The 288,358-nt window shown below is 41.4% G+C and overlaps 2 protein-coding genes and 3 long non-coding RNA genes across 5 annotated transcripts; 3 read left to right on the forward strand and 2 right to left on the reverse strand.

Annotated features, from left to right (window-relative positions):
* Positions 1–19,545: 19,545 nt before the first annotated feature.
* LOC120302683 lies at positions 19,546–122,645 on the reverse strand. The gene is made up of 5 exons (XM_039331488.1): positions 122,510–122,645; positions 122,342–122,478; positions 109,592–109,822; positions 88,985–89,087; positions 19,546–19,890 (listed from the first exon to the last, which is right to left on the reverse strand). Exons 1-5 carry the CDS (start codon positions 122,643–122,645, stop codon positions 19,721–19,723), a joined length of 777 nt encoding a protein of 258 aa, XP_039187422.1. The 3' UTR covers positions 19,546–19,720.
* On the forward strand, positions 23,559–25,754 carry LOC120302771. The gene is made up of 3 exons (XR_005555205.1): positions 23,559–23,672; positions 25,470–25,538; positions 25,634–25,754. It is a non-coding gene; the product is annotated as an uncharacterized LOC120302771 (long non-coding RNA).
* Positions 91,769–104,178, forward strand: LOC120302770 (WAS/WASL-interacting protein family member 3-like). Its single transcript, XM_039331693.1, has 4 exons — positions 91,769–92,071; positions 92,779–92,823; positions 92,968–93,012; positions 104,032–104,178. Exons 1-4 carry the CDS (start codon positions 91,914–91,916, stop codon positions 104,081–104,083), a joined length of 300 nt encoding a protein of 99 aa, XP_039187627.1. The 5' UTR covers positions 91,769–91,913; the 3' UTR covers positions 104,084–104,178.
* A 47,512-nt stretch (positions 122,646–170,157) lies between the features above and the next one.
* Positions 170,158–191,485, forward strand: LOC120302748. The gene is made up of 4 exons (XR_005555201.1): positions 170,158–170,354; positions 170,499–170,543; positions 182,139–182,186; positions 190,866–191,485. It is a non-coding gene; the product is annotated as an uncharacterized LOC120302748 (long non-coding RNA).
* A 42,874-nt stretch (positions 191,486–234,359) lies between these two features.
* On the reverse strand, positions 234,360–250,513 carry LOC120302757. Its single transcript, XR_005555202.1, has 5 exons — positions 250,412–250,513; positions 249,660–249,704; positions 249,471–249,515; positions 237,443–237,490; positions 234,360–234,741 (listed from the first exon to the last, which is right to left on the reverse strand). It is a non-coding gene; the product is annotated as an uncharacterized LOC120302757 (long non-coding RNA).
* Between the last annotated feature and the right edge of the window lie 37,845 nt (positions 250,514–288,358).

Below are 288,358 nucleotides of genomic sequence, written 5' to 3' on the forward strand. Positions count from 1 at the left end.
GCATGGTCACTACTGAGCATGGCAGAAATTCAACAGCTCTAAAATTCTTGCTCTTCTCAGAAAGGAATAAGGATTCTGGATTATTATAATAATAATAGTTTGACAAAAGTGGAACAGACTGATTAGAAGACTGTAGTTTTATAAGCACATTGTAATATCATATTTTATTCCTTTTCTATCTACAGAAGTTCAGAAGAGGAAGAAGGGGAGGAAGGTGAAGAAGACTAATCCTACTTATCCAGAGCACTGTTTATTGTTAAATATTTTATTATTAAATACATTATTTGTCATTCATCTTTTTTTTATTGTTACCCTTATCCTGAGGCTTAAAAATATTTCATAATAGCCATTCTCCCATCTGGAACAACTGGTGCTGCCCCCAGATAGGTGCTGTGCCTCTATATTCCCAGAATAAATGAACTCTTTGAACTATTTATTCTAACAAACTACCATCATTTAAAAGAGCTTACAAGAATTAAAATAGCTATACAATAATGCAATGCATGAAAGTAAGAGCAGATTACTCTCTTCATTACAGTTGAAGAGAGGGAGAGATTATTAGTTTTACTGGAATTATCTGTTATCACATGCTACCATCTATTTTGCAAAATTTCCTAAACTGTGCGTCCATACGTTGTTATATCTTTGGTTCTTTAGGCATTGAACGAGACAGAGTATTGAAACAGCAAACAAGTTTATTAACTCAGAACAGAAGCAGCCCTAAAGGCTGCTGCACAGCTATTTATATGGCTTCGGTGCTTGCCGTGCTTTTGGAGGGCTGCAGCGCTTTAATGGTCCTTCCGGCGGCTTCATCTGCCATGACCTCCTTCAAGCCTCCAAACTGTTAGAATAAGATAGAAAAAAAATGATGGGAAATTGTATCCACATGTATACAACACAAACATACAATGAACGTACAATAAAGGAGCATCTGCTCCCTTTTGTAATAGATGTTTGATTTTCCAGAACTGGAAAAGGTAAAAAGGTTTTGCTCTTTTCTAGTCTTTCTCCTTCCTTTTCCTATTTCCTTCTAAAATTTCTTCTTTCTACTGATGAACAATGAAATAAGCAAGTTATGAGATGTTTTACACTTTAAGTATTATGTACTGGGATCTTTGAGGCATTTCGAGGTGAAGGTAAAAATAACAACATGTTTATTGGTTAACACAGAAGCAGCTCTAACAGCCGCTTAAGTTCTATTTATATGGACCGCTGATAGGCAGCAGCCAATGGAATTAAAGCAGTTATTCCCACCCAAAACACAAACTTACAATTCTGCAAACAGGCAGTCTGGAGTTTAAACGGAGAAAGCAATTACTTATTTATAACTGATTCCAAGTAATTTACATCAATACATAACACCCCTTCCCCCTAGATAGTTCACAATTTTAAGTATTGAACATAGTCCCTCAAATACTTTGGTGGCTTCCGCGACCGTTCCGAACGTCTCAGAACTGCTGGAGGTTCCCAGTCTACCAGCTCCCTTGCCTGGCTGGATGGACTGGGACTCTGGGACCTGTTCGCTATGGGTAGACCCATGTCTTTTTGGCTAGTCTGGCTGAGTAGACCTGCACCAATGTCCATTGGTGGAACAGTTTCTGCTGAGCTGGAAGTCGGGGCCGTCTGCTGGTTTTGCTCAATGGGTACAGTCTCTGTGCTCAGAGGTGACTCGATTCCCACTATTACACCATCCATGCCACTGGGAGTCTCCCCAACACTTTGAGACTCTGATGCAAGGCCGCTGTCGTGCTGTTCTTGGTTTTGACTCTCAACCATATTGTGAGCCAGCAACTGGTTCACTAGCCTCCAGCACAATTGCTCAATGTGCTAGCATAGCACTCGACTGTCTTTGAGGACCACTTTGTAAGAGAGTGGTCCTGACACATTACAAACCACAGCTACCACCCATGGTCCCCTTGACCGTAATTTTGTGCCCAAACCCGGCCACCTACTTGCAAGTTCCAAGGGGGCTTTGGCTGTGCTGTGTCCGAGGCAACTCGGTCTGGATGCAGATGATCCAACTTGGTGGTTAAACTCCGTTCCCATCTGAGTTCTGCTGGGCTTCTGCCCACAGAAGTGCAGGGTGTCTTGCATTGGCAAAGTAAAAAGTCTGCCAGCCGATGCTGCCAATCACTGGTCACGATTCTCTTTAATGACTCTTTGGTCATTCGAAACATGCATTCCACTTGGCCATTCGAAGCCCAGTGAAAGGGGGCTGAAGTGGCATGCCTGATCATGTTAGCCCTCAAAAAGGACTGAAATTCTGCAGCAGTAAATTGAGCCCCGTTGTCAGAAACAATTATGTCGGGTAACCCATGTGTGGCAAAGATTCTGCGTAGTTCCTGGATGGTCCTGGCAGTAGTCATGGTAGAGATAGGTGCAACCTCTAACCACTTAGAGTCACTGTCCACGACAATGAGGAACAGTTGTCCCTGTTCCTCTATGTGGATTCTGGATCATGGGGTTTGTGTGCTTTCCTAGTGATGTACTGGGGCTTGAGGCATTTCGGGTCTGGATTGCTGGCAAGAATGGCAACTTTGTGCTTGGACCTCAATATCCTTATCCAACCCTGGCCACCACAGGTAGCTTCTCATGAGTGCCTTCATCCTGACTATCCCAGGATGTCCCTCATGCAGAGATTCTAAAACCCTATCCTCAAGGAGTTTGTAACTATGACCCGACTTCCCCAAAGAATGCAACCTTTGTGAGCTGACAGCTCATCCTTTCTTCTCCTGAAGCTGTGAAAGTCTGCCCCCAGATTAACTTCTGGCTATCCCCTGAGCACCCAGTTCAAAACATGACTGAGCATTTTGTCATAGACTGTCCCAGCAGCCATATCCCCACCATGAAGGGGAGACTCTGGCAAGTCCTGGATTGCCAGGATGAGTGTAGCAGGTGCGGAATCTGGCTCTGAGTTTGGCAGGGGCAGTCTGCTAAGCGCATCAGTGTGACCCATTTCCCTGCCTGGTTTGTGAATTAGACTATAACTATAAGTGGCAAGAAAAATAGATCATCTCAGCATCCGTGGGGATAGGATCTGAGGAGTTTGTTTGTCTGTCATGAATAGACCAAGTGATGGCTTATGGTCGGTGAAGACTGTGAAGGGGCAACCATAAAGGAAATCATGAAATTTTTTGATGTCGGCTACGATGGCCAGTGCCTCTTTATCTATTTGGGCATAGTTGCGTTCCGCCGGTGACAGTGTCCTTGAATAATAAGCTATGGGAGCTTGCCTCCTGTCAGCCATTAAAGGCTCAACATGTCTCCTATTTCTTATGGAGATGCATCACATGCAATGCTGATAGGCAGCTTTTCATTAAAATGTGCAAGCATGGAGTGCGATGACAACAGTGATTTGACTGCCTTGAAACTGTTCTCGTGGACACTCGTCCACTGCCAAGGGGCCTTCCTGTCCAAGAGTCTGTGTAAGGACTCTGCCAATGCTGCCTTATGAGGCAGGAATGCATGGTAGAAATTGAGTAACCCCAAAAATGCCTGTAGCTCCCCCTTTGACTTTGGTCTGCTGAATAGATTGGAGCTTAGATTCAGTGGGGTGAATGCCTGCAGCATCTATGTGAAAACCGAGGAACTCTGTTGAGTCCACACTATTTGGTATTTGTCCCTTTTAAGCTTCAGCCGCGCTTCGTGGAAATGCTGAAGGACAGCTTTGAGCCGTTCTGCCAATATTTCTACTGATTCCCCAGCTATGAGGATGTCGTTGAAATAAGGGCACACACCTGGGATGTTTTTGAGCATGCACTCCATAATACTCTAGAAAAGACCTGGGACCACACTGACCCCAAACTGCAGATGACGAACCCTGAATGCTCCCCTGTGGGTTACTATAGTTTGAGTTCTGCCGTGGTATTTTCCATAGGCAGTTGCTGATAAGCCTGTGCCAAATCCAATTTGGCAAATATGCGACCTCCCTACAATGATGCCAAGATATGGCTGACAACAGGTACCAGATATGCATGCTGTGGAAGTGCTTTATTTATAGTGCACTTATAATTAATGTATATGCACACCTCACCATTGGATTTAAGTGTGTGACTACGGGAGTTTCCCATGAACTGCTATCTACTGGCTGCAACACGCCTTGTTGCACCAGTTTGTCCAGCTCTGCATCGATTTTTGGTTTGAGGGCAAAAGGCACTCTGTAAGGCTTGATCCTGATTGGGGTTACGGTTGGATCAAGGTGAAGGATGATTGGAGCTCCCTTGTACTTGCCTAAGCTAGAGCTGAAGACATCAGCATATTCCTGGCAAACAGTCATCAGGTCCGCTGCTTGCATTTTATTTATGCCAGAGCACTCCAACAACATGCATATCCAGTGCCTGTAGTCAGCCACATTTTGGCGTCACTACAGGGAGGTCGCATCTTTGCCAAGTTAGATTTGGCTCAAGCCTATCAGCAACTGCCGGTGGATGATGCCACAATGGAAACTCAAACCATAATTATTCACAGAGGAGCTTTCAAGGTTAAGTGCCGACAATTCGGGGTCAGTGTTGCCCAGGCCTCTTCCAGGGAGTGATGGAGCACACGCTCAAGGGTATTCCAGGCATGTGCCCATATTTCGATGATGTCCTCATAGCTGGGGAATCAGTCGAAAAATTGGCAGAACGGTTCAAGGCCGTCCTTCAGCGCTTCGGTGAAGCGGGGCTGAAACTGAAGCAGGAGAAATGTAAGATTGGGGTAGCTTCAGCTGAGTTCCTTGGTTTCTGTATAGATGCCCAAAGCATTCATCCTGCTGAATCCAAGCTCAAAACAATTCAGCAGGCCTCCAGTCCAAAATCAAAGGGGGAGCTCCAAGCGTTTCTTGGACTGCTCAATTTTTATCGTGCCTTCCTACCTCACAAGGCCCAATGGCAGAGCCATTACACTGGCTCTTGGACAAACATGCACAGTGGAAGTGGACCAATGTCCACAATAGGAGCTTCTCAGCAGTCAAATCACTGCTGTCTTCAAATTCAGTTTTGATCTATTTTAACGAAAAGCTGCCTGTCTGCATCGCTTGTGATGCATCATCATATGGGATTGGGGCTATGTTGAGCCATTTAATGGCTGATGGGAGGCAAATTCCAATAGCCTATTACTCAAGGACCTTGTCCTCTGCAGAGCGTAATAACGCTCTAATAGATAAAGAGGCCTTGGCTACAGTGGCAGGAATCAAGAAGTTTCATGATTATCTATATGGTAGGCCCTTCACAGTCTTCACAGACCATAAGCCACTCCTGGGCTTGTTCACAACAAACAAGCAAACACCCCAGATCATATCCCCTAGGATGTTGACATGGTCAATTTTCCTGTCAGTATATGATTATAGTTTGATTCTTAAACCAGGTAGAGAAATGGGCCATGCAGACAACCTTAGTAGACTGCCCCTACCACAGTTAGAGTCCAAACCTGCTCCAGCCATGCATATCCTAACTATTCAGGAACTGCCTGAGTCTCCCCTTAATGCAGGGGATGTGGCTGCAGAGACAGCTTCAGACACAACGCTGAGCCGTGTGCTGAACAGGATGGACGGAAAATAGTCCCAGGCCTAATTTTCAGAGTTTCAGCAGGAGGAAGGATGCGCTGTCAGCCCACAAGGGGTGCATATTGTGGGATAGTTGGGTGGTGGTTCCGAACTCACTGAGGACTAGAGCCTTGGAGTCTTGGAGTCTCTGTATGAGGGACATCTTGGAATAGTCCGGATGAAGGCATTCGCGCGAAGCTACCTTTGGTGACTTGGGCTGGACAAAGATATTGAGGCTCAGGTACACAGCTGCCATATTTGCCAGCAATCTAGGCCAGAGATGCCCCATGCCCCTATCCACTAATGGGAAACCACACACGCCCCCTGCGGGGCTTTTCCAGGACAACTCTTCCTCATTGTGGTGGACAGTCACTCCAAGTGGTTAGAGGTCGCACCTGTCCCCACCATGACTACTGCCAGGACCATACAAGAACTGCGCAGGATTTTTGCCACACATGAATTACCCAATGTGATAGTTTCTGACAACGGGGCCCAGTTTACTGCTTCAGAATTTCAGTCCTTTTTAAGGGCGAATATGATCAGATATGCCACATCAGCCTCTTTTCACCCGGCTTCAAATGGCCAAGTGGAGTGCATGGTCTGAACAACTACAGATTCCTTGAAGCAGATAGTAACTGATAACTGGCAACACAGACTGGCAGATTTTCTACTCTGCCAATGCACAACTCCATGCACTTCCACAGGCAGAAGCCCAGCAGAATTAAGATGGGGTCGGCGCTTGATCACAAAGTTGGATCGCCTACATCCAGATAGAGTTGCCTCTCAAGCAACATAGCCAAAGGCACCATGGCACTTGCAAGTGGGCGACCCAGTTTGGGCACGGAACTATGGGCAAGGGGCATTGTAGGTGGTAGCTGTGGTTTGTAAGGTGACTGGGCCACCTTCTTACAAAGTGGTCCTGGAAGATGGTCGTGTGCTACGCAGGCACATTGACCAACTGCAGCGGAGGTTAGCAAACCAGCCAATAACTCATGACTCTAATGACAGTCAAACTCAGGAACAGCATGATGGCAGTAGTGCATCAGATTCTGCCAGCGACGGTGGAGCTCTCCGACGAAGGAATGAGACTCAAGCATCTGATGAGTCAGTCCCAACCACTGATACCACAACCAATGGACAATGCCAACAGACAGCTCCATTTTCAGGACTGGTGGACTCTGTTCCACCTGTGGACACTGGTTCGGGCTACCAGGACAGCCCAGCCACAGAGATATGAGTCTATCCATGATGGATGGGTCCCATAGCCCTGGTCTTCCAAGCCTGGCAGGCGAGCAGACAGACCTGGGGCCTCCAGCAGTTCTGAGGCATTCAGAATGGGCAAAAAAGCCATCAACATATTTAAGGGACTATGTTCAGCATATGACCTTATGAATTATCTAGGGCAGGGGTGTCAAACTGCCAGCCCACGGGCTGGTTTCATCATACTGAAGCCACGCCCACCCCATTGCCGACAATGCAAAACCAGCTTGATACATTGCGCAACATCACATGATGTCACAAGTTTGACACTCCTGATCTAAGGGGAAGGGGTGTAATGTATTGAGGTGACTTACTTGGAATTGTTGAAAAAATGGTCATAAGACTATATCAGTTAAGAGCCAGACTTGCTACCTACATGCTAATTATCTTGTGTTAAAGTGGCAACTAATACTTGAATCCTATTGGCTGCCACCTGTTCTTTCCTCTGCTTCTCAATAAGAAACTCTTCCTATTCTCCATGTTATATTTGTAAAAAGGTGTGGGGTCTCCAACATGGTCTTGGTAAGCCTCAAAAGAAGGTCTTATGGACCAAATCAAGCCCACCAGCCGGAAGTTCCCTATCAGAATTGGAGGTGGAATGAATCCAAGGTTAATACACCCATTTAGTTACCCTATTTGCCTCCCTCACCAGTAATTTTATAAAAATCAGTCCCACCCTTTCTTGTGATGTTGCTATCTCACTGCCACCTCTGCTATGCCTCTTTAAGGATGAATATATCCTAGTAAATCCTGGCTATAGTAATGTGTTTTCCTGAGTTACGGTGTTCAAGGAACTGCTAACTCTTTACTAAAGCAGTATATTGAGAGTTTGGAGAAGTTTTCATTTCTGGATTTTGAGATATAGTAGATTAATAAACTGATATAAGGATCTCTAGAAAAATATTTTAGCTTCCCTCAATCAAACAAATTATTACTATAATAACCACCATCACTGTTCTCACTGAAACAGCCAATGGCCAATTGATGTCATGCCCATATTGTGAAATTCCCTGCTTTGGTATCTGCAAGGTTAAACCAAGAGAAATAAAGTGGAAGGTGAGCCTTCTTGTATTTCAACATCTACTCCATCCTGACTAATGACATAGAGGGCAGCTTGTACTTATCGGTATGTATCAGACCGTTTTATAACAGCTTCGTTCTCAGATAATGCTAAGTTAGAATTTATTTAATTTGAATATCTTAACCCATATCTAATAAAATTTGAGCAACAGCTATAATCTAAACCCATATCTTGAAGTTAGTTTACTAAGCCATACCATGTGTTAATTATTATTATTATTATCTTGAGCTAAGAATCCTGGTTTATTATTGGTTTATACTTTGTCATACTCGAGGCCCTTACCATTTCATGGTGAAATCAAGGCAAGACAAAGGCAAGTTTCAGAAATCTTGTTTCCCTACATGCAGTCTTGTAACTTTCCCTAGCAAATTTTTCACCATCCATCTTATCTGCAGAATACCACACAGATGGAAGATTTTGAAGCCAAATCATCTTTTGCCCCACAAAACCTAAAAATACCCACTAGATTAAAAAAATGTAATTATATCAGAAAGAAAACCCATAGGCACAGTCTTATAAATGCATGCTCATAATAAACCACTTTGGAATTATAAAATTATAATAAAAATGAAAAACATATATAAAAATAAATTTATAAAACATTAATAAAAATCCTCATAAATCACTGACAAATGCTTAATTTACTACTTCTATAAATATAAATGGGGAAATATTATTGCTGCTAAGACATGGGAGATACAATATGTCTAAGGTTAAAAATATTTTTAAAAAGGAATTAAGTAAATAAGTGACGTTAATCTCTATGTGCAATACTGTGTATGGATTATTAGAAAAATTAAAGCAAATCTTATTTAGTATTATGTGAAAATAGATAATATGTACTATATACTATTATCCAAATTCATTTTCATTTGCTGTTTAGGAAATGTTTGCAAAATTTAGCATTACATTTTTTTAAAGATATTTCTTATTATATCTATTTTGCTCCTTTAGAATAGCATGTCAAAATTCAAAAGGAGAAATTAAGCTGATATATCAGACTAGAGACAATGATACATCATTGCAATCATCATCGTCGTCAACTTAGTGCAGGAAACATTTGATTATACCATTTTTCAGTGTATCATTTTCTTTAATGACCAGTTATCTTCTTTATAAAAGAAATATAGCAGACTCTTGCAGTTCTTCTAATCCATATAAAAGCTCTTTTCTCCAGAAAAAAATATATTTGTGCCCATCTACCGTTTAAAAACAGTAACAGTTTTACCAATCCAGCTTTCCTAAAATCATATCTGAAATTTCTGTTTCAGTTCTGATGAACCTCATTCTGTTTTTCTTTGTTTTCATGCTTCAGTTACTTTAGCTTTGTGCTTGCTATACGCACTCTCCCCAGATGCTGAGCACAATTTGTAAGAACCTTACATCGATATACATGTCGCTTATCCTAGTATACAGACATGGGAATTAGGTAGAAATGTAGCCTTTGCACCTGCACATTACTATAAACAGTCTAACAAGGCTTTTACTAAAAAAAACTGTAATTGTTTTGACATAAATGAATGGCAATTTGTTTACATCAATTTGGCCTGGAAAAGAAAAGAGACACATCTCAGTAACCAAATCTTGTAATTCTCCTGTTTGGGCACCTCTTAGGACTATTTGTCTAGGTTGCTTTTACCTCATCAGAAGGTTTCTCCAATTTTCTAGAGCTTGCTGTAGTCATATTCTTTACATTTTTACCAGAAACAAGGAGGATTTCAACATAGCAGATGCCTCCTCTATGTTTTTTCTCTTACTGTACAATTTCATGACAAGATCTATCTTAGAAATGAGAAAACCACAAGAGTTCTGGATAGTCAGTTCTCTGCAGTCCACTTTGATTAAACGGATCAAGTGGGAAATTAGGTTCTTGATGCGCTCATTGAAGATCAGCTGTGCCAAAAGTATTTGCACCTCAGCTTCAAAGACATCTCCCTGAAGCAAAGAGTTATTGGTTGTTGAGAAAAAAATCAGACAACAGGGGAGCAGAGGTGGTTTCTTCCTGATACTCCCAATGTGCTATGTTTTCTCAGGCAACCGTTCATTCAAAGTTTTAGCCTCATCAGTGGGCCTTCTGGAATTGCTTCCTCCAATTATCAAGTGTCTGAGAAGGTCTTCCCTTCTTGAATCCTGAGATTCAAGTTCCTTCTTCAAAACATTCTCTGTGATTTGTTCACTCTGAGTATTTTGCTCTTTTGCCTGCTCACTGATTACACTGTCTTTTCCATGTCTGGGCCTTGCTGATGTTTTGCCAGATTTCTGAATAAAGATGACTTTACTAGCCTCTTCCTCAGCACCATCATCCTCTACAGCAGAAGAACTCAAAGGAGGCAGCTCTGTTGGAAGATGTAAAATTGAGTGCTTCTGTAATGAATGTACTGCTTCAGGATGCCTGTTAAGGAAAGAAACCTGCTGAGGCTCTTCTTGCGCTTCAGAATCCCCTGTTTTTTCAACCATGGAATGTGAAGTAAGTTTTCCCTGCTCTTCTGCAAGCTTTCCAGTGCTCTTTGCAAATCCTTGTCTTTATATTAGAAACCTAGGAAATAACTCTTCTTCCCGTGAATTTTTCCCAAGTTCATGGTCTTCCTGTCTTCTTTTCTGATGGCTCCTTAATCTTTCCAGAGGGCTTTTAGTCCTCAGGCTGATGTCACTAGAAGATCCTAAAATTTCTCTAGCCACTTTCTTTTGGATATCATACTTTTTCTCCACATTGACTGTGATTTTTGCTTTGAGAGACACCTGTGGCTGCCTGTTAAACTCCATAGGCCCTTTTTGTCCTACAGGCTTCCACCACTGTTTAACCATTCTATATGGAACCAGTTTTACTTGCTCTCCTGCAAGTTTTCCAATGTTTTCTGCAAACTGTCGCATCTTTGTTAGGAACCTAACAAATAAATCTTCTTCCCTTAGATTTTTCCTAAGCTTGTAATTGTCCTTTCTTGTTTCCTGATGGCTTCTTATTCTTTCCAGAGGGTTTTTAGTCCTCAGGCTGATGTCACCAGAAGTTTTTAAATTTCTGTAGCCACTTTCTTTTTGTTATCCAACTCATAGTTTTTTTCTACATTGTCTGTCATTTTTCCTTTGGGAAATATCTGTGGCTTCCCCTTAACCTTCATAGGCCCTTTTTGCCATGTAGGCTTCCACCATTTTTGAACCATTGTATCTGAAGTAGGTTTTATTTGTTCTCTAGCAAGTTTTGCAACAGTTTCTGATAATTTTGGCCTGTTTTTTGGAAACTTAACAGCTAAGTCTTTTTTTCTTGGATTTTTTTTGAAGCCCGTGATTTTTCTGTACCATATTCTGATGGCTCTTTAATCCTTCCAGAGGGCTTTTAGTCCACAGGCTGATGTCACCAGAAGCTTCTGTAATTGCTGTATGTAATGCCTTTTGGATGTCCAGCTCTTGAGTCCCCTCTGAATTTTCAGTTATTTTTTCTCTGGATGCCATTTGTAGGGCATTGGATGATTTGTACAATCTTTTCAGCAGATTTTCATGAGACCCCTTTTCATCCAAATACTTGTGAAGATTTGGTTTATTTAATCTACTCACTGATTTTAAAATAGGTGGCCTGTGAAATTCACCAAGTGTCTCCTGAATATGCAGATTGTAAAAAGTGGGGGAATTGATTTTTGAGGTTGGGCATACTAGAAGGATCCCAACAAAAAAAGTCTGGTAGCAGATGTGGCAACACATCCCATGCTGCACATCCTCTCTTGGTCATCTGTCTCCAGTGAAGGATCCTTCCACATGCCCTGCAGATGGCAGAGCGGAATCTGCAGTCAGCTCACTTATGGCATCCTCCACACCCGAGACACTGAAGAAATGCTGGGGCCTTGTCTGGACGCTCTTTCAACCTTCTTTCTGCTGGCTGGTGAAGTCTGTCCACTTCCTCTTCAGGATCCTCTTCTGAATCTTCTCGAGCGTCCTCTTGATGGACAGACACGACTGCGGTAGCATTTTTGGTAAGTCGCAAGACCTTCACATTGCCATCTGCTGCCTCTTTAGTTGCAACTTCACTCAAGACATCTTGGAAGGTGACTTCAGCTTTAGCAAATATTTTTTGTTGCAGCTCTCTGCTTCTAAGGCCACAGACAAAACGGTCTCATAAGTGTTCCTCCAGGTCCTTGAACTCACAAGGCCTGGCTGCTTGTCTCACCAGGTTTCTGGTCTCTCTGTTCAAAAGTGTGCCTCCACGTGATCACAGATAGCTTTGGATGAAAATGTCCTTTAACATACTTTTCAAGTCTGTATACATTATAGACTCAAGCGGCTCAGGAGCTACTAAGGTTTTGGCTACGTCAAAAGTGTCCTGACTGCAGATGCACAGCAAGGTCGCTGCCTTCAAGCCGTCTTCTCGAACCTGGTTAACTCGCAGGTAGTTTTCCACCCAGGCCATATAAGAGTTCCAATGCTCCGGGTGAGACACATTGAATTCGGTCAGCCGGCTGATCATCAACATTGCTAGCGTCTCTCAGCCTCGCTGCAACTTCAGCGGGGAAGAGGCCCTTTTGCCAAGCTCACCTCCAGCATTTGCATACTGGCAGGTGAGTGCAGATCTGGGCGCCGACTTCCCGCTTTCAGCTCTTTTTAGAGACTAGATTCTTTGGCTGTCTTCTTCGTTGCAGAGATCCCATCTTTGTCACCACTTTTGTGTCTTGGGGTTCACAGCATTGAAGCGACATAAACACTCATGTTGTAATCAAATTCTTCTTTATTTAATCCTCGTTACCACTCACTAACCTACAGGCTCGCAGGCCTTTTATAGTTTCCCAAACAGCCTATCATAAATCTCCTTTGTTTGCGCCTTGCGCCTACGTACAAGGCCAGCGCCACCAGTCTGGTCCCAGGCAGATTTTGGGTTGCCCAGGACCATTTGCAACATTTCTGGGCCTGCTGAGCTGCCTCATCAGGCCCAGGGCACAACACTAGGCATCCTCAAACATTAACTCACATTTATAGGCAGTAATGTGGACTCATTTCACAGATAAATGAACAATGGATTTTCCCTCTTCTGCATACAAGTTACATGCTTTGGCACAGAGCTTCCAGCCATGCGGTTGGAACCTATGCAGAGAGATAATACAAAGACCCAAAGGCACGTAACAGGAAGTCCTGCAATAACTTTTAACTTCTCCCATTGACTAGATTAACTATAGAATTAACTGACCGCTGAAATTACATTATCCATAAGCCATCTCTTAAGGAAAGAGCGTTAACCTTTTAAATGCTAAACGTTTTAACATGCAGTTCTTAAGCTAACTGACTGGTCCAGCACACTCCCCACTTGGAAATATAAATTTCCACTACTAACTAACTAAAATAAGCAAAAAAGATAGCATTAAAGCATGCAATTTTCATTACTGACTATTAACTAAAATAGGCAAAAACAGAGTATCAAACATGCATAACTATAAGGTAAATACAAATATGCATAACTATAACTTAGATAAACAAAGCATTACATCAAACAATGCAATTATGAGGTAAACATAATATACATAGTTCGAGGATCAAACTTCAAGTTCAGATTTCTTAGCAATGGGACCAAGTCGGTGATTAGTCTGGCATGAAGCCTTTTAGAGAGAGTCTGTGAGTTGCGACCCAACTCTTGTGACTTCACAATCTGGACTTTACCTTGGCGAACTACTTCATCAGAACTGGGTAGGACCCGAGGTACAAGTCTCAGGAGCCAATAGTTCTGGTATGCATCCTTGTCTCTCAGCAAGACAAGGTCTCCTTCCTGTAGGAGAAACTGGAACCAAAAATTCTCAGGAACAAAAGAAGCTATTAATATATCCCTCAACCAGTTTCGTGTCCTGTTCCAATACTCACAAGTTTTTGGGCATTCCCACCACATATGGTAGTATGAACCTATTGCTGTTTTACATTTCCAGCATAGGGGTGAGATGTTTGAACCTGTTTTGGCTAGCCTTTTGGGTGGGAAATGCCATCTATAAAACATCTTGTAAAGATTTTCCTTATATGAGGTAGCTAAAGTGAGTTTCCTATTCCTTTCCCACAGTTCTTGCCAAATATGCAGGTCGATACTGAAACCAAAATCCCTACTCCAAATTAAGAAGAAAAACACTTTCAATGAAAGAGTGTGTTCGGGAGAAAGCTCCTCCATGGGTGCTTTGCAGAGTTTCTGTAACTTCTCCCAGTATCTTTCATGACGTTGATAGAATTCATTCCATTTTTCCATCAGGCTTGACTGCATGACTTCTGTAGGCTTTCTTTGTTGTCTCAGGTCATAGGGTAGCTGAGATGTCTTTGGCCTCACTGAAGCTTGGACATCAGCTTCCGTGTACAAATCAAGGTTGGCTGGTTAGAGTGGTTCACCAAGGTTGGTTGGTTGAACCAACTCTTCTGAATCAAAGGGACACTCTGCTATGGCTAGGACAGGCTCAGAAAACCTCCTAGCTATTTTGGGGCAAATTCAGTGAACTTTGCTCTTTGACCACTAAGGGGCGCTGCTTGCCTTGAGTGAGTGCTTTAGCAAAGTTCACTCTTTGCCTGCTAGGGGGTGCTGGTTGCATGAGTGAATGCTTTAGCAAAGTTCACGCTTTGCCCACTAGGGGGCGCTGGTTGCGTGACTACTTCAGTGAAGTTCACTCTTTGACCATTGGGGGTCACTCTATCTGGGTAGGCACTTCAGGGAAATTCCTTCCTTGGCTGTCAGGGTATACTGTCTGCATGGTTAGAGACTTCAGGGAAGTTCACCCTTTGACCACTAGGGGACATACAATCTGGGTAGGCACTTCAGGGAAATTCCTTCCTTGGCTTCCAGGAGATGCTTTGCATAGGTAAATGCAAGCCTGTTATTTGCTGATCAGCCACTGGGGTGCTCTGTCCATCAGTAGAGGCACCACTTGGGGGTGCTGCTTGCGTGCATGGGTACTTCAGCAAAGTTCACACTTTGACCACTGTGTGCATATTTAAAGGCTTCTGTGTGCATATTTAAAGGCTTCTGTGTGCATATTTAAAGGCTTCCGTGAAGTTCCTTCTTTAACCACTTGGGGATGCTCTCTGTACGTGGGCAGAAGCAAGCTTGCTGTTTCAGGTGACTACTACTCAGTGTTGCTTCTAGATATCGCTTGGAGGGAAGTCAGCCAAATTCTGTCTTCTTAGAACCACAAGGTGTAAGCCGGTCCGGAGATTACTGAGGAACTGACTTTCCTCATGAATATCCACCTGGGCTGTGAAGCCTTGTGATAATAACAAAGATTAATTTGTGCTTTGGTTCTCCTTAATTTGCACTGAGTAGGTTTTCATAAACAGCTTAGCTCAGGCTATATTTGCTGACAAGTTGAATTCAGGCTTTGTTTGCAGATTGGCCATCAGAGGGCTCTTGCTGCAGTTAACATAAATGCAGGCTTGTAGTTTGTAGGTTGGCCACCAGAGGGTCTTATTTATTTATTTATTTAATTTATATGCCGCCCAATCCCAAAGGACTCTTGCTGCATTGAGACTATGCTTAGAATAAACTTTGCTGTTTAATCCCTTCTAGACATTGTAATTTTTTTTCTGGGATTTTAAAAGTCTGTTTTCCATATATTGGGTATCAAATTAGGTATTTTTCTTCTTTATAAAGGAACTCAATCTTTATATTTTCTTTCTATCTCTGGGTTTTCTATTTCTCTCTCCAGAGCTAGGGCTGGCATTTGCCCAAGTTTGAATCAAATGCTTCTTTCCCCATCCAAATTCTTTTAATTCCAAGAGGAGGGGGAGTGAGTCAGCTTCTTCCCACCGGTTGCTTGGTTGCCATGACAATTAATTGTTTCATTACTCTCCTTGACAACAGATCAATTTATGGTCTGGGCTGCGAGCAAGAGCAGAATGCTTACTTTGTGGCCTTATGGAGTGGCTTTTTACACAAAGGAAATCAGCATTCTCTGGCAAGCTGTTTCAGACAGATGAACAAGTAGAGAACTGGCTATTGCAGGGAATACTGCACACAGATGTCAGCACACAGCACACATTAAGTCGCTTCCCAGCCACTTAATGAAGATATAGCTTTTGCCAGACACATAAAGAGTTAATAGTCTCTTCTTATTCAGCTTAACACCCTCCAAGTAAATGCATGAAGCTTGCTTCAACGGTGCTAAATTTGCAGGCGGGAGTGTCGCTGCCTGTTCTATAAGATGTTTTTAGACAAAGGCAACATAAGTCTTTGAAATGCTGTCTCCCAGATATCAAGCAGAGAAAACATGCATTAAAGAAACTTTTGGGAGGGTTGCTAGCGAGCAGCCAGATAAAGATGCAGCTTTAATCAGGCAGAAAATGGCAAGCATGCTTTTTTTGGAGCAGACATTAATCTTTTTTCTTTACTTTGCAACGTTGGCTAGCGGACAGAAAATACTGCTTTTTACTTGCAAGGATGCAATCTACTAGCTTTAATTTTTCACTTTGCCTGCCAGCAGAGATGAAGATTAAATACTGTTTTTTACTTTAATGAAGAGAAAAACAAGTATTGTTCATTTACTATTCTGCCTCATGCACAATAAGCTGCTAGGTTCCATTGAGACAGACAGATAACTCACTGGAATAAGTCAAAACAAAGATTACTTTTATTCTAGGTATCCTCAAACATTAACTCACGTTTATGTAGAAGTTCTTCCAGAATATAGGCAGTAATATGGACTCATTTCACAGATAAATGAACAATGGATTTTCCCTCTTCTGCGTACAAGTTACATGTTTTGGCATGGAGCTTCCAGCCATGCGGCTGGAATCCATGCAGAAAGATAATACAAAGGCCCAAAGGCGTGTAACAGGAAGTCCTGCAATAACTTTTAACTCCTCCCACTGACTAGATAAACTATAGGATTAACTGACCACCAAAACTACATTACCCCATAAGCCATCTCTTAAGGAAACAGCGTTTAACCCTTTAAATGCTAAACATTCTAACATGCAATTCTTAAGCTAACTGACTGGTCCAGCACGCTAAAGGAACACATGCTTTGGGATATTCTGGGAATTGTCTTTATGTGGTCTTTTCCTATTGGTTGATGGATGTGTTGATGGCTGGTGATTGGCTGTTGCTTCCTTGTGCTGCCAAGTCCTCAGCTCCTAAGTATTTGATAAGCTGCTGGTAAATCCGCATTCCAGTTAACCGAGAAGAGGCTCATTTCCCAGGCTTCAATCATATTCCTGGCTATTTTTGAACTTTTGTATCTGTGAAATTAAACATGTGTCCTTCTTCATTGCAATGTGAGGCTACCAATGACTTTATGTCTCCTCATCCAATGACTCGGTTATGTTCTTGCAGTCTGGTGGTTAGCTTCCTCCCCATTTATCCTACATAGTCACAGGGACAATCCATGTAGGAGATCCGGTAGATTACATTGGAAGTATCTCCCACCTCCAAGTGATTCTTACAATGCATGATATGTCCTCATATGATAGCCTCTGGACAGTCTAAGATACCCACTTGCAGATCTCAGAAGCTGCATCCTACTGTTTCCAACATGTTTTTGATATATGGAAGGTGTGCCATGTAGTTGGTCTTTTATCTTTTTTCTTTCCTTTGCATTTTGCACAGGAATCTTGTAATAATTTTTATACCACTTTGGGTACTTCACTCTAGCCTGCCTTACATTCTTCATTCCCATGTTGACTGGGTTTCATATGAAGTTCAGCCATGACATTCCCTCTGGTATAAATCCCATAATAAGATAAGGTAAGGTAAGGTAGGGTAGGGTAGGAGAGGATAGGGTAGAATAGGATAACCTTTATTATCACTTTTTTTTGTGAACACATTGGAACAAATTAAAAAATGTCGAATGCCTAATCTCAAAAGAAAATAAATATATAACCATACACATACATGCACACCCATATACATATACATATATGTATATACATAGATTAATTCTATATATGATTAACATATACATATAAATTAATCACAGTCCATTTTGAATACAAAGTGGGGAAAGAGTCTTGAGAGTTAACAAGGTTGATACTATATGGTACAAATCTATTACAGAATCTAGTTGTTCTGCTTCAGATAGCACAAAACAAAGAAACAAAGAAAATGGTCATGGAGAGGACAGTACTAAAGCAGCCCTCATATGCCATGTCCTGAATAGAAGGAAGTGAACATCCAATAATCTGTGCTGCTGTCTTCACTGCTTTCTGCACAGCCTTTCTATCCAAAACAGTAATACTTCCAAACCACACAGCAGTTAAGTATCCCTAATGAGGGATATTTAATTCTTATACACAAAGATGCTTCCAATGATGGTGCCTGGCTGAAGTTCCCCCTCCTTCTTTCTCACTTTCTTCAAAGCCATGTATATCTGCAACTGTTCCATTACATAAGCTATATCTGCAACTGTTCCATTACACAAGCAAGAGTCCATGCCTTTATCCATTGTAGGTTGAGTCTTCTTCCTTCCCCTTCCCTTAATTCCATTGCAGAAGATTTGCATTATGTAGACTACTCTTCTGCACTACAAGCACAGTTTTTGTTTTGCTTGCACCTCTGGCAGCTCCCTATGCTCAGGGGAAAAGAGGTACTTGGTCTCTCACATAGAGACAAAGTCTAGAACTGATCAGAAGCAGCTAGAAAAGTAGGAGACTGCTCCCCTCCCATCTGGAATTCAAGGCTGCATTATACCATTGTTCTGTGAGCTGCATTGCTTGCTGGTTTGCTTCTGGGAGCAATTCTAGGTGTTGGTAATCACCTTTAACGTCCTTCATGGCATGGCTCCAGGTTACTTGAGAAACTGCCCATCACAAAGGGATTGGTCTGCCCTGCCCATGCCTACAGAGGAGCCATGCTATGGGCCCATCAGCCAAGGAAGAGTTTTATGACGATGTGGCCCACCTTCAAGGCAAAGAAAAATGCCGATACAAAATACTAATGGATGATTTTAATGCAAGAATAGGAAGAATAATACCTGGAGAAAAAGCAACTAGCCCATATGGAAGTGATGAATGAGATAACAGAGGGACAGACTAATAGATTTTGCTGAACTCATTTTACAAGAAAAAAGCTAGCAGAAAGTGGACATGGAAGAATCCACCTGGCATACAAGTGAAATTGACTACATCATGTCAAACAATAAAACCATATTCTGCAATTGTATCATCATCAATCATTTGAACATTGGAAGTGACCATAGAATGGTAGGAGCTAAATGAATATAGACAGTTGAAAAGAGTCTATGAAAATAATAAAGACATCATGGAAAACAAAAATTAAGAGTGATAAACTGTTAGAGGAGAACAGTGATTTTGAGATTAATCTATCAATTGGCCTTGATGATCTTAAAGTGGAAACCCACATAGAACGAGGTGTACAATAAGGCAAACAATATCACCTATCCTTTTCTCAGTCCGTCTTGAATAAGTATTTCACAAACTAGACTGGGCAAAAGATGGAATAAAAATCAATGATGCCTATTTAAATCACTTAAGTTTTGCAGATGATATTGTTCTCTTCTCACAAAACCCAGAAGAGCTACAAAGATGCATGCAACTGCTGCACAAAGCAGGAGAACCATTTGGTTTACAAATAAACCTGAAAAAGAGCCAGGTTTTGTTTAATAAGTTCACCAAAGAAAGAAAAAATATGTCTGGAGAAGAACTAGACATAGTAGACCACTACATATATGTCAACAGTCCAACTAACAAACCCAACAAAAAGAATCCTCAAGGCAATTATGTCCCAGCAGGCAAATGTTTATTGGGTACATCATTTCAGAACTGAAGAAGCAAAACCAACTCTGAGGTTTCCTGCATGAAAGTTTGCTTAGTTAAACATTAGATCCCCATTTCCCCTACCATCTGGGTATTCACATTGTCCAATAGTAATATTTCTTTTTCTATGGGAACGGGTCACTTCTTCATCAAGCACCTGCGGCAATGACCTTGGCATGGTGCAGGCTCTCACGGTCCATGAACAGCTTCTTAGCATTCCATTCTACTTCCTCTCCCTTTTTCTTTGGCAAGTTGATGAATCTAAGAGGCATAATAACAATTAATCTTGACATGTTGACACCCCAAAAGAAGGGCAGACCTGGGGAAACATCAAACACAAATTATCATCATTTATCATTAACACTCAATTATGTTTTTGGATTTGAAGGTATCATGGAATTTTCTTATTAACCGGTCTGTATTAATATTATGAGTGGCCACCCATTCTGCATCTGCTAAGGGATATCCTTTCCACTCTACTAAATACTGCAGTTTCCCTTTAAAGAATTGTAAGTCCAGTATTCTCTTAACCTTGTAATAGTCCTCACCCCCCACCATAACTGGGGGAAGAGGCTCCTATTCAATTAGCCTTAGGCCAGAGTCTTGAAATGATTTCAACAACTGAACACCGGATGGACCCATCTCAAACTTTTTGGCAATCTTAGCTAGACCATAACTGGGTTTATACTTCAAACAATCAGAAAAGGCCCTACATACTTAGGGCTTAGTTTCTTACAGGGCTGCCTCAGCTTAAGATATTTGGTGGATACCTTATCCCCAATGCTAAACTTCTTCTGGAGACTTCTTTTCCGATCATCCTGTTTCTTTTTATTATTAAAAAGTTTTTATTTTCCATTTATTCATACAAAATACAATTCAATTAAAATAAATTCCTAACCATTGGTACCGCCTGCCCATTCCCCCCAGGCCGCCTCCATCCTCTGTAATCCTTCCCTACTTCCCCCCTCTTTCTCTCCTCCCTTCCTACTCTCTTCCCCTCCCCTTCTCCTCTAACCATCCTTCCTCCCCCCTACTCCTTCCTCCCCTCTCATCCCTCTCACACACATGAACGCAGCATAGGGGAAATGCCCAAGCATTTACCATGACTATATTATCATTACCACCCGCTCACCCACCCATCCACCCTCAACCCTCCCCCCTCGCTTCCCAGAGCAGAGTACAGGGTTATTAATAAGAAAGTAAACAATAATAAAAAAGAAAAGAAAGAAAAAAGAAAAAAAGAAAAAACCCATTATACTTAACCTTTAACTCCCCTTAAATTAAGTCATCCTGTTTCTTGTATGATTCCCTGGCCTTCTTCAATGCTTTTTGTATATACCCCCTAAGCGGCTTTTAGGATCTCCATCCACTCAGCTACCGACACTGAGGAGGAAGATTCTCTCGGAAGTTCTGGCATTGGAATGAATTCTATTCCTGTAGCTATTTTAAATGGGGTCAACTTAGTACTACTATGTACCGAGTTGTTATATGCCCCTACTGTGAAAGGCAGTAGCTCCACCCAATTAGTTTGCTGATAATTTGCTTAGCAGCATAAATATTGCTCTATCAATGAATTCACCTTTTTAGCTGCTCCATTAGTACTAGGATGAAACCTAGTTAGGATCTATCTAGTGTAGTGGTTCTCAACCTGTGGGTCATGACCCCATTTGGGGTAGAATGACCATTTCACGGGGGTCGCCAAACAACGCAGTCTGCCATTTTTTCCCCCTTTTCCTTAGCTGTGCTACTCTCTCTTATTCTATTGGCTTTTGAAAGCCAATTAAATAGACTCTATTCAAGAGACTCTATTCTATTGGCATTCAAAAGCCAATAGAATAGACTCTCTTGAATAGAGTCTAATTCTATTGGCTTTCAAAAGCCAATAGGAATTGTCCAGGCTGTCTCTGCCCTGCTGAGCCCGCCAAAAGTCCCAGTCTGCAAACGGTGCTGCAAGTTGTCTGCAGCTAAGGTGAGCTTTCTGGACGTTTCCACCCCTCGCTGCTGAGCAACTACTAAATGTAAGTAAAAGAGGGCCAGGGGTGGGAGGTAGGAGGCCAGCAGGCACAGGGAGAGTTGCTGGCATGCATGGGGCCTGCCAGGTGCCTTACCTCCCTTGGGCTGTGCCAGCTGGTGGCCCAACCGGTGGTCGCCCTGTGCCCTCGCTGCCGCGTGCCATGGCTGCCCAGGAGCTCCTGGACCTGCCTGCCGCCGCACCAAACATGCGGTGGCCAAGGTAAGGCTAGCGGGGCAGCGGCGGGCACAGGGAGAGTTGCTGGCACGCGTGGGGACCGGCGGGTGCCTTACCTCCCTTGGGCTGGGCCAGCTGGTGGCCCAGCCAGTGGTCAGCCTGCATCGTCACTGCTGCTTGCCAGCTACGCCTTGGACAGCACAGGGGGCGGCACCACACATGCGTGGCGCTCACAGGCCGAGGCAGTTGCTGGGTGACGGCCTGCCCAGCATGCGCTCCAGCCGCAGGAGAGAAGGCGGAGCGTGCGCGCCTCCTGCTGCCCTGCCCACAGGGAAATACAGGTAGTCCTCGACTTACGATCACATGGTTGGGGGTCGCAGCATTAGGAAAGTTGAGAACCACTGATCTAGTGTGTTTTAAAAGGTTGGATGGATTCATACTTCTATGCCCAATCTCAAACATAAATTGCAGAAGGAATATCAGTTCCCCCAGTTATGACAATCTGCATATTCAGGCAAAGCTTGGTGAATTTCACAGGTCACCTATTTTAAAATCAATGAGTAGATTAAATAAAAGAAATCCCCATGAGTATTTGGATGAAAAGAGGTCTCATGAAAATCTGCTGAAAAGACCGTACAAATCACCCAATGTCCTACAAGTGGCACCCAGAACAAAAACAACTGAAAATGCAGAGGGGATTCAAGAGCTGGACATCCAAAAGGCATTACATACAGCAATTACAGAAGCTTCTAGTGACATCAGCCTGGGGACTAAAAGCCCTCTGGAAGCGTTGAAGAGCCACCAGAATATGATACAGAGAGATCACAGGCTTGAAAATATCCAAGAAAAAAAGACTTAGCTGTTAGGTTCCCAACAAACAGGCAAAGATTATCAGAAACTGTTGGAAAACTTGTTGGAGAGCAAATAAAACCTCCTTCAGATACAATGGTTGAAACATGGGGCAAACCTCCAGGGCGAAAAGGGCCTGTGAAGGTTAAGAGGCAGCCACAGGTGTCTCCCAAATAAAAAATGACAGACAATGTAGAGAAAAATTATGATATCCAAATGAAAGTGGCTACAGGAATTTCAGAAGCTTCTGGTGAGAGCAGCCTGAGGACTAAAAGCCCTCTGGAAAGGTTAAAGAGCCATCAAAAAATAGTAGAGAGAGATCCTTGGCTTGGAAAAAATGTTTCACATATTCTGGCTGAAAAACCAAGGAAGCCTGAAGCGCTTCTTGACCCTCAGGAATCAAGAAAGGAAAATCTTCTCAGACATTTGATAATTGGAGGAAGCAGTTCCAGAAGTCCTAGTGATCTGTCTGAGACTTTGAATGAACTGTTGCCTGAGGAAATGTTATCTAATGAAGCGCATTGGGAGTATCAGGAAGAAACCACGTCTGCTCTCCTGTTGTCTGATTTTTCCTCAACCACTGATAACTCTTTGCTTCAGGGGGATGTCTTTGAAGCTGAGGGGCAAATACTCTTGGCACAGCTGATCCTCAATGAACGCATCGGGAACCTAATTTCCCACTTGATCCGTTTAATCAAAGTGGATTGCAGAGAACTAACTACCCAGAACTCTTGTGCTTTTCTCATCTCTAAAATAGGTCTTGTCATGAAACTGTACAATAAGAGAAAAAGCATCCAGGAGGCATCTGCTATGGTGAAATCCTCCTTGTTGCTGGGTCAAAATGTAAAGAATATTGTTATGTATTAATATTGACCGTTATTGTGTTTGGATTTAAATGTGTCTCCAACTGTCTTGGAGGGAAACTGAAGTTTATATTCTGAGCTTTGAATTTGATTTGTCGCCCCCTAGTGGCGGCACGTAGAAATATTTGTTGGTCTGTCGGATCTAATGATACGGTTTTAAGAAAACTAGATTGGCAGAACTGTTGCTTTTAAAGAGTAAGGGTAAGTGGGCCCAAATACACTTTTTTTTTTTAGAAGGGAGATTTTATATGGATCAGAGAACCTGCAAGAGTTGTGTAAAGGTGATAGCTGGTCTTTAAAGAAAACGGATTTACAGAATAATGGAATAGTCAAATATTTCCTGCAAAAGATGATGATGATGATGATGATGATGATGATGATGATGATGATGATGATGATGATGATGATGGATCATTGTCTCTGGCCTGAGTTATCAACTTAATTTCTACTTTTGAATTTTGACATGCTATTTTAAAGGATCAACATGGATATTGTAACAAATATCTAAAGATTTTTAATGCTAAATTTTGCAAAAATTTCCTAAACAATAATTGAAAGTGAAACTTGAATAATAATATTTTACATACTATTTGTAGTTACGTAATATTAAATAAAGATTTGCTTTAATCTTGATTTTTCTAGTAATCCATACATAGTAATTGCACATAAAGAAACTAATCTTCACCAGTTTACCTAATTCCTGGCTAGTTTTAAAAAATATTTTTCCTCTTACATATATGGCTTTCCCGATGTCCTAGCAGCAAAAATCCTTTTCCCATCTTTGTCTAAAGAGATTCTCAGTCATCCAGGTCATAATTGTCCCAAAGATGTTTATTCATGGGGCAACTGAAAAAAAGCCCCCAAAACAAAACAAAAAACCAGGAAAGTTCAGTTGCCTCGTGAAAAAGCATCTTTGGGTTTTCCCATCTATATTTATCGGACTACAGTTTGTCATAATTTGTAAAAAATTTTCTTTATAAAATATACAGTTTTTGTTTACTGTAATTTAACAATTCCAAAGTGAGTTTATTAAGAACATGCATTTATAAGACTGCCTATGAGGTTTTTTTCTGGTATAGCTACTTTTTTTTAATTCAATGGGTATTTGTCAGGTTTTGTGGGGCTAATAGATGATTTGGCACACAAACTTCAGATTCTTCCATCTCTGGTATTCAGCAGACAAGATGGATGGCAAAAAAGTTGTCAGGGAAAGTTACAAGACTGCATGAACAGGAACAACAATTCTGAACCTTGCCTTTGTCATACTTTGAATTAAACAGGATTGGTAAGGGCCTCAGGTATGGCAAAGTATAAACCAATAATAAACTTGGATTCTAAGTTCAAGATAATAAAACATGGTAAAAACATGTTATGGATTAGTAAACTAGCTTCAAGCTATGGGTTTAGATTAGAGTTGTTGCTAAAATTTTAGAGGTGTGATGATATGGGTTAAGACATTCAAATTAAGCAAATTCTAGCTTAGCATTATCTGAAAACTAAGCTGTTATAGAACAGTCTGATACATACTGATGAATAAAAGTTGCCCTCTAATCATTAGTCAAGATCAGTGGTTCTCAACCTTTTTAATGCCGTGACCCCCAACCAGTCGTAAGTCGAGGACTACTCAACCGATTGTAAGTTGAGGACTACTCAACTGGTGCAGCACCATTTGCAAAATGGGACTTTTGGCGGGCTCAGCAGGGCAGAGACAGCCTGGACAATTCCTATTGGCTTTTGAAAGCCAATAGAATTAGACTCTATTCAAGAGAGTCTATTCTATTGGCTTTCAAAAGCCAATAGAATAAAAGGGAGTAGCACAGCTAAGGAAAAGGGGAAATAAATGGCAGACTGCGTTGTTTGGCGACCCCCGTGAAATGGTCGTTCGACCCCAAATGGGGTCCCGACCCACAGGTTGAGAACCACTGGTCAAGATGAAGAAAATGTTGCAATACATGAAGGCCCATCTTCCATTTTCCTTCTCTTTGTTTAACCTTGCAGGTACCAAAACAGGGAATTCCACAATATGGGCACAGCAACACATGGCTGGTGACTATTTCGGCGATACCGGTGCTAGTAATTATTATTGCAGTAATTTATTTGAGTTAAGATAAACTATTTTTCTAGAGATCTTTATATTAATTTATGTATCCATTATATCTCAGGGTCCAGTAACAAAAAGATAAACTTCCCCAAACTCTCAATATACTGCTTTAATGAAGAGCTAGCATCTCCTTGAAGACCGTAACTCAGGGAGACCACATTACTGCAGTCAGAATTTCATAGGATATATTCAACCACAAAGAGCCACAGCAGATGTGGCAATGATATAGCAACATCACAAGAAAGGGTAGGACTGATTTTTCAATTTATTTTATTCAGCACATTTTCAGTATAAATCCATTCAGTATATTTTTACAATATAAGTAAACTTATTGGTAAGGGGGACAAATAGGGTAACTAAATGGATGTATTGAGTCTGGATTCATTCCATCATTAATTCTGATAGGGAAGATCTGGCTGGTGGACTTGATTTGGTCCATAAAACCTTCTTATGAGGCTTATCAAAACCATGTTGGAGGCTGTAGACTTTTTTACCTCAGAAGATGAAGAAAAAGAAGAGTTTCTGATTGAGAAACAGATTAAAAGACATTATTCTTTTTCCTCATTGTGAAAAAAATCTTTATATTTATCCCTCACAACCACACCTCTCTTTTCGGATTAAACAGATTCATTTCTCATTGCTCTTCAAAAGGAACAGAAGGAATCCCTCAGGAAAAGTAGTAACTCTTGCTTGGGGATACTTAATTATTTGCAACTCTCTACTCTGAAAATTGTGTTTATGAGGACCAGTCTAAAGTTTAGGTGCAAAAGAACCTATTCATTTCACTTCCATAAAGCAAATTTGAATCCATAGGTTGCTGCATGTAAAAGTTGGAAATACTGAAAATATTGCTAAATCCTCTGTTTTTTGCTGGCTAAATCTGTATGTATAGCATTGGCTTCCTGTTGCATTCTTCAGCTGGTCCCATATCCTTTGTTCTCCATTCCTCTTGGTAATTTTAAACTATTTTTAGTGCTAAATGAACACAAAACTTGAGATTGCCAGGAAGGCAGGCATGCTAACATAGTAAAATGTAAGGAAAATCTCATACAGATATGTGTGCATTCTTGAAGCTTTGGAGACAATTGCCGGTGTATATTTCAGCATAAGAAACAATTAAGGCTTCTGCTGGTTTCTGGATATTGCTTGTACACGCACAGAAGAGTCTTGTGACTGAAAAGGCCTTTTGAGCCCATTTTGAGAAACAGAAATAAATACATCTTTCGTTTAAATGATGTATAGTCCTCTGATACAGAAATGCATGTCATATTTGGTTTGAACATTGTCAAAAGAGTTTTATCTAGGCTAAGACTTTGCTATTTTTCTCTTTAATTGTTTCTTTAAGGACATTTCTGTGTAGGAAAAAAAAATGCACCCCCCCAAAGGTATGTAAATGCAGAAGCAACCACTAGTGATCTGGGGGCTATTCAATTATCTTATTAGATCTAAAAAGCATGCCTCCACATTTCCATAAGTATCACAGATGTGGCTTAGGCAAGCCTGAATTATCTAATATTAAGAATAATAATACAAATTAGTGTGACTAACCTAACTAGATCAATCTAAAGGATACTTTGGTTCAATGCACCTCTAACCAGCCAAATACCCTGCATGAATGATAAAAACAATGATGTACTCTTGCCAGACACTGTCACTGCACATTACAATTCCATTCCTTGCCATCACTTGTGGTAGCCATAGAAAGGAAAACATAAACAGGCTATCAGAGCAGCATCAGATTATACGGGTGGTGGGATGCAGCAAATAATAACAACAGCAACAACAACAACAGCAACGTTGGAACAGACCTTGGAGGTCATCTAGTTCTAGTCCAACACCCTGCTCAGGCAGGAAACCCTATACCATTTCAGACAAATGGCTGTCCAGTCTCTTCTTAAAAACTTCCAGTGTTGCAGCTACTATCAACATTAGTTGAAAGTTTGGTATGTGGGGTGGAATGTGTTTTTTTAAAAATGGGTTTTACTATATGGTGGATTTTTAAATTTTTTGCAAGCTCTGGAATCACTTATCAGTGAGTTACATAAATTTGTTTAAATAAATAAATAAAAATATAATCATTTTATTTGGGGAGTATATTAAACTCAGTGAGACTTACTTCTGAGTAAATACGCTTTAGGAGTGAGTTGCAGTGTTTGACATACCTTGGCTTTTACTTGGTAAGTCATGTCTATAGCCATTTTTGTGCTCCCTCTAAATTGTGTTTTAAAGTCATCTAAGCCAGGCTGGACAATCTCTCCATGTTGACAGTAGTGTGGATAAAGATGGCAGCTTCCCAGCCGTTCCTCCTGAATTTGCCAGTTTCCGCTGCCTCTCACCATTTCTTCTGGATCCTGTAAGCCAATCAGTTGTCTTAAAGAACAGGAGGCACCCTGATTTTCTGCCAACACACAAGTAATTCAGAACCACTCTCGCTTCTCTCTGCAGAGGGAGAAGAAGGCAGTTGTCACAGCCAACAGTCTTGAGCCCAGCCTGTCCTACACCTGTGATTTCTAGATGACTGACAGTTTGAAATGCCCTAATATATACTATGGTATTTTAAAAAAAGCAGTTTTGAATCATATTGGTAGACATTTTAATGACATAATTCCCACGATCAGAAAAGTATTTATGGAATAAACCAGCATGGCTGAATTCATAAAGCTTGAAGAGAAAATGTGATTAATTTGTAATTAAAGTGTGATGTGTATTGAGTCAAATGTATAAAGTATGTCTTACAATTTTGTATATTTTGTGTATTTTTCTATTATTCCTATGGGATCTTTGTAAAAGAAGAGTTTTGCTATAACTAGTTGTGATGTATTAAATATACCCATTAATTTGGGAGATAGCATGCATGAAGCAAGAGTGTTTTTTTTTTTAAAAAGATCCCATAGGAATAATAGTGATACACACAATTCACATAAACCAGAGTTGTATCGACCAGATAAATTGATAAAATCTCATTCCCGTATAACATTAAGGTATATATTTATTTCATAGATCATAACTAAACCCCAATTAAATAATGTATATTAAGCATTACACTGCTTGTAAAGTTTAGGAATGCTAAGGCCAGCAGAAAATTTTTAACTAATAAATGGCAGAGACCTGTGTATTGAAGATTTATTAAATAATGTAGCAAATAGCCTTACTGCAAAAAGTTCATAGAAATATCTGACCAAGCAGCGGATTTCTCCTGAAATCTTTACTGCTTTATAGTCTAAAGCACTGTAAGAAAGAGGCCATGGCTGGATTTCCACAATCAGGCTGCTACTCCTGTTCAAGCAGTGTCTCAGACATGACCAGGAAGCTTCTGTAAATTATGGAATGTAGAAATTACAGTGTTTTTCTTGCGTTCATCTCTCCTTTAATCAAACAGCTTTTGCAAAGTTGTGTATTATATTTACTTGTAAAATCTTCATGGCTACAAACCAAAAACAAATGAATTGTAAATAAATAAAACTAGTAAATCTTTTCCTCTGTTTTAAATTTCTAAAACACAATTACTATATTCCTCTCTAACTCAAATGGATAAAAATATAAAGAAATAATAGAGATTTTTTTCTCTAGATTTTCTTTTATGTGGCTTCATTATTGTAGGACCACACAATGTACTAAGAAAGGTATGTTAAGTGGATTTGAAAAATTGGCTTCGAGCTTCAATGATTTTAGGTTGTTTTCCTATGTTTGTCAGATCTACATCTCCTCAGAGAAAACATAAGTCCTTTCTGAAAAATCTAGTTAGCAACATTGCAATTCAGGAAGGGAACATAAGAATTTGCATATGTACAACTGACATTCCAGATTTTCTTAATATATCCAGTTTGGGGAATCATATTTTCTAATGTATGCTAAAATATATAATGATGTTTTCAAATTAGCTTGGTTTAATAGTACCTGGAAATGCAGATTTAAAAGTCAATGGCTGTTTTCTAGCAAAGAAACTAGTATTTGGCAACAGAATTATCTGTACTACTCAGGACAAAAAGTGCTGCAAGGTGAGCAATAAAGCTAAGTTGGCAAACTAGTGGAAAAGATTCCAGGACTGTTGAGAAAGGATAGGAAATGAAAAACAAGCAAACAAACAGAAACTCAAAAGACTCCTTAAAATATCTTAGTAGGCAAAATAGTATTGTGTTCTGCTTATTTTGATACAAGAATACGGTATGCATCCTGATTTATATAATCAATTCCCAGATAAGATCCAGAGATTATAGTGTGTTTTATTCCTAAGTAAATTTACATTTGGATGCCATGGTAAGAATCCTTCCAAACACTGGTTTATTAGGAATAAACAATATTCTGTTTTTTTAGTTGCACTCATTTTATTCCTCCTACCTATTGCAATAACTTTTATTTAGCACAGCTACTTGTTTTCTGGGACATAAAAATAGTCATGCATTACATTTATTTATTAAACAAATTTATATAACCACCCATGTAGGTAATTCCAGGCAGCTTTCAACATTTATTAATGCCATAAACAATTAATTACATTCAAGCATGTCAAGAAAGAGAAGCCAGAGCACTGTAGTTCTTGTTGGAAGGCAAACGAGGCCTCTGGAAGCTTGCTTTACTGCTCTCCTTAGGGCTTCACTTCTCTCTTTCCCTATCCCTACCATAGATAGAAAGCAGCTGTTGTGAGAAGATTCAATGGTTGGTTTCCAAGCCCTCTTCTCTTAGAGTGGCTGGCTACCAGAGTGTTGTTGAAATTGCTTCTTATCCTGTGTTGTATATGTAGTTCAGGGGTATCAAACTCTCAATGTCATGTGACATGTCGTGATGTATTGCGACTTTTTTGTCATTGCCAGCAATAGGGTGGGCGCGATTTCGCTATGATGTATCCGTCCCGCAGGCCAACAGTTTGACACCCCTGATGTAGTTGCTCTCTTCTGCTCTTTTCTGCATGATAACTACTCAGCATGGCGGAAATTAAACAGTTCTGAAATATGAAACTCTTGCTCTTCTCAGAAAAATAATGGCACCTCAATATACATTTATTACTTTAGATCAGGCATATCAAACTGCTGGCCCGCGGGCCAGATGTTGTCACGCCAAAACCGTGCCCACCCCATTGCCAGCAATGGGGAAAAAGTCGTGATATATCACGCAATATCACGTGATGTTACGAGTTTGACATGCCTGCTTTAGATTGAAGCATCTGAGAATAAGGATCTACTATAATAATAATGCTTGACAAAAGTAAACAGTCTGATTAGAAGATGTAATTATATAAGCACATTGTAATATAATATTTTATTCCTTTTATATCTACAGAAATTCAGAAAAGAAAGAGGGGGAGGTAGACGAAGAAGACTGAAACTACCTATCTAGAGCACTGTTTATTATTAAATATTATATTATTAAACACATTATTTGACTTATACTGTTTTATTATTATCCTTATCCTGCAGCTTAAAAAACATTTCAGAATAGCCATTCTCCCAGATTGGAGCGTTTTTGAAGCTGCTTCAAAAGACTTACTGATGAATTTATTGCTATCATGACATCATATGTTAGCTTTTGTGAGGACATGTGTGTGCCTATCAAGAGTTTGTGTATATATAACAACAATAAGCCATGGCTCACAGCTAAGCTAAAGCAGCTACGTCTTACCAAAGAGGAAGCCTAGAGAAAAGGAGATAGAACGCTGTACAATCAAGCCAGGAATATGATTGACAAGGGATATCAGAGCAGCAAAGAGTAGCCGGAATGTGACAACGCACTGCAACCAACTTGCCACAGGACAACTTGCTGTGGGACAATTCAACAATTTAATTTATTTTTTAAAAATAATAAAAAATATATTTTAACTTTTGTCATTCACCTTTTATTTTGTCCCTCCTTTGGTATCCTTCCTTTAATGATTTTATTCAACTATTTCTTCAATATTAGTGTAACTCTTGTCCCATGGCAAGTTGTCCCATGGTGAATTGGCTGAAGCAAGTTGGCCACGGTGAGTTGTCAAATGACCTTTTTCACAAAATCCTTTTGGCATCTTTTATTTTAATACACAAGCAAGATTCTTTTGCCAGATTTCAGGTACTTCACATCACACTTTGATACCGAAAACAGAACCCCATCTGCTTACTTGGCTTGTTGCTTGTTTTTAAAATTCACTACAATGTGCAAAGTGTTTTTTTTTCTTCTTTTCTCATAAGGTAAGTGTGAATTATCTCCTCTTCTGGTGAAAAGACATCCTAACTTCGTGTTAGTTCATATGTTCCACAGAATGCTCCAGAATCAGTTTTGATGATTCTAAGTATCGAATTATATCAAATCAACTCTTTATTAGTAGAATGTAGGATGTAGTAGGATGTCTTAGGGAATATGCAGATGAGTAGGCTTGTGTTCTTACAGTTATTTTCAATCTTTCATTGCAGCAGGCAGTGGTCCCATCATGTTGTAAGATGGCCAATATTTTGCTAGTGCCAAAAAAAATCTACAATTATGGGTCTCAATGATAACCGTCTGGTTGCACTTACACCCATCATTATGAAATGTTTTTGAGAGGCTAATAAAGGACATTAGTGTATCCAGCCTCCCTCCAGCATTTGACTCGCTTCAATTTGCTTACAGTCTACAGAGGATGCTACCGTATATTCCGGTGTATAAGACGACTGGGCATATAAGACGACCCCCAACTTTTGAAAAGATTTTCAGGCTTTAGAAAGTCATCTTATACGCCAGAAAATACAGTACAATATTGAATTTTTGTTTATAGATGAGCACAATAGGAGCTCCTTTGCTGCTAGAAAGCTTTGTCCTGTTAGTGCTTATTTCTGTAAAAAAATAGGGCTGGCCATTAGGGGCCAGATTGGTTTTAAATTCAGAGAATAGCTACCAGTATATTCCTGCGTATAAGACGACCCCTATCTTTTGAGAAGATTTTCAGGCTTTAGAAAGTCGTCTTATACACCGGAAAATACGGTATTTCTTCTCTTCTCCATCTGAGCTTGGCACACTTAGAGGAAAAAAACAGTTATGTGTGAACACTGTCAACTTCAGTTTGGCATTTCATACAATATAGTAGATAAACTGGGCTGTTTAGGTTTTAATACTTCTTTGTGCAACTGGATTCTTTATTTTCTTATTTATAGGCCCCAGAATCTGCGAGTTGAGACTAATATTTCTAACACCATTTTCTTGAGCACAGGTTTTCCTCAGGGCTGTGTCCTGTTGTCACCCTGTTCATCCATGACTGTTGTGCTAGGTTTTCTGCCATCATATGTGAAGTATGCGGATGATACAACAGTCATGGATCTTATTCAAGATGACAATGAGTAAGGAAGTAGAGGGTTTGGTGAACTGGTATAACAAAAACAGCCTCATTTTAAATGTACAAAAAACTAAAGAGATCATTGTTGATTTCAGAAAAGGCAGGCATAGCCACACACCTCTGTATATTAATGATTCACTGGTGGATCTGGTTAGCAGCATCAGGTTTCCAGGTGTGCAACTAACACTGGGCACTATCTAACAAAATGAACACTGGACGCTATCTAACAAAATGAACACTGGGCGCTATCTAACAAAATGAAATTCAGTGATGAAAAAAGTAAGGTTCTACATTTAGGCAAGAAAAACCAAATGTATAGGTATAGTATAGGGGGTACCTTGCTCAATAGTAGTAACTGTGAGAGGGACCTCGGAGTCCTAGTGGACAATCACTTAAATATGAGCCAGCAGTGTGCTGCAGCTGCCAAGAAGGCCAACACAGTGCTGGGCTGCATTAACAGAGGGATAGAATCAAGATCACGTGAAGTATTAATACCACTTTACAATGCCTTGGTAAAGCCACACTTGGAATACTGCATCCAGTTTGGTCACACACAATGTAAAAAAGAAGTTGAGACTCTAGAAAGAGTACAGAGAAGAGCAACAAATGATTAGGGGACTGGAGGCTAAAGTATATAAGGAAAGGCTGCTGGAATTGGGTATATCTAGTTTAATGAAGAGAAGGATGAGGGGGGACACGATAGCAGTATTCCAATATCTCAGGGGCTTCCACAAAGAAGAGGAAGTCAAGCTATTTTCCAACGAGCCTGAAGGCAGGACAAGAAGCAATGGATGGAAACTAATCAAGGAGAGAAGCAGCCTAGAACTAAGGAGAAACTTCCTGACAGTTAGAACAATTAACCAGTGGAACAACCTGCCTCCAGAAGTGGTGAATGCTCCAACACTGGAAGTTTTTAAGGAGAGATTGGACAGCCATTTGTCTGAAATGGTATAGAGTTTCCTGCCTGAGAAGGGGGTTGGACTAGATGACCTCCAAGGTCCCTTCCAACTTTATGATGATGATGATGATGATGATGATGATGATGATGATGGATCATCACACAGTCAGCCAGATGTTCAGACTGGATTTGGCATTTTGTCTACCTATCGAGTCCTTACCAAGGACCTGGGATAGGCAGATGTGGATGTTTGATGGTATTACACATATCGTCGCAGGATGGAAGCAGTTCCTAGTAAGGCCGCCTTTTGTAATTGACTAATAGCGAATTTGTCAATGCCAATGGTGTTCAAGTGGTGCTCCAGTTGTTTTGGGATTGCACCCAAGGAGCCTATTACTATTGGTACTACCCTTGCTTGCTTTTGCCACAGTCTTTCTATTTCTATTTGTAGGTCTTTGTATTTTGTTATCTTCTCCAGTTCTTTCTCGTCTAGTCTGCTGTCTCCAGGCACTGCCACGTCCACTATCCAGACTTTTTTGTCTTTCTTATTGACAATTGTTAAATCTGGGGTGTTATGTTGCAGGTGCTTGTCTGTTTGAATTCTGAAGTCCCAGAGCAGTTTAATTTTATCATTTTCTATGACTTTCTCTATTTTATGATCCCACCAGTTTTTGCTTACAGGCAAATGATATTTTTTGCAGATCTTCCAATGCACCATTGTTGCTACTTTATCATGCCGCTGCTTGTAATCAGTCTGTGCAATCTTCTTGCAACAGCTTACCAAGTGGTCCACTGTTTCTTCAGCTTCTTGGCATAGGCGGCACTTACTGTCTGTTGCTGTCTTCTCAATTTTGACTTTATATGCATTTGTCCTTAAGGCTTGGTCTTGTGCAGCCAGAATTAGTCCCTCAGTCTTTTTCTTCAATTTTCCTGCTCCTAGCCATTGCCAGGTCTTGTTGTTATCTGCTTTCCCAGCTATTTTTTTTTATGTATTGGCCATGTAGTGCTTTGTCTTCCCATGCCTCTATTCTGTTCTTCATTTGGTCTTTCTTGTAGGCCAGTTTGGTCTCTCCAGTAGTCAGTAAGCCTTCCTGATATACTAATTTCAGTGCATCTTCATCATTGTTCTTCAGATATTCTTCCAAAGCCATTTTTTCTTCTTCAACTATCTGATGTACTTGTAGCATTCCACGCCCACCTATTTGCCTTGGTAGATAAAGTCTGTCAATCTCACTGCCTGGATGAAGGGCACTATTCATTGTCATTATTTTTCTGGTCTTCCTGTCCATTGCTTTTAGTTCTGCTTGAGTCCAGTCCACTATTCCAGCTGTGTACCTAATGACTGGAATTGCCCAGGTGTTGATTGCCTTTATGGTGTTTCCTCCATTGAGTTTGGACTTTAAGATCTTCTTCACTCTCTTGATGTATTCACCTCTAATCTTTTTCTTGACTTCAGTGTGCTTGATGTTGTCAGCTTGAAGGATACCCAAGTATTTGTAGTACTCTTCCTCATCCAGACTCTTAAGGTTATTTTCGTGGGGCATCTTGATTCCTTCAGTTTTCACTATTTTTCCTTGTTTGATAGTAAGTGTGGAACATTTGTCCAAGCCAAACTCCATTACAATATCTTGGCTATATATACGGACAGTGTTGAGCAGCGATTCTATTTCAGATAATGTTTTTCCATACAGCTTCAGATCATCCATGTAAAGGAGGTGGGATAGTCTGGCAGATGTTTTTGATGTTTGATAGCCATGTCATGAGTTATTCAGTATTGTTGACAGAGGAAACAGTGCAATAACAAATAGTAATGGTGATAATGAATCTCCTTGAAATATTACTCTCTTGATATTAACCTCTCCCAGCTTTTCACCATTGATCTGCAACTGTGTCTTCCATTGTGCCATCGATTTTTGCACAAATTTTCTGATGTTTCTACTTACTCCTGTTATTTCTAGGCACTTGATTATCCAATCATGTGGCAGAGAGTCCAATGCCTTTTTGTAGTCAATCCATGCCACATTCAGGTTGGTCTTCCTTCTCTTGCAGTTTTCCAAGATCATTTTGTCTATTAGGAGTTTATCTTTTGTTCCTCTGCTATTGGGGCAGTTTCCTTTCTGCTCAGGTGGAAAGAGATTGTTTTCAACTAGATGCTGTTGTACTGCATCAGCTACCACACCAGTTAGTAATTTGAAAGTTGTTGGTAAGCAGGTAATTGGTCTGTAGTTGCCTAGTGTTGCCCCTTTTGCTGGATTTTTCATTATTAGGTAGGTTTTCCCAGTTGTTAGCCACTTTTCAATTTCTTCTCCTTGTAGTATATTGTTGAATTGCTTGGCAATGAGTGGGTATATAATAGTTAGATGTTTCAACCAAAACCCATGCAGTTCATCTTCACCTGGGGCTGACCAATTTTTGATTTTCCTTGCTCTTTTTTCTACCATTTTTGTTGTTATTACTAGTTCTTTCATTTCAGCTTCTGTTTTATTTGCATCCACCTCTTTTAACCAAGCTGCATCCCCTTTATGGATCATTGCCTTGTCGTGGTGAAGGGGCTTGCGTAACTCAATGAAGCTATAAGCTATGCCGTGCAGGGCCACCCAAGACGGACAGGTCCTAGCAGAGAGTTCTGACAAAATGTGATCCACTGGAGAAGGAAATGGCGAACCACTCAGGTATCTTTGTCATGAAAACCCATGGACAGTACTAAAAGGAAAAAAGATATGACGCTGGAAGATGAGCCCCTCAGTCGGAAGGTGTCCAATATGCTACTGGGGAAGAGCGGAGGGCTAGTACTAGTAGCGCCAGAAAGAATGAAGCGACTGGGCCAAAGCCAAAAGGACGCTCAGCTGTGGATATATCTGGTGGTGAAAGGAAAGTCCAATGCTGCAAAGATTTTTTCTCCATAGGAACCTGGAATGTAAGATCCATGAATCAAGGCAAGCTAGACGTAGTCAAAAAAGAGATGACAAGACTGAACATCGACATCTTAGGAATCAGCGAACTAAAATGGACAGGAATGGGTGAATTTAACTCAGAGGACCATCAGGTATACTACTGTGGGCAAGAATCCTCAGAAGAAATGGAGTAGCCTTCATAGTCAATAAAAGAATAGGAAAAGCAATACTGGGATACAATCCCCAAAATGACAGAATGATCTCAATTCGAATCCAAGGCAAACCATTCAATATCACAATAGTCCAAATCTGTGCCCCAACCACTGGTGCTGAAGAGGATGAAATTGACCGGTTCTATGAAGCCCTACAGCACCTTATAGAATTAACACCCAAAAATGATGTCCTTATCATCATGGAGGATTGGAATGCTAAGGTAAGAAGCCAAAAGATAACCGGAATAACAGGCAAGTTTGGGCTTGGAGTACAAAATGAAGCAGTGCACAGGCTAATAGAATTTTGTCAAGAGAATACGATGGTCATAACAAACACTGTTTTCCAACAACCCAAGAGACGCCTCTACACATGGACATCACCAGACGGTCAACATAGAAATCAGATTGACTATGTGCTCTGCAGCCAAAGATGGAAAAGCTCTATACAGTCAGTAAAAACAAGACCAGGAGCTGACTGTGGCTCAGATCATGAGCTTCTCGTTGCAAAATTTAGGCTTAAATTGAAAAAAGTAGGGAAAAGCACTAGACCACTCAGGTATGAACTAAATCATATTCCTGATGAATATACAGTAGAGGTGACAAATAGATTTAAGGAATTAGATCTGATAGACAGAGTGCCTGAAGAACTATGGATGGAAGTTCGCAACATTGTACAAGAGGTAGCAACTAAAACCATCCCAAAGAAAAAGAAATGCAAGAAAGCAAAATGGCTGTCTGAGGAAGCTTTGCAAATAGCTGAGGAAAGAAGGGAAGCGAAAGGCAAAGGAGAAAGAGAAAGATACACCCAATTGAATGCAGAATTCCAGAGAATAGCTAGAAGAGATAAGAATGCCTTCTTAAATGAACAGTGCAAAGAAATAGAAGAAAACAACAGAATAGGGAGGACCAGAGATCTCTTCAAGAAAATTGGAGATATGAAGGGAACGTTTCATGCAAAGATGGGCATGATAAAGGACCAAAATGGCAGAGACCTAACAGAGGCAGAAGAGATTAAGAAGAGATGGCAAAACTACACAGAAGAACTATACAAGAATGAGCTTAACATCCCAGATAACCACAATGAGATGGTCACTGACCTCGAACCAGACATCCTAGAATGTGAAGTGAAATGGGCCTTAGAAAATCTGAGCAACAACAAAGCTAGTGGAGGTGACAGTATTCCAGCTGAGCTATTCAAAATCTTAAAAGACGATGCAGTAAAAGTGCTACACTCAATTTGCCAGCAAATTTGGAAAACTCAACAGTGGCCACAGGATTGGAAAAGGTCAGTTTACATTCCAATTCCAAAGAAAGGCAATGCCAAAGAATGTTCAAACTATCGCACCATTGCACTCATTTCACATGCTAGTAAAGTTATGCTTAAAATCCTACAAGCTAGACTCCAGCAGTATGTGGATCGAGAACTACCAGAAGTACAGGCAGGATTTCGAAGAGGCAGAGGAACTAGAGATCAAATTGCCAACATACGCTGGATCATGGAGAAAGCTAGGGAGTTCCAGAAAAACATCTACTTCTGCTTCATTGACTATGCAAAGCCTTTGATTGTGTGGATCACAACAAATTGTGGCAAGTTCTTAAAGAGATGGGAATACCAGACCATCTCATTTGTCTCTTGAGAAACCTATATGAGGGTCAAGAAGCAACAGTGAGAACCGAACACGGAACCACTGATTGGTTCAAAATTGGAAAAGGAATCTGGCAAGGCTGTATACTGTCGCCCTGCCTATTTAACTTATATGCAGAGCACATCATGAGAAAGGCAGGACTAGATGAATCAAAGGTTGGAATTAAGATTGCCGGAAGAAATATCAACAACCTAAGATATGTAGATGATACCACTCTAATGGCAGAAAGTGAAGAGGAACTAAAGAGCCTCTTGATGCAGGTGAAGAAGGAGAGTGCAAAAGTTGGCTTGAAACTCAACATTAAGAAAACCAAAATCATGGCATCCGGCCCTCTCAATTTCTGGCAAATAGATGGGGAAGAAATTTTATTTTTCTGGGCTCCAAGATCACCTCAGATGGGGACTGCAGCCAAGAAATTAAAAGACGCTTGCTCCTGGGGAGGAAAGCTATGGCAAATCTAGACAGCATTCTAAAAAGCAAAGACATCACCCTGCCAACAAAAGTGCGTATAGTCCAGGCCATGGTTTTCCCAGTTGCAATGTATAGCTGTGAAAGTTGGACCATAAGAAAGGCTGAGCGCAAAAGAATTGAGGCCTTTGAACTATGGTGCTGGAGAAGACTCCTGCGAGTCCCTTGGACTGCAAGGCGTTCAAACCGGTCAGTCCTAGAAGAGATCAACCCCGACTGCTCTTTAGAAGGCCAGATCCTGAAGTTGAAACTCAAGTACTTTGGCCACCTAATGAGAAGGAAGGATTCACTGGAGAAGAGCCTAATGCTGGGAAAGATTGAGGGCAATAGAAGAAGGGGACGACAAAGAATGAGATGGCTGGATGGAGTCACTGAAGCAGTAGGTGTGAATTTAAATGGACTCCAGAAGATGGTAGAGGACAGGAAGACCTGGAGGAATGTTGTCCATGGGGTCGCGATGGGTTGGACACGACTTCGCAATTAACAACAACAACATCCCTGTTGTATTTCTTTGGGTTATCCCATATCTGCTTCCAGAACTGCACTGTTTCTTCCTCGTCGGGTACTGACTGATTCATTGCAGTTTCTCCATTGATGGATAGATAGAAACGTTTCTGATTGGATTGAAATTGGAGGTTCTGCCTATAGTTTGCAATTCGAGCTTCAGATCTACTGATTTTCCTGGCTATAGCTGTTATTTGTTGCTTTATTATTTCCAGTGCTTCCTGATCTTCCTTGTTTCTAAGTGGTATTTCTTGATTAGATATTCTTTGGTCTTCTTGTTCTTCAGCTTCTTTTCTTTCATCTGTTCTAGCTTGCTTGCATGTGATCTTAACTTGCTGATCTTATTTTCTAGTCTAACCTTCCATTTTTGTGGTGCACTGTTTGTTTGTTTTTCTTCTTTGTTGATTTTGCATCCCAGGTATTCAGTTATAACTGCAGCTGTGCTGTACATTAGTTGGTTTGTTTCTTGCAGTGAATTGGTGCTTATACTTGATATTGCAGTATTTGCATCTTTTAATGCTTGTGCTAGCTGTTTCTTTGGAACAAGCTTCAATGCAGGTAGCCTTATTCTGTTGTTTTTGTGCTGTTCTAGATGCTCAGTTATTCTTTGTTTCAATTCTTTTATTTCTTTAGTTAGAGGGTTTTGTTCTTCCTGAGGAAGAGGTGCCTGGTTTCCAAAATGAGAACAGTTGTATATCTCTGCTGGATTCCTTCACTGCCAACTCCCCCTGGTTTGCCTCTACATTCTGAATTACTTCTGGTAAGGCTTTGATTTCTTTGCCCTGGGTAAACCTTTGCAGTTCGTCCAATTCTGTTTCTGTGAATACTTTATTTCGTATTATAAATCTGTGTTGATCTGCTAGTCTATGTTCTGTTATTTCTGATTCTGGATGTTGTTCTTTCCAGAACTGGTACATTCATTTTAGATATCCTCTTCTTGTTGGACTTGATCTGTAGTAACATATCATTATTTCTTTGTTTTCAATCACTGTGTATCTGCGACAGGTAAACATCTTTTCTTCCAGTGGTTCTGCAGCTGCTGGCCCTGGTTGCTCAGCCAACAGTCCTGAGTCCTGTAACCCATTTTTCACCATATATGCAGGAACTCCAATATCTAGTGCGGACCTTGTTATCCCGGGCGACATCCAAGCCAGTATGGCATTCTGCAATTTACGACTCACCATATTTTTTATGGGAGAAACACTCTTTGTCTGACTCCTCTGATGAGACCTGTCCAGTATGGTTGAACCTCTGGCATAGCTCTCATCTTCCTCAGAGAACACAAGCCCCACAACCACGTCAAGGTAGTGCCTCACTGGGGGTTTTTTGTTGTAGTTGTTATTGTTATTGTTATTATTATTATTATTATTATTATTATTATTATTATTATTATTATTATTATTATCGATCATTGCACAGTCAGCCAGATGTTCAGACTGGATTTGGCATTTTGTCTACCTATCGAGTCCTTACCCAGGACCTGGGATAGGCAGATGTGGATGTTGATGGTATTACAGATATCGTCGCAGGATGGAAGCAGTTCCTAATAAGGCTGCCTTTTGCAATTGACTAATAGCGAATTTGTCAATGCCAATGGTGTTCAAGTGGTGCTCCAGTTGTTTTGGGATTGCACCCAAGGAGCCTATTACTATTGGTACTACCCTTGCTTGCTTTTGCCACAGTCTTTCTATTTCTATTTGTAGGTCTTTGTATTTTGTTATCTTCTCCAGTTCTTTCTCTTCTATTCTGCTGTCTCCCAGGCACTGCCACGTCCACTATCCAGACTTTTTTGTCTTTCTTATCGACAATTGTTAAGTCTGGGATGTTATGTTGCAGGTGCTTGTCTGTTTGAATTCTGAAGTCCCAGAGCAGTTTAATTTTATCATTTTCTATGACTTTCTCTATTTTATGATCCCACCAGTTTTTGCTTACAGGCAAATGATATTTTTTGCAGATCTTCCAATGCACCATTGTTGCTACTTTGTCATGCCGCTGCTTGTAGTCAGTCTGTGCAATCTTCTTGCAACAGCTTACCAGGTGGTCCACTGTTTCTTCAGCTTCTTTGCATAGTTGGCACTTACTGGCTGTTGCTGTCTTCCCAATTTTGACTTTATATGCTTTTGTCCTTAAGGCTTGGTCTTGTGCAGCCAGAATTAGTCCCTTGGTCTCTTTCTCTTTCTCAGCCATGTCCTGAGTTATTCAGTATTGTTGACAGAGGAAACAGTACAGTAATAAATAGTAAATTATAATGATGATGATGATGATGATGATGATGATGTAGGCTAGCTTGGCTGCTCAACAGCGAGACACTAATGAAGAGGGTACAGCAACGCCTGCATTTTCTGCGTTACATGAGAAAAGTGCATCTTCCTTCCCCAGTCCTTACCACTTTCTATAGAGGGACGATTAAGAACATCATATTGCATCACTGCCTGGTTTGGAAGCATTATTGCTTTGGACAGGAAGGCAGTACAGAGGGTGGTAAGGATGGCAGGAAAGATTATTGGTAGTTCACTTTCTTCTATCCAGGACATGGCATATAAACGATGCTTGAGCAAGGTCCACAGGATTGTCTGGGATCTTACACATCCTCTTCATGGCCTGTTTTCCTTGTTACCTTCTGGGTGGAGGCTTCGTGGTATCTGAAACAGAAGGTCTAGATTCAGTCACAGTTTTGTTTCATATAGCATCAACTTTGTAAACTCTCATGTTTCTCTTTCCTCTATATGTTCAAAACAGACATTGATTTATATTTGTATGTATGTATGTATGTATGTATGTATGTATGTATGTATGTATGTATAGATAGATAGATAGATAGATAGATAGGCAGGGAGGCAGGCAGGCAGGCAGGCAGAGAGACAGATAGGTAGACTAAAAATGTGCCAAGACTAACCGTTATTTACTTATTGTTCTGATCAATTATGCATTTTTCAGAAGGCTGCATATTTTATTAATTTATTCTGCTAATGCTGGGGAGATGTAATTGGGCATGTAAGCCTTGAATTGAATCCCTAAACAATGTATGTATGTATATGGCTTCTGAGAATTCATTTACTTGTTTATATTCTTTCAATTCTTTTTCAGCCATAAGAACTAGTAATATCCTTGGTTTTTCAGTCAAAACTGAAGTTTCCAGTTGGCTGAAATTAATGCCCATTGCCAAATTCTGCCCATATGCAGAAATTGGATATGATCATGGAAAATAAAATATGCAGAGCCTGGGCCTAATGACTAGTGTTTCTTAAACCCAGTTTGAAATGCTTAGAAAATACTCATCTTTAGCAATTTCCTCTCTTCTTTGCATGTCTTTCTTAAAGATGCTAGCAGTGAAAGTTAGGACCTGTATTAACCCTCAGACGTTAACAACTAGGTAAGGGTCTCTGACTGACTTCTTTAAAAATAATAGTATCAATAGATAAATGTTGGGCTTAGAATTCTTTCCAACAGGTGTGAGTACAAAGTGAACGGCATGGAATAATAGCTGAGATAGCAGCACAGTTTAGGAACACAAAACTGCAATGTCTTAAACAGGGTTCAGGTTTTATATTTAAATAATTTGAGCAAGCTTTTAAAGGTTTTTTGTTAACAGTGGCTGAAAGTCCGATTAAGTCTTAATCGTGTGTGCATTATTGATATAGTTTGTTTCTTTTAAACAAAAGATCATCAGATGTAATGTGCTAATCTGTTCTCAGGGTTTATTGTCAACTTTGTAATTTTTCTAAATTAATTCTCAACTCTACAGATTATGTTTGAATGTAAGAATAATTTTTTATTTGCCAATCCGCTGTTTTCTTCTTTAAAGGTGTGTCTAAAGAGCTCTGCTTTAGAATGTGGCATGCATGACATTCCGATGACAGTCCAAATTGCAGTTTGCCTCTTCCCCTTTTCTCCTCCATTAACTAGTCAGGAGGAGCAGAATTCTCATGCAACGAGAGGAAAGGGTGTCCCAGAGGAAAAGATACATTTCCCAAGGGATGATTTGTGCAAAGGAAATCTGATAGCTAAGTAGGCTATCAAAAATGTCCCGGTGGATGAAAGAGATTTTAGAGGAAAATAATAAGACTTTGAGGCAAGAGATAGTTTTGACTTTAAAAGGAGTTGCCTCTGTTCTTGAAAAGTTGAATTCTCGCGTAGAAGAGGTGATAGAAAAAGTGGAATTGATGGAGGGAAAATTTGAAAGTATGGAAAAAGAGATGAAAAATTTTCAAGATGAGATTCTTATGCTTCAATATAAACAAATGGAATATGCCTTAAGAATCAGAGGTTTGCGTGAGTCTGTGCAAGGAGATCTGAGAGAGATGGTTGCAAAGGACTTTGCTGTGATTTTGAATAGAGAAAAAGAGGAAATACTTAGTAAAATTGACCAGACATTTAGAGTTAACTCTGTGGTGGCAGAGCAAAAGAATTTGCCAAGAGATATGGTAATTTACTTTGGGAAAAGATCCCTGCGCAATGAAATTATACAAGCTTTTTATAAGAAGAGGTTTCAAATTGCCTCACAAGATGTTATAATTTTAAAGGAGATCCCACCTAAAATTTTAAGAAGAAGAAAGGAGTTTGCTTTTTTAGCAGACGAACTTAAAAAGAGACAAATTTTGTTTAGATGGGATGTTCCGACTGGAATGGTGGTGAGTTACCTGAGGATACGTTATAGTCTTAATACTGTTTCTAAAGCAAAAGATTTTTATACTTCAGTCCTGGGGGTATGCTCATCGTCACCTACCACGTTTAAAGCTTTGGAAGAAAAAAAGGCAGAATTGCAGTCTGAAGTGCTTATACTTATGAAAATTGGGAAATTTCAGTTTGAGGGGTCTCAACAAGTAGAGATGGAGGAGCAGAAGACAACCTGTGCAACATATAATTGTAAAGAAAAGGATCAACAGAAGAAGGTCAAGGAAGTTCCACAAGTATTGGTTTCTGAATCTGTGGGAGAAGTAGGATTTATAAACTCTTTGGAGCAACCTTTAAGGGCAGAATTGCAGTCTGAAGAGCCTATATTAATTAAAAATGGGAAATTTCAGTTTGAGGGGCCTCAACAAGTCGAGATGAAAGACCAGAGGACAACTTGTGCAACATATAAATGTAAAGAAAAAGACCAACAGAAGAAGGAGGTTAAGGAAGCCTCACAAGTATTGGTTCCTGAGTCTGCGGGAGAAGCAGGATTTACAAACTTTTTGGAGCTACCTTTAAGGGCAGATTTCAAAGTACTTCTTTCGAGGTTTATGGACAGGAGAGACTGACAAGGATTGTGTTTATAGTGGATGGAACTGGCTATTGGAGAGAAGATTATGGAGATCGAATGAAAATTTTAGATAAAAAGTTTAAGTTTAAGTACTTAGTTTAAGTACTCAGAAGATTATTGAGATTGCGGAAGAATTAAGATTTACAAACTTTTTGGAGCTACCTTTAAGAGGTTTATGGATAAGAGAAGGAATGTGTTTACTGTGGAGGAATTTGTTATTGGTAAAGATTTAAACAGGTATAAGGGAATTTTAATGTTTTAAGTAATATAAGTATGATATGAATAGGTTTAGAGTATATTACAAAATGATGGATAATAATATAAGTATGATATGGAAAGGTTTAGAGTATATTATAGTTTGTTTAAAGATTGGTTTTTTTCTTTTTTTTCTTTTTTTCTCTTTTTTCTACTATTATTATTATTTTTAAGAGAAGCTAATTTGCTTAATTAAACGTATTTAGATTTGTTTAGGATTTATATGTTTTTTAAGTTTTTTTTCTGATAGGAGAGAAGATCATGGAGATTGAATGAAAATTTTAGATAAGAAGTTTAAATTTATGCATTTAGTTTAACTATTTAAAAGAGTATCCAGTTTTAATGGTATAATGAATGTTTATATGCTTATCTTTGTGTTTTAGAGTAAAGAAAGAGGGAGATTAGATCTTATATTGTTGGTATAGATATTTAAAGAAAGTAATGTTTAAATTTGTGTTTTGGGGATTCAATATAGAATGATGGATAATAATATAATACTAGAAAATGTTTAGAGTATATTATAATGTGTGTTTAATGTTTGTAATTATTATCTTTTAGAGAAGATAATTTGTTTAATTTAATGTATTTAGATTTGTTTAGGATTTATATGTGTTTTAAGTCTTTTTTTATTTTTTATCTTCTTTGAAAAATTTTAATTAAGCCTGTACTCAGCTCTGGGAAGGTTAAGGGAGGGTGTGGGAGGTTTGGGGAGATGGGGGAGGGTTTGGGAGGGTGGGGGGTTTGGGGAAGGGATTTGTTTTGTAAAATTCAAAAATTTTCAATAAAAAAAATGTCCCAATAAATTCTGTTGAGATTAGAGTATATAGTGTAAGAAAATAATATGGGTTGTTTTTGCATCAGATTGAAGGGTTCTGAAAGTGGAAGAAAAGGAAATTGTTTAGTCTAACTGTTGCTTTTTTGCTTGTTGTAATTGGCTTTTGCATCAGGGAAATCTCATGCAAATCCAAGCTTTTCTTGTAGAAGTCACACTTGGGTAGTTTGGCATAGAGTTTGACTTTAAACAGCTTCTGCAACACCTCCCTAATTTCATGTGTTCTTCCATTGTTTCTGAGTAAATGAGAATGTCATTGAGGTAGACTAGTATCTCCTTGTATAGATGATCGTGCAGCACCTTGCTAATTAGCTGCATGAACACTGCTAGTGCCCTCTGCAGTCCTAAGGCATCACCCTGAACTGGTAGCATTCCAAGGAGCAGTTGAAAGCAGTCTTCCACTTTTCTCCCTTCTTGATCCTCACACGATAATACACCTCTCTGAAGTCCAACTTGGTAAATACCTTCCCCTTGGCCAGGTGCCCCAACATCTTTCATGAGGGGGAGGGGTACATATTTTCCATGCACACACAACTAATCCCTTCAAAATCCACATATAATCTCAGTGACCCATTTTTTTCTCTCCTTAGAGCACTGGTGCAGCCATCTTGGATTTAGCTGGCTGGATGAAGCCCCTGGCTAAGTTCTTGGCTCGGAATTCCTCCATCTCTCCTGGGGTCATGGAGTACATTTTTGGCTTAGGAAGCTTTGCTCCCAGTAGCAATTCAATAGCATAGTCTGTGTGCGGTGAGGAGGGAGCACATCTGACTCCCACTCACTAAAAGCTTCTGCCAGGTCCCGATACTCCTTTGGAATGCTTGGCTCTACTAGCTCCATAGGCTCCTCCCTCTGGGACAATGGGGGCTGCACAGGTCTCTGGGGTGGCACGCTGACTCCTACGCTGCTACAGCTGAGCATTGATCCGCAGACAGAGATGGACCAATCTATTGAGGTCCGGGGGAACAGCAACACGTGTAAGTTCATCCAGCATCTTCTCCGACAAGCCATCCTGGAAAGTGTCCATGAGTGCAGCCTCATTCCAAGCTAAATCCTGGCTAAGCAGCCAAAAATTGCTGATATAGGCCTGTAGAGGGCATCAGCCTCAGAGCTTTCAGGCGTAGGATAGCAGTCTGTGTCTTAATGGGGTTGTCGTACATCAAACGCATGTAATCACAAATCCCCACAAAAGTTGTCCAACAACAGACTAGATTGGGCTAGCAGGGATGTGCCCCAATGAGCTGCAGCATCAGAGAGAAGGCTCATGATAAACCCCACTTTATCCTGGTCAATGGGGAAATCAGCCATTTTCAGGCTGATAAATAGCTGGCATTGTCCCAGGAAAGCAGGAAACATATCTGAATTGCTATCAAATTTGTCTGGCATCACAACTGGGCATTTTTCCTGGGTTGTGGAGCAGCAGGGGCGTATGCTTGCAGCTGGGCCACTTGAGCTGATAACAAAGCCAGCTGCTGGGAGAGCTGGGCATTCTCCATATATAGCTGCTCCATAATAGTAGGAAGTGGGAGGTGGAGGCAGCCACCTGTCCCAGCCTACTTATATTACTTCACAAAGATAACCCCTCTTTTAACAGTAGACTGGAAAATAAACCCTTTATATTTGAGTTGCAGACCTGATAATTATCCCAGAAAACAAAAGCAACCAAACACTTTTCCAATGGAGACCTTGTCCAAAAGCAAAATGGAGCATGAGTCAAACAGGAAATAACTCACAGGCAAAATAAACAGACCATGATCTCTTTACACTGAAGTTCTTTGCAAATGGTTGCCTCCAGCAACCAACCCTGCCCACACATTCTCTTTTTTTACAGAGCCCCAAAGGCGTGGCTTTTCACTGCTTTGTCTTTCTCCACTGGAGTTGCCCCATTGCCTCCCTCTGTCCTACTCGTGTGACCTGTCTACGTTTATGAGCATCTCCGAGGTCTTCCAGCTCTGCTTCTTCCAAGTCCGACTCAGCTTCCCAGCACAAGCTATATTCAGAGCTTCCCAGCTGGCTCTCAGCTTGATCACAAGTGGGAGGACCAGCCTTTTCATTAGTTTGTAAGTCCTGCAGCTCATCAGAGCCTCCCTCCGACTCTGATGGCTCTCAGCCCCCCCCCCTCCTCCTCCTCCTTCTCTAATGCCCCAGACTCAATTACCGGAATCACAGGCTGGCACGGAATCACAACACAAATCTTCAATAGACAAAGTGATTTGATAGATTAATCTCAAAATCACTGTTCTCCTCTAAAAGCTTATCACTCTTAGTTTTTGTTTTTCATGATGTTTTTATCATTTTCATAGACTCTTTTCAACAGTCTTTCTTCACTTTAGCTCATACCATTCTATGGTCACTTTCAACATTCAAATGATTGATGATGGTACAATTGCAGAATATGGTTTTATTGCTTGACATGATGTAGTCAATTTCACTTGTATGCCAGATGGATTCTTCCTTGTCCATTTCCTGCTAGCTTTTTTCTTGTAAAATGAGTTCAGCAAAATCTATTAGTCTGTCCTTCTGTTATCTCATTCATCATTTCCATATGGGCCAGTTGCTTTTTCTCCAGGTATTATTCTTCCTATTCTTGCATTAAAATCACCCATTAGTATTTTGTATCAGCCTTTTTCTTCGTCTTGAAGGCGGGCCACATCGTCATAAAACTCTTCCCTCGCTGATGGGGCCCATAGCATGGCTCCTCTGTAGGCATGGGCAGGGCAGACCAATCCCTTTGTGATGGGCAGTTTCTCAGGTAACCTGGAGCTATGCCATGAAGGGTGTTAAAGGTGATTACCAACACCTAGAATTGCTCCCAGAAGCAAACCAGCAGGCAATGCAGCTCACAGAACAATGGTATAATGCAGCCTTGAATTCCAGATGGGAGGGGAGCAGTCTCCCACTTTTCAAGCTGCTTCTGATCAGTTCTAGACTTTGTCTCTATGTGAGAGACCAAGTACCTCTTTTCCCCTGAGCATAGGGAGCTGCCAGAGGTGCAAGCAAAACAAAAACTGTGCTTGTAGTGCAGAAGAGTAGTCTACATAATGCAAATCTTCTGCAATGGAATTAAGGGAAGGGGAAGGAAGAAGACTCAACCTACAATGGATAAAGGGGTGGACTCTTGCTTTCCCTTCTGAATATAGCTTGTGTAATGGAACATCTGCAGATATAGCTTGTGTAATGGAACAGCTGCAGATATACATGGCTTTGAAGACAGTGAGAAAGAAGGAGGGGGAATTTCAGCCAGGCACCATCATTGGAAGCATCTTTATGTATAAGAATTAAATATCCCTCGTTAGGGATACTTAACTGCTGTGTGGTTTGGAAGTATTACTGTTTTTGATAGAAAGGCTGTGCAGAAAGCAGTGAAGACAGCAGCACAGATTATTGGATGTTCACTTCCTTCTATTCAGGACATGACATATGAGGGCTGCTTGACCAGGATGCGCAGTACTATCGTGGATGCTACACATCCTCTTCATGACCATTTTCTTTGTTTCTTTGTTTTGTGCTATCTGAAGCAGAACAACTAGATTCTGTAATATATTTGTACCATATAGTATCAACCTTGTTAACTCTCAAGATTCTTTCCCCCGCTTTGTATTCAAAATGGACTGTGATTAATTTATATGTATATGTTAATCATATATAGAATTAACCTATGTATATACATATATGTATATGGGTGTGTGTGTATGTGTATGGTTATATATTTATTTTCTTTTGAGATTAGGCATTGGACATTTTTTAATTTGTTCCAATGTGTTCACAGAAAAAAGTGATAATAAAGGTTATTATATTCTATCCTATCCTACTCTATCCTACCCTACCCTACGTACCTTACCTTATCTTATAGGATTTATACCAGAGGGAATGTCATGGCTGAACTTCATATGAAACCCAGTCAACATGGGAATGAAGAGTGTAAGGCAGGCTAGAGTGAAGTACCCAAAGCGGTATAAAAATTATATTATTGTTATTAATTTATTACAAGATTCCTGTGCAAAATGCAAAAGAGAGAAAAGAAAAAAAAAGTAAAAGACCAACTATATGGCATACTCTCCATACATCAAAAACATTTTGGAAGCAGTAGAACACAGCTTCTAGGATCTGCAAGTGGGCATCTTAGACTGTCCAGAACAGTGTTTCTCAACCTTGACAATTTTAAGGCATGTGGACTTCAACTCCCAGAATTCCACAGCCAGCATTGCTGGCTGTGGAATTCTGGGAGTTGAAGTCCACATGCCTTAAAATTGTCAAGGTTGAGAAACACTGGTCCAGAGGCTACCATATGAGGACATATCATGCATTGTAAAGATCACTTGGAGGTGGGAGATACTTCCAATGTAATCTACCGGATCTCCTTCATGGATTGCCCCTGTGACTATGTAGGATAAATGGGGAGGAAGCTAATCATCAGACTGCAAGAACACAACTGAGTTGTTGGATAAGGAAAGTCATTGGTAGCCTCACATTGTGGCGGCGACCCACAGCCTGACTTTCTGCCGCTGGAGAGTGCCGGCCTGCTCCACCAGAAGCCACAACCTCCCCCGTGGCGGCAGGCCTCGTTGCAGCAACCCGCCTGGGCAATCCGGCCCGGCGCTCAGCCAACCCTCACTGCCCCGTGTGTGGCTTCCTTTTCCTTCTCCGCTATCATCGCCACCATCGCCTCGTCGTTTTCCTCAGGCTCCGTGGCGGGGCCTTCTCCAGTGACCTGGGCTCCCCGCATGACTTCGCCCGTTGCCTTGGCGGCAATTGCCGCCATTGCGGTGACGGCCAGCAACAACTTGGAGAAGTTGACCCAGCTCTTTGAGGAGCATAAGGCCAAGTACGGTCTGCCCCAAGACAAGTACCTAATGATCACCTAGCCGGCCACATTGGACCAGCCTGGGACACAGAGGGGCAATACTATTTTTTAGAGAATGTTTGTTGTGGGTGTGAGTATGCATGTAGATGAATGGTGGCCCTGTTATGTATAAATTTTATTATTGTATTTAGGGCGTATGAATGTGAATATTTTTATTTTTTATGTATATAAATTGAGTGTGAATGTGTATTGAGTGTTTGGGGTATGAGAATGGTGGAGTCGGGGGTGGAGCCTGGTACCCCCTCTGCTGAGTGCAATAGCAAAAGTAGGGGGGCAGGACTTACCCTTGGGCTTGGTCTGTATGGAAAGCGAGTCCGGTCAGGAAGGGAGAAGGCTGGTGAGGGTGGGGGTACTCCAGGGAGGAGAGAAAGTCAGAGCATCCCGGTCATGACTGGGATGGGCAGATATGGCGGGAGCCGAGGGGCAGGCCATCTTTGGGGAACGAGGACTTGCTATGTTAGAGTGATTCCTTGTTCCGACCCCTCAAAAGGCTCATCCTGTAGTACTGGTGACAGGGGAGTAAAGGGCCCTAATTGTAGGCTGCTGTTGCTTAATGCCAGGTCCGTTGTCAGCAAAGCCCCCCTTGTCCGTGATTTAATATTGGACAGTGGGGCGGACCTGGCATGTATAACCGAAACCTGTCTGGGCCCTGAGGGGGGTGTTTCCCTCTCGGAGATGTGCCCGGACAGGTTTGTGGTGCTTCATCAGCCTCGACATCAGGGCAGGGGTGGGGGAGTGGCAGTCATCGCATGGAAGTCTTTGAGCTCTCGTGGGATTCCTGCCCCGGAGGTTGTTGGGTGTGAGTCCCTCCTATTGAAGTTGGGTTCACGGGTTCAGTTGGGCTTGCTGCTGACGTACCTACCTCCCAGCTGCGTTGCAACAGCCCTGCCTGCTTTGCTGGAGTCAGTAGCCGGGTTGGCGGTGGAGTTCCCCAGACTTATAGTACTGGGGGACTTTAACCTACCATCACTCGGCGATCGCTCAGAGGCGGTGCAGGAGTTCATAGCTTCCATGGCAACCATGGACCTGACCCAGGTAATTCAGGATCCAGCTCATAGGGGTGGTCACACACTCGACCTTGTGTTTCTCTCGGGGCAATGGAGACATGATCTAGAATTAAGGGGAATAGAGATCTCGCCCTTGTCATGGACAGATCATTTCCTATTGAGGCTGGACTTCAGAGCATCACTCCCCCATCGCAGGGAGAGGGAGCCGACTGGGTGGTTCCGCCCCAGGCGCCTAATGGACCCAGATCGGTTCCAGGAGGAGCTTGGGGAAATACCTGACTCCCTTGTCCACAACTTGTCCGGGTCCCTGGTTGCGGCCTGGAATGAGGTGGCGTCCGGGGCCCTGGATCGAATTGCGCCTTTGCGACCTCTCTGTGGTGGTGGTCCCCGGAGGGCGCCTTGGTTTACTGAGGAGCTCCGGGAGATGAAGCGCCACAAGAGACGTCTAGAGTGACGTTGGAGGGCCAGTAACTCTAAATCTGACCGATCACTATTAAGAGCCTATCTTAGGACTTATTTAGTGGCGATAAGGGCGGCAAAGCGTGTTCACTTTTCCGCACTTATTGCGTCCGCAGAATCTCGCCCGGCCGCCTTGTTTAGGGTAACCCGCTCCCTTCTTAAGGTGAAGGAGGCAGAGGAACTCTTGCAGGGGAGAGCTGAGGAGTTTGTTCAGTTTCTTTCGGACAAAATCGCTCAGATTCAGAGAGACCTGAACTCCGACTGGGCAGGGGCTGGTCTTAGTCACGTTATCTGGAGCGAGTTTGAGCCTGTGACCCCTGATGAAGTGGACAAGGCCGTGAGGGCAATGAATGCCGCCACCTGTTTATTGGACCCGTGCCCCTCCTGGCTGGTTTCTGCCAGTAGGGAGGTGACACGAGGCTGGCGCCAGGCGATAATCAATGCTTCCTTGATGGAGGGGTCTTTCCTGCAACCTCTAAAGGAAGCGGTAGTGAGGCCCCTCGTCAAGAAGCCTTCCCTGGACCCAGATGTTTTGAAGAACTTTCATCCCGTCTCCAACCTCCCCTTTGTGGGGAAGGTTGTAGAGAAGGTGGTGGCATCTCAACTCTTGCGATCCTTGGATGAAACCAATTATCTGGACCCTTTTCAATCTGGTTTCAGGCCCGGCTACAGCACTGAGACTGCTTTGGTCGCACTGACCGATGACCTCTGGCGAGCCTGGGATAGGGGTTATTTCTCTATCCTGGTGCTTCTTGACCTCTCAGCGGCTTTCGATACCATCGACCATGGTATCCTTCTGCGTCATCTCGGAGAAGTGGGGGTAGGCGGCACCATATTGTGGTGGTTCTCCTCCTACCTCTCTGACAGGTCGCAGTCGGTGTTGGCGGGCGGATAGAGATCGACCCCTAGGCGCCTCGATTGTGGGGTGCCTCAGGGCTCGGTCCTGTCCCCCCTCCTTTTAAACATCTACATGAAACCGCTGGGTGAGATCATTCGGCGACACGGGGTGAGGTATCATCAGTACGCGGATGATACCCAATTATATATCTCCGCCCCGTGTCCTTTCAGTGAAGCAGTCGATGTGATGTGCCAGTGCCTGGAAGATGTGAGGGTCTGGATGGGGGTGAACAGGCTTAGACTCAACCCTGACAAGACCGAGTGGCTCTGGGTCTTACCTCACAAAGGCCAACTGGATGGTCCATCTTTAGTCCTGGGGGGGGGGGCAAATTTACCTCCCTCACTGCAGGCACGCAACTTGGGTGTCCTCCTGGACTCACAGCTAAATTTGGAACAACATCTATCGGCTGTGGCCAGGGGGACCTTTGCACAGGTTCGCCTAGTGCATCAGTTGCGGCCTTATTTGGACCGGGAGGCTTTACTCACAGTCACTCATGCCCTTGTCACCTCAAGACTGGATTACTGTAACACGCTCTACATGGGGCTACCCTTGAAGAGCATTCAGAGGCTGCAGTTGGTTCAGAATGCAGCCGCGAGAGCGATTGTGGGCGCGCCAAGGTACGCCCACGTGTCACCTATCCTCCGCGAGCTGCACTGGCTTCCTGTGGGTCTCCGGACACAATTCAAGGTGTTGGTTATCACCTTCAAAGCCCTTCATGGCATAGGGCCAGGTTACTTACAGGACTGCATTCTGCCGCACAGCTCCCAGAGACCGGTGAGGTCCCATAGATTGGGCCTCCTTCAGGTCCCGTTGGCCAGACAATGTCGGCTGGCGGGCCCTCGGGGAAGGGCCTTTTCTGTGGTGGCTCCGACCTGGTGGAATCAATTCCCCCCCCGAGGTTCGAACTATTCCCACCCTGCCGGCCTTTAAGAAAGCTGTTAAAACTCTCCTGTTCCGGCAGGCCTGGGGCTGATGTCCCCGGGGGGCCGGGATATGATCGGACTCGCGGTATGATTGTATTATTTTATTATTTTATGACTGTTTTAACTTTGTACGCTGCCCTGAGTCCTTTGGGATTGGGCAGCATATAAATATTTGAAAATAAATAAATAAATAAATGAAGAAGGACACACTTTTAATTTTACAGCTGTACGATCGTTGGCCATGCAGGTACAAAAATAGCCACGGAAATGGTTGAAGCCTGGGAAGCGGGCTCCTTCTTGGTTAACAGGAATGTGGATTTACCAGCATCTTATCAAGTACTTAGGAGCTGAGGGCTTGGCAACACAAAGAAGCAACAGCCAATCACCAGCCATCATCACACCAATCAACCAATAGGAAGACACCATATAAACACAATTCATAGAATAGCCCAAAGCATGTATTCCAGTAGAGAGAAGTTCAGACTCGGTCATGAGTTTGAAATCGCGGAAGAGTAAATCTCTGATCTTGGTGACCAACGCAGATTTAACTTTGCATCATTATCCTGGGACAAATGTATTTGCTTTCATTCATGAGTTTGTAGATCTTTGGAGGCACTGGAGATGGTAAGTTTAAAGTTAACTTGATTGAAGAAAGCTTGATTATAGATAGATGGAAATGTGCTCCATTATCTTTATTCTGCACTTCCTGTGAGAAGTCCCACAATTAAGAAACTTAGGAGATTGTGAGTTCTGATCTTTTCTCAGGTATAAAAGCTGTCTCAGTGACTCTGAGCTAGTTGTTATCTTCAATGCAACCCACCTTGTTGTAAGGAAAATAAGAGGCAGGAACATTACATATGCCAACATTTGATGGGATACAAATACCATTATCATTATTTCTTGGAAGTAGGTGATAACTGAACTAAAGTTATCTTGATTAAGATCACACACTGCACTATTCGACAAACTACGATAACAAGGCTTAGTTTAGAAATATGTGCAAACTCACTCATTGAGTTTCAAAGCCACATAGTGTTTGACTACAAGTCTTTTGACTCCAGGTTTAAATCTACTACACTGGTAAAAGGCTGTTAAACCGGTATTCCTAAATAAAATGAACAGTGTAAATGAAATAGAAGTAGACCAATTTTTATTAACTTTATTTATTTCCATATGTCAAATAAGGCTTTTTATATGTTAAATCTGAATTAAATTTGAACAGCTACTGGTTCAAAAATGTTCAGCAGTGCCTGAGCTACCAAGAAATCTTGAATCTGTTTGTTATTTTGGATTTCTGTCTTTCAGAGTTTCTCACAGCCACTCAGATGTTTGCAGTGCAACAGGCACTCTTGGATGCCTTTTAGAAAATTATAATTCTAGGCAGGGCCATCAACCTTTCTTTTAATTCCTTATTTCATGCTTCTCTCCATTTTCCATCAAGGAAATGATTGAATATTTCTATAATTAAGTATACATACAAAGCTATCTGTTGGCTCTAAGTCAGAGTTTCTTTTTTTTTTTCAACGTTGCTTAGTTTGAAATCTTAAGCACATTTCCAGGAAGTTTTACTTTGCTCTAAGCCTTTATGTGGGTTGTCTACAGCTGCAGAAACTCAGTTTGACATGTTCAATAAATAATGGTTTTATGGATCATGGTTTAGTGTAATTTGTGATCCTCTTATCAGTTTGAACAACAACAAATTGCAAATAAATGAAAACAGAAGTGTTTTCCTGTGAAGTGTTTCTGAAAGCAAGAATGTGCACAGCCAAGGCTCATTGTATTCTTATTCACCAGTCTAAATTGCCTTGAAGCAGGTTTTTTACTTATTTTATACACATTTTCTCTAAAACTTTTTCATCTGTCCCAGATTGTTCATGTCCCCTAACACAGCACTTTCAATCTCCGGTCGAACTGGACCAGACTTCCATTATTCCAGTTAGCTATGGTGAGTTAGAAGGTACAAGCTGAATGGTCTTACTATATTCTTCTCTTTGTTGTGAACACATTTATCTGCTTTATAATTTGACTTTTTCTTCCCAATACATTTAGTTTCATGTTTCCATGTATCCTTTCTCTTGGCCTTGTTATCTATTTCCAATTGTAGAAATGTTGTTTCTTTGTATTCGCATCATAAATCATAAAATGACTTCTTTCAAATGGCTCTTCACTTTCTCTCATGTTTCCTGCATCACTGGAACTCCTGGTTCATTTTGTTGGCATATTTACATATTCTGATATTCATGCTCACACCAATATTTTCCAGTTGACTTTTCCCTTCACTGAATGTCCCCTTTCTGGGACCCATTACTGTTGATCGTTGCTGAGAACCAACTTTAGCCATAACTCAGAAGATTCTATCATATCAAATCTAAATTAATTCTAAATCTTACTTTCAATTAGATTATAAACAGATTTTAGTTGTTGATTATAAACATTCTAGCACTTTAGAAATAATCAAGAAAGTACTATTAATTTTAGTTCAAAAATCCTAAATTGAGAATCTATAAAATCCTAAATAAATTTCAGAGATGTTTCAAAATGTTTTATATGTTTGTTTGTGGTTGATTTGTTCAAAGTTGCCCTTATTTTTGATTCCTTGTTTCAGAGAATGGGACCATGGCAGTGGAGTATAGCTGTGCTGAGAAAGATCTCATTGGATGTTTATCAGAAGAGGAACTCAGGGTCTCATTCAGGTTTTTATTACATTCCCATACCCTCAAATTATTTTGAATTAGCAATCTCATTTCTCGGCATCATAAGTGTGTCTAAGCTGAAAGGAATGAATAGAAGTGATTATCCCTCATAAGCATTTTAGAATTCAGAATGCAGTTGCTGCTGGGATATTTATATCAGTTTTACAGACTTAGACCAAATTCTGCTGGGAGACAAGTGGGCGGGAAACTGAAGATGCTACAATGTAGATCAGGTCACTCATTAGCTCTTCTTAGCAATTCAGATTGGAACTCCAGCACAGCTGACTTCACAGGCTTGTGAGTGGTCAATTGTTGAACTGGATTGTTTCTAGTTTAATTAGCATCCTTAGAAGTATAGGGGGCAAATGTCTCACCTATAGGCCCCTCTCCACCACCCCTATTACAATGAATAGGACACAATTAAAGGAAGCACTTCTTGGTGAAATGGCTAAATTTTGCAGTTCTTTTTCCAAGAATGCCAAGAAATGTATCAATATGTAAAATCCTTGAAGTATTCTTTGGCCACCTCTCTTGTGCAGAAGGTCCAGATTCATTTCAAATAGTGAGGATATGGGAAATGTATGAAATTTCTAGAATGTATGTATCTTTGAGAAGCTGTGATCAGTCCAAAATGATGTCAGCAGTCCTCTAAGAAACATACAGAGCTGAAGATTGGAAATTCTGGAAATTGCAGCCTAACTTATCTGAAAGCTGCCTAGTTCGCAAAAGTCATTTTAAGCAAAATCATGAAGTCATAATGCTAAGTATTAACATTGCATATTTAGAAGAGAAATATCACTAAGCAATATAGCTGGGGACAAATAATCACTATTAGCCTTCTTCAATATGTAATCCCCCAGATATGCAAGAATACAATTCTGATAAAGTAAGAACTGAAGTTCAAAAAAGCAGAGAATGGAATGGAATGGAATGGAATGGAATGGAATAGAATAGAATAGAATAGAATAGAATAGAATAGAGTTGGAAGGGACCTAGTCCAGCATTTGGTCTCTTTTAGAATGTATTTTTATTGTTAAACCATGATTTTCAGATAGTGTTTCTGGATTGCACTAAGTCCTTGTTTGTTTACTTGTAGTTGTTCATTTAACTAGAGTTAATTGAGATCAGTAATCGCATCTGCTACAGTTTATAAACTATAGTGGCTTGATTAACATACTAAACTACTGTAATTCCCTTAATCAGAATTTATCTGAAAGACAGAGAACTTCATAGGTAACATCCTATGTCAATCAAAGAGCCTTGAGAAAATTTAGAGGGAAAGACAGTTGATGGGAAAAAGAATGAAATTGTATGTGGAAAGAGCTCATTCTTATGATTCTGGGCTTCTGTTACTATGCCAAAAGGACCAAGAAATTGGAATTTTTCAAAATGTAGTCTATTAAATATCTATGAGAATTGAAAAATTTAGCCTTTGCAAAATAAATTATTTAAATGCTTCTTTTCTTAATTAAGTAACAATTAAGTAATTGTCATTTTCACAGCTAGGCCCTCTAGGACAGGGATGTCAAACTCGCCACATCACGTGATGTGTTGCGACGTATTACGACTTTTCCCCCATTGTCAGAGCTGGGATGGGCGTGGCTTTGGTATGATGCATCTGGCCCATGGGCTGGCAGTTTGACACTGCTGCTCTAGGAGAAGAGGAGATTTTCTGAGAAGTTTAACAATAGCAGATTATTGACAAAGATCCTTCTTGCTGATCTAGAAAGATATCTTGTTCTTTCCTAAGCACATTATCTGGCCTGGAAATTGGTTTTCCTTGTTTTTGAGTGTTTGGGTGGTAAAACTATCAAATGAAAGCTAACAATCAGAATATAGCACTCTTCCAAGAAAAGACTAGTTGCTATTTGTAAGTAATGATGATTGAAAGGACAGTGTTATTTTTATATTTTTCTATTAAATGAATTCCAAACAGAAAAGACCACTTGGCTCTGTATATGTTTTTTCATAGGCAACTAATATTTTCAATAAAATGGATACCAGCTGTCTATCATAAATATCCAATAGAATGATTATTTCCCCCAATGCCAGATTATTACCGAATTGAGGGGGGGGGGGGCTGCTAGGAACAGAAGAAACTGTTGAAAAGAAAGGAAGAAATAAGAGATGCAGATGCTGGCAAATACTGCTGTTGAAAACTATGGGTGTCCTTGAGATTAGGCCTGTTAAAGTCATTTGGGCTGAAATTCTCTCTTTTGTTAGATCTTTTCTCCCCTTCTGGTTACTTTTTTCTTTCTTCTCTCCAGTTTTGTCCTCACTTTACTCTCTGGTGCAGGTCCCCATCCCATCCTTTTGTCCTCTTTTTCTTGTCAGGACTAAGAAAGAAATGTGGGGGTGCGACGGTCTCTGTGCTTATGTTTGTCTCTGTGTGAGAAAAGTTTCTGTATATAAGAATTGTCAGGGGATATAGATGGAGATCAGCCAATTTCTCAAATGCGGGCATCCTATTAGGCAGGCAAGTAATTTAAATTAGTTATTAAGTTAAGTCCTTAATTATTTTCATGCTTGCTCTTTCTTTTCTTCAAAGATAGATTCTAAGGAGGGTATTCTGATCCAGAGTTAAGTTGCTTTGTAAATCCAGATCATACAGATAAACTCAATAAGAATGATTACAAAATAGATATTTTATTCAGAAATACATGCAGTTATGGTTGTTGCTTCTGGATAATATACATCTGTTCATCCTTATAGGTAAGAAATTAATACTTTCTCCATACCAACTTCTATTGTGGAATGAGACCATCTGAGTCCTCCCGTGGTCCCATGCTTATCTCAGACAAAGGCATTCCAAACTGGCACATGGCCAGGATATCCTGTAAAGAGCTTAGTGACTCCTTCTACAGATCTGTTAACATGGGACTGCTGACTAGCTAAACTAGTCAGGGTTACATGATCCAGAACACTCCCCGCTTGGAAATATAAATTTCCACTACTAACTAACTGAAATAAGCAAAAAATGTAGCATTAAGGCATGCAATTCTCATTGCTAACTAACTAGTGACTAAAATAGGTAAAACATGGTATCAAAACATGCATAACTATAAGGTAAATATAAAACATGTACAATTATAATATAGATAAACAAGTGCTACATCAAACAATGCATAAACACAATATATAGTTTGAGGTTCTAGTTCGATCTTTTTCAGCAATAGGGCCCGGTGCAATAGTCTTTGAGTCACGATCTGGTGCAATAGTCTTTGAGTCACGATCTGACTCACGTGGCTTCATGATCTGGACCTCAGCTTGGAGAACTAGTCCATCAAAACTGGGTGGGGCCTGGTTCACAAGTCCCATGGGCCAATAGTTCTGGTATGTGTTCTTGTCTCTCAACAAGACAAGGTCTTCCTGTAAAAGAAACTGGAACCAAATCTGGAACAGAAAAACTGGTACCCAAAATTTCTCAGGATCAAAGGAACCTGGATTCACATGCTCAGGAACAAAAGAAGCTGGAACCACAGGAAACTCAGAAACAGCAGGAGCTGGAGAATCAGGAACAGCAGGAGCTGGAGAATCAGGAACAGCAGGAGCTGGAAAATAAGGAACAGCAGGAGCAGAAGACTCAGGACACTCAGGAACCGAAGGGTGTGGAGCGTTGAAGATGGCTGCTACTGTTGTCATGAGGGTAGTGAGAACGTCATGTGTGGGTGTGGGTATCTTTAATGACATAGAGTCCATGATTTTGCAGGGTACGCCAATCATGCGCTCCCATGGTTCGCCTATGTGAGATGCATGGGGAGGGTAATTTTTGGCCTTCCAACATTTGTCAATCACTGGATCATGACAAACATCTTCAATAGTCTGTAAGTCCTTGCAGGCTCCTACAAAGCTAATTCTTGGGATACTAAGGCAAATGATCAGGATGATCAATACTATGCCCAATCTCAGGTGTCTCCGCTTAGAGGAGGATTTGAAGCTGACTGGTCAAAGTTTACTGGGTACCTGAGGTTGAACATTGGCATGTTGATCTGGAGCTGGAAGCATATAGCGTTTTGGTCTCTGTGGCATCAGGCTGTCTGGACAAGCCAAGAACTCAGGACCTTTTAGCCAGATCAATTCTTTCAACTGTGTGGCGACGTTGGGCCACTTTACTTGGTTCACAAGATTCTTATCTGTTGGCATATGTTGCCATTGTTCAGTGCTTAGAGATGTTTCAATCTTTTCCACTCTATTGCCTACATAGACGTAGAAGTGTCTGCATTGTTTGCAGATGTAGCTTGCCATCACCTTGCTGTCTGTGTAGAAGGTGGTAGACTGTAGTTCAAGGCACAACGTCTTTGCTGTCAAGTTGGTGAGCTTTACTGCCAAAGTGGTGCCACATAGTTCTAACCTTGATACGGTGTGGCCTTGTTGTATTGTTAATCTCGCTTTTCCAAAAAAGACACCAAGATTGCAGCTCTCCCTGCTGTAGACTCTGATGTATCTTATGGTTGCAATCAAAATGACGTAAGTGTGGCTCTCCCCGCTGTAGACTGTGATGTATCTTAAGGCTACATTTGCCTTTGATAACACATCTGAGGAAGTGTACAATTCTTTCTTCTGCATGGTAGCAGGTGAGCTGGAGACATACGTGCACTGCACTTGCATACTCTGGAGACATCTTAGGAGTACACTCCATGACTCCCAGTCTTGTTTCTATTCTGGCAGATGCGGCTCATCCCTGTATGTGGTGCTCAGGGAGAATGCCCGAAGCTGCAGACATTGTTTGTCTTCTATGAACAAGGCTAAGTTGTTGTAATTCTTACTGGTCTGGAACACTGTTGCTTCCAAAACAGGTTTGGTTGTCACAAGCGTGCAGTGTTCTTGGTGTGGTTTTAGGTAAGGTGCTCTTTCATTACTGGGAATGGAGGTTGTTGAGATATTCACCTGGGTTGGAGTTTGTGGCTTATCGACACCCATCGTCCCTCCTATGGCCCATCTGAGTTCCGTCTTAATGGCTACTGGGGTTCCTGATGGACCTTTGATTCTTTCATCGGAACCAATAGCTCTGGGGCATCTCGTCCCACCATGAATAGGATTTCGGCTTCAGGATCTAGAGGAGGGATTAAATCGGCTATGTGTGCTAAGTGAGGTATTTTTCTTGCCACCTCTGGTGTGAAATTTCATTGCGAACATCTGGTAAAGTCTCCCATTCCAATACTGATGGTAACAGGAAATGTGAACTTCTGTCTATCGATTCTATGCGAAGACCTGTGATTTTCCTTCCCGTTGTGCGCATTGGTACTGTGCATGTATTTATTGCGAAATGCTTCAGTTCACTCGGGAGGTCGAAGAGGTCGAAAAGGGCAGGCTTAGCTATTGTGACCTTGCTGTGTGCATCTAGCATGACGTACATCTTTACAGCCCTTTCAGGTTGCCCGTTGGGGTAGACTTTTGCTAGACAGACGAGTGAACATGAAGGAGGGCATGATGAGTCACCACATATATCTGTGTAGTACATCCCGTACATTTCTGGGTGCTCTTTGGAGTCACGTTGAGTCTCCATCGTCTTAGAAGGGGTCAAAGTCACTTGTTGTGTCCTCTCAGAGAGTTTCTTAGATTCTAGATGCAAGGCTGCTGGGTACTTGTTACTGTTACACAGGTGGCAATTTCACCCTGACTGCACAATCTTTGGCCATGTGATCCATGGAGTCACGGCACTTGAAGCATATCCTATACTCTTTGAGTAAGACCTTTCGATCATCCAGGGATTTTTTCCCAAATTCTCTGCAATTGTTTAGAGAGTGTGAAGTCAATCAGGCCTTTTCTTGGTGGGCGAGGTTTCGAGTGAATACCCCTCGGTATTTGTTCGTCTGAAGTCTTCTTTGGCCAGGCCATGATCTCTGTTTTGTACACTGAAATAGGGGTTCTGTCCTTGGAAGGAACTTCTGTTAGTGCCAAAGTTGCGATTGATCCATTTTGGCATCGTGAAACGTGTTTCATGGACGTCAAAATAATTGGGGTCATTGTACATATTTGATTGATCAGAAACAAAATTGGCAAGATCAGCAAAAGGTGGAGGGTTTCTGGGGTTCCGTTTCCTGTGGGACTGGATCATGTTAAACCATTTATCTTTCAACTGTCTTGGTAGTTTTTGAGTGATAATGTTCTGTGTGTCAAACTGCTGAAGGCAGGCAAGTCCAGGCATAGTGTGACTTTCTTATGTTGCCCGGAGCTGGTCTAGTAAGTTGGAGAATCTCCAAGTCTGACTAGGATCGTTGATATTGATGTTAGGGAAATTGTAGAGCTCCCGAAGGAATGAGGACTGTGTCAAAGAAGGTGCCTCATAGTGCTTGTCAAGCCTCATTGAAGGGCAGTGGGTAGGTCACTTAAACATGATGCAAAGATCGCATCAACTGCCTTTGGGGATTCTGGACTTAGCCATGCCATTATAAGTCCAAGCTCTTCCCATGGGTGTAACCTCTCTCTGCGGAGGGCTTGCTTGAAAAGTTCTTTCCACAACAAATAGTCCTTCCCTGGTTTGTCGGAGAATTTTTGCAAGCCTCTGGATGCCATGCCCGACTTTCTTCCACCGAATGTTGGAGGATACATCATTCCCACCTATGGGCTGTAGTCTGGTGGAGGTAGTGCATCGCTTCTGGGAGCGGGGGCGTGTGCCATGTCTGGCTGGTAACCTTCTTCAGCGTGTTGTCCGCTGAGGGTACCTTGCCATGTCATGTGCGAGGGACCTTGTTGGCTTGGTCTGAATTCCTCTGCTCTGGCGTTGAATTGAGGGGACCTGACTTCTTGCATGCTTACTTGTTGGAGGGTTTCTCGTCTTCCGGGTGATTCGTAGCTGGCTCCCTGGTAGGCTGGCACAGCTGGTGGTCGAGATTCTCCTCTGTGGTAAGGTCTGGTGGTGGTTTCTTGGGACGCTGCCCCCTGTTGGTGCAGCAGGGACTCTAGTCTGGCTTGAGTTCTTGCAATCTCATCCCCAAGTGGCAGCTGGTTCTACTGTGGGGCCGTCGCCACTGTAGGTGGACTCATCCAGTTGCCATCAAAGGTATGGTTCGTTGGGTTCAATGAGGCAGTGACATCAACTCTCTGGCTGAACGGCACATCTGGCCGTTGAGATTCTTCTCTTTGTCTACTCGGTCTTAGGGGGCTTGTGGATAGCTGTGGCCTCTGACCTGCTAACGTTGAAATGTGCTTTGGTTGTCCATGTAGGCCTGCACACAGCTATGAGGGCTTTCCCTTCCTAGCCTTTCCAACCCATGTGTAGATGTAGCATCTTCCAGCTCTCTCTGCAAGGCCGCTGCTCTTGCAGCTGCCTCTTTTGCTTTCTGTCGGCGCTAGGAAATCTCAAAGTTGGCCTGAGCTTTAACCATGTCTTCCCTTTGCTGGTGCTGTGCCTCTGCCACACGTAGAGCTGCTGCAGTCTCCACTTTGGCCAATTCTTCTCTTTGCTGCTTCTCTTCTACTGTTGCTTGTGCAGCGACATCAGCCGTTGCAGTGTCGAATCATGCTTGTGCAAGTTGGGCGGCAATGCTCTCTGCCCTTGAGGCTCGGGATGCTTGGCTCTGACGAGAAGATGCTTTTAAATGTTGGAAGGTGCCTGTAACATGAGATTGTTGTGACACGCTGGAATGCACCTTGGACATATGGTGAAAGGATGAGGCTTTTCCAGAGGTGTGGGATGGAGCCACATGTGATCGCTGGGTTGGTGCCTGCGAATGACAGGAAACTTTAGACTTGGCCCTCTCAACTGGTTTGTCTCTTGGGTGAGGCTTGGGGTCCGGGAGGCGTTGTGAGCTATCTAGAAACTTATTGTACTCCTTGTTTTTTAGCTTGAGGCTTTGCATCTTGCTGTTGACTGTTGGGTCTCCTAATTGTGCCCGAATCTCTTTGAGGTACCATTTGGAGTCCATCCAGTGCACAAGAGCATCTCCCTTATCTTCTTCCAATAAGCACACACTTTCAGGGGAGAGCTCCTCCTTAGGCCCTTGGTAGAGTTTGTGTAATTTCTCCCAGTGTCTTACATGGCGCTTGTAGTTCGACTCCCATCTTTCCATCAGATGTGAGTGCATGCTTTCTTTGTTGCTTCAGGTGATAGGGCACCTGAAACGTCTTTGGTCTCACTGAGGCTTGAGCATCAGCCTCTGTGTACAGGTCAAGGTTGGCTGTTTGCAGCGTTTCTCCTTGGCTGATTGGTTGGGGTGTCTCATCTAGGCTGGTTGGTTGAACCCCTTCTTCTAAATCAATGGGACACTCTGCCATGGGGAGGACAGGTTCAGTAAACTTCCTAGCTATTTTGAAGCGAATCTAATGAAGTTCACTCTTTGACCACTAGGGGGTGCTACTTGTAGATCAGCTACTGGGGTGCTGTCTGTGGGTGGAGGGCCCACTGGGTGCACTCTCCTGTGTGCTTGGGTACTTCAGCGAAGTTCATCCTTTGTCCACTAGAGGGCTTTCTCTGTGCGTGATTAAAGGCTTGCATGTAATTCCTCCTTTAACCTCTAGGGGCATTTGGAGAGAGGCCAGCCAAAATTTTCTTTACTACCATGTTGCCCTTAGTGGCCACTTGAGAAATTACTGAGCTCTACTAGCTCCCTTAAATCCCACCGTGGTCGTTAAGTTGCAAGCCGTTCTTGTGAAATTACTAAGCTCCAGTTGCTCCCATAATATCCTCTCAGCTATCAGCTTTGTGATAATAAGCAAGGTTAATTGCTGCCTTTTCTTCTCCTTAATTTGCCCTCAGCATATTCACCACTAGAGGTGACAGCTTGTGTGAGTGATTACTTTGGGTGAAGTTCACTCTGTGCTCTCTAGGGCGTGTTGGTAGCTTTGGATGAATTTGGGTAACTTGTTCTATAACTATCAGAGATTCACTCTGCATAGTTAGAAAATTTCAGTGAAGTACCTTCTTTCCCCTCTAGGGGATGCTCTTAACTTGGGTTGGTGCGGTTACCAAAGTGGGAGGGGTGCTTTCAGCAGGGATAAAATTGCTGAATAAATGTTGTGTGCAGATTAGCCACCAGGGGGTGCTACTGCATGTGCTAGTGGAGCCCCTGAAAACCTTTTCTTTCCATTGACATTGCTGGAATTCCAAGGGGAGGGAGCTCTTCCTTTGAATGAGTCAATTCACTCCCTCCAGATGCTGGTTACTATGACAACAACTGGTTTTATTGTTCTGGCATTTGGGGCTAGAAAAGAGGGAGGTTGGTAAGAAGAGAAATAAATTCCTATTGTGGCAACCCTTCTAGGCTGCTTATCATTAACTAGTCTCTTTCTCTTTGCATTCCAAGCAAATGGGCTTGGCCTCACAAACATTCATTTGAAACAATTCGCTCATTAAAGCTAATCTTCTTCAACATGCGCTCCACCCCTGTGGCCTCTTCCCCTTCTTCTGTCTTGCTTCAAGCTGTTAGCATTGCAGGCAAAAAAGGGGGTAGCTGCCCAACGCTCCTCTGATTCTTTAGAAACACAGTCTTTACATGCAAGAATTTCTTACAATGAAATGCAATAGGCAGGAACGTTTTTGAGGGAGGCAGGCTGCACCCAATGTTTCTCTGATTTATAAAGGCAGTCTTTGTATGCAACATTGGCTAGCAAGCAAATTCAAAAACATTTTAGAACAAGTCTATTTGCAGTCCTTTACTTTTAGCTGCAAGTAGAAATTCATGTGCTAATGACAAGGGTTTTCTCTTCAAAGCAGTCTCTTTATAACTTTACTTATAGCGAAGATATCAGGCAGATGAAACTTTATCAATGCAGATAGATGGAGACTTCTTGCAATTAGACGAAGATTAGCCTTATTAATTCACTTTACTTTCTTTAAACGTAATATAGAGAAAAGGATAATTTCTTACTGTTATGATCCAGAGTTAAGTTGCTTTGTAAATCCAGATCATACAGATAAACTCAATAAGAATGATTACAAAATAGATATTTTATTCAGAAATACTTGCAGTTATGGTTGTTGCTTCTGGATAATATACATCTGTTCATCCTTATAGGTAAGAAATTAATACTTTCTCCATACCAACTTCTATTGTGGAATGGGACCATCTGAGTCCTCCCGTGGTCCCATGCTTATCTCAGACAAAGGCATTCCAAACTGGCACATGGCCCGGATATCCTGTAAAGAGCTTAGTGACTCCTCCTACAGATCTGTTAACATGGGATTGCTAAACTACATTACCCATAAGCCATCTCTTAAGGAGACAGTACTTAACCCAATAAATGCCAAACATTATAACATACAGATCTACATGCTCTAGTCAGGGTTACATGATCCAGAACAGAGGGTATGTGTATCAACCACAGCCATAGCAAAATGATAAGCATGTGATAATTTCATCACCCAAAAGCTACTAGCAATCATTTACTTTGTAAGGGTTTTCAGCTCAGAATCATAAGAAATTCCACTGAGACTCTGAACATGAGGCTACTGCAAAAGAAACAGCTTTTTAGATCAAAGAGAAGCTGAGTGTCCCGTTCTTCTCCTCCTCCTCCTGACACAGCGAGGCATAGGAGAAAAGAGACAAAGACACACAGATAAAATTTTTCCATTTTATAGTTAAACAGTTTCTCATGCTAACAAGCTAAAAGATTTCATTTTTTAAAAAATAGTTTTTATTAAGTAAACATTTAAAAACAGATTGAATACAGTGTGACTTTTCTGGCTGTTATTTTGCCATACATATTATACCATATACCATCCTAGTCATTGATCTTTTATACCTTTTACATATTGCATTTTATACTATTTACATATTTATATATTTACATACATATTTACATCTATTTATAACATAACTTCCATTCCCATTCTTATTTCATATTCTTTCTGATCTCTATCTTACACTCACTTTGAGGTTGAAAATGTACACTTTCTCTCTTCTAGACGAGCTTTCTTTGTTCTGACTTTTTCTCCTTGAGTCTAACCAATAATACATCTTGTCCCAAACTTCATAATACTCTGTTTCATCCTTGTCCTTAATTTCTAAGGATAATCTATCCATCTCTGCACATATCAAAAAAAATTTAATTAGTTCACTCTCCACCAGAGAATTTCCGTTTTTCCAGTTCTGGGCATACACCAACATAGCTGCTGTTATAATATGCAACATTAGATATGTCTCTCCTTTGTTGAACTTCCCATCTATCATTCCCAATAAAAACAACTCTGGTTTGGAATCTATTTTCAATTCCAACATTTCCTTCAGCCAGGTCTTTATTAGCCGCCACAATTCTTTGGCTTTGGAACAGGTCCACCACATGTGATAATAAATACTTAACATTTTCTTGCACTTCCAACATTGTGGCGATGTATCTTTTCTCATCTTTGCCAATCTTGTTGGGGAGAAATGCCACCTGTAAAACATTTTGTACAGATTCTCTTTGTATGAGGTGGCCAAAGTTAGTTTTCTATTTCTGTCTCATAACATTTGCCATTTGTCTAGGTCAATATTATATACGAAATTTTGGGCCCATGTTATCATCACTTCTTTAACCTGCTCCTCTTCCATTTTATATTCCAATAAATATTTATATGTTCTTTTGATTGCTTTCTCCTCCGTTCCTAATAATATTTTATCTAGTGTTATCAGATTTCTCCGTATACTCCATTCCTTTTTATCTTTCTTATAATGTGACTGAACTTGCAGGTATGGCCACCATTCCAATTGTATCCTGTTTTCTTTTAATTCTTGTCTAGATTTAAGTTCCCCTTGTTCATTTAAAATATCTCTGTAGGTGACTACTTTTCCCAAGTTCATAAAGTTTGGATGCACTAGCGCTTCCAGTGTTGAGAGCCATGCCGATATTTTTATATAGTTCTGTTGTTTAATTTTAATCCACACATTGAGTAATGCTGCTCTAATATAGTGTCTCTGGAAGTATTGATGAACATTATATCTCTCATCCCACAAAAATACATGCCATCCAGACTGTAAATCATGACCCTCTAGAGTTAATAGCCTTCTATTCTTTAAATTTATCCAATCCCGCACTCAAGTGAGTATTGCAGCTTGATAGTACAGCTCCCAGTCAGGTAGTCTGAATCCCCCCTCTTTTTAGCTTCTTGTAATAGTTTTTATTCTAGGTTTAATAGTTTAATTCTAGGTTTCTTCCCCTGCCAAATAAATTTCAATATTATTTTATTCAAACTTACAAAATATTTTTTCTCTAATTTTATGGGGACATTCTGAAGTAAAAAGAGTAATTTAGGTAAAATGTTCATCTTTACTGATGCAATTCTCCCCATAAAAGTGAGTTGCAAGTTTTTCCATCTTTCTAAATCTTTCTTTATCTGATTAAGTTAACATAGTTATCTTCTTTAATTGTAATACACCTTGCTGTTAGCTGTACTCCCAAGTATTTAACTTTCTTCACTATTTGGATATTTACTTTTTCCATCAGGTCAATTTTCTGTGTATTAGTCATATTTTTAACTATCATTTTTGTTTTATCTTTATTGATTTTCAGTCCCTCTACCTCTCTCTTTGTTGTTAATTGCGAAGTCGTGTCCGACCCGTCGCGACCCCATGGACAATGTTCCTCCAGGTCTTCCTGTCCTCTACCATCTTCTGGAGTCCATTTAAATTCACACCTACTGCTTCAGTGACTCCATCTAGCCATCTCATTCTCTGTCGTCCCCTTCTTCTATTGCCCTCAATCTTTCCCAGCATTAGGCTCTTCTCCAGTGAATCCTTCCTTCTCATTAGGTGGCCAAAGTACTTGAGTTTCAACTTCAGGATCTGGCTTCTAAAGAGCAGTCGGGGTTGATCTCTTCTAGGACTGACCGGTTTGAACGCCTTGCAGTCCAAGGGACTCGCAGGAGTCTTCTCCAGCACCATAGTTCAAAGGCCTCAATTCTTTTGCGCTCAGCCTTTCTTATGGTCCAACTTTCACAGCCATACATTGCACCTGGGAAAACCATGGCCTGGACTATACGCACTTTTGTTGGCAGGGTGATGTCTCTGCTTTTTAGTATTCTGTCTAGATTTGCCATAGCTTTCCTCCCCAGGAGCAAGTGTCTTTTAATTTCTTGGCTGCAGTCCCCATCTGAGGTGATCTTTGAGCCCAGAAAAATAAAATCTGTCACTACCTCCATTTCTTCCCCATCTATTTGCCAGGAAGTGAGAGGGCCGGATGCCATGATTTTGGTTTTCTTAATGTTGAGTTTCAAGCCAACTTTTGCACTCTCCTTCTTCACCCGCATCAAGAGGCTCTTGAGTTCCTCTTCACTTTCTGCCATTAGAGTGGTATCATCTGCATATCTTAGGTTGTTGATATTTCTCCCGGCAATCTTAATTCCAACTTTTGATTCATCTAGCCCTGCCTGTCTCATGATGTGCTCTGCATATAAGTTAAATAGGCAGGGCGACAGTATACAGCCTTGCCGAACTCCTTTTCCAATTTTGAACCAATCAGTGGTTCCGTGTTCGGTTCTCACTGTTGCTTCTTGACCCGCATATAGGTTTCTCAGGAGACAAATGAGATGGTCTGGTACTCCCATCTCTTTAAGAACTTGCCACAATTTGTTGTGATCCACACAATCAAAGGCTTTTGCATAGTCAATGAAGCAGAAGTAGATGTTTTTCTGGAACTCCCTAGCTTTCTCCATGATCCAGCGTATGTTGGCAATTTGATCTCTAGTTCCTCTGCCTCTTCGAAATCCTGCCTGTACTTCTGGTAGTTCTCGATCCACATACTGCTGGAGTCTAGCTTGTAGGATTTTAAGCATAACTTTACTACCATGTGAAATGAGTGCAATGTGCGATAGTTTGAACATTCTTTGGCATTGCCTTTCTTTGGAATTGGAATGTAAACTGACCTTTTCCAATCCTGTGGCCACTGTTGAGTTTTCCAAATTTGCTGGCAAATTGAGTGTAGTACTTTTACTGCATCGTCTTTTAAGATTTTGAATAGCTCAGCTGGAATACTGTCACCTCCACTAGCTTTGTTGTTGCTCAGATTTTCTAAGGCCCATTTCACTTCACATTCTAGGATGTCTGGTTCGAGGTCAGTGACCATCTCATTGTGGTTATCTGGGAGGTTAAGCTCATTCTTGTATAGTTCTTCTGTGTAATTTTGCCATCTCTTCTTAATCTCTTCTGCCTCTGTTAGGTCTCTGCCATTTTGGTCCTTTATCATGCCCATCTTTGCATGAAACATTCCCTTCATATCTCCAATTTTCTTGAAGAGATCTCTGGTCCTCCCTATTCTGTTGTTTCTTCTATTTCTTTGCACTGTTCATTTAAGAAGGCATTCTTATCTCTTCTAGCTACTCTCTGGAATTCTGCATTCAATTGGGTGTATCTTTCTCTTTCTCCTTTGCCTTTCGCTTCCATTCTTTCCTCAGCTATTTGCAAAGCTTCCTGAGACAGCCATTTTGCTTTCTTGCCTTTCTTTTTCTTTGGGATGGTTTTAGTTGCTACCTCTTGTACAATGTTGCGAACTTCCATCCATAGTTCTTCAGGCACTCTGTCTATCAGATCCAGTTCCTTAAATCTATTTGTCACCTCTACTGTATATTCATCAGGAATATGATTTAGTTCATACCTGAGTGGCCTAGTGCTTTTCCCTACTTTTTTCAATTTAAGCCTAAATTTTGCAACGAGAAGCTCATGATCTGAGCCACAGTCAGCTCCTGGTCTTGTTTTTACTGACTGTATACAGCTTCTCCATCTTTGGCTGCAGAGCACATAGTCAATCTGATTTCTATGTTGACCGTCTGGTGATGTCCATGTGTAGAGCCGTCTCTTGGGTTGTTGGAAAAGAGTGTTTGTTATGACCATCGTATTCTCTTGACAAAATTCTATTAGCCTGTGCCCTGCTTCATTTTGTACTCCAAGGCCAAACTTGCCTGTTATTCCGGTTATCTTTTGGCTTCCTACCTTAGCATTCCAATCCCCCATGATGATAAGGACATCATTTTTTGGTGTTAATTCTATAAGGTGCTGTAGGGCTTCATAGAAACCGGTCAATTTCATCCTCTTCAGCACCAGTGGTTGGGGCATAGATTTGGACTACTGTGATATTGAATGGTTTGCCTTGGATTCGAATTGAGATCATTCTGTCATTTTGGGGATTGTATCCCAGTATTGCTTTTCCTATTCTTTTATTGACTATGAAGGCTACTCCATTTCTTCTGAGGGATTCTTGCCCACAGTAGTATACCTGATGGTCATCTGAGTTAAATTCACCCATTCCTGTCCATTTTAGTTCGATGATTCCTAAGATGTCGATGTTCAGTCTTGTCATCTCTTTTTTGACTACGTCTAGCTTGCCTTGATTCATGGATCTTACATTCCAGGTTCCTATGGAGAAAAAATCTTTACAGCATCGGACTTTCCTTTCACCACCAGATATATCCACAGCTGAGCGTCCTTTCGGCTTTGGCCCAGTCGCTTCATTCTTTCTGGCGCTACTAGTACTAGCCCTCTGCTCTTCCCCAGTAGCATATTGGACACCTTCCGACCTGAGGGGCTCATCTTCCAGCATCATATCTTTTTTCCTTTTAGTACTGTCCATGGGGTTTTCATGGCAAAGATACTGGAGTGGTTTGCCATTTCCTTCTCCAGTGGATCACATTTTGTCAGAACTCTCTGCTATAACCTGTCCGTCTTGGGTGGCCCTGCACGGCATAGCTTATAGCTTCATTGAGTTACGCAAGCCCCTTCGCCACGACAAGGCAGTAATCCATAAAGGGGTACCTCTCTCTATTCTTCTAATATTTCCACCAGTCTTGTACCCAAATGTAGTGGTTCCTCTAAGATAAATACGAGCTCATCCGCAAATGCTTGCAATTTGTAGGTTTCTTTCTTAATATTTAAGCCTCTAATTTGACTTTCCTTTCACATCATTCTAGTCAGTACTTCGAGAGTTAATATAAACATTAACGGCAAGAGCGGACATCCTTGTCTTGTAGGTTTCCTAATTTGGGAGCTTTGTGTCGCTTCTCCATTGATTATAACTCTCACCTTTTATTTATCATAAATAGCTCTGAATATGTTTATAAAATTTCCGCCAAAATCCATATAGCCTAACTGCCCCAACATGAAGTTCCAATTTACATTGTTGAAGGCTTTTTGTGCATCCCAAAACATCAGCTACTTGTTTTTCACTATGAATCTCGTAGTACTCCAAAATATTCAAAATCATCCGCATACTGTTTTGAATTTGCCTTCGTGGTAGGAAACCATTTTGGTCTGCATGTATAAATTGTTTAGGTATCTTTTTAACCTTAAGATTTCTTTTTTTGTTTTTTCTTATCTATCAGGTTGAGCAGTTTGTTACAGCACTTTGCTCTGAATGCACAATTGCTGGCAGGCAGCCTGGGGCCTTTTTCTCCTTGAACAGATATATTTACAAGCTAAAGCAGGAGAATAATACATTGAGAGAAAAAGGGAAAACACATTTAAAGTTACAGCTTAGCTTTTTGGTCAGCATAATTTTAAGTTATATCTGAGCAAACTACAGAGTGCAAACAAGAAAGAATGAACAATGATTGGGTTATACGTAAAAGATTATCTTTTGATCGCTTCAATTTGCTAGGACATTTGAAAAAAGGGTGTTGTGTTTGCCAGGGCACTTAAAATCACATATTATCATTTGCTCCCTTCTCCCCACAAATATCCCTAGTGTTTGCCACCCCCAGGTGTGATAAATGTGAAGCCAGGAGAGACTGCTTTTCAGTTTAACTGGTTCTTCAGAAAAGTCTTCCTGTGGGAATCAGGCGGATGTCCTGGATTATACTCAGACACATATTAAAGATCAAATTTTTCTGGAAAGCATTTTAACTTATTTGGGGTCATTTGTGTTGTTACTGGTTCTTTTTTTTCCCCTGAGTTTTCATTTTTAATATTCCGAAGGTTGATTTTATGTTTTTAGATTTATCATGACTATTGTAAATTGTCCCACATATGGTACTCATATAAATCCCAGGATTTGGATTGCTTGCAATGTGATACAAATAAAATAAATAAATGTTGGGTAAAGGAAGACAGCTGGATGTTGCACAGAAACTTCTGTTTAGAATTATCTGCTCTTTCTGTTGCGGATGATTATCTTATGTGCACTATCACAGGCTAACTCTGCCCACAGTTGGAATTCAATCATGAAGGGCTCAAGGTTGCCACAGCCTTCCATCCATTTGAGGTTGGGAAAATGGGGAACTAGATTATTTGGGGCAATATCTGACATTGTAAACCCTCCCAGAGAGTGCTTTGAAGCACTATGGGACGGTATATAAGTTAAAGTCCTCTTATTCTCCTTCCTCAACTGCTTATCCCCCTTTTTTCTAGCTATAAATAATTTGCAGTAATTTGTTTTAGTAGCTGGAGAATGGTAGCCAGGACCTACAATCTGATGTTCCAGTTGAAATAGATGGTGTTACCTACTGTGACTCTGACCCAAAAATTAATTACAAATATCTGAGTGATCTCATGAACTCAAATGATTATCTGTAAAAGAGGCCACTACCTATATGGTTGCCATAGTTCTGGCAATTCTATGATGTCAGAAATCATGGTAAAATGATGTCACAAGGAGACAGAACTCTCAACTTGCAGTGGCCTTTTACTGCAGCCTCCATATGGAATGACATGTGGTTGTTTGGTAACCGCACAGGGTTACCTCCACTGTAGGCTGCCAAATTGCAAGGCATCCTTCACTGGAGTCAGACGACAAAGAGAGGATGTGCAACATGGGATGTGTTGCCACATCTACTACCCAACTTTTTTTTGTTGGGATCCTTCTGGTGTGTTTTATTAAAAGGCTGGATGGATTCATACTTCTATACCCAGCCTCAAACATAAATTGTAGAAGGAATACCAAATCTCCAACTTTCGACAATCTGCATATTCAGGAGAAGCTTGGTAATTCCATTGAAATTGACAGTCCATCTATATTAGTGAGTAGATTAAATAACCCAAATTCTCATAAATATTTGGATGAAAAGGGATCTCATGAAAATCTGCTGAAAAGAATGTACAAATCACACAATGACCTACAAGAGGCACCCAAAGCAAAAATAACTGAAAATGCAGAGGAGTCTCAAGAACTGGACATCCAAAAGGCATTACGTACAATTACAAAAACTTCTGGTGAGATCAGACTGGGGACTAAAAGCCCTCTAGAAGGGTTAAAGAGCTACGAGAATACGATACAGCGAGATCACAGGCTTGAAAAATATCCAAGAAAAAAAGACTTAGCAGTTAGGTTCCTAACAAATAGGCGAAGATTATCAGAAACCATTGGAAAACTTGCAGGAGAGCAAGTAAAGCCTACTTCTGATACAATGAAAAGATTAAGAATCCAACAGGAAATAAAACAAGAAGGTCATGATCTAGGGAAAAATCCAAGGGAAGAAGATTTATCTCTTAAATTTATAACAAAGAGGCAAAAATTTGCAGAAAACGTTGGAAAACTTGCAGGAGAGCAAGTAAAACTGATTCTATATGCAATGGTTGAACAATTGTGGAAGCCTATAGGGCAACAAGGGCCTATGAAGAATAACAGGCAGCCAAAGATGTCTCCCAAAGCAAAAATAATAGCCAATGTAGAGAAAAAGTATGATAACCAAAAGAGAGTGGTTACAGAAATTTTAGAGGTCTATGGAGACATCAGCATGAGGAATAAAAGTCTTGTGGAAATATTAAGGTTGAATCAGGAAACAAGAAATGACGATTTTGATGTTGTGAGAAATCCAAGGGAAGAGGATTTATTTTTAAAGTTCCTAACAAAAAAACGACAATTTGCAGAAAACCTTGGAATACCTGCAGGAGAGCAAGTAAAACCAGTTCCATATGCAATGGTTGAACAATTGTGGAAGCCTGTAGGGAAAAAAGGGCCTATGAAGGAGAACTGGCAGCCACAGGTGTCTCCCAAAACAAAAATAACAAATAATGTAGAGAAAAAGTATAATATTCCCAAAAAAGTGGCTACAGAATTTTTGGAAGCTTCCAGTGCCGTCAGTTTGAGGAATGGAAGCTCTCTGGAAAGATTAAGGATCCAACAGGAACTAAAACAAGAACGTCATGATCTAGGGAAAAATCCAAGAGAAGAGGATTTATTTCTTTTTTTTTATTGAAAATTTTTAAAATTTTTACAAATAGAAAAAATAAAAAACAAAAAACAAAAAACAACCCTACCCAACCACCCCAACCCTCCCACTCCATCCCCCCAACCTTCCCAGATCTGAATATAGGCTTAATTAAAATTTCTAAAGATCTTAAAAAGAAATTAAAAAAGTATAAACCATAAATATATCTAAATACATTACATAAGCTTATAAGATAATTGACAATAATATATATGTAAAAAAGAAAAGCATAAATATTAAAAAAGAAAAATGCTTAAAAAGAAAAATAAGAGAAAAAAGAAAGAAGAAAAGATGTGTATATATATATAAAAAGAAATAAAATAAGAAATATAAGAAAAGAAAAGAAAAAAAAATACAATCTATAAAATATTAAAATTTATATATAAGTTATTAAAAAACTAAATAATATTTTTTTATATCCAACTTATGTTGTATAAAATCTATCCATTTTTCCCGTACTGCAAAAAACTTCTCTTGAGATTGATCCTTTAAAAACGCCGAAATCTTTGCCATTTCCGCCAAATAAGAAACTTTGAAAAACCATTCTTGCAAGGTAGGCAAAGATTCCTTCTTCCAGTATTGCCCTACTAGCAACCTTGCGGCTGTAATTAAATTTAACATCAATATAACCTCCTTGACATCAAAATCAGTAACAATACCCAACAAAAACAATTGTGGGGTAAATTTTACCCTCCTTCTAAAAATTCTTTGAATATTCCACCATATCTTAATCCAAAAAGCTTTTATATTTTTACACGACCACCAAATATGATAATAAGTAGCATCCAAACAACCACATGCTCCAACATCAGCATGAGGAATAAAAGTTTTCTGGAAATATTAAGGTTGAATCAGGAAACAAGAAATGACGATTTTGATGTTGTGACAAATCCAAGGGGAGAGGATATATTTTTTAAGTTCCTAACAAAAAAACAACAATTTGCAGAAAACTTTGGAATACCTGCAGGAGAACAAGTAAAACTAGTTCCATATGCAATGGTTGAACAATTGTGGAAGCCTGTAGGGAAAAAAGGGCCTATGAAGGAGAACTGGCAGCCCCAGGTGTCTCCCAAAAGAAAAATAACAAATAATGTAGAGAAAAAGTATAACATCCCAAAAAAAGTGGCTACAGAATTTTTGGAAGCTTCCAGTGCCGTCAGTTTGAGGAATGGAAGCCCTCTGGAAAGATTAAGGATCCAACAGGAACTAAAACAAGAAGGTCATGATCTAGGGAAAAATCCAAGGGAAGAAAATTTATTTCTTAAATTTATAACAAAGAGGCGAAAATGTGCAGAAAACGTTGGAAAACTTGCAGGAGAGCAAGTAAAACCGATTCCACATGCAATGGTTGAACAATTGTGGAAGCCTATAGGGCAACAAGGGCCTATTTATTTAGTTAGTTAATTTTATTTGTATGCTGCTCAATCCTAAGGGATTCAGGGCGGCGTACAAAATTAAAACAATAATCTAACAATAAAATAATAAAACAATACAATCATACAGCGTGTCCGATCATATCCCCCCCCCCCGGGGACATCAGCACCAGGCCTGCCGGAACAGGAGAGTTTTAACAGCTTTCTTAAAGGCCGGCAGGGTGGGAGTAGTTTGAACCTCTGGGGGAAGTTGATTCCACCAGGTCAGAGCCACCATAGAAAAGGCCCTTCCCTGAGGGCCCGCCAGACGACATTGTCTGGCCGACGGGACCTGAAGGAGGCCCAATCTATGGGACCTCACAAGTCTCTGGGAACTGTGTGGCAGGATGCGGTTCCTGTAAGTAACCTAGCCCTATGCCAGGAAGGGCTTTAAAGGTGATAACCAACATCTTGAATTGTGTCCGGAGACCCACAGGAAGCCAGTGCAGCTCGCGGTGGATAGGTGACACGTGGGCGTATCTTGGCGCGCCCACAATCGCTCTCACGGCTGCATTCTGAACCAACTGCAGCCTGCGAACGCTCTTCAAGGGTAGCCCCATGTAGAGCACGTTACAGTAATCCAGTCTTGAGGTGACAAGGGCATGAGTGACCGTGGGTAAAGCCTCCCGGTCCAAATAAGGCCGCAACTGGTGCACCAGGCGAACCTGGGCAAAGGTCCTCCTGGCCACAGCCGATAGATATTGTTCCAAATTTAGCTGTGAGTCCAGGAGGACACCCAAGTTGCGTGCCTGCACTGAGCGAGGTAAATTTTCCCCCCCCCCAGGATTAATGATGGACCATCCAATTGACAAGACCCAGAGCCACTTGGTCTTGTCAGTGTTGAGTCTAAGCCTGTTCACCCCTATCCAGACCCTCACATCTTCCAGGCACCGGCACATCACATAGACTGCTTCACTGAAAGGACACGGGGTGGAGATATACAATTGGGTATCATCCACGTACTGATGATACCTCACCCCGTATCGCCGAATGATCTCACCCAGCGGTTTCACGTAGATGTAAAAAAGGAGGGGGGACAAGACTGAGCCCTGAGGCACCCCATGATCGAGGCGCCTAGGGGTCGATCTCTGTCTACCCGCCAACACCGACTGCGACCTGTCAGAGAGGTAGGAGGAGAACCACCGCAATACGGTGCCGCCCACCCCCACCTATCCGAGACGACGCAGAAGGATACCATGGTCGATGGTATCAAAAGCCGCTGAGAGGTCAAGAAGCACCAGGATAGAGGAATGACCCCTATCCCAGGCTCGCCAGAGGTCATCGGTCAGTGCGACCAAAGCAGTCTCAGTGCTGTAGCCGGGCCTGAAACCAGATTGAAAAGGGTCCAGACAATTCGTTTCATCCAAGGATCGCAAAAGTTTGGACGCCACCACCTTCTCTACAACCTTCCCCACAAAGGGGAGGTTGGAGACAGGACGAAAGTTCTTCAAAACAGCTGGGTCCAGGGAAGGCTTCTTGAGGAGGGGCCTCACCACTGCTTCCTTTAAAGATTGCGGGAAAGACCCCTCCATCAAGGAGGCGTTGATTATCGCCTGGAGCCAGCCTCGTGTCACCTCCCTACTGGCAGAAACCAGCCAGGAGGGGCACGGGTCCAATAAACAGGTGGCGGCATTCATTGCCCTCACGGCCTTGTCCATTTCATCAGGGGTCACAGGCTCAAACTCGTTCCAGATAACATGACTAAGACAAGCCCCCAGTAACTCGGCTGGAACTGCCCAGTCGGAGTCCAGGTCTCTCTGAATCTGAGCGATTTTGTCCGAAAGAAACTGAACAAACTCCTCAGCTTTCCCCTGCAAGGGTTCCTCCACCTCCTCCACTTTAAGAAGGGAGCGGGTCACCCTAAACAAGGCGGCCGGGCGAGATTCTGCAGACGCAATAAGTGCCACGCTTATCGCCACTAAATAAGTCCTAAGATAGGCTCTTAATAGTGACCGGTCAGATTCAGAGTTACTGGCCCTCCAATGTCACTCTAGACGTCTCTTGTGGCGCTTTATCTCCCGGAGCTCCTCAGTAAACCAAGGCGCCCTCTGGGGACCACCACCACAGAGAGGTCGCAAAGGCGCAATTCGATCCAGGGCCCCGGACACCACCTCATTCCAGGCCGCAACCAGGGACCCGGACGAGTTGTGGACAAGGGAGTCAGGTATTTCCCCAAGCTCCTCCTGGAACCGATCTGGGTCCATTAGGCGCCTGGGGAGGAACCACCTAGTCGGCTCCCTCTCCCTGCGATGGGGGAGTGATGCTCTGAAGTCCAGCCTCAATAGGAAATGATCTGTCCATGACAAGGGCGAGATCTCTATTCCCCTTAATTCCAGATCATGTCTCCATTGCCCCGAGAGAAACACAAGGTCAAGTGTGTGACCACCCCTATGAGTCGGATCCTGGATTACCTGGGTCAGGTCCATGGTTGCTATGAAAGCCATGAACTCTTGCGCCACCTCTGAGCGATCGCCGAGTGATGGCAGGTTAAAGTCCCCCAGTACCATAAGTCTGGGAAACTCCACCGCCAACCCGGTTACTGACTCCAGCAACGCAGGCAGGGCTGTTGCAATGCAGCTGGGAGGTAGATACGTCAGCAGCAAGCCCAACTGAACCCGTGAACCCAACTTCAATAGAAGGGACTCAAACCCAACAAACAATCTCCGGGGCAGGAATCCCACGAGGACTCAAGGACTTCCAAGCGATGACTGCCACTCCCCCACCCCTGCCCTGATGTCGAGGCTGATGAAGGATAACAGGCAGCCAAAGATGTCTCCCAAAGCAAAAATAATAGCCAATGTAGAGAAAAAGTATGATAACCAAAAGAGAGTGGTTATAGAAATTTTAGAGGTCTATGGAGACATCAGCATGAGGAATAAAAGTCTTGTGGAAATATTAAGGTTGAATCAGGAAACAAGAAATGACGATTTTGATGTTGTGAGAAATCCAAGGGAAGAGGATTTATTTTTAAAGTTCCTAACAAAAAAACGACAATTTGCAGAAAACCTTGGAATACCTGCAGGAGAGCAAGTAAAACCAGTTCCATATGCAATGGTTGAACAATTGTGGAAGCCTGTAGGGAAAAAAGGGCCTATGAAGGAGAACTGGCAGCCACAGGTGTCTCCCAAAACAAAAATAACAAATAATGTAGAGAAAAAGTATAATATTCCCAAAAAAGTGGCTACAGAATTTTTGGAAGCTTCCAGTGCCGTCAGTTTGAGGAATGGAAGCTCTCTGGAAAGATTAAGGATCCAACAGGAAATAAAACAAGAACGTCATGCTCTAGGGAAAAATCCAAGGGAAGAAGATTTATTTCTTAAATTTATAACAAAGAGGCGAAAATTTGCAGAAAACATTGGAAAACTTGCAGGAGAGCAAGTAAAACCAGTTCCATATGCAATGGTTGAACAATTGTGGAAGCCTATAGGGCAACAAGGGCCTATGAAGAATAACAGGCAGCCAAAGATGTCTCCCAAAGCAAAAATAATAGCCAATGTAGAGAAAAAGTATGATAACCAAAAGAGAGTGGTTATAGAAATTTTAGAGGTCTATGGAAACATCAGCATGAGGAATAAAAGTTTTCTGGAAAAATTAAGGTTGAATCAGGAAACAAGAAATGATGATTTTGATGTTGTGAGAAATCCAAGGAAAGAGGATATATTTTTTAAGTTCCTAACAAAAAAATGACAATTTGCAGAAAACTTTGGAATACCTGCAGGAGAGCAAGTAAAACCAGTTCCATATGCAATGGTTGAACAACTATGGAAGCCTGTAGATAAAAAAGGGCCTATGAAGGATAACAGGCAGCCAAAGATGTCTCCCAAAGCAAAAATAATAGACAATGTTGAGAAAAAGTATGATGTCCAAAAGAAAGTGGCAAGAAATTTTTTGGAAACTTCCAGTGGTATTAGCCTGTGGAATGAAAGCCCTCTGGAGAGCTTAAGCAGCCGTCAGGAAAAAAGACAAGAAGGTCATGAACTTGAAAAAAATCCAACAAAAGAAGATTTATTTCTTAGGTTTCTAACAAAGAGGCGACAATTTGCAGAAAACCTAAAACTTGCAGGAGACCACGTAAAACCAGATCCATATACAATGGTTGAACAATGGTGGAAGTCTGTAGGGCCAAAAGGGCCTCTGAAGATTAACGGGCAGCCACAATTGTCTCTGAAAGCAAAACTAATAGACAATGTGGAGAAAAAGTATGATATCCAGAAGAAAATGGCAAGACATTTTTTGGAAACTTCCGGTGGCATCACCCAGAGGAATGAAAGCCCTCTGGAAATCTTAAGGAGCCATCAGGAAATAAAGCAAGAAGGTCATGGTCTTGGGAAAAATCCAAGGGAGGAAGATTTATTTCTTAGTTTCCTAACAAAGAAGCAACAATTTGCAGGAAACACTGGAAAACCTACAGGAGAGCAAGTAAAACCGGTTCCATATAGAATGGTTGAAAAATGGTGGAAGCCCATAGGGCAACAAGGGCCTATGAAGGATAACAGGCAGTCACAGGTGTCTCTTAAAGCAAAAGTAACAGATAATGTAGAGAAAAAGGATGATATCCAAAAGAAATTTTAGAAATCTCTGGAGAGATCAACCCAAGGACTAAAAACCCTCTGGAAGTATTAAGGAAGAATCGGGAAACAATCAAGGACGATTTTGAGTTTCTGAGAAATCCAAAGGAACAGGATTTATTTCTTAGGTTTCTAACAAAGAGGCAACAATTTGCAGAGAATGTTGGAAAATTTGCAGAAGAGCAAGTAAAAGTGGTTCCATATAGAATGGTTGAACAATGGTGGAAGCCTGTAGGATCAAAAGGGCCTATTAAGGTGAACGGGCAGCCACAGGTGTCTCCAAAAGCAAAAACAACAGATAATATAGATAAAAAGTATGATATGGAAAAGAAAGTTGCTACAGAATTTTTGGAAGCTTCTGGTGCCATCAGCCTATGGAATGAAAGCCCTCTGGAAAGATTGAGGAGCCATCAGGAAATCACACAAGATGCTCATGAGATTGGGAGAAATCTTCTTTATTTATTTATTTATTTATTTATTTATTTATTTATTTATTTCTAAAATTTATATGCCGCTCAATCCCGAAGGACTCAGGGCGGCGTACAAAATTAAAACAATAAATATAACAATAAAACAGTAAAGTAAGTACATTCATACAGCATGTCCAATCGTATCCCGCCCCCCCCCCCCGGGGACATCAGCCCCAGGCCTGCCGGAACAGGAGAGTTTTAATGGCTTTCTTAAAGGCCGGCAAGGTGGGAGTATTTCGAATCTCTGGGGGAAGTTGATTCCACCAGGTCGGATCCACCACAGAAAAGACCCTTCTCCGAGGGCCCGCCAGCCGACATTGTCTGGCCGACGGGACCTGAAGGAGGCCCAATCTGTGGGACCTCACCGGTCTCTGGGAACTATGCGGCAGTATGTGGTCCTGTAAGTAACCTGGCCCTATGCCATGAAGGGCTTTAAAGGTGATAACCAATACCTTGAATTGTGTCCGGAGACCCACAGGAAGCCAGTGCAGCTCGCGGAGGATAGGTGACACGTGGGTGTACCTTGGTGCACCCACAATCGCTCTCGTGGCTGCATTCTGAACCAACTGCAGCCTGCGAACGCTCTTCAAGGGTAGCCCCATGTAGAACGCATTACAGTAATCCAGTCTTGAGGTGAAAAGGGCATGAGTGACCGTGAGTAAAGCCTCCCGGTCCAAATAAGGCCGCAACTGGTGCACCAGGTGAACCTGGGCAAAGGTCCCCCTGGCCACAGCTGATAGATGTTGTTCCAAATTTAGCTGTGAGTCCAGGAGGACACCCAAGTTGCGTGCCTGCACTGAGGGAGGTAAAGTTACCCCCCCCCAGGACTAATGATGGACCATCAGTTTGACCCTTGGGAGGCAAGACCCAGAGCCACTCGGTCTTGTCAGGGTTGACTCTAAGCCTGTTCACCCCCATCCAGACCCTCACATCTTACAAGCATCGGCACATCACGTCGACTGCTTCACTGAAAGGACACGGGGTGGAGATATATAATTGGGTATCATCCGCATACTGATGATACCTCACCCCGTGTCGCCGAATGATCTCACCCAGCAGTTTCATGTAGATGTTAAAAAGGAGGGGGGACAGGACTGAGCCCTGAGGCACCCCATAATCGAGGCGCCTAGGGGTCGATCTCTGTCCGCCCGCCAACACCAACTGCGACCTGTCAGAGAGGTAGGAGGAGAACCACCGCAATACGGTGCCGGTCACCCCCACCTCTCCGAGACGACCCAGAAGGATACCATGGTCAATGGTATCGAAAGCCGCTGAGAGGTCAAGAAGCACCAAGATAGAGGAATGACCTCCCTATCCTGGGCTCGCCAGAGGTCATCAGTCAGTGCGACCAAATCCAAGGGAAGAAGATTTATTTGTGAAATTTCTAATAAAGAGGCAAGAATTTGCAGCAAACTTTGGAAAACTTACAGGGGAGAAAATAAAATCGGTTCCATATCCAATAGTTCAACAATGGTGGAAGCCTATAGGGCAACAAGGTCCTATGAAGGATATCAAGCAGTCACAGGTGCCTCCCAAAGCAAAAATTACAGATAATTACAACCCTCTCGAAAGATTAAGGAACCATCAGAAAACAAGACAGGAAGATCATGAGCTTGGAAAAAATGCATGGGAAGAAGAATTATTTTCTACGTTCCTAAGAAAAAGACGAGGATTTGCAAAAAGCACTCTAAGACTTGCAACAGAACAGGGAAAACTTACTTCACATTTCATGGTTGAAAAAACAGGGAATTCTGAAGATCAAGAAGAGCCTCAACAGCTTTCATCTCTTAACAGGCTTCCCCAAGCATCAGTACATTCATTACGGAAGCGCTCAATTTTACATCTTCCAACAGAGCTGCCTCCTTTGACTTATTCTACTGTAGTGGATGGTGGTGGTGAGGAAGAGGCTAGTAAAGTCATCTTTATTCTGAAATCTGGCAACGCATCAGCAAGGCCCAGCCATGGAAATCACAGTGTAATCAGTGAGCAGATAAAAGAGCAAAATACTCAGAGTGAACAAATTATAGATAATATTTTGGAGAAGGGATTTGAATCTCAGGATTCAAGAAGAGAAAATTTTCTTAAACACTTGATAATTGGAGGAAGCAACGCCAGAAGGCCTACTGATGAGGCTAAAACTTTGAATGAACGATTGCCACAGAAAACATTATCTAATGAAGTGTATTGGGAGTATCAGGAAGAAACCACCTCTGCTCCCCTGCTATCTGATTTTTTCTCAACCACCGATAACTCTTTGCTTCAGGGGGATGTCTTTGAAACTGAGGTGCAAATACTCTTGGCACACCTGATCCTCAACGAGCGCATCAGGAATTTCCCACTTGATCCGTTTGATCAAAGTAGACTGCAGAGAACTGACTATCCAGAACTCTTGTGGTTTTCTCATCTCTAAGATTGGTCTTGTCATGAAATTGTACAGTAAGAGAAAAAACATCCAGGAGGCATCTGCTCTGTTGAAATCCTCCTTGTTTCTGGAGGAAAATGTAAAGAATATGACTACAGCAAGCTCCAGAAAAATGGAGAAACCTTCTGATGAGGTAAAAGCAACCTAGATAAATAGTCCTAAGAGGTGCCCAAATAGCAGTATTACAAGATTTGGTTACCGAGATGTGTCTCTTTTTTTTTCCCCAGGAGGCCAAATTGATGAAAACTAATTGCCATTCATTTCTGTAAAGACAATTACTCTTTTTTGAGTAAAAGCCTTGTTAGATTGTTTATAATAATCCGCAGGTGCAAAGACCACATCTCTGCCTGATTCCCATGTCTGTATATTAGGATAAACGACATGTGTATTGATGTAAGGTTCTTACAAATTGTGATCAGCATCTGGAGAGTACAAAGCTAAAGTAACTAAAACATGAAAACAAAAAAAAAAAAACAGAATGAGGTTCATCAGAATTAAAACAGAAATTTCAGATATGATGATTTTGGGAAAGCTGGATTGGTAAAACTTATTGTTTTTAAAGGGTAGATGGGAAAAATATATTTTTTTCTGAGGAAAAGAGGTTTTATATGGATTAGAAGAACTGCAGGAGTCTGCGGTATTTCTTTCATAAAGTAGATAACTGGTCATTAAAGAAAATAATACACTGAACAATGGTATAATCAAATGTTTCCTGCATTTTGTTGATGATGATTACAATGATGTATCATTGTTTCTGGTCTGATTTATCAACTTAATTTCTCCTTTTGAATTTTAACATGCTATTTTAAAGGAGCAAAATAAATATTATAAGAAATATCTAAAGATTTTTTAATGCTAAATTTTGCAAACATTTCCTAAACAGCAGAGGAAAATGGGACAATAGTATATACTACGTATTATCTATATTCACATAATACTAAAAAAGATTTGCTTTAATTTTTCTAATAATCCATACCCAGTATTGCACATAAAGAGAATAATTGTCACTTGTTTACTTAATTCCTGGCTACTTTTTAAAAAATATTTTTTAATCTTAGAAATATGATATCTCCCATGTCCTAGCGGCAATAATACTTTTTCCATTTATATTGATAGAAGTACTAAATTAAGCATTTATCAGTGATTTATGAGGATTTTTGTTAATGTTTTATAAACCTATTTTTATATAACGTATGCTTTTCATTTTTACTGTAATTTTATAATTCCAAAGTGGTTTATTATGAGCATGTATTTATAAGACTGTGCCTATGGTTTTTTTTCCCTGATATAGCTATATTTTTTTAACTCAATAGGAATTTTTAGATTTGTGGGGCTAATAGATGATTTGGCATACAGATTTCAGAATCTTCCATCTGTCTGGTATTCAGCAGACAAGATGGATGGTGAAAAAGTTGCCAGGGAAAGTTACAAGACTGCATGAAGAGGAACAAGATTTGTAAATCTTGGCTTTGTCGTCCCTTGATTTCACCATGAAATGATTAGGGCCTCGGGTATGGCAAAGTATAAACCAACAATAAATCAGGATTCTAAGGTCAAGATAATAATTAATAATAATAATTAAAACATGGTATGGCTTAGTAAATTAACTTCAAGCTATGGTTTTAGATTATAGGTGTTGCTCAACTATAGATATGGGCTAAGATATTCAAATTAAGCAAATTTTAGATTAGCATTATCTGAGAACGAAGCTGTTATAAAACGGTCTGATACATACCGATGAGTAGAAGTTGCCCTTTATGTCATTAGTTGGGATGGAGTAGATGTTGAAATATGATAATGCCCATCTTCCACTTTATTTCACTTGGTTTAACCTTGCAGATATCAAAGCAGGGAATTTCACAATATGGGCATGGCATCAATTGGCTGTTGGCTATTTCAGTGACAACGGTGATGGTGGTTATTATTGTAATAATTTGTTTGATTGAGGTAAGCTAAAATATTTTTCTAGAAATCCTTATATCAGTTTATTAACCTACTACAGTGATGGCGAAACTTTTAGAGACTGAGTGCCCAAACTGCAACCCAACACCCACTAATTTATCGCCAGGTGCCAAGTGGGCGTGGCCCACTGAGTGGGTGTGCCTGTGGTGGTCATGGCAGATTGGGTGGGTGTGGCCAAAGTGGGCATGATCACCTCAATGTTGCTTGTGGGGAGGGACGCTTGGGGGACGGGGAGGGTTGGGGGAGATCCAGGGGGTCTGTGGCAGGTGGGGCGATGGGCAGGAGGCTCATCCGGCGGGGCAAGGATGAGGCAGGGTGAAGCGAGGCAAGGTGAGGCAGGGCAGGGGTGCCATTGTCGCAGGGCAAGGCAAGGCAGGGGCCGGGGCGGCTGCTGCCTGCAACCATTGGCCCTTGCATACAGAGGCCAGCGAGTGCATGGGTGCTGGGATGCATCCAGCCATGTGGGACCTCGGCGAGTTAGCGGGCGGCTGGTTGAAGAGGATAGTTGCCATCTCCGTGGCATGGCGTGCGTGCACAGAGAGGGCTCTGAGTGCCACTTCGGGCACGCGTGCCATAGGTTCGCCACCACTGACCTACTATATCTCAAAGTCCAATAATGAAAAGATAAACTTCTCCACACTCTCAATATACTGCTTTAGTGAAGAGCTAGCAGTTCTTTGAACACCGTAGTAACTCAGGAAAAGCACATTACTGCAGCCAGGATTTAATAGGATATAGTCAATCTCAAAGAGCCACAGCAGATGTGGCAGTGAGATAGCAACATCACAAGAAAGGATGGGACTGGTTTTTGTAAAATTATTGTTGAGGGGACCAAATAGGATAACCAAATTGGTGTATTAAGCTTGGATTCATTCCATCTCCAGTTCTGATAGGGAACATCCGGCTGGTGGGCTTGATTTGGTCCTTAAGACCTTCTTATGAGACTTACCAAGACCATGTTGGAGACCCCACACCTTTTTACAAAGAGAAGATGGAGAAAAGGAAGAGTTTCTTATTGGAAAGCAGAGAAAAAAAACATAGTTCTCTGTGTCAGTCATTGTTTCTTTTTCCTCACTGTGAAAAATCTTTTACATTTATCCCTCACAACCACATCTCTTTTCGGATTAAACAGATCTATTCTCATCGAGCTGCTAAAAGAATGGAAGGAACCCCTGAAGAAAACCGGTAACTCTTCCCTGGAGACACTTAGTTATTTGCAACTCTCTACTCTGAAAATTCTCCTTATGAGGATCAATCTCAAGATTAGGTGCCAATGCACCTATGAGTTTCACTCTTTAAAAGCAAATTTTAGTTCACAAGATGCTGCATCTAAAAGTTGAAAACACTGAAAATTTCACTGAATAATCTCATTTTTTGCAATCTGAATTTGTATGTTCAAGCATTGGCTTCCTGCTACATTCCTCAACTGGACCCATATCCTTTGTTCCTTAAAACTCTCCTCTTGGCAACTTCAAATTATTTTCAGTACTGAACAAATATTAAACTTGAAATTGCCTGGAGGACATGCATGCTAACGAAGCGTAAATTAAATAAAAACCCCAAAGAAATACGTGGTTACCTGCAACATGTGCTCTTAAAGTTCTGGAGATAATCGCAGGTGTGTGTTTCAGCATAAGAGGCAAACAAGTGTCCTATTGCCTGCACATTGCTTGTTCGTGCACAGAAGAGTCTTGTGACTGAAAAGGCCTTTTGAGTCCATTTTGAGAAACAGCTATATATATAATAAGAGTTTGTATACTCCTCCAATACAGAAATGTATGCCATATTTGGTTTGAACATTGTCAAAAGGGTTTTATCTAGGCTACGAACTCACTATTTTTTCTCTTTAATTGTTTCTTTAAGGACATTTCTGGGTAGAAAGAAGAAAGCTACACGTGAAAAACAGGTATGTAAATGCAGAAGCAACCACTGGTGATCTGGCTATTCAATTTTCTTATTAAATCTAAAAAAACAAGGCTTCAAACTCCCATAAATATTAGAGATGTGGCTTAGGCAGGCTTCAATTACCAAGTCTCAATAATAATAATAATACAAATTAAACTGTGACTGGGTGATGGATTTTTAAAATTTTTGCAAGCTGCCTGGAATCACTTATCAGTGAGTTGGACGATTACATAAATTTATTTAAATAAATAATATAATCCTTTTATTTTGGGAGTATATTAAACTTAGTGAGACTTACTTCTAAGTAAATAGGCTTTAGGACTGGGCTGCAGTGTTTGACATAGGTTGGCTTTTACTTGGTAACTGATGTCTAGAGCCATTTGTTGTGCTCCCTCTAAATGTAGATGTTCCTGTTTTAAAGCCAATCACTGTGTTTTAAAGTCATCTAAGCCAGGCAGGATAATCTCTCCATGTTGACAGTAATGTGGATAAAGATGGCAGTTTCCCAGATGTTCCTCCTGACCTTGCCAGTTTCCGCCGCCTCTCACCATTTCTCCTGGATCCTGTAAGCCAATCAGTTGTCTTCAGGAACAGGAGGCACCTTGATTTTCTCCCCGCACACAAGTCATTCAGAACCACTCTGGCTTCTCTCTGCAGAGGGAGAAGAAGGCAGTTGTCACAGCCAACAGTCTTGAGCCCAGCCTGTCCTACACCTGTGATTTCTAGAGATGACTGACAGTTTGAAATATCCCAATGTATACTATTATGGTATTTAGAAAAAAGAAATGTTTTGAACCATTTTTGGTAGACATTTTTATGACATAGTTCCCATGACCAGAAAAGTATTTATGGAATAAATCACAATGGTTGGATTCACAAAACCTGAAAGGAAAATCTGACGGAATAACCTTCATTCCAGGATCTGGAATTTGAATTTGAGATATAAATAAAATGATAATGCAAACTGAAAATTAAAATCTCAGACTGAAGTTTTATGATCATTTTTCACATCCTTTCCTCATGCTTAGACTCCAGCATCTTCTTTTGAGAAGCCTCTTTGGCTTCAGGAAACTTATCAAGCATTTGATAAAATACTGAAAAAAAGCAGCAGCGATAAATTATACAATGAAGAATCCTCAGAAGAGGAAGAGATATTTAATCGTGCCAACATCAGGTATTTTTCTTTCCTTTTTTCCTCTTTGGCACATATTACAAGAAAGAAACTGACAAAGCATGATGATGATGATGGTGGTGGTGGTGGTGGTGGTGATGATGATGGTGCATTCATTCATGTCCAACTCTTGGTGATTCTATGGACCAGGTCCCACCATCTTCCTATCTTGTACTACTTGAGTTTCTGTCTGTTCTGGTTGATGTCAGCTTTGATGGAGTATGGCCACCATGTTCTTTGACAGCCTGGCTTCCTTTTACTGCTCACTCTTCCAAATGCAATTGCATTCTCCAGTGAATTCCCCGCATGACTACAGGGGGAATCGTCCCATTCTGCAACTTAGAGAACTTTATATTTTTCATTAATAAATTCTTGAAGATCACTTGAAGTGCCCATGAAGGTAACTCAGAAGCTACAACTGGTCCAAAAAGCAACAGCACATGCAGGATTGAATGTTTCTAGGTTTGCCCATGTTACACCTCTGTTGTATGAGCTATACTGTCTCCCAGCTTCCTTCTGGGTGTAATTCAAAATACTGGTTGTCACCTTTAAATCCCTACATAGCAGGGATCAGGATACTTGTGGGATCACTTCCCCTGACAGTATCTGCCCATCCTACCAGATCAGATAGGGCAGGTGTGCTCCAGGTCACTTCCCTGGAGTCTTGCAGTCTTTCTAGAGGGAGTTCGGAACTGTGCCTTCACCTGTGGCTGTGTCTACCTTATGGAATACTCTCCCCCAAAGGATTCCACAAGCCTCCCCTCTTTTAGGCTTTTGGAAGGCTGTCAATTCCTGGGCTTTTACCTGGGCGCAGGAATGGAGAATGAATGTCTGAAATTGATGGTGGTACATCCCAAGGGGATGACTGAAAAGCCTGGTGTTTGTTCTCATGTTATGGTTTTATTGTTATGAGCCACCAAGAATTTTGTTTGGGCAGCCATCCAAATATTTTTTAATAGAGGTAAACGTGGCATTCTACAGAAATGCTTACTTTCTTCTTTCACTGAAAAACACCCCACAATTTGGATGTTGTATTCATATACTGCATCTATAGTATGAATTAGCTTTTCTGGCTGAGATTGTCTTCTCTGAACATGGGCATACACCAATGCAGAGTCAATGTATGTAATATTGTCTTGAAAATAGGTTTGTTTATGGCCTTCAAGTAGAAGAGCTATATATGAAGAAGAAAAGTTGCAAAAAAAATAATAATCTTAAACCTTATTGTTATACAACAAACTCTGTAATTTCTGCTCTTCTTTATTTATCAGATCTCAAGAAATCCCTCAACCTCCTCCTGTGGAAATAACGCGAGTTACTACATGTATCACAGAATTATTACTAATTTTGTTTTCCTGTTTAAAAGTTCAAGCACCATAGCGAGCCTTCTGAATTTTTGTTGAAATGATATTATTAGAAATCTTTAGAGTGCTGTGTACAACACAATAGAGTAACTGAGCAGCATTCAAAACTTTGGAAGAACACTTAGGGTATTTCACTGAATTTTTTAATTTTAAATATATTAGATATTTTTAGATTATATATTAAAGGGTTTATCCTCTGCAATAAGGTATTTTATTTTTCAAAGGTAGCTACATTTTCCTCATATTTTAGCAATCCAAAAGTGAGGCTAAAATTAAATTAATATTTTAGAAAAAAGCTGTAATTGATAGAGATCCGATTTCTACTATCAGACTAGAAACCAGGAGGTGCTGAGTTCTAGTTTCACCTTGGGCATTAAGCCATCAGGGTGACCTTGGCTCAGTCACTCTCTCAGCCCTAGGAAAGAAGCAATGACAAACCACTTCTGATATCTTCCCATGAGACTAGTCCACATGGTTGCCAGGAGTCAACACTGATAGGAAGGCCTGTATGCAAACAATCATTGTTAAATAAACAAATCCACCAAAAATCTTTATGTAAATTCCTCAAAACTGGTTAACTTAGAGCAGGAATGCCATCTGGGTGCAGAACAAATTAAACAGATATACATTTAACTAGTAAAAGCTTTAAGGCTCTAAAAGAACTGCAACAGAAGTCCTTTATGATGGGATCAGACCCTATTTTGTTCAATGATAAATACAAATTTTATATGGTTAAAATGAGTTTATTATTCTGTTGCATCCTGTCCTGTAGGATTGTTTACAATCTCTTGAAATATAGAAGAGACGTGAACCATTGGTTGCTCCCTTTAGAGAAAATGTAAAATGCTGAGTTCACATAAGGAAACAAAAGAACACAACTTGGGAAAGAACACTTTAAATTGGGATTAATCTCTGTTTCTGTTTTGTCTTCCTAGGGAGCTAATGCCACCGCAGCCACCACTGCCACCGCCACCGCCACCACCACCACCAGCAGAAGCTGAAGCTCTGGCTCCAGCTCCGCCTCTGGCTCCGCCTCCAGCTCCGGCTCCAGCTCCAGCTCCGGCTCCAGAACCTGTGAAAAAGGCCAGTTCGAAGAAGCTGTGAGTACCTGTAGAGTTATACATGTGGCATATTATTTTTTTTCTTGAAGTTAGATCCACCCATAGATTCTAATTCATTCAATTTATGAAAGAGTTGTGGTGGCTCACTGCCAGGAGTTCGATCCTGACCGGCTCAAGGTTGACTCAGCCTTCCATCCTTCCCATGTCAGGAACATGAGGACCCAGATTGTTGGGGGCAATATGCTGACTCCGTAAACCACTTAGAGAGGGCTGTAGTGCACAATGAAGCAGTATATAAGTCCTAGTGGTACTGCTATTGAATGTCTGAATCAAATTTATTTAAATAAATAGTTCATAGTTGCTGTATTAAGAGACCTCTTGAAATTCCTAGCTATATGCAAGCAAATTGGGATGCAGTGATATTTAGTTTAATTTGTCCAGGAGAAAAAAAATTCTCCAGTAGATTGCAGCTTATGATAGCCATTTTCCAGAGAACAATTTATCTACAGCAATGTTCCTCAATCACAGAACCTTTAAGCTGTGTGGTTGTCAACTTCCAGAATTCCCTAGCCAGCCATGCTTAATATTAACACCTTAAAGTTGCTGAGGTTGAGGAAAACCAGTCTAAAACTCCCTTCCATTTTAAGAAGGTTGAAAACAAAAGAGCCATCATCCTTCCCAGATAAGCTTAGATGCAGAAGAGTTCTTTTTAACTTCTATTAAAACGTCTTTCTATTCTTTGTCAGGTCTGAAAAAGAGACTCCAACAAGTGAAACCTCTCCAAAGACGGAGTGAGTAGTACAGTCTGTCAAGGATTGTTCTTTAACTTAGAACTTTTTTCCTCCAAGACATTTCCTGGGAAGGAGACACTCTTAGCTGAAGAAGAGTTCTTTGTAACTTCTATTATATTAAAATATCTTTCTGTTCTTTGTCAGGTCTGAAAAAGAGAGCCCAACTAGTGAAACCTCTCCAAAGACAGAGTGAGTAGTACAGTCTGTCAAGGACTGTTCTTTAACTCAGACCTCTTCCCCTCAAGATTCTTCTACATGATGCATCTGTTTAAAATAACATCTAACTGATACTGTTAATATTGCAGTTTTATCATTATTAAAATTAACAATACTATACACCCCAAAAACTTTACATATATAAATTAAATATAAAATAGACTGCACGCAGAATTGTAATACCCTAATTCCTCCTGCACGTAATAGTATAAAATAATCTGGAAAAATAAAAGATCCCCTTTTAGTAGCTGAAGACATTTCAGACTCTAAGAGCAGACTGAATTAAAAATTCAGATCAGGAAAAGCAGAACTAGGAAGCAGAGGACGCCTCCTAGTTCTAGCACTCGCTAACCTAGTTGAAAAATACAAGGCAAAAGGTAGCATTCTTTCCAGACTGCTCCACTCCCCAAACCCAAATGAGAGTTTCTAGCTGAGTGCTAGAAACTGCTTATTGTGTATTGAGTTCATTCAGACATAGACCAGACCGATGTAAAACAACTGCTCTTTATTGCTGAAAACACAGAAGTGAAGTCTGTCACACTGACAGCTATTTATACATTGCCGCCACTAGGCGGCGACTAATCAGTTTGAAGGATATTTTCCTGCTTATTTTCAGACTGCAGTTTCCCTCTGAAACAATTGGAGACCCTTTCAAATATAACACAAGTGTTCATAGCAATCATAACTTTTCAAACCAATACATAACACCCCTTCCCCCTGGACAGAGTCATACTTAGTGTAAACTTAATGTAATCACTTAAATAGGCCGGTGCGTTACATGTCCTTTCGGTGCGCCGGAACGTTGCTCAGGGCTCTCGATCAACCATCCATCCTGTTGTGCTGGGTAGACCAGGGTCCTTTAGTCCGATTACTTCGGGTAGACCAGTACCTCTATATTCGTTCATACTGGGTAGACCGATACCTCTATATTCATTCGTACTGGGTAGACCAGTGCCATTATGTCCATTACTGCCAGGTAGGCCAGTGCCGCTATACTCGCTCACGATACTGGCCGGCTTACTCGAGACACAGTCCGTTGGTGATCTCAGATCACAGGAACAGTCTTAATAGTCTTGGGTGACTCTGGCATGACAAGGCAACCCAAGGGTCCTTTCACTGTCAGTGTCAAGGCTCTGTTTAGCCTGCCGCTGCTTCAACAGGCCTATGTGGCATCGGACTACATGACCATTGTCCAGGGCCACTTCATAGGACAGTGCCCCTGACACCTTTGCAACAGCAGCCACCCAAGGTGCCCCCTGCCCGTAGTTTCTTCCCCACACATTCTCACGAAGCTGTAAATTTCTTGGAGGTTTGTGCTGCGATGCTTCCACAGCAGCCCTGTCAGGGTGGAGATGGTCCAGCTTGGTGGTCAGCTGACATCCCCATCTCAATTCCACTGGACTGTGACCCGTAGTGGTGCAAGGAGTAGTATGTTGGCAGACTAGAAAATCCGCTAAACAATGATGTCAGTCACCTGCTGTTAATTTCTTCAGTGCTTCTTTGGTCATTCTGACCATTAATTCTGCTTGACCATTTGAAGCAGGATGAAAGGGGCTGAGGTAGCGTGTCAGATCACATTGGTTCTCAGGAAGGACTGGAACTCAGCTGCTGTGAACTGTGCCCCGTTATTGGACACAAATACATCTGGTTGTCCATGCATGGCAAAGATTCTGCGCAGTTCCTGGATGGTCCTGGCAGTAGTCATAGCCATTTAGAGTAGCTGTCCACAACAATGAGGAACACCTGTCCTTGGAAGTCTCTGCAAAGTCTATGTGCACACGAGGCCAAGGAGTTTGCGTGGTCTCCTAGCGATGCAATGGTGCTTGAGGCATTTCAGGATGGGTCTCCTGACAGACCTGACAGCTCCATACTTGAGCCTCAATGTCCTTATCCAGGCCAGGCCACCACAAGTAACTCCAAGCAAGTGCCTTCATCCTAACTATGCCTGGATGGCCCTCATGCAGAGATTCTAAAACTTTGTTTCTTAATGTGGGTGGGACTATTACCCTACTTCCCCATAGCACGCAGCCTTTATGAGTTGACAGCTCATCTTTTCTGCTAGTGAAAGTATGAAATTCTGGACCTGGTTTGCCAGCAGATATCACCCCCTCAATACTCAGTACAGTACATGACTGAGTGTTCTGTCAGTGGCAGTTTCAGCAGCCACATCTCCTGCATGAAGGGGAAATCTCAGGGAGATTCTGGATTGCCAAGATGCGAACTGCAGGTGCTGGGTCAGGGTCTGTGTAAGGCAAGGGCAGTTGGCTGAGTGCATCAGCATGGCCCATTTCCTTGCCTGGCTTATGGACTAGGCAGCCGTGACTATTGACCAACGCAGCATCCTAGGAGAAAGGATATGTGGGGTATGCTTGTCTGCTATGAAGAGACCTAAGAGAGGCTTATGATCTGTGAAAATGGTGAAGGAGTGCCCATATTGGAAGTCATGGAATTTTTTAATTCCAGTTACAATGGCTAAAGCCTCGTCTATCTGTGCGTAGTTCCTCTCTGCAGGGGATAACGTTCTGGAATAGTAAGCGATGGGTGCTTGATGCCCATCTGTCATTAGATGGCTTAAAACTACTCCTATGCCATAAAGTGAAGCATCACATGCTAAATTGACAAGCAATTTTTCATTGACGTGAGCTAATACTGAGCTTGATGACAGCAGTGATTTGACTGCTTTAAAAGCTTTTTCGCGGATGTTTATCCATTCCCACGGTGCCTTTTTATCCAGAAGCCGATGAAGTGGCTCTGTCAATGCTGCCTTGTGTGGCAGGAATGAATGATAGAAATTAAGTAGCCCTAAAAATAACTGCAGCTCCCCCTTTGACTTAGGTCTGGGAGCCTGTTGTACAGCTTTAAGCTTAGAGTCAGAGGGATGGATTCCAGCAGCATCTATTCGGAATCCCAGGAACTCAGTAGAGTTCACACCAATTTGGCATTTGTCTCTTTTTAACTTCAACCCCGCATCGCGGAACCATTGAAGAACTGCTCTGAGACATTCTGCTAAGACTGCTGCAGATTCTCCAGCAATCAGAATGTCATCAAAATAAGGGCACACTCCTGGAATATTCTTAAGTGTACATTCCATTACACTCTGGAACAACCCTGGGGCGATACTTACCCCAAACTGCAGGCGACAAACCCTGAATGCCCCTCTATGTGTGACTATTGTCTGAGCCTCTGCTGTGGCATCATCCACAGGCAGTTGCTGATATGCCTGTATGAGGTCCAGATTAGCAAATACACAACCTCCCTGCAGTGATGCCAGGATGTGGCTTACCACTGGAACTAGGTAAGCATGTTGCTGCAAAGCTTTGTTAATTATGCATTTGTAATCAGCACAAATATGAATGTCCCCATTGGGCTTCACTGGGGTTACTAAGAGGGTTTGCCACACTGCTAACTACAGGTTGAAGCACTCCTTGCTGTACTAACTTGTCTAGCTCAGCATTTATTTTAGGCTTTAGTGAGGTTTGATCCTGATAGGAATTACTGTTGGATCGAGGTTAAGGGAGATTGATGCTCACTTGTAGTGACCTAGATTAGGGCTGAACACATCCACAAATTCCTGGCATACAGCCACTAGGTCAGCTGTTTGTGTGTGGTTGATGCCGGTTACTCTGATGCATCAAACCAGTCCATCCCAATCAAACTGGTGTGCTGGCGTTCATTGATCATGACGTTGAGGGAACCCTCGAACTCTTTGAAGCTGATTTTTACTGTGGCTTCATCTTTTACCACTACGTGGCAATTTTGAAAGTCTGTCAGAACAAGCCTTGACGGTTTGAGTTGGACTCATTTCCTGCCTTGTCTGCAGATGTAGCTAAACATTTTGTGAGAGATTATGGACAGGGCTGACCCGGTGTCTAGTTCCATAGAACAAGGGAGCCCTTGTAGCCTGACTTTAAGTCTCAGCTTCTCTTTTAGAGGGTGTTGGGCTCCTGTCCTTAATATGTTTCTCCTTCCAGAGCAGTAACCGGCCCTATTCTGTCCCGGGGCCCATTTACCTCTCTGTGGGATGTCTTCAGGCAGAACTTCTCTCTGGCGCCCTTTACAGACTCTGGCAATGTGCCCTTGCTTGCCATAAGCACAACACACTGCAGTGCGGAATCTGCACTCAGACTCTTGTGCTTTTCGCCGCAGCTGGCACACCTAGGGAATAGAACTGCCTTGTCAATGGGACATTGCCATCTGATGGGTTGCTTCGATCTCATCACCCTTGTCTGGGTCTTCCAGTATTTCTGTAGTTTCGTGGTGCACAGCTGTTTGGCTGAAGGGAGTCTTTTGAGGTCGTTAAGCCTTCATTGAACCACCGGCAGCCTCGTCCACCATGACCTCCTCTAATGCATTCTGGAACATCAGCGTTTCTTTTGCGAAAAGCCTCTGCTGCAAATCTCGGTTCCTCAGGCCACACACGAGTTTATCTCTGAATCGATCCTCTAAATCAGGACATTCAGAGTCTTTTTTTAAAAAGTTTTTTATTTATAATACAGTTAAAACAAAGATGGACATAATGTGACATTCCAGAATAAATATTCCTAACAATTTGTTCCTCTTAATACATAAAATACATAATTCTTATCTCTATATAAACATATTCTTCTATACAATATAGTTATATATACAGTTATATATATTTCTGTCTTAACACTAACTTGAAAACCAAGCAGTTCTCCTTGAGTCACAACAGTAATAAAATTTGTCCCAGATTTCAAAGTAGTCTGATTCTGACTTATCCTTCATTTCCATTGTGAGCCTATCCATTTCAGCACACGATAAAATTTTATATAAAATCTCTTCTTCTGTTGGAATTCCTTTATTCCTCCAGTTTTGAGCATACACCAATCTAGCAGCCGTGAGAATGTGTAACATCAAATAAAATACACCTTTGTCGTATTTCTGCATGGTTATGCCTAGTAAAAAGAGTTCTGGTTTTAGCTCTACCACTAATATTAATATTTCTTCTAGCTATTTTTAACCTTATTCCAAAAATCACAGGCTCGTGGGCACTCCCCACCACATATGGTAGTATGTCCCTATTGCCAATTTACATTTCCAGCATTTGGAAGAAACATTTGGACCCATTTTAGCTAATCTTATAGGTGGGAGATGCCATCTGTAGAACATTTTGTAGAGATTTTCTTTGTAGGAGGTGGCCAGAGTGAGCTTCTTGTTTCTTACCCATAATTCTTGCAAGATGTGCAGATCAAAGTTGAGATCAAAATCCCTGCTCCACGTTAACCTCTTTTACCTGTTCCTCATACATTGCCTTATCTAACAAATAATGATATAGTTTTTTAATCATTTTATCTTCCGTACTTAATAATATTTTATCCAGTCCTATCGGTTCTAATTTTATGCCTAACTCTTTTTTGTCTTTCCACTATCTCGCCTGTAATTGAAGGCATGCCCATCATTCAAATTCTATCCCTTCGTCTTGAAGAATTTTCCTGGGTTTCTGATTTTCCTAGTCTAGAACATTTTTATATGTTATAATCTTTCCAAGTTGGATAAACTTTGGGTGTACATGCATTTCTAACAATGAGATCCAGCTGGGGACTTGAGTATAATTTGGTTGCCAGATTTTAACCCATACATCAATTAGAGCTTGTCTGATATAATGCCTTTGGAAATATTTGTGTGTCTTATATTTATGATCCCATAACATAGCGTGCCATCCTATTTGTAGGTCATGACCTTCCAGACATAATAATCTCCGGTTCTTTAATAATATCCATTCCCTTACCCATAATAATACTATGGCCTGATAATATTTTTCCAGGTCAGGGAGCCAAGTCCCCCCCCCTTCCTTTGAATCCTGCAGTAATTTTAATTTAATCCTTGCTCTTTTTCCTTGCCAGATGAATTTGAGTATAATTTGTTAAAGTTTTGAAAAAATTTCTTATCCAATTTTATGGGTATACATTGGAACAAAAATAAAATTTTCAGTAGCACATTCATTTTGATTACAGCAATTCTGCCCATAAAAGAGAGCTGTAAGTTGGTCCAAGTATCTAAATCCTTTTTAATCTGTTCAATTAACTTATCAGAGTTGTCTCTTTTGACTGTAACGCATCTAGCAGTTAATTGTATCCCTAGATATCTTATTTTGTTCATAATTTGAATACCTATTCTGTCAACCAATTCATTTTTCTGTATTTTAGTCATATTTTTGATGAGCATTTTAGTTTTTTCTTTCTTTATCTTCAGACCTGCTATTTCCCCATATTTACTCAGTATTTCCATCAATCATGTCCCTGATTGTAATGGTTCTTCGATTATAAAAACTAAATTGTCTGCAAAAGCTTGTGTTTTAAACGTTTCTTTCTTGATCGCTAAACCTTTAATCTGTTCATCTTGCCGAATTACTCTGATTAATACCTGAAGAGATAATATAAACAACAGTGGCGATAACGGACAACCTTGCCTCGTGCCTTTTTGAATTTGAAAGCTATCGGTCATTTTTCCATTAATTACTACTTTTGCTGCCTGTTTAGAATACTGATTTGAACATATTTAAGAAATTTTCTCCAAAATCCATATTCAATAATTGATTGAACGTAAAATCCCATTTCACATTGTCGAATGCTTTTTGTGCGTCAAGAAAAAATAAACCCATTTGCTTTTCATTATGCACTTTATAATACTCCAATATATCCAAAACAATCCTGACATTATTTCTTATGTATCTTTTGGATAAAAAGTCATTTTGATCAGAATGTATAAAATCTGCTAGAAATCTTTCAAGTCTTTATGCCATTATAGCCATGAAAATCTTATAATCTGAATTTAATAAAGAAATGGGTCTACAGTTCTTAATATGCGCCAGGTCTGAATTTTCCTTAGGAATCAAAGTGAGGAGAACTTCTTCCCATGAGGCTGGTATTTTAGCTTTTGTTAGAACCTCATTGAATAGTTCCAACAACATTGGGCTTAAAGATTCTTGTGCGATTTTATACATTTCTATAGGTATACCATCTGGCCCAGGTGCTTTATTATGTTTTTGTTTCTTGATTGCCTCCAAGAGTTCTAAAGGTGTTATCTCTTTGTTCAACAGAGTTTTAAATTCTTCTGGCACTTTTGGTAGGTCAGCTGATTGTAAATACTGTACAATGTCATAATTATTTCTCCATTCATCATCTTTGTATAAGTTCTTATAGAACTCATATGCCACTAATTTCTTTCCTTCATTCTGGTACAACATATCACCTTCTGCATTATAAAGTTTAGTAATCCTCTGCTTCTTATTATGTTTTTTTTTAATTTTATAAACCAGCCATCTCCCTGGTTTATTGGCATTTTTAAAGAAATTTTGTTTAGTACGTTTTATCTACTGTCCTAATTCTTCCTTCCCAATAATATTCATCTTATGCTTAATTAGGTCTATCTGTTGTTTCAAATCGTGTCTTTGTGGTTCCTTTTGTAAGTTTTCCTCAACTCTACTTAGTTTTTCTTCTAAGTGTCTTTGTCGTTGTATTTTGATTTTGTGTTCCCTGCCATATAAGAAATTGCAACGCCTCTCATATAGGCCTTGGCTGTATCCCGTAAGTTTTGGCAATTCGTATATTCCTTTTTATTTGTCTTAAAAAATAGGTCCATTTCTTCCAATTTCAATTTGAATTCTTTGTGTTTTAGGATTGCTCTTTTCAGAGTCCATCTTCTCATATTTTTTTGCCTTTTCCATCTAATTCTAATCGGATTATGGTCAGCCCAGGAGTTCATATCAATTACAATTTCCTCTACTCTAAATTTAAGCTGACATCCAAACCATATCAATTCTGGACCATGATTGATGACGTCCAGAGTAGAATGTAAACTGTTTTTTCCCTAAATTCCTCTCTCTTCAAGTATCCTGAATATTGAGCTCATCTGCCATTTTTAGGAATGTATCAGGTATTGTTCCTCTGGTTCTTTTTCTACTCTTTCCACATTTATAATCTAGGTTTCTATCCACAATTGCATTGTAATCTCCCATTATACAAATGTTACCATATTCCAATTGATTAATAATGTTATGAAGTTTTTTATAGAATTGTTTTTGCCCCTCATTCAAGGCATAAATTCCCACCAGAAGAATTTTAATTTTATTCAAAACTACTTCCACTATTAAAATTCTACCCACTTCATCTTTATAAATTTGCTTTACCAAAATTTCCTGTTTAATATATGCTACCACTCCTCCTTTTTGTATTGCAAAAGTGCCGCAAACATGTTTCCCAATTTAGGGCAGTTTAATAAATATTGATGCTCTTTTTTTATATGAACTTCTTGTAGCAAAATTATATCTAAGTTCATCTTATTATGCTTATTTAAAAACTTTTTCCTTTTTGTTGGAGAGTTGAGGCCATTAATATTGATGGATATGGATTCAACACCTTTTTTCCTGTCCTTATCTATGTTTGGATCTGGTTACTATTGTCGGTCTAGACTCTTGAGTTTGTAAATCCTTTCCTCTTTCCACTAACAATCTTGTCGGTCTAGCCTCTTTAATTTCTTTAGGTCTATTCTCCTCATATTTCCCTTCATTTTTCCCATTATCAATATCTTCTCTAAACTCGACTCGTTTGCCTTTAGATTCAGTGGCCTGAGCTAGTATCTCTCCTTCCTCTCTTACCTCTCTTTCAACTAAATCTTCCTCGCTGCCAAAGTTTTTCCTATAGAATTCCTCTGCTTTATCTATTGAGTCTAAGCGAAACTTTTTCTCCTGCCATGTAACCAGAATGCCTTCTGGGGTCAACCATCTAAAGTTAATATTTTTCCTCGTCAGTTTAAAAGTTATTTGTTGATAGGGCCTTCTCAAGTCTCTCACTCTTTTAGGTACTTGTTTAAGTACAATCAGCTGTTTACCTTAGTATTCCAATGAGTCATCTCTGAACCTGAAGAGAATTTCATCTCTAATTGATTTCTTAATAAATCTGATGTGTACTTCTCTGGGAAGATTGTGCCGTCTTGCATAGTTCGTGTGGATTCTGTAAGTCTCATTTTCTCACTGGCCATCTCCTCTCTGCTGGACCCCAGAGCTCCCGCTAGTATATCTGACATTACTGGCAGATCTTCACCTTTCATCTCACCTACATTTTGAAACCGTAAATAATGAGCGGCCTTCTCAAGTTCCAGAGAAATAACTGTAGCTTCTAATTTTTTGTTAGACTGAATCTTTCATTCATTTCATCTACTCTCTGCTCTTCTTTGTCCATCCTTTCCTCCATTTCTGATTTTTCATAATCTGCTGGTGAAAGGATTCAAGTTTTCCATCCATGGACTTGATTTTGTCCTTAAGTTCCCCTGTGTCGTGTCAGGAAACTCAGAGCCTTGATGCTTGTCTTAGTGCGGCCACGAATTTGGCTGCTGACTCCCCTGCCTGTTGCTCTCTTTGCTCAAATGCATGCCGCCAAGGAATAACGGACAGCCTGGGTTCAAAATGTTCCTTTAGCCTCCTCTTCAGATCAATGTATGTGACTGATTCTAAGCTGGCTGGGGCAATCAGGTTCTCCGCGATGTCGAATGGCGCCTGTCCCGCAGAGAAGGGTTGCTGCCTTCAGCCCATTGACTCTCACCTGGTTGGTCTGCAGGTAGTTATCCACCCTGGAGATGTAGGAGCTCCATTATTCAGGATGAGAAATATCAAATTCATTTAGCTTGCCCACTTTGGCCGTAGCTGATGCTAAACGGGGTCTTGGTCAATGCCTTCTACTGCTAGGAGCTGCTAGGTGAATCCTGGGATGGATCCCTCAGGAAGACTGTGCCTACAGTGCGGCTTAACTGGCAGGCAGGATGGGAACGTGGTCTCTATCAGAGCTCTGGTACCTGGTCTCACATCCTAGTGACTTCTGGCTGCTTCAGCTCTCTCTCTCCTTAGCAGCATCCCACCTTTGTTGCCAGTATTGTGTATTAAGTTTGTTGAGACATAGACCAGACCTATGTAAAACAACTGCTCTTTGTTGCTGAAAACACAGAAGTGAAGTCTAACTGTCACAATGACAGCTATTTATATATTTCCGCAACTAGGCGGCGACCAATCAATTTGAGTGATATTTCCTCCGAAACAGTTGGAGACTCTTTCAAATATAACATAACGACTGTTCATAGCAATCATAACTTTTCAAACCAATACATAACACTGCCCAAAATAATTTGCTGCCCAAATCTGAACAGCAGAGAGGGCCTCCCTCCCATGGAGGCATAATTTATTTTTGGTGTCCCCATTAAGGAAGATTTTATGAAATCCTCTTACTCTATATGTGAACTGAGTTAATGATGCTACAAAATTGATGGAGAAGTGCCTTGGACAATGCTTTTAATGCTGGGCCCAAAAGAGGATTGACCTCTTGTGCCACAAATTAATTTATCTGCAAACTATGTTCCAACCTGACTGCATGGCATAAGTCAAGGTTACTTGAGGAACGGTCTCGCTCCACTGAGGCTGGCCCAATCCACCCACGCCAGCAGAGGAGGCAAGCTGCAGGCCCCGTCAGTCAAGGAATGTTGGCTGGTGGAGTCTAGGAGAAGGCACCTTCTCTGCTATGGCTTCTCCCCCTTGGAACATCTTAGCTTTTGAGGTGAGATTAGCTCCCACCCTTCTGACCTTCCACAAGGGCCTGAAGACCTGGCTCTGCCAGATGGCTGGGGACCCCAAGAGGGGAGTATCACCCAGGAGGTAGTTGATGAATTAGGAGACAATCCCACCTCCCTCCCCCACTGAGCATCCTACTCCTTCCCCATCTTATATCTTTTAGTTATCTTTTATTTATTAACTTTGTCTTTGATTATAATTTCATTTTTATCGTCTTAGAAATATTTATCTTTGATGGTTTTAATGCTTTCAATGCTGGAAGCCTCCCAGGGCTGCTTTGGAACAAGATGGGTGGAATTAAATCGAATAAATAAACAATAAATCACTAGGCCAAGCTGACCAGCCAGGTGATGATAAAATATTCAACTGCTCCCAGAGCAATACTTAAATTCGGCTTTTAATTTTTTTTTAATCAGGGCTTCAGGAACAGAAGAAGAAGGGACTGAAGGCACTTCAAAGAAGGGGTGAGTAGCTTCAGTGTGCAAGTCGGGATTATGTATCTCTAAGACTTTTGAAGTGGTTCAGAATGCATTTGCGGATTCACATTTATAGAATACTTAATGTGTAAAACATCTCATAACTTGCTTATTTCATTGTTCATCGGTAGAAAGAAGTTCTAGTAGGAAATAGGAAAAGGAAGGAGAAAGACTAGAAAAGAGCAAAACCTTTTTACCTCTTCCAGTTCTGGAATATCAAACATCTATTACAAAAGGGAGCAGATGCTCCTTTATTGTACGTTCATTGTTATGTTCATTGGATGCAGTGTCCCATCATTTTTCTATCTATCTGATTCTAAAAGTTTGGAGGCTTTTCCGGTTTTGCTTTTGCATTTTATTTAAATTGGATCCTATATTTGCTCTTTGAAGAATAATCACAAAAGCTGCAATAAGGTATTAACAAATGGCTCTTTTTAGAAATGGAAATGCTTGGTAAATTAATAAAGCTCTCCGCTAGAGCACTATATAATTAAAATAGTATGAAATCTAAAATGAAACATAAAAAAATAAAACTATTATTCCTTTCTAACCCTAACTCCAAATGGATAAAAATATAACGAAGGGATAGAGAATTTTTTTCCTAGAGGATTTTCTTTTGTGTGGCTTCTTTGCTAGAATACAGGACATACAAAGCAAAGATACACTTGGTGGATATGAAAGATTAGCTTCGAGCATCAATTATTTTTAGGTGGTTTTAGATTTTCTTAATATGTTCAGTTTGGGGATCATATTTTTCCATGTCTGTTAAAATATATAATGATGTTTTCATATTAGCTCGGTTTAATAGAATCTGGAAATGCAGATTTAGAAGTCAATTGTTGCTTTCTGGCAAAGAAGCTAGTATCTTGCAACAGAATTAACAAAAGCAACAGCACGTAGACTTGTATACCACCCCACAGTGCTTCTGCAGCACTCTCTGAGCTATTTATAGTGTCAGAATAATGCTCCCAGCAGTATGGGGAAAATATTGTTGGGAGCAATACCAACCTCGGGAGGAGAAAAGGATAATCAACCTTGCACTGTAACTCCTTGCTGTGAGCAGAGTTAGCCTGCGATATACTGCGTACTAGTAATTAGTTTTACTGCTCAGGACAGAAAGTAATGGAAGGTATGGGATGAACTTCAGTTGGCAAACTAGAGAAAAAGATTTGAGGATTGTTGAGAAAGGGTAGGAAGTAGGGAAAAAACAAATGGAAACTCAAAGGACTCATTAAAGTATCTCGGTAGGCAAGATAGCATTGTGTTCTGCCTGTTACAATTCTGATTTTGATGTAAGAATATGCATCCTGATCTATAGAACCAATTCACAGTTGAACCCCAGAGAATATAGTGTGTTTTACTCCTAAGTACATTTACACTGGGATGCCATAGTAAGAATCCCTCCAAACACTGGTTTACTAGGAATAAACCATATTCTGTTTTTTAACTGCAAACATTTTATTCCTCCTATTGAAATAACTTTCATTTAGCACAGATGCTTGTTTACAGAGACACAGAAATCTTCATTTATTTATTAAAGAAATGTGTATAAGTGCCCAACTCACATAAGGTAATTCCAGGCAGCTTAAAACATTAATGTTATGAATAACAAATTTAATTCAAACATGCCAAAAAAGGGAAGCCAAAGCACGGTAGTTCTTTCCTCAGTCTTCTTGGAAGGCTTCTGGAACCTTGTTTTACTGCTCACCTTAGGGCTTCACTTCTCTCTTTCCCTGTCTGTCCCTACCCTAGACAGAAAGTGATGCTGCCAGACCCAAAGTAGCTGTTGTGAGTAGATTCTGTGGATGGTTATCAAGTCCTCTTCCCTTAGAGCGCCTGGCTACCAGACCATTGTTGAAATTGCTTCTCATCCTGCGTTCTGTATTAGAATCCTCTTACAGCAGTTCCTACAATGGTTAATATTCTCAGGACCTGAACTGTCTTCTTAGCATCCATATTTAGGATGGGTTCACTTGAGATACTAAATATGGTTGGCTAGTTTATATCTCTAGGGGTTGTGCCAACCCAGGAAACTGGGCTAATTCAATAAAGGAGTTCACTTCTCGTGAGGCAGTGTGTTGTATATCAATACATTTCATAGCAAAAGATAGGCACCAGTAGAAAAAACTGATAGGAAAGCAAACAGTGACAACATTGCTGATTCTCTGTTTAGCAGAGAGTTAACAGCAACGTGTCCGTTCTACTTTTTGTTGGAAATATGGATGAAAACACAGCTTGTGCTCTGAACTCCTGCCATCCTGCCTAGTTATTCATAATTTCTCACTATTCTTTTCAAGCCCTTTTTGGCAGTGTCATTGGCTCTGACGTGAAATCGAAAAAACGGGTATTGATTTTCTATTATCTTTCTACCTTTAACGGCTTGAACAGTTGGAAAAGCCAAACAGGAGCAATCAAGAAGCAGAATTGTGACAGGCCAGTCTTAGGACTCCCTTGATCTTTGTAATGTATAGTTGCTCTCTTCTGCTCTTTTCTGCATGGTCACTACTCAGCATGGCAGAAATTCAACAGCTCTGAAATACTGAACTTCTTGCTATTGTCAGAAAAGAATAAGAATTCTGGATCTATTATAATAATAATAGCTTGACAAAAGTTGAAGAGACCATTTAGAAGACTAAGTAGTTTTATAAGCACATTGTAATACCATCTTTTATTCCTTTTCTATCTACAGAAGTTCAGAAGAGGAAGAGGGGGAGGAAGATGAAGAAGACTAATCCTACTTATCCAGAGCAGTATTTATTGTTAAATATTTTATTATTAAATACATTATTTGTCATTCATCTTTTTATTGTTGCCATTATCCTGAGGTTTAAAGATATTTCATAATAGCCATTCTCCAATCTGGAACCACTACAATTGTGTTGGGCTAAAGTTCCTATTACTCATGGTCCTAGTGACTACCAATGATAAAATCTATAGGTTTCCTGGTGCCACAAGGATATTTTACAAATGTGTAGAACATTCACATGATGTTTGTATAGTGGCAGGATTACTCCATATGTATGTATTCATTTATTCATTGCATCTCTATAAAATTTTCAATAATATTTTCAGGCTCCCAAATGCAGAATACGGTATCAGATCTTTGTATATTTCTAACTAAAACTATGACTATAAACTGTGACATTAAAAAAAACCAGGAGAGAGTGAAAGAAGACTCACAGCATGACTAAAAATCCACATTTATAATACACCATGAAAACATTAACAGGTCCTAAAAAGACTGGGGAATAAAACAAAATTCACTCGATGGCAAAATAACAAAATTAGCTGTATAAAGACTATTCTCCTTTTTCAGTGAAAACATTCCATTTTCCTTACTTCACATGTCAGGAGCAAAAAAATAAAAATAAAATAAAACAACCTCTGAAAAAGCATTCATGGTTCAAACTGAAAGATGTGAGACTACATACTCTTTCTAAAAATTTAGTCCCAAGTCAAAATAACATTAGATGTTGAGCCCAGAAACATCCTGGGCATCTAATAAATCACTGGAGTGGCATGTCAAATTGCTCCGTCTCCAAAAATCTTGCAGCATTATTTGGCCCACTGAAATTTTAAGACTCTTTGAAAACAACACACTTTGGAAGATGACCGCAGCAGGGTGGGCAGGTTGTCGCCTGCAGGAAAAGCGACAACTAGCTTATCAACCAAAGCTGATGAAGAATGTTTATTTCTCGTCACAGAGGCTGCTCAGGTTTTTAGGGGAAACACTGAATCAGGAATCTCTCTGAAAACCCCATTCAGAACTGGATGAATACTTTGAACACATATGCATACCAATATTTTCTTCTTGTACGGTTAGCTTCACATTTCCTAATCATCATTCTATCCATTATCACATAATTCTTTATGGTTGTTAAGAAAAAAAAAATAAAACTCAGTCATCTATCCTTTGTGGTTATTTCTGGACCTCTCTCATCCAGAAATTGATTGAAATATCAAAGGTAGCACGGAAGAAAGAAAGAAAACCTTAATGGGACTCTGCTACTACCACTGTTTGGAACAAGCCATCCAAGCAAGAATATAACTAATTCAAGCCTCACCTCCAGTATATAATTTCTATGACCTGTCCAGAATAACAAAGGGTCAATGGCATCAAAAGTGCCAATGAAATCAAAGTAGAACCTTATTTGTTTCTGAGGTGCTGCTTCTTTTAAAAATGGAGCTATTGAGCTAAACTCACATGTGCTGATGCATGGTGTCCTTGTTATCTGGGTGTACAATATAATAAAGAACTATAGTTAGACAAACATTCTGGCAGCTGTAGGAAAATTGGAAAGACCACATGTATTCTCATTTCCTCTGTATTTATAGCAGAAGCCACAAGTGGTAGACAAAGAAAATAAACATCATTGAAAGATTATCAACTACAATTAAAATTGATAAACAGATATTAAAAAGGAAGGGGAAGGGCGACATTTACATAGTAAAGACTTCAGGAAAGTGGCACGTGTTCAATAGATGTCTAAGAACCACATTTGTAGATGTCAGGTGGATGTCAGGAGAGCAACCATTCCAGTTGAGACAGAAGTGGGAGGTTAAAGACCGGAAATCCTAGAGATCTGATTTGATGGCAACTGTTGGGGAAGCTTGGCAAGTCCTTGTCTGAGTACTTGGGGTTATTTCTATCATTAGACAAAGCCACCTTTTCAAGGGGGGAACAGAGCTGGGAAAATCCAATGTTAAAGAGATGGAACCTCAAGACAATAAGTCTGATTGAAGATGCAAGGTTGAAGTTTGGTGCCTTTAAGTCAGTGTCGACCCCTGGAAATTGCCTGGATAAGTCCTTGACTGATTTTTTGGAAAGATTTGAGAAATGGTTTGCCCTTATGTCCTTTCAAGGGCTGGGAGACGGTGATTGGTGCAAGGTCACTCATCTAGCTTTGTGCCTTAAGCAGGTCTAGAGCTCGCAGGATCCTGAATTCCAGCCTGTTGCCTTAGGCACTACACTGCACTGCATGGGTCTCTTTCCATGTGCTATGTGCAGTTTCCTTATTAGGGCCTACCCTTGAACTGTCCTCTGAACTAGTGAGGAGGCTTCTATTCTCTGCTTTAAATGGAATTGCAGGGGGCTTTGTTGAGGGGTAGGAATAGTCAGCATAAAGAAAAATCATGATAAACTGCTGTTATGATCAATAGGATCATTTCTCTATTTTTTCCTCATTCATGTTAATCCAACTACATAATTTCTGTCTTCTGTCTACATCCGAACCTCAATTTGATTTTCAAAAACCAATTAACTAAAAGGTGACCAAACCTGGAGGTGACCTTAACTTTCTCATACTTTCAATCATCTAGTCTAGTAAAGGGTGGCAATCCTCAGCACCGTCTATGTGATGAGCAAAAATTCAGCATTTTGCCACCCAGCAATGAAAAGAAGCATGTGGCACAGACTGGCATGCTCCTTTCCTCCCTGGAAGGGGGGCAGGAAGAGGCACGGAGATTCCCCCCCCCCCGTCCGCAGCAATCCACTCTGTACCTCAACCGGAGATTGGCCATGAACTCCGGCATAGACACGGTGTCGAGAAGCAGGAAATCTGCTTTGCCGAACTCCAGACTCTCCAGCTCTGTCATGACGCTGCCAGAAAGCCAGCTGGATGGGCAGCCACTCCTCTCGACGACCAGGAAATAAGGGCGATGTAAAATCGAGCCGGGCACCACAACCACCGGCTGCGTGAGCAAAAGCGAGAAGGAAGGATTTCTGCAGGGGCTACGCCCACACCTGAGCAGCCGCTTGCTACTGGAAGCACGTCAATCTTGAGGGAGGGAATTGGGCGGGATTGACACCCCACCAGACAGAAGCTACGCCCAGACCGTTCCGACCTCTGAACAGTTGTACCGCCACCTGGCGGCCTAGATAGCTCTGTGGACTCGTGTATACTGTATAAACCTCAGGAGTTTTTTTTTATTTCCATAGTATCTTTCATGTAACCCATTAACTCAGTATCTATCTTCTGTCAGGCTGTATCACGACTTTTATCTTCTTTAAAAGTGTCAGAGCTAAGTGGACACTGAACCCGAGAGTTATCAGTTTTTATTGAATGTCCTCAAAATCTTTGGCCTTGTGTTTCAATACCTGCTTGTTATATATAAGTCCTTGTTCTTGCAAGGTTCAGGTATGGAGAAAAATGAATATAATCTTAACCTGGTTCATCTCAACTGCAACGATTTGGGTGACAACTATATGGCAGCAACGAAACATAGAAAATTCTCACGTGTGCTATTTTAGTGCTTGTATTTTGCAGCCTGCATATCGTAACACTAATAAAGCACAAAGAGCCTGTTTGATGTTATGGTTGAAGCTGCAGGCTAGAAACTATTCCCATGAAAGCCAGCTGGTTGACCTTGGAACAGTCACCCTTTTTTAGCCCAACTCACTTCACCTGCTGTGGTGGGAAAAATAGGAAGAAGAAAAAATATTAGATAATGTTTGCCACCTGGAGTGTTTATATATATATATATATATATATATATATATATATATATATATATATATATATATATATATAGGTTATTTATATTGGATAGGTACCCATAACAAAGAAAGATATAAATCAATTTGAAGATCACCATGGCTGGGATCATTCATTGCCCTAAATTAACCAAAAAAACCCAACACTTTTTACTATAGTGAATGTGGTGAAAGAAAAGGAGAAAGATCTTTTAACAAGCAGTAACAAGGTAATTCAAACATTCTAATTTCAAAACAAGCAGTAATCGCAAGCCTTTATACTATAAACTCATAAAAGCATAATTAAACCAACTAATCAACAGCTAACAAAATAAGCTAAAGCTGTCTTGCTTTTAAGATTCTATTATTATACCTTATATCAATTAAGTAGCGTTCTAGTATTTCTTGGTAGCCCAGATATGAGCTCTAATAGAAGCCATAAGGAGTGTAAAAAAAATAAATAAAGGGAAGGCTGAACTAGTACCATTGCTGCTATCTTACTTTTTCAGTGGCTGATTTGATTTGTTTTTTTGTTTTTGTTTTTGTTTTGCTTCAGATTCTGCCCAAGATTCAAATGCCCTACTTTGGAGTGGTTTAGAACTGCTGTGAAGATCTGGCTCTTTACAGAGAGCATTGGAAAGACCCCTCTCTTTATTGTATTTGCCATCTTTTATCTTTATCATATATTGATTTTATTGTAATTGCTTTTTTATTGTTGTGTACCATCCAGAGTTGTTGGAAGTCAGGCAATGTAAAAGTCTGATAAATTATTATGGTTGGTTGTACAGTCAGCCAGATGTTTCAATTGGATTTGGCATTTTTATCCACATTTTTATCCTATAGTGTTCCCATGGACCTGGGATAGATAGATCTTGTTGTTTGATTGCTTGATTGTTGTTAAATATTGTTTGTTTGTGTTGTGTCCTGAGCCTGCAAAAGCAGGCTCGGGACATTGCTATGGTCCCGGGGTTTCTGCAAGCTGCCCGGGACCAGACTGAGAGGCGCCAGCCTTGCACACATGTGTGAGGCACGAAAGCATGCCATTAATGTTGCTGTTTTGCCCGGGGATCCGGTCACTAAAAAAGGAGGCCTGCGAGCCTCGTTATTGTTGTTGGAGTGAGCAGAAGGAGAAATAAAGAGCTATTGATTCTACCATGTGTGATCTTCATTTGCCATCGAACGAAGGACAACACTGGTGACGAAGGTGGGAAGCTTACAAGCTTAAAAGAAGAACAACAGTAAGACTTACCCGAGGAGTCCTGAAGAAGGGAAGACTGCGTTAAACTCAGTGTTCTAGACTGCCAGTACAGTGTCGCTGGAGGTCAGCTCAGCTGATAGACTCCTTCCCAAAGAAGCTAGGATGGCGAAGATAGGTCGCTTATCTGAATTTGACGTTTCACACTCATAGAGATGGGAGTCTTATGTTGCAAGAGTAGAGAACTACTTCAGGGTAAACCAAGTCAGAGAAGACGGTTTGAAGGCTGCAACCCTGTTGTGTGTCTGTGGTCAGGACGCATTTGAAATTGCGGAAAATCTGGCGGCCCCTGCCCCTCTGGAGTCTGTAACGTATACAGACTTAAAGAAGCTATTGAAAGAACATTTTCAGCCCAAGTTGTCTGTTATTGCGTGGAGACACACATTTGACCAAAGGGACAGAAAGCAGGCGAATCGGCTAAGGAGTTTATTGCGGCCTTGAGGTGAGCAGCAAGACTGTGTGAGTTCAAAGATCTGGAAGAAAGGCTGAGAGATCGTTTTGTATGCGGTTTAAGAAACAGAGACTTGCAGCAAAAGATCTTTGCAAAAGAAGATATTTCATTCCAAGATGCTCTTAGAGAGGTGACAGCTGAGGAAGCAGCAGACGGGGCAGTCAAGAATATGGGGCCCATCAGAAGCAATCTGGAGGCAGCCACTGTTCACCATGAGGGCGTCCAAGAAGGATCGGAAGAAGATCCTGAAGAAGAGGTGGATTGGCTTTACCAGGCAGCAGAAAGAAGGCAGAAGGAAGGGAAAGAAAAGGTCCCAGCAGCGCCCAAATGCTTCGGGTGTGGAGGACGCCATAAGAGAGCCGACTGCAGGTTCCGTTCCACCATCTGCAGAGCGTATGGCAGGCAAGGCCACATAGCATCCGTCTGTTTGGATCGCCAGAAGGTACAACCCTGAGAAGAATTGCGTCTGAAAGGTACCAGGGTCCCCAGCCAAAATAGGGTGGGTTTCTGCGCATCGCGCAGGGGTATTTGCAGGACAGGCACACACAAACCCCTAAAGAAAAAAGTGTCACTTAAGGTTAGATTGCAAGGGGTTCCTTTATCTATGGAGTTGGACACTGGCTCTGCTCTTTCCATTATTTCCCTTAATACATTTAGAAAGATTTGCAACAGCAGTGGCTTTCAAGCCAAACTTAGGCCATCAAACATAATATTAACAGATTTTCAAAATTCCAAGGTGTGCGTTAAGGGGGAGGCCATCCTTACAGTGCAATATAAGGAGTTTGAAGGTCCATTAGATGTGTTGGTTGTTGGGGATGAATGCACGAGTCTTATAGGACTCAATTGGTTTGAGGCCTTGGGAATCCAGGTTACTGGGCTGCACCATTTGCAAATGTTGGGCCTAGCAGAAGTCTGTGAGGAGTTTGCAGATGTGTTTAGTCCAAAGCTTGGGTCCTACAGGGGGCCTCCAGTTTCATTAAGATTAGACCCAACCATCACACCCATCATAGTTAAGGCTAGGAGGGTACCCATTGCCCTCAAGGGCAAGATTGATGCTGAGCTGGATAAATTGCTCCAGCAAGGCATTTTAGAGCCTGTAGATTCAAGTCCATGAGAAACCCCCATAGTAACGCCTCTAAAGGCTAATGGGGACATATGTATTTATGCAGATTACAAGTGCACACTAAATAAGGTGCTGCAACAGCACACTTATCCAGTAACAGTAGTCAGTCATATCTTAACTTCCCTCAAAGGAGGGCGAGTTTTTGCAAAGCTTGACCTGGCACAGGCATATCAACAATTACCTGTTGATGAAGCTGCTGCTGAGGCACAGACCATTGTAACGTATAGGGGTGTATTCAAGGTCAAGAGACTGCAATTTGGGGTAAATGTAGCCCTTGGCATATTCCAAAGTGTTATGGGGAGCATACTTATGGGCATTCCTGAAGTTTGCCTCTATTTTGATGATGTCCTTATTCCTGGGGAGTCATCTCACAACTTAGCGGAGAGGTTGAGGGCTGTTTTGTTCCATTTTCGAAGAGCAGGCTTTAAGTTGAAGAAGGATAAGTGTAAGAGAGGAGTCACTTCTATTGACTTAGGATTCAGGGTAGATGCTCAAGGTATTCACCCTGCTGAATCTAAGTTGCAAGCTATAGAGCAGGCATCAAGCCCCAAGTCTAAAGGTGAGCTGCAGGCCTTTCTGGGCCTCTTGAACTTTTACAATGTATTTCTCCCACATAAAGCTGCAGTAGAAGAGCCATTACATAGGCTTTTAGACAAACAGGCCTCTTGGCAGTGGACAAAGGTCCATGAAAAGAGTTTCAACGAGGTTAAGACATTGCTCACTTCTTATGCTGTGTTAGCACATTTCAATGAGCAATTGCATGTTTGCATTGCCTGCGATGCATCTCCTTATGGGGTGGGAGCTGTACTTAGCCACTTGAGGGCTGATGGGACACAGGTTCCTGTGGCATATTACTCTAGGACTCTGTCTTCTGCTGAGTGTAATTATGACCAAATTGACAGAGAAGCACTGGCCATAGTGGCTGGCATTAAGAAATTTCATGATTTCTTATATGGCCGCCATTTCACAGTCTACACAGACCATAAGCCTCTTCTGGGTTTGTTTACAACAACCAAACAAACCCCTCATATAATATTCCCTAGAATGCTGAGGTGGTCCATTTTCCTGTCAGCTTATGATTACACTTTAGTTCAAAACCAGGAAAAGAAATGGGCCACGCAGATGGCCTAAGCAGACTACCTCTAAAACTGGTAGAAGCAGACCCTGCTCCTGCCATCAATATTCTCTCCATCCAGGAGTTGTCAGAATTGCCCCTCAATGCTAGGGACATGGCTGCAGAAATTGCCACCGATCACACATTTACACGTGTGCTCTCATGGGTATTGTCTGGTTGGCCTGACACGAGTCCGGGTACTGAGTTCTAAAAGTTCTGGCTCAAGAAGCATGAGTTGTCCACTTTTAAGGGTTGCCTGTTATGGGGAGCAGGGTAATTATCCCTGCCTCATTGAGGCCTTGAATCTTGGTCTCTCTGCATGAGGGACATCCTGGAATTGTCAGGATGAAAGCGCTTGTGTGCAGCCATCTCTGGTGGCCGGGGCTCGATAAAGCTATCGAGGCTTAGTGCACGGGTGTCAGTTGTGCCAACAATCATGGCCAGAAATGCCTCAGGCCCCAGTTCATAGGTGGGAAGAAACCCAAACACCATGATCCAGGGTACATATTGATTACGCTGGGCCCTTTCAGGGGCAATTCTTCTTGGTTGTTGTTGATAGCCATTCCAAGTGGCTAGAGGTTGTTCCTGTTCCCTCCACTACTACTGCCAGGTGAATCCAGGTGTTGAGAGGCATTTTATTTATTTATTTATTTATTTATGAGACTTATATACTGCTTTAAGTGCAAGCACTCTCTAAGCGGTGTACACCAGTAAGCAATGTATATATATATATTTACATTGCCCCCAACAATCTGGGTCCTCATTTTACCTAACCCGGAAGGATGGAAGGCTGAGTCAACCTTGAGCTGGTGAGATTTGAACCGCTGACCTGCTGAACACAGTCAGCTAAAGTGGCCTGCAGTACTGCACTCTAACTGCTGTGCCACCTCGGCTCTTTATGGGTTTTGCTGCACACAGCCTTCCAGATGTTCTGGTTTCAGATAACGGTCCTCAATTCACTTCTTCTGAGTTCCAGGCTTTTCTTCAGGCTAACCTGATCCGCCATGTGACTTCAGCTCCTTTCCACCCCTCCACCAACGGGCTGGCTGAATGGATGGTCCGCATCACCAAGGATGTCCTCAAGAAACCGACTTACGGTAACTGGCATCACAGGTTAGCAGACTTTCTTCTTGCACACACCACATCTTGCACTTCCACCAGAAAGAGCCCTGCTGAACTGCGCTGGGGCCACTGGCTCATAACTAAGCTAGACAGATTGCACTCTGATAGGGTGGCGTCTCAGATCTCACAACCACGGGCACCAAGGAGCTTGAAAGTGGGTGCTCCGGTCTGGACTCGGAACTACGGGCCCGATCATCTTTGGATTCCAGCTGTGGTCTGCAAGGTGTCAGGACCTTTGTCCTACGAGGTGTCCTTGGACAATGGCCGTGTTCTCCGGCAGCACATAGATCAGCTGCGTACAAGACTGGACTCTTCCTCTTCTGCTCCTGGCTCTCCTCTGGAGGGGGAGGAGGGTTATATTGTGCATTTTGGGGATCACTATCAGCAGTCACTGGCCACTGAGGAGGTGCAAGTGCTCTCAACAGGAATTCATTGGAAAGGGAGACATTCCCCACACCATCACTTACTCCAGCCAGGGAGTCACACAGAGGGTATCCACACTACTCACATACATCAAACAGCACTCCAGACAGGGAGACTGACCAGGGGTATCCAAACAAATCAAGACATACAAGAGAACTGGAATCACCACAAGTGAACTGGCCCAATTCTGCAACTGCTCCCAGAAAAAAGTCATATGGAAGGGGGGTAGGCAAAGAGGCAACTCCTGATTCTGGCACTTCCAGCACAGCCTCGGGGGCTGCAAGGCATTGAGGCACAGCAACTACCCTGGACAATCCATCTGCCGAGTTTGGGGTTGAGGGGCTGTGTTTCCAAGGCAGGTCCATTGTGGACTTGGAGAATACCACCAGTCCAAAGGACGCTGGTTTGGACTTAGAGGGTCCAGCCAGCCAACAGATGAGCAGGTCAACCGGGTATGGGAGTGAAAAAAATCCTGGCCTGCCGAGCCTGGTGGGCAAGCAAGTAGGCCAGGCATCAGAACGAGGGTCACCTGGGAACATGGGGCAGCAACGAGTGGGCACACCTAGCCTGATAGGTGAGCAGGGGAGCCAAGGGAGTTCCCTGGGTCTGAGGAGGTCACAACGGGTTAAATACCCACCCAAACATCTTAGGGAGTTTGTGACGTTGCTGTCAAGCTCCAGGGAAGCACTGCATAAATGCCATTAATGAATAGGCAGAGTTGTTGTGGTATTTTGGAATTCAGATACATTTATTTCCAAAATGATAAGATGGAGAAAGGTGTGTCTTAAGGGTAACATCTATGTCCACAGTCCATGTATTTGATTAATGGAGCCATATACCACGTTCCCTATGGAGGTTGCACATGTGTGCAGAAAAGAAGCTTCATCTAGGAGGAAGGGGTGTTGTGTCCTGAGCCTGCAAAAGCAGGCTCGCAACATTGCTATGGTCCCGGGGTTTCTACAAGCTGCCCGGGACCAGACCGAGAGGCGCCAGTCTTGCGCGCGTGCGTGAGGCGAGAAAGCGTGCCATTAATGTTGCTGTTTTGCCCGGGGATCCAGTCACTAAAAAAGGAGGCCTGCGAGCATAGTTGTTGTTGTTGGAGTGAGCAGAAAGAGAAATAAAGAGCTATTGATTCTACCATGTGTGATCTTCATTCGCCATCAAACGAAGGACTTAACAGATTGTGTTAAACGTATTGTCTCAGGATGTAAATTATTCCAGGTAATGCTACATTTTGCACTCATAGTGATTTAGTCAATGTCAATGGTGTTCAATTGGTGCTTCAGATGTTTTGGGATTGCACCCAAAGTATCTATTATTGTCGGTACTATATTCACTTTCTTTTGCCAGTAGTCATTCTATTTCTATTTGCAGGTCTTTGTATTTTGTGATCTTCTCCAGTTCTTTCACTTTACTTGCTCAATGTCTATTGTCTAGATTTTTTTGTTTTTCTATAAACAATTGATAGAATTGGGGTGTTACATGGCAGGTGTTTGTCTGCTTGAATTGTAAAGTCTCAGAGCAGTTTAGCTTCTTCATGTTCTATTATATTGTCTGTTTTGTTGACTAATCAGTTATTATCATTAGCATTATGAGTATTTAATTGTAACTGAGATGATGGTAAGACCATTTTATATTTTATATTCCTTCCAAGGCTGGATTCAAACCTAGGTTCCTGTACTGGATAGCCACTATTATTTTCTTCCAGAATCCTAGGTAAAAAAATATTTGTAACTGCTAGCAATGGCCAGTTTTCATTGACAATTCTCATCTTAAACATGACCCCAAAACTTATGGCAACAACACTTCACCTCATTTTTATATAGTTCTGTCTTTTTAACATTCTGGATCCTGATAAACATTAAAATTTTTATCATTCTGATTAAGTAATAATAACTGTTTATTTCTGATTGTTCAGAGATACCGGTAGAGAGGCAGGGTGCAGTGGAAACAAGAAAAGAGAGAAAGAACAGGTCAGAATACATATTAAATTAATATTTTTGTTAGGTCAATTGAAGCTTTACAAAATATTGTAAAACCTTTGGTTTTCCAGAACTCTTACTCAGTCACAATGGTTTAAAAATGGGGTGGAGAGAAAAGGAAACAAAGCAGGCTTTTATAAAGGGTTTACATTATTTTTTTAAAATAATTTAGAGGGCTCTTGCACAATAGATATGTCTCGTTGAAAAGCTCTATTTTTTTAAAATATAAATCTTGTAATCAGCCATTGTAGCCTTTTTAAATTTATTCCATCACTTTTTAGTTTTTGAAAAACTTACAAAATAGCTTACAGAACAGTAACATCCAGATGTTCCTGTCTTTGAGTTTACATTATTAAAAAACCCTACAAAGAACACTCTAGGAGTCCTATTGGACAACTACTTAAATATGAATCAGCAGTATCCTGCAGCTGCCAAAAAAGCCATTGCAGTCCTAGGCTGCATCAACAGAGGGATAGTATCAAGCTCATATAAAATGTTGGGAGAAATATCAACACCTAAGATATGCAGATGATACCACTCTAATGGCAGAAAGTGAAGAGGAACTAAAGAGCCTCTTGATGCGGGTGAAGAGGGAGAGTGCAAAAGTTGGCTTGAAATTCAACATTAAGAAAACCAAAATCATGGCATCCGGCCTTCTCAATTCCTGGCAAATAGATGGGGAAGAAATGGAAGTAGTGACAGACTTTATTTTTCTGGGCTCCAAGATCACCTCAGATGGGGACTGCAGCCAAGAAATTAAAAGATGCTTGCTCCTGGGGAGGAAAGCTATGGCAAATCTAGATAGTATACTAAAAAGCAAAGACATCACCCTGCCAACAAAAGCGCGTATAGTCCAGGCCATGGTTTTCCCAGTTGCAATGTATGGCTGTGAAAGTTGGACCATAAGAAAGGCTGAGCGCCAAAGAATTGAGGCCTTTGAACTATGGTGCTGGAGAAGACTCCTGCGAGTCCCTTGGACTGCAATGCGTTCAAACCGGTCAGTCCTAGAAGAGATCAACCCTGACTGCTCTTTAGAAGGCCAGATCCTGAAGTTGAAACTCAAATACTTTGGCCACCTAATGAGAAGGAAGCACTCACTGGAGAAGGGCCTAATGCTGGGAAAGATTGAGGGCAATAGAAGAAGGGGATGACAGAGAATGAGATGGCTGGATGGAGTCACTGAAGCAGTAGGTGTGAACTTAAATGGACTCCAGAAGATGGTAGAGGACAGGAAGATCTGGAGGAACATTGTCCATGGGGTCGTGATGGGTCGGACACGACTTCGCAATTAACAACAACAACTGTTTGGTAAGATCACACTTGGAGTACTGCATCCAGTTTTGGTCACCATGATACAAAAAAGATGTTGAGACTCTAGAAAGGCATTATGAAGTGGCACTCAGAGACTAGAAGCATTTGAAATGTGGATTTACAGGCAGCTGCTACGTATAAAATGGGTTGACAAGATCAGAAATGAGGAGATGATAAGCCATCTGGGAAAGCCAAGGGAAATCATCAAAACAATTAAAAAATGAAAATTAGAATATTTCGGACATGTGATGCGACACCCAGAAAAATACGGCATACTCCATTTAATCCTCCAGGGAAAGATTGAAGGCAAACAAGGTCCTGGCAGAAGAAGACCATTGTGGCTTCAAAATCTAAGGGACTGGTTTAGACAAAACTCAGCAGCACTTTTTCGTGAGGCTGCTAATAAAAACAGGATCGCCAACATGATCGCCAACGTCCGATAATGGATATGGCACAACAAGAAGAAGACGATTAACATTTCACATAATCTTGATTCTATCTGTCAGGTCCCCAAATACTTATTGTCCCCCTTCCTGTATGTATGTATGTATGTATGTATGTATGTATGTATGTATGTATGTATATTTTAAAAATTACATTAAAAATTGAAGAATAGCGATTCCTGGGTACATACATTTCAGTAAAAAAGGAAGCGATCACCAGGAAATAAAACACCAAGGTTTTAATAAATAAAATCAAGCTTTCGATGGCTAACATCTGCCATCATTGTCAGGATACAAGCCAGCTAGTTAGGAAACCTGCTTATAAGCATAGCCACACCTAAACTCTACGCATGGACCTTGTAACAGGTCCAAGCCAACTAATCCTTACTTCACTTACAGCCTTCAGTGATTCTTTCTTTTAGCTCTTATTTACATCCACCTAGCTTTCAATGGCTAGCACCTGCCATCATCATGAGAATACAAGCTAGCTAGTGAGGAAACCTGCTTATAAGCATAGCCACAGCTAAACTCTACGCATGGACCTTGTAACAGGTCCAAGCTGACTAATCCTTGCTTCACTTACAGCCTTCAGTGATTCTTTCTTATAAAGACCATGAAGCAGGGAAGGAGACCAGTCGCTGAATACACTGAAGAATTCAGAGAGCTGGCCAGTTGCCTTCACTGGCCTGAAGACATCCTGGTGAGCTGTTTCTAGGGTGGGCTCAATGAAGAGCTCTACAATGCCTGCATGGCCTGTGGAGCACCAAGGAGGCTTTATGACTGGTGCCTGCTAGCTGAGGAAATGGAAATCGATCAACGCAAACACCTACATTGCCCAGTGAGACTGAGCTTCAAGCCACAGTCAGAGAAGTGAGGGGAGACCGCATGAAGTTCACCTGCTCCAGCTCGTAGCACCGTCTGCTTCAAATGAGGCAAAGAGGGGAATTAAGCTATGGATTGCCACAGCAAGATACTGGCCAAGAGAGGGGATCATCTACCAACTGGAAGACCTCCAAGAACTTCATTGCACCTCAGGGAGACTGCGATGAGTTTCAAAGAAGTTGTAGAGCTTCCCTGGGATCACAACTGAGAGGATCGAGCTCCAACTCCACGCCATAATGACCCAGGAGCGGCGGAAGTAGCAAGTCCGTCAGAGCCCTGGAGAGAGATCTCTATAGATTTTATCATAGAACTCCCTGAAAGTGCTGGAAACACTGTAATTTGGATTGTAATGGATTTGTTTTCTAGATAAGTGCATTTCATCCTATGCCCCAAGATCCCAACTGCAAAGACTCTTGCCAAATTCTCTGTGCAGAACATATATCATTTTCATGGGGCCTCACAACATATAATTTCAAACAGAGGGTTCAATTCACCTCTAAGTTCCGGAAAGCTTTTCTGGACTTGATGGGTTCTAGTCTAGTTATCATCTTCACACCATCTGTAAATGAATGGGAAGACAGAGAGACTGAACTCAGTTCAAGAACAATACCTGAGATGTTTCATTAATTACCAGCAAGACAATTGGTCTGACTTGTTACCATTTGCTGAGGTGACATACCAATGCTGTGTACTACAGTATGGATTTATTCCATTTCAAGTAGCTAATAGACAAACATTTGTGGCCATGCCTGAACTTCCTGTCAAGGAGCCTGAAATCCTCTCCTTGCAAAAATGGATTAAGCAGTTACAAAATATCTGGCCAGTAGTCCTGAAAGCTCTGGATGAAGTCAGAAAAGCCTATAAGGTTCAGGCTGATAAATGGAGGGGGAGTGAGTCAGCTTCTTCCCACCGGTTGCCTGGTTGCCATGACAATTAATCATTTCATTACTCTTCTTGGCAACAGATCGATTTATGGTCTGGGCTGTGAGGCCAGCAAGAGGAGAATGCTTACTTTGTGGCCTTACGGAGTGGCTTTTTACACAAAGGAAAGCAGCATTCTCTGGCAAGCTGTTTCAGCCAGATTAACAAGCAGAGAACTGGCTATTGCAGGGAATACTGCACACAGATGTCAGCACACAGACATCTCTTTGCTTCCCAGCCACTTAATGAAGATATAGCTTTAGCCAGACCCATAAAGAGTTAATAGTCTCTTCTTATTCAGCTTAACTCCCTCCAAGTAAATGCATGAAGCTTGCTTCAATGATGCTAAGTTTGCAGGCGGGGGGGGGCTGCCCATTCTATAAGATGTTTTTAGACAAAGGCAACAGAAGTCTTTGAGATGCTGTCTCCCAGACATCAAGCAGAGAAAACATGCATTAAAGGAACTTCTGGGAGGGTGGCTAGTGAGCAGCCAGATAAAGATGCAGCTTTAGTCAGGCAGAAAATGGCAAGCATGCTTTTCTTGGAGCAGACATTAATCTTTTTTCTTTACTTTGCAACATTGGCTAGCAGACAGAAAATACTGCTTTTTACTTGCAAGGATGCAATCTATTAGCATTAATTTTTCACTTTGCCTGCAGCAGAGATGAAGATTAAATACTGTTTTTTACTTTAACGAAGAGTGAGTGTTTATTCTTTTGAACAGCATTTGTATGCAGCTGGTCTTGTGTACCATGGGGTGATTACTCTCATGATGTAAGATGCGGTCTGTATGTGTTGCTTTGCGGTAGACGATTGTGGAGAGGGCACCGTTAGGTTGATGCCTGATCAGCACATCCAGGAATGCCAGAGTGCCATTGGTTTCCTGTTCTGCCGTGAATTGAATGTCAGGGTAAATTACCTTGTCTCCTAAGTTTCTCCGTTGCCTTGCTAAGCTGATTTTTGAGTGACCTCATCGGGTCTTTATCGACGGTCTGATATGAGATCTTGTCATTAAGTAAGGCATGGATCTTGGAGTCATATTCAGACCTCTCCATCCGTCCTCTGCCCCCCCTCACAGTTGGCCGTTATATTTCTAATTGTGTCATATTGTCATGTTGGTCTGAAGCATTTCCTTCAATCTTGCAAAGGGGTGTGTCAATGTCTCCATTACTCTATTCACTATGCCCTCTTGCCTTTCCATGAGTAAACGCCCTGAATTTTTAGAATTTCTATGCCTGTGGAATAGAATAGAATAGAATAGGAAGCATTTATATATATGTTGTTTCTTTAAGACATTTCTGGGTAGAAAGAAGAAAGCTACACCTGAAAAACAAGTATGTAAATGTAGAAGCAACCTCTGGTGATCTGGCTATTCAATTTTCATATTAGATCTGAAAAATATGGCTCCATATTCCTTTAAGTATTACAGATGTGCTTAAGCAAGCCTCAGTCACCAAGTAATAATAATAATAATAATAATAATAATAATAATAATAATAATAATAATAATAATAATAATAAGCACTACCTTGACGTGGTTGTGGGGCTTGTGTACTCTGAGGAAGATGAGAGCTATGCCAGAGGTTCAACCATACTGGACAGGTCTCATCAGAGGAGTCAGACAAAGAGTGTCTCTCTCATAAAAAAATATGGTGAGACGTAAATTTCAGAATGCCATACCGGCTCGGACGTTGCCCGGGTTAACAAGGTCCGCGCTAGATATTGGAGTTCCTGGATATCTGGTGAAAAATGGGTTACAGGACTCAGGACTGTTGGCTGAGCAACCAGGGCCAGCAGCTGAAGAACTACTGGAAGAAAAGGTGTTTACCCGTCGCAGATACACAGTGATGGAAAACAAAGAAATAATGATCTGTTACTACAGATCAAGTCCAACAAGACAAATTTGCTATTAGTCAATTGCAAAAGGCGGCCTTATTAGGAACTGCTTCCATCCTGTGACGATACCTGTAATACCATCAAACATCCACATCTGCCTATCCCAGGTCCTGGGTAAGGACTCGATAGGTAGACAAAATGCCAAATCCAGTCTGAACATCTGGCTGACTGTGTGATGATTGATAATAATAATACTACAAATTAAAATGTGACTGGATGATGAACTTTTTAAAATTTAGCAAACTGCCTGGAATCACTTATGTTGACTTGGACAGTTACATAAATTTATTTAAATAAATAAATAAAAATATAATCCTGTCATTTTGGGAGTATATTAAACTCAGTGAGACTTACTTCTGAGTAAATAGGCTTTAGGGTTGGGTTGCAATGTTTGACATAGGTTGGCTTTTACTTGTGTAAGGTTTTTAGTTCAGAATTCCAATAAATCCAATAAGACTCTGAATACCAGGCAACTGAAATGAACACAGGTTTATTCTTTTGATCAAAGGAATAAGCTGGGCATCTCAATTTCTTGTCACACGCACGCGCTGCTATGAGATAGAGGAGAGTGAGAACAACCTAATCAGAAAAGTTCTGCTTTTTATAACAGATATACATTAGAAAATTCCTGCACATCTAAAAGGTTACTTTGAATTTCCTTATCTATTCTAGCTCAGTTACATTTCTGTATCTCTAAGCCTGAATACACAATAGTTCAATAGCTGGCAATTAGCCCAGGAACTTAACTTGTTACTTCTAGGCAGCTAAGGTAGGGAAGCGAAAGAAAAGCTGTCACGTTTACAATCCAAGGAGAAAAAGTGGTGGAAAAAAAGAACAAAGTCTGCAGATTCTTAGCTAGGCTTTTTCTATCTCTTGGAACAACACAGTTCAAACTTACAGAAACATTTTCTTTGGTCAGCACAATTTAAAATACAATGGAGAACATACAGCAAGCAAGCAAGAATAAATGAACAATAGCAGGGCTATGTTATATATGAAAGATTGATTATGCATAAAATTACACATTTTGAAAAATTATACTTTGATGGATCTCTTCATTGGTAACTGATGTCTATAGCCATTGTTTGTGCTCCCTCCGGATTTAACGGTTCCTCTTTTAAAGTCACTTATTGCATTTTAAAGTCATATAAGCCAGGCAGGATAATCTCTCCATGTTGCAGTAGTCTGGATAAAGATGGCAGCTTCCCAGCTGTTCCTTCTGAATTTGCCAGTTTCCACTACCTCTCACCATTTCTTCTGGATCCTGTAAGCCAATCTGTTATCTTCAGCAACAGGAGGCACCCTGATATTCTGCTCGCACAGAAGTAATTCAGAACCACTCTGGCTTCTCTCTGCAGAGGGAGAAGAAGGCAGTTGTCACAGCCAACAGTCTTGAGCCCAGCCTGTCCTACATCTGTAATTTCTAGAGATGACTGACAATTTGACATGCCCAAATATATACTATTATGGTATTTAGAAAAAAGAAATGTTTTGAACCATTTTTGGTAGGCATTTTTATCACATAGTTGAAATGATCAGAAAATTATTTATGGAATAAATCACAATGGCTGGATTCACAAAACTTGAAGGAAAATCTGACTTAAATGTGTGAGGTGTATTGAATCAAATATGTAAACCAGATGTTACAGTTTTATGTATTTTGCGTTATTTATCATTATTCCTATTTCAAGGAATGTCCTTTTCAAGAGACAACCACTTGCTACAATCACTTGTGACTTATTAAATATATCAAAATTAACAGACATGGTTTGTGGAGGTTATGTGCATTGCAACTATCTTTTCCATTAATTTTGGAGAGAGCATGCATGAAGCAAGACTAGTCTTTTGAAACAATCCCATAGAAATAGTAGTGATGCACACAATTTACTTAAACCAGAGTTGTATCGACCAGATGAATTGATAAAAGCCTTGTTCCCATACAATATTAAGCCATACATTTATTTCATAGATCATAATTAAACCGAAATTAAATAACATATTAAGCATAATAACACTTGCAAAGTTTAGGAATGTTAGTACTGGAGGAATAAATGCACAAATAATTTACATCAATTTCGCCTTCTGGAAAAAAAGAGAGACACATCTAGATAACCAAATCTTGTAATACTCCTATTAGGACACCTCTTCGGCCTATTTATCTAGGTTGATGTTACCTCATCAGAAGATGTCTTCATTTTTCTGGAGCTCGCTGTAGCTTGTTTTACCAAACAAGAAGGAGGATTTTAACACAGCAGGTGTTTTTTTCCTCTTATTGAAGAGTTTCATGAGAAGGCTTCTTCTAGAGATGAGAAAACCACAAGAGTTCTGGATAGTCAGTTTTCTGCGGTCCACTTTGATTAAATGGATGCCCAGAATGGAGGTGGTGTTGGCCGCATGGTTCTGGAGGTCTGTCTGGGTGTTGGAGGCCTCCTCCAGAGGCCAAAATCTTCTGGGACCCATGGTCTAGTGTTCAGGCACTCATCTGCTTTTGCAGAGAATGGATGCCTGACTTCCCACAAGATCAGGGCATCCAGGAGCTTCCAGGCTCTGTGCAAAAAGTGTTTGCACACCAACAGGAGGTTTGAAACCATGAAACTTAATTGCCCCAAACCTCCCTCCGGCATGCACATGATTTTCTGTGATGAGCCTGGAAGCCTTTGGAGGAGATTCACCGAGGCTGCCCGCCACTCCAGAAGTAGCCAGCAGCCTAATGAGTCAGAGAAGCAGAGCAGGGCATGCTCGTCCTGATCTCCCTCTTCTCTTGAAAGAGAAGACAAAGAAACAGGCTAGAGAGGAGACAGATCTTCACAAGATAAGTGACCCAGTGTGGCAGGATGGGGGGGGGAAGAGCAATTATGGGGACCCCAGGGGAGTGAGAATGTGGTATTTCAGTGGGTTGGGGAAGGCCTTGGGTGGTCTGAAACAGGTGGCCTGTTCCATCACTAGCCCCCCCCCCATGGCTTTCCTCACCCTGAGATACCTCATATTCATTAAATGAGCCATGCATTTGCCCATGCATTAAATTAGCAAATTCATGGGTGAAAACGGAGTGATTGCATTCAAGTTATGAGATTCACTCCAACAAATCCTCAGTTACAAATGGAATAGGAAGACTCCATTACATTTGTAACTTGAGGACTACCTATATTTGCACCTTAGATTCAAAGATATCACCCTGAAGCACAATTATTAGTGGTTGAGAAAAAAATCAGATAACGAATCAGAAGTGGTTTCTTCTGATATTCTCAATGAGCTTCATTAGATAACATTTTCTCAGGCAACAGTTCATTCAACGTTTCAAACTCATCAGTAGAAATTCTGGAGTTGCTTCCTCCAATTATCAAGTGTCTGAGAAGGTTTTCCTTTCTTGAATCCTGAGATTCAAGTTCCTTCTCCAAAACATTCTCTGTGATTTTTCTCTGAGTATTTTTCTCTTTTGCCTGCTCACTGATTACACTGAGGTTTCCATGTCTGGATCTTGCTGATATGTTGCCAGAATAAAGATGACTTTACCAGCCTCTTCCTCACCACCATCATCCGCTACAGTAGAAGAAGTCAAAGGAGGCAGCTTAGTCGGAAGACATAAAATGGAGTGTTTCTGTATGGAATATCTGGTGCTTCAGGAAGCCTGTTAAGGGAAGAAATCTGCTGAGGCTCTAGTAGGGCTTCAAGCTTCCCTGTTTTTTCAACATGGAATGTGAAGCAAGTTTTCCTTGCTCTGCTACACCTCTTCCAGTACTTTTTGCAAATCATCACATTTTTGTTAGGAACCTAGGAAATAACTCTGCTTCCCTTGGATTTTTTTCAAGCTGCTGATCTTCCTGAACTGTTTTGTGATGGCTCTTTCCAGAGGGCTTTTAGTCCCCAAGCTAATTTCACCAGAAGCATTTGAAATTTCAGCATCTACTTTCTTTTGGATCTCAATCTGACATTTCCCCCCTAACTCATCTATTATTTTTGGTTTGGAAGTTGCCTGCGGCCATATGTTAACTTTCAGAAGGACTAGTTGCCCTGCATGCTTCCAATTTTTCAACCATTGTATATGGAACAGGTTTTATTTGCTCTCCTGCAAGTTTTTCAATGGTTTCCTGCAAATCATCACATTTTTGTTAGGAACCTAATAAATAACTCTTCTTCCCTTGGATTTTTTTCAAGCTGATGATCTTCCTGAATTGTTTTGTGATGGCTCTTTCCAGAGGGCTTTTAGTCCCCAGGCTAATTTCACCAGAAGCTTCTGAAATTTCAGTAGCTACTTTCTTTTGGATCTCAATCTGACGTTTTCCCCCTAAATCATCTATTATTTTTGGTTTGGAAGTTGCCTGCGGCCACCTGTTAACTTTCAAAAGGACTAGTTGCCCTGCATGCTTCCAACATTTTTCAACCATTGTATATGGAACAGATTTTATTTGCTCTCCTGCAAGTTTTCCAATGGTTTCCTGCAAATCATCACATTTTTGTTAGGAACCTAATAAATAACTCTTCTTCCCTTGGATTTTTCCCAAGCTCATGATCTTCCTGCCCTGTTTCCTGATGGTTCTTTAACCTATCCTCAGGCTGATGTCCAGCTCTTGAGTCCCCTCTGAATTTTCAGTTATTCTTTCTCTGGGTGACATTTGTAGGACATGGAATGATTTGCAGTCTTTTCAGCAGATTTTCATGAGACCCCTTTTCATCCAAATACTTGTGAGGATTTGGTTTGTATAATCTACTCATTGATTTTAAAAGGTGGCCTGTGAAATTCACCAAGTGTCTCCTGAATATGCAGATTGTCAAAAGTGAGGGAACTTATATTCTTTCTGCAATTTATTTTTGAGGTTGGGCACACTAGAAGGATCCCAACAAAAAAAAAGTCTGGTAACAGATGTGTGGCAACACATCCCATGCTGCACATTCTCTCTTGGTCATCTAACTCCAGTGAAGGATGCCTTGCAATATGGCAATCCACAGTGGAGGTGACCCTGTGCGGTGACCAAACAACCACATGTCATTTCATATGGAGGCTTCAGGAGAAAGCCACTGCAAGCTGCGAGTTCTGTCTGCTTGTGACGTCATTTTACCATGATTTCTAACATCATAGAATTGCCAGAACTATGGCAACCATATAGGTAGTGGCCTCTTTTACAGATAATGAATTTATGAGAGCACTCAGATATTTGTGATTAATCTTTTGGGTCAGAGTCACAGTAGGTAACGCCATCTATTTCAACTGGAACATCAGATTGTAAGGCCTGGCTACTATTCTCCAGCTACTAAAACAAATTACTGCAAATTACTTATAGCTAGAAAAAAGGGGGATAAGCAGTTGAGGAAGGAGAATAAGAGGACTTTAACTTATATACCATCCCATAGTGCTTTACAGTACTCTCTGGGAGGGTTTACAATGTCAGAATATTGCCTCTAAGAATCTGAGTCCTTATTTTACCAATCTCAAAAGGGTAGAAGGCTGTGGCAACCTTGAGCCCATCATGATTGAATTCCAACTGCGGGCAGAGTTAGCTTGCAATAGTGCTTGTAAGACAATAATCCGCAACAGAGAGAGCAGATAATTGTTAAACAGAAATTCCTGTGCAATATTCAGCTGTCTTCCTTTATCCAAAATATATTTATCACATTTGTGTGTATTACAAGCAACCCAAATCCTGGGAGTTTATACGAGTACCATCTGTGGGACAATTTACAATAGTCATGTATATTAAAAATGACAATTCAGGGGAAAAAAGAGACAGTAACAACAAAAATGATCCCAAATAAGTTGAAATGCTTTCCAGAACAGCTTGATCTTTAATATGTGTCTGAGTATAATCCAGGACATCAGCCTGATTCCCACAGGAAGACTTTTCTGAAGAACCAGTTAAACTGAAAAGCAGTCCCTCCTGGCTTCACATTTATCACACCTGGGGGTGACAAACATTAGGGATATTTGTGGGGAGGAGGGAGCAAATGATAATATGTGCTTTTAAGTGCCATGGCAAACACAATACCCTTGTATCTAATGCCCTCCCAGAATCTACCTTCGAAGAAAAGGAAAAACAAGCACAAAAATAATTAAGGACTTAACTTAATAACTAATTTAAATTACTTGCCTGCATAATAGGATGCCCCCATTTGTGACACTGGCTGATCTCCATCTATATCCCCCGACAAACTTCTCTCACACACACAAACACTAGCACAGAGACCCTCACAAACCCCACATTTCTTTTTCAGTCCTGACAAGAAAAAAAGGACAATAGGGTGGGATGGGGACCTGCACCAGAGAGAAAGATGATGGAAAAATTAGAGAGAGGAAAGGAAAAGTAACCAGAAGGGAAGAATTTCAGCCCAAATTACTTTAACAAGCCTAATCTCAAGGACACTCATAGTTTTCAACAGCAATATTTGCCAATATTTGCATCTCTTGCTTCTTCCTTTCTTTTCAGTATTTTGTTCTGCTCTTAACAGCCCCCTCCCTCAATTCACCAATGATCTAGCAATGGGGGAAATAATCACCCTATTGGATATTTATGATAGAAAATATTTTCTGCCTATGAAAAAACATATACAGAGCCAAGTGGCCTTTTTCCGTTTGGAATTCGTTTAGTAGAAAAATATAAAAATAACACTGTCTTTGCAATCATCATTAATTATAAATAGGCAATTAGTTTTTTTCCTGGAAGAGTGCTATCTTCTGACTGTTAACGCTTTACCACCCAAATGCTCTAAAAACAAGGAGAACCAATTTCCAGGCTGGATAATGTGCTTAGAAAAGAGGAGAATATCTTTCTAGATCAGCAAGAAGGAAACAGAATCTTTGACAATAATCTGCTATTCTCCATCTATGTTAAAATTCTCACAAGAGCTCCTCTTCTCCTAAAGATCTAGCTTTGAAAATGACAAATAAATTACTGAATTGTAATTTAATTAAGAAGAGAATTAATTAATTAATTAGATAATTTATTTTGCAAAGTCTGAATTCTTCAATTCTCACAGATTTTTAATATAGTATATTTTGAAAAATTCCAATTTCTTGGCGTTTTTGGCATAGTTAACAGAAGCCCCAAATCGTGAGAATGGGCTCCTTCCACATACAATTTCATTCTTTTTCCCATCAAATGTCTTTCCCTCTGAATTTTCACAAGACTCTGTTTGATTGACATAGGATGTTATCTATGAAACACAAAATCTTTCAGATAAAGTCTGATTAAGATATCATACAATTATTGATCCCAACTAACTGTAGTTAGCTACAACTAAACAAACCATGACTTAGTGCAATTTGCAAACACTATCTAATAATCATGGTTTAAAAACCAAAATATATTGTAAAAGTAATTAAATGCTTGTTCAAATGTTCCACTCAAACTATGTAGATTAGCTCCAACAAATCCTTCAATATCCGGACAATAAGTATACGATGAAGCCAGTCTCCTCTTTAGGAAGTAAGACTACAGCCTATGCTGATCTTCTGGGCACATTTTACAATATGCTTTGTCCTTTTCTGTTGGAATATTCATGAACAGGAAAAGTCATGTGGTAACTCAGTCAGCCAATGTGAAGAAAGTGCTACTGAGTCTGTGCAAAAGAGTATTGAGTTAGGAGCTGGATTTCCAGTCTCAAGTTTTGTCTCTGGTCTGTCTCTGTAAGTCTTCATTAAGCTATGTTGCTGTAAAGAAGAATGATATTGTAAATATTTTTATATAAATATAAAGTTATTTGAATCAGCTAAATGAAGTCAACTGTGAGAGCTTCTGATTTATTTTTCACCAATAGAGAAATTAAAATTCTCTAACAGGTTATGGGCCCAGAGCTTACTAAGGACTGCATTGTAATTTAAAGCTGGAAGAAATTGCCTGTGTTTAGAAAGTATAAGAACAAGGCAGAATAGGCAGAATGGCTGCAATGGAATTTGAGGAAAACTCTGTGCCTTGTTTGGGCCAGCAGAATTACATTATATGGGCTGCAAAAAATGGAATGTTTGCTGAAAGCAAAAGAGCTGTGGTATGTGGTAGAAAATCCACCACAAGTGTTTGCAGCAGTTGATCAGAAAAATCATGATTGAGCAATGGCTTATCTCATCTTGAATTTAGATGATGAACAATTTCTAAATGTTGCAAATTTAAAGACTGCAAAGGAGATTTGGTTGAAGTTGAGAGCTATGCATGTGAATGTTTTTGCATGCAATATAGTGCAATTGTCAAGAAAATTTTACAGGGCCTGTTTGCAACCAGATGAATCTGTGGAACAGCATTTAAATAAAATGCAAATTTTATTTTTGGACTTAGAACAACGTGGGATTAAATTCCCTGAGTCCCAGAAAGTTTTATTGGTGTTGAACAGTTTAGATAAAACCTGGGACACAGTTCCTGCAATATTTGAGTGTAAAGAAGAGCAAGGCTTAAAGTTTGAGGCTTTAAAGGCATGTTTGCTTAATGAAGAGGAAAAACGCCATTTTAGAAGCAACCATGAGGAGGAGAAATTCCTGAGAAGGGGGTCCAGACTGCAAGTCTCCAGAGAAGAAGAAACAAGCAGATCGGACTCGGACCAAATTGCAACAAAGGAGAGATTTTGCAAGCAGAGAGCTGCTCAGCGGGAAAAGACTTGCTACATTTGTGGAGCAGACAATCATCTGCAAAGGAACTGTTTGCAGAGGAACAATTTGCAGAAAAAGACATTTGTGCAAGGAAAAAGGACTGTTTTGCAAAAGGAACATTTTGGTGTTGCAAAAGTTTACTATAGCAACAACAGAGACAAGTGGCTAATAGATAGTGGGGCAAGTCAAACAATTGTTAATGACTCTGAATTATTTTGCGGGTTTGTTCCAGTAGCACAAGAAGCTGTGGCTTTGGCAAATGGCCAGAAAGGAAAAGTCATTGGAAAAAGCGATGTAAAAATTCCATATTTGGAATCAAAGTTTACCAATGTGCTTTGTGTACCTGAGATGGAACATAATTTGTTAAGTGTGTCTAATTTAGACAAACAAGATTTTGAGGTCATTTTTGTAAATGGGAAGTGTCTCATCAAAAGGAATGGGAATATTTGTGCAGAAGGCATAAAGGAAGATAATCTATATGTATTGCAGGGACAAAAGGTTCAATGTTCCCATATATTTAAAAATGTTGCAGAGCATGATTCATGTATTCATCTTCTGCATAGAAGACTTGGCCATGCAAGCTTTAAAGTTTTGCAGCAAATGCAAGATTTTGCAGAAGGGCTAAATTTAAAGCGATGCAAAACATATTTGGACTGTGCAGTATGGAAAGCATTGAAGTCAAAGGCATTCCCAGTTAGTAAATGTAGCACAAGACAAACAAAAAGAGTTCTAGAGCTGGTCCATGCAGATCTGGTGGGACCTATGCAAGCCAGTTTGGGAGAAGCAAAATATGCACTGGTAATTGTTGATGATTATTCATTTTGCTACTTGCTTAGAAGTAAGACATAGGTGCTAAAAGAATTCAAACAGTGGCTAAGTTTTGTAGAGAGAAGGTACAGACAAGTGTGTCAGTTGCAAACTGACAGAGGTACTGAATTTATGTCAACTAAATTCCAACAATGATTGGGGCAGTTGGGGATAAGACACAGATGTACAAATCCTTACAAAGCAGCAGAGAACGGTGTAGCTGAAAGAAGGAATGGTGTTTTGCAAACAATGAAAGATTTATTATTAGAGGGTTCTGGTATGAGCAGGTCATATTGGGGAGAAGCCATATTGACTGCCAATTATATAGGTAACAGGCTGTGGAGTTCCTCCATATGCCATTCTATATAAGAGAAAGCCATCACTGGCACATTTGAGAATTTTTGGAAGTACTGCATGGGTACACAATCCAAAAGCAATCAGAAGAAAGGGACAGCAAAAGGCAAGAAAGCTCAGGTTTGTGGGCTATGAGCCAAGCTCAAAAGGATATCGCTTTAGCGATGGAAGTAAAAGAATTATAATTTCAAGGTCTGCTAATTTTGCAGAACAACATTGGGACAGAATTAATGCAAATTCTGGGTATGTCTCACTTAATGACGGTGATCTGTTTAGTGACAATAACTCATCTAATGATAAAAAAATAATTATTGAAGATGTCAATGTTCAGGGAGGAGAGGCTGAACAAGACATGAAACCAGAAAGACTTGAGACACAGAAGCAGTTAATACCACGTAGGTCAGAGTGATGTAACAAAGGAATTCCGCCTGAGAGGTATTCTACCAGTAAGTTAAAGGTTTGCAATGTGTGGTATCAGCCAAGAAGTTATAAAGAGGTGTTGGCATTACCAAAAGCTGAACAAGAAAGATGGAAGGAGGCCATGGATAAAGAGATGAAATCTATGGGAGACCATGAAGTATTTAAATCAGTGACTTTGCCACAGGGAACCAAAGCTGTGGGTTCTAAGTGGGTATATAAGAAAAAGGTATTGCCAAATAATGATATACAGTATAAGGTCAGGTTAGTGGCACAAGGTTTTTCACAATTAAAGAATGTGCACTATGATGAAGTATTTGCACCAATTGTGAAAAGTGAGAGTATAAGATTAGCATTGGCATTGGCAGCGGCATATAAGCATAAAATCTGGCACTTTGATATCACAACTGCATTCCTCAATGCTGAGTTAGAGGAAGAAATTTATATGATCCAAGCACCAGGATATGAAATTGCAAAACCTAACATGGTATATAAGTTAAACAAGGCTATTTATGGGCTGAAGCAGTCAGCTAGAAACTGGAATATCTGTTTAGATACTGCTTTAAAGGATCTTGGATTCTGCCTTCAGGCGCCTTGGAAAATAGCTTGACTCTCTCTTCTTTGTGGCAGCCCCTGAGATATTGGGATACTGCTATCATGTCCCCCCTCATCCTTCTCTTCATTAAACTAGACATACTCAATTCCAGCAGCCTTTCCTTATACGCTTTAGCCTCCAGTCCCCTAATCATCTTTGTTGCTCTTCTCTGTACTCTTTCTAGAGTCTCAACATCTTTTTTATATCGTGGTGACCAAAACTGGATGCAGTATTCCAAGTGTCGCCTTACCAAGGCATTGTAAAGTGGTATTAATACTTCACGTGATCTTGATTCTATCCCTCTGTTAATGCAGCCTAGCACTGTGTTGGCCTTCTTGGCAGCTACAGTACACTGCTGACTCATATTTAAGTGATTGTCCACTAGGACTCTGAGGTCCCTCTCACAGTTACTACTATTGAGCAAGGTACCCCCTATACTATAACTGTACACTTGGTTTTTCTTGCCTAAATGTAGAACCTTACTTTTTTCACCATTGAATTTCATTTTGTTAGAGAGCGCCCAGTGTTCAAGTCTGTCCAGATCCTCCTGTATCTTAAGCCTGTCTTCTGGAGTGTTGGCTATTCCTGCCAGCTTCGTGTCGTCTGCAAATTTGATGACTTCCCCATCTATCCCCTCGTCCAAATCGTTGATGAAGATGTTGAAGAGTACTAGGCCAAAACAGAGCCCTGGGGCATCCCACTACACACTTCCCTTCATGTAGATATGGTTCCATTGAGGACCACACGCTGAGTACGACTGGTCACCCAGCTACAGATCCATATGGTGGTGATGCTGTCTAACCCACATTTTTCTATCTTATCAAGTAGTAGTTGTGATCTACTTTATCAAATGACTTACTGGATGAAAACAAGCTCCAAACTCTTGCCGTCCCACTTAGTTATTTATAATCCCTCAATATTCTTTTCAAGCTCTTTTTGATTTTCTATTATCTTCCTACCTTGAACTGCTTGAACAGTTGGAAAAGCCAAGTAGGAGTAATCAAGAAGCAGCGTTGTGACAGGACTGTCTTAGGACTCCTTTGATCTTTGCTATGTATAGTTGCTCTTTTTTGCTCTGTTCTGCATTGTAACTACTCAGCATAGCAGAAATTCAACAAGTCTGAAATACTGAAATTCTTGCTCTTCTCAGAAAAGAATAAGGATTCTAGATCTAATATAATAATAATAGCTTGACAAAAGTTGAACAGACCAATAAGAAGACTATGTAGTTTTATAAGCACATTGTAATATCATCTTTTATTACTTTTCTATCTATAGAAGTTCAGGACAGGAAGAGGGGGAGGAAGATGAAGAAGACTAATCATACTTTTGTGACGGAGTTATATATTATCTAGAGCACTGTACAGTTTTCTATTGTTATTTATATCGAATACTATTAAATATATCACATTATTTGACCTGCACCTTTTTATTCTTATCCTGAGACTTAAAAATATTTCAGAATACCTATTCTCCCATCTGAAACAACTGCAATTGTATGTTGGGCTAAGGTTCTTATTACTCATAGCCTTAGTTGCTAGCAATGATAAAATTGGTAGGATCCTGGTGCCAGAAGGAGAGGAAGTGAGGGGGGGGGGGAGATGAAGAAGATTGATCATACTTTTGCGAATACAGTTGTATATTACCTAGAGCACTGAAGAACTTTCTATTGTTGTTTATAATAAATATTATTAAAAACATTATTTGACAGGTGGAACAGCATGGTGGCCTACTGGTGAAGATGCTCGTTTACCACCCAGAAGGTTGAGAGTTCAATTCTAGGTAGCAGCAGATGGTATACAGCAACTGTATTAAATGCTGAAAGGGGAAGGCAGCCATTTCATCTAATTCAGGTCATGAAGGGGTCTGAGGGTACTAGGACAATCCAAATAGATCTGTATTCCAGTGGTAGGATTCAAATATGTGAACAATCGGTTCTCTGTGTGGATGCTGCTTCTGGATGTCTATATTCTGGGCCTGGGCAACAAAAAATTAGCTACCAGTTCTGCCGAAGTGGTGCAAACCGGCTGAATCCCACTACTGCCTGTATCCAAAGATCTAGTCTTCCTAAGATTTTGCTACTCATTTTCCTGGCAAAGACTAAAAGAACTTTTGGATAGAAAGACTTGGCTGTAATTTGAGTTCCTTGAATTTAACAATTTTTAAAGGATAACAGAGGCTTTGGCTGCCAAATTCATTCCCGCTTGGGAGTTGGGGGGGGGGGGGCATCAGTTTGTCTAGTTTTTGGGTGATTGGCTGTTATTATATCTTCAGCTTCTCAGTATGAAAAGGGGATTTCGGAGTGCAATGGGTGATTAAGAGGTTGGATGGAAAGATGGTGTAGTTTGTGTCTAAAGATACCAGTGAGGTTATGGATTTACTTTAGATGGGATTCCTGTTACAGAGTTCTCTATGTATAGGAATCTCCCTGACCCCGCATATGTTGCCATATGCAGAATGACAGTGGAGTTCCCTAATCTTATGGTTCTGGAGGACTTCATCCTGCCATCCATGCATCAGACGTGGGCTAGGAGTTCATAGTCATTCTAACAACAATGTACTTGATCCCTTATTACAAACTCAAACCACAGCAGAAGCATATGATGGACCCAGTCTTTGCCCCATATGTTATAGTACCAGCAATCCCTTATTTTGAACAAATAATTCCCTGTTAATCCCAATTTTACTGCAGTAAATTTACCCTCTTTCTGCTGGAATTCTAGACATATTCAAAAAGTCCGCTCTTGGTGCATAATGGAACCGCTTGGGTTTCAGATGGAAGGGGTTTTTCTCTGAAACTCTGATATATGGTATAAGTTGGTGATTATAGTTTTAGGTTAGATCATACCTATGCAGACTCACTGTGTGCAGGCCCCAGTGTATTTTATGGGTTACTGAGAAGCTCTAAAGGATGTAGCAGCAGAAGAGGTATTTCTGCTGATTATACTTAATTGTATTTCTCTATTCATGGCCACCTAAATGAAGCTGTTCTGTCCCAGTGTCTAGACACTGAAGGGGAAGGGGAGTCTGGATAGTAAAGAACAGGTTTGGTTCAAAACCACCAAGACTGAGATGCTAAAGATTTTGAGCCCACACAATTTTGTGTTTCATAGGTAACATTTTAGGTCAGTCCAGGAGATCGTTTTGAAAATTTAGAGGGAAAGACAACTGCTGGAAAAAGAATGAAATTGTATGCAGAAGGAACCCATTATTGTAATCTGGCACTTTTCTTAAACTATACAGTAAGCATCAAGATGTTGGAATGTTTTTAAAGTGCACTGTATTAAAAATCTGTGAGGATTGAAAAATTCAGCTTTTGCAAAATATCAAGGTTTTCCTTCCCTCTCTTCTCAGGTAACTGAATTGTCATTTTTACAGCTGGACCTTTTAAGAGAAGAGGAAACCTTGTGCAATGTTAACATGGGTGGAAAATAGCAGATTATTGATCAAAAATCTGTTTCCTTCTTGCTAACCTGGAAAGGTAACCTATCTGGCATGGAAACTGATTCTTCGTGTTTTTAGAGCATTTGGGTGGTGAACCTGCCAAATGCAAGCTATCAATCAGAAGACAGCATCCTTCCAAGAAAAGACTATTTGCCTATTTATAATTAGTGTTGATTGAAAAGTCAGTATTTATTTTTCTGATTTTTATATTTTTCTAAAAAAAGACTTGCTAATAGAAAAGAACCATTTGGCTTTGTATATATTTTTTCATGGACAGCAAATATTTTCAATAAAATGGATACTAGCTTTCTATCATAAATATCCAGTAAGGTGGCTATTCCTCCCCCAGCCCCAAATCAATGTGATAGGAATAGAGGAAACTATTGAAAAGAAAGGAAGAAGCAAGCGATGCAAATCATGCCAAATACTATTGTTGAAAAGTAGTATTTGTTAGTCTTGGTAAAAGTAGATATTACGCTTGATAACATCAATTTGCCTGAAAATCCCTATTTGGTGACATCTTTTCCCCCTTTCCGATTAGTTTTTCCTTTCCCCTCTCCAATTTTTCCCTTACCTTTCTCTCTAGTGCAGTTCCCCATCCACCAATACAGTGCTAGGCTGCATTAACAGAGAGGTAGAATCAAGATCATGTGAAGTGTTAAAATACCACTTTACAATGCCTTGTAAGGCCACACTTGGAATACTGCCTCCAGTTTTGGTCACCACGATGTAAAAAAGGTGTTGAGACTCTAGAAAGAGTACAGAGAAGAGCAACAAAGATGATTAGGGGACTGGAGGCTAAAACATATAAGGAACGGTTCCCGGATTTGGGTATGTTTAGTTTAATGAAGAGAAGGACGAGGAGTGACATGATAGCAGTGTTCCAATATCTCAGGGGCTGCCACAAAGATGAGGGAGTCAAACTATTTTCCAAAGTACCTGAAAGCAGGACAAGAAGCAGTGGATGGAAACTAACCAAAGAGAGAAGCAACTTAGAACTAAGGAGAAACTTCCTGACAGTTAGAACAATTAACCAATGGAACAACCTGCCTCCAGAAGCAGTGAGTGCTCCAACACTGGAAGTTTTTAAGAAGAGACTGGACAGCCATTTGTCTGAAATGGTATAGAGTTTCCTTCCTGAGCAGGGGGTTGGACTAGATGACCTCCAAGGTCCCTTCCAACTTTATTATTATTATTATTATTATTATTATTGTTGTTGTTGTTGTTGTTGTTGTTGTTGTTGTTGTTGTTATTCGAACCTATTGTCCTCTTTCTAGTCAGAAGAAAGAAATGTATGTGGGTTCTAGGATCTCTATGCTAGTTTGTGTGTGTGAGAGAAATTTCTGTATATTGTCGGGAGATATAGAGGGAGATCAGTCAATGTTATAAGTGGAGGAATCCCATTGTACAGGCAAGTAATTTAAATTAGTTATTAAGTTAAGTCCTTAATTATTTATTTTTGTGGTGGCTCTTCCTTTTCTTCACAGGTAGATTCTGGGAAGCATGTGCATATCAATAGCAACCATAGTAAAATGATAAGCACATGACAATTTAATCTTCCAAAGCCACCAGCAATCATTTACTTTTTAGGATATTTGATACCAATATGTACCGTTTGCCATGATGCTTAAATGCATATACCATCATTTGTTCATTCCTCCCCACAAATATTCCTAGTATTTATTACCCCCAAGTGTTATAAATATGAAGCTTTTCAGTTTAACTGATCCTTCAGAAAAGCCTTCCTGTGGGAATCATGCTGATCCTATTGGTGCCTCTTAAGAGGTTCAATGCACCTATAGAACTTTGCCCAACCTCCTGCCGTTGTACCTTAGAAAGTCTCAGCTGCAACAAGACTACTAATCCTCCTAGTTTCCACCACGTGTCTATTCCAGAGCCATCTGGTCATCCCTATGATTTTGTCTTGCTGTGAGTACCTAAGTCATAGAGGCAACTACCACACCCCTATAATGGGAAGGATAAGGCCATTCTAAGCAAGAGAAAATTTTGTTACAAATGATATGAAGATGGAGCATAACATTCTCAGGTACGCTAAACGTGTTTCATGTTTTGATTTGGGTTTTGTGCCATATATAGATTGGATCATAGATAAGCTTTATACATTGCACAATGTGCATTGTATTTCATTTGGCTCTTCAGGTTATGTGAAGTCAATCATGCTAGTCGGTAAATCTAAAGATCTAATATACTATGTATTACATGTGAACTGTCTGGTTTAATGAGTGTTTTGCTATCCCCTTTGCTTATCATCTAGTCAAAAGTGAAATCCAGAGATCAGGATAATTTTTTAATTATTCATAGAATTTAAAGGCCACCTTCCTCTAAATGGTGGTGTTACTTTAGGCCAGTCACTTTCTCTCAGGCATTAATGACTGGAAAATACACAAAAACAGAACAGGTAGCAATCAACTTGAATTGTTTTGTAACAAAAGACAAGGGTAATATTTTAATTTGTTAGTGTAAAACAGCTTCAATCATCTGCATTTAGCATAGGCAAGCTAACTGCAGATAATGGAAAATGCAATCCAACAACTCTCAAGGCCTAATAGCTCTTGTAGATACATACATCTGGAGAGAACCTAGTTTAAAATGATCTGAAACAGAAGTAGATATTTATTCTGAACACTACAGGCAAAAGGGCATAAAATAGGCCTTCAGATTCATTATTAACATATTCAAAGATTAAACTTCAGGTTAAGAAAGAAGTTTATTTCTTTCTTTTAAAGAAAATACTTCTTATCAAATAACAAAAACAAAAAATAATTATCAAATTTCAAGAAATTTGTTTACCTATATTACTAGAAACATCTTCACATATATTTATATAAAAACCATTCATGTAAACTCAATAGGCAATATGAATACATATTAGAAGGTGACAAAATAATAAAACAGAACTTTATCTATTTTAATTACAGTAAGGACCCTGTTCAGTATAATGGTTATGGTTTGGCCTAGAAATCCTGAAAACTGATTTTAGGCCTCCTTTAGGCATGAAAGCCAACAGCCTTCCAATTTTATTGATGTATCCAGAAATTGGCAAAATATATGTGGTAATAAAGAAGATGGAGCCATTGTTCCACATATTTTGTCCAACCCTACTGTGTTTTTATAAGAATATAGATGAACATAGTGTATAAATGCAGACTCACTGTTTGCAAAGATCACTGTGCAAGCCCCAGAACCCAGGAAAAGAAGAGAGGAGTTGACACAGTTTGTGTCCAGGATGTGAGGGGCCGAAATTCATTTGAAAGTTAATTTGAACTGGATGAGCGTGTGCCAGCATTGGACATTGTTTGAAATGCTGATTTTTCAGTCAAACTCTATTCTAGAAACGTCTGTAACAATCAGACTGCTTTGCAACAGCTGCACTTTTTGCTGCATAAATATATTGTGAGAAATCACACTCCAGTAGCATTGAGTCTCTTGGGATTTGTTTGCTCCTCTCATAAAAACACTTTTTTTCAGGAAAGGAGTTCAGGAGAATGGGCTATACCCTGATCAAAGCTTAAAGGTCAGTAGCCATTTTGTTTTTGACTCAGTTCCTGGAAGGGGAAGGCAGCCATTTCATCTACCATGAAGGGATCTGAGGATAGGAGAGCAGTCTGAACAGACATGTGTCAACCTGTCAAGGTTCTTTTGCAGTGTCAAGACATGAGGGGGAGGGTTGGAGGATGAAGAACAGATTTGGTTCAAAACCACTAATATGAGAGGCTAAAGGTTTTAGGCCCACAAGTCCTTTGACTCTGGTAAAATATAAGTAATGACTCTGAACATGACTGTCTTGCTTGGATTCAAGGTGCAATTTGCTTCTTGTTAGATGTTTTAATTTTCTAATGTCAATTTTGCAAAAGATTCCTAAGCAGTAGATGAAAATGAAACTTACACAATAACTTCCCCTACCTATATTTCCCATCTATGTTTATAGGACTACATTTTGTCAGTGATTTATAAAGACTTAATGTTTTGTAAACTTATTTTTTTTTATAAAATACAGGTCTTGTATGTTCACTTGAATAATCCCTTGATTTCTTCCATTATAATGGATGATTATGTTTTAGACTGGGCTAGTAAAATAGTCTTTATTCTGTAATCTGATCAGCAAGGCCCAGCTACATAAAGCACATTGTAAACATTAGACAGGAGAAAGAGGAAGATACTCAGGGAAGAGAGAACACAGAGAAAGCTTTGGAAAAAGAACTTGAGCCTCAGGAATCAAGAAAGAAAAAAACTACTCAGCTATTTAATAATTGAAAGAAACAAATCCAGAATTCCTATTGTTAGAAATAGGTAAGCAATAAAAAAACCAAGGCAATCTGGTATCTGGTAAGCAACAAAAGTTTATTTGTATTTGCAAATACCAGTACACGTGACATAGACCCAGATCAAGGCATGCAACAGTTTTTATAGCCCTTACCCCTCCCCCCATGCTCAGTACTGTTTTGGTTTTCCATTGGCTGGATACTAACAAGCTCAAAACCTATCCAGAGTGCCCATTAACAAAAACTCCCTACCAACATGTTATCACTAACGTTCTTTTGCTTTTCTTGCATAAATTAGTTATTTTTGGAATAACTTTGATTTTTATTAACCCATTTTAAACTTGAGCTAATCTCTATTTCTGTTTTGTTTTGCTGAGGAATTAATGCTATCACATCCAGCAGTAGCTTGTAACTCCAGAGCCCGTTTAAAAGGCCAGTTCAAAGAAACTGTGAATACCTGCTGAGTTATACCTTCCTTCCTTCCTTTTTACAGCTCTGTAAATCCTTAGTTTAGAGTAGTCAGGATGACTGGTTGAAGCTCAGCGTTGACTGGCTGGATGCCCTTCCTTACATTATGTGGAGTTTGCAACAGATATTTTTTTCTTTGCGCCTTAGAGAGAAATCTGCTGCTACCTAGGATTGAACCTCCAAATGAGAGGTGAGCATCTTCACCACTAGGCCACTAGTGAGTTATACATGTAGGGTATTATTTCTTTACTTGAAGGTAGATCCATCTATAGATTCTAATTCAATGAATACATGAATCATATTTATATAAACTGGTTGTGCTTCATAGCTGCTGTACTAAGAGAGGCCTCTCAAAATTCCCTGCCCAATCTATAGGTAAACAGATTGGGTTTGAGCAATATCTGGTTTAATTTGTCCAGGAGAAAAAGTTTGGAACTCACAGTAGCCATGTTCCAGAGGACACATTAGTTGGAGATTTACTGTGCATAAAGAAGCAATGCAATTTCTTTCTTTCCTTTTTTTTTGTTCTGTTGAAATAAATTCTTCACCAAATTTTGTATAAATCAAATATTTTATATCATTTTTTAATATTTTATAGGCAAATTATATTTTAATTTTTTCCAAAAAATGATTTTTCTCTTTTGAAGAACATCTGCTTAATTCCTTAGCTGGAATTTAAAAAGTCCACAATTTCCTATATGGGCACTCTTTCACCGTTTTCACGGATCATAAGCCTCTCTTAGGTCTCTTCACTGCAGACAAGCAGAGCCCGCAGATCCTTTCTCCTAGGATGCTGCGATGGTCAATATTCATGACTGCCTATTCGTGCAGGCTAGTCCATAAGCCAGGCAAAGAAATGGGCAATGCTGATGCACTCATCCGACTGCCTTTGCCTCACACAGACACCAACACTGTGCCTGCAGCTCGCATCCTAGCAATCTAGGATCTCCCTGAGACTCCCCTTCATGTAGGAGATGTGGCTGTTGAAACTGTAACACTCAGTCGTGTTCTGAACTGGGTTTTAAGGGGGTGGCCTGATAGCAGACCAGGTCCAGAATTTCATAGCTTCACTAGCTCATAAAGGCTGCGTGCTATGGGGAAGCAGGTGATAGTCCTACCCACATTAAGAGCCAGAGTTTTAGAATCTCTGCATGAGGGTCATCCAGGCATAGTTAGTATGAAGGCATTTGCTAGGAGTTCCTTGTGGTGGCCAGGTCTGGATAAGGACATAGAAGCTCAAGTAAAGGGCTGCCAAGTCTATCAGGAGACCCAACCTGAAATTCCTCAAGCACCAGTGCATCACTGGGAGACCACACAAACTCCTTGGTCTCGCATGCACATAGACTTTGCTGGACCCTTCCAAGGATAGGTGTTCCTCATTGTGGTGGACAGTTACTCTAAATGGCTAGAGGTAGCACCTGTCCCATCTATGACTATTGCCAGGACCATCCAGGAACTGCGCAGAATCTTTGCCACGCATGGCCTGCCAGAGTGATTGTGTCCGATAACGGGGCACAGTTCACAGCAGCTGAGTTCCAGGGGCTGAGGTAGCGTGTCGGATCATGTTAGTCCTCAGAAAGAATTAGAAGTGCCCCCAGCACTTCCAAGAAAAGGAAGTCCAAGTCCTCTAAAATGGAGGCGGCAGGCAAACTTAAGGCCAAGATTATTTCTGTCAAGAAATCCTCTAGGGCGGCTGAGAAGGAGGCCAGCAGGAGGCTCCAGGCCTTAGAGAAACAATTCTCTGAGTCATAAAGCGACAGAGTGTGGCTGCATCTGGGCTAAAGACCTCTGTTTACAACTTGTTGCTATTAAGGTGATCTTGCCGCCTCTAAAGGAACCTCAACTGTGGTGGCTGTTACCATTAAGTTGGTCTTGCCACCACTAAGTGGATTACATGCGTGCTGCCATTATCATTAATTTGGCTTACCACCACTAAATAAATTACACGTGTGCTGGCCGCTACCATTAAGTTGGTCTTCACTAAGTGGACTGCATGTAGGCTATCCATGGCCATTGAGTTGGCCTTGCCGCCCCTATGTGGATTGCATGTGTGCTGGTCATTACCATTGATTTGGTCTTGCCACCACTATGAGGTTTACCAGGGCACTAACCGTGCCATTACTGGTTTTGCTGCCATCAAGAGCAATGCAGTGCACTGGCCGGACCATTAAGTTGGCCTTGCAGCCACTATTAGACTTCCGTGTACTGGCTATTTCCATTAGGTTGGTTCACAGCCACTATCAGGATCATGAGTGCTCCAGCTATTGCAGCCATCACCACTACTCAGTCCTTGACCTCTTACTGTGGAGATCCCTCTCAGCTCACCACTGAGATATCTCTTATTTGCAATGGCAGACAACATTACACCTCTGACTTCTCAAAGTGCCTCCAGCATTCCTCCCGGGCACAAAAAAGTCCAAGTCATCCAAACAGGAGGCTGCCGGGAAGCTCAAGGCCAAACTATCTCGGGCAAAAAATGGTCCTCTACAGCTGTGGGAAGGAAGTCAGGAGGAGATACCAGGCTTTAGAGCAACAAATCTCCAAAGCGGAAAAGCAATGTGGAAAGGCAGCAGCTGGACAGGTTTCCCCTGTTCCCATGGAGGCATTGGTTTTTGGCCCACAACATGCTCCTTCAACCTCGACTGTCTCAAGCGACTTGTCTCCAGAAAGGCCCTCCTTGCAGCGAAGGGCCTGGTCTTCAGATTTCTGCACCTGCGACGAGGGTTAGGCCTACTACAGAAACACAGGTCGCTAGGCATTTGAATACTGCTTAATTATTGCATCAAGGGTCGGACTCCATTCAATTCAGTGCTCCTTGCCTCAAATCAGCTTAGCCTCTTTCCCTTTGTTGGGTCTTTTCAGGCCTCAGGGTTTTGGGCCTATAAAAAGAGGCAAGCATAACAATCACTATCTTGGGCTCACACAAGACCCTGGCCTAGCATTGGCTACCTCCTTATCCTGACAGGGGAAAGTATGCTGGCCGTACCATTAAGTTGGTTTTACCGCCACTAACTAGGACTAGTGTGCTAGCCGTTGCCATTAAGTTGGTCTTACCATCACTAAGTGAGTTACTTGTGAGCTGGCCGTTACCATTGAGTTGGTTTTGCCACCTCAGCAACACTGACCAGAGCAGTGGATGTGCCTTTACTGGTCCTGCTGCATCAGGAGCATTGTCTGAGTGAGGGCAGTAGCATTAATTTGATTCTGCAGCCCCGTTTAACCCTTGAGTACAACTGTTTATTCCATTGAGTGGCCCTGCCACTATCAATACTCTGCTCCTTACTATTGAGATCCCTCTCAGCACACCACTGAGATATCTCTGATTACAATGGCAGACAACGATGCAATGGCAGACAACAATGCACCTCAAACTTCTCAAAGTGCCTGCAGCAGTACTTCAAGGCACAAGAAGTCCAAGTCCTCCAGACAGGAGGTTGCTTAGAAGCTGACCATTACCATTAAGTTGGTCTTGCCACCACTAACTGGTTCTGATGGGGCAGAAGGGCAATACTCGATTTAAAAGGGATTAAATACTCACTTGGCATACGAGAGGTTCAGGTACAAATGTTCCAATCCATATTGGCTGGCATCAGAAAGGGGGAGACTACCTGAGGTCCTTTGACTTGTTGTAGGCCTACCTACGCATTCCCATCCTTTCCAGACACCGGTAATTCCTCAGGTTCTGCTACGTAAGCCAACACTTCATTGTATTTTTCTTTGCTTTCTCCATCTATTGTGTTTTCTCTCAGTCGCTGTATTGTTAACAGCACGGCTCTAAATCACCCGGTTCAGGAGATTTGCAGGCTTCAATGGAAGCCTCCATTCTCGGCCACAGGGGAGGCTTGCTTATTTCTTTTTCCTTTGCGCTTGAATTGGGAGCGTTTGGGGGCGAACTGTTTTTCTTTCTGTTTGCAAGGTTTCAAGTGATTCAGAACTGTTTTCATTTTGGATGTTCCCAGGCGTTTGGCTGAAGCTCCAGCTACTTTTGTTTTAGGAGTCAGCGGTCGCCATTTTGGGTGCCGCATGTATGTGCTGCAGGGAGGCAGCAGTTAGTTTTGTTGTCTGCTTAGATTTGATTGATCATTCAGGGGGCAAACTCAGCATTGTCTGATCGGACTGAATTTGCAGCATGTCAACAGAGAAATGCAGCAACGGAATTTTAAATCTGGCTGCCACTTGCATCAAGGTCCTAGATCTCTACAATTCTGGGCGGCGGCCATTTTTGGAGGCCGGGAAGCACAATCAACAATTGGGTCTAGCTTTGCATTACAGTTCCATATAACAACAGCAAAACTCATTGCTTTTATACTTGGAACTACATACTGGGCGGTGCTGGGAAGGGCGCTGAGGTGGGGGCAGCCAGGCCAACTCTCCTCCGGCTGCCCCAGGGATTGGATAGACCACCTTCCTGGCCTTGCTGAGCCCCCCTGAGAGGTGATCGGTGAGGTGGCAGCCCAGAACCAACGTGGGCAGGTGGAATGCCAGAGGCTCGGGGAGGGAGGGTACTGAAGCGAGTGGGCATCCTACCGTCAGCACCCATGCTGGCTGCCCCTTTCCTGTGGAGCTGGAGAGCTTGCAACACCACCGCCCAGATGCCCTCACTTCTCCCAGGAATTGCATATCTTTGCTTATCTGACTTCCAGCCCATCCCATTTCTCCTTCACACTCCTCCGCTGCCGCTTGCAGGGAAACAAAAGAGGTTTGTGGGGGGGGTGAGTGGGAAGATCAATCAACCAATTCCAACTTCTCACAAAAAAAGATCTCGTGAAGTTGGAAAGAAGGCGAAGGTGAGTATCTCCCAATTTTAACTTTAAAGCCCAGGGGAACAAAGGAAATGTGTATATGTTTGTGTGTGAGAGTGAGAACCCCCTTTTTCCCAATCACAGTTGGATTTTGCTGCCTCTGGCCTTTCCTAACTGCAGAAAGGATCTGTTCAAGTGGCAGACCCTGGAAAGCATAGGGCTTTGGCCAGAGCGCACGACCTTTTGTTAGAGAAAAGGGAGAGGCTGTGTGCAAATGGAATGGAATGAGTGAATCAGAGAATTGGATTTGGGCAACTAACTGGTTAGGCCCTATAAGCAAAGGAAAGCCTAGTTCAGAAAGTGCCAATACTCCCTGCATAGGGGACAGCAGATCCTTCCAGATCCACAAAGGATCTGAAAACCGTGGCAGGAAAGGAGGTGCCAGTACTCACCACTTTTCAGGAAAGCGGCAGGTCCCCCCAGACTCATGAGGAGTTTGAAAACCAGTGACAGGTAGTTCCCAGGAAAGGAAGTGCCAGTACGTCGTCAGGGAACCAAACTCCCCCAAGACGTTTTTTTTTGTCAGAAAGCCATGAGGTGGAAGGATTTTTTTTTTACCTTTTTGTACTTAACTGAGCCGAAGTGAGCCCCACATGTGAGAGGGAACAAGGGAAGCAGCAGTTCAAAGGTGACAATTAGGATTCCCCTAGGAGATTGGCTTGAGGCATGGGACGAGAGGTGAGTGCCCATCCTGGATGGTATGAAAAAGGAAGCGAACAAGAGAAATTTGTGAAGAATAAGCTTTGCTAGGGCTTTTGCTGGGAAACCAATTTGGCTAAATAAAGGTACTTATAGGGAAAAATAAAAAATAGTGATTCTCTCTCTCTCTTTCTCTCCCTCTCCCTCTCCCTCCCTCCCTCCCTCTCTGCAACCACGTAGTATGTTTAAGATTTGTGCCTTCCCTAATTTGAGTTAACTGAGATTTATGGTGGGAATGACTAGGATGTGTAAAACTGAGACTTCTGTTTCCTTTTCTGTTCTCTTGTCTTTATGTATATATGTGTGTCAAAGTCTTTGGGTATGACTGTTTATTGTCTCTAATCCAAAGATAAAAGAATTTTAAAATTCTGCTAGAAAATCTGCTTAAAATAAGCCACCACAAGGAAATACCCTCACTCTGTTTCTATGGTCAACAAACAGTGAAGAAAAATGTGTTTCCACAGACTCCTGCTCATTTTGAATGTGTGCTTATTTTTTGGGCTCATTTTTGTGCTAGAAAGCTGTAAACTCTAATGGGTTATCGGCCTAGATCCCAGCCAGCCAGCCCTTGCACACAGTTCAGACTGAAGAAAAAGATTGAGGCTCAACGTGGAGCTGTAAAAGTTAGATGAGGGACTGCCTGAATTAAGAAAGAAAAAGGCTGCTCAGCTGAAGGCTTGCAGGATGGCTGATTTAAAGGAGAGCGCTCTGCCTCAATTGGGACAAAAATTATCTTATTTGAACTGCAAAAATGGAAAGCTTTCTGAAGAATAAGGAGCTCTGCCCCAAGGGCAATTAGCAGCTGCAGATCAACGGATCCATGATAAGGCATTGGCTTACATCATCTTAAATGTGAAAGATGAACAATTCTTAAATGTAGCTGACTTAAAAACTGCAAAAGAAGTTTGGTTGAAGTTGAAAAGTGTGCATGTGAGTGAGTCAGCATGCAATATAGTGTGAGGCGTGTGAGCCAGCCTAGGTCTGGGCATGTTTTAGTCTTCTCTTTTTTTTTTTTTCTTTTTTTTTGAAACACATTGTATTGGTTTTTTTAATTCTTAAAACAAAATACTCAGGACACACCGTCATGCTGGGGTAATCAAACAACCTAGAACAAAACATATATACATAGTACAGTCAATACATCAGGTAATCCCTCTCTTTTTCCCTCAAATAGCATAGGATATTGAGGGAAGTTTCAGCCGAAGAGGGAGCAGGCAGAGTTGTGAAGGCCTTGAGGCTCACCAAGGCCCCTCAAGTTCCAGCCACCATCAATTAAGAGGTCGCTCATGAAGAATCAGAACTGGATCCAGAATTGGAAGTGGACCAGCTGCATCAGACTCCGGAGAGAAGGCCTCATGGAGGGAAGGCCCAGCTAGCATCATCCCCTCAGTGCATCGGGTGTGGAGGCTGCCATTGCCGCACAGACTGCAGTTTCTGTTCCACCATCTGCAGGGCTTGTGGGAGGCAAGGCCACATTGCCTCAGTCTGTTTGGGTCGCCAGAAGGAACGTTACCCAGGAGAATTGCCTCAGAAAGGTACCAGCGTCCCCAGCCAGAACAGAGTGAGCTTCTGCACATTACGTAGAAGCGTTTTTAGAACGGGGGTCCACAGACTACTTAGGAAGAAGCTTCATATCGACGTAAAGTTGCAAGGGGTCCCCTTATTGATGGAGCTTTAACAAATTTTGCAGCAGAAGCGGCCTACGGGTTAAACTCAGGCTGTCAAACCTCATCCTCACAGATTTCCAAAACTCCAGAGTCAATGTGAGGGGGGAGGCCACACTCAAGGTGCAGCGTAGGAATTTTGAGGGGCTACTAGATGTAGTTATGGTTGGGGGAGATGGCACGAGTCTCATTGAACTCGACTGGTTTGAGGCCCTGGGGATTCAGGTGACTGGAATAAACAGCGTGCAAACAACAGGCCTGACTGGGATCTGCAAGGAGCTTGCAGATGTGTTTAGTCCAGAACTTGGCTCCTACAAAGGCCCTCCTATTTCTCTGAGGCTAGACTCAGCCGTAGCCCCATTAGAATCAAACCATGCAGGGTGCCCTTTGCTTTAAAGCAGTGGTTCTCAACCTTTTTATTGCCGCGACCCCAAACCGATCATAAGTCGAGGACTACCCAACCGATCGTAAGTCGAGGACTTTCCCTGCCCAGGAACGCCGCGCATGCGTGGTGCCGCCCCCTGCGCCGGCCGAGGCATAGCTGGCAAGCGGCAGAGATGGCACAGGCCGACCACCGGCTGGCCCCACTCATGCCAGCAACCCTCCCTGCACCTACCGGCCTCCCATCTCCCACCCCTGGCCCTCTTTTACTTACATTTTTAGTAGCTGTTCAGCAGGGAGGGGTGGAAACTTCCAGACAGCTCGCCTTCACTGCAAACAACTTGCAGCACCGTTTGCAGAATGGGACATTTGGCGGGCTCAGCAGGGCAGAGACAGCCTGGACAATTCCTATTGGCTTTTGAAAGCCAATAGAATTAGACTCTATTCAAGAGAGTCTATTCTATTGTCTTTCAAAAGCCAATAGAATAAAAGGGAGTAGCACAGCTAAGGAAAAGGGGGGGGGAAATGGCGGACTGCATTGTTTGGTGACTCCCGTGAAATGGTTGTTCGACCCCAAATGGGGTCCCGATCCACAGGTTGAGAACCGCTTCCTTAAAGAGTAAAATAGATGCAGAGCTGGATAAACTGATTCAGTAGGGTATCTTAGAGCCTGTGGACAGTAGTCCATGGGAAACCCCCATAGTTACACCACTGAAGGCCAATGGTGAAGTCCAAATCTGTGCGGACTACAAGTGCACGCTTAACAAAGTGCTGCAGCAGCATTCATACCCGGTACCAGTGGTCATCCACATTCTAGCATCCCTCAAGGGGGGGCAGATTTTTGCTAAGCTTGACCTGGCTCAGGCCTATCAACAATTGCCAGTTGATGAGGCAATGGTCGAGGCCCAAACTATAGTGATTCACGGGGCATTCAAGGTAAAAAGATTGCAATTTGGAGTAAATGTGGCCCCTGGCATCTTCCAGAGTGTAATGGAGTGAATGCTCAGAAATATCCCTAGCGTTTGCCCATATTTTGACGATGTCCTCATCGCTGGAGACTCAGCTGACAATTTAGCCGAAAGGCTTGAGAGCCATTTTGCTACGTTTCTGCCAAGCGGGCCTGAAGCTCAAGCAAGATAAGTGCAAGATTGGGGTTAGCTCCACTGAGTTTCTAGGATTCCGCATTGATGCTCAGGGCATCCACCCTGCTGAATCCAAGCTGCAAGCAATTCAGCAGGCCCCAAGTCCCAAATCCAAGGGCGAACTTCAGGCCTTTCTGGGACTGTTAAACTTCTACCACTCATTTCTTCTGAACAATGCTGCAGTGGCCAAGCCGTTACACTGGCTCTTGGACAAACAGGCCCCTTGGCAGTGGACACAAGTACATGAAAAGAGTTTCAAAGAGGTCAAGACCTTGCTCTCTTCAAATGCGGTCCTAGCGCATTTCAATGAGAAATTGCCGGTGTGCATTGCCTGTGATGCGTCCCGTTATGGGATTGGGGCTGTGTTAAGTCACTTGAAGGCTGATGGAATGCAAGTTCCAATAGCATACTACTCTAGAACCCTATCATCAGCTGAACGCAATTATGCCCAGATAGATAGGGAAGCCTTAGCCATAGTGGCTGGCATAAAGAAGTTCCATGACTTTGTATATGGCCGCCATTTCACGGTCTTTACAGACCATAAGCCATTGCTGGATTTGTTGTCAATGAACAAACAAACCCCACACATAATATCCCCACGAATGCTGAGGTGGTCTGTCTTCCTGTCTGCATATGACCATACACTGGTTCATAAGCCAGGCAAAGAAATGGGCCACGCAGATGGCCTTAGCAGGTTGCCATTACAGCAGATAGAGGCAGATCCAGCACCTGCCAACTGCATCCTGTCTATTCAGGACTTGCCTGAATCTCCCCTCAGTGCTAGGGATGTGGCTGCAGAAACAGCCATCGTTCACACGCTAACATGCGTGCTGACCTGGGCATTGTCTGGATGGCCTGGCACATGTCCAGGCTCAGAATTCCAGAGTTTCTGGCAGAGGAAGCACGAGATTTCCACCTTCAAGGGGTGTGTCCTATGGGGTAGCCGGGTAGTAATCCCAACTTCATTGAGGATTAGATTCCTGCAGTCTCTGCATGAGGGACATCCGGGAATAGTCCGGATGAAGATATTAGCACACAGCCATCTTTGGTGGCCTGGGCACGACAAAGACATTGAGGCCCAGGTCCACGGGTGCACTGTTTGTCAACAGTCAAGGCCGGAGATGCCCCAGGCTCCAGTTCATAGATGGGAGGACACTCATACCCCATGATCAAGGGTCCATATCAACTACGCTGGGCCCTTTCAGGGGCAATTCTTAATCCTCGTGGACAGCCATTCCAAGTGGCTAGAGGTCATGCCTGTCTCCTCCGCTACCACTGCTAGGACCATCCAGGTGCTGAGAGGGATCTTCGCCGCATATGGACTTCCAGATGTCCTTGTCTCCGAAAATGGGCCCCAATTCATGTCATTTGAGTTCAAGGCGTTCCTCCAGGCCAGCATGACCCAGCATGCCACATCTGCACCGTTCCATCCAGCTTCCAATGGCCAGGCTGAATGGATGGTGCGCACAACCAAGGATGCCTTAAAGAGGATCACTCACGGGAACTGGCATCACAGGTTAGCGGACTTTCTTCTGTGCCACTGCACCACACCTTGCACAGCTACTGGAAAGAGCCCAGCTGAACTTCACTGGGGTCGTCTCCTCATCACGAAACTGGACAGGTTGAACCCAGACTGGGTGGCTTCACTGGTGTCACAGTCACGGGCAGCTAGGAGACTACAGGTGGGATCTGGTCTGGGCAAGGAATTATGGACCAGGACATCTCTGGGTCACAGCAGTGTATGCAAGGTCTCTGGGCCACTGTCATACGAAGTGGCCTTGGACGATGGTTGTGTGATCCAGCGTCACATTGACCAACTGTTCTGGAGGCTTTCCAGCAATTCTTCCGCTCCTGGCTCTGCTCTCGGGGGGGGGGGGAGGAGGACCATAATTACGATTGTGGACCACGGTCTCTCCAACATCCCCAGGCTTCAGCTATTGCTCCAAACAGGGAGTCTGCAGAAAGGGGGTTCGCCATGGAGGTGGCTCCAGCCTCTGGCAGCTCCGGCACATACACGGGGGCCATGGGGTATTGGGGCACATCAGCCACTCAGTCCACTCCAGCTGCTGGTCTAGGGCTCGAGGGATAGTGCTCCCAAGAGGAGTTCATTGTGGACTTGGGGAATTCCACCCAACCACTGGACTTGGGGAATTCCACCTCCCCAAGGAACCCTGGCTTGCATTTAGCGGATCCAGCCAGTCAGCAGCTGGGGAGGTCCCCTGGGTCCTTGGGGCAATGAAATCCTGGTCTCCCTAGCCTGGCAAGCGAGCTGGCAGGCCAGGCACACACACCAGCCATGAAAAGATCAGGGCGGGCCAGAGGTCCTCCCAAATACTTACAAGACTATGTACGTCAGTTCATGGGAAGGCCTAGTAGTCTGGGTTAAGTAATACAGCTCAAGAGGAGTGGGGAGCATGGCTGTAGCAAGACTGTAGTGTTGTGTATATAGAGAGATAGAGAGATAGAGATAGAGATAGATGCAACGTAATGTAATGGAGTGTTGGAGTATTTAAAATAATAAGTGTTCCTTATTATTTTAGTCAAGGGGGGAGGGGTGTTATGTCCTGGGCTGGCAGGCGCAGGCTGCAGCGATTGGCCCAGTCAGACCATGTGAATGCCCGGGACAAGAAAGGCTGCTCCCAGCCTTGCGCGCACATGCACGGCGGAAAAGATCATTTGAAACGATTGGCCAGCAAGGTATTGTGCAGGGGGGCTATAAAAGGGGGCCGCACCATTTTAAAATCTGTTCTGTTGGGGTTTGCAATAAAGGAGAACTTGTTGCTTCGTCTCGATGCCTCTTAAAATATCATCCCAACAATGAAACATGATGATGGCAGCATTATCCTTTGAGGCTATTTTCAGCAGCATGGACTGGAAGAAAGGTCAGAGTTGAGGGATAGCTGAATGGAGCAAAGTACAGGGATATCCTCAACGAACAGTGCTCACAGACCTCACAAAGAGCCGAAGGTTCATTTTCCAGCATGAGAACAATCCTAAACACACAACCAAGACAACACAGGAGTGGCTTAGAAACAACTCTGTGAATGTCCTAGAGTAGTCCAGCCAGAGCCCTCACTTGAACCCTATTAAACATCTCTGGAGGGACCTGAAAATGGCTGTCCACTGACAGTCACCATCCAACCTGACTGAGCTTGAAGAGGATTTTCAAGAAAGAATGCAGAAGATTCCCCAATCCAGTTTTTCCCTCACTTTTCTCTCCAGTGCAGCTCCCCATCCCACCCTTATTGTCCTCTTTTTTTGGTCAGGACTGAGACATGTGTGTGTGGGGGGGTGAGGGTCTCTGTGCTGGTGTTTGTCTCTGTGTGAGAAAAGTTTTTGTATATAAGAATTGTCAGGGGATATAGATGGAGATCAGCCAATCTTATAAGTGGGGCATCCTATTATGTAGGCAAGTAATTTAAATTAGTTATTAAGCTAAGTCCTTATTCATTTTTGTGCTTGCTCTTCCTTTTCTTCAAAGGTAGATTCTGGGGAGGGTTTGTGTACCAACCGCAGCCATAACAAAGTGATAAGTATGTGATAATTTCATCACCCAAAAACCACCAGCAATCATTTACTTGTTAGGACATTAGATACAAAGGTCTTGTGTTTGCCATGGCACTTATTATCATTTGCTCCTTCCTCCCCACAAATATCCCTAGTGTTTGCCAATCCCAGGTGTGATAAATGTGAAGCCAGGAGGGACTGCTTTTCAGTTTAACTAGTTCTTCTGAAAAGTCTTCCTGTGGGATTCAGGCTGATATCCTGGATTATACTCAGACACATATTGAAGGTCAAGCTGTTCTAGAAAGCATTTCAACTTATTTGGGATCATTTTTGTTGTTACTGCTTCTTTTTTCTTTTTTTCTTCTGAGTTCTATACTGCATTATGGGCAGTATAGAAGTTAAAGTCCTCTTATTCTCTTTCCTCAACTGCTTATCCCCCTTTTTTTATAGCTATAAGTAATTTGCAATAATTTGTTTTACTAGCTGGAGAATGATAGCTAGGCCTTACAATCTGATTTTCCAGTTGAAATAGATGGGGTTACTTAGTGTGACTTTGACCCAAAAAATTAATCACAAATATCTGAGTGATCTCATGAACTCAAATTATCTGTAAAAGAGGCCACTACCTATATTATTGCTATAGTTCTGGCAATTCTATGATGTCAGAAATCATGGTAAAATGATGTCACAAGCAGACAGACAGTGGCCTTCTCCTGCAGCCTGGAATGATATGAGGTTGCTTGATAACCACACACAGTCACCTCCACTATGGGCTGCCATATTGCAAGGCATCCTTTACAGGTATCAGATGACAAAGAAAGGATGTGCAGCATGGGATGTGTTGCCACATCTGCTACCCAACTTTCTTTTATTGGGATTCTTCTGGTGTGTTTTAAAAGTTTGGATGGATTCATACTTCTATGCCCAGACTCAAAAATTAATTGTAGAAGGAATACCAATTCTCACACTGATGATAATCTGCATATTCAGGAGACACTTGGTGAATTTCACTGGCCACCTATTTCAAAATCAGAGAGTAGATTAAATAAACCAAATCCTCACGAGTATTTGGATGAAAAGGGGTCTCTTAAAAATCTGATGAAAAGACCCAGAGCAAAAACAACTGAAAATGCAGAGGGGACTAAAGAGCTGGACATCCAAAATGCATTACATACAGCATTTACAGAAGCTTCTGGTGGCATCAACCTGGTGACTAAAAGCCCTCTGGAAGGATTAAAGAGCCAGAATACACTACAGAGAGATCACAGGCTTCAAAAAGAAGACTTAGCTCTTACGTTCTCAAAAATCAGGCAAGGATTATCAGAAACGTTTGGAAAACTTGCAGAACAGAAAATAAAAGCTACTTCAGATACAATGGTTCAAAAATGGTGGAAGCCTGTAGGGGGAAAAGAGCCTATGAAGATTAAGGGGAAGCCACAGGTGTCTCCCAAAGGAAAAATGACAGACAATGTAGAGGAAAACTATGAGTTGGATAACCAAAAGAAACTGGCTGCCGAAATATTTGTCGCTTCTGGTGCCATCAGCTTGAGGACTAAAAGCCCTCTAGAAAGAATAAGAAGACATCAGGAAACTGGAGAAGAAGATCATGAGCTTGGGAAAAATCCAAGGGGAGAAGATTTATTTGTTAGCTTCCTAACAAAAAGGCGACAATTTACAGAAAACGTTGGAAAACTTGCAGGAGACCAAGTAAAACCAGTTCCATATAGAATGCTTCAACAATGGTGGAAGCCTATAGGGCAAAAAGGGCCTATGGAGGTTAACAGGCAACCACAGGTGTCTCCCAAAGAACAAATAAGAGATAATATAGAGAAAAAAAATATGATATCCAAAAGAAAGTGGGTACAGAAATTTTCGTGGCTTCTGGTGCCATCAGCCTGAGGAATGAAAGCCCTGTAGAAAGATTAAGGAGACATCAGAAAATAAGAAAGGATAATTACAAGCTTGGGAAAAATCCAAGGAGAGAAGATTTATTTATTAGATTCCTAACAAAGAGGCAACAATTTGCAGAAAATGTTGGAATATTTTCAGGAGAGCAAGTAAAACCGGTTCGATATAGAATGGCTCAACAATGTTGGAAGCCTGTCAGGCGAAAAGGGCCTATGGCAGTGATGGCGAACCTTTTAGAGACCGAGTGCCCAAACTACAACCCAAAACCACTTATGCATCATCAGGTGCCAGGTGGGTGTGGCCCATTGGCTGGGTGTGCCCATTGGCTGGGCGTGGCTGCGGTGGTAACAGCAGGCTGGATGGGACTAAAAAGTCCAATCAATTCCAACTTTGCAAGATTTTTTTCCCGAGAGAAATTGAAATTGATTGATTGAACCTTTTTTTTTTTTTGCACATGGCAGTGGAGGCCTAAAGCGAAAAGGTTTTATAAAACCCAGCTGAAGGCCTAGGACTGGGGCAACGGCACGGGTGCCCACAGAGAGGGCTCTGAGTGCCGCCTCTGGCACCGTGCCATAGGTTCGCCACCACAGGGCTAGTTTATACTATTATGGAAAAGTAAAAAGTTGAAGTTCAGTGTTAATGCCTTTTCTTTTTCCCTTCTCCCCTTCACTTCTTCCTCTTTTTCCTCCCCAGTGTTCTACTATTTGCTTTTGTATTTTTGTATTTCATTCTATAATAAAATGTTGCAAGCTGTAAAAAAAAATAAAAAGAAAAAAAGAACCAGTTTAAACTTCTCCAGTGGCAGTTTCTTTGCTGAATTACTTTCCCTTTGCACTGACAAATGTATGATGAATTTATCCAAATTTACTAATATGCAGCATTACCTTGGTGGTCAGCTGGCTAGTCGGCCCTCCCTCTCCTCTCTCTTCTTCCTCCCTGCCTACCTCTTTTTACAGTATATTAAGAATGCACACACACACACCAGTCCCATGAATGTACCCCTAAGGGCAGAGGAATAAGCACAAAGCAAGAAAGGCTCACAAAAGCCCCCCAGAATAAAGAAACACTAACTCTGTTTTTTTTCTTCAAGTTGACAAAAAATAGCCTCAAGTATTCCTCAGTTGAAACAATGTTGCAACTGGAGCCTGAAAGGCTCCGACAATTGCAAAAAGCGATAACCTGTTTACCTACAAAGAAAACTTGCTAAAAGCCATAGACAGACTCAAGATAAGGGGCAAACCTAATTACATTTGTTTAAATCAACATTTTGGACTCATTGTTAGCCTTTGTGAAACAGACCAAAATATCCCAATAACAAAAGCACCCAAACCGAGCCTCTGAATTATGCAATGCTGTAAAAACTGTATAAAAATCCTTATGGTAATCCATTCAACTTGCCAGCTGACCTAGAACCCATTGGCTTCTAAGATGAACCAACTTCCTTTCTGACATGTTCATCTCCTGGCTTTTGATTTCATCAGCACTGATTGCATTCTCCTGGCTGAAGAAAATGAACCAGGGGACCTTTTCTTCCAGCAACATCTTCTTCTTCCTTGTCTCTTTTTCCTCCCTGCCTGCTAAGCTCTCATTCCATAGCTTCTTCTCCATCCCTTCTCTTTTCCTGTTGTCTTTTCTTCCCTTTCCCATCAAAACCACCTCCTTTTATATCCTGTCCTCCCTTCCCCCCTCTGTTTCTCTTCGGTTCACCTCCAGCTACGCACTGTTTTTGGAAGCATCAATCAGCCGGAGCCCTGCGGCAATCCTGGGGCTTCTGCCGAACCCCAAAGTCCTGCACTCCCAGCTGCCTCTCTTTCAGGCTTGTGTCACTTCAGCTCATTCCCCTCCCCTGCTACACTTTTCTAGGAGGGTTGTGTACCACTGCCAGGTGCCAAAGTACTATTGGTGGTACTCATACCACTGGTTGAAAAGCCCTCCTCTAGAGAGACTGCAAGACTTCAGGGAAGGGATCTGGAGCACACCTGCCATATCTGATTTTGTAGGATGAACAGATACTGCCAGGGAGAAGCAATCTCTCAATTATTCTGGTCCCTGCCATGTATGGATTTAAAGATTTAAGCATCTTGAATTACACCCAGAAGGAAGCTGGGAAACAGTACAGCTCATACAACAGAGGTGTAACATGGGCAAACCTAGAAACAATACTGCATGTGCCGCTGCTTTTTAGACCAGTTGTAGTTTCTGAGTTGCCTTCATGGGCACTTGAAGTAATCTTCAAGGACAGTCCCACGTAAAGTGCATTGCAGTGATCTAACTTTGAACAAATCCAAATTTGTCCCAAGAATTTAGTAATGAAAAATGTAAAAACATTCTCTAAGTTGCAGAATGGGATTATTCCCCCTTTAGTTTTACTTTGGTCATGTCATGTGGGGATTTCACTAGAGAATGCAATTACATTTGGAAGAGTGAGCAGTAAAAGGAAGCCAGGCTATCAAAGAACATGGTGGCCATTCTCCATCAAACCACAGCAGACAAAAGCTCAAGTAGTGCAAGATAGGAAGATGTGGAGAGACCTGGTCCATAGAATCGCCAAGAGTTGGATACGAGTGAAAGCATCATCAGCATCATCATCACCACCATCATCATCATGCTTTGTCAGTTTCTTTCTTGTACTATGTGCCAAAGAGGGAAAAAGAAAAGAAAAATACCTGATGCTGGTATGATTAAATAGGATTCTTCATTGTATAATTGATTGCTGCTGCATTTTTTCAATATTTTATCAAATGCCTGATAAGTTTCCTTAAGCCAAAGAGGCCTCTCAAAAGAAGATACTGAAGCCTAAGCATGAGGAAAGGATGTGAAAAATGATTATAAAACTTCAGTCTGACATTTTAATTTTTGTGTTGCATTATCATTTTATTTAGTAATAGTAATAGTAGTAAAGTTGGAAAGGACCTTGGAGGTCATCTAGTCCAACCCCCTGTTCAGGCAGGAAACCCTACACCATTTCGGACAAATGGCTGTCCAGTCTCTTCTTTAAAACTTCCAGTGTTGGAGCATTTACTGCTTCTGGAGGCAGGCTGTTCCACTGATTAATTGGTCTCATTGTCAGGAAGTTTCTCCTTAGTTCTAGGTTGCTTCTCTCCTTGATTAGTTTCCACCCGTTGCTTCTTGGCCTGCCTTCAAATGCTTTGGAAAATAGCTTAATTCCCTCTTCTTTATGGCAACCTTTGAAATATTGGAATACTGCTATCGTGTCCCCCCTTGTCCTTCTCTTCGTTAAACTAGACATATCCAATTCTAGCAACCGTTCCTTATATGTTTTAGCCTCCAGTCCCCTAATCATCTTTGTTGCTCTTCTCTGTACTCTTTCTAGAGTCTCAACATCTTTTTTACATCGTGGTGACCAAAACTGGATGTAGTATTCCAAGTGTGGCCTTACCAAGGCATTGAAGAGTGGTATTAATACTTCACGTGATCTTGATTCTATCCCTCTGTTAATGCAGCCTAGCACTGTGTTGGCCTTTTTGGCAGCTGCAGCACACTGCTGGCTCATATTTAGGTGATTGTCTACTAGGACTCCAAGGTCCCTCTCACAGTTACTACTATTGAGCATGGTGCCACCTATGCTGTACTTGTGCATTTGGTTTTTCTTGCCTAAATGTAGAATCTTGCTTTATATTTGTATTTGTATTTCAAATTCATAATTCTAGAACCTGGAATGAAGATTCTTTCTGAATGAATATGTAGCTAACAAATTAGAGCAAACTTAACTGTGAACTCCTAATTAGATCTCAGTTTTAGCTCTCCCTTTACTTACTGTATGATAGAGAATCCTGGAATATATTTTGTATTTCTGCTAATTAGTGTTAGTAGCCAGTAACATTAGTAGTTAGTAGCTGCAGTTAAAAAAATTCCTCCAGTATTAACATTCCTAAACTTTGCAAGTGTTATTATGTTTAATATATTATTTAATTTCGGTTTAATTATGATCTATGAAATAAATGTATGGCTTAATGTTGTATGGGAACAAGGCTTTTATCAATTCATCTGGTCGATACAACTCTGGTTTAAGTAAATTGTGTGCATCACTACTATTTCTATGGGATCATTTCAAAAGACTAGTCTTGCTTCATGCATGCTCTCTCCAAAATTAATGGAAAAGATAGTTGCAATGCACATAACCTCCACAAAACCTGTTAATTTTGATATATTTAATGTCACAAGTGATTGTAGCAAGTGGTTGTCTCTTGAAAAGGACATTCCTTGAAATAGGAATAATGATAAATAACGCAAAATACATAAAACTGTAACATCTGGTTTACATATTTGATTCAATACACCTCACACATTTAAGTCAGATTTTCCTTCAAGTTTTGTGAATCCAGCCATTGTGATTTATTCCATAAATAATTTTCTGATCATTTCAACTATGTGATAAAAATGCCTACCAAAAATGGTTCAAAACATTTCTTTTTTCTAAAGACCATAATAGTATATATTTGGGCATGTCAAATTGTCAGTCATCTCTAGAAATCACAGATGTAGGACAGGCTGAGCTCAAGACTGTTGGCTGTGACAACTGCCTTCTTCTCCCTCTGCAGAGAGAAGCCAGAGTGGTTCTGAATTACTTCTGTGCGAGCAGAAAATCAGGGTGCCTCCTGTTCTTGAAGATAACAGATTGGCTTACAGGATCCAGAAGAAATGGTGAGAGGCAGCGGAAACTGGCAAGGTCAGGAGGAACATCTGGGAAACTGCCATCTTTATCCACATTACTGTCAACATGGAGAGATTATCCTGCCTGGCTTATATGACTTTAAAACGCAATAAGTGACTTTAAAAGAGGAACCGTTAAATCCGGAGGGAGCACAAACAATGGCTATAGACATCAGTTACCAATGAAGAGATCCATCAAAGTATAATTTTTCAAAATGTGTAATTTTATGCATAATCAATCTTTCGTATATAACATAGCCCCGCTATTGTTCATTTATTCCTGCTTGCTTGCTGTATGTTCTCCATTGTATTTTAAATTGTGCTGACCAAAGAAAATGTTTCTGTAAGTTTGAACTGTGTTGTTCCAAGAGATAGAAAAGGCCTAGCTAAGAATCTGCAGCACTTTGTTCTTTTTTTCCACCCCTTTTTCTCCTTGGATTGTAAACAGTGACAGCTTTTCTTTCGCTTCCCTACCTTAGCTGCCTAGAAGTAACAAGTTAAGTTCCTGGGCTAATTGCCAGCTATTGAACTATTGTGTATTCAGGCTTAGAGATACAGAAATGTAACTGAGCTAGAATAGATAAGGAAATTCAAAGTAACCTTTTAGATGCAATGTATATCTGTTATAAAAAGCAGAACTTTTCTGATTAGGTTGTTCTCACTCTCCTCTATCTCATAGCAGCGTGTGCGTGTGACAAGAAATTGAGATGCCCAGCTTATTCCTTTGATCAAAAGAATAAACCTGTGTTCATTTCAGTTGCCTGGTATTCAGAGTCTTATTGGATTTATTGGAATTCTGAGCTAAAAACCTTACACAAGTAAAAGCCAACCTATGTCAAACATTGCAACCCAACCCTAAAGCCTATTTACTCAGAAGTAAGTCTCACTGAGTTTAATATACTCCCAAAATGACAGGATTATATTTTATTTATTTATTTAAATAAATTCATGTAACTTTCCAAGTCACACATAAGTGACTAGCAGCACTGCTACAAGCTAGACGGTGGGAGAACCTTGCAAAACGCAAAATGGCCAATACGAGAAATTGGCTTTCCTGCATAACTGCATTTGAAATGATCTGCCGCCAAAGTCATTATGAAAAAAAACATTGGTAGAGTTCGTAGAGGGCCATGCAATAGTCTGACAGTATCAATACCGGATGATGCGCGCTATGATTAACAGCCGGCATAGACGGATTGGGGCCGTAACAACAAAAATTCAGGAACACTGAGAATATTGCCGGGGCACATTAACCTCCCTTGACCTTCAAGTATATTTTGCTTTGCAAGGAGCACACCAACATATGGTCGAAACACTCCAATGAAAAATGGAGATCATAAGAATGTTGGATGACTGTATGAATACCAACAAACTGGTACACAATCTTTCATCCAAAACACTGTCTAACAAACAACCTCGATACTGCAAGGAGACGCCAGCCTGAATCTAACGGATGCGCAACACATTGACTTTGCTGCAGCCTTACAGTCTACCATCCATCATATCAAAGCCCATAATGAAATCAAGAACTCCATCAGGCAGCGTGTAACAGGGCTTCTCATTAACCACAGACAATGTCATGTCCTATCGACAGCAGAAAAAGAGGCATTGGAGGAGCTACGGAGGGACAACTCAATCATCATCCTGCCAGCTGACAAAGACAGAGCAACCATAGCTATGAAGAGGCCTGAGTATGACTCCAAGATCCATGCCTTAATGACAAGGTCTCATATCAGACCGTTGATAAAGACCCGATGACGTCACTCAAAAATCAGCTTAGCAAGGTAGCAGACAAACTTAGGAGACAAGGTAAAATCCATGAGGAAGAGCTGAAAGCAATTCGACCCAAGGACTCAGCCATGGCACGGTTTTATGGATTACCCAAAATCCACAAGGAAGGAGTCCCGTTACGACCCATTGTGTCATTTAGGGTCATCCCAACTTTCGGTCTGGCTAGATGGCTGAGTAGACAACTCCAGCACATAGTTAAGGACAATGCAACCATGATAAAGTCCTCAGAGGATTTCCTCGAAAGATTGCAACCGCTATGGGTGGAAGACGATGAAATTATGATATCTTTTGATGTGACATCTCTATTCACCTCTATCCCACAAAACATGGCGGACTCCGTGATAAGTGACTTATTACATCATAAAAAACCACGACATCAGAAGGCACCTAACACAGAAGATCTCATCCAACTGCTAAATTTGTGCCTTAAAACATACTTCACATATCAGAGCACATATACGAACAAACTAAAGGTACACTATAGGATCCCCCATCTTGGGGATCATGCAGAGTCCATTCTATAAGAATTGGAGTGCAAAGTAATGACCGACTATCGCCCTAAATTCTGGGTGAGGTATGTTGATGACACATTTGCCATTATCAAACATCAAGATAGCAGCAAGTTCTTGGAGAAGTTGAACTGGATTTACCCTGACATTCAATTCGCGGCAGAACAGGAAACCAATGGCACTCTGGCATTCCTGGATGTGCTGATCAGGCATCAACCTAACGGTGCCCTCTCCACGGTTGTCTACCGCAAAGCAACACAAACAGACCGCATCTTACATCATGGGAGTAATCACCCCATGGCACACATATGAATGCTGTTCAAAAGAATAAACACTCACTGTAGCACAGCGGCAACAAAAATTAAGGAACAGACATACCTCTACCACATATATAGATGGAATGGATACTTAAAAGACTTCATTCGACGTTATCATAGACATCAGAGACCACATTCAACCCATGATAACTTAACAACCATAACTTAAGCCACTCCTCCGTATATCAATAGCGTATCTAAAGTGACTGCATGGATACTGGCACCGCGTAATATAAATGTGGTCCATAAGCCCAGCAGGACATTGCGTGCAAGAATAATGCACCCAAAAGAACCGCTGTCCAAAGATAATAAGTCATCTGTGCAATGATTGTCACTGCAATTATATTGGAGAGACCACAAAATGCTTCCAGACTGAGTTCATGAACATAAAAAGAGTTGCCTCCTTTGACTTCATCTACTGTAGTGGATGATGGTGGTGAGGAAGAGGTGGTAAAGTCATCTTTATTCAGAAATCTGGCAACACAGCAGCAAGGTCCAGACATAGAAACCACAGTGTAATCAGTGAGCAGGCAAAAGAGCAAAATACTCAAAGTGAACAAATCACAGAGAATGTTTTGAAGAAGAAACTTGAATCTCAGGATTCAAAAAGGGAAGACCTTCTCAGACACTTGATAATTGGAGGAAGCAACTCTAGAAGGCCTACTGATGAGGCTAAAAGTTTGGATGAATTGTTGCCTGAGAAAACGTTATCTAATGAAGTGCACTGGGAATATCAGGAAGAAACCACCTCTGCTCCCCTGTTGTCTGATTTTTTCTCAACCACCGATAACCCTTTGCTTCAGGTCGATGTCTTTGAAGCTGAGGTGCAAATACTCTTGGCAAAGCTGATCATCAATTAGCCCATCAGGAACCTAATTTCCCACTTGATCCGTTTAATCCAAATGATTTGCAGAGAACTGACTATCCAGAACTCTTGTGGTATTCTCATCTCCAGAATAGGTCTTGTCATGAAATTGTACAATAAGAGAAAAAACAATCAGGAGGCATCTGCTATGTTGAAATCCTCCTTGTTGCTGGGGGAAAATGTAAAGAATATGACTACAGCAAGCTCCAGAAAAATGGAGAAACCTTCTGATGAGGTAAAAGCAACCTAGATAAATAGTCATAAGAGGTGCCCAAATAGGAGTATTGCAAGATTTGGTTATTTAGATGTGTCTCTTTTTTTTTTCCAGGAGACCAAATTGATATAAAGTAATTATGCATTCATTTCTGTAAAGACAATTGCTGTTTTTGAGAAAAAGCCTTGTTAGGTTGTTTAAGGTAATGTGCAGGTACAAAGACCACATCTCTGCCTGATTCCCATGTCTGTATACTAGGATAAGCGACATGTGTATATATGTAAGGTTCTTATGAATTGTGATCAGCATCTGGGGAGAGTGCGTATAGCACAAAGCTAAAGAAAGTGAAAATCAAGAAAAACAGAATGAGGTTCATCAGAATTAGAATTTTCAGATGTGATGATTTTAGGAAAGTTGGATTGATAAAACGGTTATTGTTTTAAAAGGGTAGATGGGCACAAATATACTTTTATTCTGGAGAAAAGAGCTTTTATATGGATTAGAAGAACTGCAAGAGTCTGCTATATTTCTTTTATAAAGTTGACAACTGGTCATTAAAGAAAATGATATACTGAACAATGGTATAATCAAATGTTTCCTGCACTAAGATGATGATGACGATTATGATTGTGGTGATGTATCATTGTCTCTGGACTGATTTATCAACTTAATTTCTCCTTTTGAATTTTGACATGCTATTCTAAAGAAGCAAAATAAATATTAGATAAAATATCTAAAGATTTTTTCAATGCTAAATTTCCTAAACAGCAAAGGAAAATGAACTTGGACAATAGTATGTAGTACATATTACCTATATTCACATAATACTAAAAAAGATTTGCTTTAATTTTTCTAATAATCCATACCCAGAATTGCATGTAGAGAGAATAATTGTCACTTGTTTACTTAATTCCTGGCTACTTTTTTTTAAAAAATTTTTAATCTTAGAGATATGATATCTCCCATGTCCTAGCGACAATAATACTTTTTCCATTTATATTGATGGAAGTACTAAATTAAGCATTTATCAGTGATTTATGAGGATTTTTGTTAATGTTTTATAAACCTATTTTTATATAATGTATGCTTTTCATTTTTACTGTAATTTTATAATTCCAAAGTGGTTTATTATGAGCATGCATTTATAAGATTGTGCCTATGGGTTTTTTTTTTCTGATACAGCTATACTTTTTTAACTCAGTGGGGATTTTTAGATTTGTGAGGCTAATAGATGATTTGGCATACAGACTTCAGAATCTTCCATCTGTCTGGTATTCAGCAGACAAGATGGATGGTGAAAAAGTTGCCAGGGAAAGTTACAAGACTTTGTCTTGCCTTGATTTCACCATGAAATGATTAGGGCCTCAGGTATGGCAAAGTATAAACCAACAATAAATCAGGATTCTAAGGTCAAGATAATAATAATAATAATTAAAACATGGTATGCTTAGTAAACTAACTTCAAGCTATGGGTTTAGATTATAGGTGTTGCTCAACTATAGATAGGGGCTAAGATATTCAAATTAAGCAAATTTTAGATTAGCTTTATCTGAGAACGAAGCTGTTATAAAATGGTCTGATACATACCGATGAATAGAAGTTGCCCTTTGTGTCATTAGTTGGGATGGAGTAGATGTTGAAATATGATAATGCCCATCTTCCACTTTATTTCACTTGGTTTAACCTTGCAGATATCAAAGCAGGGAATTTCACAATATGGGCATGGCATCAATTGGCTGTTGGCTATTTCAGTGACAACGGTGATGGTGGTTATTATTGTAATAATTTGTTTGATTGAGGTAAGCTAAAATATTTTTCTCGAAATCCTTATATCAGTTTATTAACCTACTACAGTGATGGCAAAACTTTTAGAGACTGAGTGCCCAAACTGCAACCCAACACCCACTAATTTATCGCCAGGTGCCAAGTGGGCATGGCCCACTGAGTGGGTGTGGCTGTGGTGGTCATGGCAGATTGGGTGGGTGTGGCCAAAGTGGGCATGATCACCTCAATGTTGCTTGTGGGGAGGGACGCTTGGGGGACTGGGAGGGTAGGGGGAGATCCAGGGGTTCTCTGGCAGGTGGGACGATGGGCAGGAAGCTCATCCTGCGGGGCAAGGATGAGGCAGGGTGAAGTGAGGCAAGGTGAGGCAGGGGTGCCATTGTCACAGGGCAAGGAGAGGCAGGAGCTGGGTTTCTCTTGGTTTAACCTTGCAGATATCAAAGCAGGGAATTTCACAATATGGGCATGGCATCAATTGGCTGTTGGCTGTTTCAGTGACAACGGTGATGGTGGTTATTATTGTAATAATTTGTTTGATTGACTTTTCTAAGCCTCCAGAACCTGGATCGGGCCACTGGGGGACTGCAAAATTGCCCCATGACCATAGATCTGGGCTCCGGAGCCTTGAAAAGGCCTCCAGAGCCCGGATCAGCTATGGCGGTGGTGTTAAATTGCTCTGCAGCCATAGATCCGGATGGCAGAGGCTTTTTCCAGGCCTCCGGAGCCCGAATCCATGGCCACAGGGCAATTTTGAAGCCCCTCATTGGCCTGATCCAGGCTCCATAGGCCTTTTCTAAGTGGTAACAGCAGCAAGGCAATCTATGTGGTGTGGGGTGGAACCTGCCCCACTTATTCCATAGACATGTTTGGTCGAGCCGCATTGCAGCAGCATTGTGCGCAATATGTGAGGCAACAAACAGCTGCGTCACGCCAAAAATGGTCATTTGCCACCTCCTGTTCAATGCCGCTGCCATGAGACTATGGAACAAGCCAGGCAGAGGAAGGAACCAGGTCAGGGCAGTGGAAGAAGGGCGCTCTGCATGGGCAACGGCATTGGACAGGAGGCGGCAAACGGCCGGTTTTGGCACAGTGTGGCTGTTTGCTGCCTTGAATATTGCGCCCAATGCCACTCCGACCCAACCCTTGCAGAGCACCCTTCTTCCACCACCCCAACCTGGTTCCTTACCTCCGCCCGGCTTGGGCTGCAACCTCATTGCAGTGGCATTGAGTACGATGCGCGAAGTGGCAATTGGTGACAATCATTGCAAAATGAAACCGATCATTTGCCACCTCCTGCCCAGTGCCACTGCCATGAGGCTATGGAACAAGCCGGGTGGAGGTAAGGAACTGGGTCAGGTCTCTGCGAGGGTTGGGTCAGAGCGGCGGGAGAAGGGCACTCTGAGGGTTGGGTCAGATGCACGTGGGGCTGCTGCCTGGCTTTCCATGCCATTCCGGGGCTGGGCTGGACTGGGCTGGCTGCAGAGCCTCCATGCTTCTTCTTTCCCTGTGGACATCAGGAGTGCCCACCCCACGTACCCCTTGTCCTGGGGCAGCTGCTGACATCCGGCATTCTCCAGCCTGTCGCCAGCCAGCTGGACATAAGAGCCGAGGTGGTGCAGCAGTTAGAGTGCAGTACTGCAGGCCACTTTAGCTGACTGTGTTCAGCAGGTCAGCGGTTCAAACCTCACCTGCTCAAGGTTGACTCAGCCTTCCATCCTTCCAAGGTAGATAAAATGAGGACCCAGATTGTTGGGGGCAATGTAAATATATATATATACATTGCTTACTGGTGTACACTGCTTAGAGAGTGTTTGCACTTAAAGCGGTATATAAGTCTCATAAAATAAATAAAATAAAATAAATAATACCGAGCTCAGAGCTCGGGCAGATGGAAGCCTGAGGGGAGCGATAGCTGCAGCTGCCCAGCCCTTCTGCCTGAGGACACATGTGGGAGAGGTGCTGCCCAGCTCAGTAAGCCATGGTCTGCCCGCAGAAGGAGGAGGAGAATGGAGGAGGAGAGCTGGCCGGAGACAGGTGCCAAGCTGCCCACAGGGAGAATCTGACCAGCTCCAGCCTGGAGGGGGGGAGAGTCCAAGGGAGCCCGAAGGGAGGCATCCAGGCACGACTGGCTGGCCAGCAATGAACTGGAAACCACCAGACAATGGCAGCTGCCCTGGGATGAGCGATAGGAAGAAGCGGTGAGGAGGCTCTGCACCCAGCCCAGTCCAGCTCCGGCATAGCAAGCAAGGCAGCAGGCCCATGTGCATTCCCGAGCATGAACACGTCCCCACCCTGCCAGGCAAGTGGAGCCGCTGCATCTGCGGCAGAAGAGTGCAGGTGGGCAGCCCCTCCCCACTCTCCTTCTCCCCCCTCAGAAGAGCTGCAGGGCTCAGGAGCCTCCTCTCTGCCCCCATCCCCCCCAGGGAAGAAAACCATTGTGAGACACTGTTCTGTTTTAACTTTTTTTCCTTGCCGCTTTTTGGAGTTTTCATCCTGCTTTCATGAGACGGCAGCATTTGGGAGGGGATGTAGCTGCCCCCTTCCCCCCAAGCCAACAGCTGAGCAAGATGCCTTCCTGCCTACTGTCCCACCCGCTAGAGACCCCTGGATCTCCCCCAACCCAGCCCAGACCCCACAGGCATCCCTCCCCAGAAGCAACATCAAGCTGGCCACACCCACTCTGGCCACACACTCCCAGTCTGCCATGAGCACCGTATCCACACCCATCCAGCGGGCCATATTCACCCAGTGGGCCACGCACACCCAGAAGGACATGCACACCCAGCACCTGCCGATACATAAGTGGGCTTTGGGTTGCAGTTTGGGCACTCAGTCTCTAAAAGAAGAGGGAGTCAAGCTATTCTCCAAAGTGTCTGCAGGCAGGACAAGAGGCAACAGGTGGAAACTAATCAAGGAGAGAAGCAACTTAGAACTATGGAGAAACTTCCTGACAGTTACAACAATTAACCAATGGAACAACTTGCCTCCAGAAGCGGTGAATGCTCCAACACTGGAAGTTTTAAAGAAGAAACTGGACAGAATTTGTCTGAAATGGTATAGGATTTCCTGCCTGAATAGGGGGTTGGACTAGATGACCACCAAGGTCCCTTCCAACTTTATTATTATTATTATTATTATTATTATTATTATTATTATTATTATTATTATTATTATTAAAGGTTCTAAAAGGACTGTAGTGCACTATGAAGCAGTATATAAGTCCTAGTGCTACTGCTATTGAATATCTATATCAAATTTATTTAAATGATTGTGCTTTATAGTTGCTTAAGAAACCTCTTGAAATTCCTAGCCTTAGCTGTATGCAAGCAAATTGGGATGCAGTGATATTTGGTTTAATTTGTCCAGGAGAAAAACAAATTCTCCAATAGATTGCAGCTCATGATAGCCATTTTCCAGAGAACAGTTTATCTACAGCAATGTTCATCAACACAAAGCCTTTAAGCTGTGTGGGTGTCAACTTCCAGAATTCCCTGGCCAGCAATGCTTCCAGTTAACACCTTAAAGTTGCTGAGGTTGAGGAAAACTAGTCTAAAACTTCCTTCTGAGACAAGCTTAGCTGCAGAAGAGTTCTTTTTAACTTCTATTAAAACGTCTTTCTATTCTTTGTCAGGTCTGAAAAAGAGACCCCAACTAGTAAAACTTCTCCAAAGACGGGGTATGTAGTACAATCTGTCAAGGTTTATTCTTTAACTTAGAACTTTTTTCCTCCAAGATATTTCCTGGGAAGGAGACAATCTTAGCTGCAGAAGAGTTCTTTGTAACTTGTATTATATTAAAATATCTTTCTGTTCTTTGTCAGGTCTGAAAAAGAGAGCCCAACTAGTGAAACTTCTCCAAAGACAGAGTGAGTAGAACAGATTGTCAAGATACTTCTACATGATGCATTTGTTTAAAACAATACCTAGTTTATACTGTTATTATTGCAGTTTCATTGTTATAAGAATGAATAATTTTATATAATTCTACACACCAAAAAAACTTTGCATATATAAACTAAATATAAAATAGACTGCATGCAGAATTGTAATACTGTAATTCCTCCTGCACTGTAATAGTATGAAATAATCTGGAAAAATAAAAGGTCCCTTTTTAGTAGTTGAAGACATTTCAGATTCTAAGAGCATTCTGAATTAAAAATTCAGATCAGGAGAAGCAGAACTAGGAAGCAGAATATGCCTCCTAGTTCTAGCACTTGCTAACCTGGTTGAAAAGATACAAGGCAAAGATAGCATTCTTTCCAGACTGCTCCACTCCTCAAACCCCAAAGAGAGTTTCTAGCTGAGTGCTAGAAACTGCTCAAAATTATTTGCTGCCCAAATCTGAGCAGCAGAGAGTGCCTTCTTCCCATGGAGGCTGCACCTGTTTACGCTCCAGACTGACTGTCTACATGTTAATTGTCTTTAAGAGGGAAATACTGCTTTAATTCTATTGGCTGCCGCCTAGTGGTGGGCTGTATAAATAGTGGTTAAGCAGTAGTTAGGGCTGCTTCTTTGTTAACTGAATAAAGAGTTGTTGTTTGCACCATTCGTCTCATCAATGTTTCACCAACTCAAAACATAACAGTGGCAATGAAGGTGGGATGTGCTGCAAAGAAATAAAGAGCCAGAAGTCACTAGGGCAGTCCTGGCTAAACTTTTAGAGACCGAGTGCCCAAACTGCAACCCAAAACCCACTTCTACATTGTTGGTTGCTGGGTGGGTGTGGCCCATTGGCTGGGTGTGGCCAATTGGGTAGACGTGGCCCACTGGGTGGGTGCGGCTGCAGTGGTAATGGCAGACTGGGTGGGACTAAAAAATTCAATCAATCAATTCCAACTTTGCAAAATCTTTTTTTTTCCACGAGAAGTTGAAATTGACTGATTGAATCTTTTTTTGTTTGTTTGCACATGGCGGCGGAGGCCTAAAGTGAAAAGGTTTTATAAAACCCAGCTGAAGGCCTAGGACTGGGGCAAGGCAAGCGTGCCCACAGAGAGGGCTCTGAGTGCCGCCTCTGGCACCCGTGCCATAGATTCGCCACCACTGCACTAGAGGTAAGACCAGGTCTCAGCACACTGGTAGGAACTACGTTCTCCCCTCTGCCTGCCAGCAAGCAATGCTGGAGGCCAACACCTGAGGGACCCGTCCCCAGGACCACCAATAGAAGCCTTAGCAACACAAGGCATTGTGAGGTCAGAGACAACTCACTATGGACAAGCTTGGAATATTGTCAGAGTTCGACGTTTTGCATCCCGAGATGTGGAACTCTTACATTTCGTGAGTTGAGAACTACCTGAGAGATAACGAAGTTAGCAAACACAGCTTAAAGGCTGCAACGCTGCTGTGTGTGTGCAGCCAGGCAACGTTCAATATAGCCAAAAATTTAATTGCTCCAGCTTTGCTTGAAATGGTCGCCTACGCTGAACTCAAGAAAATGCTCAAGGAACATTTCAAACCAAAGCTCTCTGTCATTGCCTGGAGACATGGCTTCAAACAAAGGGAGTAACAACCAGATGAGTCTGCCACCAAGTTCATAGCTGCCCTATGACAGGCGTCCCGGGTTTGCAATTTCCAAGACCTTGAAGAGACACTGAGAGACGGTTTAGTTTATGGGTTGAGGAACAGGGATCTTCAGCAGAAGTTATTCGTGAAAGAGACCTTGTCGTTCCAAGACATCCTAAAGGAAATCGTGGCTGAAGAAGCCACCAGGGGAGCCATAAAAGCCTTATGGCCCTCCAAGAACACTCCCAGCACAGAAACCATCCACCATGAGGATGTGGAAAAAGGCAAGGTCCTCAACATGGACCATAAAATCGATCGGCTGCAGAAGCCACCTCCAAGAGTTCAACGGCCACTTGAAAAAGAAGTTCCCTTCACTCGATGTATGCGCTGTGGAGTCCAACATAGACACTTGGAGTGCAGGTTCCGCACAGCAATGTGCCGGGCGTGCCGCAAGAAGGCCACATCACCGCCCTCTGTAAAGGTCGCTAGAGGGACATTCCACAAGAAGAATTTCCCAGGAAAGGTACCAGGGCCCTGGGGCAATACAGAGTTGGTTTTTGTGCTAGCAGAAGGAACGTGTTTAGAACAGGTGCCCATCAACCCATGAAGGAGAAGCTGAGACTTAAAGTAAAACTTCATGGAGTCCCATGCAACATGGAACTAGACACGGAGTAAGCCCTGTCTATAATTTCCCAAGGAACGTTTAACCACATTTGCAGTCACAACAGCAAACAAGTCAAACTCAAGCCATCGAATCTCATGTTAACTGATTTCCAAAACTCCCACATAGCGGTTAAAAGAGAAGCCACACTCAAAGTGCAGTTCAAAGTGTTTGAGGGTCCCCTGGACATCGTGGTTGTTGAAGGCAACTGCACAAGCCTCATCGGGCTAGACTGGGCATCCATGTGACTGGCATAAACTGAATGCAAGCAATGGACCTGGAGGCCATTTGCCAGGAGTTTGCTGATGTTTTCAGCTCTGACTTGGGAAAGTACAAGGGACCTCCAATTGCTTTCCACCTTGATACTACTGTAACTCCAATAAGGATCAAGCCTCATAGAGTGCCTTTTGCCCTTAAATCTAGAATTAATGCAGAGCTGGACAAGCTGTTGCAACAAGGCATGTTGTAGCCAGTAGACAGCAGCCGGTGGGAAACCCCTATAGTTACGCCACTTAAGGCCAATGCGGAGGTGCACATTTGTGCAGATTATAAGTGCACTATTAATAGAGCGCTTCAACAACACTCATATCCAGTGCCTGTAGTCAGCCATATTTTGGTGTCACTACAAGGAAGTCGCATATTTGCCAAATTAGATTTGGATCAAGCCTACCAACAACTGCCCATGGACGATGCCACAGTGGAAGCTCAGACCATAGTTACACACAGGGGAGCTTTCATGGTAAGGCGCCTACAAATTGGGGTCAGTGTTGCCCCAGGGATTTTCCAGAGTGTGATGGAGCGCACGCTCAAAAATATCGAGGAGTGTGTCCATATTTTGATGATGTCCTCCTACCTGGGGAGTCAGTAGAAATATTGGCAGAAAGGCTCAAAGCTATCCTTCAGCGTTTCCACGAAGTGGGGCTGAAACTAAAGAGGAAGAAATGCAAAATAGGGATAGCTTCAACTAAATTTCTAGGGTTCTGCATTGATGCCGCAGGCATTCACTCTGCTGAATCCAAGCTTAAAGCAATTCAGCAGGCCCTCATATCTCAAAAGGGGAGCTTCAGGCCTTCTTAGGGCTACTTAATTTCTATCATGCCTTTCTTCCACACAAGGCCGCAGTGGCAGAGCTTTTACACCGGCTCTTGGACAAAAAGGCACAGTGGCAGTGGACAAGCATCCACAAGAGAAGCTTCTCAGCAGTCAAATCACTGTTGTCTTCCAACTCGGTACTAACACATTTTAACGAACAGCTGCCCATCAGCATTGCTTGTGATGCATCCCCATACGGGGTAGGGGCTGTGTTGAGCCATTCAACGATGGGAGAGAAGTCCCCATAGCCTATTATTCAAGGACTTTGTCCTCAGGAGAATGCAACTACGCCCAAATAGATAAGGAGGCATTGGCCATTGTGGCTGGCATTAAGAAATTTCATAACTATTTGTATGGTCAGTCATTCACAGTTTTTACGGACCACAAGCCACTACTGGATCTGTTCACAATGGACAAACAAACACCTCAAATCATCTCTCCAAGGATGCTGAGGTGGTCCATCTTTCTGTCAGCTTATAATTACAGGCTGATTCACAAACCAGGCAGGGAAATGGGCCATGTGGACGGCCTTAGCAGGCTGCCCCTGCCACAATTAGAGCCAGATCCCGCTCCAGCTGCTTGAATTCTAGCTATCCAGGATTTGCTGGAGTCTCCCCTTAATGCAGGGGATGTGGCTGCCGAAACTGCTGTGGACAAAATGCTGAGCCGCGTGTTGAATTGGGTACTCAGTGGATGGCCGGACATGAATCCAGGGTCTGATTTTCAGAGTTTCAGCAGGAGGAAGGATGAGCTATCAACTCACAAGGGCTGCATTCTGTTGGTGAGTTGGGTCATGGTCCCAAACTCCTTGAGGCCCAGAGTTTCTGCATGAGGGACATCCGGGAATAGTCTGGATGAAGGCACTTGCGAGAAGCTACCTATGGTGGCCAGGGTTAGATAAAGATATAGAGGCCCAAGTACACAGTTGCTACGTTTGCCAGCAATCCAGGCCAGAAATGCCTCAAGCCCCAATTCACCAATGGGAAACCACACAAACCCCATGGTCAAGAATCGACATCGATTTTGCGGGACCCTTTCAGGGTGGTGGATAGTCACTCTAAGTGGTTAGAGGTCACACCTGTTCCAACTATGACTACTGCCAGGACCATCCAGGAACTGCGCAAGATCTTTGCAAAACACGGATTACCCAACGTGATAGTCTCAGACAATGGGGCTCAGTTTACCACTGCAGAATTCCAGTCCTTTATAAGGGCTAACATGATCAAACATGCCACTTCGGCCCCTTTTCACCCGGCCTCTAACGGCCAAGTGGAATACATGGTCCAAATGACCAAAGAATCCTTTAAAAGGATCGTAACCGGCAACTGGCAGCATAGACTAGCAAATTTCTTACTCTGACAACGCACGACTCCCTGCACTACCACGGGCAGAAGCCAGCAGAATTAAGATGGGGCCATCGCTTAATCACTAAGCTGGATCGTCTGCATCCAGACCGAGTTGCATCGGAATCAGCATAGCCAACGCCACCAAGGAGATTGCAAGTTGGTGACCTGGTTTGGGCTCAGAACTATGGACAAGGGGCACCGTGGGTGGTATCTGTGGTTGGTAAGGTCCTTGAAGACGAAGTGGTCCTTGAAGACGGTTGCATGCTAAAAAGGCACATCGACCAACTGCACAGGAGGCTAGCAAACCAGCCGCTGGCTCATGACCCTCGCGAAAGCCAAATCCAAGGGGAGCCCGACAGCAGCCGTGCATTGGGATTTTCGAGTGAGGGCGAGACTCTCGGGGAGGAACACTAGTGGACAGCAAGCTGACCCCGAACACAGGGACTGCAACCACTGAGCAATTCCGGCAGACGGCTCCAATTTCCAGCCTAGTGGAAACCATTCCACCTATGAACACTGGCTCTGGTCTACCCAGACAGACCAGCCACAGAGACTCAGGTGTACCTCTTCTGGCAGGCAAGCTAGTAGACTGAAGGCCAACAGCGGTACCGAGGCACTCGGAACAGTCAAGAAGAAGACCAAAATATTTACAGGACTATGTTCAATATTTGTCATTATGAACTATCTAGGGGAAGGGGTGTTATGTATTGAGGTTAATTTATTTGGAAACTGTTGGAAACAGGCAAACAGCTGCACCTGTTTAAGTTCCAGACTGACTGTGTACATGTAAATTAGCTTGTCTTTAAGAAGGAAATACTGCTTTAATTCTATTGGCTGCCACCTAGTGGTGAACTATATAAATAGTGGTTAAGCAGCAGTTAGGGCTGCTTCTGTTGTTAACTGAATAAAGAGTTGTTGTTTGCACCATTCACCTTATCAATGTCCCACCGAATTTGAAACATAACACAAATGATAACTGGTGCAAGTGCTGCGATGCAGGAAGTTCTTGTGGCCCCTCGAGTGGCTGATGTTACACCACTGCTCAGAGAGTTGCACTGGTTGCTGGTTTGCTTCTGGGTGCAGTTCAAAGTTTTGGTCACTATCCTTAAAGGCCTGCATGGCATAAGTCAAGGTTACTTGAGGAACGGTCTCGCTCCACTGAGGCTGGCCCACTCCACCCACGCCAGCAGAGGAGGCAAGCTGCAGGCCCCGTCAGTCAAGGAATGTTGGCTGGTGGGGTCTAGGAGAAGGAACCGTCTCTGCTGTGGCTCCTCCCCCTTGGAACATCTTAGCTCCTGAGGTGAGATCAGCTCCCACCCTTCTGACCTTCCACAAGGGCCTGAAGACCTGGCTCTGCCAGATGGCTGGGGGCCCCAAGAGGGGAATATCACCCAGGGGGGTGGTTGATGAATTAGAAGACAATCCCACCTCACCCCCACTGAGCATCCTGCTCCTTCCCCATCTTATATCTTTAAGTTATCTTTTATTTATTGATTTTGTCTTTGATTATAATTTCATTTTTATTGTCTTAGTAATAATGATGATGATGATGATGATGATAATAATAATGATGATAATAATAATAATAATAATAATAATAATAATAATAATAATAAAGTTTAATATCAAGAGAGGAATATTTCAAGGAGATTCATTGTCACCATTACTATTGGTTATTGTACTGTTTCTTCTGTCAACAATAGTGAATAACTCAGGACATGGCTATCAAACATCAAAAACATCTACCAGACTATCCCATCTCCTTTACATGGATGATCTGAAGCTGTATGGAAAAACATCATCTGAAATAGAATCACTGCTCAACACTGTTCGTATATATAGCCAAGATATTGTTATGGAGTTTGGCTTGGACAAATGTGCCACACTTACTATCAAACAAGGAAAAATAGTGAAAACTGAAGGAATCAAGATGCCCCATGAAAACAACACTAAGAGTCTGGATGAGGAAGATTACTACAAATACTTGGGTATCCTTCAAGCTGACAACATCAAGCACACTGAAGTCAAGAAAAAGATTAGATGTGAATACATCAAGAGAGTGAAGAAGATCTTAAAGTCCAAACTCAATGGAGGAAATACCATAAAGGCAATCAACACCTGGGCAATTCCAGTCATTAGGTACACAGCTGGAATAGTGGACTGGACTCAAGCAGAACTAAAAGCAATGGATAGGAAGACCAGAAAAATAATGACAATGAATAGTGCCCTTCATCTATGCAGTGAGATTGACAGACTTTATCTACCAAGGCAAATAGGTGGGCGTGGAATGCTACAAGTACATCAGATAGTTGAAGAAGAAAAAATGGCTTTGGAAAAATATCTGAAGAACAATGATGAAGATGCACTGAAATTAGTATATCAGGAAGGCTTACTGACTACCAGAGAGACCAAACTGGCCTACAAGAAAGACCAAATGAAGAACAGAATAGAGGCATGGGAAGACAAAGCACTACATGGCCAATACATTAAAAAAATAGCTGGGAAAGCATATAATAACAAGACCTGGCAATGGCTAAGAGCAGGAAAATTGAAGAAAGAGACCGAGGGACTAATTCTGGCTGCACAAGACCAAGCCTTAAGGACAAATGCATATAAAGTCAAAATTGAGAAGACAGCAACAGACAGTAAGTGCCGCCTATGCAAAGAAGCTGAAGAAACAGTGAACCACCTGGTAAGCTGTTGCAAGAAGATTGCACAAACTGATTACAAGCAGCGGCATGACAAAGTAGCAACAATGGTGCATTGGCAGATCTGCAAAAAATATCATTTGCCTGTAAGCAAAAACTGGTGGGATCATAAAATAGAGAAAGTCATAGAAAATGATAAAATTAAACTGCTCTGGGACTTCAGAATTCAAACAGACAAGCACCTGCAACATAACAACCCAGACTTAACAATTGTCGATAAGAAAGACAAAAAAGTCTGGATAGTGGACTTGGCAGTGCCTGGAGACAGCAGAATAGAAGAGAAAGAACTGGAGAAGATAACAAAATACAAAGACCTACAAATAGAAATAGAAAGACTGTGGCAAAAGCAAGCAAGGGTAGTACCAATAGTAATAGGCTCCTTGGGTGCAATCCCAAAACAACTGGAGCACAACTTGAACACCATTGGCATTGACAAATTCGCTATTAGTCAATTGAAAAAGGAGGCCTTACTACGAACTGCTTCCATCCTGCGACGATATGTGTAATACCATCAAACATCCACATCTGCCTATCCCAGGTCCTGGATAAGGACTCGATAGGTAGACAAAATGCCAAATCTAGTCTGAACATCTGGCTGACTGTGCGATGATCAATGATGATGATGATGATGATGATGATGATGATGATGATGATGATGATGACGATGATGATGTTGGAAGGGACCTTGGAGGTCATCTAGTCCAACTCCCTGGTCAAGCAGGAAACCCTATGTCATTTCAGACAAATAGCTGTCCAGTCTCTTCTTAAAAACTTCCAGTGTTGGAGCATTCACCGCTTCTGGAGGCAGGTTAATTGTTCTGTCAGGAAGTTTCTCTAGGTTGCTTCTCTCCTTGATTAGTTTGCATCTGTTGCTTCTTGTCCTATCTTCAAGGGCTTTGGAAAAGAGCTTGATTCTCTCTTCTTTGTGCCAGCCCTTAAGATATTGGAACACTGCTATCATATTCCCCCTCATTCTTCTCTTCATTAAACTAGACATACCCAATTCCAGCAGCCATTCCTTATATGTTTTAGCCTCCAGTCCCCTAATCATCTTTGTTGCTCTTCTCTGTACTCTTTCTAAAGTCTCAACATCTTTTTTACATCATGGTGACCAAAACTAGATGCAGTATTCCAAGTGTGGCCTTACCAAGGCATTGTAAAATGGTATTAATATTTCACGTGATCTTGATTCTATCCCTCTGTTAATGCAGCCTAGCACTGTGTTGGCTTTTTTGGCAGCTGCAGCACACTGCTGGCTCATATTTAAGTGGGCTCTGAGATCCCTCTCATAGTTACTACTATTGAGCAAGGTACCCCCTATACTATACCTGTACATTTGGGTTTTCATGTCTAAATGTAGAACCTTACTTTTTTCACCACTGAATTTCATTTTGTTAGATAGTGCCCAGAGTTCAAGTCTGTCCAGATTCTCCTGTATCTTAAGCCTGTCTTCTGGAGTTTTGGCTATTCCTGCGAGCTTGATGTCGTCTGCAAATTTGATGAGTTCCTCATCTATCCCCTCATCCAAATCGTTGATGAAAATGTTGAAGAGCACTGGGCCCAGAACATTGTCCTGGGGTACCCCACTACACACTTCCCTCCATGTAGATGTGGTTCCATTCAGGACCACCTGCTGAGAACGGCCGGTCAGCCAGCTACGAATCCATCTGGTGGTGATATTGTCTAACCCATATTTTTCTATCTTATTAAGTAGTAGGTTGTGATCTATTTTATCAAATGCCTTACTGAAATCCAAATAAATTATATCCACGGCATTCCTCTGATCTACTAATTTTGTCACTTGGTCAAAGAATGCAATAATATTTGTCTGACAAGATCTGTTTTTGACAAACCCATGTTTGGCTTTTAGTAATGACTTTGTTTGCCTGTAGGTGTTTGCTGATTCGTTGTTTGATTATCTTTTCCAGAATCTTCCCAGGTATTGAGGTCAGGCTGATAGGTCTGTAATTTCCTGGATCCATTTTTCCCCCTTTTTTGAAGATGGGAATTACATCAGCTCTTTTCCTGTTCTCTGGTAGTTCCACAGTGCTCAGGATCTTTGAAAAATATAGTTCAGTTGTTCTGAGATCACATCTGCCAGTTCCTTGAGAACCTTGGAGTGTAATCTGTCTGGTCCTGGTGATTTGAACTTGTTTAGCCTGGACAGGTGCTCACTTACCATTTTTTTTGCCTATCTTAACTTGTGTTTCTATTCTGTTTTTTATGGCACTATTTTTGATAGGTTGGTCTGTTTTTTCCCTTTGTGTAAAGACAGATGCAAAAAAATGAGTTAAATAGTTCTGCTTTCTCCCTGTTGCTTGTCACCTTCTTGCCACTTTCACCCAGTAATGGACCAATCATTTCCTTCACTTTTTTCTTGTTGTTTACATGTTGAAAGAAGCTTTTTTTGTTATTTTTGACTTTAGTCGCAAACCTTACTTCATTTTGAGCCTTAGCTTTCCTCACTTCATCTTTGCAGGCTCGGGCTATTTGCTGATATTCTGACTTAATTTTGTGCCCCTCTTTCTACTTTCTATACTTGTCCTTTTTATCTTTCAATTTATCAGAGAGTTCTTTATGCAGCCATGCTGGTTCTTTTGAAAGCTGTTATTTTTCCTCTTTGCTGGTATTGTGCTAGACTGGGCTTTTATTATCTCACTTTTCAAAATTTCCCAAGCTTCTTGAGTTGTTTTCCCCTTGAGGATTCTCATCCATGGAATCCTTCCCAAGCCCTGTCTACGTTTATTGAAATTAGTTCTCTTGAAGTCCAAGACTCTAGTTTGACTGTGTTCTATTGCTTGTGCTTCCATAATGTTGAATTCCAATATTGCACAATCACTTCCTCCCAAGGTTCCTGTGGCTTCAACACCTTCTATCATTTCATCTTTGTTAGTGAAAATTAGATGCAAAATGGCCAATCCCCTAGTTCCCTTCTCTACTTTTTAGGAGAAAAATTTGTCTGCTAGGTTTATCAGGAATCTGTTTGATCTTCCACTTGGTGCAGAGTTTTTCTCCCAATTGATGTCAGAGTAGTTTAAGTCCCCCATTACTATTGTGATGTGCTTCCTACATACCTTAGTTAGCTGACTAGCAAAAAGTTCATCTATTTCCTCTGTTTGGTTGGGTGGCCTGTAGTATACACCCATGGCAATGTCATTCCCCTCGATTCATATTGATCCAAATACATTGAAGACAGTTATCATTGTTATGCTCTATTTCTGTAGAGATGTAGTTATTTCTAATATAGAGAGCAACTCCACCTTCTCTTTTATTTGGTTTGCTTCTTTTAAACAATTTAAATCCCTCTAGCTGTGGGTTTCATCCAACCATGTTTCCATAATGGCAACAATATCATATCTGCCCCCATTAAGCTGAATTTCAAGTTCTCCTGTTTGCTGTTCATACTCTATGCATTGGTATATAGACATTTGAGTCCTTTATAACTGACCCTGTGTTTACTTTCTACATCACCTGTGTGGTGCCTGAGTTCCCCTATTGTTTTACCACCTATTTGGTTAGTGCACTTTTTGTGGCACTCACTATTAGAAGCTTGATTTTGCTTGACAGCAAGGTTGATATTCTTTTCCACACATACACCTTTGTTACATGCACTGATAGCTCTATAATTTTTAGATTGCCAGGACAAGGATGTTCTGTATCAATTAACTCACTGTCCCCACTGTTTAGTTTAAATATTCCTCCAGAAAATCTGTGAATTTATAGCCAGGTAACTCAGTCCCTTTCTTTGATGGATGCAAACCATCTCTTTTGTACATTTTTTCATTGGACCAGCTACAGACATCGTGACTAATATATCCAAAGCCTTTCCCTTTACACTACTCCTTTAGCCACATATTGAATTGTGCTATACAAAGCTCTGGAAATCATTCTGCATAGCCATAGAGAGTACATCTTTTTGAGACAGATCATTAGTGCCAAGATGTACAATAGCCTCCACATCACAGTCCTTGCTAGCATTCTTGATTTATCTTTGATGGTTTTAATGCTGGAAGCCTCCCAGGGTTGCTTTGGGACAAGATGGGTGGAATTAAATTGAATAAATAAACAAATAAATCACTAGGCCAAGCTGACCAGGTGATGATAAAATATTCAAGAGCAATACTTAAATGCTGCTTTTAATTTTTTTTTAATCAGGGCTTCAGGAACAGAAGAAGAAGGGACTGAAGGCACTTCAAAGAAGGGGTAAGTGGCTTCAATGTGCAAGTCGGGATTATTTACCTCTAAGACTTTTGAAGTGGTTCAGAATGCATTTGCAGATCCACATTTATAGGATACTTAATGTGTAAACCATCTCATAACTTGTTTATTTCATTGTTCATCAGTAGAAAGAAGTTCTAGTAGGAAATAGGAAAAGGAAGGAGAAAGACTAGAAAAGAGCAAAACCTTTTTACCTCTTCCAGTTCTGGAATATCAAACACCTATTACAAAAGGGAGCAGATGCTCCTTTATTGGTCATTCATTGTATGTTTGTGTTGTATACACATGGATGCAGTGTCCCATCATTTTTCCATCTTTCTGATTCTAACAGTTTGGAGGCTTTTTCAGTTTTGCTTTTGCATCTTATTTAAATTGGATCCTATATTTACTCTTTGAAGAATAGTCATAAAAGCTGCAATAAGGTATTAACAAATGGCTCTTTTTAGAAATAGAAATGCTTGGTAAATTAATAAAGCTCTCCGCTAGAGTACTATATAATTAAAATAGCATGAAATCTAAAATGAAATATAAAAAAATAAAACTATTATTCTTTTCTAACTCTAACTCCAAATGGATAAAAATATAACGAAGGGATAGAGAATTGTTTTCCTAGAGGATTTTCTTTTGTGTGGCTTCTTTGCTAGAATACAGGACATACAAAGCAAAGATACACTTAATGGATATGAAAAATTAGCTTCGAGCATCAATTATTTTTAGGTGGTTTTAGATTTTCTTAATATGTTCAGTTTGGGGGATCGTATTTTTCCATGTCTGTTAAAATATATAATGATGTTTTCATATTAGCTTGGTTTAATAGAATCCAGAAATGCAGATTTAGAAGTCAATTGTTGCTTTCTGGCAAAGAAGCTAGTATCTTGCAACAGAATTAACAAAAGCAACAGCACGTAGACTTGTATACCACCCCACAGTGCTTCTGCAGCACTCTCTGAGCTATTTATAGTGTCAGAATAATGCTCCCAGCAGTATGGGGAAAATATTGTTGGGGGCAATACCAACCTCGGGAGGAGAAAAGGATAGTCAACCTTGCACTGTAACTCCTTGCTGTGAGCAGAGTTAGCCTGCAATATACTGCATACTAGTAATTAGTTTTACTGCTCAAGACGGAAAGTAATGGAAGGTATGGGATGAACTTCAGTTGGCAAACTAGAGAAAAAGATTTGAGGATTGTTGAGAAAGGGTAGGAAGTGGGGAAAAAAACAAATGGAAACTCAAAGAACTCATTAAAATATCTCAGTAGGCAAGATAGCATTGTGTTCTGCCTGTTACAATTCTGATTTTGATGTAAGAATATGCATCCTAATCTATAGAACCAATTCACAGATGACCCCCAGAGAATATAGTATGTTTTACTCCTAAGTACATTTACACTGGGATGCCATAGTAAGAATCCCTCCAAACACTGGTTTACTAGTAATAAACCGTATTCTGTTCTTTAGCTGCACCCATTTTATTCCTCCCATTGAAATAATGTTCATTGAGCACAGATGCTTGTTTACAGGGACACAGAAATCTTCATTTATTTATTAAACAAATGTGCCCAACTCATATAAGGTAATTCAAGGCAGCTTAAAACATTTATGTTATAAACAACTAATTTAATTCAAACATATCAAAAAAGAAAAGCCAGAACACGGTAGTTCTTTCCTCAGTCTTCTTGGAAGGCTTCTGGAACCTTGTTTTACTGCTCACCTTAGGGCTTCACTTCTCTCTTTCCCTGTCCCTACCCTAGATAGAAAGTGATGCTGCCAGACTCAAAGTAGCTGTTGTGAGTAGATTCTGTGAATGGTTATTGAGTCCTCTTCCCTTAGAGCGCCTGGCTACCAGACCATTGTTGAAATTGCTTCTCATTCTACGTTCTGTATTAGAATCCTCTTAGAGCAGCTCCTACAATGGTTAATATTCTCAGGACCTGAACTGTCTTCTTAGCAACCGTATTTAGAATGGATTCACTTGAGATACTAAATATGGTTGGCTAGTTTATATCTCCAGGAGTTGTGCCAACCCAGGAAACTGGGCTAATTCAATATTCACTTCTCATGAGGCAGTGTGTAAGGACCCACCCCACTTTGCATCTTAAGAAGACAGAATAATAATTCTTCCAACAGGAATCCTTTATTAAGAGAAAATGGTTGCAGGCGTTCTAGACAGGACTTGGGGTCCAAGCTCTCCAATTCAAGGTTTTAAGGGGTTCCCCAGTAGCCCCACCCAATCAACCCCCTCTTTCAGCGACAGTCTCAGGCATTACACTTCCCCCCCCTTTTCATTACTGTCGGCTGGATGGAGACTTCAAAGAAACTACATGAAAAGAAATGGCCCCATTCTTATGGTTAGTTCTTTTGCAGTACATACATTCAGTTCCTTTGAAGTATACTGAAGGAAGTGAGGGCCATAAATCCCCTTTGTTCACCCCCTTCTCTTCCTCTTATGGCAGAATCCAGAGAAGGCAGAATTGGGGTTTTCTATATTTGATAACTGGGGATGAAGTATAATTGGATTCTGACATCCGGCCCCTCTTAAAAATAAGAGAGATCCACCTGAAAGAAAACAAAACAGGTGTAAAAGTTAGTCAGGCTTGTTAGGATACTCTGTGTGAAACTTTTTTAATAGCTTCGGGGCTCTGACATGACGTTTATGGACCCACTCGTTTTGTGAGGCAGGGAGGTGTTTCCAGGCAACTAGGTACTGAGTCGCTCCATGATATCTCCTAGAGTCTAGGATTTCCTTTATTTCGAAGTGTTGTTCGCCCTCTACCATGAGTGGAGGTGGTGGTGGGGGGATTTTTGGTCGTAAAACTGACTGATGCTCTCTTTTCAGCAAGCTGCAATGAAAAATTGGGTGTATTTGCCTGAGATTTTTTGGTAATTCTAATTCTACTGTTACTGGGTTTATGATCCTTTTAATTGGAAAAGGCCCTATATATTTTGGTCCAAGTTTTTTACAGGGTTGTAGGGACTTTAGGTATTTTGTAAATAGGTACACCATTTCACCTATAATGAATGGTGTAGGCTCAATCCTTTTTTTATCGGCTTGTGCTTTGTATGCCTGCCTAGCTTCAACTGTTGTTGTTGTTAATTGCAAAGTTGTATCCGACCCATCGCGACCCCATGGACAACGTTCCTCCAGGTCTTCCTGTCCTCTACCATCTAGCTTCATCTAGTGCTTTTCTAACTATCGGCCAGATGTTTTGTAGTTTTTCCATCCATTCTTTCAGTGATGGGGTCGTTGGTTCGTTTGGGGTTAATTCTGGCATGGGGTTGAAACTTTGACCGGTGGCTATTTGAAAAGGAGTGTAACCTGTGCTGGAGTGGACTGCATTATTGTAGGCAACTTCTGCAAAAGGGAGTAAGTCCGCCCACTCGGTCTGCTGGAAACTAAGAAAACATCTTAAATATTGCTTAAGTACGGAGTTCATTTTTTCAGCCCCCCCCCATTTCCTTGTGGGTGGTGGCTAAATATCAGTCCCTGAGTGGTTCCTAAGAGGGATAAAAATTCCTTCCAAAATGCAGACGTAAATTGCACCCCCCTGTCAGAGATGATGTGTTGGGGTGCCCCATGCAATCTGTAAATGTGCTGGATGAAAAGTTTTGCTAAGGCTTTTGCAGTGGGAATCTTTTGGCAAGGGATAAAGTGCACCTGTTTGGAAAACAAGTCCGTGACCATCCAGACGACAGTATTCCCATTGCTTTCTGGCAATTCCACTATAAAATCCATGGCTATTTCTTTCCAGGGGGCTGAGGGACTTGCCACTGTTTGTAGTAGTCCTGGCGATTTCCCTTGCAACCTCTTTGCAGTGGCACATTTTGGACAACTGGCTATATAACTTTCAATGTCCTTTTTCATGGATGGCCACCAAAATTGTCGTTTAATTAAGTGTAAAGTTTTTACAAATCCAAAATGCCCTGCTGATTTTGTGTCATGGCAAAGTTGCATGAAAGTGGGTTGTTCCCCTACCCAAGGCAACCCGTCTCTCATTGTGCACACATTTTTGTTTTTCTGGAACCATCCATCTGTTTCCAAACTTTTTCTGAATTCAATTCCAGTTTGGCTGTCCAGTTGTGGTTTTAATTTGGCTTGGGTTCTTGTGGTTACTGGTGCTGCCAGTTGTGACTCTGCCATTATTGGTTTAGAGTCTGTGGTTCGTGTGCTGTTATATTGAGGCATGCGAGATAATGCATTTGCCAGGAAGTTCTTTCTCCCTGGTAAATGTTTGAGCTTAAATTGGAACTGGTGAAAATGCTGGGACCAGCGGGCTTGTTTGGGATTGAGCTTCCTGGGTGCTTTCAGGGCTTCCAAATTTTTGCGATCAGTCCACATCTGGAAGGGGATTTTGTTGCCTTCCAGGAACTGTCGCCACATGAGTAATGCCCAACGTATCCCACATGCCTCCTTCTCCCATACGGGCCAGCGCTGTTCTGTTTCCGTGTGTTTCTTGGATGTATATGCACATGGTTGCAATACTCCATCATCATTTTCTTGTAATAGAACAGCCCCCACTGCCACATCACTTGCATCTGCCTGTATTACGAAGGGCTTGTCCATGTCTGGGTGTCTTAGTACTGGTTCGCCAGAAAAAAGTCTCTTTAGTCTCTCAAACGCTGCTTGGCACTCCATTGTCCATGTTAGTGGCTGGCTAGGTTTTACTGAGGATGCTCCCTTCGTTTTTAGTAAGCTTCGGGCATGGGGGGAATTAATATAGTCACTGTCTTGAGGATGGGTGTGATGTGTCCACTTACCAGGGGTTTGCCCTCCGAGCTGTCATCTGAGGGGCAAGGCTATCCGGGCAAATGAGGGGATGAATTGGCCGTAAAAGTTTGCAAAGCCCAGGAAACTTTGTAGTTGCTTTCTTGTGCAGGGTGGTGCCCAATCTAATACTGCTCTGACCTTCTCTGGGTCCATTTCAATGCCCTGGGGGGATATGCGATAACCTAGGTAGTCTATCCTTTCCTGGTGGAATTCGCATTTTGAGAGTTTGGCATATAGGTGGGCAGCTCGCAGCTTCTTTAAAACCGCTCTGACAAGGTTGACATGTTCCTCTTTTGTTTCGGTGAAGATAAGAATGTCGTCCAAGTAAACAAGGACCCCCTTAAACAGGTGCTCCCTTAGAACGTCATTGATTAATTGCATAAAGACTGCAGGGCCCCCTTGTAATCCAAATGGCAAGACTTTGAATTGATAGCACCCCATGGGGCAGTTAAATGCAGTCTTCCATTCGTCCCCTTCCTTAATTCTCACACGATAGTAAGCTTCCCTTAGGTCTAGTTTAGAAAAAATTTTCCCTTTCGATAGGTGTGACAGCATGTCTTTCATGAGGGGCAGAGGGTATAGGTTGCTTTCACTGATTGTATTCAGGGCCCTATAATCCACACATAAACGTAAAGAGCCATCCTTCTTCTCTCTAAAAAGGACCGGGGCAGCCACTTTAGGCTTGGCTGGCTCAATGAAACCTCTCTCTAGGTTTTTTTTTATGAATCTTTCCATTTCCTCCTTCTCCTTTGGGCTCATGGAGTATAATCTGGGTTTCGGGAGTTTTGCCCCAGGCTTGAATTCAATGGTGCAGTCTGTGGGTCGGGGGGGGGGAGCTCATTCGCCCTCTCCTCACTGAAAACTTCAGCAAGGTCTCTGTATTCCTCTGGTATTTCTGTTAGTCTCTTTTCCTCTCCTATGGATGCTTTTTCTATTCTTGATTCTGGTAGCCTCCCTTGGGGTTTTAAGTCCATAGGGTCCCCCTTCGGGAATTTGATTTCTGTCGTCCTCCAATTTACCCAGGGGTTCCATTTTTTTAACCATTCCATCCCTAGGATCATTGGGCATTCCATGCCTGGAGTCACCACAAACGTTATGTCCTCCTCATGTTTGCCCAGGGAGAGGTGTATTGGTAGAGTGGCTAGGGTAGCTGGCACCCCCCCCCCCGCTATGGATCCATCTAACTGGCCAAATGAGATTAGTTGTTCCAGTCTCCTCGATGGGATGCCCAGATTCCCCCCTAGTGTTGGGCTAATGAGGCAGTGGGTGCAGCCAGAGTCTATTAAGGCTTTCACCTTCACAGCTTCGGGCATGGGGGGAATTAATATAGTCACTGTCTTGAGGATGGGTGTGATGTGTCCACTTACCAGGGGTTTGCCCTCCGAGCTGTCATCTGAGGCATCCACTGGCCCTGTGGTGTAGGCTGGAGTTCTTTCCTCTTGGTGAGCAGAAGTGGGGGGTTCTGCAATTTCCATCATTCTCATGGCAGTTTCTTTTGGCTTAGCTGAAGACTTTCCAGATTTGCTGATTGGGGATCTGTCTGGGTTGTGCTGGGGGGCTTTGGAGCGGCATTCTATGGCTCAATGCCCTTCTCTTCTGCACTTGAAACACCCCATTTGTTTCTTAGCTGTAGCCGGTGGTTTCACTGGTTGTGTGTCAACTCAGATGGGGAGCGGCTCCATTGTTTTCCTCGGCGGTGTCTTTTCAATATGTCGATCTCTGCTTCCTCTGCCAAGATGTACCATTCCTCAAGTTGGTGTGAGTCCCCTCGGGGCAGGCAAGCGTCATATAGATCATAATTTAGTCCGTCTTTGAAATGGCTAAGGAGGATGTCTTCTGGCCAGTTCAGTTTGCTGGCAATTGCCTGGAATTCTTGTGTATATTCAGCCACTGGGCATTTGCCTTGCCTCATCATTTTTATCCTTTCACGGGCTTTGCGATCAGCCAGGGGGTCTTCAAATCGTCTTCTCAGAGAGGACATGAAACGGTTGAAGTTGCTGAGTTCTGGGGCATTGGAGTCATGCAAGTTCACCACCCAATCTGCAGCCGGTCCATCTAGGGCAGACTGCACGATCCGGATGCGGGCTTTGTTGCTGGGGATGTCCTGCCCATATTCCTCCATGTAGCTGAAGACTTGGGTTAGGAAAAACCCCAAGCGTGTTGGCTCCCCTTTGAATTTCACCTCCAATGGCAGACGTCTTGGAATGGATCAGTGCCTCCGTTGTTGGTGGTAGTGTCTTCCATCCAGATCGCCATCTGTGGTCCGGTAGGGGGTGCAGACTACTGGATCAGTAGATGTCCCCGGGGTTGCAGGTTCCACGTCCTCCTCGGTGTCTCTCCCTTTACGGCTCCAGGAGCTGGGGCGGCCATAGGGCTCAGGATTCTCCTCTCCTAAGGAGCTGAGAGTTCTCTTCATCAGGTCAATAGCTTTCTCTAGGATCCAGTCTGAGTACGGTGCCCAGCTTTCTCCCTCTTCACTTGCGTGCAGGGATTTCTCCATCTCCTGCTTCCATTTTGGTTGCTTGGTCCCCCGTCTCAGGGTCACCTTTCTTGATTCCTTTCCCCACTCACTTTTCTTTCCAACGCCCATTGACCAGCGAGGCTTGTGGTCCCATGTCTCCACCACTTCTTCTCCTGAGGAATCTGACCTCTCGGATCCCAACATCTGGCAAGGTTCCAGTTGGGTCAGCGGCTCTCTTTCCAGGGAGTTCTCCCCCTTTCTTGCTCCATTGTCTGACATGGTAATTTTTTGCAAAATCCCCCGGCAAGGGTCTCCCTTCCAGGTGGATTAATTTTGCAAGTCCTGTCTAATGTAAGGACCCACCCCACTTTGCATCTTAAGAAGACAGAACTCTTGGAATAATTCTTCCAACAGGAATCCTTTATTAAGAGAAAATGGTTGCAGGCGTTCTAGACAGGACTTGGGGTCCAAGCTCTCCAATTCAAGGTTTTAAGGGTTTCCCCAGTAGCCCCACCCAATCAACCCCCTCTTTCAGCGACAGTCTCAGGCATTACACTTCCACCCCCTTTTCATTACTGCCGGCTGGATGGAGACTTCAAAGAAACTACATGAAAAGAAATGGCCCCATTCTTATGGTTAGTTCTTTTGCAGTACACACATTCAGTTCCTTTGAAGTATACTGAAGGAAGTGAGGGCCATAAAGCCCCTTTGTTCACCCCCTTCTCTTCCTCTTATGGCAGAATCCAGAGAAGGCAGAATTGGGGTTTTCTATATTTGATAACTAGAGATGAAATATAATTGGATTCTGACACAGTGTGTTGTATATCAATACATCTCATAGCAAAAGATAGGTACCAGTAGAAAAAAAACTGATAGGAAAACAAACAGTGACAACATTGCTGATTCTCTGTTTAGCAGAGTGCTAACAGCAACGTGTCTGTTCTACTTTTTGTTGGAAATATGGATGAAAACACCGCTTGCACTCTGAACTCCTGCCATCCTGCCTAGTTATTCATAATTTCTCAATATTCTTTTCAAGCCCTTTTTGGCAGTGTCATTGGCTCTGACATGAAATCGAAAAAAGGGTATTGATTTTCTATTAGGTATTCTATTTTCTACCTTTAACAGCTTGAGCAGTTGGAAAAGCCAAACAGGAGCAATCAAGAAGCAGAACTGTGACAGGCCAGTCTTAGGACTCCCTTGATCTTTGCTATGTATAGTTGCTCTCTTCTGCTCTTTTTCTGCATGGTCACTACTCTGCATTGCAGAAATTCAACAGCTCTGAAATACTGAAATTCTTGCTCTTCTCAGAAAAGAATAAGGATTCTGGACCTATTATAATAATAATAGTTTGACAAAAATTGAAGAGACCATTTAGAAGACTATGCAGTTTTATAAGCACATTGTAATATCATCTTTTATTCCCTTTCTATTTACAGTAGTTCAGAAGAGGAAGAGGGGGAGGAAGATGAAGAAGACTAATCCTATTTATCCAGAGCACTGTTTATTGTTAAATATTTTATTATTAAATACATTATTTCTCATGCATCTTTTTTATTGTTATCCTTATTCTGAGACTTAAAAATATTTCTTAATAGCTGTTATGTATTGATATTAAGAGTTAATGTGTTTTAGTTTAAACGTGTCTCCAACCGTTTTGGAGGGAAAAGTTAAGTTCACATTTGAGCGGGAAAACAACCGTTTGAATTGATTGGTCACTGCCTAGAGTGGCAGGTATAAATAGCCATCATTCTGCCGATTAAGCCAGTTTGGTTTCTGTTGCAATAAATCTTGTTGTATTAACCCTGTCTGGTTAATGCCTCCAAAAAAACCCACTACACAATAGTGGCAATGAAGATGGGATCTGAGGAAAGAGAGAATGATGCCTATTAGAGTTGAAGTCACAGAGTGTTAGCCCAGGCACCAGAGCCCTATTGGGATCACGTCTTCACCCTGCCTGCCATTAAGCCAAACTGGAGGCACAGCGTCCTGTGGCATCTGTCTCCAGTATCTAGGCAGTTCATCTCCTTTCACAGCAAGAGAGGCAGAACCCAGGACTTCATTGAACGACTACCATGGCCAAGCTTGGAAAACTAAATGAGTTCGATGTCTCCCATCCAGAACAATGGAGTTCTAACATCTCCAGGGTGGACAACTACTTGCGGGCCAACCAGGTTAGAGAAGATGGCTTGAAAGCGGCTAATCTACTCTGCGCATCTGGACAAGCGACATTTGACATCGCCAAGAATCTAGTAGCACCAGCAAGCATTGTATCAGTAAATTATGCAGATTTAAAGAGGAGGCAAAAAGAGCACTTCGAGCCAAAGCTGTCCATTATCACTTGACGTCACACATTCGAAAAAAGGGAGCAAAAGTTAGGTGAATCAGTAGTTGAGTTTGTGGCAGCACTTCGTCAAGCCTCACGCCAATGTGAGTTCCCTGACTTGGAAGATTGTCTAAAAGACAGACTCATGTGTGGACTGTTGAACAGAGAGTTGCAACAGTGCTTAATTGCCAACCTTCAACCCTGCTAACCTTCCAAGATGCTCTGAAGGAAGTCATGGCAGATGAGGCTGCGGGCGGAGCAGTGAAGGCACTCCGGCCTCAGAAAACACACTCCAGTCCTGCAGCAATACATCAGGAGAACACTGAGAGACTGAGTGAACCAGAAGAAGTCAATGAGATTGACCGACTCCAAAAAGAGCCATTTAGATGGCAGCATGCAACAGAACAACCGGTCCTTCCTCTGATCTGCACCAGCTGTGGAGGACAACATAAAAGAACTGAGTGCAGGTTTCACACAGCAGTGTGCCGTGCCTGTGGGATGTAAGCCCACATTGCCAGGATGTTAGAGGCCTCCAGAAAGAAGCTAGCCCTGCAGATGTACCTCAGAAAGGTAGATGGGCCCTGGGGCAGAACAGGGTTGGATACTGCTCAGGGAGGAGATGTATTCAGCGGACGGGAGCCCAACACCCCCTCAAAGAGAAGTTGAGACTTCAAATTCCCATGTTCTATGGAGCTAGACACCGGGTCAGCTCTGTTAATCATTTCTTACAAGACTTTTGATTATAATTGTAGAAAGGGCAAGAGGCAAATTCAACTCAAACCATCAAGCCTTATCCTAACTGTCTTTCAAAATTGCCATGTGTCTGTTAGGGGTAAAGCCACTGTAAGGGTTAAATTCAAAGAGTTTGAGGGTCCCCTTAGTGTGGTAGTTGTCAACGGACATTGCACCAGTCTCATCAGATTGGACTGGTTTGAAGCCCTGGGCATCTGTGTAACGGGCATCCATCTCACACAAGCAGCTGACCTGGCAGCAGTATGCCAAGAGTATGCTGATGTATTCAGTTCCAACCTAGGGAAATACAGAGGGGTGCCCATTTCCCTAAACCTTGACCTGACAGTCACTCCTATTAGAATTAAACTACACAGAGTGCCCTTTGCTTTAAAACCGAAGATTGATGTGTAGCTGGACAAACTAGTGAAACAGGGAGTGCTCCAACCCATGGACAGTAGCCTGTGGGAGACTCCGATAGTAACCCCAGTGAAGCCTAATGGGGACGTCCGCATCTGTTCAGACTACAAGTGCACAATCAACAAGGCACTTCAGCAACACGTTTATCAGTTCCAGTGGTAAGCCACATTCTAGCCTCGCTCCAAGGAGGCAGCCTGTTTGCCAAGCTAGATCTTGCACAAACATATCAACAGCTACCAGTCGACCATGCCACCGCAGACCATCATCATCCACAGAGAGGCATTCAAAGTACGCCACCTACAGTTTGGGGTAAGTGTAGCCCCTGGGTTGTTCCAAAGTGTTATGGAATGGACACTAAAATATATACCTGGTGCCTGCCCCTATTTTGATAATGTCTTGATTGCAGGAGAATCAGCAGCAGTCCTAGCTGAACATCTCAGGACAGTGCTTCAAAGGTTCTGTGAGGTGGGCTTGAAGCTAAAAAAGGACAAATGTCAAATTGGCATGGATTCTACAGAATTCCTGGGATTCCGGATAGATGCTGCTAGAATCCATCCATCTGATGCTAAGCTCAAAGCCATCCAACAAACCCCCAGACCTAAATCTAAGGGGGAGCTGCAGGCATTCTTGGGACTATTAAACTTTTACCACTTGTTTTTGCCACACAAAGCAGCATTAGAAGAGTCACTCAACTGTCTGCTAGACAAAAAACACCTTGGGTGTGGACAAACAACCATGACAAGGCATTCAGAGCAGTCAAATCACTGCTATCTTCGAGCTCCGTGTTAGCTCACTTTAACGAGAAACTGCCAGTGACATTAGCCTGTGATGCATCACCTTATGGCATTGGGGCAGTGTTAAGCCATCAAATGCCAGATGGTTGTGAAGCCTCTATTGCTTACTACTCTAGGACATTAGCACCAGCTGAGAGGAACTATGCCCAAATTGATAAAGAAGCTCTTGCTATTGTTGCAGGAATTAAGAAGTTCCATGACTTTTTATATAGGTGACCCTTTACAATTTTTACAGATCACAAGCTGCTGCTCGGCCTTTTTATGGCTGACAAGCAGACTCCGCAGATCCTGTCACCAAGGATGCTGCGATGGTCAATCTTTATGACTGCCTATTCATACAGGCTAGTCCATAAGCCTGGCAAGGAAATGGGTTATGCTGGTGCACTCAGCCAACTGCCCTTGCCACACACACAGATCCAGATCTAGCCCCAGCAGCTTGCATCTTGGCAATCCAGGATCTTCCAGAGACACCCCTACATGCGGGAGATGTAGCTGCTGAAACTGCCACTAATGGACACTCAGCCATGTTCTCAACTGGGTGTTGAGGAGGTGGCCAGAAAACAGACCAGGTCCAGAGTTTCAGAATTATACATGCAGAAAAGATGAGCTGTCAGTCCATGTGTGCTATGGGGAAGCAAAGTAATTGTTCTGCCCAAAATGCAAACTAGAGTGTTCAAATCTCTGCATGAGGGACATCCAGGTATCGTAAGAATGAAAGCAATTGCAAGAAGTTACTTGTGGTGGCCAGGCCTGGACAAGGACATTGAGGCTCAAGTAAGGAGTTGTCAGGTTTGCCAAGAGACCCATCCAGAAATGCCCCAGGCACCTGTGCACTGCTGGGAGACCACACAAGTCCCATGGTCTCGCGTGCACATTGACTTTGCCGATCCATTTCAGGGACAAGTATTCCTCATTGTTGTGGACACTTATTCAAAATGGTTAGAGGTAGTACCTGTCCAATCTATGACTACTGCCAGGGTCATCCAGGAACAGCACCAGCTATTTGCCACACATGGGTTGCCGGACATCATTGTGTCTGACAATGGGGCACAATTCACAGCAGCATAATTTCAGTCGTTCCTTAATGCTAACATGATTAGACACACCACTTTGGCTCTGTTCCATCCAACTACCAATGGCCAGGCTGAACGGATGGTAAGGTCCACTAAAGAGTCCCTTAAAAGACTGACTAAGGGAGACTGGAATCATCACCTGGCAAACTTCCTTTTATGCCAGCACACAACTCCATGCAATGCAATGGAACACAGCCCAGTTGAACTAAGGTGGGGATGTCAGCTCACAACAAAGCTAGACCGCCTCCACCCTGACAGGATAGCTGCTGAAATGGCAAAACCCAAGCCTCCCAGGAATCTACAGTTGGGTGAGCATGTTTGGGTTATGAGCTATGGGCAGGAGGCACCGTAGGTGGCTGCTACAGTTACGAAAGTGTCAGGGCCACTATCATATGAGATGGTTCTGGATGATGGTCATATGATCCGATGCCACATTAACCAGTTGCAGTGCCAGCAGACAAAGCGGAGCTCAGAAGTAGAATTAGAAAAGACTATAGACATTCCAGGTGAAACTGCCATTCCAGCATCATCCACACCTGCCGAGACTGTGCTTAAAGAGACAGAGGCACTAAGGATCTGTGTACCGCCTCCGCTATTAAATGACTCGAACGCATATAGTAGCACAGGTGTACCGTCTCTGCCGTCTATTGATTCAAACGACTATTGCGGCATAGGTCTACCCGGTGTGGACAACTGGTAAGTTGAGTCGGAAACCCAAACAACTTTGCAGCATTCTGGCAGAACTCGCAACCTACTGGTTTACCTCAAAGACTATGTACATCATGTATACAAGAAGCCACTTTATCCAGGGGGAAGGGGTGTTATGTATTGATCCCAAGAGCTAATGTGTTTTAGTTTAAACGTGTCTCCAACTGTTTTGGAGGGAAAAGTTAAGTCCAAATTTGAGCGGGAAAACACAGTTTGAATTGATTGGTCACCGCCTAGAGGCAGCAAGTATAAATAGCCATCATTTTGCCAGTTAAGCCAGTTCCGTTTCTGTTGCAATAAATCTTGTTGTATTAACCCGGTCTGGTTAATGCCTCCAAAAAACCCACTACACAATAATAGCCATTCTCTCATCTGGAACCATTACAATTGTGTTGGGCTAAAGTTCTTATTATTCATGGCCCTAGTGGCTACCAATGATAAAATCTTTAGATTTCCTGGTGCCAGAAGGATTGCATCAAAAGTGCCAATGAAATCAAAGTAGAAGCTTATTTGTTTCTGAGGTGCTGCTGTTCTTCTTTTAAAAATGAAGCTATTGAGCGAAACTCATGTGTGCTGATGCATGGTGTCTGCGTTCCTATCTAGGTTTATAATATGATAAGAACTATAGTTAGCCAAACATTCTGGCAGCTGTAGGAAAGTTGGAAAGACTACATGTATTCTCATTTCTTCTGTATTTATAGCAGAAGCCACATAGTGAAGTCATTTTGTTATTTTTACACTGTTCAAGTGGTAGCAAAGAAAATAAATATCATTGAAAGATTATCAACTACAATTAAAATTGATAAACAGATATTAAAAAGGAAGGGGGAAAGGGGACATTTACATAGTAATGGCTTCAGGAAAGTGGCACATGTTCAATAGATGTCTCAGAACCACATTTGCAGATATTAGGTGGATGTCAAGACAGCGACCATTCCAGTTGAGACAGAAGTGGGAGGTTAAAGACTGGAAATCCTAGAGATCAGATTTGATGGCAACTGTTGGGGAAGCTTGACAAGTCCTTGTCTGAGTACCTGGGGTTATTTTTATCATTAGACAAAGCCACCTTTTCAAGGGGGGAGAAGAGCTGGAAAAGTCCAGTGTTAAAGAGATGGAACCTCAAGACAATAAGTCTGATTGAAGATGAAAGGTTGAAGTTTGGTACCTTTTTAATTTTTTTATACAATATTTTATTGAGTTTTATAAGATTAGGGAAAGGATAGGGTCAATATAGGTATTGGAGTCTATTGAGATTCAAGGTTGGGGTTGGGATAGGGGTAGGTACAACAATGGGGTTGCCCCCAATAATATTTCCAAGCTTTAGCAAGCAGACTATTGTCCAGGTACATATATTTGATAACAGTAATTGATGTAATAGTAAATAGCTATAGTAAATAAGAAAAACAGTAATCATAAAGAGTATCAATTAATCAGTACATCTTATTAAATATTAAATTTATTTGTAGATTTTAACTTTCTGAATTCTTCCTTAAACTCTAACTGTTGTTTCTTTTCTTTATTCTTTTTAGCGATATAAGTTATAGCCAACCCTCTGAAATATGCTTTAGCTGTATTCCACACATTTTGAAGCAATGTTTCTTCTTTCGTGTTTATTTTGAAGAAAAAATCCATTTCCTTTGTCGCTAGTTGTAGAATTTTTTTCTTTCAATATAGATTTATATTCTGCAGTCACGACATAAGCCTAAGACTGAAAATCAGGCTTGTCAGATGCTATATTTTTCTATCCTGCTCTACAGAGTAGAGAGTTGGTCTCTGACAGAAGGCCACCTGAAGAGACTAGAAGCATTTGAAATGTGGATTTACAGGCGGCTATTATGTATAAGCTGGGCTGACAAGATCAGAAATGAGGAGGTGATAAGCCACCTGGGAAAGCCAAGGGAAATCATCAAAACAATTAAAAAACAAAAATTAGAATATTTTGGACATATTTTGGACCTGTGATGCAACACCCAGAAAAATACAACATACTCCATTTAATCCTCCAGGGAAAGATTGAAGGCAAATGAGGTCCAGGCAGAAGAAGAACATCATGGCTTCAAAATCTAAGGGACTGGTTTGGACAAAACTCAGCAACACTTTTTCGTGCGGCTGCTGATAAAAACAGAATCGCCAATATGATCGCCAACGTCCGATAATGGATATGGCACAAGAAGAAGATAGATTTATTCAAGGACCATCTTAATTTTTTCTAAGTTCCTCTCCAAGTCATTTTTATTGGGTTATAATCTGCCCAAACATTAGTTTCTATCTCAATTTCTTGCATCATCGTATTAACTTCCAAAGATGTCCATATCATATCAATTCTAGACCATGATTTATGTCTATTGAATAAAATGTATATTGTAATTTCTTTGGATTTTTTTCTCCATATATCTTGGATACAGAGTTCTTCTGACATTTTTAAAAATGCTTTAGGTATTTCCTCCTTTTCTCCCTTGTTTGGCGTTTTTTTTTTTTATTATTAAAAAGTTTTATAAATTTTACAAAAAAAAACAATACAAAAACAATACAAAAAACAACATATACAAAGAAAAAACTAAACATTACACAACAAAACCCCCCTTCCCCAAACCTCCACCCAAAGACCTCTCCCCTCCCCCCCCTGAGCTTCCCAGAGCAGAATATAGGCTTAATTAAAAAACAAGTAGAATTAAAAAAATTAAAAGAAAAATGTAACATTAAGATATATATGTATATATATAAAAATAAAGATTATAAAAAGGCTATATGATATTTTTTTATATCCAGTTTAAATTGTATAAATTTTATCCACTTGTCCCATACAACAAGAAATTTCTCTTGAGTTTGTTCCTTTAAAAAAGCCGAAATCTTTGCCATTTCCGCCAAATAAGACACTTTAAGAAACCACTCTTGCAAAGTAGGCAAAGATTCCTTCTTCCAATATTGCCCTACTAACAGCCTTGCGACTGTAATCAAGTTTAACATCAATATAACCTCCTTTGTATCACAATCAGTAACTATACCCAACAAAAATAATTGCGGAGTAAATTTTACCCTCCTTCTAAAAATTCTCTGGATATTCCACCATATCTTGATCCAAAATGCTTTTATCTCTCTGCACGACCACCAAATATGATAATAAGTAGCATCCATACAACCACATCTCCAACATTTAGGTTGTAAGTCAGGGTACATAAGAGACATTTTTTGTGGATCAAGGTGCCATCTATAAAACATTTTGTAAAAATTCTCCCTTAAATTCTGTGCTTGTGTAAATTTGACATTTCTCACCCAGATGGTTTCCCAGGTGTCCAATGGAACTGGCTCACCAAAGTTCTGCACCCATCTGATCATACAATCTTTAATTAGTTCCGTTTCTGAATCCAATTCAACTAAAACCCCATAAATCCTCTTAATGTGGGTTTGTCTTTGATCCTTCACTTGCTTAATAAAATTTTCATCTTCTCTAAGAAAACCCACCTTACAATCCACCTTCCATCTATCTACTAGTTGCCTATATTGGAACCAAGAATAAGTAATATTTTCTTGTGCTAACTCTTCCCGTGATTTAAACTGCCAGCTTTGTCCATCCCATCTAAGTAACTGTCTATAAGACACCATATCCATTTTAGCACCTCTTTTTATTCCTTCTATCGCATGCCAAGGTATAGCCCACAATGGCACTTTAAAATCACTTTTATAATATTTTCTCCAAGTCCTAAGTAAAGAAGTTCTTAAAATATGTGCTTTAAAGACCCAATCCATTTTTTTATTAAATATTAAATAGGCATGCCACCCAAAAAGTAAACCCCATTCCTCTAAATGAAGTATCTCAGGATTTGTCAAATTTACCCAATCATTAATTAGTGTTAAAACCACCGCATCATAGTATAATTTCAAATTCGGTACCTTGAGTCCACCCCTCTCACGGAAGTCTTGCATAACTTTAAACTTAACCCTTGGCTTCTTCCCTGCCCAAATAAATTTATTAAGGCCTTTCTGCCATTCACTTAAATTAATCTCATTCTTCAAAATCGGTAAACATTTGAAACAAAAAGAGAAACTTGGGTAAAATATTCATTTTTATCACTGCAATTCTCCCCATAAGGGATAATTGCAACTTCTCCCAATTCTTCAAATCCTTCTGTACCCTAACCCACAACCTTTCATAATTATTTTTAAATAGTTTTGCGTTAGAAACAGATAACATCACCCCCAAATATTTTACCTTATTAACAATTTCAAAACCCGTCAAATTAACCAATGTCTGCTTCTCCTGACTAGTCACATTTTTAGGTAGAATTTTAGTCTTGTTAACATTAATCTTGAAGCCCGAGACCAAACCATAATAATGAATCAATTGTAATAACTGTACTACAGAATAAATAGGTTGCGACAAAGTAACCACCAAGTCATCCGCAAAGGCTCTCAACTTGTATTCTTTTTTGTTAACTTCTATTCCTTTAATTTCCTGCGACTCTCGGATTTTGATCAACAATATTTCCAATGTTAAAACAAACAACAACGGTGATAATGGACATCCCTGCCTAGTACCTTTCTCTATTGTAAAAACCTCTGACAAACCTCCATTAACAATAAGTTGTGCCGTTTGTTTTTGATATATTGCCGTAAGAGCTTGTACTATCTTTTCACCAAAATTCATCTCTTCCATTACTCTTAACATAAAATGCCAATTCAATTGATCAAAAGCTTTTTCAGCATCTAAAAATATCAGCCCTGCAGAAACTTGGTTGTTCTTGTCTAGATATTCTAATAAATTAATAATTTGTCTAACATTATTTTTCATATACCTTCCAGTTATAAACCCAGATTGATCTTTATGCACAAGGTAATGCACAACCCTCATAAGCCTATTTACTAAAATTTTTACAAATATCTTATAATCCACATTTAAAAGAGATATAGGCCTATAATTCTTTGGTAAAGTAAGATCTTGATCCTCCTTTGGAATCAATGATATAAAAGCACTACGCCATGAGGGAGGAATCTCTAGACCCTGTAAAATATCATTAAAAAGATCACCTAATGGTTGAATCATCTCCTCCATTAAAGCTTTATAATAAACAGCTGTTAACCCATCCGTACCCGGTACTTTCCCTGGTTTCAATTGTTGCTAAGGCAATCTCCTCTTTAGTAATTAAACCATTAATTTCCTGTTTCTGATCCTCTGTCAGTTTGGGGAAACTAGCCTCACTTAAATATTTATTTATATCTAAGATTTGCACATCAGTAGATTTATATAATTTTTGATAATAATCCAAAAAGGATTTCTTAATCAATTCCTTCTGAGAAACTAATTTACCCTTATAATTTATTTTATCTATTATTCTCTATCTCTGTTTCTTTCTTAACTGATAAGCCAACCATCTCCCTGGCTTATTAGCATTACAAAATGTATTTTGTTTCATAAACAATAAGTTAGTTGCAGCTTGATCTGCTAACAACATATTAAATTGTGTTCTTAGCAACTTTACAGATTCTTTGATACTTTCATCAGAAGGATTTAAAATCAAAGACTTTTCTTTTAATTTAATTTCATCTTCCAATTCTTTACGTTTCTGAATCTGCTTTTGCTTATGACAGTTGTTCATTTTTATCAAGATCCCACGCATAAATGCTTTACCTGCATCCGAAACCATTGACATTGAAGTCCCCTTATACATATTTAAAACAAAATAATCCTTTAAACACTCCTTTAACTTTTGAACATTCTTTTCTTGTCTAAATAGGTTTTCATTCACCCTCCAGGATCTTCTTTCCTCTTTTTCTTGAATCAGCTCCATCCAAACTGGACTATGATCCGTCAACGACCTAGGAAAAATCTTTACATTCTTTACTCTATTATATAAATCCGTTGTAATAAAAAAAAAGTCAATTCTTGAAAAGGATTGGTGCCTATCTGAGAAAAAAGTGAAATCTCTCTCCTCTTGATTACATTCCCGCCAATAATCCCTTAGTTCCCAGTCCTCTTTCATGTCAAAAAAGGCTTTAGGTAATTTTGCCTGTTTAAAAAAAGGAGAAGAACCTTTCTTATCCCTTTGTATATCTAAGACACCGTTCCAATCACCCATTAGTATCACGGATCTATAGTCCAACAAAGTTATTTTTTGATGTAACAACCTATAAAATTGTTCCTGTTGCTGATTTGGGGCATAGAGTCCCACTATAAGTACTTTCTTACCATATAAGCCAAGTTCAATCATCACATATCTTCCTTGGGGGTCCGATTCTACCAGACAAGCTGGTAAGTTTTGCTTCACATAGATAACAACTTCCCCCTTTTTCCCAGGAGCAGAAGATACAAAATGAGATCCCAGATGAGCATTAACTAAATATTTCTGATCCTTAAGTAAAATATGAGTTTCCTGTAAACAAATAACATCATTATTATGTTGCTTCAAATAATAAAAAAATTTTTTTCCTTTTCTGAGGAGAATTCAATCCATTAACATTCCAGGTCAGAAGCTTTGCCATCTCCCTTGGCCAAGAGCCTGGAGAAGACTCCTTCGAGATCTGCCATTGTTGCATGTGTTGCAGAACTCTTAGGTCTTGCTCCTCCCACCGGCGATGAAGCACTTTCAGGAGAAGATTCTTTGGCCTCTTTCTTGTGTTGCTCCTTCTCCTTACGTCTATAAGCTGCAGGGGTCATTCTCTACTCTTTAACCTCCGTTTGACGTTGCCATTCAGCTTGCAGCATCCCAGCAGAGACCAGATCTAGTGCTTCAGATTGCTGCGCCAACTCTTTACCACTCAAGGATTTCTGAACAGATGAAGCTGAGCCTGCACCCAGGACCGTATTATAAAACTCTCTAGCTTTATCAACCGTATTCAATCTATAACGCGTCCCTGCATGGCTCAGAACAATACCCATCGGGATCTCCCATCTAAATGGCATCGATCTAGCTTTAAGCTCATTAACTAGGAAAGAAAAATCTTTCCTATTTCTTAAGATTTTAGATGGGATTTCCTTTAAGATAATAATATCTTGGGAAGCAATCTGGAATCTCTTATTATAAAAAGCTTGTACAATTTCATTGCGCAGAGACTTCTTTGTAAAATAAATCACCACATCTCTAGGCAAATTCTTCTGCTTCGCAATCCAAGAGTTGACTCTAAAAAATTTTTCCACTTCTCTGCGTAATTCTTCTTTATCCATATTCAAAACAATAGCTAAATCAGTAAGCACCATCTCCATCAGGTCTTGATTCATATCTTCCTTAAGGCCTCTAATCCCCAAAGCATACTCCATCTGTCTATATTGAAACATAAGAATATCTTCTTGTGAAGTCCACCTTCCTTTCCACATCTTGAAATTTCACATCAAGAGAGTCAACTTTATCTTCCACTTCCTCTAATCTCGAATCCAGCTTCACCACCACCGTAGCCAAGCCTGATACAGCTGCAACTATATCTTGCCGTAAGATGGTATTATTTTCTTCTAGTAAGTTCTTTATCCCACCTATCTCTTCTTTAATTTCAGATTTAACCTGTATGACAAATTGCTTCATTTCATCTCTCATTTGAGATATAGCATCTCCCATTATTCCTTTAACCTCTTGTGCTGACAGACCTGGCAAAGGAGGAGAGGGTGGTGGCTGAGTCGATGGTACATGTTTAGATTGTTGTTGTGATTGTGCAGTAAGAGTTGTAGGAGAAGAAGCCACCTTAGATGTTGTAGAAGGCGGCTGTCTCTTTGAAGCCATTTTATATGACACAGTTCTCACTTCCTTTCTCCCCAAAGAAAGGGGAGGGGGAAGAAAAAAAAGAATTTTTTTAAAAAGACAACAGAAGCACTATAATCCTTAAAAATCCAAGGAAAAAAGAGAAAAAAAATCAAAAGAGAAATCCAGTCCCCCCAAAAAAAATCAATAGCAAGATCATTAAAGTCCAAATCTTTAAAAACAAAAGAGAAACAAAGGGAAAAAAAAAACTCCGACACTTTCAAAACGCCATCTTATTTCCTCTCTCCGTATCAGAAAAAAAAGAACAAAGAAGAAATAACCAAAACTAAATAAAAAAAAAAATAAAACCCTAAACTATATAAAAGAATCCTTTAAGCCGCTCTGTCCGTTTTAAAAATTACTCACCAGGACGCTATATTCATGGAGATAGAGGCGGCGGTTTCTTTTGCTTCAAAGAGAAGCAAAAACAGCTGGGAGGCGGAGATCAGCAGGAGCTCCGAGGGAACACTCCTTTCACCCCCTCTAGGAACGAGTCCAGAGGGGGTTCAGGGGTTCTACCTCTACTCCTGCATTCTCTATCCCTTCCCTTTGCTCGGGAAGGGAATTCCGAACCGCGGGCCAGCTGATAGACGCTGAGCTCCGCGATTCTAACACCTTCCCAGCTGGACGGCTAAAAGGTAGCCGCCATCGCCGTCTCCCATACCGGAAGCTCCCCTTGTTTGGCGTTTTTGTAGTCCAAAGTTACATCTGTTAATGCATTAAAGTCTCCCATTATACAAAGATTTTGATAGTTTAAATCTAATATTTTAATATAGTTTTTGGTAAAATTATTCTTTTTTATTATTTGGTGCATATATTGCTACCATCAGTATCTGTTCTTGATCCATCATTATCTCCACTATTAATATTCTCCCCTCTTCATCTGCATAAATTTGTTTGGGGTTCATCATTTCTTTAATGTATAGAGCTATTCCTCTTTTCTTTTGAAGTGCTAATGTAAAGTGAAGTTTACCAATTTTTGGTTGTTCTAATAACTTATAATGTTGTCTCTTAATGTGTATTTCTTGAAGACAAATTATATCCATTTTTAATTTTTGTAATCATGTAAGATTTTTCTCCTTTTTCAAGGAGAATTTTTAGTCCATTTATATTCAAAATCCCACTCTCCTGCATCTCTTTCAATTATATCTAGGTTCTTCTTCTGTATATGTGTTTTTAATTTCTTCTTCCTCTCTTGGTTTGACTGCTCTTTCTATTGCCATTTCTTCCTGTTTCTTTGTTTCTCTCTTTGTACTGGATTCAGAGTCACCTCTTTCCAAGAATGCTCTATGGTTGTCAAAGAATTCCATTGCTTTAAGTAGTGTATTCAGTCTATATCTTTTCGTATCCCAGTAAATTAAAATCCCTTTTGGAATCAGCCATCTGAAATTCACTCCTTTTTCAATTAATTTCCTAGTTAGAAACTGATATTCTCTTCAGGATTCTCTTATTCTCCTAGGTATTTGTTTGAGGATTACAATTTCTTTTTCTTTGTATTTCAAAGATTTGTCTCTTACTCTTCTCAAAATCTCATCTCTTGTAAATCTTTTAAGAAATCTAACATGTACTTCTCTGGGGACTTTATTTCTTCTAGCATAGTTTGAGTTGACTCGATAGATCTAGTCCAATTCTCCTTTCATTTGCTGTTTCCCAGATCCTAATGCATCTGCCAATAATTCCATTATCAAGCCTAGGAGATCCTTTTCCTTATCTTCCATTATGTTTTGAAATCTTAAAAAGTATGAGGCTCTTTCTCTCTCCATCCCAGTTATCGAGTCTTCTAGTTCTTCATTTATTTGGATCAACTTCTGATTTTCATGTGTTAAAACTTCTAGTTTCTGGTCAACCTGAATTGACTTATCTTCTATTTTTTGAATTCTTTTTGATTATCTGTGATCATCTGTTTAAAATTTTCAAATCGAAAATCCATATTGTTAATTTTTTGATTCATTTTATCAAAATTACTTTTTGACTCTTCATGGTTTCTCGTTGTGACCGCCATGTGAATAGCAATTGCCTCTTGAATTGCTTGTAGGGTTTCTTGAGTGTCCTTTTGGAAGATATTAGCCTTTTCTTATTGAAGCATTGTATCAATTGATCTCTGATAGACTGGACTTGCAGAAGACGAAGAGGGAGCAGAAAATCCTTTTTTTCCAACTTTAGATTGGAAGTGCTCATTTTATCTTTAAATCATACATTGCAATCCACCAAGCAACTCAATGTTTATAATCCAATAAGCTCCTAACAAATAGGAGAGGTAAACAATAAAAATAGTAAATGGTAAAAAAGAGAAAAAGGGAAAAAAGAAAAAAAGAACACCAAAATTTGTAATTCTGTTCGAAGGGATTTTTTGTTAGTCACTCTTTCAAAACAGCTTGTAAAAATTCCAAGTAAAGCTGTATTTGTAATCCAGGAAAGTCCAATGACTTCAAACACAATTTTTATTTATAATTGTAATCCATCCTGTAGACAGGGCAATCCAAAAAGAGTCTTTCTTTTTTAGCCACAATCTTCAGGACTTTAAATTCCAAGGACACCAAAATGTTTAAATTATAAGCTATGTCTGGGCATACAGCCAAGTTTTAAGACTCCAATCAGAGCAACTCAGTAAGATAAAGACAAGGAAAAAGAAAAGCAAGGTTGAATGTAGTTCTCAGTTTTGCCACTAGATGTCATTAGATATCCATTCCCACCATACTTTAAAAAAAGTTTAGGAAATTAAAACCCGATGGTTTCCAAACAAGGAATAACCAAAAAAAAAAAAAAAAGATTTATAAATCCAAAGTTTTTCCAAATTATCCTTCTTTTATGCCTCAGTCATCTTCACAATATTGTTATAAGTCAGTTTTAATTTCTCCAAAGCTTAAACTGCTGCTTATGGTTCAGGAAGGGAGGGGTAAGGAAAAAGTCCCTCTCCCTCACTGGAGCTTGGGGATTTCTTGGGGATTCATTCCCCAGCACTCATCTTGCAGCAACGTCACTGGAAACTCTGATTCGTTGCTTTTTTATAGATATGTAAGCTTATGGAATATGTGCAGTATATGCAATATGTTTACTTTCCTCATACTTCTCATTTTATTTGCAGTGATTTCTATCTTTCAGTTGTTTAAGCTACCATTTATTATCTCATTTTTTTCTATACCATTTTTACACATATGTTTGAATATGTTATAGAGTCAAAAACTACTGCTTCTTGTTGAATTTTGTTTACATAACATTAATATTTTAGTATAACATTCAATAATATACTTACATTGACATTTCAGTCCCTTTTTGGGTAAATTATCTAAATAAATTACTTACAATACTTCTGTGATTTCTTTAAGACAGGGGTGTCAAACTCGCAATGTCACAAGACATGTCGCGACGTATCACAACTTTTTTGCCATTGGGATGGGCACTGTTTCGCTATGATGCATCCAGTTTGCGGGCTGGCAGTTTGACACCCCTGCTCTAAGAGATAACCACATAGCAGAAGCTACGCATATTAAAAGGTCTAACCTGCACAGTTCTTTTCCTTTCAAATTATTGACCATCAGTGTGAAGGCATGCTGAGTATCAATAGCTATAATGTGAGCTTCTTTGGATGTTCTGTTCATCTGGACAGAAATAAATTCCTGTTGCAAACACTAAAACATGAGAACAAAAATAATAAAGACTATAACAAATTGATTTTCCTTGCTGTAGGCAAAACAATATTCTTATCTCTAAAATTAAAAACAAATACCAGTAGAAGGGTTACCGGATCTAGAATAAACAATGTGGTTTGTTCTAAAAGAAATAGCTACGGGTGCAGCTAAGGTTTTAAAATTACCTTGATTTTATATATTCAGAGTTCTAGTAACTAAAATAAAATGTACTTCATTACTCTAGCTGAATATATTTATTTGTGATTAGACCAGTTTTCTTCCATAATTGTCACTCAGTTCAAACATGAATCAGGGTTTAAAAATCTGAATTGCAGTTTGATTCAGATGAAGCATTTCATCTAACTTGAAATATTTTACAGATATTTTGATTATAGGACATTCCCCTCCCCTCAAGATTTTAATTTGTTGTTGTTTATTGCAAAGTCGTGTCTGACCCATCGAGACCCCATGGACAATGTCCCTCCAGGTCCAAGATTTTAATTACCTCATAACAATAATCTGAGACCCAATAAATGGACAAGTTGTCAATGAGCAAATTATGAATTTGTAATAAAGCTTGATCCATTTTCAATTTCCACAGAGGCCGTCTGAATATATTTAGAATTAAAAATGAAGGTGATGTACTTAAAAAATCAGAATTTGATATTTTTGTCTAGCTGATTTGGAAGAATTGAGAATCCTGGAATTGACTTATTCTGTTCCAGACTGAACAGACTGCCTTCTGTGCAATCCAAACAGATAGATAACTCAGAAGAATAAACAGAAATATAGCTTTATTCTGGGAATTCTAGACAATGACTTACATCACATGGAAATGCATCCAGAATGTTTGCAATATTGGTTATTCCACAGGTAAATTGATATTGGATTTTCCCCTCTTCTCTTCCTGAGTGTCACATGTTGGCAAGGATCTCCAAACGGTGTGGCTAGGAACCATGCATCTGGAGAACAAAGGATCCCATCTGGCTTGTGTCCAGGAAGTCTCTCAATGACCTTTGATACTCCTCCCACTGACCCATCAACATATGTAGCATTTAACCCAATAACTGCCAGACACTCCAACACAGTGATACCTACTCTCTAGTTAGGGCTACATATACGTTCCAGAATACTCCCCGCCTGGAAATTTATATTTCCACTACTAAAATAGTAAAAACATAGCATCGAGGCATGCAATACTCACTGTTAACTAACTTGTGACTAAATAGGTAAAAACTTGGTATCAAACATGCATAACTATGCAAAAAGGGCAAGTGTTACATCAAACAATGCATAAGACAATACATAATTTGAGGTTTGATCTTCTGGTCTAGTCTTCATCAGCAACGGGAACAAATAGATGATCAGCATGGTACAAGTGTCTTTGAGTCACGACTGACTCATGTGGCTTCACGATCTGGACCTCAGCTGGGCAAACTAGTTCATCAAGTGGGTGGGCCCGGTGCGCAAGTCCCATGGGCCAATAGTTCTGGTATGCCATCTTGTCTCCCAGCGAGACAAGGTCTTCTTCCTGTGAAGGAAACTGGAACCAAATCTGGAACAGAAAAACTGGAACTGAAAGTTTCTCAGGAACAGGATACTCAGGAATTGAAGAACCTGGAAAAACATGAACAGCTGGATCTGGAAACACAGGAACAGCCAGAGTTGAAAACTCAGAATCAGGAACATCTGGAAACTCAGGAACAGCTGGAGCTGGAAACTCAGGAACAGCTGGGGCTGAAGAATCAGAATCAGGAACATCTGGAAACTCAGGAACAGCTGGAGCTGAGGAATCAGGATCAGGAACATCTGGAAACTCAGGAACAGCCACAGCTGAAGAATCAGGAACAACAGCTGGAACTGAAGAGCCAGGAATAACAGCTAGAAGTGAAGAATCAGGAACAACAGCTTGAGCAGAAAACTCAGGATACTCAAGAACCGAAGGGTCTGGAACCACCGGTGGAGTATTGAAGAGGGCTGCTACTGTTGTCGTCAGGGTAGTGAGGACTTCATGTGTGGGTGTGGGTGTCTTTAACGACATGGAGTCTGTGAGAGTCAGTAAGTCCTTGCAGGCTCCTACAAGGCTAATTCTTGGGGTGCTGAGACAAGTGATCAAGATGATCAAAATATGCCTAATTTCAGGTGTCTCCACTTAGACAGGGTTTTGAAGCGGATTGATTGACGCGTACTGGGTGTCTGAGGTTGAAGGATGGCATTTTGATCTGAAGCTGGAAGTGCATAATGTTGTGGTTTCTGTGGCATCTGTCTGTTTGGACAGGCCAAGAACTCAAGACTTTGTAGCCAGATCAATTCTGTTAACTGTATGGCAGGGTTGGGCCACTTCACTTGGTTAACAAAGTTTTTATTTGTTGGCACATGTTGCCATTGTTCAGGGCTTAAAGATGTTTCAATCCTTTTCTCTCTGTTGCTTACATAAAAGTGTCTGCTTTGTTTGCAGATGTAGCTTGACATCACCTTGCTGTCTGCGTAGAAGGTGGTAGACTGTAGTTCAAGGCACAACGTCTTCGCTGTCAAGTTGGTCAGCTTTACAGCCAAAGTGGTACCCCTTAGCTGTAACCTTGGTATGGTGTGGCCTTCTTGCATTGTTAGTCTTACTTTTCCAAAGAAAACACCGAGACTGCAGCTCTCCCCGCTGTAGACTCTGATGCATGTTATGGTCGCAAATAAGCTGACATAAGTGTGGCTCTCCCCATTGTAGAGTGAGACGTATCTTAAGGCTGCAGTCACTTTCATAGACACATCTAAGGAAGTGTACAATTCTTTCTTCTGCACTGGGGCAGGTGAGCTGGAGACATACATACGCTGTGCTTGCATGCTTTGGATACTTCTTGGGAGTATGCTTCATGACTCCCAGTCTTGGAAACATTGTTTGTCTTGTTTGTCCTTCATGGACAAAGCTAAGTTGTTGTAATTCTTGCTTATCTGAAACACTTTTGCTTCCAAAACAGGTTTGGTTGTCACAAGCATGCAGTGTTCTAGGTGTGGTTGGAACATTGTTGCTACCAAAACAGGTTTGGTTGTCACAAGCGTGCAGTGTTGTAGGTGTGGTTTTATAGGGTTCAATGGGGTGGCAACAGTGGGGAGATCTCATGACCTAGGTATCGCGACATCAACTCTGTGGCTGATCGCCATATCTGGTCGTTGAGATTCCTCTGTTCGCCTACTCGGTCTTGGAGGGCTTGTGGCTGGCTATGGCGCTCTCACTTGTGCATTCTGGAATGCGCTTTGGTTGTCCATGTAGGCCTGTGCGTGGCTACAATGCTCTTCCTTTTTCAGTTGCTCCCTATTTGGCAAGAAAGTGGTGTGCTGGAGTATTTTCTGAAGGCCTTTTGCTCTTGCCACTTTGTCTGCCATATCTCTTTGGCTTCTTATGAACTCAAGCTCATCTTGAGTTGCTTTCATTCTAGCCTTCCTTATATCTGCTTCAGTTTTCCTTTGAGCTGCCTCAGCCTTTCTTTTGGCCTTCAGTCGAGCTTCCTCTGTTTCCATCGCTTCCAATTCCTTCTTCTTCAGCTGCTCCTCTTGTGCTACGCAAAAGACAGCTTCAGCAGCTTTAGCATCTATGATCATTTGCTCTTCATGTGAAATTCTGGATGCTCGGCTATGATGGGAAGATGCTTTCGAAAGGTGGGAGGCGCCTGTGACATGCAGTTGTTGGGACACACTGGAATGTGCCTTGGATATGTGGCAGAAAGATGAGGCTTTTCCAGACACATGGGATGGAGCCGCATGTGACCGTTGGGATGATGCATGTGAATAGCAGGAAACTTTGGACTCGGCTCTGTTGACTGGTCTGCTTCTCTGGTGAGGCTTGGGCTGTGGGGAATCCTGAGAGCTCTCTAGAAACTTCTTACGTTCCTTGTTTAGTACCTTGAGACTTTGCATCTCGCTATCGACTCTTGAGTCTCTTAATTGTTCTTGAATGTCCTTGAGTTGCTGTTCAGAGTCCATCCATTGTACATAGGCGTCTTCCTTATCTCCTTCCACTGCGTGTGCATGTTCTGGGGAGAGTTCCTCCTTCTGTTCATGGTAGAGTGTGTATAATCTCTCCCAGCTTCTTTCATGGTGTTGGTAGATGGTATTCCATTTCTCCATCAGATGTGAATGCATGACTTCTGTGAGCTTTCTGTGTTGTCTAAGATCATAGTAACCCTGAGATGTTTTTGGCTGTGTTGAGGCTTGAGCTTCAGCCTCTTTGTGCAGGTCAAGGTTGGCTGTTGGCAGCATTTCTCCTTGGCCAGCTGGTTGGTGTATCTCAACTAGGCTGGTTGGTTGAACCCCTTCTGCTAGATCAGTGGGACGCTCTGCTATGGCTAGGGTAGGTTCTGTGTTCTTCTCAGCTATTTTGAAGTGAATTTGAAGAACTTCTCACCCCTTCACCACTAGGGGTCACTTGCTTCGGGTCAGCTACTGGGGTGCTCTGGCTTCGAGGTTCACCTTTGTCCACTAGAGGGCCTTCTCTGGGTGCGGTTAAAGGCTTGCATGTAGTGCCTCCTTTAACCACTAGGGGTTAAAGAAAGGCCAGCCAAATTCTTCCTATTACCACATTACTACTAGTGGCCACTGAGAGAATGTAGACGTACAAACTCCCACCTGGCACTGTTAAGCTTGTGATAATAAGTAAAGACAATTGGTTCAGCTTGAGTGAGTGAGTACCTTTGGTAAGTTCACTCTGTGCCCTCTAGGGGGTGTTGGTAGCTTGGGATAACTTTAAGTAACTTGCACTTTAACTAACAGATTTACTCTGCGTAGTTAGTGATGCATGCAGTGAAGTACCTTCTTTCTCTCTGTTGTGTGCTGAATTAATTGTGGCTGTTGTAACTCAGCTTTAGATTCCAAAGGGCAAAAAAAAATCACATAAAGGTGTCATGAATAAGTTGACCACCAGAGGTGCTTCTGCAATGCTATTGGGGTTGGTTCTGCCTCTGTAACCAGATTCCTCCTTATCCCATAACATTGGCTGAAATTTCAAGCATTCCTAAGGGGGAGAGGGAGCTTAGCTTTTCCACCAGTGCTGTATCTCTATAGCAACAAATGGGTTTATTGAAAGGGAAAATGGCTTTGCGAAGCGCAATCAGCCTTCACGCAAACTTGTGAAGAAGAAACAAATTTGTTGTTGCTTGTTACTCTTCAAGCAAAAAACTCAACATATTTCTAAACGTTTAAATTTCAAATCCTTGATTTGCATTAGGCAGGCTGAGAGAGAGAGACACTTCCCCTTTGAAGGCAGCGAAGAGCTAATTGCTTGCCTTTGGCTGCCTTGCCTTCCCAAGCCTTTGTCTGAATTTTAGAGGCAGTAATTAAACAGAATTCAAACTTTACATGCAAGAAACAAGAGTGTAGTTTTTCCTTTTCTATTCTCTTTGCTATAAACATTGTGAACAGATCCAAAGGTAATTTAAAAACAAACACAAAGCACTTTATAGCTTTACTTTACTTTGAAGCGTTGGCTATCAAGCAGAATTTGACTGGTAATCAATCTTTGCCAGCAGAGGCTTCTCAATATACAGATAAACTTTGTAGCTTTAACAGCAAATTAGCAAAACACCTGAATCACACCTTGAAAGCTGTCCTTTGCACAAACACACTGGCTTTGCTTGTAGGCTTTATTGGGAGACTGATCCCAGAGGTTACTGTTGCAGCTTTGAGAGGAGAATTAATCTCTATCAATTTACTATTCTGTTCCAGACTGAACAGACTGCCTTCTGTGCAATCCAAACAGATGGATAACTCAGAAGATAAACAGAAATATAGCTTTATTCTGGGAATTCTAGACAATGACTTACAGTCACGTGGAGATGCATCCAGAAGTATGTTTGCAATATTGGTTATTCCACAGGTAAATTGATATTGGATTTTCCCCTCTTCTCTTCCTGAGCGTCACATGTTGGCAAGGATCTCCAAACCGTGTGACTAGGAACCATGCATCTGGAGAACAAAGGATCCCATCTGGCTTGTGTCCAGGAAGTCTCTCAATGACCTTTGATACTCCTCCCACTGACCCATCAACATATGTAGCATTTAACCCAATAACTGCCAGACACTCCAACACAGTGATACCTACTCTCTAGTTAGGGCTACATATACGTTCCAGAATACTCCCCGCCTGGAAATTTATATTTCCACTACTAAAATAGTAAAAACATAGCATCGAGGCATGCAATACTCACTGTTAACTAACTTGTGACTAAATAGGTAAAAACTTGGTATCAAACATGCATAACTATGCAAAAAGGGCAAGTGTTACATCAAACAATGCATAAGACAATACATAATTTGAGGTTTGATCTTCTGGTCTAGTCTTCATCAGCAACGGGAACAAATAGATGATCAGCATGGTACAAGTGTCTTTGAGTCACGACTGACTCATGTGGCTTCACGATCTGGACCTCAGCTGGGCAAACTAGTTCATCAAGTGGGTGGGCCCGGTGCGCAAGTCCCATGGGCCAATAGTTCTGGTATGCCATCTTGTCTCCCAGCGAGACAAGGTCTTCTTCCTGTGAAGGAAACTGGAACCAAATCTGGAACAGAAAAACTGGAACTGAAAGTTTCTCAGGAACAGGATACTCAGGAATTGAAGAACCTGGAAAAACATGAACAGCTGGATCTGGAAACACAGGAACAGCCAGAGTTGAAAACTCAGAATCAGGAACATCTGGAAACTCAGGAACAGCTGGAGCTGGAAACTCAGGAACAGCTGGGGCTGAAGAATCAGAATCAGGAACATCTGGAAACTCAGGAACAGCTGGAGCTGAGGAATCAGGATCAGGAACATCTGGAAACTCAGGAACAGCCACAGCTGAAGAATCAGGAACAACAGCTGGAACTGAAGAGCCAGGAATAACAGCTAGAAGTGAAGAATCAGGAACAACAGCTTGAGCAGAAAACTCAGGATACTCAAGAACCGAAGGGTCTGGAACCACCGGTGGAGTATTGAAGAGGGCTGCTACTGTTGTCGTCAGGGTAGTGAGGACTTCATGTGTGGGTGTGGGTGTCTTTAACGACATGGAGTCTGTGAGAGTCAGTAAGTCCTTGCAGGCTCCTACAAGGCTAATTCTTGGGGTGCTGAGACAAGTGATCAAGATGATCAAAATATGCCTAATTTCAGGTGTCTCCACTTAGACAGGGTTTTGAAGCGGATTGATTGACGCGTACTGGGTGTCTGAGGTTGAAGGATGGCATTTTGATCTGAAGCTGGAAGTGCATAATGTTGTGGTTTCTGTGGCATCTGTCTGTTTGGACAGGCCAAGAACTCAAGACTTTGTAGCCAGATCAATTCTGTTAACTGTATGGCAGGGTTGGGCCACTTCACTTGGTTAACAAAGTTTTTATTTGTTGGCACATGTTGCCATTGTTCAGGGCTTAAAGATGTTTCAATCCTTTTCTCTCTGTTGCTTACATAAAAGTGTCTGCTTTGTTTGCAGATGTAGCTTGACATCACCTTGCTGTCTGCGTAGAAGGTGGTAGACTGTAGTTCAAGGCACAACGTCTTCGCTGTCAAGTTGGTCAGCTTTACAGCCAAAGTGGTACCCCTTAGCTGTAACCTTGGTATGGTGTGGCCTTCTTGCATTGTTAGTCTTACTTTTCCAAAGAAAACACCGAGACTGCAGCTCTCCCCGCTGTAGACTCTGATGCATGTTATGGTCGCAAATAAGCTGACATAAGTGTGGCTCTCCCCATTGTAGAGTGAGACGTATCTTAAGGCTGCAGTCACTTTCATAGACACATCTAAGGAAGTGTACAATTCTTTCTTCTGCACTGGGGCAGGTGAGCTGGAGACATACATACGCTGTGCTTGCATGCTTTGGATACTTCTTGGGAGTATGCTTCATGACTCCCAGTCTTGGAAACATTGTTTGTCTTGTTTGTCCTTCATGGACAAAGCTAAGTTGTTGTAATTCTTGCTTATCTGAAACACTTTTGCTTCCAAAACAGGTTTGGTTGTCACAAGCATGCAGTGTTCTAGGTGTGGTTGGAACATTGTTGCTACCAAAACAGGTTTGGTTGTCACAAGCGTGCAGTGTTGTAGGTGTGGTTTTATAGGGTTCAATGGGGTGGCAACAGTGGGGAGATCTCATGACCTAGGTATCGCGACATCAACTCTGTGGCTGATCGCCATATCTGGTCGTTGAGATTCCTCTGTTCGCCTACTCGGTCTTGGAGGGCTTGTGGCTGGCTATGGCGCTCTCACTTGTGCATTCTGGAATGCGCTTTGGTTGTCCATGTAGGCCTGTGCGTGGCTACAATGCTCTTCCTTTTTCAGTTGCTCCCTATTTGGCAAGAAAGTGGTGTGCTGGAGTATTTTCTGAAGGCCTTTTGCTCTTGCCACTTTGTCTGCCATATCTCTTTGGCTTCTTATGAACTCAAGCTCATCTTGAGTTGCTTTCATTCTAGCCTTCCTTATATCTGCTTCAGTTTTCCTTTGAGCTGCCTCAGCCTTTCTTTTGGCCTTCAGTCGAGCTTCCTCTGTTTCCATCGCTTCCAATTCCTTCTTCTTCAGCTGCTCCTCTTGTGCTACGCAAAAGACAGCTTCAGCAGCTTTAGCATCTATGATCATTTGCTCTTCATGTGAAATTCTGGATGCTCGGCTATGATGGGAAGATGCTTTCGAAAGGTGGGAGGCGCCTGTGACATGCAGTTGTTGGGACACACTGGAATGTGCCTTGGATATGTGGCAGAAAGATGAGGCTTTTCCAGACACATGGGATGGAGCCGCATGTGACCGTTGGGATGATGCATGTGAATAGCAGGAAACTTTGGACTCGGCTCTGTTGACTGGTCTGCTTCTCTGGTGAGGCTTGGGCTGTGGGGAATCCTGAGAGCTCTCTAGAAACTTCTTACGTTCCTTGTTTAGTACCTTGAGACTTTGCATCTCGCTATCGACTCTTGAGTCTCTTAATTGTTCTTGAATGTCCTTGAGTTGCTGTTCAGAGTCCATCCATTGTACATAGGCGTCTTCCTTATCTCCTTCCACTGCGTGTGCATGTTCTGGGGAGAGTTCCTCCTTCTGTTCATGGTAGAGTGTGTATAATCTCTCCCAGCTTCTTTCATGGTGTTGGTAGATGGTATTCCATTTCTCCATCAGATGTGAATGCATGACTTCTGTGAGCTTTCTGTGTTGTCTAAGATCATAGTAACCCTGAGATGTTTTTGGCTGTGTTGAGGCTTGAGCTTCAGCCTCTTTGTGCAGGTCAAGGTTGGCTGTTGGCAGCATTTCTCCTTGGCCAGCTGGTTGGTGTATCTCAACTAGGCTGGTTGGTTGAACCCCTTCTGCTAGATCAGTGGGACGCTCTGCTATGGCTAGGGTAGGTTCTGTGTTCTTCTCAGCTATTTTGAAGTGAATTTGAAGAACTTCTCACCCCTTCACCACTAGGGGTCACTTGCTTCGGGTCAGCTACTGGGGTGCTCTGGCTTCGAGGTTCACCTTTGTCCACTAGAGGGCCTTCTCTGGGTGCGGTTAAAGGCTTGCATGTAGTGCCTCCTTTAACCACTAGGGGTTAAAGAAAGGCCAGCCAAATTCTTCCTATTACCACATTACTACTAGTGGCCACTGAGAGAATGTAGACGTACAAACTCCCACCTGGCACTGTTAAGCTTGTGATAATAAGTAAAGACAATTGGTTCAGCTTGAGTGAGTGAGTACCTTTGGTAAGTTCACTCTGTGCCCTCTAGGGGGTGTTGGTAGCTTGGGATAACTTTAAGTAACTTGCACTTTAACTAACAGATTTACTCTGCGTAGTTAGTGATGCATGCAGTGAAGTACCTTCTTTCTCTCTGTTGTGTGCTGAATTAATTGTGGCTGTTGTAACTCAGCTTTAGATTCCAAAGGGCAAAAAAAAATCACATAAAGGTGTCATGAATAAGTTGACCACCAGAGGTGCTTCTGCAATGCTATTGGGGTTGGTTCTGCCTCTGTAACCAGATTCCTCCTTATCCCATAACATTGGCTGAAATTTCAAGCATTCCTAAGGGGGAGAGGGAGCTTAGCTTTTCCACCAGTGCTGTATCTCTATAGCAACAAATGGGTTTATTGAAAGGGAAAATGGCTTTGCGAAGCGCAATCAGCCTTCACGCAAACTTGTGAAGAAGAAACAAATTTGTTGTTGCTTGTTACTCTTCAAGCAAAAAACTCAACATATTTCTAAACGTTTAAATTTCAAATCCTTGATTTGCATTAGGCAGGCTGAGAGAGAGAGACACTTCCCCTTTGAAGGCAGCGAAGAGCTAATTGCTTGCCTTTGGCTGCCTTGCCTTCCCAAGCCTTTGTCTGAATTTTAGAGGCAGTAATTAAACAGAATTCAAACTTTACATGCAAGAAACAAGAGTGTAGTTTTTCCTTTTCTATTCTCTTTGCTATAAACATTGTGAACAGATCCAAAGGTAATTTAAAAACAAACACAAAGCACTTTATAGCTTTACTTTACTTTGAAGCGTTGGCTATCAAGCAGAATTTGACTGGTAATCAATCTTTGCCAGCAGAGGCTTCTCAATATACAGATAAACTTTGTAGCTTTAACAGCAAATTAGCAAAACACCTGAATCACACCTTGAAAGCTGTCCTTTGCACAAACACACTGGCTTTGCTTGTAGGCTTTATTGGGAGACTGATCCCAGAGGTTACTGTTGCAGCTTTGAGAGGAGAATTAATCTCTATCAATTTACTATTCTGTTCCAGACTGAACAGACTGCCTTCTGTGCAATCCAAACAGATGGATAACTCAGAAGATAAACAGAAATATAGCTTTATTCTGGGAATTCTAGACAATGACTTACAGTCACGTGGAGATGCATCCAGAAGTATGTTTGCAATATTGGTTATTCCACAGGTAAATTGATATTGGATTTTCCCCTCTTCTCTTCCTGAGCGTCACATGTTGGCAAGGATCTCCAAACCGTGTGACTAGGAACCATGCGGCTGGAGAACAAAGGATCCCATCTGGTTTGTGTCCAGGAAGTCTCTCAATAACCTTTGATCCTCCTCCCACTGACCCATCAACATACGTAGCATTTAACCCAATAACTACCAGATACTCCAACACACTGATACCTGCTCTCTAGTTAGGGCTACATATACGTTCCAGAATATGACTCTTTTTTCTTGTGTATTTTCAGGCCTCAAAAAACATTTCAGATAGGAAAACATAACCAGTAATATAATGTGATTGTTATATGTTCTCTTTATACCAAGTAACCGTACGAACATAGGACAATATTGCATTATATAGCAATAACTTAATTAACCAATATAATAAAACTGCCTAATAATAATATTGATGTAACCGTTACTAACCAAAATAGAACACAACATGCTAACTGCTACATGTTCTCCAGAGGTTCTGTCTTAAGTAACCTCCAGAAAATTGTAACAGATGGGACAACCCTCACTTCTAACTGAAGGCTATTCCATAAGACTGGTGTGTAACAAAAAAAAAAAACACTACTTCTTGCTTTGACTCCTGTCCTTTCATGAAAATGAAATGCAGCCAAAATTTTCTCCTGAGAGAAAACATACTGAATTCTGGTTTTGATATTCTGATGCTATCTACATGTTAACCTTTTGCTCCATGCTTTGAAGTAGGCAAAGTCTAGAAATAGATTCTTCAAAAGTAAGTGGGGCTCTACTTTATTGAAATAGCCTACAATAACAGAATATTGAAAACTTCGGTATCAGTTTTCTTTCCCTCCCTCTTGTATCCCTGGAAGTTCATTTCTTGGACTTAAAACTTTTGTAACTTACACCTTTTCTCCAATGTTATCTCTGTTGCTTTGCACACTTTCAAGGTTGGCTGGATAAGGAAACAAGATTTCACAAAGACTGTTGTTGCAGAATCTTGAAAGCAAAACTGAGTTGCTCTCTCCCCCCCTTACACCAATGAGAATCAAGGCAGAATAATCTTTGGTTTCTTTTTCACCCTTTCACTTTCAAGACTAAGCTGATATTTATGCAACCTCCCTTGCATTCCTTCTTCAAGATTATCTTTGCATGCTTCTTTACTAAGTATGGGTAGTCCTTGACTTACAACAGTTCATTTAGTGACCTTTTGAAGTTACAATGGCCCTGAAAAAAATGACTTATGACCAGGGCTTTTTTTGTCATAGAACGCCCAGAACGGAGTTCCAGCATCTTTTTTGGATGGAATCTTGTAGGGTAGGCAAGGCAGGTTATGTGATGTCTGTGAGTTCCGGCACCATTTTTTTTTTTTTTTACAAAAAAAGCATTGCTTATGATCATTTTTCACAATTAGGATTGTTGCAGCATCCTCATGGTCACATGATCAAAATTCAGACACTTGGCATCTGTCTCATATTTATGACAGCTGCCGTGTCCCAGGGTCATGTGATCACATTTTCAACCTCTTGGCAAGCAAAACCAATGGGAAATCCAGATTCACTTTACAACTGTATTACAAACATTGCAGTGGTTCACCTAACAACCTGGGACAGGAAAGGTCATAAAATGAAGCAAAACACACTTTACAAGTGTTTTGCTTAACAGCAGAAATTTTGAGCTCAATTGAGGTCGTAAGTCAAGGACTGCCTGTACCAAGCCAAGGTGCTGATTCCATAAGTGAAAAACAGCACCCTATAGAAGCATATATAAAGAATGAAGAAACTTTGAATTATACTAGAAATCAGTAACAGGTATAACTGACTTTATGTAATATATTTATATATTAATGTGCTTTTTGTAGATAATAACAACCTGTAAATGTGCTGCCTCTCTCCAAGCTGCCGTTTCCTAATGGCTCAGTTTATCACTGCTTCATATCCTCTCCTTAAAATACTTTTCTAATATGGAATTAATTTTATTTTAAGATTAAGAAATAAATAATGGATAATTTATAATTTTTGAAAATAAAAAATTAAGGGGAAAGCCCTGATTGCTGAAGTGGTTGTTTTTGGTTTTTTTTTTTTTTTTTTTTTTTTTTTTGAGAAAAACAAATGCTTCCTTGTTAAACTGAAGATAAGTTCATATATAAAAACACAATTTCCTCATTTGCAATTTAGATTTACATACAGTATCAGGAAGACCATAGTGAGTGAAAGCAGAAGTAGAAAATGAAATAAGTGAGCAAATCTTATCTTATCTTAGTTGCTCTTATCTGAACTTTTTCCAGGGTCTCAACATCTTTTTTTTAGTATAGTGACCAAAATTGATTGCAGTATTATAGGTGTGGTCTCACTAGGATTTTATAAGGTGGTTATTCTGACACGAACTTGATCTCTTTTAAATCCTGTCAGATAGTTAACTCAAAAGAAACGATCTTATAATAAACAAATATATTTTAATGAGAAAGATTACTTGCATTCACGTTGAGATTGGTGCTGCTGCAAATACATGTTTGTTCATCTTTCAGATCCTTTCCTTAGGTAAGAATATGTTGCTCTTTACACCATCTTTATGTTTATAGGGAGACCTTCTATGGTCCATGCTTCTTACAGACAAAGAGATTCCCATGTGGCTTGTGTCCAGGAAGTCTCCCAAAGACCTTTGGAACTCCTCCCACTGACCCATCCACATACCTAGCATTTAACCCAATAACTGCCAGACCTTCCAACATAGAGCTGGGCCATAGAGCTATATGGGCCATAGAGCTATATGGGCACTCCCCGCTTGGAAATTTATATTTCCACTATTAAAATAGTAAAAACGTAGCATCAAGGCATGCAATACTCATTGTGGTTAACTTGTGACTAAATAGGTAAAAACTTGGTATCAAACATGCATAACTATAAGGTAAACATAAAACATGCACAATTATGAAAAAGGCAAGTGTTACATCAAACAATGCATAAGACAATACATAATTTGAGGTTTAATCTTCTGGTTCAGTCTTCATCGGCGATGGACCAAAACGGTGATCAGCTTGGTACAAGTGTCTTTGAGTCACGACCAGACTCACGTGGCTTCACGATCTGGATCTCAGCTGGGTAAACTAGTTCATCAAGTGGGTGGGCTCGGTGTGCAAGAACCGTGGGCCAATAGTTCTGGTATGCAGCCTTGTCTCCCAATGAGACAAGGTCTTCTTCCTGTGAAGGAAACTGGAACCAAATCTGGAACAGAAAAAACTGGAACCCAAGCTTCTCGGGAATGAGGGGAACTGGATTCACAGGATACTCAGGAACTGAAAAACCTGGAAAGACATAAACAGCTGGATCTGGAAACTCAGGCACAGCTGGGGCTGAAGAATCAAGATCAGGAACATCAGGAAACTCAGGAACAGCTGGAGCTGGAAACTCAGGATCAGGAACATCTGGAAACTCAGAAACAGCCGGAGCTGAAGAATCAGGAACAACAGCTGGGACTGAAGGGTCAGGAACAGCAGCTGGAAGTGAAGAATCAGGAACAACAGCTTGAGCAGAAGACTCAGGATACTCAAGAACCGAAGGGTCTGGAGCCACCGGTGGAGTACTGAAGAGGACTGCTACTGTTGTCGTCAGGGTGAGGACTTCATGTGTGGGTGTCGGTGTATTTAATGACATGGAGTCCATGAAAGGCAGTAAGTCCTTGCAGGCTTCTACAAGGCTAATTCTTGGGGTGCTGAGACAAGTGATCAAGACGATCAAAACTATGCCTAACTTCAGTTGTCTGCGCTTAGATAGGGTTTTGAAGCGGATTGGTTGACGTTTACCGGGTGTCTGAGGTTGAAGGTTGGCACTTTGAACTGAAGCTGGAAGTGCATAACGTTTTGGTCTATGTAGCATCTGTCTATTTGGACAGGCCAAGAGCTGACGACTTTCTAGCCAGATCAGTTCTGTTATCTGTGTGGCAAGGTTGGGCCACTTTACTTGGTTGACAAAGTTCTTATTTGTTGGCACATGTTGCCATTGTTCAGGGCTTAAGGATGTTTCAATCCTTTTCTCTCTGTTGCTTACATGGACGTAGAAGTGTCCACTTTGTTTGCAGATGTAGCTTGACATCACCTTGCTGTCAGTGTAGAAGGTGGTGGACTGTAGTTCAAGGCACAACGTCTTTGCTGTCAAGTTGGTCAGCTTTACAGCCAAAGTGGTGCCATATAGCTGTAACCTTGGTACGGTGTGGCCTTGTTGCATTGTTAGTCTTGCTTTTCCAAAGAAGACACTGAGACTGCAGCACTCCCTGCTGTAGACTTTGATGCATCTTATGGTTGCAAACAAGATAACGTAAGTGTGGCTCTCCCCGCTGTAGAGTGAGACGTATCTTAAGGCTGCAGACATCTTCGTAGGCACATCTAAGGAAGCGTACAACTCTTTCTTCTGCACTGGGGCAGGTGAGCTGGAGACATACATGCGCTGCACTTGCATGCTTTGGAGACATTTTGGGAGTATGCTCCATGACTCCCAGTCTTGGGGGCGTTGTTTGTCTTGTTTGTCCTTTATGGACAAAGCTAAATTGTAGTAAGTCTTGCTTGTCTGTAACACGGTTGCTTCCAAAACAGGTTTGGTTGTTACAAACGTGCGATGCTCTAGGTACGGTTGGAGCACTGTTGCTACCAAAACAGGTTTGGTTGTCACAAGCATACAGTGTTGTTCTAGGCGCGGTTGGAACACTGTTGCTACCAAAACAGGTTTGGTTGTCACAAGCGTGCAGTGTTGTTCTAGGCGTGGTTGGAACACTGTTGCTACCAAAACAGGTTTGGTTGTCACAAGCATGCAGTATTGTAGGTGTGGTTTTATGGGGTTCAATGGGGTAATAACGGTGGAAAGATCTTGTGGCACTCCCCGCTGTGCAGTTGTTGCCGTTGCTGGGGTAATAATGGTGGCAAGATCTTGTGGCACTCCCCGCTGTGCAGTCGTTGCCATCAGGTTCAATGTGGCAGCAACGGCAGGAGGATCTCGTGACCTAGGTGTCGTGTCATCACCTCTGTGGTTGACCAGCGAATCAGGTCGTTGAGATTCCTCTGTTTGTCTACTCGGTCTTGGGGGGCTTGTGGCTGGCTGAGGTGCTCTCACCTGTGCATTCTGGAATGCACTGTGGTTGTCCACGTAGGTCTGTACGCAGCTACAACGCTCTTCATTTTCCAGTTGTTGCCTGTCTGGCAAGAAAGTGGTGTGCTGGAGTATTCTCTGAAGGCCTTCCGCTCTAGCCATTTTGTCTGCCATAACTCTTTGGCATTGAGTAAGTTCAAGTTCTTCTTGGGCGTCCTTTCTTTTGGCCTTCATTTTGGCTGCTATAGCCTTTCGTTTGGCTTCCATTTGGGCTGCTTCGGCTTGCAGCTTGGCCTCTATTTCAGCTTCCTCAAGTTCTATGGCTGCCAACTCCTTCCTTCTCTGCCTCTCCTCTTGTGCCATGCGAAAGACAGCTTCAGCATCTTTAGCATCTATGATCATTTGTTCGATTTGTGAGATTCGGGAGGTTCGGCTATGACGGGAAGATGCCTTCGAAAGGTGGGAGGCGCCTGTGATATGCGGTTGTTGGGATGGTGTATGTGAATAGCGGGAGACTTTGGACTCGGCTCTGTCGACCAGTCTGCTTTTCTGGCGAGGCTTGGGTTGTGGGGAACCCTGTGAGCTCTCTAGAAACTTCTTGCGTTCCTTGTTTAGTACCTTGAGGTTGTGCATCTTGCTATCGATTCTTGAGTCTCTTAATTGTTCTTGAATGTCCTTGAGTTGTCATTCAGAGTCCATCCATTGCACGTAGGCATCTTCCTTATCTCCTTCCACTGCGTGTGCCCGTTCTGGGGAGAGTTCCTCCTTCTGTTCATGGTAGAGTTTGTATAATCTCTCCCAGCTTCGTTCATGGCGTCTGTGGATGATGTGCCATTTCTCCATCAGATGTGAATGCATGGCGTCTGTGGGCTGGTTGATGTATCTCAACTAGGCTGATAGGTTGAACCCCTTCTGCTAGACCAGTAGGATGCTCAGCTATGGCTAGGATAGGTTCAGTGTCCTTCTCAGCTATTTTGAAGAGAATTTGAAGAACTTCTCTCTTTGACCACTAGGGGTCGCTACTTGTAGATCAGCTTCTGAGGTGCTGTCTGTGGGTGGAGATGCCACTGGGTGCGTTCTCCTGTGTTTGTGGGTACTTCAGTGCAGTTCACCCCGTCACCACTAGGGGTCACTTGCTGTGGGTCAGCTACCAGGGTGCTCTGGCTTCGAGGTTCACCCTTTGTCCACTAGAGGGGCTTCTCTGGATGCGGTTAAAGGCTTGCGTGTAGAGCTTCCTTTAACCACTAGGGGGCGTCTGGAGAAAGGCTAGCCAAATTCTTCCTATTACCATGTTACTGCTAGTGAGCCACTGAGAGAATGTAGAGGTACAAACTCCCACCTGGTCATTTGCAGGCTGGAACTTCGGGTCATCAGCTGTGATAATAAGCGAAGGCAATTGGCTCTTGCTTCCTGTCTCTCAAGCTGGAACAGCTTAGCCTTCAGCTTGAGTGAGTGAGTGAGTACTTTTGGTAAGTTCACTCTGTGCCCTCTAGGGGGTGTTGAAAAGGCTAGCCAAATTCTTCCTATTACCACGTTACTGCTAGTGAGCCACTGAGAGAATGTAGAGGTACAAACTCCCACCTGGTCAGTTGCAGGCTGGATGTGATAATGAGCGAAGAGACTTGGCTTTGATTTCTTCTGTCTACGTTCCCTCAAACTGGAACAGCTTAGTGCTCAGCTTGGGTGAGTGAGTGAATGCTTCTGGTAAGATCACTCTGTGCCCTCTGGGGGTGTTGGTAGCTTGGGATAACTTTAAGTAGCTTGCACTTTAACTAACAGATTTGCTCTGTTGTGTGCTGAATTAATTGTGGCTGTTGTGACTCAGCTAGAAAAAAAATTGCATGACCACCAGGGGGTGCTTCTGCGATGATTCCTCCTTATAACATTGGCTGAAATTCCGAGCATACCTAGGGCTGTCACTATGGCAACAGATGAGTTTATTGAAAGGCAATAAACCTTGCTTTTGTCTGAACTTTAGAGGCAGTCATTAAACAGTTCTTTGTTTCAGGCTGCGTGATTCACTGGCAAAGAGGGGAGGGGGAAAAACCCAAGCTCCTTTTGGTGTTAAAATTCAAACTTTTCATGCAAGGAACAAAGTGTAGATTTTGTTATTCTTTCTTCCCGTTATAAACATTAATTTGAGAACAGGACCAAAGTAATTTTGAATCAGATACAAGGCACTTTTCACTTTGAAGGTTAGCTAGCAAGCGAATTAGCATAACAAAACTTCAGAATCACTCCTTGAAAGCTGTTTTTTACACAGACACGCTGGCTTGGCTTTGCAGGCTTTTAAAAGCATCAAGAGAATCTTTACTTACTTGAAGGTTTATGCAGAGAAAAGGCTAACCAATTTGATTCTCTTTCTTCAAACTGTTGCAGCTTTGAGGGGAGAATTAAACTTTGCCAATTTACTATTTGCTTTCAAAAGATGGCACAAATTATGAGTACATATTCTTACTATTCTGACACGAACTTGATCTCTTTTAAATCCTGTCAGATAGTTAACTCAAAAGAAACAATCTTATAATAAACAAATATATTTTAATGAGAAAGATTACTTGCATTCACGTTGAGATTGGTGCTGCTGCAAATACATGTTTGTTCATCTTTCAGATCCTTTCCTTAGGTAAGAATATGTTGCTCTTTACACCATCTTTATGTTTATAGGGAGACCTTCTATGGTCCATGCTTCTTACAGACAAAGAGATTCCCATGTCGCTTGTGTCCAGGAAGTCTCCCAAAGACCTTTGGAACTCCTCCCACTGACCCATCCACATACCTAGCATTTAACCCAATAACTGCCAGATCTTCCAACATAGAGCTGGGCCATAGAGCTATATGGGCCATAGAGCTATATGGGCCAGAACAGTGGTACTAATATTTCATGTGATCTTGATTCTATTACTCTGTTTAACTTTTTTGGCTGCTACTGCACATTGCTGGCTCATAGTCAAGTGACTAGGACTCCAAGGTCCCTCTCACAGTTACTGTTTTGAACCAGGTCTCATCTAATCTGTATTTACAGTATATCTTTGCTTTTTCCTACCTAAACGTAAAACTTTGCTTTTCTCCACATTAAAACTCATTTTGTTGGATAGGGCCCATTGTTCCAGTTTGTCAAGATCTTTTTGAATCCTGAGCTTGTCTCCTGGGGTGTTGGCTATTTTTGCCAGTTTAATATCATCTGCAAATTTGATGAGTTCCCCTTCTAGTCCCTCATCTAAATCATTGATGAAGACAGAGTTTTGTGATACCCCACTGCTTACTTCTCTCCATGTGGATGTAGTACCATTGAGGACTACTCATTGAGTACGGTTTGTAAACCAGCTACAGATCCATCTGGTGGTGATGTTGTCTCCCATTACTACTGTGGTATGCTTCCCGCATACATTTGTTAACTGGTTGGCAAAGAGTTCATCTATTTCTTCTGATTGGTTAGGTGGCCTATAATATACACCTATAGTAATGCCACTTTTTTCTCTTTTATATTGACCCATTTACATTCTGGAATGATTTTGTCTTGGATCATATGCATTTCTGCAGATATATAGTGTTCTCTTACATATAGTGCAACTTCCCCTCCTCTTTTTGTTGACCTGTTTCTTTTGAACAATTTGTAACTATCCATCAGTCTATTTCATTCATGGGTTTCGTCTCACCAGGTTTCTGTTATGCCAACTATGTTATACCCTTCCTTGTGTACTATTGCTTCTAGTTTGCCCTCTTTGTTCCCCAAGCTTTGAGCACTTGTATATAAGCATTTAAGACTTTTATGCCTGTCCAAGGATGTGTTTCCTGATTGTTGTTTTCATTTTTCTTTTTTCTCAACACTGCCTATCTCGTTGTTTGATTTATTTTCTTGGGATTTGTGATTGGTTTTGGGTTCTAGAGATTGGTCACCCTCCCCCCTCAGTTTTAGTTTAAAGCCCTCCTGATGAGTTGGGCCAGTCTTTTTCCAAGTACATTTTTGCCTGTTTTGCGAGGTGTAGCCCATCCCTTGCCAAAAGTCCTTCACATAGGAAATGCAGTGCATGATCCAGGAAACCAAAGTTTTCTTGGCGACACCATCCCTTTAGCCAGTGGTTTGTTTCTAAAATTCTTTTTTACCTCAATGGGCGTTGGCATTTTGTTGGGAGCACTGACAAGAACACTACTTGTGCTCCTAGCTTAACTTGATTGCCTGGTTCTTTGTAATCCCTCACTATTATACTCATGTTGTTTGTTATGTCGTTCATTCCAATATGGAGGAGGAGGAGGGGATAGTAATCTGTGGGCCTAATTATTTTGGTTAGATTCTCAGCCACATCTTTGATTTTTGCTCCAGGGAGACAGCATACCTCCCTGGATTGTATGTCTGGTCTGCAGATGGATGATTCTGTTCCTTGGAGGATAAAAGCTCCTATTACCAACACTTTCCTTTCTTTTTTGGAGGGGGCTGCAGTCTGGGGTGCTTTTCTGTTTATCTCATGTGTGTTTTTTGATGTGGCTTTTTAAGGATATTTGAAGTTGTTTCTTTGCTAGGTGTCTACATGTCTTCTTTGAGGGGGAGGTTGTGGGTCTGTGTGTTTCCATCTAAGGGGAGAAATTGATTGCTTCAGGTTTGGTAAGATTGGGCAGAAGAGGTTTGTTTGTTGTATGCTGTTTCTTTCTTTGAGTGTTGTGTTTCCTTCTCTGTGTCACATACCTCCATTTGTCTTCCTCCAAGGGTTTATTGGTAGGGTCAAATCCTCTTGGAGTTATTTGTCCATTGTTTGGTTCGGTTTGGGTATAGCTTTCTTTTGTAGGTTGGAGTTTGGTTAGAGTTGCCTCTAGATCCCTCACTTTTTCCTCTAGTAGTTCACATTTAATGCATGTGTTAGAGAATTTTAATTTCTCTATTGGTGAAAAAATAAATCAGAAGCTCTCACAGTTGACTGCATTTAGCTGATTTATATTCATATAAAAATATTTACAATACCATAGATACTTCTTTACAGCAACATAGCTCAATTGAAGACTTCTTACAGAGAGATACAGAGACAAACCTGAGACTGGAAATCCAGCTCCTAACTCAATACTCTTTTGCACAGACTCAGTAGCACTTTCTTTACATTGGCTGACTGAGTTGCCACATGACTCTTCTTGCTCATGAATATTCCAACACTCCTCCCTTCATGACAGGAAGAGACATCAGACCTATTGACTTTATACATTCTCCGTAGTGAACACTACCCAATGGTTTAGTCATCATGTCTGCCAAATTATCTTCAGAAGAACAATGATGTAAACTAATCAATTTTCCTTTTACAGCTGCCCTGACATTACAATACTTAATGTCTACATGTTTACTTCTGTTCTTCACCCTGTCAGCAGTTGCCATTTTTATACAGGCAGCATTGTCTTCAAATACCTTTACAGATTCTTTTACATTAACATTTAAATCTTGCAACAACTGTACATCATTATTTGGCAATACCTTTTTCTTATATACCCACTTACAATCCACAGCTTTGGTTCCCTGTGGCAAAGTCACTGATTTAAATACTTCATGGTCTCCCATGGATTTCATCTCTTTATCCGTGATCTCCTTCTATCTTTCTTGTTCAGCTTTTGGTATTGCCAACGCTTCTTTATAACTTCTTGGCTCATACCACACATTGCAAACCTTTACCTTGCTGGCAGAATACCTGTCAGGCGGAATTCCTTTATTACATCGCTCTGACCTACGTGGTATTAAGTGCTCCTGTGTCTCAAGTCTGCAGTACTGCATTCTAACCACTATGCCACTATGGCTCAGAAAGAAGGTACTCAAAATGCAATCATTTCCCTTACTCATTGTTATAGACTTCCAGATCAAAAAATAATTAGGAGGACGTATTTGCTTTATAAAGTAAAATTCAGTTTTAACAATTTTTCTTCTTTTGGATAAATCCTTATACTTTTAAAAGATATCTGCCAGACAGAAATACAGTATATGTAATGAAAGGAAGCTGTACTTGATTTATAAAGCCAAACAATAACACAGTATTATCTGATGCAAAAAAGATTTATCCATCGATGGTGAGAATAAATTATAGTCTGTGCCACATGCTTCTTTTCATTGCTGGGTGGCAAAATGCTGAATTTTTGCTCATCACATAGACGGTGCTGAGGATTGCCACCCTTTACTAGGCTAGATGATTGAAAGTATGAGAAAGTTAAGGTCACTTCCAAGTTTGGTCACCTTTTAGTTAATTGGTTTTTGAAAATCAAATTGAGGTTCAGATGTAGACAGAAGACAGAAATTATGTAGTTGGATTAACATGAATGAGGAAAAAATAGAGAAACAAACCATGGTTTTTCTTTATGCTGACTATTCCTACCACTCAACAAAGCCCCCTGCAATTCCATTTAAAGCAGAGAATAGAAGCCTCCTCACTAGTTCAAGGGTAGGCCCTAATAAGGGAACTGCACATAGCACATGGAAAGAGACCCATGCAGTGCAGTGTAGTGCCTAAGGCAACAGACTGGAATTCAGGATCCTGCGAGTTCTAGACATGCTTAAGGCGCAAAGCTAGATGAGTGACCTTGCGCCAGTCACTGTCTCCCAGCCCTTGAAAGGACACAAGGGCAAACCATTTCTCAAACCTTTCCAAAAATCAGTCAAGGACTTATCCAGGCAATCTCCAGGGGTCGACACTGACTTGAAGGCACCAAACTTCAACCTTGCATCTTCAATCAGACTTATTGTCTTGAGGTTCCATCTCTTTAACATTGGATTTTCCCAGCTCTGTTCCCCCCTTGAAAAGGTGGCTTTGTCTAATGATAGAAATAACCCCAAGTACTCAAACAAGGACTTGCCAAGCTTCCCCAACAGTTGCCATCAAATCAGATCTCTAGGATTTCCGGTCTTTAACCTCCCACTTCTGTCTCAACTGGAATGGTTGCTCTCCTGACATCCACCTGACATCTACAAATGTGGTTCTTAGACATCTATTGAACACGTGCCACTTTCCTGAAGCCTTTACTATGTAAATGTCGCCCTTCCCCTTCCTTTTTAATATCTGTTTATCAATTTTAATTGTAGTTGATAATCTTTCAATGATGTTTATTTTCTTTGTCTACCACTTGTGGCTTCTGCTATAAATACAGAGGAAATGAGAATACATGTGGTCTTTCCAATTTTCCTACAGCTGCCAGAATGTTTGTCTAACTATAGTTCTTTATTATATTGTACACCCAGATAACAAGGACACTATGCATCAGCACATGTGAGTTTAGCTCAATAGCTCCATTTTTAAAAGAAGCAGCACCTCAGAAACAAATAAGGTTCTACTTTGATTTCATTGGCACTTTTGATGTGTACCACTTTTGATGTGTACATATGTACCACTTTTGTTATTCTGGACAGGTTATAGAAATTATATACTGGAGGTGAGGCTTGAATTAGTTATATTCTTGCTTGGATGGCTCGTTCCAAACAGTGGTAGTAGCAGAGTCCCATTAAGGTTTTCTTTCTTTCTTCCGTGCTACCTTTGATATTTCAATCAATTTCTGGATGAGAGAGGTCCAGAAATAACCACAAAGGATAGATGACTGAGTTTTATTTTTTTTTTCTTAACAACCATAAAGAATTATGTGATAATGGATAGAATGATGATTAGGAAATGTGAAGCTAACCGTACAAGAAGAAAATATTGGTATGCATATGTGTTCAAAGTATTCATCCAGTTCTGAATGGGGTTTTCAGAGAGATTCCTGATTCAGTGTTTCCCCTAAAAACCTGAGCAGCCTCTGTGACGAGAAATAAACATTCTTCATCAGCTTTGGTTGATAAGCTAGTTGTCGCTTTTCCTGCAGTTGACAACCTGCCCACCCTGCTGCGGTCATCTTCCAAAGTGTGTTGTTTTCAAAGAGTCTTAAAATTTCAGTGGGCCAAATAATGCTGCAAGATTTTTGGAGACGGAGCAATTTGACATGCCACTCCAGTGATTTATTAGTTGCCCAGGATGTTTCTGGGCCCAACATCTAATGTTATTTTGACTTGGGACTAAATTTTTAGAAAGGGTATGTAGTCTCACATCTTTCAGTTTGAACCATGAACGCTTTTTCAGAGGTTGTTTTATTTTATTTTTATTTTTTTGCTCCTGACATGTGAAGTAAGGAAAATGGAATGTTTTCACTGAAAAAGGAGAATAGTCTTTATACAACTAATTTTGTTATTTTGTCATCGAGTGAATTTTGTTTTATTCCCCAATCTTTTTAGGATCTGTTAATGTTTTCATTGTGTACTATAAATGTGGATTTTTAGTCATACTGTGAGTCTTCTTTCACTCTCTCCTGTTTTTTTTTAATGTCACAGTTTATAGTCATAGTTTTAGTTGTTGTTGTTGTTGTTAATTGCGAAGTCGTATCCGACCCATCGCGACCCCATGGACAATGTTCCTCCAGGTCTTCCTGTCCTCTACCATCTTCTGGAGTCCATTTAAGTTCACACCTACTGCTTCAGTGACTCCATCCAGCCATCTCATCCTCTGTCGTCCCCTTCTTCTATTGCCCTCAATCTTTCCCAGCATTAGGCCCTTCTCCAGTGAGTCCTTCCTTCTCATTAGTGGTGGCCAAAGTATTTGAGTTTCAACTTCAGGATCTGGCCTTCTAAAGAGCAGTCGGGGTTGATCTCTTCTAGGACTGACCGGTTTGAACGCCTTGCAGTCCAAGGAACTCGCAGCAGTCTTCTCCAGCACCATAGTTCAAAGGCCTCAATTCTTTGGCGCTCAGCCTTTCTTATGCTCCAACTTTCATAGCCATACATTGCAACTGGGAAAACCATGGCCTGGACAATACGCGCTGTTGTTGGCAGGGTGATGTCTTTGCTTTTTAGTATGCTGTCTAGATTTGCCATAGCTTTCCTCCCCAGGAGCAAGCGTCTTTTAATTTCTTGGCTGCAGTCCCCATCTGAGGTGATCTTGGAGCCCAGAAAAATAAAATCTGTCACTACCTCCATTTCTTCCCATCTATTTGCCAGGAATTGAGAGGGCCGGATGCCATGATTTTGGTTTTCTTAATGTTGAGTTTCAAGCCAACTTTTGCATTCTCCTTCTTCACCCGCATCAAGAGGCTCTTTAGTTCCTCTTCACTTTCTGCCATTAGAGTGGTATCATTGCATATCTTAGGTTGTTGCTATTTCTCCCGGCAATCTTAATTCCAACTTTTGATTCATCTAGCCCTGCCTTTCTCATGATGTGCTCTGCATATAAGTTAAATAGGCAGGGCGACAGTATACAGCCTTGCCGGAATCCTTTTCCAATTTTGAACCAATCAGTGGTTCCGTGTCCAGTTCTCACTGTTGCTTCTTGACCCGCATATAGGTTTCTCAAGAGACAAATGAGATGGTCTGGTACTCCCATCTCTTTAAGAACTTGCCATAATTTGTTGTGATCCACACAATCAAAGGCTTTAGCATAGTCAATGAAGCAGAAGTAGATGTTTTCTGGAACTCCCTAGCTTTCTCCATGATCCAGCGTATGTTGGCAATTTGATCTCTAGTTCCTCTGCCTCTTCGAAATCCTGCCTGTACTTCTGGTAGTTCTCGATCCACATAGTGCTGGAGTCTAGCTTGTAGGATTTTAAGCATAACTTTACTAGCATGTGAAATGAGTGCAATGGTGCAATAGTTTGAACATTCTTTGACATTGCCTTTCTTTGGAATTGGAATGTAAACTGACATTTCCAATCCTGTGGCCACTGTTGAGTTTTCCAAATTTGCTGGCAAATTGAGTGTAGCACTTTTACTGCATCGTCTTTTAAGATTTTGAATAGCTCAGCTGGAATACTGTCACCTCCACTAGCTTTGTTGTTGCTCAGATTTTCTAAGGACCATTTCACTTCACATTCTAGGATGTCTGGTTCGAGGTCAATGACCATCTCATTGTGGTTATCTGGGATGTTAAGCTCATTCTTGTATAGTTCTTCTGTGTAGTTTTGCCATCTCTTCTTAATCTCTTCTGCCTCTGTTAGGTCTCTGCCATTTTGGTCCTTTATTATGCCCATCTTTGCATGAAACGTTCCCTTCATATCTCCAATTTTCTTGAAGAGATCTCTGGTCCTCCCTATTCTGTTGTTTTCTTCTATTTCTTTGCACTGTTCATTTAAGAAGGCATTCTTATCTCTTCTAGCTACTCTCTGGAATTCTGCATTCAATTGGGTGTATCTTTCTCTTTCTCCTCTGCCTTTCGCTTCCCTTCTTTCCTCAGCTATTTGCAAAGCTTCCTCAGACAGCCATTTTGCTTTCTTGCATTTCTTTTTCTTTGGGATGGTTTTAGTTGCTACCTCTTGTACAATGTTGTGAACTTCCATCCATAGTTCTTCAGGCACTCTTCTATCAGATCTAATTCCTTAAATCTATTTGTCACCTCTACTGTATATTCATTAGGAATATGATTTAGTTCATACCTGAGTGGCCTAGTGCTTTTCCCTACTTTTTAAATTTAAGCCTAAATTTTGCAACGAGAAGCTCATGATCTGAGCCACAGTCAGCTCCTGGTCTTGTTTTTACTGACTGTATAGAGCTTCTCCATCTTTGGCTGCAGAGCACATAGTCAATCTGATTTCTGTGTTGACTGTCTGGTGATGTCCATGTGTAGAGCCGTCTCTTGGGTTGTTGGAAAAGAGTGTTTGTTATGACCATTGTATTCTCTTGACAAAATTCTATCAGCCTATGCCCTGCTTCATTTTGTACTCCAAGGCCAAACTTGCCTGTTATTCCGGTTATCTTTTGGCTTCCTACCTTAGCATTCCAATCTCCCATGATGATAAGGACATCATTTTTTGGTGTTAATTCTATAAGGTGCTGTAGGGCTTCATAGAACCGGTCAATTTCATCATCTTCAGCACCAGTGGTTGGGGCATAGATTTGGATTATTGTGATATTGAATGGTTTGCCTTGGATTCGAATTGAGATCATTCTGTCATTTTGGGGATTGTATCCCAGGATTGCTTTTCCTATTCTTTTATTGACTATGAAGGCTACTCCATTTCTTCTGAGGGATTCTTGCCCACAGTAGTATACCTGATGGTCATCTGAGTTAAATTCACCCATTCCTGTCCATTTTAGTTCGCTGATTCCTAAGATGTCGATGTTCAGTCTTGTCATCTCTTTTTTTAATTATGTCTAGCTTGCCTTGATTCATGGATCTTACATTCCAGGTTCCTATGGAGAAAAAATCTTTACAGCATTGGACTTTCCTTTCACCACCAGATATATCCACATCTGAGCGTCCTTTCGGCTTTGGCCCAGTCGCTTCATTCTTTCTGGCGCTACTAGTACTAGCCCTCTGCTCTTCCCCAGTAGCATATTGGACACCTTCCGACCTGAGGGGCTCATTTTCCAGCGTCATATCTTTTTTCCTTTTAGTACTGTCCATGGGGTATTCATGGCAAAGATACTGGAGTGGTTTGCCATTTCCTTCTCCAGTGGATCACATTTTGTCAGAACTCTCTGCTATGACCTGTCCTTCTTGGGTGGCCCTGCACGGCATAGCTTATAGCTTCATTGAGTTACACAAGCCCCTTCGCCACGACAAGGCAGTAATCCATAAAGGGGATAGTTTTAGTTAGAGATATACAAAGATCTGATACTGTATTCTGCATTTGGAAACCTGAAAATATTATTGAAAATTTTATAGAGATACAATAAATAAATGAATACATACATACAGGGTAATCCTGCCACTATACAAACATCATGTGAATGTTCTACACATTTCTAAAATATCCTTGTGGCACCAGGAAACCTATAAATTTTATCATTGGTAGTCACTAGGGCCATGAGTAATAAGAATTTTAACCCAACACAGATTGGAGAATGGCTATTATGAAATATCTTTAAGCCTCAGGATAACGGCAACAATAAAAAGATAATGACAAATAATGTATTTAATAATAAAATATTTAACAATAAACACTTGTCTGGATTAGTAGGATTAGTCTTCTTCATCTTCCTCCCCCTCTTCCTCTTCTGAACTTCTGTGGATAGAAAAGGAATACAAGATGATATTATAATGTCCTTATAAAACTACTTAGTCTTCTAAACAGTCGCTTCAACTTTTGTCAAGTTGAAGAGACCATTTATTATAATAGATCCAGAATTTTTATTCTTTTCTGACAAGAGCAAGAAGTTCAGTATTTCAGAGCTGTTGAATTTCTGCCATGCTGAGTAGTGACCATGCAGAAAAGAGCAGAAGAGAGCAACTATACATTACAAAGATCAAGGGAGTCCTAAGACTGGCCTGTCACAATTCTGCTTCTTGATTGCTCCTGTTTAGCTTTTCCAACTATTCAAGCCATTAAAGGTAGAAAGATAATAGAAAATCAATACCCGTTTTTTCGATTTTATGTCAGAGTCAATGACACTGCCAAAAAGGGCTTGAAAAGAATATTGAGAGATTATGAATAACTAGGCAGGATGGCAGGAGTTCAGAGCGCAAGCGGTGTTTTCATCCATTTTTCCAACAAAAGGTAGAATGGACACGTTGCTGTTAGTCCCTTTCTAAAAAGCAGAAAATCAGCAATGATGTCACTGTTTGCTTTCCTGTGAGCTTTTTCTATTGGTGCCTATCTTGCTAAGAGCTTTATTGATACACAACACACTGCCTCACGAGAAGTGAACTCCTTTATTGAATTAGCCCAGTTTCCTGGGTTGGCACAACCCCTGGAGATATAAACTAGCCAACCATATTTAGTATCTCAAGTGAACCCATCCTAAATCTGGATGCTAGGAAGACAGTTCAGGTCCTGAGAATATTAACCATTGTAGGAGCTGCTGTAAGAGGATTCTAATACAGAACGCAGGATGAGAAGCAATTTCAACAACGCTCGGATAGCCAGGCGCTCTAAGGGAAGAGGACTCATTAACCATCCATAGAATCTTCTCACAACAGCTACTTTGGGTCTGGCAGCATCACTTTCTGTCTAGGGTAGGGACAGGGAAAGAGAGAAGTGAAGCCCTAAGGTGAGCAGTAAAACAAACTTCCAGAAGCCTTCCAAGAAGACTGAGGAAAGAACTATCGTGCTTTGGCTTCTCTTTTTTGGCATGTTTGAATTAAATTTGTTGTTCATAACATTAATGTTTTAAGCTGCCTGGAATTACCTTATGTGAGTTGGGCACTTATACACATTTGTTTAATAAATAAATGAAGATTTCTGTGTCCCTGTAAACAAGCATCTGTGCTCAATGAAAGTTATTTCAATGGGAGGAATAAAATGGGTGCAGCTAAAAAACAGAATATGGTTTATTCCTAGTAAACCAGTGTTTGGAGGGATTCTTACTATGGCATCCCAGTGTAAATGTACTTAGGAGTAAAACACACTATATTCTCTGGGGTTCAACTGTGAATTGGTTCTATAGATCAGGATGCATATTCCTACATCAAAATCAGAATTGTAATAGGCAGAACACAATGCTATCTTGCCTACCGAGATACTTTAATGAGTCCTTTGAGTTTCCATTTGTTTTTTCCCCACTTCCTACCCTTTCTCAACAGTCCTCGAATCTTTTTCTCTAGTTTGCCAACTGAGGTTCATCCCATACTTTCTGTCCTGAGCAGTAAAACTAATTACTAGTATGCAGTATATCGCAGGTTAACTCTGCTCACAGCAAGGAGTTACAGTGCAAGGTTGACTATCCTTTTCTCCTCCCGAGGTTGGTATTGCTCCCAACAATATTTTCCCCATACTGCTGGGAGCATTATTCTGATACTATAAATAGCTCAGAGAGTGCTGCAGAAGCACTGTAGGGTGGTATACAAGTCTACGTGCTTTTGTTAATTCTGTTGCAGGATACTAGCTTCTTTGCCAGAAAGCAACAATTGACTTCTAAATCTGCATTTCCAGATTCTATTAAACTGAGCTAATATGAAAACATCATTATATATTTTAACAGACATGGAAAAATATGATCCCCCAAACTGAACATATTAAGAAAATCTAAAACCACCTAAAAATAATTGATGCTCGATGCTAATCTTTCATATCCACCAAGTGTATCTTTACTTTGTATGTCCTGTATTCTAGCCACGAAGCCACACAAAAGAAAATCCTCTAGGAAAAAAATTCTCTATCCCTTCTTTATATTTTTATCCATTTGGAGTTAGAGTTAGAAAGGAATAATAGTTTTATTTTTTTATGTTTCATTTTAGATTTCATACTATTTTAATTATATAGCGCTCTAGCGGAGAGCTTTACTAATTTACCAAGCATTTCCATTTCTAAAAAGAGCCATTTGTTAATACCTTATTGCAGCTTTTGTGACTATTCTTCAAAGAGCAAATATAAGATCCAATTTAAATAAAATGCAAAAGCAAAACCGGAAAAGCCTCCAAACTGTTAGAATCAGATAGATAGAAAAATGATGGGACACTGCATCCACGTGTATACAACACAAACATACAATGAACGTACAACAAAGGAGCATCTGCTCCCTTTTGTAATAGGTGTTTGATATTCCAGAACTGGAAGTGGTAAAAAAGTTTTGCTCTTTTCTAGTCTTTCTCCTTCCTTTTCCTATTTCCTACTAGAACTTCTTTCTACTGATGAACAATGAAATAAGCAAGTTATGAGATGTTTTACACATTAAGTATCCTATGAATGTGGATCTGCAAATGCATTCTGAACCACTTCAAAAGTCTTAGAGATACATAATCCCGACTTGCACACTGAAGCCACTTACCCCTTCTTTGAAGTGCCTTCAGTCCCTTCTTCTTCTGTTCCTGAAGCCCTGATTAAAAAAAAATTAAAAGCCAAATTTAAGTATTGCTCTGGGAGCAGTTGAATATTTTATCATCACCTGGCTGGTCAGCTTGGCCTAGTGATTTATTGTTTATTTATTCGATTTAATTCCACCCATCTTGTTCCAAAGCAGCCCTGGGAGGCTTCCAGAATTGAAAGCATTAAAACCATCAAAGATAAATATTTCTAAGATGATAAAAATGAAACTATAATCAAAGACAAAGTTAATAAATAAAAGATAACTAAAAGATATAAGATGGGGAAGGAGTAGGATGCTCAGTGGGGGAGGGAGGTGGGATTGTCTCCTAATTCATCAACTACCTCCTGGGTGATACTCCCCTCTTCGGGCCCCCAGCCATCTGGCAGAGCCAGGTCTTCAGGCCCTTGTGGAAGGTCAGAAGGGTGGGAGCTAATCTCACCTCAAGAGCTAAGATGTTCCAAGGGGGAGAAGCCATGGTAGAGAAGGTGCCTTCTCCTAGACTCCACCAGCCAACATTCCTTGACTGACGGGGCCTGCAGCTTGCCTCCTCTGCTGGCGTGGGTGGATTGGGCCAGCCTCAGTGGAGCGAGACCGTTCCTCAAGTAACCTTGACTTATGCCATGCAGTCAGGTTGGAACATAGTTTGCAGATAAATTAATGTGTGGCACAAGAGGTCAATCCTCTTTTGGGCCCAGCATTAAAAGCATTGTCCAAGGCACTTCTCCATCCCTATTGTGCCAGCAAGAAAATCAATTTTGTAGCATCATTAACTCAGTTCCCATATAGAGTAAGAGGATTTCATAAAATCTTCCCTAATGGGGACACCAAAAATAAATTATGCCTCCATGGGAGGGAGGCACTCTCTGCTGTTCAGATTTGGGCAGCAAATTATTTTGGGCAGTGTTATGTATTGGTTTAAAAAGTTATGATTGCTATGAACAGTTGTTATGTTATATTTGAAAGAGTCTCCAACTGTTTCGGGGGAAAACTGCAGTCTGAAAATAAGCTGGAAAATATCCCTCAAATTGATTGGTCGCCACCTAGTGGCGGCAATGTATAAATAGCTGTGGGTGTGACAGACTTCACTTCTGTTTTCAGCAACAAAGAACAGTTGTTTTACATAGGTCTGGTCTATGTCTCAACAAACTTAATACACAATAGTGGCAACAAAGGTGGGATGCTGCTAAGAAGAGAGAGAGCTGAAGCAGCCAGAAGTCACTAGGGTGTGAGACCAGGTACCAGAGCCCTGATAGGAACCACATCCCCATCCTGCCTGCCAGTTAAGCCGCACTGGAGGCAGAGTCTTCCTGAGGGATCCATCCCCAGGATTCACTTAGCAGCTCCTAGCAGTAGAAGGCATTGACCAAGACCCCGTTTAGCATCAGCTATGGACAAAGTGGGCAAGCTGAACAAATTTGATGTTTCTCATCCTGAACAATGGAGCTCCTACGTCTCCAGGGTGGATAACTACCTGCAGACCAACCAGGTGAGAGACAGTGGGTTGAAGGCAGCAACCCTTCTCTGCGGGACAGGCGCCATTCGATATCGCGGAGAACCTGATTGCCCCAGCCAGTTTAGAATCAGTCACATACATTGATCTGAAGAGGAGGCTAAAGGAACATATTGAACCCAGGCTGTCCATTATTGCTTGGCGGCATGCATTTGAGCAAAGAGAGCAACAGGCAGGGGAGTCAGCAGCCAAATTCGTGGCTGCACTAAGGTAAGCATCAAGACCCTGGGTTTCCTGACACAACACAAGGGAACTTAAGGACAAAATCAAGTCCATGGATAGGAAACTTGAATCCTTTCAAGTAGATAATGAAAAATGAAATGGAGGAAAGGATAGACAAAGAAGAGCAAATAGTAGATGAAATGAATGAAAGATTAGTTCAGGTTAACAAAGAATTAGAAGCTACAGTTATTTCTCTGGAACTTGAGAAGGCTGCTCATTATTTACGGTTCCAAAATGTAGGTGAGATGAAAGGTGAAGATCTGCCAGTAATAATGTCAGATATACTAGCGGGAGCTCTGGGGTCCAGCAGAGAGGAGATGGCCAGTGAGATAGATGAGACTTACAGAATCCACACGAACTATGCAAGATGGCACAATCTTCCCAGAGAAGTACACTTCAGATTTATTAAGAAATCAGTTAGAGATGAAATTCTCTTCAGGTTCAGAGATGACTCATTGGAATACTGAGGTAAACAGCTGATTGTACTTAAACAAGTACCTAAAAGAGTGAGAGACTTGAGAAAGCCCTACCAACAAATAACTTTTAAACTGATGAGGAAAAATATTAACTTTAGATGGTTGACCCCGGAAGGGATTCTGGTTACATGGCAGGAGAAAAAGTTTTGCTTAGACTCAATAGATAAAGCAGAGGAATTCTATAGATAAGAAAGTTGGAATAACATTAGGAGATGAAAATTTGGAAATTCAGATTAAAGATCAGAACCGTGCTCATATTAAAAGAATTTAGAACGAGTTAATAAAACTGGACTCAGAAACAGAGTTAGTAAAAGATTGTATGATTAAATGGGCCCAGAATATCCAGGAACCAATTTTATTGGATTTATGGGAGACTATTTGGATTAGAAATGTTAAATTTACACAGGCCGAAAATTTGAGGGAAAATTTTTACAAAATGTTTTTATAGGTGGCATTTGGATCCTAAAAAACTGTCTTGTATGTATCCTAACTTACAGGCCTAATTTTGGAGGTGTGGTAGTACTGATGCAACTTATTTTCATGTTTGGTGGACCTGTAAAAATGTTAAAACTTTTTGGATAATGATTTGGTGGAACATTCAAAAGATTTTTAAAAAGAAGATAAAGTTCACTCCTCAATTATTTTTATTGGGTATTTTTATGGATTTAGATGTTAATGAAACTATTTTAATGTTGAATTTAATAACTGCAGCAAGGTTACTTGTAGGTTTATACTGGAAGAAGGATTCGTTGCCTACTATAGAAGAATGGATATTCAAGGTTTCCAATTTAGCAGAAATGGCAAAGATTTCTGCTTATTTAAAGGAGCATACACAAGAAAAATATATGGTATGGAGAAGATGGATAGATTATATTCCGAATAAATATGGAACTTTAAAGTTCCATTTATTTTATGATTAATTTTTTTCTTGAAATAATAATTATTAGTTATAGAATTTTATAATAAATGATTTATAATAGATTCATTTACATTATTATGATGTTAAAGTTTAGAGGGAGTTAAGGGTTAAATATGAATTTGTTTATTGTACAAATTTTTTTGTTTTAAAAGCTATAGATTATGTTTGTTTTGTTTACAATAACCCTGTATTCTGCTCTGGGAAGTGGTGGGGTAGGGGGGATGGGTGGGATTAAGTAGGTTAGATAAACAGAAATATTAATGTATAAAATAGGTAGAGTAATTTAGAGAGAGGTGCCGCTCGGGTATTTCCCCTGAACTGTATCCGAAGAGGGATGAGAGGGAGGAGGAAGGGATGGAAGGAAGTAGGATAGGAGGAAGGGATGAGGGGAGAGAGGTGAAGAGAGGAGAGAGGGAGGAGGGAAGTAAGGAAGGAAGGTAGAGAGGGCGGATGCAGTCGGGGGGGAGATGGACGAGCGACACCTAAGGTTATATGTATGAATTTATTTTAAAGGTATTTTTATAATGTATTGAAAGTATTAAATGTATGGAAAAATGAAAAATAAAACTTTTTTCAAAAATAAAAAAGGATGAACTTAGATATAATTATGCTACAAGAAGTTCATACAAAAAAACAGCATCAATATTTATTAAACTATCCTAAATTGGGAAACATGTTTGTGGCACTTTTGCAATACAAGAAAGGAGGAGTGGTAGCATATATTAAACAGGAAATTTTGGCAAAGCAAATTTATAAAGATGAAGAGGGTAGAATTTTAATAGTGGAAGTAATTTTGAATAAAATTAAAATTCTCCTGGTGGGAATTTATGCCTTGAATGAGGGGCAAAAACAATTCTATAAAAAAACTTCATAACAATTGGAATTAATCAATTGGAATATTGTAACATTTGTATAATGGGAGATTACAATGCAATTGTGGATAGAAACCTAGATTATAAATGTGGAAAGAGTAGAAAAAGAACCAGAGGAACAATACCTGATACATTCCTAAAAATGGCAGATGAGCTCAATATTCAGGATACTTGGAGAGAGAGGAATTTAGGGAAAAAACAGTTTACATTCTACTCTGGATGTCATCAATCATGGTCCAGAATTGATATGGTTTGGATGTCAGCTTAAATTTAGAGGTAGAGGAAATTGTAATTGTTATGAACTCCTGGACTGACCATAATCTAATTAGAATTAGATGGAAAGGGCAAAAAAATATGAGAAGATGGACTCTGAAAAGAGCAATCCTAAAACACAAAGAATTTAAATTGAAATTGGAAGAACAAATGGACCTGTTTTTTAAGACAAATAAAAAGGAATATATGAATTGCCAAAACTTATGGAATACAGCCAAAGCCTATATGAGAGGCGTTGCAATTTCTTACATGGCCAGGGAACACAAAATCAAAACACAACGACAAAGACACTTAGAAGAAAAACTAAGTAGAGTTGAGGAAAACTTACAAAAGGAACCACAAAGACACGATTTGAAACAACAGATAGACCTAATTAAGCATAAGATGAATATTATTGGGAAGGAAGAATTAGGACAGCAGATAAAAAGTACTAATCAAAATTTCTTCAAAAATGCCAATAAACCAGGGAGATGGCTGGCTTATAAAATTAAAAAACATAATAACAAGCAGAGGATTGCTAAACTTCATAATGCAGAAGTTGATGTGGTGTACCAGAATGAAGGAAAGAAATTAGTGGCATATGAGTTCTATAAGAACTTATACAAAGATGATGAATGGAGAAATAATTATGACATTGTACAATATTTACAATCATCTGACCTACCGAAAGTGCCAGAAGAATTTAAAACTCTGTTGAACAAAGAGATAACACCTTTAGAACTCTTGGAGGCAATCAAGAAACAAAAAAATAATAAAGCACCTGGGCCAGATGGTATACCTATAGAAATGTATAAAATTGCACAAGAATCTTTAAGCCCAATGTTGTTGGAACTATTCAATGAGGTTCTAACAAAAGCTAAAATACCAGCCTCGTGGGAAGAAGCTCTATAATGGCTATAATGGCACAAAGACTTGAAAGATTTCTAGCAGATTTTATACATTCTGATCAAAATGGCTTTTTATCCAAAAGATACATAAGAAATAATGTCAGAATTGTTTTGGACATATTGGAGTATTATGAAGTGAATAATGAAAAGCAAATGGGTTTAATTTTTCTTGACGCACTAAAAGCATTCGACAATGTGAAATGGAAATTTATGTTCAATCAATTATTGTATATGGATTTTGGAGAAAATTTCTTAAATATGTTCAAATCAGTTTATTCTAAACAGGCAGCAAAAGTAGTAATCAATGGAGAAATGACCAGTAGCTTTCAAATTCAAAAAGGCACGAGGCAAGGTTGTCCGTTATCGCCACTGTTGTTTATATTATCTCTTGAGGTATTAATCAGAGTAATTCGGCAAGATGAACAGATTAAAGGTTTAGAGATCAAGAAAGAAATGTTTAAAACACAAGCTTTTGCAGACAATTTAGTTTTTATAATCAAAGAACCATTACAATCAGGGACAAGATTGATGGAATACTGAGTAAATATGGGGAAATAGCAGGTCTAAAGATAAATAAAGAAAAAACTAAAATGCTCGTCAAAAAATATGACTAAAATACAGAAAAATGAATTGGTTGACAGAATAGGTATTCAAATTATGAACAAAATAAGATATCTAGGGATACAATTAACAACTAGATGTGTTACACTCAAAAGAGACAACTATGACAAGTTAATTGAACAGATTAAAAAGGATTTAGATACTCGGACCAACTTACAGCTCTCTTTTATGGGCAGAATTGCTGTAATCAAAATGAATGTGCTACTGAAAATTTTATTTTTGTTCCAATGTATACCCATAAAATTGGATAAGAAATTTTTTCAAAACTTTAACAAATTATACTCAAATTCATCTGGCAAGGAAAAAGAGCAAGGATTAAATTAAAATTACTGCAGGATTCAAAGGAAGGGGGGGGGACTTGGCTCCCTGACCTGGAAAAATATTATCAGGCCATAGTATTATTATGGGTAAGGGATTGGATATTATTAAAGAACCGGAGATTATTATGTCTGGAAGGTCATGACCTACAAATAGGATGGCACGCTATGTTATGGGATCATAAATATAAGACACACAAATATTTCCAAAGGCATTATATCAGACAAGCTCTAATTGATGTATGGGTTAAAATCTGGCAACCAAATTATACTCAAGTCCCCAGCTGGATCTCATTGTTAGAAATGCATGTACACCCAAAGTTTATCCAACTTGGAAAGATTATAACATATAAAAATGTTCTAGACTAGGAAAATCAGAAACCCAGGAAAATTCTTCAAGACGAAGGGATAGAATTTGAATGATGGGCATGCCTTCAATTACAGGCGAGATAGTGGAAAGACAAAAAAGAGTTAGGCATAAAATTAGAACCGATAGGGCTGGATAAAATATTATTAAGTACGGAAGATAAAATGATTAAAAAACTATATCATTATTTGTTAGATAAGGCAATGTATGAGGAACAGGTAAAAGAGGTTAACGTGGAGCAGGGATTTTGATCTCAACTTTGATCTGCGCATCTTGCAAGAATTATGGGTAAGAAACAAGAAGCTCACTCTGGCCACCTCCTACAAAGAAAATCTCTACAAAATGTTCTACAGATGGCATCTCCCACCTATAAGATTAGCTAAAATGGGTCCAAATGTTTCTTCCAAATGCTGGAAATGTAAATTGGCAATAGGGACATACTACCATATGTGGTGGGGAGTGCCCACGAGCCTGTGATTTTTGGAATAAGGTTAAAAATAGCTAGAAGAAATATTAATATTAGTGGTAGAGCTAAAACCAGAACTCTTTTTACTAGGCATAACCATGCAGAAATACGACAAAGGTGTATTTTATTTGATGTTACACATTCTCACGGCTGCTAGATTGGTGTATGCTCAAAACTGGAGGAATAAAGGAATTCCAACAGAAGAAGAGATTTTATATAAAATTTTATCGTGTGCTGAAATGGATAGGCTCACAATGGAAATGAAGGATAAGTCAGAATCAGACTACTTTGAAATCTGGGACAAATTTTATTACTGTTGTGACTCAAGGAGAACTGCTTGGTTTTCAAGTTAGTGTTAAGACAGAAATATATATAACTGTATATATAACTATATTGTATAGAAGAATATGTTTATATAGAGATAAGAATTATGTATTAATTTTATGTATTAAGAGGAACAAATTGTTAGGAATATTTATTCTGGAATGTCACATTATGTCCATCTTTGTTTTAACTGTATTATAAATAAAAAACTTTTTAAAAAAAGACTCTGAATGTCCTGATTTAGAGGATCGATTCAGAGATAAACTCGTGTGTGGCCTGAGGAACCGAGATTTGCAGCAGAGGCTTTTCGCAAAAGAAACACTGATGTTCCAGAATGCATTAGAGGAGGTCATGGTGGACGAGGCTGCCGGTGGTTCAATGAAGGCTTAACGACCTCAAAAGACTCCCTTCAGCCAAACAGCTGTGCACCATGAAACTACAGAAATACTGGAAGACCCAGACAAGGGTGATGAAATCGACCGGTTACAGAAGCAACCCATCAGATGGCAATGTCCCATTGACAAGGCAGTTCTATTCCCTAGGTGTGCCAGCTGCGGCGAAAAGCACAAGAGTCTGAGTGCAGATTCCGCACTGCAGTGTGTTGTGCTTATGGCAAGCAAGGGCACATTGCCAGAGTCTGTAAAGGGCGCCAGAGAGAAGTTCTGCCCGAAGACATCCCACAGAGAGATAAATGGGCCCCGGGACAGAATAGGGCCGGTTACTGCTCTGGAAGGAGAAACATATTAAGGACAGGAGCCCAACACCCTCTAAAAGAGAAGCTGAGACTTAAAGTCAGGCTACAAGGGCTCCCTTGTTCTATGGAACTAGACACCGGGTCAGCCCTGTCCATAATCTCTCACAAAATGTTTAGCTACATCTGCAGACAAGGCAGGAAATGAGTCCAACTCAAACCGTCAAGCCTTGTTCTGACAGACTTTCAAAATTGCCACGTAGTGGTAAAAGATGAAGCCACAGTAAAAATCAGCTTCAAAGAGTTCGAGGGTCCCCTCAACGTCATGATCAATGAACGCCAGCACACCAGTTTGATTGGGATGGACTGGTTTGATGCATCAGAGTAACCGGCATCAACCACACACAAACAGCTGACCTAGTGGCTGTATGCCAGGAATTTGTGGATGTGTTCAGCCCTAATCTAGGTCACTACAAGTGAGCATCAATCTCCCTTAACCTCGATCCAACAGTAATTCCTATCAGGATCAAACCTCACTAAAGCCTAAAATAAATGCTGAGCTAGACAAGTTAGTACAGCAAGGAGTGCTTCAACCTGTAGTTAGCAGTGTGGCAAACCCTCTTAGTAACCCCAGTGAAGCCCAATGGGGACATTCATATTTGTGCTGATTACAAATGCATAATTAACAAAGCTTTGCAGCAACATGCTTACCTAGTTCCAGTGGTAAGCCACATCCTGGCATCACTGCAGGGAGGTTGTGTATTTGCTAATCTGGACCTCATACAGGCATATCAGCAACTGCCTGTGGATGATGCCACAGCAGAGGCTCAGACAATAGTCACACATAGAGGGGCATTCAGGGTTTGTCGCCTGCAGTTTGGGGTAAGTATCGCCCCAGGGTTGTTCCAGAGTGTAATGGAATGTACACTTAAGAATATTCCAGGAGTGTGCCCTTATTTTGATGACATTCTGATTGCTGGAGAATCTGCAGCAGTCTTAGCAGAATGTCTCAGAGCAGTTCTTCAATGGTTCCGCGATGCGGGGTTGAAGTTAAAAAGAGACAAATGCCAAATTGGTGTGAACTCTACTGAGTTCCTGGGATTCCGAATAGATGCTGCTGGAATCCATCCCTCTGACTCTAAGCTTAAAGCTGTACAACAGGCTCCCAGACCTAAGTCAAAGGGGGAGCTGCAGTTATTTTTAGGGCTACTTAATTTCTATCATTCATTCCTGCCACACAAGGCAGCATTGACAGAGCCACTTCATCGGCTTCTGGATAAAAAGGCACCGTGGGAATGGATAAACATCCGCGAAAAAGCTTTTAAAGCAGTCAAATCACTGCTGTCATCAAGCTCAGTATTAGCTCACGTCAATGAAAAATTGCTTGTCAATTTAGCATGTGATGCTTCACTTTATGGCATAGGAGTAGTTTTAAGCCATCTAATGACAGATGGGCATCAAGCACCCATCGCTTACTATTCCAGAACGTTATCCCCTGCAGAGAGGAACTACGCACAGATAGACGAGGCTTTAGCCATTGTAACTGGAATTAAAAAATTCCATGACTTCCAATATGGGCACTCCTTCACCATTTTCACAGATCATAAGCCTCTCTTAGGTCTCTTCATAGCAGACAAGCATACCCCACATATCCTTTCTCCTAGGATGCTGCGTTGGTCAATAGTCACGGCTGCCTAGTCCATAAGCCAGGCAAGGAAATGGGCCATGCTGATGCACTCAGCCAACTGCCCTTGCCTTACACAGACCCTGACCCAGCACCTGCAGTTCGCATCTTGGCAATCCAGAATCTCCCTGAGATTTCCCCTTCATGCAGGAGATGTGGCTGCTGAAACTGCCACTGACAGAACACTCAGTCATGTACTGTACTGAGTATTGAGGGGGTGATATCTGCTGGCAAACCAGGTCCAGAATTTCATACTTTCACTAGCAGAAAAGATGAGCTGTCAACTCATAAAGGCTGCGTGCTATGGGGAAGTAGGGTAATAGTCCCACCCACATTAAGAAACAAAGTTTTAGAATCTCTGCATGAGGGCCATCCAGGCATAGTTAGGATGAAGGCACTTGCTTGGAGTTACTTGTGGTGGCCTGGCCTGGATAAGGACATTGAGGCTCAAGTATGGAGCTGTCAGGTCTGTCAGGAGACCCATCCTGAAATGCCTCAAGCACCATTGCATCGCTAGGAGACCACGCAAACTCCTTGGCCTCATGTGCACATAGACTTTGCAGAGACTTCCAAGGACAGGTGTTCCTCATTGTTGTGGACAGCTACTCTAAATGGCTATGACTACTGCCAGGACCATCCAGGAACTGCGCAGAATCTTTGCCATGCATGGCCAACCAGATGTATTTGTGTCCAATAACGGGGCACAATTCACAGCAGCTGAGTTCCAGTCCTTCCTGAGAACCAATATGATCTGACACGCTACCTCAGCCCCTTTCATCCTGCTTCAAATGGTCAAGCAGAATTAATGGTCAGAATGACCAAAGAAGCACTGAAGAAATTAACAGCAGGTGACTGACATCATTGTTTAGCGGATTTTCTAGTCTGCCAACATACTACTCCTTGCACCACTACGGGTCACAGTCCAGTGGAATTGAGATGGGGATGTCAGCTGACCACCAAGCTGGACCGTCTCCACCCTGACAGGGCTGCTGTGGAAGCATCGCAGCACAAACCTCCAAGAAATTTACAGCTTGGTGAGAATGTGTGGGGAAGAAACTACGGGCAGGGGGCACCTTGGGTGGCTGCTGTTGCAAAGGTGTCAGGGGCACTGTCCTATGAAGTGGCCCTGGACAATGGTCATGTAGTCCGATGCCACATAGGCCTGTTGAAGCAGCGGCAGGCTAAACAGAGCCTTGACACTGACAGTGAAAGGACCCTTGGGTTGCCTGGTGACCTTGTCATGCCAGAGTCACCCAAGACTATTAAGACTGTTCCTGTGATCTGAGATCACCAACGGACTGTGTCTCGAGTAAGCCGGCCAGTATCGTGAGCGAGTATAGCGGCACTGGCCTACCTGGCAGTAATGGACATAATGGCACTGGTCTACCCAGTACGAATGAACATAGAGGTATCGGTCTACCCAGTATGAACGAATATAGAGGTACTGGTCTACCCGAAGTAATCGGACTAAAGGACCCTGGTCTACCCAGCACAACAGGATGGATGGTTGATCGAGAGCCCTGAGCAACGTTCCGGCACACCGAAAGGACATGTAACACACCGGCCTATTTAAGTGATTACATTAAGTTTACACTAAGTATGACTCTGTCCAGGGGGACGGGGTGTTATGTATTGGTTTGAAAAGTTATGATTGCTATGAACACTTGTTGTGTTATATTTGAAAGGGTCTCCAATTGTTTCAGAGGGAAACTGCAGTCTGAAAATAAGCAGGAAAATATCCTTCAAACTGATTAGTCGCCGCCTAGTGGCGGCAATGTATAAATAGCTGTCAGTGTGACAGACTTCACTTTTGTGTTTTCAGCAATAAAGAGCAGTTGTTTTACATCGGTCTGCTCTATGTCTGAATGAACTCAATGCACAATAAGCAGTTTCTAGCACTCAGCTAGAAACTCTCATTTGGGTTTGGGGAGTGGAGCAGTCTGGAAAGAATGCTACCTTTTGCCTTGTATTTTTCAACCAGGTTAGCGAGTGCTAGAACTAGGAGGCGTCCTCTGCTTCCTAGTTCTGCTTTTCCTGATCTGAATTTTTAATTCAGTCTGCTCTTAGAGTCTGAAATGTCTTCAGCTACTAAAAGGGGACCTTTTATTTTTCCAGATTATTTTATACTATTACGTGCAGGAGGAATTAGGGTATTACAATTCTGCGTGCAGTCTATTTTATATTTAATTTATATATGTAAAGTTTTGGGGGTGTACAGTATTGTTAATTTTAATAATGATAAAACTGCAATAGTAACAGTATCAATTAGATGTTGTTTTAAACAGATGCATCATGTAGAAGAATCTTGAGGGGAAGAGGCCTGAGTTAAAGAACAGTCCTTAACAGACTGTACTACTCACTCTGTCTTTGGAGAGGTTTCACTAGTTGGGCTCTCTTTTTCAGACCTGACAAAGAACAGAAAGATATTTTAATATAATAGAAGTTACAAAGAACTCTTCTTCAGCTAAGAGTGTCTCCTTCCCAGGAAATGTCTTGGAGGAAAAAAGTTCTAAGTTAAAGAACAATCCTTGACAGACTGTACTACTCACTCCGTCTTTGGAGAGGTTTCACTTGTTGGAGTCTCTTTTTCAGACCTGACAAAGAATAGAAAGACGTTTTAATAGAAGTTAAAAAGAACTCTTCTGCGTCTAAGCTTATCTGGGAAGGATGATGGCTCTTTTGTTTTCAACCTTCTTAAAATGGAAGGGAGTTTTAGACTGGTTTTCCTCAACCTCAGCAACTTTAAGGTGTTAATATTAAGCATGGCTGGCTAGGGAATTCTGGAAGTTGACAACCACACAGCTTAAAGGTTCTGTGATTGAGGAACATTGCTGTAGATAAATTGTTCTCTGGAAAATGGCTATCATAAGCTGCAATCTACTGGAGAATTTTTTTTCTCCTGGACAAATTAAACTAAATATCACTGCATCCCAATTTGCTTGCATATAGCTAGGAATTTCAAGAGGTCTCTTAATACAGCAACTATGAACTATTTATTTAAATAAATTTGATTCAGACATTCAATAGCAGTACCACTAGGACTTATATACTGCTTCATTGTGCACTACAGCCCTCTCTAAGTGGTTTACGGAGTCAGCATATTGCCCCCAACAATCTGGGTCCTCATGTTCCTGACATGGGAAGGATGGAAGGCTGAGTCAACCTTGAGCCGGTCAGGATCGAACTCCTGGCAGTGAGCCACCACAACTCTTTCATAAATTGAATGAATTAGAATCTATGGGTGGATCTAACTTCAAGAAAAAAAATAATATGCCACATGTATAACTCTACAGGTACTCACAGCTTCTTCGAACTGGCCTTTTTCACAGGTTCTGGAGCCGGAGCTGGAGCTGGAGCCGGAGCTGGAGGCGGAGCCAGAGGCGGAGCTGGAGCCAGAGCTTCAGCTTCTGCTGGTGGTGGTGGTGGCGGTGGCGGTGGTGGCGGTGGTGGCATTAGCTCCCTAGGAAGACAAAACAGAAACAGATTAATCCCAATTTAAAGTGTTCTTTCCCAAGTTGTGTTCTTTTGTTTCCTTATGTGAACTCAGCATTTTACATTTTCTCTAAAGGGAGCAAGCAATGGTTCACGTCTCTTCTATATTTCAAGAGATTGTAAACAATCCTACAGGACAGGATGCAACAGAATAATAAACTCATTTTAACCATATAAAATTTGTATTTATCATTGAACAAAATAGGGTCTGATCCCATCATAAAGGACTTCTGTTGCAGTTCTTTTAGAGCCTTAAAGCTTTTACTAGTTAAACGTATATCTGTTTAATTTGTTCTGCACCCAGATGGCATTCCTGCTCTAAGTTAACCAGTTTTGAGGAATTTACATAAAGATTTTTGGTGGATTTGTTTATTTAACAATGATTGTTTGCATACATGCCTTCCTATCAGTGTTGACTCCTGGCAACCATGTGGACTAGTCTCATGTGGACTAGTTTTCTTGGGAAGATATCAGAAGTGGTTTGTCATTGCCTCTTTCCTAGGGCTGAGAGAGTGACTGAGCCAAGGTCACCCTGCTAGCTTAATGCCCAAGGTGAAACTAGAACTCAGCACCTCCTGGTTTCTAGTCTGCTAGTAGAAATCGGATCTCTATCAATTACAGCTTTTTCTAAAATATTAATTTAATTTTAGCCTCACTTTTGGATTGCTAAAATATGAGGAAAATGTAGCTACCTTTGAAAAATAAAATACCTTATTGCAGAGGATAAACCCTTTAATATATAGTCTAAAAATATCTAATATATTTAAAATTAAAAAATTCAACGAAATACCCTAAGTGTTCTTCCAAAGTTTTGAATTCTGCTCAGTTACTCAATTGTGTTGTACACAGCACTCTAAAGATTTCTAATAATATCATTTCAACAAAATTTCAGAAGGCTCGCCATGGTGCTTGAACTTTTAAACAGGAAAACAAAATTAGTAATAGTTCTGTGATACATGTTGTTGAGTCCTTGGTGGGAAGCAGACACGAGAAGCAGTTGAAGTTCTCAGTTTTCTTTATTCTGCGTTCAGCTTACAAGTAGATGGCTTCAGCAGCTCCCAAAACCTCCCAGCTTCTTATATAGACATTTCCCAGGTAAATGCGATACATTTCCCGCGCCAGCACCCGCGCATGCGACAGCCTGTCTGGTCCCGGGCAGCTTTGCACCTGCCCGGGACTGCCTGCAAACGCCCGAGCCGTTTGCAAGGCTCGGGATATAACACCCCTTTCCCCCGGGCTAAAACTACTACCAACATATAATCATTTATTTTATGCAGTGTTCTGCTTCTCAGTGCTCCTATCGTTACCTGGCTTTTGTTTAGCCAGCAATGTTATGTAATCCTCTAAGTATTTAGGAGACTTCTTTGCTCTCTGTGACATTCTCAGCTCTGGGTTACTAGCATGAGTTCCCTGACTGGAGGGAGATGTGAGCCTGTTCTCCTTATTTTGCCTTGGTGCCTTCCAAGGACTGTGCCCCGCTGCCTGGCCTGCTTGCTTGCCCACCGGGCTCGTCAGGCCAGGGCTTCTGTCACTTGTGACCTGGTTGACCTGCCTAGCTGTAGACCCTCGGGCCCCTTGAAGTGATAGCCACTGCTGGGCGTCTCTGTTGAACCTCCTAGGTCCGTCCAAGACCTGTCAGGAGGCTGTCCATTCCCTGAACCCCGTTCTGTGTCCGGGCTTGTGTGGGTTTCTGTACTGTCCCAAAACTCAGTTACTCCCTGATTTGGGCTAGAGGTGTTGTAGTCGGGACTTGGTTCCTCGACCACCTCCCTGTATGTTTGACCCCCTGTAGGATTTGGGGTAAGGTCAGGCCAACTTTGGGGATTGTGTGCCAGCTCTCTTGCGGGAAATGATTTGTTGGGATGCCCCCGGGTATCCTCCGTGACTGGAGTGCTGTGTGATGTGTGTGGAAAGTGAGTATGCCCCCGGGGTGACTCCCTGGCTGGAGTAGGCGTGGATGCCTGGTAATTAGGTAGGCTCATAGAATTCTTGTTCGGAGCTCTCGCGGAACCCTGGGATGGGCCGTTTGTGGCTCCATCAGTGGAGATGGGCAGCAGCTCGTGCCCTTCCCTTTGCTCCAAAGGGTCCCCCTCCCTCCCTGGAAAAGACCCAGGAGACTCATCTGAAAAGTCCCGCCGAGGGCGGAGTTGGTCGATGTGCCGACGCAGGACACGACCGTTGTCCAGGGCTACCTTGTAGGAGAGAGGACCTGTGACCCTGGAAATAAAAGCGGGGACCCCTGTATGACCAGGCCCGTAATTGCGAGCCCAAACCGGGGCACCCACAAGTAGTTGTCTAGGTGCCCTAGGATGTGAGGTAGATGAAGGCAGTCTGTCCGGATGCAACCGGTCAAGTTTAGTAGTAAGTTGACGCCCCAACGAAGTTCAGCTGGGCTTCTCCCTGTAGAAGTGGACGGTGTGGTGCGATAAGAAAGGAGAAAGTCAGCCAACCTGTGATGCCAGTCCCCGTAGGTGAGTCTTTTCAATGCGTCCTTCGTGATGCGCACCATACATTCAGCCATACCGTTGGTGGACGGGTGGAAGGGTGCAGACGTGGCATGACGAATCATGTTTGCCTGTAAGAAAGCTTGGAATTTGGAGGAAGTGACTTGAGGGCCGTTGTCGGACACAATGACATCTGGCAGCCCGTGTGCAGCAAAAATCCCCCTCAGTACCTGAATAGTCTTTGCAGTGGTGGTGGATGAGACAGGTACAACCTCAAGCCATTTCGAATGGCTGTCAACAAGGACCAAGAAGAACTGCCCCTGAAAGGGTCCAGCGTAGTCAATGTGCACCCTAGACCATGGGGACTGTGTTTCCTCCCATCTATGCACGGGAGCTTGGGGCATCTCTGGGCGAGATCGTTGGCACAGGTGGCATGCATGCACCTTAGCCTCAATATCTTTATCTAAACCAGGCCACCACAAGTGGCTGTGCGCAAGAGCCTTCATACGAACAATGTCAGGATGACCCTCGTGGAGGGATTCTAAGACCCTAGTCCTCATTGAGGTGGGAATGACAACTCTGTTTCTCCAAAGCAGACAACCCTGAGAAAGGGACAGCTCGTTCCTTTTGGACCAGAAACTCTGAAACTCAGGACTAGGGCAGTGCTCAGGCCAACCAGACAAAACCCAGGAACGGACATGTGAAAGTGTGTGATCTGTACCTGTTTCAGCGGCAACATCCCTGGCACTAGAGGGAGCTCGGGCAAGGCTTGGATTGATAGAATGTTGACAGCTGGCGCAGGGTCAGCTTCTACTACTGGCAGAGGCAATCTACTGAGGCCATCAGCATGGCCCATTTCTTTTCCAGGCTTGTGGAGTAAAGAAAAATCATATGCAGACAAAAAAATAGACCACCTAAGCATTCTAGGGGAAATGATTTGGGGAGTCTGCTTACGTGTGGTAAACAGTCCCAGCAGAGGCTTATGGTCAGTGAAGACCGTGAAGTGCCTGCCATATAGAAAGTCATGGAATTTTTTAATTCCAGCAACAACAGCCAGAGCCTCCCTGTCTATCTGAGCGTAGTTGCACTCAGCAGAAGACAATGTTCTGGAGTAATATGCAACAGGAACCTGAGTTTCCATCAGACCTGAGGTGGCTCAGGACAGCTCCAACCCCGTAAGGGGACGCATCACAAGCGATGCACACAGGAAGGGACTCGTTGAAATGTGCAAGTACACTGTTAGAAGTGAGCAAAGCCTTGACTTTGTTAAAACAACCCTCATGCGTTTATGACCACTGCCACACTGCTTGCTTGTCTAGTAGCCTGTGAAGAGGCTCAGCTACACAAGCTTTTTGTGGAAGAAAAGAATTGTAGAAATTCAGGAGGCCCAGGAAGGCCTGAAGTTCGGCCTTGGACTTTGGCCTAGGAGCTTCTAAAATAGCAGTCAGTTTGGATTCAGCAGGGTGAATCCCAGCAGCATCAATTTTGAACCCCAGAAATTCAGTAGAAGGCACCCCAATCTTGCATTTGTCTTTTTTGAGCTTGAGGCCTGATTTCCTGAATCTTAACAGAACAGCTCTTAGCCTTTCAGCTAGAATGTGTGTGGAGTCTCCTGCAATTAAGACATCATCAAAGTAGGGGCAAACCCCCGGTATGCCCCGCAGTGTGTTTTCCATTACGCTTTGGAAAATCCCAGGAGCGACATTCACTCCAAACTGCAGCCTTTTTACCTTAAAGGCTTCCCTGTGGGTCACAATAGTCTGAGCTATAGCAGCATCATCATCAACAGGCAGCTGTTGATACGCTTGAGCTAGGTCAAGCTTTGCAAAAACGCGCCCCCCCTTGAGGAGGCCAGAATATGACTGACCACAGGAACAGGATAGGCATGTTGCTGCAATGCCTTATTCAGAGTGCATTTGTAGTCAGCACAAATGCGAATGTCCCCATTTGCCTTTAGAGGCGTGACAATGGGGGTCTCCCAAGGACTGGAATCAACAGGTTCTAGGATTCCCTGTTGAATCAGTTTGTCTAACTCAGTGTCAATTTTACTCTTTAAAGCAAAAGGGACCCTTCTTGCTTTAATTCTAATGGGAGTGACAGTGGGGTCTAGCTTTAAGGACACAGGGGTCCTTTGAATGTGCCCAGCTGGGGGCTGAAAACATCTGCAAATTCTTTGCAGACTTCCTGTAGGTCGAGTGTTTGTAAACTGTTGAGTCCTGTGACGTGTATCCCCAGGGCCTCAAACCAATCGAGTCCTATGAGACTCGTTCGTTCACCCCCTACTACTAATAAGTCTAGTGGACCTTCAAAACTCTTGTATTGCACGTTAAGGGTGGCCTCCCCCTTAACACACACTCTTGAATTTTGAAAATCTGTTAACACAATGTCAGAAGGCCTTAACTTGGCCTGAGTTCCACTACCGGAACAAATCTTCCTAAATGTATGCAAGGAGATAATTGAAAAGGCAGACCCTGTGTCTAGTTCCATAGATAATGGAACCCCTTGTAGCTTCACCTTGAGTGACAGCTTTTTCTTAATGGGCTTGTGTGTGCCTGTCCTAAGGATGCTTCTTCGCGAAGCGCAAAACCCTACCCTATTCTGGCTGGGGAATCTGGTACCTTTCAGGCGCAGTTCTTCCTGAGGTTGTACCTTTCGTCGGCCCAGACACACAGCTGCAATGTGTCCTTGTTTGCCGCATGCCCGGCAGGTAGCGGAGCGGAACTTGCAGTCGGTTCTCCTGTGGCGACCTCCACAGCCGATGCACTTGAGCGGAGCTGAAGAGCTTCCCTTCTGTTTTTCTTCCTTCGTGGGGTGGAGACGGTCGACTTCCTCGTCCGGATCCTCCTCGGAGTTTCTTTGGACGTCTTCCTGGTGCACGGATGCAACCTCTGGACTGTTTCTGATCGGCCGCATGTTCTTGACAGCGCCGCCTGCTGCTTCTTCTGCGGTGACTTCCCTTAAGGCATTTTGGTAGGACAATTCTTCTTTAGCAAAAAGTCTCTGTTGTAGATCTCGATGCCTTAACCCGCACACGAATCGGTCCCTCAGTCGTTCTTCGAGGTCTTTGAACTCGCAGTGCTTGGCGGCCTTCCATAATGCGGCGACGAATTCTTTGGCCGACTCACCGGGCCGTTGATCCCTCTGCTCGAAGGTGTGGCGCCATGCGATGACGGACATCTTGGGGTGGAAGTGCTCCTTCAGTAGCTTGTTCAGATCTGCGTAGCTTACAGACTCTACTGGAACAGGTGCTGCAAGGTTTTCTGCGATGTCGAAGGCGTCTTGGCCGCAAACACAAAGCAGGGTGGCAGCCTTCAAGCTCTCTTCCCTCACTTGGTTTGCCTTGAAGTAGTTCTCACCCTGGCTACATATGACTCCCACCGCTCTGGATGTGAGACGTCGAATTCCGAAAGCCTTCCGATTTTCGCCATCTTCAGGAGACGGGTCTATCAGCCAGCCTACCCCCGAATGCGCACTGGATTGGCGGGTAGCCGCCGAGTCGACGCCGTTCCGCCGCTCAGGACTCACTTGGGTAAGCTTACACTTCTTCCTTTCCAGGCGGTGTAAGGCAATCCCATCCTCGTCGCCAGTGTTGAGTCCTTGGTGGAAAGCAGACACGAGAAGCAGTTGGAGTTCTCAGTTTTCTTTATTCTGCGTTCAGCTTACAAGTAGATGGCTTCAGCAGCTCCCCAAACCTCCCAGCTTCTTATATAGACATTTCCCGGGTAAATGCGATACTTTTCCCGCGCCAGCACCCGCGCATGCGCACGGCGCTGGCGACAGCCTGTCTGGTCCCGGGCAGCTTTGCACCTGCCCGGGACTGCCTGCAAACGCCCGAGCCGTTTGCAAGGCTCGGGACATAACACATGTAGTAACTCACGTTATTTCCACAGGAGGAGGTTGAGGGATTTCTTGAGATCTGATAAATAAAGAAGAGCAGAAATTACAGAGTTTGTTGTATAACAATAAGGTTTAAGATTATTATTTTTTTGCAACTTTTCTTCTTCATATATAGCTCTTTTACATGAAGGCCATAAACAAACCTATTTTCAAGACAATATTACATACATTGACTCTGCATTGGTGTATGCCCATGTTCAGAGAAGACAATCTCAGCCAGAAAAGCTAATTCATACTATAGATGCAGTATATGAATACAACATCCAAATTGTGGGGTGTTTTTCAGTGAAAGAAGAAAGTAAGCATTTCTGTAGAATGCCACGTTTACCTCTATTAAAAAATATTTGGATGGCTGCCCAAACAAAATTCTTGGTGGCTCATAACAATAAAACCATAACATGAGAACAAACACCAGGCTTTTCAGTCATCCCCTTGGGATGTACCACCATCAATTTCAGACAGTCATTCTCCATCCCTGCGCCCGGGTAAAAGCCCAGGAATTGACAGCCTTCCAAAAGCCTAAAAGAGGGGAGGCTTGTGGAATCCTTTTGGGGAGAGTATTCCATAAGGTAGACACAGCCACAGGTGAAGGCACAGTTCCGAACTCCCTCTAGAAAGACTGCAAGACTCCAGGGAAGTGACCTGGAGCACACCTGCCCTATCTGATCTGGTAGGATGGGCAGATACTGTCAGGGGAAGTGATCCCACAAGTATCCTGATCCCTGCTATGTAGGGATTTAAAGGTGACAACCAGTATTTTGAATTACACCCAGAAGGAAGCTGGGAGACAGTATAGCTCATACAACAGAGGTGTAACATGGGCAAACCTAGAAACATTCAATCCTGCATGTGCTGTTGCTTTTTGGACCAGTTGTAGCTTCTGAGTTACCTTCATGGGCACTTCAAGTGATCTTCAAGAATTTATTAATGAAAAATATAAAGTTCTCTAAGTTGCAGAATGGGACGATTCCCCCTCTAGTCATGTGAGGAATTCACTGGAGAATGCAATTACATTTGGAAGAGTGAGCAGTAAAAGGAAGCCAGGCTGTCAAAGAACATGGTGGCCATACTCCATCAAAGCTGACATCAACCAGAGCAGACAGAAACTCAAGTAGTGCAAGATAGAAGATGTGGCGAGACCTGGTCCATAGAATCACCAAGAGTTGGACATGAATGAATGCACCATCATCATCACCACCACCACCACCACCACCACCACCATCATCATCATCATCATGCTTTGTCAGTTTCTTTCTTGTAATATGTGCCAAAGAGGAAAAAAGGAAAGAAAAATACCTGATGTTGGCACGATTAAATATCTCTTCCTCTTCTGAGGATTCTTCATTGTATAATTTATCGCTGCTGCTTTTTTTCAGTATTTTATCAAATGCTTGATAAGTTTCCTGAAGCCAAAGAGGCTTCTCAAAAGAAGATGCTGGAGTCTAAGCATGAGGAAAGGATGTGAAAAATGATCATAAAACTTCAGTCTGAGATTTTAATTTTCAGTTTGCATTATCATTTTATTTATATCTCAAATTCAAATTCCAGATCCTGGAATGAAGGTTATTCCGTCAGATTTTCCTTTCAGGTTTTGTGAATCCAACCATTGTGATTTATTCCATAAATACTTTTCTGGTCATGGGAACTATGTCATAAAAATGTCTACCAAAAATGGTTCAAAACATTTCTTTTTTCTAAATACCATAATAGTATACATTGGGATATTTCAAACTGTCAGTCATCTCTAGAAATCACAGGTGTAGGACAGGCTGGGCTCAAGACTGTTGGCTGTGACAACTGCCTTCTTCTCCCTCTGCAGAGAGAAGCCAGAGTGGTTCTGAATGACTTGTGTGCGGGGAGAAAATCAAGGTGCCTCCTGTTCCTGAAGACAACTGATTGGCTGACAGGATCCAGGAGAAATGGTGAGAGGCGGCGGAAACTGGCAAGGTCAGGAGGAACATCTGGGAAACTGCCATCTTTATCCACATTACTGTCAACATGGAGAGATTATCCTGCCTGGCTTAGATGACTTTAAAACACAGTGATTGGCTTTAAAACAGGAACATCTACATTTAGAGGGAGCACAACAAATGGCTCTAGACATCAGTTACCAAGTAAAAGCCAACCTATGTCAAACACTGCAGCCCAGTCCTAAAGCCTATTTACTTAGAAGTAAGTCTCACTAAGTTTAATATACTCCCAAAATAAAAGGATTATATTATTTATTTAAATAAATTTATGTAATCGTCCAACTCACTGATAAGTGATTCCAGGCAGCTTGCAAAATTTTTAAAAATCCATCACCCAGTCACAGTTTAATTTGTATTATTATTATTATTATTATTATTGAGACTTGGTAATTGAAGCCTGCCTAAGCCACATCTCTAATATTTATGGGAGTTTGAAGCCTTGTTTTTTAGATTTAATAAGATAATTGAATAGCCAGATCACCAGTGGTTGCTTCTGCATTTACATACCTGTTTTTCAGGTATAGCTTTCTTCTTTCTACCCAGAAATGTCCTTAAAGAAACAATTAAAGAGAAAAAAATAGTGAGTTCGTAGCCTAGATAAAACCCTTTTGACAATGTTCAAACCAAATATGGCATACATTTCTGTATTGAAGGAGTATACAAACTCTTATTATATATATAGCTGTTTCTCAAAATGGACTCAAAAGGCCTTTTCAATCACAAGACTCTTCTGTGCACGAACAAGCAATGTGCAGGCAATAGGACACTTGTTTGCCTCTTATGCTGAAACACACCTGCGATTGTCTCCAGAACTTTAAGAGCACATGTTGCAGGTAACCACGTATTTCTTTGGGGTTTTTATTTAATTTACGCTTCGTTAGCATGCATGTCCTCCAGGCAATTTCAAGTTTAATATTTGTTCAGTACTGAAAATAATTTGAAGTTGCCAAGAGGAGAGTTTTAAGGAACAAAGGATATGGGTCCAGTTGAGGAATGTAGCAGGAAGCCAATGCTTGAACATACAAATTCAGATTGCAAAAAATGAGATTATTCAGTGAAATTTTCAGTGTTTTCAACTTTTAGATGCAGCATCTTGTGAACTAAAATTTGCTTTTAAAGAGTGAAACTCATAGGTGCATTGGCACCTAATCTTGAGATTGATCCTCATAAGGAGAATTTTCAGAGTAGAGAGTTGCAAATAACTAAGTGTCTCCAGGGAAGAGTTACCGGTTTTCTTCAGGGGTTCCTTCCATTCTTTTAGCAGCTCGATGAGAATAGATCTGTTTAATCCGAAAAGAGATGTGGTTGTGAGGGATAAATGTAAAAGATTTTTCACAGTGAGGAAAAAGAAACAATGACTGACACAGAGAACTATGTTTTTTTTCTCTGCTTTCCAATAAGAAACTCTTCCTTTTCTCCATCTTCTCTTTGTAAAAAGGTGTGGGGTCTCCAACATGGTCTTGGTAAGTCTCATAAGAAGGTCTTAAGGACCAAATCAAGCCCACCAGCCGGATGTTCCCTATCAGAACTGGAGATGGAATGAATCCAAGCTTAATACACCAATTTGGTTATCCTATTTGGTCCCCTCACCAATAATTTTACAAAACCCAGTCCCATCCTTTCTTGTGATGTTGCTATCTCACTGCCACATCTGCTGTGGCTCTTTGAGATTGACTATATCCTATTAAATCCTGGCTGCAGTAATGTGCTTTTCCTGAGTTACTACGGTGTTCAAAGAACTGCTAGCTCTTCACTAAAGCAGTATATTGAGAGTGTGGAGAAGTTTATCTTTTCATTATTGGACTTTGAGATATAGTAGGTCAGTGGTGGCGAACCTATGGCACGCATGCCCGAAGTGGCACCCAGAGCCCTCTCTCTGGGCACGCACGCCATACCCCGGAGATGGCAACCGTCCTCTTCAACCAGCCGCCCACTAACTCACTGAGGTCCCACATGGCTGGATGCATCCCAGCACCCATGTACTTGCTGGCCTCTGTGTGCAGGGGCCAATGGTGTCAGGCAGCAGCCGCCCCGGCCCCTGCCTTGCCTTGCCCTGCGACAATGGCACCCCTGCCCTGCCTCACCTTGCCTCGCTTCACCCTGCCTCATCCTTGCCCCGCCGGATGAGCCTCCTGCCCATCGCCCCACCTGCCATAGACCCCCTGGATCTCCCCCAACCCTCCCCGTCCCCGAAGCGTCCCTCCCCCAAGCAACATTGAGGTGATCATGCCCACTTTGGCCACACACACCCAGTCTGCCATGACCACCACAGCCAAACCCACCCAGTGGGCCACACCCACCTGGCACCTGGTGATAAATTAGTGGGTGTTGGGTTGCAGTTTGGGCACTCAGTCTCTAAAAGTTTCGCCATTACTGTAGTAGGTTAATAAACTGATATAAAGATTTCTAGAAAAATATTTTAGCTTACCTCAATCAAACAAATTATTACAATAATAACCACCATCACCGTTGTCACTGAAACAGCCAACAGCCAATTGATGCCATGCCCATATTGTGAAATTCCCTGCTTTGCTATCTGCAAGGTTAAACCAAGTGAAATAAAGTGGAAGATGGGCATTATCATATTTCAACATCTACTCCATCCCAATTAATGACATAAAGGGCAACTTCTACTCATCGGTATGTATCAGACCATTTTATAACAGCTTCGTTCTTGAAAATTATTACAATAATAACCACCATCACCGTTGTCACTGAAACAGCCAACAGCCAATTGATGCCATGCCCATATTGTGAAATTCCCTGCTTTGCTATCTGCAAGGTTAAACCAAGTGAAATAAAGTGGAAGATAGGCATTATCATATTTCAACATCTACTCCATCCCAACTAATGACATAAAGGGCAACTTCTACTCATCGGTATGTATCAGACCATTTTATAACAGCTTCGTTCTCAGATAATGCTAATCTAAAATTTACTTAATTTGAATATCTTAGCCCATATCTATAATTGAGCAACAACTATAATCTAAACCCATAGCTTGAAGTTAGTTTACTAAGCCATACCATGTTTTAATTATTATTATTAATTATTATCTTGACCTTAGAATCCTAATTTATTGTTGGTTTATACTTTGCCATACCCAAGGCCCTAATCATTTCATGGTGAAATCAAGGCAAGACAAAGTCTTGTAACTTTCCCTGGTAATTTTTTCACCATCCATCTTGTCTGCTAAATACCAGACAGATGGAAGATTCTGAAGTCTGTATGCCAAATCATCTATTAGCCCCACAAATCTAAAAATCCCCATTGAGTTAAAAAAGTATAGCTGTATCAGGAAAAAAAACAACCATAGGCACAGTCTTATAAATGCATGCTCATAATAAACCACTTTGGAATTATAAAATTACAGTAAAAATGAAAAGCATACATTATATAAAAATAGGTTTATAAAACATTAACAAAAATCCTCATAAATCACTGATAAATGCTTAATTTAGTACTTCTATCAATATAAATGGAAAAAGTATTATTGCCGCTAGGACATGAGAGATATCATATTTCTAAGATTAAAAAATATTTTTTAAAAAGTAGCCAGGAATTAAGTAAACAAGTGACAATTATTCTCTTTATGTGCAATACTGGGTATGGTTATTAGAAAAATTAAAGCAAATCTTTTTTACTATTATGTGAATATAGATAATATGTACTATATACTATTGTCCAAGTTCATTTTCCTTTGCTGTTTAGGAAATGTTTGCAAAATTTAGCATTAAAAAATCTTTAGATATTTCTTATAATATTTATTTTGCTCCTTTAAAATAGCATGTTAAAATTCAAAAGGAGAAATTAAGTTGATAAATCAGACCAGAAACAATGATACATCATTGTAATCATCATCAACAAAGTGCAGGAAACATTTGATTATACCATTGTTCAGTGTATTATTTTCTTTAATGACCAATTATCTACTTTATGAAAGAAATACTGCAGACTCCTGCAGTTCTTCTAATCCACATAAAACCTCTTTTTCTCAGGAAAAAATATATTTTTGCCCATCTACCCTTTAAAAACAATAAGTTTTACCAATCCAGCTTTCCTAAAATCATCATATCTGAAATTCTGTTTTAATTCTGATGAACCTCATTCTGTTTTTCTTTGTTTTTATGTTTTAGTTACTTTAGCTTTGTACTATACATCACTCTCCCCAGATGCTGATCACAATTTGTAAGAACCTTACATCGATACACATGTCGTTTATCCTAATATACAGACATTTATTTATTTATTTACAAATATTTATATGCCGCCCAATCCCAAAGGACTCAGGGCGGCATGGGAATGAGGCAGAGATGTGGTCTTTGCACCTGCGGATTATTATAAACAATTCTAACAAGGCTTTTACTCAAAAAAGAGTAATTGTCTTTACAGAAATGAATGGCAATTAGTTTTCATCAATTTGGCCTCCTGGGGGAAAAAAAAAAGAGACACATCTCAGTAACCAAATCTTGTAATACTGCTATTTGGGCACCTCTTAGGACTATTTATCTAGGTTGCTTTTACCTCATCAGAAGGTTTCTCCATTTTTCTGGAGCTTGCTGTAGTCATATTCTTTACATTTTCCTCCAGAAACAAGGAGGATTTCAACAGAGCAGATGCCTCCTGGATGTTTTTTCTCTTACTGTACAATTTCATGACAAGACCAATCTTAGAGATGAGAAAACCACAAGAGTTCTGGATAGTCAGTTCTCTGCAGTCTACTTTGATCAAACGGATCAAGTGGGAAATTAGATTCCTGATGCGCTCGTTGAGGATCAGGTGTGCCAAGAGTATTTGCACCTCAGTTTCAAAGACATCCCCCTGAAGCAAAGAGTTATCGGTGGTTGAGAAAAAATCAGATAACAGGGGAGCAGAGGTGGTTTCTTCCTGATACTCCCAATACACTTCATTAGATAATGTTTTCTGTGGCAATTGTTCATTCAAAGTTTTAGCCTCATCAGTAGGCCTTCTGGCGTTGCTTCCTCCAATTATCAAGTGTTTAAGAAGATTTTCTCTTCTTGAATCCTGAGATTCAAATCCCTTCTCCAAAATATTATCTATAATTTGTTCACTCTGAGTATTTTGCTCTTTTATCTGCTCACTGATTACACTGTGATTTCCATGGCTGGGCCTTGCTGATGCATTGCCAGATTTCAGAATAAAGATGACTTTACTAGCCTCTTCCTCACCACCACCATCCACTACAGTAGAATAAGTCAAAGGAGGCAGCTCTGTTGGAAGATGTAAAATTGAGCGCTTCCGTAATGAATGTACTGATGCTTGAGGATGCCTGTTAAGGGAAGAAACCTGCTGAGGCTCTTCTTGCGCTTCAGAATCCCCTGTTTTTTCAACCATGAAATGTGAAGTAAGTTTTCCCTGTTCTGTTGCAAGTCTTAGAGTGCTTTTTGCAAATCCTCGTCTTTTTCTTAGGAACCTAGAAAATAATTCTTCTTCCCGCACATTTTTCCCAAGCTCATGATCTTCCTGTCTTGTTTTCTGATGGTTCCTTAATCTTTCGAGAGGGTTGTAATTATCTGTAATTTTTGCTTTGGGAGGCACCTGTGACTGCTTGTTATCCTTCATAGGACCTTGTTGTCCTACAGGCTTCCACCATTGTTGAACTATTGGATATGGAACCGATTTTATTTTCTCCCCTGTAAGTTTTCCAAAGTTTGCTGCAAATTCTTGCCTCTTTATTAGAAATTTCACAAATAAATCTTCTTCCCTTGGATTTCTTCCAATCTCTTGATCATCTTGTGTGATTTCCTGATGGCTCCTCAATCTTTCCAGAGGGCTTTCATTCCATAGGCTGATGGCACCAGAAGCTTCCAAAAATTCTGTAGCAACTTTCTTTTCCATATCATACTTTTTATCTATATTATCTGTTGTTTTTGCTTTTGGAGACACCTGTGGCTGCCCGTTCACCTTAATAGGCCCTTTTGATCCTACAGGCTTCCACCATTGTTCAGCCATTCTATATGGAACCAGTTTTACTTGCTCTTCTGCAAATTTTCCAACATTCTCTGCAAATTGTCGCCTCTTTGTTAGAAACCTAAGAAATAAATCCTGTTCCTTTGGATTTCTCAGAAACTCAAAACCGTCCTTTATTGTTTCCCGATTTTTCCTTAATATTTCCAGAGGGTTTTTAGTCCTTGGGTTGATCTCTCCAGAGACTTCTAAAATTTCTGTGGCCACGTTCTTTTGAATATCATCCTTTTTCTCTACATTATCTGTTATTTTTGCTTTGAGAGACACCCGTGACTGCCTGTTATCCTTCATAGGCCCTTGTTGCCCTATGGGCTTCCACCATTTTTCAACCATTCTATATGGAACCGGTTTTACTTGCTCTCCTGTAGGTTTTCCAGTGTTTCCTGCAAATTGTTGCTTCTTTGTTAGGAAACTAAGAAATAAATCTTCCTCCCTTGGATTTTTCCCAAGACCATGACCTTCTTGCTTTATTTCCTGATGGCTCCTTAAGATTTCCAGAGGGCTTTCATTCCTCTGGGTGATGCCACCGGAAGTTTCCAAAAAATGTCTTGCCATTTTCTTCTGGATATCATACTTTTTCTCCACATTGTCTATTAGTTTTGCTTTCAGAGACAATTGTGGCTGCCCGTTAATCTTCAGAGGCCCTTTTGGCCCTACAGACTTCCACCATTGTTCAACCATTATATATGGATCTGGTTTTATGTGGTCTCCTGCAAGTTTTAGGTTTTCTGCAAATTGTTGCCTCTTTATTAGAAACCTAAGAAATAAATCTTCTTTTGTTGGATTTTTTTCAAGTTTATGACCTTCTTGTCTTTTTTCTTGACGGCTGCTTAAGCTCTCCAGAGGGCTTTCATTCCACAGGCTAATACCACTGGAAGTTTCCAAAAATTTTCTTGCCACTTTCTTTTGGACATCATACTTTTTCTCAACATTGTCTATTATTTTTGCTTTGGGAGACATCTTTGGCTGCCTATTATCCTTCATAGGCCCTTTTTTATCTACAGGCTTCCATATTTGTTCAACCATTGCATATGGAACTGGTTTTACTTGCTTTCTTACAAGTTTTCCAATGTTTTCTCCAAATTTTTGCCTCTTTGTTATAAATTTAAGAAATAAATCTTCTTCTCTTGGATTTTTCCCTAGATCATGACCTTCTTGTTTTATTTCCTTTTGGATCCTTAATCTTTCCAGAGGGCTTCCATTTCTCAAACTGATGGCACTGGAAGCTTCCAAAAATTCTGTAGACACTTTCTTTTGGATATTATACTTTTTCTCTACATTATTTGTTATTTTTGTTTTGGGAGACACCTGTGGCTGCCAGTTCTCCTTCATAGGCCCTTGTTTCCCTACAAGCTTCCACAATTGTTCAACCATTGCATATGGAACTGGTTTTACTTGTTCTCCTGCAGGTATTCCAAAGTTTTCTGCAAATTGTCGTTTTTTTGTTAGGAACTTAAGAAATAAATCTTCTTCTTTTGGATTTCTCACAACATCAAAATCGTCATTTCTTGTTTCCTGATTCAACCTTAATTTTTCCAGAAGACTTTTAGTCCTCATGCTGATGTCTCCATAGACCTCTAAAATTTCTGTAACCACTCTCTTTTGGTTATCATACTTTTTCTCTACATTGGCTATTATTTTTGCTTTGGGAGACATATTTGGCTGCCTGTTATCCTTCATAGGCCCTTGTTGCCCTACAGGCTTCCACAATTGTTCAACCATTGCATATGGAATCGGTTTTACTTGCTCTCCTGCAAGTTTTCCAACATTTCCTGCAAATTTTCGCCTCTTTGTTATAAATTTAAGAAATAAATCTTCTTCCCTTGGATTTTTCCCTAGATCATGACGTTCTTGTTTTATTTCCTGTTGGATCCTTAATCTTTCCATTGTATCTGAAGTAGGCTTTACTTGCTCTCCTGCAAGTTTTCCAATGGTTTTTGATAATCTTCGCCTGTTTGTTAGGAGTCTAACTGCTAAGTCTTTTTTTCTTGGATATTTTTCAAGCCTGTGATCTCTCTGTGTCATATTCTCGTAGCTCTTTAACCCTTCTAGAGGGCTTTTAGTCCCCAGTCTGATCTCACCAGAAGTTTTTGTAATTATACGTAATGCCTTTTGGATGTCCAGTTCTTGAGACTCCTCTGCATTTTCAGTTATTTTTGCTTTAGGTGCCACTTGTAGGTCATTGTGTGATTTGTACAGTCTTTTCAGCAGATTTTCATGAGACCCCTTTTCATTCAAATATTTATGAGAATTTGGGTTATTTATTCTACTCACTGATTTTAATATAGATGGACTGTCAATTTCAATGGAATTACCAAGCTTCTCCTGAATATGCAGATTGTCGAAAGTTGGAGATTTGGTATTCCTTCTACAATTTATGTTTGAGGCTGGGCATAGAAGTATGAATCCATCCAGCCTTTTAATAAAACACACCAGAAGGATCCCAACAAAAAAAAGTTGGGTAGCAGATGTGGCAACACATCCCATGCTGCACATCCTCTCTTTGTCGTCTGACTCCAGTGAAGGATGCCTTCTAATATGGTAGCCTACAGTGGAGGTGACCCTTTGCAGTTACCAAACTACCACATGTCATTCCATATGGAGGCTGCAGGAGAAGGCCACTGCAAGTTGAAGTTCTGTCTGCTTGTGACATCATTTTACCATGATTTCTGACATCATAGAATTGCCAGAACTATGGCAACCATATAGGTAGTGGCCTCTTTTACAGATAATCATTTGAGTTCATGAGATCACTCAGATATTTGTGATTAATTTTTGGGTCAGAGTCACAGTAGGTAACACCATCTATTTCAACTGGATATCAGATTGTAAGGCCTGGTTACCATTCTTCAGCTACTAAAACAAATTACTGCAAATTATTTATAGCTAGAAAAAAGGGGGATAAGCAGTTGAGGAAGGAGAATAAGAGGACTTTAACTTATATACCGTCTCATAGTGCTTCACAGCACTCTCTGGGAGGGTTTACAATGTCAGAATATTGCCCCAAGTAATCTGGTTCCCCATTTTTCCAACCTCAAATGGATGGAAGGCTGTGGCAACCTTGAGCCCTTCATAATTGAATTCCCACTGTGGGCAGAGTTAGTCTGTGATAGTGCACATAAGATAATCATCCGCAAAAGAAAGAGCAGATAATTCTAAACAGAGGTTCCTGTGCAACATCCAGCTGTCTTCCTTTACCCAACATTTATTTATTTTATTTGTATCACATTGCAAGCAATCCAAATCCTGGGATTTATATGAGTACCATATGTGGGACAATTTACAATAGTCATGATAAATCTAAAAACATAAAATCTACCTTGGGAATATTAAAAATGACAACTCAGGGGAAAAAAAAGAACCAGTAACAACACAAATGACCCCAAATAAATTAAAATGCTTTCCAGAAAAACTTGATCTTTAATATGTGTCTGAGTATAATCCAGGACATCCGCCTGATTCCCACAGGAAGACTTTTCTGAAGAACCAGTTAAACTGAAAAGCAGTCCCTCCTGGCTTCACATTTATCACACCTGGGGGTGGCAAACACTAGGGATATTTGTGGGAAGAAGGGAGCAAATGATAATATGTGCTTTTAAGTGCCCTGGCAAACACAGCACCCTTTTTTCAAATGTCCTAACAAATTGAAGCGATCAAGAGATAATCTTTTATGTATAACCCAGTCATTGTTCATTCTTTCTTGTTTGCACTCTATAGTTTGCTCAGAGATAACTTAAAATTATGCTGACCAAAAAGCTAAGCTGTAACTTTAAATGTGTTTTCCGTTTTGCTCTCAATGTATTATTCTCCTGCTTTAGCTTGTAAATGTATCTGTTCAAGGAGAAAAATGCCCAAGGCTGCCTGCCAGCAATTGTGCATTCAGAGCAAAATGCTGTAACAAACTGTGCTCATCCTGATAGATAAGGAAAACAAAAAATAAATCTTAAGGTTAAAAAGATACCTAAACAATTTATACATGCAGACCAAAATGGTTTCCTACCACGAAGGCAAATTCAAAACAATATGCGGATGATTTTGAATATTTTGGAGTACTACGAGATTCATAGTGAAAAACAAGTAGCTGATGTTTTTGGATGCACAAAAAGCCTTCAACAACGTAAATTAGAACTTCATGTTGAGGCAGTTAGACTATATGGATTTTGGCGGAAATTTTATAAATATATTCAGAACTATATATTAATATGACCAACCGTCCTCCTTTAGGGAGGACAGTCCTCCTTTTGTAAGTTCTGTCCTCCCTCAAAAAGTGTCCTCTTTCATGCCCTCCTTTTTGATATTTGAAGACTAATCTGCAGGGCTTTTTTTTTCCCCCTCACAGAATGCTCAGAACGGCGTTCCAGCACCTTTTTTGGTGGTTTTTTTTTTTTCAACTTTTGCATGAGCTGTGCTACTCCTACTATTGGCTTTCGAAAGCCAATAGGAATTGCTGCTGAGTGTGCCAAAACACCCGACTGGCAAACTTTGCACATGCAAGTTGTCTGTATTATTGTTGCAATGAATAAAATGTTTCTTTTATTTACAATATTTTTTTCTTCAATTTATTTGTGTCCTCCTTTTCATTGTAAAAAAGTTGGTCACCTTATATTTATGATAAATAAGAGGTGAGAGTTATAATCAATGGAGAAGTGACACAAAGCTCCCAAATTAGGAAACGTACAAGACAAGGATGTCCGCTCTCGCTGTTAATGTTTATATTAACTCTTGAAATACTGACTAGAATAATGCAAAAGGAAAGTCAAATTAGAGGCTTAAATATTAAGAAAGAAACTTACAAATTGCAAGCATTTGCGGATGACCTCGTATTTATCTTAGAGGAACCGCTACATTTGGGTACAAGACTGGTGGAAATATTAGAAGAATAGGGAGAGGTAGAGGGACTGAAAATCAATAAAGATAAAATAAAAATGATAGTTAAAAATATGACTAATACACAGAAAATTGACCTGATGGAAAAAGTAAACATCCAAATAGTGAAGAAAGTTAAATACTTGGGAGTACAGCTAACAGCAAGGTGTATTACAATTAAAGAAGATAACTGTGTTAACTTAAACAATCAGATAAAGAAAGATTTAGAAAGATGGAAAAATTTGCAACTCTCCTTTATGGGGAGAATTGCAGCAGTAAAGATGAGCATTTTACCTAAATTACTCTTTTTATTTCAAAATGTCCCCATAAAATTAGAGAAAAAATATTTTGTAAATTTGAATAAAATAATATTGAAATTTATTTGGCAGGGGAAGAAACCTAGAATTAAATTAAAACTATTGCAAGAAGCTAAAAAGAGGGGGGATTCAGACTATCTGACTGGGAGCTGTACTACCAAGCTGCAATACTCACGTGGGCGCGGGATTGGATAAATTTAAAAAATAGAAGGCTATTAACTCTAGAGGGTCATGATTTACAATCTGAATGGCATGCATTTTTGTGGGATGAGAGATATAATGTTCATCAATACTTCCAGAGACACTATATTAGAGCAACATTATTCAATATGTGGATTAAAATTAAACAACAGAACTATACAAAAACATTGGCATGGCTGTCAACACTGGAAGCGCTAGTGCATCCAAACTTTATGAACTTGGGAAAAATAGTCACCTACAGAGATATTTTAAATGAACAAGGGGAACTTAAATCTAGACAAGAATTAAAAGAAAACGGGGTACAACTGGAATGGTGGCCATACCTGAAAGTTCAGTCACGTTATAAGAAAGACAAAAAGGAATGGGGTATATGGAGAAATCTGATAACACTAGATAAAATATTATTAGGAACGGAGGAGAAAGCAATCAAAAGAACATATACATATTTATTGGAATATAAAATGGAAGAGGAGCAGGTTAAAGAAGGGATGATAACATGGGCCCAAAATTTCGGATATAATATTGACCTAGACAAATGGCAAATGTTATGGGACAGAAATAGAAAACTAACCTTGGCCACCTCATACAAAGAGAATCTGTACAAAATGTTTTACAGGTGGCATTTCTCCCCAACAAGATTGGCAAAGATGAGAAAAGATACATCGCCGCAATGTTGGAAGTGCAAGAAAATGTTAAGTACTTATTATCACATGTGGTGGACGTATTCCAAAGCCAAAGAATTGTGGCAGCTAATAAAGACCTGGCTGGAAGAAATGTTGGGATTGAAAATAGATTCCAGACTAGAATTGTTTTTATTGGGAATGATAGATGGGAAGTTCAACAAAGGAGAGACATATCTAATGTTGCATATTATAACAGCAGCTAGGTTGGTGTATTCCCAGAACTGGAAAAATGGAAATTCCCTGGTGGAGAGTGAACTAATTAAATTTTTTTTGATATGTGCAGAGATGGATAGATTATCCTTAGAAATTAAGGACAAGGATGAAACAGAGTATTATGAAGTTTGGGACAAGATGTATTATTGGTTAGACTCGAGGAGAAAAAGTCAGAACAAAGAAAGTTCATCTAGAAGAGAGAAAGTGTACATTTTCAACCTCAAAGTGAGTGTAAGATAGAGATCAGAAAGAATATGAAATAATGGAAATGGAAGTTATGTTATAAATAGTTGTAAATATGTATGTAAATATATAAATAGTATAAAATGCAATATGTATAAAAGATCAATGACTAGAAAGATATATGGTATATGATATAGTAACAGCCAGAAAAGTCACACTGTGTTCAATCTGTTTTTAAATGTTTACTTAATAAAAACTATTTTTTTTAAAAAAAAGAAATCTTTTAGCTTGTTAGCATGAGAAACTGTTTAACTATAAAATGGAAAAAATTTATCTGTGTGTCTTTGTATCTTTTCTCCTATGCCTCGCTGTGTCAGGAGGAGGAGGAGAAAAACGGGACACTTGGCTTCTCTTTGATCTAAGAATAAAGCTATTTCTTTTGCAGTAGCCTCATGTTCAGAGTCTCAGTGGAATTTCTTATGATTCTGAGCTGAAAATTCTTACAAAGTAAATGATTGCTAGTAACTTTTGGGTGATGAAATTATCACATGCTTATCATTTTGCTATGGCTGTGATTGATACACATACCATCTATTCTGGATCATGTAACCCTGACTAGAGCATGTAGATCTGTATGTTAGAATGTCTGGCATTTATTGGGTTAAGTGCTGTCTCCTTAAGAGATGGCTTATAGGTAATGTAGTTTAGCTAGTCAGCAATCCCATGTTAACAGATCTGTAGGAGGAGTCACTAAGCTCTTTACAGGATATCCTGGCCATGTGCCAGTTTGGAATGCCTTTGTCTGAGATAAGCATGGGACCACTGGAGGACTCAGATGGTCTCATTTCACGTTAGAAGTTGGTATGGAGAAAGTATTAATTTCTTACCTATAAGGATGAACAGATGTATATTATCCAGAAGCAACAACCATAACTGCAAGTATTTCTGAATAAAATATCTATTTTGTAATCATTCTTATTGAGTTTATCTGTATGATCTGGATTTACAAAGCAACTTAACTCTGGATCAGAACAGTAAGAAATTATCCTTTTCTCTATATTAGCTTTAAAGAAAGTAAAGTGAATTAATAAGGCTAATCTTCCTCTAATTGCAAGAAGTCTCCATCTTTCTGCATTGCTAAAGTTTCATCTGCCTGCTATCTTCACTATAACTAAAGTTATAAAGAGACTGCTTTGAAGAGAAAACCCTTGTCATTAGCATATGAATTTCTACTTGCAGCTAAAAGTAAAGGACTGCAAATAGACTTGTTCTAAAATGCTTTTGAATTTGCTTGCTAGCCAATGTTGCATGCAAAGATTGCCTTTATAAATCAGAGAAACATTGGGTGCAGCCTGCCTCCCCCAAAAACGTTCCTGCCTATTGCATTTCATTGTAAGAAATTCTTGCATGTAAAGACTGTGTTTCTAAAGAATCAGAGGAGCGTTGAGTAGCTACCCCTCTGTTTTGCCTGCAATTCTAACAGTTTGAAGCAAGTCAGAAGAAGGAGAAGAGGCCACAGGGGTGGAGCGCATGTTGAAGAAGATTAGCTTTAATGAGAGAATTGTTTCAAATGAATGTGTGTGAGGCCAAGCCCATTTGCTTGGAATGCAAAGAGAAAGAGACTAGTTAATGATAAGCAGCCTATAAGGGTTGCCACAAAAGGAATTTATTTCTCTTCTTACCAACCTCCCCCTTTTCTGGCCCCAAATGCCAGAACAATAAAACCATTTGTTGTCATGGTAACCAGCATCTGGAGGAAGTGAATTGGCTCACTCCCCTTGGAATTCCAGCAATGTCAAAAGAAAGAAAGAAAAGGTTTTCAGAGGCTCCACTAGCACATGCAATAGCACCCCCTGGTGGCTAATCTGCACACTAGGTGGCTAATCTGCACAATTTGGTAACTGCACCAACCCAAGTTAAGAGCACCCCCTAGAGGAGAAAGAAGGTACTTCAGTGTAATTTTCTAACTATGCAGAGTGAATCTCTGATAGTTATAGAACAAGTTACCCAAATTCATCCAAAGCTATCAACACCTCCTAGAGGGCACAGAGTGAACTTCACCCAAAGTAATCACTCACACAAGCTGTCACCTTCAGTGGTAACTATGCTGAGGGAAAATTAAGGAGAAAAAAAGGCAGCAATTAACCTTGCTTATTATCACAAAGCTGATAGCCGAGAGGATATTATGGGAGCAACTGGAGCTCAGTAATTTCTCAAGAACGGCTTGCAACTTAATGAACAGGGTGGGATTTAAGGGAGCTAGTAGAGCTCAGTAATTTCCCAAGTGGCCACTAAGGGCAACGTGGTAGTAAAGAAAGAATTTTGGCTGGCCTCTCTCCAAATGTCCCTAGTGGTTAAAGGAGGAACTACACGCAAGCCTTTAATCATGCACAAAGAAAGCTCTCTAGTGGACAAAGGATGAACTTCGCTGAAGTACCCAAACACACAGGAGAGTGCACCCATTGGGGCCTCCACCCACAGACAGCACCCCAGTAGCTGATCTACAAGTAGCACCCCGTAGTGGTCAAAGAGTGAACTTCATTAGATTCACTTCAAAATAGCTAGGAAGTTTACTGAATTTGTCCTAGCCATGACAGAGTGTAGCCATTGATTTAGAAGAAGGAGTTCAACCAACCAGCCTAGATGATGCACCCCAACCAATCAGCCAAGGAGAAACGCTGCAAATAGCCAACCTTGACCTGTACACAGAGGCTGATGCTCAAGCCTCAGTGAGACCAAAGACGTTTCAGGTGCCCTATGACCTGAAGCAACAAAGAAAGCATGCACTCACATCTGATGGAAAGATCGAGTTGAACTACAAGCGCCATGTAAGACACTGGGAGAAATTACACAAACTCTACCAAGTGCCTAAGGAGGAGTTCTCCCCAGAAAGTGTGCACTTATTGGAAGAAGATAAGGGAGATGCTCTTGCACAATTGATGGACTCCGAATGGTACCTCAAAGAGATTCGGGCACAATTAGGAGACCCAACAGTCGATAGCAAGATGCAAAGCCTCAAGCTAAAAAACAAGAAGCGCAATAAGTTTCTAGAGAGCTCACAATGCCTCCCGGAGCCCGAGCCTCACCCGAGAGACAAACCAGTCGAGAGGGCCGAGTCTGAAGTTTCCTGTCATTCTCATGCACCATCCCAGTGATCACATGTGGCTCCATCCCACGCCTCTGGAAAAGCCTCATCCTCTCACCATATGTCCAAGGCGCATTCCAGCATGTCACAACAATCTCACGTTACAGGTGCCTCCCACCATTTAAAAGCATCTTCTCATCAGAGCCAAGCATCTTGAGCCTCAAGGGCAGAGGGCATTGCCACCCAACTCGTACAAGCGCGATTCGACACTGCAACAGCTGATGTCACTTCACAAGCAGCAGTAGAAGAGAAGCGGCAAAGAGAAGAATTGGCCAAAGTGGAGACTGCAGCAGCTCTACATGTGGCAGAGCACAGCACCAGCAAAGGGAAGACATGGTCAAAGCTCAGGCCAACTTTGAGATTTCCTAGCGCCGACAGAAAGCAAAAGAGGCAGCCACAAGAGCAGCGGCCCTGCAGAGAGAGCTGGAAGATGCTACATCTACACATGGGTTGGAAAGGCTAGGAAGGGAAAGCCCTCATAGCCATGTGCAAGCCTATGTGGACAAACAAAGCGCGTTTCAATGTGAGCAGGTCAGAGCTCCACATCTATCCACAAGCCCCCTAAGACCGAGTAGATGAAGAGAACAATCTCAACGGCCAGATCTGCCAATCAGCCAGAGAGTTGATGTCGCTGCCTCATTGAACCCAATGAACCCACTGATGGCAATCGGATGGGTCCACCTACAATTGCTATGGCCCCACAGCAGAACCAGCTGCCACTTGGGGATGAGATTGCAGGAACTCGAGCCAAACTAGAGTCCTTGCTGCACCAACAAAGGGCAAGGAACCACCACCAGACCTGACCACAGAGGAGAATCTCGACCACCAGCTGTGCCAGCCTACCAGGGAGCCAGCTATGCACCACCTGGAAGATGAGAAACCCTCCAACAAGTAAGCACGCAAGAAGTCAGGTCCCCTCAGTTCAACGCTAGAGCAGAGGAATTCAGACCAAGTCAACAAGGTCCCTCGTACATGACATGGCAAGGTACCCTCAGTGGACAACACATTGAAGAAGGTTACCAGCCAGACATGGCACACACCCCCGGTCCCTTAAGCGATGCACCACCTTCACCAGACTACAGCCCATACGTGAGAATGATGTATCCTCCAACATTCGGTGGAAGAAAGTCAGGCATGGCATCCAGAGGTGTGCAAAAATTCTCTGACAAACCAGGGAAGGACTATTTGTTGTGGAAGCAACTTGTCAAGCAAGCCCTCAGCGGAGAGAAGTTACACCTTGGGGAAGAGCTTGGACTTATGATGGCATGGTTAGGTCCAGAATCCTCAAAGGCAGTGGATGCAATCTTTGCATCACGTTTAAGTGACCTAACCGTCACCCTTTGACGAGCCTTGGAAATGTTCGACAAGCGCTATGGGGCACCTTCTTTGACACAGTCCTCATTTGTACGGGAGCTCTACAATTTTCTTAACATCAATATCAATGATCCTAGTCAGATTTGGAGATTCTCCAACTTACTAGACCAGCTCCGGGCAGCACAAGAAAGTTGCACTATGTCTGGACTTGCCTGCCTTCAGCAGTTTGACACACAGAATATTATCACTCAAAAACTACCAAGACAGTTGAAAGATAAATGGTTTGACATGACCCAGTCTCACAGGAAACAGTACCTCAGCAACCCTCCACCTTTTGCTGATCTTGCAGATTTTGTTTCTGATCAATCAAATATGTACAATGATCACAATTACCTTGATGTCCATGAAACATGTTTCACGATGCCAAAATGGACCAATCACAACTTTGTCACTAACAGAAGTTCCTTCCAAGCCAAAAAGGACAGAACCCCTATTTCAGTGTACAAAACAGAGATCACAAAGAAGACTTCAGACAAACAAATACCAAGGAGTATTCATTCGAAATCTCGCCCACCAAGAAAAGGTCTGACTTGTCCAATTCATAAATCTTCACACTCTCTAAACAATTGCAGAGAATTTGGGACAAAATCCCTGGATGATCGAAAGGCCTTACTCAAAGAGCATAGGATATGCTTCAAGTGCTGTGACTCCATGGATCACATGGCCAAAGATTGTGCAGTCAGGGTGAAATTGCCACCTGTGTAACAGTGACAAGCACCCGGCAGCCTTGCATCTAGAATCTAAGAAACCCTCTGAGGAGACACAACAAGTGACTTTGACCCCTCCTATGATGACGGAGACTCAATGTGACTCCAAAGAGCACCAAGAAATGTACAGGATGTACTACACAGATATATGTGGTGACTTACCATGCCCTCCTTCATGCTCACCTTAGCAAAAGTCTACCCCAACGGGCAACCTGAAAGGGCTGTAAAGATGTACGTCATACTAAATGCACACAGCAAGATCACAATATCTAAGCCTGCCCTTTTTGACCTCCTTGACCTCCTGAGTGAACTGAAGCATTTCACAATAAATACATGCACAGTACCAATGCACACAGCGGGAAGGAAAATCACAGGTCTTCGCATAGAATCGATAGACGGAAGTTCACATTTCCTGTTACCATCAGTGTTGGAATGGGAGACTTTACCAGATGTTCGCAGCGAAATTTCAACACCAGAGGCAGCAAGAAAAATATCTCACTTAGCACACATAGCCAATTTAATCCCTCTTCTAGATCCTGAAGCTGAAATCCTATTCATGGGTGGGACGAGATGCCCCAGAGTCTATTGGTTCCAATGAAAGAATCAAAAGTCCACCAGGAACCCCAGTAGCCATTAAAACGGAACTCAGATGGGCCATAGCAGGGATGATAGGGGTCGATAAGGCACAAACTCCAACCCAGGTGAATATCTCAACAACCTCCATTCCCAGTAATGGAAGAGCTCCTCACCTAAAACCACACCAAGAACACTGCACACTTGTGACAACCAAACCTGTTTTGGAAGCAACAGTGTTCCAGACCAGTAAGAATTACAACAACTTAGCCTTGTCTGTAGAAGACAAACAATGTCTGCAGCTACGCGCGTTCTTCCTGAGCACCACACAATGGGATAAGCCACGTCTGCCAGAACAGAAACAAGACTGGGAGTCGTTGAGTGTACTCCCAAGATGTCTCCAGAGTATGCAAGTGCAGCGCACGTATGTCTCCAGCTCACCCACCACCATGCAGAAGAAAGAATTGTACGCTTCCTCAGATGTGTTAACGAAGGCAAATGCAGCCTTAAGATACATCACAGTCTACAATGGGGAGAGCCACACTTATGTCGTTTTGATTGCAACCATAAGATACATCAGAGTCTACAGCAGGGAGAGCTGTAATCTTGGTGTCTTCTTTGGAAAAGCGAGACCAACAATTCAACAAGGCCACACCATACCAAGGTTAGAACTGTGTGGCACAACTTTGGCTGTAAAGCTCATCAACTTGACAGTGAAGACGTTGTGCCTTGAACTACAGTCTACCACCTTCTACACAGACAGCAAGGTGATGGCAAGCTACATCTGCAAACAATGCAGACACTTCTATGTCTATGTAGGCAATAGAGTAGAAAAGATTGAAACATCTCTAAGCACTAAACAATGGCAACATATGCCAACAGATAAGAATCTTGTGAACCAAGTTAAGTGGCCCAAGGTCGCCACACAGTTGAAAGAATTGATCTGGCTAAAAGGTCCTGAGTTCTTGGCTTGTCCAGACAGCCTGATACCACAGAGATCAAAAAGCTATATGCTTCCAGCTCCAGATCAACATGCCAACGTTCAACCTCACGTACCCAGTAAACTTTGACCAATCAGCTTTAAACCCTCCTCTAAGCAGAGACACCGGAGATTGGGCATAGTATTGATCGTCCTGATCACTTGTCTTAGTATCCCAAGAATTAGCTTTGTAAGAACCTGCAAGGACTTACAGACTATTGAAGATGTTTGTCATGATCCAGTGATTGACAAATGTTGGAAGGCCAGAAATTACCTTCCCCATGCATCTCACATAGGCAAAGCATGGGAGCGCATGATTGACGTATCCCGCAAAATCATGGACTCTATGTCGTCAAAGACACCCCAGCCCACACATGAAGTTCTCACTACCCTCATGACAACAGTAGCGCCATCTTCAATGCTCCATCGGCGGTGCCAGACCCTTCGGTTCCTGAGTGTCCTGAGTCTTCTGCTCCTGCTGTTCCTGATTCTCCAGCTCCTGCTGTTTCTGAGTTTCCTGTGGTTCCAGCTTCTTTTGTTCCTGAGCATCATGTGAATCCAGGTTCCTTTGCTCCTGAGAAGTTTTGGGTTCCAGTTTTTCTGTTCCAGATTTGGTTCCAGTTTCTTTTACAGGAAGAAGACCTTGTCTTGTTGAGAGATAAGAACACATACCAGAACTATTGGCCCATGGGACTTGTGCACCAGGCCCCACCCAGTTTTGATGGACTAATTCGCCAAGCTGAGGTCCAGATCATGAAGCCACATGAATCAGATCATGACTCAAAGACTATTGCACCAGGCTGATCACTGACTAGGCCCTGTTGCTGAAAAAGATCGAACTAGAACCTCAAACTATATATTGTGTTTATGCATCGTTTTATGTAACACTTGTTTATCTATATTATAATTGTGCATGTTTTATATTTACCTTATAGTTATGCATGTTTTGATACCATATTTTATCTATTTTAGTCACTAATTAGTTAGCAATGAGAACTGCATGCCTTAATGCTACATTTTTTGCTTATTTCAGTTAGTTAGTAGTGGAAATTTATATTTCCAAGTGGGGAGTGTTCTGGATCATGTAACCCTGACTAGAGCATGTAGATCTGTATGTTAGAATGTTTGGCATTTATTGGGTTAAGTGCTGTCTCCTTAAGAAATGACTTATGGGTAATGTAATTTAGCTAGTCAGCAATCCCATGTTAACAGATCTGTAGGAGGAGTCACTAAGCTCTTTACAGGATATCCTGGCCATGTGCCAGTTTGGAATGCCTTTGTCTGATTAAGCATGGGACCACCGGAGGACTCAGATGGTCTCATTCCATGTTAGAAGTTGGTATGGAGAAAGTATTAATTTCTTACCTATAAGGATGAACAGATGTACAGTGGGGCAAAAAAGTATTTAGTCAGCCACCAATTGTGCAAGTTTTCCCACTTAAAAAGATGAGAGAGGCCTGTAATTGTCATCATAGGTAGACCTCAACTATGAGAGACAAAATGAGAAAACAAATCCAGTCAATCACATTGTCTGATTTGGAAAAAATTTATTTGCAAATTATGGTGGAAAATAAGTATGTGGTCACCTACAAACAAGCAAGATTTCTGGCTCTCACAGACCTGTAACTTCTTCTTAAAGAGGCTCCTCTGTCCTCCACTCATTGCCTGTATTAATGGCACCTGTTTGAACTTGTTATCAGTATAAAAGACACCTGTCCACAACCTCATAGTGGAGTTTGGACACAACCTGTCCAAACTCCACTATGGTGAAGACCAAAGAGCTGTCGAAGGACACCAGAAACAAAATTGTAGACATGCACCAGGCTGGAAGACTGAATCTGCAATAGGCAAGCAGCTTAGTATGAAGAAATCAACTGTGGGAGCAATAATTAGAAAATGGAAGACATACAAAGACCACTGATAATCTCCCTCGATCTGAGGCTCCACGCAAAATCTCATCCCGTGGGGTCAACATGATCACAAGAATGGTGAGCAAAAATCCCAGAACCACATGGGGGGACCTAGGAAATGACTTGCAGAGAGCTGGGACCAACGTAACAAAGGCAACCATCAGTAACACACTATGCTGCCAGGGACTCAGATCCTGCAGTGCCAAACGTGTCCCCCTGCTTAAGCCAATACATGTCCGGGCCCGTCTGAAGTTTGCTAGAGAGCATTTGGATGATCCAGAAGAGGATTGGGAGAATGTCAGATGGTCAGATGAAACCAGAGTAAATTGTTTGGTAGAAACACAACTTGTCATGTTTGGAGGAGAGAGAATGCTGAGTTGCATCCAAAGAACACCATACCTACTGTGAAGCATGGGGGTGGCAACATCATGCTTTGGGGCTGTTTCTCTGCAAAGGGATCAGGACGACTGGTCCGTGTACAGGAAAGAATGAATGGGGCCATGTATCGTGAGATTTTGAGTGCAAACCTCCTTCCATCAGCAAGGGCAGTGAAGATGAAACATGGCTGGGTCTTTCAGCATGACAATGATCCCAAACACACTGCCCGGGCAATGAAGGAGTGGCTTCGTAAGAAGCATTTCAAGGTCCTGGCCTAGCCAGTCTCCAGATCTCAACCCCAAAGAAAACCTTTGGAGGGAGTTGAAAGTCCGTGTTGCCCAGCGACAGGCCCAAAACATCACTGCTCTAAAGGAGATCAGCATGGAGGAATGGGCCAACATACCAGCAACAGTGTGTTCCAACCTTGTGAAGACTTACAGAAAACGTTTGACCTCTGTCATTGCCAACAAAGGATATATAATAAAGTATTGACATGAACTTTTGATATTGACCACATACTTATTTTCTACCATAATTTGCAAATAAATTCTTTCCAAATCAGACAATGTGATTGACTGGATTTGTTTTCTCATTTTGTCTCTCATAGTTGAGGTCTATCTATGATGACAATTACAGGCCTCTCTCATCTTTTTAAGTGGGAGAATTTGCACAATTGGTGGCTGACTAAATACTTTTTTGCCCCACTGTATATTATCCAGAAGCAACAACCATAACTGCAAGTATTTCTGAATAAAATATCTGTTTTGTAATCATTCTTATTGAGTTTATCTGTATGATCTGGATTTACAAAGCAACTTAACTCTGGATCAGAACACCCTCCCTAGAATCTACCTTTGAAGAAAAGGAAGAGCAAGCACAAAAATAATTAAGGACTTAACTTAATAACTAATTTAAATTACTTGCCTGCCTAATAGGATGCCCGCATTTGTGACATTGGCTGATCTCCATCTATATCCCCCGACAATTCTTATATACAGAAACTTTTCTCACACACAGACAAATACAAGCACAGAGATCTTCGCACCCCCCCCCCCACATTTCTTTCTTAGTCCTGAAAAGAAAAAGAGGAAAAAAGGTTGGGATGGGGACCTGCACCAGAGAGAAAGGTGAAGAAAAAACTGGAGAGAGGAAAGAAAAAAGGAACCAGAAGGGGAGAAAAGATCTAACAAAAGAGAGAATTTCAGCCCAAATGACTTTAACAGGCCTAATCTCAAGGACACCCATAGTTTTCAACAGCAGTATTTGCCAGCATTTGCATCTTTTATTTCTTCCTTTCTTTTCAACAGTTTCTTCTGTTCCTAGCAGCCCCCCCCCCCTCAATTTGGTAATGATCTGGCATTGGGGGAAATAATCACCTTATTGGATATTTATAATAGAAAGCTGGTATCCATTTTATTGAAAATATTAGCTGCCTATGAAAAAACATATACAGAGCCAAGTGGTCCTTTTCTGTTTGGAATTCATTTAGTAGAAAATATAAAAATAACACTGTCCTTTCAATCATCATTACTTACAAATAGTAACTAGTCTTTTCTTGGAAGAGTGCTATATTCTGATTGTTAGCTTTCATTTGATAGTTTTACCACCGAAATGCTCTAAAAACAAGGAAAAACAATTTCCAGGCTGGATAATGTGCTTTGGAAAAGACAGGATATCTTTCTAGATCAGTAAGAAGGAAACAGAATCTTTGTCAATAATCTGCTATTGTTAAACTTTTCAGAAAATCTCCTCTTCTCCTAGAGCAGCAGTATCAAACTGCCAGCCCATGGGCCAGATGCATCATACCAAAGCCACGCCCATCCCAGCTCTGACAATGGAGGGAAAGTCGTAATATGTCGCAACACATCACGTGAAGCATTTAACTAATTTATTTTGCAAAGGCTAAATTTTTCAATCCTCATAGATATTTAATAGAATACATTTTGAAAAATTCCAATTTCTTGGTCCTTTTGGCATAGTAACAGAAGCCCAGAATCATAAGAATGGGCTTTTTCCACATACAATTTCATTCTTTTTCCCATCAACTGTCTTTCCCTCTAAATTTTCTCTTTGAGTGATGTAGGATGTTACCTATGAAGTTCTCTATCTTTCAGATAAATTCTGATTAAGGGAATTACAGTAGTTTAGTATGTTAATCAAGCCACCATAGTTTATAAACTGTAGCAGATGTGATTACTGACCTCAACTAACTCTAGTTAAATGAACAACTACAAATAAACGACTTAGTGCAATCCAGAAACACTATCTAAAAATCATGGTTTAACAATAAAAATACATTCTAAAAGAGACCAAATGCTTGTTCAAATGTCCCACTCTAACTGTGAAGATTAGCTCCAACAAAACCCACAATATCTGGACAATAAGTATAAGATGAAGCCAGTCTCCACTTTAGGAAATAGGACTACAGCCTATGCTGATCCTCTAGGCACATTTTACAATATGCTTTGTCCTTTTCTGTATGGGTTATTTTGAGTCATGCTTACATGCTGGCTCACTAACCAGGAGAATTGATATATGTTTGTTTGTACATTCACTATTTCTTTTGCTCTCTTTCTTCCTATGCCCTGTTCCACACTCCTTTGAAAAAGAAATCTAGATCAGATAAGAGGACAGTTCCATCTTTGAAAAGGAACAAGAATAGCCTTATGGGTCAGATCAAAGCTGCATCTAATTATAGATTTTTATAATTAATTTTAAGAAGCTCAGAAGATTTGATAAGGATCAAATGAACTACTACAGGAAAAAGTTAGGAACTTAGAGGCAACTCTAGCCAAACCCCAATGCATGAAAGAAAGCTCCACCGAAACCAAACCAAATAATGAACAAATAACTTCCAGAGGATTTGACCCTACTGATAAACCCTTGGAGGAAGACAAATGGAGATATGTCACACACAAAAGGAAATACAATACTCAAAGAAAGAAACAGCATACAACAAACAAACCCCTTCTGCCCAATCCTACCCAACCAGAAGCAGCCCCATTAAAACTGGGCAATTGATTTCTCCCCTGAGATGGAAACACGCAGACCCACAATCTCCCCCTCAAAGAAAACATGCAGACACCTAGCAAAGAAACAACACCAAATATCCCGAAAAAAGTTACTTCAAATATCCCTTAAAAAGCCACATCAACAAACACATCTGAGATAAACAGAAAAGCACTCCAGACTGCAGTCCCCCAAAAAGAATGAAGTTGAGTGTTGGTAATAGGAGATTCTATCCTCAAAGGAACAGAATCATTCATCATCCATCTGCAGACCAGACACACAATCCAGGGAAGTATGCTTTCTCCCTGGAGCAAAAATCAAAGATGTGGCTGAGAATCTTACCAAAATAATTAGGCCTACAGATTACTACCCCTTCCCCCTCCTCCACATTGGGACGAATGACACAACAAACAACTTGAATACAATAGTGAGAGATTACAAACAACTAAGCAATAAAGTTAAGAAGCTAGGAGCACAAGTAGTGTTTTCCTCAGTACTCTCAATGAAAGGCCAATACCCATTGAGGGAAAAAAGAATTTTAGAAATAAACTATTGGTTAAAGGGTTGGTGTCACTCCAAAAAACTTTGGTTTCCTGGATCATGGACTGCATTTCCTATGTGAAGGATTCTTGGCAAGGGATGGGCTGCACTTCATGAAAACAGGTAAAAATGTACACCTCATGAAAACAGGCAAATAAGACTGACCCAACTCATCAGAAGGGCTTTAAAATAAAACTGAAGGGGAAAGGTGAGCAATCTCTAGAATCTCTAGAACCCAAAATCAATCACAAATCCCAAGTGTTAAGTCCTCTGTTCGATGGCGAATGATGAGGAGTCATGATGAAGTTAACAGCTCTTTATTCCTTCTACAGCAAAACACCAACAACGAGCAAAGGCACACAGGCCTCTTTTTATATGACCAGATCCCCGGACAAAATGGCAACACACTGGAGTGCTTTCGCACCTTGCGCATGCACGCAAGGCTGGCGCCTCTCAGTCTGGTCCCAGGCAGCTTCTGGAATGCCTGGGACCATTTGCAACATCCCGAGCCTGCTTTTGCAGGCTCAGGGCACAACACCCCTCCCCCCTAGATGGAACATGCCTGTACACCCATACACATCATTCCTCGGAAGAGTGTTATAAGTTTCAACAACCAAATGCACTGAATGTGGAATACCCGAGGTTGCCTTCAGGCAAAATCCCCTCCACATTGTGTTGGGAATGTATGTATCCGAAATCATAAAATAAAACTAAATAAACATGTTTTTTTATTCAGGGCCCATAGGAGTAGTTCCCCTTGAACTGGACAGCAACTTCACAAAATCCTTAAGATATTTTGGTGGGCACTTGGCCCATTGCGACCTCCTCAGACCGGGAGAAATTGCTTGGCCCCCCCTGGTCGCCTACCAGGCTTAGCAGGCCTGGACTTTGCTGCATTTCTAGTTCTCTTGCCATTTGTGAGTTGTGTGGATACCCTCGGTCAGTCTCCTTGTCTGGAGCACTATCTGTTGTGTATGAAGAATGTGGTGTAACTCTCTGTCTGGAGTAATTGTGGATGTCCGGGATGACCCCCTGCCCATTGAATTCCTGTTCTGAGCACTTGCGGAACCTTGTGATGAAGCATCCATGGCCTCAGTAGCACCTGGTGAAAGCCAGTGATACTGATCCCCAGAATGCATATTATGCTCCTCCCCCCCCCCAGAGCAGAGCCAGGAGCAGAAAAGTGAGAGTCCAGTCTCCAACGCAGCTGGTCTATGTGACTGAGAAGAATTCGGCCGTCTTCCAAAGTCACTTCATATGACAACGGCCCAGAGACCTTGCAGAGGTTGTTACCCAGAGATGACCAGGCCCATAGTTTCGTGCCCATACCGGATCATCCACTTGAAGTCTCCTCTGTGCCCGCGGTTGTGACACCTGTGATGCCACCTGGTCAGGGTGCAGCATGTCCAGCTTAGTGATGAGGCGGCAACCCCAGCGGAGTTCAGCAGCGCTCTTCCCTGTGGCAGTGCAAGATGTGGTGCGATGTGCAAGAAGAAAATCTGCTAACTTATGATGCCAGTTACCGTAAGTCAGTTTCTTGAGGGCATCTTTGGTGGTGTGCACCATTCTCTCTGCCATTCCGTTGGAGGATGAGTGGAAGGGAGCCGAAGTCGCATCGTGAATCAGGTTGGCCTGAAGAAAAGTCTGGAACTCAGAAGAGGTAAATTGAGGACCGTTATCTGAAACAAGAATATCTGGAAGGCCGTGTGCTGCAAAAATTCTTCTCAACACCTGGATGGTCTTGGCAATAGTAGTGGAGGACACAGCAACAACCTCTAGCCACTTGGAATGGCTATCAACAACAACCAGGAAGAATTGCCCCTGAAAGGACCCAGCATAATCTATATGTACCCTAGACCACAGGGTTTGAGTCCCCTCCAACCTATGAACTGGGACCTGAGGCATTTCAGGCTGGGACTGTTGGCACACTTGGCACCCATGCACCTGGGCCTTGATGGCTTTATCGAGCCCAGGTCACCAAAGATGGCTGTGCGCAAGTGCTTTCATCCTGACTATACCCAGATGTCCTTCATGTAGAGAGATTAAGATTCTAGACCTCAATGAGGCTGGGATCACTACCCTGCTACCCCATAACAGGTATCCCTTGAAAGTGGACAACTCATGCTTCTTGTGCCAGAAGCTTTGGAACTGGGCATCAGGGCAGATGTCAGGCCATCCTGACAACACCCATGTCAGCATGCGTATAAGCATGTGATCAGTGGCAGTTCCTGCAGCCACATCCCTAGCATTGAGGGGAAACTCAGGCAATTCCTGAATGGACAGAATATTAACAGCTGGAGCAGGAGCAGGCTCCAATTTGTTCAATGGCAATCTGCTCAGACTATCAGCATGACTCATGTCTTTTCCCGGTTTGTGAACCATTGTATAATCATATGCTGACAGGGAAATGGACCATCTCAGCATACAAGAAGAAAGGATATGTGGGGTCTGTTTGGTAGTGATAAACAACCCCAGCAGAGACTTATGGTCAGTGTAGACCGTGAAATGGCGACCGTATAAGAAATCATGAAATTTCTTAATGCCCGCCACTATAGCCAATGCTTCTAAGTCAATTTGAGCGTAATTAAGCTCTGCAGAAGACAGAGTCCTAGAATAATAGGCCACAGGGACCTGAGTTCCATCATCCTTCAGATGACGAAGTACAGCCCCTACCCCATAGGGAGATGCATCGCAGGCAATGCAAACAGGTAGTTGCTCATTGAAATCTGCTAACACTGCATTAGAAGTGAGCAAGGCTTTAACCTCATTGAAACTATTTTTGTGGACTTTGGTCCACTGCCAAGAGGTCTGCTTGTCTAAGAGCCTGTGTAAAGGCTCTGCTACTGCAGCTTTATGTGGGAGAAATGCATGGTAAATGTTTAATAGCCCCAAGAAGGCTTGCAGCTCACTTTTAGACTTAGGGCTTGGGGCCTGCTGGATGCTTGCAACTTAGATTCAGCAGCATGAATGCCTTGAGCATCTATCCTGAATCCTAAGAAGTCAGTAGAAGTCACTCCTATCTTACACTTGTCCTTCCTTAATTTAAGGCCAGCTCTTCTAAAATGAAGCAAGACAACCCTTAATCTCTCTGCCAAGCAATGAGAACATCATCAAAATATGGATAGACTCCAGGAATACCCCGAAGTGTGCTCTCCATGACACTTTGGAACATGCCAGGGGCTACATTCACCCCAAATTGCAGTCTCTTTACCTTGAAGTCTCCTCTATGAGTTACAATAGTTTGGGCCTCAGCAGCTGCCTCATCAACAGTTAACTGTTGATAGGCCTGTGCCAGGTCAAGCTTTGCAAAAATGCGCTCCCCCTTGAGGGAAGCCAGGATGTGGCTTACTATAGGTACTGGATAAGCGTGCTGCTGTAGCGCCTTGTTCAGTGTACACTTGTAGTCTGTACATATACGTATGTCCCCATTAGCCTTTAGAGGCGTTACTATGGGGGTTTCCCATGGACTAGAATCTACTGGTTCTAAAATGCCTTGCTGGAGCTATTTGTCCAGCTCAGCATCAATCTTGCCTTTGAGAACGAAAGGTACCCTCCTAGGCTTAACCCTGATGGGCGTAATGGTTGGGGCTAACCGTAGTGAAACTGGAGGCTCCTTATAGGATTCAAGCTCAGAACTAAACACATCTGCAAACTTCTTGCAGACTTCTGCTAAGCTTCACGTTTGCAAATGGTACAGCCCAGTAACCTGGATTCCCAGAGCCTCGAACCAATCGAGTCCAATAAGACTCATGCGTTCACCCCCAACAACCAACACTTCTAATGGACCTTCAAAATCCTTGTGCTGCACCTTAAGGGTGGCCTCCCCCTTAACACGCACCTTAGAATTCTGAAAATCTGTGGGTATTATATTGGATGGCCTGAGTCTGGCTCGAAGGCCACTGCTGTTGCAAATCTTTCTAAATGTACTGAGGGAAATAATGGAAAGAGCGGACTCAGTGTCCAACTCCATGGATAAAGGAACCCCTTGCAACCTTACTTTAAGGGACAGTTTCTTCTTTAGGGGTTTATGTGTGCCTGTCCTGAAAATACTCCTGCGCGATGCGCAGAAACCCACCCTATTTTGGCTAGGGACCCTGGTACCTTTCAGACACAATTCTTCACGAGGTTGGACCTTCTGGCGTCCCAAACAGATGGCTGTGATGTGGCCTTGCTTGCCACATGCTCTGCAAATGGCGGAACAAAACCTTCATTCAGTTTGCTGGTGGTGTCCTCCACACCCGAAGCATTGAAGGGATGCTTTGTCCTTGTTCCTGCACTCCTTCTGCCTCATTCCAGCTGGCTGGTAAAGTCTATTCACCTCTTCTTTAGGATCCACGTCTGACCCTTCTTGGATGTCCTCTTGGTGGACGGTAGCAGTC

The sequence above is a fragment of the Crotalus tigris genome, unplaced genomic scaffold (assembly GCF_016545835.1).
Source record: "Crotalus tigris isolate CLP2741 ecotype Arizona unplaced genomic scaffold, ASM1654583v1 scf7180000024437.13266115, whole genome shotgun sequence".
In the NCBI taxonomy this organism is placed as follows: Eukaryota; Metazoa; Chordata; class Lepidosauria; order Squamata; family Viperidae; genus Crotalus; species Crotalus tigris.

Coding starts and splice junctions, on each gene's coding strand:
- LOC120302770 (XM_039331693.1), top strand. CDS start 91,914: ATGCCACCGCAGCCACCACTGCCACCGCCACCGCCACCACCACCACCA. Junction 92,824..92,967: donor GAAACCTCTCCAAAGACGGA/GTGAGTAGTACA, acceptor GTTCTTTGTCAG/GTCTGAAAAAGAGAGCCCAA. Junction 93,013..104,031: donor GAAACCTCTCCAAAGACAGA/GTGAGTAGTACA, acceptor TTTTTTAATCAG/GGCTTCAGGAACAGAAGAAG.
- LOC120302683 (XM_039331488.1), bottom strand. CDS start 122,645: ATGGAGAGGTCTGAATATGACTCCAAGATCCATGCCTTACTTAATGAC. Junction 122,479..122,509: donor GGAGAAACTTAGGAGACAAG/GTAATTTACCCT, acceptor AATTCACGGCAG/AACAGGAAACCAATGGCACT. Junction 109,823..122,341: donor ATGAGAGTAATCACCCCATG/GTACACAAGACC, acceptor GTGTGGGCGTAG/CCCCTGCAGAAATCCTTCCT.